Here is a 249,089-nt window from a genome sequence, read left to right on the forward strand (position 1 = left end):
CTGGATGCAGCGTTGGAGGCCGGGCCCCGTTCATTCCTATGAAAGTTGCTCAGCGGCGCATGAAGCCTAGATGACTTGACTTCCATCTGGAAAAGTACCCGGATCTTGGGCACATGGAACATGCGCAGTAGCGTCCTCTCGGTCACATGACTCGGTCACGGGGCCCCAACGTCACGCCGTCGTCACGGCTTGCGCTCCGGCCTCGGTCTGGCTCTCACTCACATGAACGGAGGAAGGGCAATAACTCTGCTATTAGTTAATTTTACAACTTTAGAATCTTAATTTTTTAAATAAGGGCTATTTAGGTGTTCGTACTGGGAAGTTGATTCACCTCAAAAAAAATGATCCATCTATATAAAATGTCTGGAAGCAACATACTGTATATATAGACCGCATTAGTTCTAAGCAGGATTGTATCTATCAGACTAATATGAAAGATGCTATAATCACATCCAAATTCTGCACATAGTGGCTTTAAATGTGTGTAAGCCATGAGGGTGGGTCTACAGATGTACTCTTTTATAATCTTATGTTGCAATGTAATTAAGAAAGGAGACAGAATCCAGCAGTTACAGCTCTCATGTTTTACACTTGTCAATACAAATAAACCATTCTTTCATTTAGCAAAAACAAGGCATAAAATACATGAAGTCCAATTTCAATAACCCCATCGCATAAACATCCCACATATTACTGTGTTCTAATTAAACCAAGATTTATCGTCTAAAATTTATATAAAGCATCTTACAAAATATGCATCTAATTTCAATGTGATGTGGAAAATATATTACTATTTCTATTTCTCTCAAACAGCCCCTCGTTTATTCCCTATACGGAGGACACGGCGGTGAAATAAAACAGCTGCACAGGTGGCTCGATAACTCCACTAACAGTTACTTCATGAAGATCATTAGATCCCTCGTAGTGCAATGCAAAATAATCAGTGACAAAAGAGTCATCAACAGTGACTGTAGGAGTTCAATACAAAACCTTGTGATGCATGGCATTGGCTGTAAAGTTACATGTAGAGCAGAACTACGGGCGTGGCCGTTAAGAAATACAGCAGGATTACATCAATCTGGCAACCACATTTTGTTACGTGAACTATTTTTCATCACACGATTAAGCCGAAAAAGCCACTCAGTGGTACAACACGTTAACAGCAAATCTGACAACATTGCAAAAAAAAAATTAAAAAAAAAAAAAATCAAGGAGAAGCTGCACTCTGACGTTTTTCCACGGGGAAATACAAACAGAAACCCAACATTGTTTTTTAAAAATAAGCAACTGACTAATTAATGTAGATAAAAATACACGTGAACTGTATATAAATAATCTCACTGCGAGTCACCTTTTACAAAAGATCGTTTGAACGAGAATAAGTCTTAGTGTTTATGGTAGTAGTGTAAAAAGTAACATTTGGATCAAACAGGAACTAAACGGTGGCGGTTGGCCTGACATCTATCGGTCACTTCCACGCTGTGAAGTCATGTACGACAGCTACTAGAGTAAACATGTGGAGAACATGCCTTGTTCTGGATTACAGGCTGAAAATAAACAAGGCTGTCACAACGCTGCCACAACCAACCTGAAACAAAAACCCTAGAATGAAACTTTCAAAATAAAAGTCTGTAAAAAAGTGCAGTAGATCGTAGTGATTTTTCTTTTTTTACTTGGTGTGTGTGTATTCTCTTTAAGCGCAAGATATTCAAAGTGTGTTGAAACTGCAACACCCATGATGGGGTTATGAAGTATATTTGTCTGTGTGTGTCAGTAGATTAGAACATTGGTGGGGAAATGGCACGGTGGTTCATTTAATCGGTAGAAGGTTCTGAGCTCAGAAAAGAAGAGAACGAATGCCTTAGTGTGATTATACAGCAGGGCTCTGGTATCATCTGTTGCTTTAACTGGAGAAAAAAAAAAAAAGGAGCATTGAACATATTTTGACCTTCAGGCTATGACACATCTATTGAAATTGAAGTGACTGATATGTTTAGAATTACAGTACTTGGTATCTGTACTGTAGCACTTCCTCTTACCGATTACATGACGGAGAAAGGACTCCTGTTCAGAAGCCCAGGCATGCATTTGCTCCCACCTAAAAAGTTTGCTTCTTAATTTGTATTTCTTGCTTTTTATTGGATACGAGGGCTGTTTGCTCTCAACTTCTCTTAATCGTTTACCTTTTTTCCCCTAGCTGAAGAGCAGTAGAGATTCTGGGTTCTTGCATCACAATTTCCTCATTAGGCGGCTCCCTGAAGGGCGGACAGTGCTAACGTGGAAGCAAATGCACTGCGGGACCTGCTGTTCTGAACACCAAATACATACAGTGATGACAGATTTTGAAAATAAAAGATAAAGAACATAGGGTTGCTCATTGTCCTTGGGGGACTAGGTTAACTTGAGCTTAAGACCCGTAAGTGAAAAAATAGCTCTGACATGTGTTGGGAGGTATAGTGGGTATTTAGGACAGTTGCCCTCCTTTTTGTTTCCATTTCTGCAGGTTAACATCAGAGACCAGTGTTGGGCACAAAGCGGTTCTGCCGTGGGCACAGGGCACATGCTTGAGGACCCCTCGGTGATGTGGCTAGGGCTCAGGAGGCCCTCCTTCCTCCATGGTGGCTGGTGGGTTGGGATCCTTGTGGAAAGGAGTCTCCTTGTAAATAAACCAGCAGTTCCCCGCCCACAGGATCAAGTTCAAAAAGCCAAATATCTGTAGGAAGACAGGAAAACAGATAAGTGACAACGAATAATGTGTACTTCACTTATTCACGATGTCTTGTCCTCCCCTTGTGTGTTCCAGTTCAGTCGTGACCATAAGCTTTGAAGTAGGGACTTTTGGTATCGGCCGATACCGAATATACATTTACTGAATTGTTATTTATTTTTAAAATAAGAAATCGTGCACCAGCAAGTTGGTAAAAAACAATCTTCAAAATTAACAGGAAATACAATTCAAGTGTAAACCTTTTTAATGCAGCAACGAATTGGTTAAACAGGAAATAAAATTCCAGTATATAATGTTTATAGTATATAAATATAGAATTGAATTGAATAAATCGGCCTCATTCCAAGATACACGGTCTAGCTACTGGAGTCAATATCGGCTCGATATCCGACAACACAAATCCGTGTTTTGCAGTAAACACACGGAAATTTGAATACTGGTGACTTTAAAGGTGCCGTATAATAAAAAGTGACATTTTCAGATCTTCTATATTATAAAGCAGGTTTAAGTTCTATATAAATACTGTGAAAGTATCGAAACGTTCAATCCACAGGGAAACACACACAGCCCGTATTCAGAAACTTAGATTTTGAAACAAGCCGTCAGGATTTCTGTCCATTTGTGATGTCACAAATCTACACTATTTAGACCATTTCACGGTTTTAAACGTAAACCTTCTAAATGTGTCCCAGTTCATTTCCTGTTGCAGTGTATGTGAATGACATCAGCTGACAGGATGTAAACATGGACCCAAGCTGTTGCCTAGCAACGCAATTCTGTTGCAATTCCTTTGAAATGTACTAAACCGGAGCGTTTCAGACAGAGGGTAAATACAGGTATATTCAGACGGACAGTATGAGGAAAATAAAGTATTTTTTTAAACATTAAAGTACGTAAACATGTTCTATTAGAAACCCAAAATACAAGTAAAACCTGGAAATGAGCACAATATGGGACCTTTAAAGTAAGGCTTAAAAATAGGCTTGACCTGTACATCAACACTTACACTATTGTCAACAAATGTCGATACTAGGACAAATACAATTATTGCATTTACACACTATTTGACTCAAAATAGTGCATCCAACAATGCTATCGTACGACTACACGTTCATTTTATAAAATGCATTTTTGATTATACATAGTTACACTGCTGCAGTAAGCTGTGAAGCAATCCCAGCAACGGAAGGAAAAGTGTTTTTTATTTTAAACACCAGATGGCACTGGCTGTACGCTGCTACCAGAACACTCATATACAGTATAACAATAATCTCCTATCAGTGGTATGTGGAATACTGTGTTGAAAAGCACAGGAGTGGGGCTGAGGTTGGTAGCGGGTGCTAATCTGTAACAAAATGTTTGTAGTAACTTGATAACAGTGAAAGCAGTCGGTATGGAGCATGTTGGCTGAAAGGTGGACATCAGTAAAGTTTGTTCACAGTGGCAGTTATCGGCTCAAATGCTGTCTGCTTTTGGGACAAAAATAGGGTTTGGACAGATATAGTGTATATTCTCTCTCTCTCTCTCTCTCTGGTATGGTCGGAGCGGAGTTATTTATGAAGCATCCTACTCACACCGTCGGCAAGGAACAGAAAGAATGCCACTATGTTTCAGTGTAACGGCAAAATAACAAGACAATGAAATGAATGATGTCTGTCCTGAAGATTCCTTTCGGTTGTCATGCTATGGAATCAACATATTAAAAAGACTGACAGGCACATCGACAATTCAATGCCGGAGAAATCAAACAAAATATAGAAAGGTTTATGTAAAGCTCCATATGGAGAGGTAAAGGCTACAAATATAGTTTTTACCTAAATTTAAAAAGGGACTGTTTGTAACTTCTTACATGTATGAATCATTGCGGGTCGGTGTCCCAAGCGTGCTCTCGTGTGGCTACGCTGTACAGACATCAACACAAACTACACGGAAGCACCAAAACCACAAAGTTGTATCTAGTGAAGACCGTCTGTTAAACAGTGTTGGCGGCGGTCGGAGGACGCGTGGGAGACCGTAGCTTTGGTCTCCAGGACCAGAGTCTCTGCTGTACTCTGCTCCTCTGCCTGCTTGCCTTCATTCACACACCGCGCTTGTTCTCGCTCACTCGGCTCGCTCCACCTCATGTGCATGCTGCTCACTCCACACTGCAGAAGAGTTAGTCACTCTGAGAATATCTAGTGAATGTACAGTGGACGTTTGTGCAGAAATAACTGCTGCAGCTCCTCCAGATCAACAGAGGTTTCCCGTGTCTTGTGAAGTGACGGGGCTCCGCAGAGAGAAACGTTATCGTCTCCGACCAAAACTCCGGTGTCTCCCCTGTTCTCTCCGGCCGCGGTCGGGAGGCTGAGGCAGGAAAAGCCAACACTAGGATCAGCAGTGATTCATGGAGAGACCTTCGTCTGGTCAGATAACATTACTGCCAAGCAGCTGAAATATAGAGTGATATTGTGCTTTTAGCTGACGTGTGTCTCCTCACTGTTTTGAGCAATGCTCGTTCATGTCTATGTAGAGCGAGCACAAGCACGAGCAACAGGACGCTGACTTTCGTTGACTTAACGGCCACAGGTGTCGCTGTTAACAAGACATTTATGATTCTTACATAGAGTCCCTTTAAACAAATGCTCATGCCATCTGCTTTTTAACCCCCAGACCCCAGAGGTCTACTTTCCGTCATATCTCACAGGTGCTTTATTCTATCATTCCAGTTTTTCATGACTTTTGTCAATCAATTTGTTCCTGATGACTTTGTGTCATTGTTTTCCGTTTCTGTTTTAATTGGTGCTTTTAAATAAGAATTTGAAATATCAATGTATTTGATTCCTGCGGGACCCCGGTCAAAAGGCACCCAATCCCGCCTATGCAGTTTAAATAGATGGAACTATTTATTGAGTTCATGTTTGCCATGGGTCATTATTTAAAGTATCACACACACTATCTGTTATTTAGAATCAAACACTCAACAGGAATGTGCAAGCATGCGTGTCCAGTTTAGGGAACAGCTCTGTAGCTCTTCTAAATGCTAGAGCAGACAGGATGTTTCCTCTATAGGACCAATAATACGGCCTCTCTGAGAATTTTGGGTCTCTTAAGAAGGAAGTACTAAAGGTCTGGTGCAGCTGCACTACTTTACCATGACTTACCACAGAGGCATTGAGGCGGCCCATGGACGGAAAATCTCCTGCGTGACAGATGTCCTTGCATAAGTCGATCATGACCAGGTGCTCTGGGTTAGTGGCCCACTTGATATCGGTCAGCCCTTTGCCCCAGGCTGAGGAGGACACAAGCCACAGGAAGGCGAAGGCAGCAGTCACCACCAGGTCCTGGTAGGGAGAACACCGTTTAACACGGAGCATGTTTACATATGCATTCATGTCGGATCAGTATTCAGAAGGTTCTCAGTTCCTGTTGCACGTAAACCTTATCTCTACTATCTACATTAGCTGTGACCGCTTATCAGCTGGAGCCGATCCCAGCCGACATTGGGTGAAGGCGGGGTACACCCTGGACGGGTCGCCAGACTATCACATGTCAACACTATTAACCGTTCACACCTACAGTCAATTCAGAGTCAAAATGTCTTTGGACTGTGGGAGGAGGCCGGAGGAACCGGAGAAAACCCACGTTAGCCGGTTTTGAACCTGCGACCCCTCTGGCTGTGTGGCGACAGTGCTAACCACTGCAGCACCGTGCAGCCCCCTTATCTACCATACAAAATGATCATTTCATTTTAATAATAAAGTACAATGGAGGGGTTGGGAGGCTGTTGGTGACAAAACAGTAGGGACATTTTATATTTAATATGACTTATTTCCCTCAAGCAAACCACGACCTCTGAGAGGCCTTAAAATTCACTAATCCATTACTCCAACTGAACTTCCTGGATCATATTTTAAACTCACTAGAACCTTAAATAACACGCCCCAGCGCGTCGCTTTAACACAAGGATGATTTTGGTCTAAATGCCTGAGATGTAAAAAACAACCCCATCTTCTCTCCATCTTGGTGGGTGTGAATGGGGTTAGTACAGCAGGTATGAAGAGGATGTTTACTCACTATGATGGGACCGCGGCTGGTCTGACGGTAGAGGTTCTGGTAGCCCAGGTAGAGGACCAGCGTGGCGGTGCAATAAAGGAACCCGAACACGCCGACGCACACAAAGAACTCTGCCGAGGAGGAGAAGTCGCCCTGGAGAAAGGTCTCGTTGGAAAGAGTGCCGCTACAGAGCGGTATACGATACGGTTTAGCATTCAACCTGAAGGGAGGAGGGAGAGAGGGAGAAGGCACTTTCAGCAGTCGCTCTGATGACTCTTGTTTTTACTCTCTTGTTGTGTGATTTCAGAGAAAACAAGTCCTCACCTGGGTTACTCGTCTATCCAAGGAAAGCAAGAAGAGAGAACATGAAAGGATTAAGCAAGACTTTTTTTTTTTTACTTAGACCGACTGTGTGCACAGATTAAATATAACCTTCAACTCACACTGCATGGGCGTAGATCAGCTTCATCATAAACACACTTCACAGGGATTGGGATTCAAATCATTAACTATCACAATAAACAGAAGACCTTTTTCCTGATATCAGAATATCACTGAATATCACAAAGTCCCTCGTCTAACTGACATTAATCACACTGCACTACATGATCATGAGGAGTAAGACCCTTCAGTGGTTCACTTCAGTTATATATATATATATATATATATATATATATATGTATATATATATATTATATATATTGGTTGAAACCTTGAAGACTACTTTTGGACTACAAGGGTGTGTGCATAATGAGTATTACATGCTGCTTTCATCAAATTGTACTGGACTGGACCTGTTCTGAGCAATCAAGGTCAGAAAAAAAAATACATATACAAGCAGGGTGCCACTGATGGAAACAGAAAGGTCAATCTTTAAAGTAAAATCATTTGTCTTACGGTGCTGAACAGAGATCTACTGTAAAGTAACTTTATAATGGATTTTTGTAATTTGCTGCTGTCACTGAATCATTGTTTTTAAGGTGCAGAGTGTGGGATCTGGTGGGATCTAGCGGTGAGGTTACAGATGTATGCATGTGGGAGAACTACGGTAGCCGACGCAAAAACGGGAATGTCACTATCTAGAGCCAGTGTTTGGTTTGTCCGTTCTGGTGCTACTGTAGAAACATGGCAGCCAGCTCCGTGAAGAGAGGACCCGCTCTGTACGTAGAGATAAACGGCTCATTCTAAGGGCGTTTTCACACCTCTAGTTCGTTTGCTCTGGTCGGAATCACCAAATTGTTACTATGTTGCATATTGCCTCGAGTTTGGTTTGTGTTCACGCGGCAGCGTTTACAAGCAGACCAAAATGTTGGTGCACAAAGAAACTGCTCTCTTATTGGTCAGAATTACCCTGCGGGAAAACTCCCGGAAGTAAACAAAGAAGAGCAGATTTCCAGAACGCAACCAATGGAGGGACAACTACGCGGCTTGATCTTGGCACTGGTCATCTTTTTTTTACCATGTAGCAATTTTTCACTCGAGGCAAACGATACAGTTTGAAAATGAGGCGACTGGAAAACAATGTATTGATGCACTGGAGTTGTCAAAGGCGCATATCAAGACAGTTCAGGAGGAGGCGTGCATTAACCCTCCTAAACTGTGACATGCACATCGGCCGAAAATATTTCCGAAGATCCATCAGATATGCCCGTGGTCTTCAACACAGCCTGACGTTACACCTGTTTAGTACTGATGTGAATAGCGAAGACAAGTGTAGGCTCTTTAGTAGTAATGTTGTCTGGTGTCTGGTGTTGATGTGCACAGCGTTGCTTGCTACCGGAGCTGGTTTAATCCAAAAAGGCGCAATGCTTTTTCCAGTTGGACCGGATCGAGGTTGGATCATGTTCTCATCAAAAACGAAGCGTACCGAACCGTACCGAACCGTACCGCGGTTCGTTTGGAAGCGAACCAAGACCGCCCCGTCAAGGAGATCTCGGTTCGCTTGTTTTGGTGCTGCACCCGAGTGTGATTGCTGTGTTCACACCTGCCCAAACGAACCACACCGAGAGGGTAAACGCTCCAGGGTTCAATTCAACTGAACTAAACAAGGCAGGTGTGAATACGCCCTAAGGTAACGAAAACACAATGATCCTTATTTCCATGCAATTTAACTGTTTAGAGAAGAAACAAGAAAAGTAAGAAAAGTAACTATCCCCCTAGTCAGTGGCACACATGTTCAGTTTCCTCATCCTTGTTTCTGCTAACCACTCTCATGCTCTCAGCTAGCAAAGTCTGTGATAGATAATATGCTGCTACCATTTTTTCACTTTCACTTTCACTAACAACCCTGTCTTAATTGACCTGTATGGTGGTGATACGATCGTATCGTGTTTAGCCTTTAACAAAAGCGTGTTGTCCATATTCATCATTACGAGCAAGCTGCAAAATGTAACATGAGTGACTGAATCTTTTTTTCCTCTAAGAAATAAGATTTGTCTGATTTAATTTATATTATTAGAACACAGTATATAGCACTGAACAGCATTTATATGGGACTGCATATTTCTGCAATATATTATATATAATTGCTTCATTTGAGTCTATGTGGAGGAAAAAGGAAGTTACCGCTTTTATTGTTGTAGTCTGAGAGACGTGACGTCATATCAGTTCCGTATCCTTCAACCAAAACAAACTAGCCGGCTGCCGCGAGCCAAAACAACAATGTAGAAAATGGCGGAGGGTCCGCGTGGATACAACCTGCACCCTCACATGTTAAATCCAAAGTGGTAAACACTACACATCCAGTAAAGGATGGAAACACTTTGGGTTTCACACATTAGCAGGAAAAGCAGAGCTAGACATCACGGCTAAAGCTACATGCTAACTCTGTCACGCATTCAAACGGCCCCGATAGAGCTGACCATGGATGGATAAAGAGAACGGAGCTGACGGGAGAGCTAGAGACCACCTTGGAGAAGTTAGAGGAAGTAGACACGTGGGACTATATCGAGTTTTTCAAAATAAGGTGTTAACAAAGGGAACTGTATATACAAAATACATCTATGGAAATAAGATTGATTGGATTATATTCACCAGAAGTATAAAACATTACATGTCCCTTATACATTAAAGAGTAAATTCCACTAATCTGTGAGGGAAATGTCTTTATTCTTTGATTTTTGGGTTGCTGAAAAAAATGTAATAAATAATTCCTGACAATGATCCTGATATATTTGACTTCAGGACATCTCTGACTACATACATGCTGAAAATCAAACAATCTTACCGTATTGATTGAATAGTTTCTAAAGTAAAAGTCCCTAGAAGTGTATCATTCAACTTTTCCCCATGGTCTAGTGTTAAGAAAAGTTAACAAAAATCTCAATAAAACGTAATATCGAATCGGCACCCAAGTATCGTGATAGTATCGAACCAGGAGATAGGTGTGTCGTCTCAGCCCTAATATATAGATATATCTATATATCACTATTTGAAAGATATTCTTGTTGTGATATTGATTTCAACTTTATGGCCCAGTCCTGTGTCATAGTGTCTCTAAATGCAGCTGCCCAGCAATGACTGATCACACTGGTTACCTAGTAACATTTATACTCACAATCAAATCATTATTTGATGCTTCTGCAGTCATTTTGACAACATGAATGTATTTGGCTATATTGAGACACAAAAAAAGCCATCAAAGAGAGAAGTAGGGGAGAGACTGGAGGTTTAACCTGCTTACACTAAGTGGGATAACCATTCTTTTCACCATGATGAGAAAGATCTTTTTGTCCTGGCGTTTTAAGAAAACAATCTGAAAATCCTGTTTGACACATTAACTGCATTTCAAAATGTATCGACAGGACAAGTCTTCAATGAGAGATAAACAGCAAAGTCTCTTATGACTGGGAGAGCTCTAGTGTGCTACAGTACCTGAACGGGTAGCCAAACGCAGGTTCTACAAGCTTATCATCCACCACTCCTGGGCATTTGACTGTAAAGTGGCTCGTCCCAGAGTAACCTCCAGCGGTGGCAAAGGCAAAGATGGTGAAGATCTGTAGAGGCAGAGAGATAGGAAGTTTTAAATGAGGTTGTGTGTCTCAAGTCATCAGGGCTTTTTGGTTTTAAAAGCAATAAAGCCACATTCTGTTGCTATAATTCTGACTTAATAAAAATGAATAAACATCATAAATTAATACAATCTGAATAAAAGTTTTTATTGAAATTAAATTAAGAGCAATTTAATGACTGGTGACCAGCCTCCACCCGGCACTGTGAAAAAACAGCTGTTACTGTTCATGTCCAGGTTTACAGGCTGTCACATACAGACTGGTTTGACATTCAGTAATATCAATTTAATAAAATTCATATTTGTAAAGATCAAATTAAGAAATTATTTAACTGTATTGCCTTTTAGGATCAGAGGTAAGCTCCTACATTAGAGTCAATATGAAATAGATACAATGATGCATTTTCCCTTCCCACAAGTAACATATGCCATTTTCCCCTTCTGGACAAACCTCCCCACTTCACTATCACTCCTCCACACATCCTTTTTCCACACAGGAAACTCCCTCCCTGCTGCTCAAAGAGCTGAAAGCGAAAATGGAAAACCCTCGAATATGAAGCTGAACAAAACAAACCTTCAGCCTCAACCGGTCTAGTTCTTACAAAAAGCCACCATCTAATAGATTCCATTTTTACTGAAGAGTTACTCTACTGGTAATCAACAGGGCTGGGGATTATTTGTCCTCATCCAATGAAAAGACGCAAACCTACAACTAAATTCTTTCCTCCTGATTCAATAACATTTCAGAAACTACACTGTCCAGCTGTTTTATATTCTTTGTTGGTGGTGTCAGAGAGGAGGATGCTGTGCAAACTGTAGACTGTTCCCACCATGATGCACCACAGGATGCCACAGAGTCCGACCTCGAGCAAAGCGCTGTTGGCTGTATAAAGTTTGTCTAAATTCTGTGGAACCTAAAAGCAGTATGACTAATTTATTCCAGCATCTGGGCGCCGTCCCAGGCACCGAAACGCAGCAGAGGAGATCGATAGACAGACAGTCTCAACAAAGCCAGGTCTTTTATTTTAGATGTTGGAGTAGGCTACACTTTATTTATTTGTTTACAGGTCTACATATGAGCAAATTAGTTTTTATGGGGTATGTGTCGGTAATTTATTTGATGTGATTATTGCACAGTTTGTCATCGTTTTTGTTTCAGTAAAAAGGAAAATCCTTGCAGTCCCTTGTCCTCATCTCCCACGAGACAATAACAGCAAAGTAAAGTACAATATAAGTAAATAAATAATGGCTGCAAGTTCAAGGAAAGTTTGACAGCCTGTTGTCATCGTCGTCTCCCCTGCCACCTCCGTTTTAATAAGAGAAATAAAACCATATTTTCTGAGTGTTTCACGGCGGTTACGATGTAAAACACAAATAAACACACAGCTAACTCCGCACACCTCCGCACAACCCTGCTGGAAGGTGCTGAGCTGCCGGATTTTCAATGAATGCAGCCTAAAGGTAGGCTGTCCTCTGTGCCTCGGTCAAACCGACACACCGATAGCAGCATACAGCAGCCACTGCACACAGCAGAGGAGAGACAGAGGAACAGGTGAACTCACAGCGATGAAATAAACCCGTTCTCATCCGTCAAATACGGCCGCAAAGCATCTAAAGGGGGACTTGTGCCCATCGATGTAAGGCCTAATGCTTGCGTCTTGAAATCAGAAGCCGAGAGGCGTGACAAAGCGACGGTATTTCACCATCTGAACGGGCTGAACACAATGCGTGGGGGTTAAATCCCCACATGGCTCAAAAGCTGTTTGCAGACGTCCAGAAGCATCCCGAGCACAGCAGAATAAGAAGAAAAAGAGAAAACCCAGCAGAGGGCTGCGGAGCTATATAAATAAACTTGCCTTGCTTATAGGATTGCACCGATACCGGATCCGATATCGGGCCGATATTGACTCAAACAGCTGGATCGGGTATCGGTGAAAATGGGGCCAATCTATTGAGTTCAATTTTATGTTTATATACTATATACATTATATACTGGAATTTAAATTCCTGTTTAAGTTTTGACCAATTTGTTGCTGCATTAAAAAAGTTTACTCTTGGTTTGTAATTTGTGTTAGAGACATTTTACCAAGTTGCTGATAGATAGATAGATAGATAGATAGATAGATAGATAGATAGATAGATAAAAAAAAAATCAGTAAACTTATATGTATTTATTTGTTATATTTTGTTTTACAAAGTTAGGGAAGCAATGTTTAAGTCAAGCGTGATGTTGCCTTACACATAAAAGAATGATCCCAGTCACTTCCACATAGTGAGTATATACTCGGTATCGGCCGATATCAGAAGCCCAGGTATCGCTATCGATACTGAAAAGTCGGACCGATGCATCCCTTCATGCTTATTGAACGTGCTTAAAAGAAACAAAAAAAACACTCACAAGTCACATATATGTAACAAAAATAAGTTTGAAAGGTGAACCTTTTAGAAGACTTTTTTTCTGGTAGAAACTTTCCGTTTTCATTGTATGTGTCAGGTGAATGACGAGTATACGGCTGTAAGGGTCACATACTTATAATGCAGCACTATGAATAGTTGGGCAAAAGCCCCCTGTAGGGGTTGTTCTTATTGCATAACAATGAATGTCAGCAAAAAGCTTCTATAAGCAAGAAAAACACGCTGATATCTTCAACTCTGCTGACAGAGAGCAGACCCCAGCAGGAAGAAGGGAAAGCAGAGAGGAACCCAGACCATTTCCTCTAACCCTCAACATAAACTGACTGTGCAGAAAAACTGGGATGCCACTCCGGGGTCGCCAGAGAATCATCTGTGGTGCAGCACAAACTGCGTTCAGGATTTGCAATTTAGTAGCAACACAGGTTTGGGTTTAAATACGTCTCCGTCTCAGCCAGATTACGCACAAGTGCCGTGAATTTAGCAGCAAGGTTTGGACAAGACTTGAACAGCCTCTCTTCATCCGCAGCATGACCAACCCACGGTGAAATATGTTGTTGGCTGTAGGACCTAGACTGGGAATACATCAGCAGGGTTGGGCCCGGGCCACAGTTTCAGACCTGTGCAGTATTCTACTGTGCACTGTGGAGAAATTGTGCAATTAACATTGTACAAAACCATTTATAAGCCTAACCCACTCTGGGCTGTACCGAATAGGGATGGGACGATATCACAGATCGCAATATAAACATCACAATAAGTTGATTGTGGCGAATTTTCATTATCGGGATAATCGTGAATATCGTCATGAGTGACTTGAAAAAGCAAATAAACTTGGCTACAGCGTAGTTTGGTCAGAAGTTGGCACTATAAACTTGCATGGCTGTAAACTGCCAGTAAACAGATGTTAGAAGAAGTAGAGAAACAACACAAGTGGGCTTGGCCATCCAACCATCTACGAGAGAAAACTGGAGAGAGTTTTATAGGAATTTGTTTCAATTGGGCAATTTTTACTTGTTCTCTCATGTCAGCTAATATTGGCCATGTTTCATGTTGTTGGAGACAAAGACCAGCATTCACACATTATGGGAATATCTGAGAAGACGCGGACAGAGGGAACAGCTGTCATGTGAGTTAAATGTTCGCTACGTCAGAATTTATTTGACAAAGGCAATCCATTTAGCACATCAACTCTTTTTCGACGAAGGCAAAACCACCTCAAGCGAGCGTAAAAAAATATTTTTGTAATTGAGGAAGTTTTATTGAATTTTGACGTTTCTATACAGATTTTCTAAAGTGATACTTTGAATAAATGCGAACAAAAATATGTGAATGGAAACATGGCCGGAGAGAGGGGAAGAGAAGGTGGAAGGTGGACTATTGCACGCAATGTTTCTGTAAGTTATTAATAACTTACTCGGAATCCTACTTTGTCACCTGCCCGCCTGAAACCTGATATTTTTCCCTTGAGCTTACTGGAATCAGCCCGACTCACGGGTTGTGGGTCGGGCAGCGCATCACTACTACACAGCCACCACTGGAATCTAATTCTAAAAATAGTATAATATTAGTGTAGCCTAATCTTTATCTGCAAATGTGCAGAAATACTAAGTTTAAACAGAATTGATGGACATGGAAAAAAAGAAGAAGCTGCAGAGCATTCAAATGTTGATTTAGAATTTGAATGTCAATGTTATGAATGAAGCTTCAAACTATTCAGTACAGCCCTATGTTGGGTATCACCAGAGGTCCTTTCTGAGCCAGGAAAAACCTCATTAAGGTACTATATCTGGTAACCGAGTATAAGTTGACTACAATGTTGTGAGATCCGGACCGATGCAGTTTCATCCTATTTTTAAAGGCAAGCCATTACTCGCTAAAATAGAGACACAAACTCGGAACAGAGCAGAGTTGGATTTCATACAGTCAACACTGGCACACACTATACACATGCCACATGCATTGTGGCTGCTGTCTCTCCCAGTCGGGTGAACTGGGGTCTCAGTGGTCTGTCTGTGCATCGGCTTATCGTTGCAGCTGGGCAGCTCGTTAGGCACTAAAACCACAGCACTGCTGCTGGAACACACTAATCTTGTCAGTTAACGGTTAACAATTGGTTAACGAGGGTCGGCTATTGGTTAGAAAAAAAATTAAAAATTAGCATCCCTACACTGAATATAATTGAATATCAGATTACATGCGGAGCACGCTCATAAAAATAATCTCCACTAAACGTCTCCGAAACTAAATGTAATGCTGCAACAAGAGAATAGAAGCTAACAAATATCTCAGACTCAAAGTGTCCCAATTTCTGCCTCTTCTTCTTGGTGTTATTAAACCGCCCTGTTAATAAAAGGTGCGTGCCAGGAAGAAAACAGTTTATGGCCGCAGTGAATGCTGTTTTTGAAAGATTAATTGCAAAAAAATATGGCTTGAAGCAGAATATTTCCTTAGATAAAAACCTGTTGTGAATTTGGGAAAGTAATATATTATCTTTTTTCAAAAACGTTTGACTTTTGGACTGAGGCTTGAGACAATTACAGAGAATGAGCACCACATCGCTTGTGTGTGCCATGAGAGAAAGCAAGACAGAAGGTGGACTGCACGCAAGGTTTTTATAAATTATTATTATTAATAGTTTGAATGTCAACGGAATGAATGAAGCTTTGAACTGTACAGCCCTGGAAAACACCTGCTCAGATGGTAGGCTATAAAATGTTGCGGGTATACAGTATGGCTGCACGATCATGGCCACAAGGCAAAAGTGAGCATGGCTCACATACAGACGTAGGCAAAGTTGTTGGTAACGTTCCGTTAAAGAGAGAAAAACCCACAATGGTCACTGAAATAACTTGAAACTGACAAAAGTAATAATAAATAAAAATTCACTGAAAATTAACTAATGAAAATCAGATATTGTTTTTGAATTATGGTTCAACAGAATCATTTAAAAAAACAAACTAATGAAACTGGCCTATACAAAAATGATGGTACTCTTAACTTAATATTTTGTTGCACAACCTTTTGAGGCAATCACTGCAATCAAGTGATTTCTGTAACTCTCAATGAGACTTCTGCACCTGTCGACAGGTATGTTGGCCCACTCCTCGTGAGCAAACTGCTCCAGCTGTCTCAGGTTTGAAGGGTGCCTTCTCCGAATGCATGTTTCAGCTCCTTCCACAGATGTTCAATAGGATTTAGATCAGGGCTCATAGAAGGCCACTTCAGAATAGTCCAATGTTTTGTTCTTAGCCATTCTTGGGTGTTTTTAGCTGTGTTTTGGGTCATTATCCTGTTTGAGGACCCATGACCTGCAACTGAGACCAAGCTTTCTGACACTGGGCAGCACATTTCGCTCCAGAATGCCTTGATAGTCTTGAGATTTCATTGCACCCTGCACAGATTCAAGACACCCTGTGCCAGATGCAACAAAGCAGCCCCATAACATAACCGAGCCTCCTCCATGTTTCACATTAGGTACAGTGTTCTTTTCTTTGGATGCTTCATCTCTTCGTCTGTGAACATAGAGCTGATGTGACTTGCCAAAAAGCTCCAGTTTTGTCTCATCTGTCCAAAGGACATTCTCCCAGAAGCTTTGTGGCTTGTCAATATGCATTTTGGAAAATTCCAGTCTCGCTTTTTTATGATTTGGTGTCCTCCTCGGTCGTCTTCCATTAAGTCCACTTTGGCTCAAACAGTGACGGATGGTGCGATCTGACACTGATGTACCTTGACCTTGGAGTTCACCTCTAATCTCTTTGGAAGTTGTTCTGGGCTCTTTGGTTACCATTCGTATTATCCGTCTCTTCAATATGTCATCAATTTTCCCCTTGCGGCCACGTCCAGGGAGGTAGGCTACAGTCCTGTGGACCTTAAACTTCTGAATAATATGTGCAGCTGTAGTCACAGGAACATCAAGCTGCTTGGAGATGGTCTTATAGCCTTTACCTTTAACATGAAGGTCTATAATGTTCTTTCTGATCTCCTGAGACAACTCTCTCCTTAGCTTTCTGTGGTCCATGTTCAGTGTGGTAGACACCATGATGCCAAACAGCACAGTGACTACTTTTCACCCTTTAAATAGGCAGACTGACTGATTACAAGTTTGAAGATACCTGTGATGCTATTTACAGGACACACCTTAGTTTAACATGTCCCTATGGTCACATTATTTTACATCTTTTCTAGGGGTACCATCATTTTTGTCCTGGCCAGTTTCATTAGTTTGTTTTTTAAAATGATTCTGTTGAACCACAATTTAAAAACAATATCTGATTTTCATTAGTTCATTTTCAGTAAATTTTTATTTATTATTACTTTTGTCAGTTTCAAGTTATTTCAGTGACCATTGTGGGTTTTTTCTCTCTTTAACGGAACGTTACCAACAACTTTGCCTACGTCTGTATTCCCGCTCACTGCTTAACCTTAACTAAAGTAAGACCAAAGGTATTGCCCTTTTGGAACTAATGGAACGAGTTCTACGTCGAAAAAAAATCCCAGTTTTTGGCCAAAATTTTAAAAATGTACCCCCCAAAAGGCACAACTAGACCACTCTGTCCACCATAATACCAAATTTGAAGTCGGAAACAAAATTGAAGTCGGAAAAATCTAACTTTTTGGCCAGGATTTCCAAAATTTTGGGCACCCTGGACTTCAAACCTTCAAAAGGCACAACTAGACCACACCGTCAAGCATCATACCAAATTTGAAGTTCCTAAGTTAAATAGTTTCAGAGTTCTGCTCCTGAAACAAAAGTGTGACACCCCGACTACGTTGTTGCTGGGGTATAAAAATGCTAATCATGGTTATTTTGATCAATATTATATTATATTATTATATTATATAAAAATAAAAATAATTAACTTCCTAATCATTTGAATCGTGTGTTTATTTATATACACATATATATATGTATATGTATATACATATACATATATATATATAAAAATGTATATGTATATATATATATATATACATATATATATATATATATATATATATATATACACATATATATATAAATAAACTAACACATATTTCAAATTATTAGGAAATAAATTATTTTATTTTTATTGATATAAAAAATCTTGACATAGTAGTTCTAATTATATATTGTGACAACACCGGTGTCACCGATTACACCAGACATTTTACAAGAACATATAACGGTGAATATGTTTGTGAAGGTTCTCAGTCATCCAGGTCATGGTATCCGAGTAAGGGTTAAATCAGCAGCAACTGGACTTGATATAGATTCTTGAAGACGTTTCACTTCTCATCCAAGAAGCTTCTTCAGTTCTGTCTGAATGGTAGGGGAACCCAGGAATTTAACCTCTGTGGGGTCGTTAGCAGGATACTAGAAACCACTCAGTACATTGGTGCTCCTCTAGAGGTGTGACCACTGTAGTTATGGGTCATTAGAGTCAGCTGATACCTAGTGTGAATGACTGTCACATTGGTCGTTGGAGTCATTAGAGTCAGTTGACGCCATGTGAATGACTGTTTGGTGAGGTAAAGTGTGAATGGTTGTTTAGTCTCCTGGGTAGGGATGCCAGGAGAGCATCGTAAGTGGAAGACAGGTGATGCCTTAGGTCTCCTCCTCCGTTGAGTGATGGCTTCTCTACTTTGGCAAAGATGGCCTCTTTCACTCCTCTTTCAAACCACCTTTCCTCCCTGTCCAAAATATGCACGTTATTGTCCTCAAAACAGTGTCCCTTGTCCTTCAGGTGTAGATAGACTGCTGAGTCTAAACCTGAGGAGTTGGCCCGTCTGTGTTGAGCCATCCATCTGTTTAGAGGTTGTTTGGTTTCACCAATGTACAAATCTGTGCACTCCTCACTGCATTGCATGTGTATGCAGTCCAATGTCCAATTTCCAAGGTGGTTTGAAAGAGGAGTGAAAGAGGCCATCTATGATAAAGTAGAGAAGCCATCACTCGACGACCCCACAGAGGTGGTCAATATGTGTAGCGCACCTACTGTGATCTTTACCGTCGGCTGGCTGTGTGTCTGGTGTCTCCGGTCCAGCTTTCGCTGCGGGGCCCCAGGGGTCTACGTGGCGACGTTTTGTGACCGCTCCATCCTCCTCGCGGCGATTACCTCATTAACGTTATGGTTCTCTTATAGAATTGAGTTTAAATCTGAAATATTGCCAAATAGGCGCGTTTGCTTTTCGCTTCGACACCAAATCCTCCGCCATCTCTCGGTCTGTCAACTCTCTCTCGTCCAGTGTGTGAAATATGACACCTGCTACTCTGAGCTGAGACTCCGTACGGAGCAGATGCATTCACTTTCAGTTTGTAGCATCCGTTGTCCGACTATCTATTGATAACATGCCACTGATACGCAAAAATTAACTAAATGGGTTTTATTTCTGTAAGAAAAGCTAAACGATGGTGGGGGCGGTGGTTACGTAATATAATCAGTGTGTGCCTGACCACCGTGTAACACCGACTACCGTGACAACCACAGACCAGCGTGTAGGGGGGGTCTATTGGCAGAAATGGAATAAAATATTAGCATTATTAGTGTATAATCACCTGAAACTGAGAATCGTTGCGTTACCTTAGATTGAGCCATGATATCTACATGGAGCCCGCCAAGTTGCTACAGTAGCCCAGGACGGACAAACTGAACACTGGCTTCTAGAGAGGGCATTTTGCGTTTTTTAAGTGAATTCGGTGAATCAAATTTGGTGGCACGAATGCACCTGAAGGCCACCGTAGGTTCTTCTACACATTTGGAAAGTGTTATGCAAAGTATTTTGCGAGTTTTTGATCAGCAAAAAAGGATTAAAAAAATGACCTCAACACTACCAAGCAGTAACTGAATTGGACAGTGACGATATGATGATATGGTCACAAGGAAATTGCTCTTTTCTCATAACCAAATGTGGTGCTGCACTAACTGTCTTATAAAGTATATATAAATAAGCACTACAGTACCTAGGATCACTCTGTTGACAAAGAGCACCCCTCTCCACACACACCCTCCACCCTTCCCAGGACATCCTTCCTCCAATGAAAAGCTTCTGATGATGTGCACGTGATTCTTGCTTCCGTACTTTCTCTCAAGAATAATGTCCTTTGTTCACTTACACCCACGTCTACCAAAGCACATTCCCAAATCATCAGGATATCTTTCAGCTACGTAACATTTGTATACAATGGGCCAAAGCACCGGGCCAGGCACTGAGGTGAACAGCCTGCAGGCTGCAGTAGTGGAGTAAAGACAGCAAGATAAACAACAGAAACACACACAGAGAACTGGAGTGCAGTATTAAGCAAGCTTCACGCCCACTGAGGGATTTTCAGGAATGGGTTTCATCTTTCAGGAGCGTCTGGACCTCCACAACATTTCTCAGCTTTCATCTCAGCCCCATTTGACCCACCCAGGCCAATCTGACAGCACCCCAAATAAACCCTCCACGCAGGGTGGGGAGGATTCCCTGTCCAGAGTCCAGTGTCCCACCCAGCCTCCCACAGACTGACTGAAGCATTCCTCACTACCTCCCCATGGTCAGGGAGTGGTGGGGACAGATAAGAGATAGCAGCAGCCAGTCACAAGGTTCTGACACTAGCAATTTAACGAATGGCACATCACGTGACCATACAGCAATAGTTACCCGAAGACAGACCCAGCTGATCGTGACTACAAAAATAGCTCGATCATCGCCTCCCTTAGTGGTAACCAGCCTCCATCTGACACTGTGAAAAACTAGCGTTGCTGGCAAATGTCCACGTTTACAGGCAGTGGCATACAGACCAGTGTGACATTCAGTAATATCAATTCTAAACATCTTCCAAGAGCATTACAGTAGAGGAGGGAGGCAGCACTAGAACACTAAGCCTCACCCTGGAAGAACCTTGCCTATTTCAGCCTTGAAACTGATGCAGACTGACAACAACAAATTGAACTTGAAATGGCTGGAGAAATGGGAAAATAGCAACGTTTAAAAACTCAGAAAAACAATGTCCGTAGCAGTTGTGAAAATCTGATTTGAAAGCTCAGTGACCATCTCGAAAGGAAATAAACAAATCAAAAAACACGTAGCCACCAAACTGACGACCACGTAGCAGTAGCAGCCCTATTCAGCCACAAGATTCTGACACTAACAATCGGCACATAGAGAGAAATGATGAACCAGAAAGACACCGGAGAAGAAAATGTATTGGCCAAATAACAAATGGAGATAGTTTTGACAAATAATAGATGGTAAACCTCGGAAATGAAAACTGTAAGAAAAACATGGACATAGCATTTGTGTCCTCACTGTTTCTTTTGTTCTGGAGGGACATTTGAAGCCTAGAGTTTGGTTTACTACGGCTACGTATCAAAACTCAATATCAACCAAAATGTGTCCATAGCCCAGGTATTGCTAACTGTAAGTACTGAAAACTGACACGGAAGAGTCTGAATTAAATCATAGTTTTTTTTGCCAATTTTAGACTGTAAGGTATATCTTACTTAGGCCATGTTCTTATACGGTTGCTTAGATGGCATGTTTGTGTTCCTTAAAATAATGTTTAAAAAAGGTATTATTTTGGTATCATACCAAAATAATACCTTTTTTTGCTGGTATTGCTCACAACAGACACAAACTGATCCAACATCATCCCTGCGTAAAAAAAATGCAGCACACTCATTCATTTGGATGTAACCAGTCCAGCGACAAAGTAAACGGTCCAAACCGAGTATATGTCTGGAGCGTGTATAGTCAGTCTGAATTTGTGGCTAAATTGTTACAGTCAGTGGTCATGTCTATCATGATAAAACCAGCGGTATACAGTATGTCCACCAGGTTCGGCGAGGACACTAGGGGACGTGCTGCTCCACTCAACTGGCCGTTCAAGCGGTGACGTGTCCTATCGTTGAATACGTGATTGGTCCCTGGTTTACTGCTTGTCTTTTCAAACAGGAAACAACATGACGGCCTGCTCATAACATTTCTGTTGCTCCGTCTAAACAATCCACCAAAATCTACTTCTGAAGACATTTTAAGCGAGAAATAGGCGACGCCACTGGTAAACGTTGTTTCGTCTTAGAAGTAGATCGCCCAGTTTGACAATTTGATCCTCATTTTGTGAGCCGGACACATCGCGCTGGACATTTGCATAACGGACTATTCACGCCTTTTCATTTTGACAGAGCAACTGCCAATGCAATCCACGAACTTCCACAAACCAATACGTTTTTTTGCACACAGTGACTAAATGAATGAAAGTAAAGTTGGTTATAAATGTGGTCACAGTGCAACTTAGACCTACTGTACTTGTTGGAATGGGTTTTACTTTGGAATGATTATCATCATTACCCTTCGTGGCAAAGGAAACGGTGAGCCCTCACTTTCAGTTTTACCTTAAAATAAAGTGGTTCATATAATTCTGCTAAACTGTTGACTTATTCACAACTTTACTGATCGCCTAACTTCACATGGTTCTTGCCCACAGAAAAAAAAAAAAACCTGCAAAACTAAGAAAATAATACACTTTGGTCACAATTCGGTTGATATTTAATGTACTGACTGGGTTTGACATTGTGAGCATTGTGCAATAAACTTTAATTTAACTGGAATAGAAAGCCAGGCTTTTTAACTCACTTTCCTGGAGTGAAACTCCATAGCACAGCAGCAGATAACACTTGTTGTATTATGTTAATTACCAACAGGACACGGCTGGTCCACAAACACACGCCTTAAATACACACAGCACTGCCTTCTGTAATGGGGCAGTTAGCCCAGTAGTCTGCATCAACAACAAATACAGAGCACTACGAGTACTAGCAGTCACATTAGAGGGGGCATTACTGAAATGCTTTCTTTTTTAGTGCAAGGTGCATTCAGATTACTCATTATGAAGTCAATCGCACAGACTCACAGAGTGGTGATATGTAGAGCATGCTCTACTGAGCAACAGCACATATATCCAAGCTCCTTCATTCTTAACAGCTGGTACTGTAACAGCCACATACTATACAGCTGGTTCATAGGAGCTCCAACTCAGGCCTCTGCTTTCAATTTTGCCCACCTAACATATTCATCTGCTTTATTATTGTGAATGGATTTTTCTGTAACAACATATTGGCATCAGCGACACTCCTGTTCTGGCTGAAACTGGTGGATTGAATGCAAATTATGCAACAACTTATCTTGCTATCTTAGCTGGACTATTTCAATACTGAAGTCACATTATATCTGGGAATTTCCTGGTAATTGTTCCAGCTTCCAGTTTGTTCCCGTCCGTTACTATAATCCGGTTTGCCACAGCACGTTGACATCCTCATGTAGGTTAACATTGGGAAATCAGTAACTACATGCATTGTAAATTCACAAGCTATGGCATCATTTAACTCAGTGAACCAGGTCAAGATCCAAGCCTCCAGAGTTACAAATGAACAAAGCAGAGACAGAGCAACCTGCAACAGGTAGTTATTGAACAAGTTGTTTCCAGCCTTCTACACTTTAATGATCAATCTATGTACTAGAATATCTTGCTGACAACACTACAGACTGGTTTGGTGAGGTTGTGAAACTAGTGAAAGGGACTATACTAGGAGATATCATCACGTGGAGTAGATGCGGTTGCTGAACACAGAAGAGGTTAACTTGTAACCTCAATGTGGCTTGTGATCTAACTATGACACATTAAAGTACTTGTGGCCACTTTACTCACCCATTCTAAGACCCGGATAAATCCCAGAGGTTCCTTCAGTGGTCCCAGGTCCAGGGAGAACCCAGACGCCAGTTTCTGAGGACGACAAACAAGCTGTGTTAAATAACAAACAGTTACACATATAGAGCTAGTATCTAGTCAGCCAGGTGTTAACGGATTAGCGTCCACATGAGCACTCAAACAGCCAGCTCTCTGTTACCTGTCCGTCACCTTGATGCTAACTGGCCCTGCCCTTGTTAGCTTACCCCCTGCTAGCAGCATGCTAACACTAGCTAACTCATGTTAACCCGGGTTAACTACTGGGCTAACTCACCTACCTGAACAGAGTCCATGTAGAAGGGCAGCAGCTACAGAGCAGGTTGTATTTCACGCCTAAACGTGTCCGTGTCGTTGTTAAAGAGAACTTAAAGTTCCTCCGTTAGCATGCGGACGGTGGCGATACAACAGCTAACGCGACTTAGTGTCAGCAGCAGCAGAGCAACAGGCAGCAACTGATCAGCCTCGAGCAGTGTCAGACTCTGTCCGACTCAACCGCTGTCACACGAGTTCTCTACTTCCGGTTACACATTTTCAAAATAAAGAACAAAACTAGAAAAGCAATTTCTTAAGAAATTGCGGTGTGAATGCTAGATGCTGAAGAGCTTTAATCTGTATGAAGAAGGATACAGAATCAGAATCAAAAGATTATGAATCAGTAAATAAAAGTTGTGATTGCATGAAAAGCAGCTGAAGCCTTATAAATAGTTAGTTCTGAGTTCCCTGTTACGAAAGTTACCTTCTGGGGCTTTTATTTTTAAAAAGTAGGTGAATCCCTAGTTTCCTGTTAACATAGAAAAAGGGGAATTTTACCAAGCTCCAAAACAATGTTAAATATTTCAAAAAGTACAATTGGGATGAATGAAAGTTGAATAATAGCCAGAATCTATGGAAGATGTGGAAAATGTTACAGTTTGAATGGGGTTTCTAGGTGAAAGTGTGAATGAGCAGTGAAGAGTTGAAAATGCTTGAAAATGTTTAAATCCTGAACATTTCTTCCATTAATTTCAATGGAGAATTTTTGATGAATTATGGTTAATAATTCTGAAAATATATAAGTTATGAATAAGAAAAGTAATAGCCATCATGTCCTAATTGAGCTGCATGTTTTGATGTTTGAATGGAGTTTCTATGTTGAAACATGTGGAACGAGTGACTTTGCAAAAAAAGTGGTCTGACGAAAAATAAAAATAAACTCAGTAGAATAACATATGTTGTGAATGCTTACAGCATTCACACCAATAATGTTATTCAAGTACATTTGTCTGTGCAATATATCCTTGAGCAATAGACACCTCAAGTGCAACTACCTTTGTTTACATTTTATTTATTACATCTACCCTACCTATTTTCCAAGCGCTATTACCTCTGTTTACATTACATCTATTTTTTTTTATATTTTATAACTCTAGTGTAACACTTCTGTTTATATTTATTATTTATTACATCTACTTTACCTGTTTTATATTTGCTTTATAACTGTGAGTGTTTTACCTGTTATATATTTGATCTGCCTCGTTTAGTCTTGTCAAGTATTTGTTTTAAAGCACTGACAAGAAGAAGTGGCAACTGTGAATCTCGTTGTTTTTAATACAATGACAATAAAGCTTTCTATTCTAGTGTATTCTATACACATAGATCATTTGTTAATATAGTTGTCTTATTTCAACCAGAGAATATTTTTATTGACATCATTGTAAATAAGAGCTTGTTCTCAATAATCTATCAAGATTAAATACAGATTGAATGAATTAATGAATATTAGTTCTTGGATCGCCTGATTTCAGGATTTATTGGCTACATTTAGCATATAGTTTATGACCATATTTTAAAAAACATTACATATTTTTAAAATGCAAAAACCTTTAAATATTTAGCATTGTACACCCCCACGTTTACAACTGGATGAAGAACACCTGGATATGTGGCTGGTGTGTCGGAGTAAAGCACATCTCTAATGAAAAATACATAAATAAAATAATAATAACTATGAAATGTATATACCAGCAGTAAACGAGACAGTGTAGCAGTCTTTTTCACTTAAAAAAGGTACAACTACTATTGGAGATATAATTAACCCCACAAATTTGATCAATAAAGGATGTCACCTAAATTAATTCAAGTTTTAGACTGTCCTACTAACTTATTAAAAAGATTTATTGAAACACTTGCGTTTTCTGGGGAGCTGGTTGAAATTGTTGCATTTTTTTTGGTGGGGGGTGGGGGATGGGGGGGGGGATTGCAAATATAGCATAAAATATCAGAGGCACTGTTCTGCCTTTGTAATACATTTTTATATATATTTTTAAACACATTCTCTTAGATGGGAAAATATCTAAGATACGTTTTTTTCTTTATCACAAACAGAGGGATGATGTAATTTACCTAATAACATCATCACTTACTATGTCTGATTCATATTCATAGATGTAAATATTTCTGTAACCCTTTTTGCAGTAGAAATAAAATTGGCCTGAACACCTGACTTCACTCCATCTAGGCCTACACCAGACATATACAATATTTTAATTTATAAATGCCATCATGCTACAAATCAACCAACAGTAAACATCCACTCTATGATGATCCACTCTACATCACATGAGAGGAGGCGTTCAGGCACATCAGCCACATGAAAAAGCAGCTCACACTGCGCCCTTGTGGGAATATTATTTATTGCACCGTGAATGGAATTAATGAACCAACACTCAAGGAAGCCAGTAATGATGGAAGCAGTATTAAACTAATTTTTTTTTTATTTATTAATTGCAAGACAAAAGACAATACATTAACAAAACAACAAGAGGACACGAACAGTGAATACAGGCCAGTTAACACAATGTTGTCATTGTATATGTGAGAACCAGGTGATGTGTGTGTGTCCGCGTTTGTGTATACGTGTGTGTGCGTGCGTTCTGGGGTGGAGTCTGTAGGGTGGATATATGGAGAGTGGAGAAAAAAAAAATAAAAAGTACTAAAGTTAGTTATCTAAAGGAGATAATTTAACATCTCACTTGTGTGAATGTATGAAGTTTGTTCAGCAAAATGAAGGTACAAAGTAAAGGTGATTGTGGTATATATTAGTTGTTGCAATAACACTTTTAGTACAATTTTCAAATCGACGTAAACTGCAATATTGCATGGGAGTACAACAAAATGAACAATATTTCCAGTTCACCCAAACACAGCATACTGGGTGGCCCACCATGGATGAACGTTGGAGACAGGACCCCATTCATTCCTATGAGAGTTGCTCAGTGGAGCATGGAGCCTAAATGGCTCGACTTCCGTCTGAAAAAGTACCTGGATCTTGGCGGCTCTTTGGCAACTGGGACATGCGCAGTAGCGTCCGCTCGGTCACATGACTCGGTCACGGGGTCCCAACGTCACGGTCTGGGTCTCATTCACATGAACGGAGGAAGGAAATAACTCTGGATTCAGCTATTAGTGCGTTTACAACTTTAAAAACTTAATTTTTTAAATAAGGACTATTAGAGTGTTTGTACTGGGGTGTTGATTCACCTAGAAAAAATTACCTGCTGAGTTACAGACGTCTCTTTACCAATGGAAGTCTATGGGAAAAAGTATTTTTGGGCCCAATGCATCACATGACTGACCTGGAAGTTGCAGTACCGTCGTTTGGACACTACGAAAGTTGGGATTGACGAATGGTCACAACCTCATTAATGTAAAACTAATTAACATCACGATTCAGCAAACCTTTACTAAAGAATTATATCCATTCTCTTCAAACAGAAATTCAATTCTAAAATGTTTCTCTAAAAAAGATGCTGAGAGTCTAAGATCGAAATTCTTCAAATTTCCTATTGCACCAAAAGCAAAGGAGGTTCACTTAAAGGTTCTCAGTGAAATAAACCCCTCTGCTGAATTCTTAAGAAACCGTTTTGGTTTTGATCACAATAATTGCTCGTTCTGTGAAACTACAGAACATTTATTTAATTAATGTATTTTTGCTAATGCTTTCTGGGATGATTTGCATAATTGGTTTTCCACTAAATTTGTAAATTTTTCTAATCTAACAAAAGAAAATGTTATATTTGGTACAATTGTGAAAGATCCCGTACATGACCTGGCAATCAATTCCATAATCCTTCTTGGAAAGTTTTTTACACATAAAAATAGATTCCTGAAATCAAGACCAAATTTCTATGTTTTTCATAAGGAGCTGTGTCTTTACTTTTCATCTCTGAAACTTATGAGGAAAAAGAATGCTACGAAGCTTTCAATGTTAGTTGAGGACCTTAACCTTACAGATAACCCCTGTAGCACTATTAGCACTATCAGCACTATTCCCACATTCCCTTACTTTTTTTCCTTTTTTTTTTTCTCTGTCTTCATCCACACTCTTATGCACTGTACGCCAAGTTCCAGGCTTGTCTGTTCCCTTGTAGTTGTGGACTGTTCTGTACGATGCCATATTGTAATGTAAATTTCGCAATAAAAACAAAACAAAACAAAAATCAAACCTCTGGATTCAGCTATTAGTGCGTTTTACAACTTTAAAAACGTATTTTTTTTAAATAAGGGCTATTAGCGTGTTCATACTGGGAAGTTGATTCACCTCAAAATAAATGATCCTCTGAGTGACAGATGTCTCTTTCCCAATGTAAGTCTATGGGAAAAAGTCTCCGGAAACGGAAGTTGCAGTACCGCCGTTTGACCACTACGACAGTCCGGATCGTGGACTGACGCACTTCCGGTGGTCTTGTGGCCCCGCCCCCTCCTACTGTCTCTCCGTGCTGCCGCCATCTCGCTGTGTTCTGGTAGCGGAGCAGCAGCAGCAGTCAGACCCGGACCGGACCGGCTCTCTCCTACATTACACTACTGTTAGAAATCGGAAACTGGTAATTAACACGGCATATAACATATGTAGCTGTTACACTGTAGTGTTAAAATAGGAAAGAGAGTAACTTCACCACGACGACTGCACGATAACCGGCCGTCTAACAACTAGCTTAGCTTAGCTAGCTTAATGCTAACGATAGGCCTCTGCTAAGATAACCCTCAATCACACGAGCACAATAGAGCAACTCTTAGTCAGGCTGACAAACAACCCAAAGTCACGCTGTTGTCCATTTAGCTCACATTATATTCTAGTTAGTTATGTATGTAAAGGTGATCTAATCCTCGCTGATCTCCACACAGTCACGTTAGAGTCTCATCACTGCGGGGAATCACTCCTAGTTCCTTCCAGCTAACTTTGGGATACTTTTGTATTATCCACCAGTAAGTATGTGATTGTTTTGTTGACTGTCTTTGAGGTTTAAGCTCTGATCATACACACATTGATCCAACACTGAAGGTGACCTGTAACGTTATATTGGTTGATGTTAACTGTCTCAGATATCTGTAACATTAGATTAACGACTTGTGTGGTTGTGGATCCAGAATAATTAGTTTTACTTGTAATCTATTTTTGTGAATCCTTATTTTTATCCAGTTATTTCAGTGTAAGTGCTATTCTGCTTCTGTAGAGATCCTTTTCCCTGTTGCTTAAGATGGAGGCCAGCGTTGTTGTTCAGGCTGATCATGAGGGTCCATCTAAGGCCTCAGGGTCTAGGGTAGACACACAACCCAGGTCTGGACCTGTAACGTTAGTTGTTCGTTATTCTGGATTAGATACTTGACATATATAAGCATGGATAGATGATGAAGTGTAGTGACAGTTAGTCTGTCCACTGGCCTGGACCCCAGTTAGAAACCAGGTTGCAATGGAGTCATGATTGAGAGCTCATCTGTCTCACTGTACTACTTGATACTGTATCTCTTTTGTGGAAATGTCCAACTGTCTTCTTTGTATTTGTACACAACTGTCTGTCTCTTAATAACACCTTTTCAGTCCCCTGGGGAGTGTTTTTGTAGGTTTAAATCCATCCTCTTGGCCCTTTGTGGGATTCCCTGGATATGGATAGCTTGCCCCCCCATGAGAATACATTGGCGGAAGATTTTTTTTTTTCGTCTTCAGCATTGGCTGAAAATCTCTAGAGGCTTGAATATCCTGCCCATTTTTTTCTACTGCCATCATCCAAATGTCACCAAGTGTGCGAAATCTTTCCAAGTCCAAGAAGAAGCAGAGGATTGTTTTTCCACCTACCATCCATCCCCTTTTTGCCACATCAATTTAAGCATTTTTGGATCATTTTTTTCTTTTCTGGCAGTTTATGCCCCCCTATTTCTTTCTTTCATTAATTACACCAATTAATAAAAAATGATAAAAAAAAAAGAAATCCCCAAAGGACTCTATTGCATCCACCATCAGTAATGTTTAGCAGTCTGGCGGAGATAAAGCTGTCTCAGAAAAGGGATGTCGTAGGAAGACAAGTGTCTCTGGCCGACCTACCCCCCTTTTCCTCTTATCTCATGGATCAAGTGTTCCTTCAGGACTCCATACCACCACGGAGACACCCTACCAGCAGTGCGCTCAAGAGGGAGACAACTTCTCAGCCACCTCAGGTAAAGGTGGCACAATGCTAATAACAAAATCAAAATTGGCTCGTCAGTACAGATGGAATGACCTATTTAGGACTCAAAATATGTTATGGTTGCATGGAGTTCAAATTTGCACACGGTCTATTTCATTGGAAGTACATTACTGCCTTAAAATGACAGTGCTTCCCTTCCTCTCTCCCTAGCCCCAGTTTTGCATCTCATGTAATCGTTGTTTTTACACAAGACTTTTTCATTAACAGTTGCATCCAAAGCACAAATGGGTAAAAAAAAATGTTATCAGATAACTACAAGACAAACTTAAAAACCCAATAGGTTGTGTGAAACTTAAAATATTTGTGTAGTGATGATGATGTACTAAATTCTAGTAAGAATCCCAAATGTACAAGTTGGAGCTAGTCACTATCTTGTATGAAAAAAAACTGCATGTAAACTTCTTTGATATTAGTTTTACATGTGCAGACATGTTAGAAAGCTCATAGTGAATTGATGTTGGACTAATGGAGTAAGGTCTCTGTTTCTGATATGTTGTTGTGCTCTGTCCTTTTGGCCCTGAAGAGAACCAGCTGCTGGGTTTAAGGTCCTAACCTCATCACCTCTGCCACTCAAGACTATGACCAACCATGGAGATGACTGCTACTTCTTTTACTATTCCACCTGCTCTAAAGTAAGCAAACTTTGAGCACAACGCTCACATAGTGTAACCAGTTGGAAAATGACTGGTGACCTGAAGGAAGGAAGGGTCTTACTGTGTTTTCTTCATCCTGCAGGGAGACAGCTGCCCATTCAGACACTGTGAGGCAGCTATGGGCAGTGAGATCGTCTGCAACCTCTGGCAGGAGGGACGCTGCTTCCGTACTGTCTGCAAGTTTCGCCACATGGAGATCACGGTGAGCTAAATTTCAATATCTTTTTTTTTTAAACCGATGAAAGCTCCGAAATATCTCCTTCAAGCTTTGCCCACTCGAGGCTGTGTGTGTCTTGACTTGGCCATTAACGAAGGGTAGAAAAGGTCTCCCTGTAAACCTGGGCCAGGAGCTCCTCTCCTGCCCCTGGACATGTTGGGAGGAACACTTACTGAACTGTTAATGCAATCACACAACGAGCCTGTCGGTATGCAACATTACAATGAATGCAGACCATTAAAGACTTGCATTAATATTAACTTCCATAAACAGTTTATACTCTACTAAAATCTGCAATACATCTAAATGCTTGCCTTGAAGTTGGGGCTAATTGAAATTTTGTATGCTCTTCCTCCATAATATCAGAGATGATAGCTATTGCAGTCCACAGACCTCAGTTTTTTTCTGTTCATTCATCATACCATATTTTGCTAGTAGACAATAACATGATCAGTGTGCAAGCGTGAAAATACAATTGTAGATCCTGTAAAAAAATTCTATACATTTTTTTTTTACCCTCCTTTGAATGTTGTTTATCTCTTTCATCAAAACAGAAAAACCGAAAGGAGATAGCTTGTTATTGGGAGTCCCAGCCAGCCGGCTGCCAGAAGCCACACTGTGCCTTTCTCCATGACAGGCCCCGCTACATCGATGGCATCTTTGTCCCACCTGATAAAAGTGAGTGGACTTTTCTTCAGCAAACACTAAGAATTGAAATGTAGAGAGTTTAAGGTCTTTTTTTACAGCCAGCTGTGAAAGGCAATACTGATAATTAATGTAATTCTCCCAGGTCTGAGCAGAAACGAGGAACAGCCACACGAGGAACCGGCTCCCCCGCCAGCTGCCACTCTTCCCACCGCGGCCAATCCCCAGCTCAGAGGCGTCATCAAGACAGAAACTCAGGAGCCGGTACCGAGCCCCACCCACCCACCGGTGGTGATTAATCCAGCAGATGATGACGAGGATGAAGATGGTGAGCTGGGTTCAATCCCAAAATTACTTCTTTGTCTTTTCTAGTCCTCATTTTGAGACAGATTTCCCCCCCGTGGTCTTCACCACTCATGTGTCTTTATGTTTCCAGACCAGTTCTCAGAGGAGGGAGAGGATGGAAAGGTTGGCCCTTCTCCTAGAAAACTACTCAAATCAGGTGAGACTGTGGTCAGAGACAGCATTTTGGAAACATAATTGGTCATAATTTGTAACCAAAGCTGTACAACTCCCAAACCCTGTGCGACCTTAATTGGAACGATTGTGTTTTTGACGGGGCAATGTTTTGTCTTGACAGACGACTCACTGAACTTCGGAGTGAGCACCCTGGAGGAGATTCGGCTGAGGAAGGCCCTGAAAGCCAGCATGAAGAGAACTGGTTACCCCATCCAGAGTGCTGATACCTCGGCCAACGGAGAAAAAGAAAACCACCAGTCATTCTTTCGACCAAGCCTCTACGACACGAGAGATGGTAAAAAACCATGATTTTGTGAGATTGGCAGAATTGCAGGGAGCTGTATAACCAACATTCCTCGTCCCAAAATGACTCATTTCATATCAGGTCGTTGGGTCTAAAGATATTGTGGAATATGATTTTGAGGAATTGTGTTCATTGATAAATTTGCTCAACATTGATACTACTAGCATAAACATTTTATGTATGATCCATTTGAAGAAATATCAGTGCCTGGGATCATAATGGAAATAAATCCAAAATACCTTCATGCTGGCTTAACAGTTGGCTTGACTGCTGTGCAGCAGCTTTGCATTGTTTGGACAAAACAATGACCGGAGTATAGATATTGACTGATAAAATAGACATAATAACCGGCACTGATTTGTGTCAGGCCATATGCACTGCAATGTACTGTTCATGGTTGCTTTGAAGCTGCATCCTACATGGCTCCGTCTCTCATCTGATGATGAGATGAAAGATGCTAAGCTATCTAGTCCGGATATGAAAACTCCTCTTGAAAACTAAAGCTAAAAGTGAATGTTGAACTGCTGAAAATAATTCAAATTAACTCCAAATAGTAACCATGACTTTCAGTCCTGTAGAGAAGTCAAATCATTGTTACTCGGTTCTCAACTAACACATGATCCCTCTTTTAACTTAGGCCCACTTGGCTTTGAAGAAACCGTGAGACCAAGAGTCAGTGTGGCCGACAGGCTCGGAAGGAGGATGCCCAACACCGGTACATTTTGCACTCTTGTTACACCTTATCAATAGATGGACTGCCAGCGCTATTAATGATAGTCTTCATTGCACAGATTAGAAGCTCATGACTTGTCCTTTGCTGTAGATGCGAGAAGTGGAGATGGCGTCCCACTGAAGAGGAGTCTGGCTGGGCGTCTGGGCCGAGTCGTTGATGAGGAAGAGCCGTCAATGCCCCCTCACAAAGGTCAGCATCAGGACACATCGAAAACTAGTTACTTGGTATTCACTGAACACCACCTGTGACATTTTACTCCACATCATGCTGCTGATGTATTTTAAAGGGTAACTTTGCTATTTTCCAACCTGGACTCTATTTTCCATGTTTTTGTGTCGAACTGGCTAATGGCGGCAACAATTTTTGAAATTGGTCCAGTATTGAGGGAGAGCGCTTTAGACGGCTGCTGCTCACGGGCTGCAATATGGTGCTGTTGGGGCAACCTGGCACCATCACTTAGATCTACTAAAAGGGCTTGTTTTTGCCATGACAGGCTCAGATTGTTATTATAAGTGTCTGACATCATGGATGTTCTCGTTCTGAAATCTGGTGAGGTGACGTGTTGCTGGAAGACAACGGTGGAAAACATCCATGGTGGAAACACTAGTGCCGGCCGGGTAGAGTTTGTTGTGTTGGAGTACAGAAAGTGTAGCTTAGTGTTATCTAAAAAAAATGCAACGTCATTGCTGAATATTTAGATGATTTCAACATTTAAACGTGGATGAGGTCTTTGAATTCGACGGCTGCCTGTATTTATTTGAGCCAGAGTATACGGATATTCAGATTTCACAACGAGACTTCTCTCGTTGTGAAACTTGGGACACGATAACAAACAGACCGGATCAAGAGAAAGGTAAGAAAAAGGTTTTTATTTCTCTGTAGGGTCCTTTCCATAATGTTGTCAGACACTTCTAATAACAATCTGAACCTGTCAGTGGCAACAACAAGCACTTTTAGTGGACGTAACGTTACATTGACGCTGCTCACTTGCCCTCACAGCTCATTTTTGCGGCTGCCGGTTACAGCGCTCTCCAGGTTGAAAAATATGGAAGTTGGTGGGAAGAGCAATGATGTGACTATGAAATCTATATATAAACAGGTTGTTGGTTCGATGGGGCTCATCATTTACAAAGACTAGAATGAGAAATTTGTCAATTAAAACCTTTTTCTTCTGCTTCTACAGCTTTGAAACCTCTTAGGGACAGACTTGGATTGCCTGTGTGTGTCTCACCCACTGAACCTGGTAAGATGTCTGACAAATATGAGGGGCTGACATTGTCCATTATTTTGTCTGGAAAGATATGAACTCATGCACATTGATTAAATCATTGTTTGTTCTTGTCCTCCAATTTTCCCCAACAGATGAGACCGACATGGAGTCCGAAAAAGCTCCTGAGCAGATTCGCATTAAAACTCTGGAGGAGATCCGACAGGAGAAGGCGGCAAAGTCTCAGAGCCAGCAAGACGATCCTTCAGTCGCGTCTCCAGAAAGCAACCGAACCAAAAACACTAAGGGCGCTAAGCGAGCCATCACCGTCAAAGACGACCCCATTAGCCGCGTCAAAACCTTCTCGGAGATCCTTCGTGCCAAGAAGAGAAGGCAGGAGGAACAGGAACAGAACACAACAGAACCCAGCCCTGTGAAGGCCAAGCGCTCTGTGGAGAAAGCTCCGGGCAAGAGTCGGGGAGAGTCTGACACAACGGGTTCCGGTCCAGAGGATACCAACGTGGGGAAAGTTAAAGTAAAGACTCTGGAGGAGATCCGCAGGGAGAAGGCAGCGAAGAGTCAGGCTCGGCAGGTCCCGGAGGCTGAAAACGAGAAGAGCTCCAATACTGAGCAGAACGACGCTAAGAAGCCTCGCCTATTGCACGTCAAGAAACCGGCTTCCCAAAGTAAGACAGCACACCTCTGTGTTGACACAAGGAATGTATGCAGAATTGTTGTTTATCCTACTGCTATAAAAGTCTTTAGGATTGAATTATATTTTGAATTTGCTAATCCTCATTTTGCATACCATTTTTATGTTGAACTCAGCAGGCAATGTCACAACAGAGAAGAGTGCTGAAGTGACAGAGAAGCCACAGAAAAGTCCTGCTGCTGCTCCTGAGGTATAGTCCGTAACTGATACTGCAGTATTGGCTGCAATAGCTTGTTGTTTCTGTTGACTCTACCTCATTTTCCTGTGTCTTTCTAGATCGTTGCTGCCAGTGTCAAGGTCAAGACCTTTGAGGAGATCATGCGGGAGAAACGCCTTCGCAAGCAAGAAATCGAAGAGCAGGCCAAAAGCTCGGCCGAAGCAGAGCCTGCTCAGAAACAGGCGGATGAAGGAACCCCGAAGAGGAAGGTTCCCGCCAAAGTCCGTGTTACATCACCTTCCTCCGCCACTCTAGCCCCAGACTCTACGCCCACCACCCAAAAGCTCCCCGTCGTTAAACCGATCCCCCTCAAATCCAACGCTGCCTCACGTCTGAACAGCACTACTCCTGGTACAAGAGGTGGTGCCGTCAAAGCTGCGGCCTCAGTCCCCGTGAAGCAGAGCTCTTCAGAGACCGAGTCTGACTCACCGAGTCCTAGCCGCTCCAGGGAGGTCCCAGACAAAAACACAAGGAGTTCCACCGCACTGCCAACAACCAAGCAGGCCAGAGCAGCTCCCCGGGGGCCCGCTGCAGGGGCCCGTACTGCTGATAAAACACTGAACATTAATCCCAAGAAATCCCCAGAACACACTGCGGACACCAAAGGTATTGCACCTTTAACTATCACGCAAACTTCATTTTGCAACCCATATTTGACCAATAAGGCAACCCACCTTAGATTTGGATAAGCAGGGAAAAATCTCTGACCTGTTGAATTTACATGCACTTAAGTGACCTCGTCATTGTCGGCTTTTTGCAGACTTCATGATTTCTTAAATGTCCTGTAAATGAGAAAAACCCAGTATGTGAAATAAGATAAAATGTATATATCATAAAAGCTGCTTTACCTCCTTTTCAGTGAGGCCCAAGCTGAACGTGAAGCCGTCCGTCATGAAGCCTGCAGTGCAGGTGAAGCCAGGCCAGAAGAGGAGGGGAGCAGAGCGATCTGCCGTCGCTGCTGTTAAACCTCTGAACAGCACCGCCGCCGTGCAGGAGGAGCCACAGCAGGAGACGACATGCAGAGACATACAGGTAGGTTGGCACGCTCTGGCCAGTAATGGTGATTCTATATTTCCTGTCAGTCTGTCTGGAGCATGTGCCGAGACCTTTTCAAATGTATCTTAAAGTAATTTGATATTTAATTAGAGATTGCACCGATTGATCGGCCGCCGATGGAAACCGTTCTCAGTGTCATATTTCCGATTTTGCCAGTCACATTTACACGTGGTCCGTCGCAACATGATAATTTTATGGTACATGTCCAGAGGCTCCGTCCTTTCCACGCTTCCCATTCATCGTCTATGTAAGCAGCCGTGCGATGCATTCTGATAGCGTGGCGGTTTGAGAGGCGGGGAGTCACGATGGCCGCTCCTCATTTACATTAAGTCGAGGTCTACGCTACGTTGTGCAAATCAGGGGCGTACTCTGGAAACTCTTGGGAAACTTTTAAACTAACCGTTGTGGATCTCAAATAAAGACAGATTTAGCAACTGCATGGCTTATTTCTTGCATAAAATGTTTTAAGAAAAACATTCCGTTGAATTAATTTCATATATAAGAGGTGAAATCATGATGTGTTCAAAGGTAACCTTGTAAAATTTTGTTTTTGGCGAGAAACCTAAAATCCAGTTGTTTGAAGGAGATGTAAAATTGATAATAGCGAGGTATTTATTACCTGTTTAACTCCCTAATATCAGCTCTAAGCCGCTTATATTACATAATTTAAACTACTAATTGCCAAGAATTTTTGTAATCAAAGCAATTATTTACAAAATTAAAGGATAACGTTTAGATTTTTGACGGTTTACACTGACTTCAGGACGGTTGAAATCTTTTTGGGATGATTCAGGGGCTGTGGTGAAAAAAAGTTAGTCTGGAGCCTCGCGGTCAATTGTAGTTCTAAAAAAAGAAAATTGGAATCAGCAGGTCAGACTTTTACAAAATCGGAATCGGCCAAGAAAATCAGTGCATCTTTACATTTCATATTTCTTTTATATTCCAATATATTTCCTCATTTTGTCGAGGAGGGTTAAAAGAGGAGATAAAATCGCAGTAAAATCTGGTCTGCAATCTGGACTTGCATAAAAGGCTCTCTAGCTGGCGCAGCTCCAGTTCTGCTGCACATGTTCCATACCTCATAGCTCAAGACCGTGATCCAGCCTTCATACAATAGCCTTGATTTGTGTATGTTTGCGTTCTTATTTATATTTACCATATTTATATTTATTTCTAATACTTTCTGGAAGAATTTTGCACACCTTCCTAATGTTGTAGTTTTTTGTATCCATCACATTTTATTTATGCATTTCTACTCAATATGTCTTTAACACATTCACATGTTTTGTAAAAAAATGTAATACGCCCACTGTTGGTCTTAATGTTTTTTCTCTGGTGTATCAAGTCCCTTTTTATATTCTGCCTACAGTTAATTGTCATCTAATCTTAAGTTTAAAAACAATAATGGCAGATGAAGTATGATGGGGAATCTAAACGATCTAGTGCTGTGAATGACCTCTAGTCACTTTGATCCCATTCACAGGAGATCCCGTCCTCCAAAGCGGAGGCTCAGCTGAGCGCTGCTGTTCCCCGTAGTCCCAGCACCCTGTTGGACTCCGGCTCCGGCTCCGGCTCCAGCCCGCTGAGAGACGACCTCCAGACCGTCCCCGTCTTCAAACAGAGTCTGAGCCAAGACACCAAGCAGACTGTCAGTGTTGCTGCTGCCAGAGAGGCCTGTCCAGTCCCCCAAAGGTAAAGATCCACAGAGAGCTTACAACTTTAATATACATTTTTAACACAAACGCTAACTCCTTAGTAAGGTCAGACTTAACCAGGAAAATATATGTAGGCAGGTGTGGGGAGTGAAATGTATTAATGTCTGACAAAATGAACGGTTTGTTTTGGGGGTCACGGTTCAGCTTGTTTTCGATACAATAGGGAAAACATAGAAATGGCATGAAAATAACTTTTTCTTCCCATTTTATTTTCAAAATTCTAAACATTCAACAGTTGCTCATTGGCCATAATTCTTACTTTAACAGTTAAGGCACTCAAATACTGACATATGGTCAACAAAAAATAAATAAATAAATAACAGAAATGTCTGCAATATTAATGTAACCCAATTTACATACACAGTACATTATTTCTGATTCTGTAATGCTCCGTCATGTTGATAATTCCTGAACTGCAGCTTGTGCTCGTTCATACAGAGCAGCCATAACGCACTGACTGAAATACTCTAATGTAAGAACATTGTAGTGGGGCTCAAAGCACTTTGACCGTATGCATTCATTCTGTATCGTCTACGACCGAGTGTGGTCGCATACACAGCGATAAACACTATAGCATCAGTTGCTTTGGCCCGGTCTGGATCTGCAGCGGGAGGCCGTCTGACCGCTGTGGAGAGAAGGAACCGCAGTCTGTTTTTGTGTCGTTCCACTTATCGTCACATTCGAGTGATGCCGTTGTAGATTAAATGTGATTAAAGTGCGTCCACATATATACCCGACTTCAGCTGAACAGTCGGCGTACAGTTTGACACAAATCGTTGTCTGTTGAGCTCGATTAACCCGGCTAACTGGGCTAAAGCAGCTAGCATGCTACAGCTGACAACAACGAGTGCGCTGCCAAAATTTTCCAGGTTAAACTCCAGAATTTCTGTTCCGTGTGTGCGAGTAGTCAACATAAACAGCTTTTTGAGTCACAGGGCTTTACTGAAAGGATGTCGCACACAGAACCGAATGTCCTGTACCGAACGGTTCGATGCGATCACACATACCGCTACACCCCTACTGTACACAACAACAACTTGTGTAACTGTAAATGTAATGCTGTGATCCCAAAGAAAGAAATGTTATTACAGGATACCACCAAAACTATTCAGACCTTGTATTGTTTGACTCTAGAATTCAAATATTTCAGCTCTCCTTAAAAAGAGGGGTGTGAAATTCTGATTCTGAAGAACCACCAGTCCAGACTTTTTTACAAAAAGGTCTCAAATCCATCAGTGTTTAATGCCGTCATAAGACGACAACAAAATGTACAAGAACTTTGCCAATTTTTCCACACAACTTCACCTCCCATCTGACCATTATTATTATTTTCTTGTAAGTAAGACAGTGTAGTTTCACAGTTATAGAAGTATTGTAAAAATCCTTGCCCGTTTTTTATGTGTTGAAAAATGAGACCATATGAGTGAAAAATTGATGGAAGTTCTGATGTGCTGTTTTTCTGCATATGACATGAATGCAGCGTTGTCCGTGTACTAGATAAATAACCAGCCTCTGTACATTTCAGCCCAGTCCTGAAGAGTCCCACTCAGGCCAGGCCCCGGAGACTGAGCGTAACCGCAACCCGCTCCGCCTCCACCTCCAGCATCGCCGCCTCCTCCTCCGCCGTGGACGACTTCGAGGAGCTGATCAACGAGTTCACGGACGACCACCTAGAGGGAGACGTGGACCCCGGCATCGGAGAGGACGACCTGCTGCAGGAACTGTCCGAGATGATTGACAGCTGAGGGGCTCCGTCCAGCACAATCAACACCCTGCCCCAACTCCTCTCGCCCTACAACCTGTTCTTGTTTACAAGAAGTGAAGACCATCACCCAACTATCTACCATGGAGCGTTAAAAAAAAAAAAACTTTCTTAAAGATTCAACCTATTTTAAGCTTTAGGTTCACATCCTTCTATCCTTTTTCATTTCCTGCCTACATGATCATCTGCTCACACCAAGGGTTATTCTGCAGAGCTTTATTTTTGTCTGTATCATGTCTGTTCATGATTATTGTCGAACTTTGTCGAAGAGAAAATGAAAGAAGCTTTTGGTGCTGGGAGATGTTGTTGAGAACGTCACTAGTTTGTCAGGAATACTGGAAAGTTGTAACATCTTTGGAATGATGAATGTGTCCTTTTAGAGAGAAGTCATATCTGTATACTGTGTATGCAAAAGGGAAGAGCAAGCTGAGAATAGAAATAATCAATACTGCTGCACTTACAGTAGCCTGCAGTGCCCCAGCTACTTGTGTTTTTGTTTTTATATCTGTGAAGTGGACAAGACGGTCCGGCCGGAGCCTGAGAGCAAGTTATCATGAAGTTCACCAGTCACGTCGGTGTCGGGATGGTTTTATCCATCGGGTGTTTGTTGCTTTCTAGATTTTTTCCACTCAGATCTTACGGAGTGCACCTTCTACCAGTGGCTGTTCTTTCGTGTTTTTATAATGTTTCACCGAAAATGTGCGTGTTTATTTTTTTAACCGGTTCTTTTATTCAGTGGGGGCGTACTTTGAAACAACTAGTCTGGGATTAAATGTGTTATAAGTGCTCTCTGGGCTTTGTTTAATGAACACCTCAGGGACAGTTTCTGATGTTTGTATGCTCCTAATACGATTGGCAAACACTGTATTTGAAATTGAAACTATGCTGTCTTTAGTTGTCTTTTTCTCTTTTTGTGTTAGCATTGGTTTATCAATGTGATCTGAGAAAAGATCAACTTGTTTTTTTTTGGTCTTAATACGTGTTTGCTCTGTCCCGACCCCTTTCCCACAAGCTTACTGTTCAAAGTGACTTGTACATATTACTGTGTAAATAAAAAGTGCTTTTAACGACCAGCTGGATCAATAATTGACTCATGATTTAAAAATAGCACTCAGACAATACTTTGTGCCAGGTTTGGGGACCAACATCAGGTGTCGATACATAAAAGACATGTATAACTTATTTTTCAACCTAGCTTTTTGACAAACACCTCTTTGTATAATGCAGCACAATTGCAAAAGCACCACAAACTGCAGCTTCCAAAATGACCATAAAGGACTTAAAGGATCTGCTACTGACGGCTTGGTGCCAGATACCATAGCAGACCTTCAGAGAGGTCTAGTGGAGTCCATGCCTCAAAGGGTCAGGGCTGTTTTGGCGGCAAAAGGGGGACCTAATCAATATTAGGCAGGTGGTCATAATATTATGGCTGATTGGTGTACACTTAATATAGTGAGCGCAATATGAACAAACATTAGTTTAGGTCTTAAAACTAGATTTTCACTTTAAGGCCCCCTCTCCAAGACCGGGCCATAAGATTTGGGAATACTTACCTTCTTTATAACAATTAATCCACATATTATATGGCGGAAAATGAACACCCGAGCATTTCTGAAAAGCTGAAGTATACCTGAGATCATATTGTGATGCCTGGGTAAAGTACATTTTAAAGGGACTATTTGTAACTTTGTACGCGCATAAATGTAGTGGGTCGTCACACATGCGCGTTCGCATATGCGCGCTCGCGTGTGGCTGGAGCCTCGTCTCCGCTGCCTGCTCTCCTTCACTCAGACAGCGCGCACGTCCTCGCTGTCTCGCTCCACCTCTAGACGTGAACGCGCGCTCACTCCACACTGCAGAAGAGTTTAGCTCTGAGAATATCTAGTGAATGCACAGGGGACGTTTGCAGAAATAAATTCTGCAGTTCCTCCAGACCAACAGAGCTTTCCCGTGTCTTGTGAAGTGAAGCTCTTCAGAGAGTTATGTTACCCTCTCGTTACCGACCGGGTGCCGGTGTCTCCTCTGCTCTCTCCGGCTGCGGGCAGAGAGAGCAGAGGAGACATGCTGCAGAGCCCCGCTGCATCAGCCTGCACTGATGCAGGAAAAGCCAACACTAGGACCAGATCTAAATCATGTTCATGGAAAGACCTTCGTCTGATCAGCTAACATTACTGCCAAGCAGCTGAAATATAGAGTGATATTGTGCTTTTAGCTGACGTGTGTCGCCTCACTGTTTTGAGCGATGCTCGTTCAGGTATATTTAGAGCGAGCAAGCGCGAGCCCGACGCTGACTTTCGTTGATTTCACGGCCACAGGTGTCGCTGTTAAGAAGCATTTCTGAAAGTTACAAATAGTCCCTTTAAAGGTCCCTTATCGTGCTCATTTTCTGTTTCAACTAGAACATGTTTACATGCTGTAATGTTAAAAAAAACCTTTATTTTCCTCATAATTGTCTGCCTGAATATACCTGTATTCACCCTCTGTCTGAAACGCTCCGTTTTAGTGCATTTCAACAGAATTGCAGCGGAATTGCGTTGCTAGGCAACAGTTTGGGTCCATGTTTACTTCCTGTCAGCTGATGTTATTTATATACATTGCAACAGGAAATAAACTGGGACACATTAAGAATGTTTACGTTTAAAACCGTGTAATGATCTATATATTTGTGACATCACAAATGGACAGAAATCCTATTCAAACCCACAATTTCTGAATACGGGCTGTGTGTATTTCTCAGTATATTGAGCATTTTGATAGTTTAACAGTATTTATATATCACTTAAACCTGCTTATAATATAAAAGACCTGAAAATCTCACTTTTTACAATATGGGACCTTTAAACCCACACATGTGTGCAGTGTAGTCTCCCGTCCAGCAGCAGGCGGTGCAGACCACCAGAGACCCTCTGAGCTCTGACAGCACCCAGAAGCCGGTAGGCTTCTAGTTCCGGGTCAGTGGATGTAAACAGAAGGACGTCCCTCCTCTGGAGACAGCAGTAGACAACATGACCAAACTGGAGCTGCTCAACGTGTTTCTGAACGACCGGCTGACGGCGGCCGCTGAGGAGATCTTCCGCGCCGTGAAGAGCACCGTGGTGGAGTACCAGAGCGAGATACTGCGCTCCAAGGAGGAGAACGAGCGGCTCAAGAGGCTCCTCAATGTGGCCGTCCAGCGGCTCCTCCAGCAGCCAGGTGAGGATGAGGATGAGGAGCAACAGCCAGGTGAGGATGAGGATGAGGAGGAACAGCAGCCAGGTGAGCAGCAGCAGCAGCAGCAGCAGCAGCAGCTGCTCACTGGCCGGGCTGCTCGGCTCTGACGTGCTCTGTTTACTGATGGACTCACTGTTACATCATGTCTCCTTCAGAATCTGTCAGTGTTTAACGGAGCTCACAGGTAGAGTTGAGTTGTGTGTTCTGGCTAACAGTCTGGCACTTAGCCCGGGTCACACACAGGGAGTGAAGTTAGCACCTGTCACCTGCCAGATATCCAGGCTGAATGTTGGCTGTGGCAGGTAAACCTGTCAGGTCACCTGCCACCATGGTGGAAAGGTTTTCCTTGTACTAAGAAATATTATTTTGAAAACATTTTTAAGTAGATTAATATTAAAAAAAATAATAATACATCTACAGAGCCTTAAGTAAGGTGACAAATAAAAGTATGGCTTTTTCTGAACAAAATAATATGATTGTGAATTAATCATTTAAAAAATGTTGGCAGGTCCAAAATTAATGTTTTGTTTAAAGGTCCCATATCGTGCTCATTTTCAGGTTCATACTTGTATTTTGTGTTCCTACTACAACATGTTTACATGCTGTAATGTTAAAAAAACAACTTTATTTTCCTCATAATTGTCTGCCTGAATATACCTGTATTTGCCCTCTGTCTGAAACGCTCCGTTTTAGTGCATTGCAACGGAATTGCGTTGCTAGGCAACAGTTTGGGTCCATGTTTACTTCCTGTCAGCTGATGTTATTTACATACACTGCAACAGGAAATAAACTGGGATACATTTAGAATGTTTATGTTTAAAACCATTGACAGTAAGTAAGCTTGTTGTGAAGTAAATGCAACGGATTGGGGGAGGGAGAATGCGACATCTAGCTGGTGAATGTTATCAATAGCACCTTTAAGGTTACTTATTACACGGCTGTGTCGATTACTCAGCAATCTGCGGTCTGTAATTTCTTTATGGCAGACCGTTGCTATGTATAGCTGACCGTTGCTATGTATAGCAGACTGTTGCTATGTATAGCAGACCGTTGCTATGTATAGCAGACCGTTGCTATGTATAACAAACCGTTGCTATGTACAGCGGACCGTTGCTATGTACAGCAGACCGTTGCTATGTACAGCAGACCGTTGCTATGTATAACAGACTGTTGCTATATACAACAGACCGCTGCTATGTACAGCAGACCGTTGCTATGTATAGCAGTCCGTTGCTATGTATAACAGACCGTTGCTATGTATAGCAGTCCGTTGCTATGTATAACAGACCGTTGCTATGTATAGCAGACCGTTGCTATGTATAACAGACGTTGCTATGTATAGCAAACCGTTGCTATGTATAACAGACCGTTGCTATGGGCGCAGTTCTGATGTCGGACTCTGGCGGACCGTTTTTGTGTGAAAATATTGATATCATCAGTAAGTAGCTGTGTAATAAGCGGGATAATGTACAGCTAGCGGGTCATTGCTGTGAAAGAATCCCCTTCAGGGCGATGAGAGACCTGTCGGGGATTCTTTCACAACAATGACCGGCTCGCTGTACATTATCCTTTACATATTACCCCCTAACTGATTTATTTATTGAAAATGTGTGTCTGTGAATACAATATTAGGCTAACAGAACAAATATATTAAGTAAGACTTCAAATTCAAATATTACGAAACACCAATAGCACATTATGATAATCATGTTGTCAAGAATAAATGTGGAGACAACTTGCCATAGTGTTCGTCTGTATGGGCTTTACATATAATAAGCAACATTTACATGGATATTCAGTTTTTATTTATCTTGTGAGATAGTTTTATTATATTACGGGTAATTAAACAATCGTAGCATCCATTTTTCTCAAATCAAATCAAACAAAGTGTCTACAAAACCAGAATTCCAAAATAAAGTAACATATTGTAATCTTACAATATCAGCTGGAGAAGGTATCTTACACAGTAGGTCTGTTTAATACGGGGCATGTTGAAGGAATAACAAAAAGAAAAGTAGGTTACGATGACTGAGAAGTAAAGAGAGAGCTAGCTAATGTCGGAGCTCACGTCTCAGCGGATGAAAAAACTGGAGGTCAGACCCCAAGGCAAAGTTATGTTTCATTGAGTAGTTGGGGAAACTGAAAATGTTTTCATATGTAGATGATCCCAAACTAGTGTCATTCTATATTTTCATCATGTCAACAAATCCTTTGAAAAGCTGCAGATGAATCCACATTTGGTGCTCTAGTGAGCAGGGTCTGAAATTAAAGGTCCCATATTGTAAAAAGTGAGATTTTCATGTCTTTTATATTATAAAGCAGGTTTAAGTGATATATAAATACTGTTAAACTATCAAAACGATCAATATACGGAGAAATACACACAGCCCGTATTCAGAAATTGTGCATTTGAAACAAGCCGTTAGGATTTCTGTCCATTTGTGATGTCACAATTATACAATATTTAGACCATTATACAGTTTTAAACGTAAACATTCTTAATGTGTCCCAGTTTATTTCCTGTTGCAGTGTATGTGAATAACATTAGCTGACAGGAAGTAAATATGATTTCCGTTGCAATTCCATTGAAATGCACTAGAACGGAGTGTTTCAGACGGAGGGTGAATACAGGTATATACCGGCAGACAGTACGAGGAAAATAAAGTTTTTGAACATTACAGCATGTAAACATGTTCTATTAGAAACACAAAATACAAGTATGAACCTGAAAATGAGCACGATATGGGACCTTTAAGTTTTTTCCTCACCTTCCATGTGGCATGTACCTGAACATTTCAACGCCATTTTTTTGAGTGATGCCGAGATCGAAAAGTGTTAGTCTGTGGGGATTTCTGATTTCAAGGTTAAATCTGCAGATGTTTGAACGGGGTTTAATGGAAACAAATAGAAAACAGAGTGATATAAGTGTACTAACAGATTACAAAAACATCCTTGCAGTTCATCTTTGGGCATCCCTTCAAAAAAGACACAGCAATACAGTATATTTATGCAAATACAATACTAAGCATGACTGTGATGTTTGTCATCTTTCAGATTCTCATTCTGTCCAGCCCCAAGACGATGATCAGCCCTGCGAGTTGGAGTGGAGAAGCAGTGTTGAGCTGCTGCCACAGATTAAAGAAGAACCGAAACTGAAAAACAGTCAGACAGCTTGTTCACAAGAAGGAAGCAGCTCAGAGGAAGGAAACTGTAGTCACGTCGAGCCACTGCAGAGGTCACACCCTCCACCGGCCCAGACTGTGTGTAGCAGACAGAGTGTCTCCCCGCCTCCACTAACATCCCAGGAGGTTAAAGCGGAGCGTGACAGAGAGGACAGCAGGAAACAACAGCAGCCAGCCAACAGCTTACCATCCTCCATGACTGTTCACTCAAACTGCCGAGCGGCTCAGAGCGATTCTCGCCCCGGCACCGCAAAGAGTCTCAGGACTCAGAAAACAGAGCAGCAGGTGAGGGGGTTAATTCGCACAAGTGGAAAACAGAGCGCGCACTTACTGCAGATCAAGAACGTCAGATCCCTGAAGCTGCCTCCGCCTCGCTCCTCTCACCCGGGCCAGAGCATCCAGAGGTGGCACAGCTGTAAAGAGTGCGGGAAGGGCTTCAGCTTCGCCTGCCAGCTGGAGGTCCACATGCGCTGGCACACCAAGGAGAAGCCGTACAGCTGCGCGGTGTGCCGAAAGAGCTTTACCACGGTCAGCATGCTGAAGAGGCACCACCGGATCCACACGGGCGAGAAGCCATTCCACTGCCACGTCTGCGGGAAATGCTTCAACCAGTCGGCGCACCTCAACACCCACTTCAGGCTGCACACCAGAGAGAGGGCTGGCTGGAGCCGAGCAACGCTCTCCAAGTGAACCCGAGACTCACGGCAGGAAACTAACCTGACCTCTGTAAACTCTGAAATGCTTTTAACTGGCCAAACTTCAGGTTGAAGCAGTGTATATTAATATGTTTGACTGTGTGTCTTGTCTGTCGTGCAATAAAAGTGTGGTACATCAAGAGTTCCGATCCGAGTTCCGATAGACATGAACGAGAATCGGTCAAAACAGTGAGGCGACACACGTCAGCTGAAACCACAGCAGAGACTCCGGTCCTGGAGACCAAATCTACGGTCTCCCCCGCGTCCTCTGACCGCGGCCAACACTGTTTAACAGACGGACTTCACTAGATACAACTTTAGGGTTTTGGTGCTTCCGTGTAGTTTGTGTTGGAGTCTGAGTCTGAACAGCGTAGCCACACGCGGGCGCGCATGAGACACCGACCCGCAATGATTTATATGTGTAAGAAGTTACAAACAGTCCCTTTAACATGTGCAGACGTGGTAGCCACAGCTGTACAAGATTCCAACAAGGCAAGCAACATGAGCAGAGAGACAGTTAGACAGGTTGTAGGTTATTTAGAAATGAGAACAAATGACTGCGCTGTAAAACTGCATGTGCCCTGCCCGACGAGGACGAGAGCTCCTCACTGGCTTCCCACTCACAGAAACAGACAACAGACACTTCTCACAGCAGACAATTTGACTTATCATAGCAAGAAACACACAGGTGGAATTAATACCATTAATGATGGCCCTGGTGCGTTAAGATGTCCCAGTAAGTAAATGGAGCCAGGTTTCCATCCAAATGTATCGGAAATGTTAACCAAATTTTGAGAAAATCTGCAAAAGAAAAAGAGAATGATTATTACCAAGTAGGTTTTCACATACAAGGAATTTGCTTTAGTGTACTGGTGCAGAGACAAGAAACATAAATATAGAATAGGGAAAAAATACCATACAATTTAAAAATGTATGTACAGTATGTTTGAATGTAGGAAAGAACGGGCCCCGCTTCCAACGCTGTATCCAGTTCTCTTAATACATCCCTTTTTTCGGACATTTTTCAAACTTTATTTCTTTGGACATTTTTCTGACTTTTTTTTCAGATTTTTTTCAGACATTTTTTATTATTTTTTTTTACATTTTTTTGCCCTTTTTTCGGACATTTTTCCAAAAAAAAAAATTTCAGATATTTTTCCGACTTTTTTTCCAGACATTTTTCAAAAAAAATTTCCGACATTTTTCCGACTTTTTTTTTCCAAAGACCATTTTCCGACTTTTTTTTTTTTTTTTTTTTTTTACATTTTTTTTTTTTTTACTTTTTTGGACATTTTTCAAACTTTATTTCTTCGGACATTTTTCAGACTTTTTTTTCATCAGATATTTTTCAGACTTTTTTTTTCGGAAATATTAACCAAATTTTTCAGACATTTATTTCAGACTTTTTCCAGACATACAACACATGCAATTGATCACTTGATGGACTTGCAAGTGGAGTCACAAGGGAATCCATAAAATGATCCAAAAACCTGAAGGGACGGTTGCAGACAGAAACCATGTTTTTCATTTACTAAAATCAAAATGTACACACATTCTGAATATGAAAACAAGCCACGAGAGGCTGATAGTTCAACAATATTTTTGTGGAATGCTTCCTCTAAAATAGAATCAGAAGTCAGGCTACCCTCACTCTCCAGAGTTGATGAAGAAGTCCAACTTGTTCCTGAGATAACTGCCTTCATGGTAAATGTAAATGTAGCCAGTGCCCCCTTATAAGAGTGCAAGAGTCATAGCACATAGGATGAGATCATATTCATTCATTCATATAATTCATCAACAACAGAGGATAGTAGATTGTTTATAGAAGCACCTAATGAGACTAATAATGACCATATTTATACAATGTTGTAATGTTTTAATAGGCGTTAGCCAGACAGGTGAGTGCATTAGATACACTCAGAAATATTGCTACATATTGGTATGATATCTTCTCAAGTTTGTATTATTATTGTTATTACTACACATATTTGGTGTCACCTGTGTCAGGCAAAGTTAAACTTCCAGCAGTAAGAAAAGATATCATGGGCAACAGGCCGATGGCAGACACCAGTTACGGGGTCTTGTGGTCTGTTTTAAGCAGCCGAAAACCACAGGAGCTCTAGGGCTGGGTAGGACAGCTGCTCCTCCTCCTCCGTGGAGACACAGTGTGGGTTGTCAACGCCCTCTTCTGGTAAAGTGAGGCCCACCTCCCGCTGCTCCTCCATCTCAATGACAGTCATGATGAAGGTCAAGCACAGATTGTCTGGAGGTGAAGAGAGGAAGAGGTGAAGAGAGGGAAAACAGGCAGGTGAGGATGAGAGAGTTAAAGGGAGAGAGAGAGAGACATGGAGGAAGAAGAAGACATGAACTAAGGCATAAATACAACAACAAGACCTACAACATAGATAGACAGGTTGTGGATTATTCCTGAATAATTGGGATTTTTTTTCTTTTTTGTTTCTAAAATGTAATTTTTCAGTGATGTGGGCTCCATAAAAACCCTTCATTATACCATGCAAGGTTGGCCTAAAGCCTCAGCACAAAAAACAGAGTTATCTGCACGGCTTAACACCAGGGTTACGCAAGTAAGTATTTAATTTTATATAAATATTAATTTATTGACGTGATGTGGAGGAAGCAATACTTTACTTGAGTAAAAGTAGCAGTACTGTAAAAATACTCCATTACAAGTAAAAGTCGTGCATTTACTGTAATATGTCATAATGCAGAAAAAATGACCCTGTGAGTGCAACACTTTATTATATTATATTATATTATATTATATTATATTATATTATATCATATCATATTATATTATTTAGATAAATTGTATTCCTTAGCCTTTCCTCCTGTAGCCTGATGTGACCAGATGTTGGTCACATCTGATTAGATCAGATGTGACCAACAGTTGTTACTGTAAGCTAGCTCATTGGATACTATGTGGCTATATCAGACTTCAGAGAAAAAAAATCTGAAACTTGGCTCAAATACGCTGGAGGATTGTTTCTAAATGTATCACTGGAAGCAGTTCAGTATATTCGCCGAAGATGATGTCACATTAATGTTAAATTACCTATTCTTAGGATGTATCCTAAAAAGCACAGATGTAGGTTTATACGTTATGAAAAGATATAGATATTGGGGCACAACTAATTTTTGGGCCTGAGGGCCGTGGCAGCCATTTTTCAAAATGGCCACCAAATAGGCACTTAATATATCCAAATGTTGCAGAAAACTGATTTTATGACTTTTATGAATGTGATTTCCAAGGTGTGTTCAAGCTGATTAGATCAGATGTCAGAAGATCACAGACATGATTTTTTCCCCTCTTTATTTTTTAAGGGTGATTTTTAAAAGCTTTAACCTGAAAAAAAGGTGAAAAAGTGTTGTTATGAAGCTGTTGTAAACTGCAGATTATTGTGGAATTTGCCAAAATGTGAATTCGATTGATAAACATCAGGGTTTTCTTTGCCATTGTAAGCGTTTTCTTCACAGCGCCTAAGGCAAATTAACAGAAAAAAAACAATGCTGCAATTTGTTTTGGTGTCATTATGTGGGCACGCTGCCACGCGGCTTGCTGGCAGGACCTCGCTAATATGTTGTGCTGGTTAAACTTCCAGGGGACGGACACACCCTCTGTATTCTCTGACAATGACACATTATTTTTCATACTGTCTTGACTGCCTGTATTCACCCTCTGCCTGAAACGCTCGCTCCATTTTAGAACCTGTCTCTTTAAGACCCCCTCTAGAAAAAGCCCAGTCTGCTCTGATGGTGACTGTACAGTTGTGACATCACAACCTTACGGAAGTTGTGACAGCTCATTTAGAGGAACCGTTTCTGATTTATAAAGTGACCACATACAGTTCATGACACTCACTGAAAAACAAGTAAACCGACAACGTGCACACTTTAGTCATGTCCAAAACAGTCAAATTTGTGGATCCTAAAGTGTAAACAATATACTGGAGTATGGCACGCTTTGTTATTATTTATTTGATTACTTTTGGTCAAACTTTGCCCCCAGTAACCCGCTTCCTCAGTTTTTGTATCATGCTGTAACCCGGCCAGCGTTTTCTGTTATACAACTACAGTATATACCTCTTTTTAAAACCCCCAAATTTTTTAAAAGAGCTATGGCATATCAAAAAAATAAATAACACAAAAGATCTAATCCTATTGGAGTTGGCACCTTGCCGTGGATTAGCTTGTTAGCCTCTTTTTTATTACATTACATATTAATTATACAGAAATGTGGATGATACATATGTGATATAAGAGGATTCATAGTCAACCAAGGCAGAAAGCAAAACAATAATAAGAAAGAAAAATAAAACGCACAACAACACAGCTTGTGTGTCTCTTTGAACCTGTGAGCTACTGTATTCTGACAGGAGACTGATCTTAGTTTCCTTATAGGTTCAACCAAGTCAGCTTGGTCACAGGTTAGAGACCAGACAGATATCAGCTCCCTTGTTCAGATAAAACATTGTCATATGAACCAGAACCTGAATCACTTACCCAAACTAAACCATTCTCATGCGACCCATGACTAGAGGACCAGCAGTCCTGAACTTTATCCAGTGATATCCCTGTCAAATTTATGGCTAATGAAAAGATACATGCATCGATGGAAAGCTGAAGATCTTGCCGTTCTAAAGGTGTATTGGTTGTCATTCTATCATGAAGGCAAGGGGATGAAGTTTGACCCTGAAGTGACCACATGCTCCTTTTATTTGGATTTCACTTTCTCTCAGGTTAAAAGCTTTTCAAAAGTACCCTTAAAAAATAAAAAGGGTCATCTCTGTGATCTTGTGACATCTGATCTAATCAGCTTGAACACACCTTGGAAATCACCAAGAGTCATAAAATCTGTTGTCTGCAACATTTTTGAATATTTAACACCTATTTTTCAAAATGGCTGCCACAGTCCCAAGGAGCCAAATTTACTGCGTCCTGATATCTATATCTTTTCATAACGTATAAACCTACTTCTGTGCCAAATGTGTTGCTTTTATTGCAACACGCACGATTGTTATGAATATTTCAGCTTAGCTGCCCCGCTACAGCTTAATGAATGCGAGGTCATGTTAGCTAGCGTTAACTAACACGACAAAGACCAAAGGGTCCAGATGTGGACAGGTAATGTTGACGTTGAGGTGTTAGTGCTCTTCGGTTAGCCAAACACAGTTTCTGCTATCAAAATGCGTGACCCTCTCTGTATGTAGGCTATAGGGTCAGTTGTGTGAGAAAAGTACCAGAGAAAAAAAAAAAAAACTCACACTTAAAGGGACACATCCAAATTGTCCAATAGCAGGACAGCCTGCGAGCACGTCTTCATAGGGCAAAACACACATCAAAGAATCAAAATGGATCCCAAAGCCCATTCTACAACATGACAAATTGACCTTTAATCTAATGCATATCAAACACATTCAAAGGCAAAACACAATGTTCTTTAGCAATGACAATCATCAAATACACAAACAAACTGTAAATGATACAACATGGCTCTTCCAGAGCTTGTTCTCATGTAGCTAACATGATGCCACACTGAGCCACCATACTTAGAGGCAGCTACTACACGGTGCCATAGCCAAATAGTGGCTTATGCTAGCTTGTATGGGTAACATTAACTTTATTTGTAGTTCATACAGTGTGTTCCAATCCGCGTACTTCTGTACTTATACTTACTACTTTGAGTGCATAAGTGCGTTCACACTGGGAAGTACGGCAAAATGCAGTGCACTCAAAGTACCCGGATGTTGTACTCAGAACGGTCAGATCATTGAGTGTGGAACGCTGGACACTTTCCACACTCAACTGTCTCCATCTTGGCTGCGTAGCGGAAGGGGCGGAGCCACGACCACTATTCAAACATACGTAGATAACAGAATAAAACAATACGAAAACATACCGGTGCATTTTCAGCCAACAGGAGGACACATCGTAGGAGTACGCGACGACGTTGGAAACGTAATTTCCACTCTGCTTTCATTTTTTTTCAGAAGATATTTTGGCGGGTAGCGAGCCGCGGTCAAATGTTGCGATCGTCATTTCCGGTCAGTGCGCCGCAGAGTATTCGATTTGAGACGACCCTACCCCGCTGAAATTTACGCACTACTCCAGTGAGTACAGAGTGCACAAAGTGCACTACATTGAAGTGTACTTCTGGAAGTACGTGGATTGGAACACACTCCTGGATTCGTATTTTAGCTGACAGACAACTTAGTTTTATGTGCAGCTGACGTCGACCCAGTGTGAGGAGGTTACATATGCAAACTAAAATGATATTATATAACCTATATTAGTTGCTAGTGGAGGATGTTAACAGCTAACGTTAAGCTAACTGTGTTGTAATGACAATGAAAAACTAGTTCATTCATATTTTGGCAAAAGTTGGACAGCTGGAAATATGATATAATAGTTTTAAAATATGCTTTGTTGTATTTATTTAAATCTATATGTGATGTAATGGGATATTTCTCAACTGATTTGGGTTTTTAGTAGCATTTGTAAAAAAATACCTTCACTTTTTTAACATGATATTTCCCCATTTCTAGCAATCATAGCCTTGGCCTAGAATATGTGATTTGGTTTGTAGTCTACTGTGTCCTATCGGAGAATGGTACTAATATAAGTTTAAAGCATCAGTAAGCGAGATTGGAGCAAATATGATTAAAAAAAGTTATTTTTATAAAACGGTCGCTATATCCTGACAGTAGTACATGAAACAGGTAACAAGAAACAAAATTGTGTGTGTCTGCAAGATTTCACAGACCGGAGGAAAACAAGCAGTAAGAGCTGATCCGAGGTCTGTTGTCCATCTGCTGTCAGTGAGAGCCGGCTGTGAATCACTCACGAACTCCAACCAAACGGTCAAACTAGGCAGCGCTGATCAAATATGAATCAATATTATGTTACGTTAATGTCTATATCTCTCCTCAGATGTTTTCAGAATCATCTTGTAGTGCACGGTTTAGCTGTAAAATGAGAAAGTTTGTGACACCGAGGCCATGTTGAAATCTCTTCAGGGAATACAAATTAGGAATTAGGCACAGCCAATAGGTACGCTCTCTTAATGAAATGACCTCTGATTGGTCAAAGTCTCCGGGCTAGATGTTCTAAAGCCTGAAAACAGAGTCATGAGGAGGAGCAGAAGTCTAGTTATCTCTCAGAACACTTGAATTACAATATGCTGAAAGGTTATTATGGAATTTTTGCCCAATGATGCCAAAAATATACTGCCTACTGAAGCTTTAACCTATAATTCTATGATCTAAGTCTCCGCCATAAGTCTATTTGGGCCACAGGAGGAACCCCTTCTTATACCATGCTCACCCTCTAATCCCTGAAGCCTCTGAAGCCCCTGCACGCCTTCCAACCCCTGTATATGTGGAGCGTGTGCACGCGGCGACACAAGCGGGGCGCGCGCTCTCCATGAGAGAGAACAGCTGAAGGAAGGAGGGGAAGAGTGCAGCGAGTCCACGAGAGAGAGAGAGAGAGAGAGAGAGAGAGAGAGAGAGAGACTGCACCGCATTGACAGAGCTCCGGTACCGACAGCCGGTCAGCACCGAGCAGCAGCAGGAGGAGGTGATAGTGTTCTGATGCCGCTGCGGAGTTGACGGTGCCCGGTGCAGCAGAGGAGGAGCGGAGCGGTGGAGCAGCGGCAGGTAAGAGGACACTCTCTACTTTCTACTGTGATGATGCTGTGTATAGGTATTTTAGCTCCATCTCACTGACGCATCGGGTGGTGTCCCGGTTCTGGCGGGGCTAGACTAGACTAGATGAGAACTGAGGATGTGAATAATGACATCAGGACACAGAATGCAGCTCCCGGTCCTCGTCCAGGAGGCTCGGCACCAGCTCCTGCCCGGTCTCTATGCAGTGTTTTCCGGGCCCCCCGCCTCTCTCCCTCTGCCTCTCTCTGCCTCTCTCTCTGCGCATCTTCTGGATGATGCTGCGGTTTCCTGGGAGATTTTTTTTTTGCTGCTCTGCGCAAATCAGCAAATAAAAGGTAGAAAAGTCCGGAGGAGATGACCGGGCCCGGCCTCGCTGTCTGCATCTGCAGAGGCCCCGTGCGTGCGTGTGTGTGTGCATGATGTGTGAGGAGAAGTGTCATTGCAGAGGACGACTGAAACGGGGACATTTCAGAGGGCTGTCAAGTTGGGCTTGTTTGGCTCCAGGCCTCGGGGCTGCAGCCTGACTGGGCTGCTCACAGGCTGAGTCAGGTCTGGAACAGGATCACAGCACATCTCTATGGGAGGGAGGACACTCAGAGACAGAAAAGTCCATCATGCCTTGTCAATAGGCCTATTCCTTGTATGCGTTTCTGTGCTACATTAGAGCATTACATGGTGACCTTGTTGTACTTTATGCTCTCTAATGTGATCCTGTATTTATCCTCTAGGCTGACACAGTCTGTCTGCACTCAGTAATCTCTCCCTATTGGTAGTATTGTATGTCAACAGTAGCCCTGTGTTACAGTAATGTTTCCACATCAATACTGAGCTCATATAGTGACCTGAAGGATGTTACATGTCTATATGGTGTTTCATTGACTACTGTCATATTGTAGTTTAAAGCTTCAGTAGGCAGTATATTTTTGGCATCATTGGGTAAAAATCCCATAATAACCTTTCAGCATATTGTAATTCAAGTGTTCTGAGAGAAAACTAGACTTCTGCTCCTCCTCATGGCTCTGTTTACAGGCTTTAGAACATCTAACCCGTGATGGGAGACTTTGACCAATCACAGGTCATTTCAGAGAGAGAGAGCGTTCCTATTGGCTGTGCTCCGGTCATGTGACCGGAACTTGGAGTTCCGACGCCAGATTTCACAATGGCGGCGGCGTCACAAACTTTCCGATTTTCCAGCTAAACCGTGCACTACAAGATGATTCTGAGAACATCTGAGGAGAGAAATAGACATTAACGTAACAGAATATTGATTCATATTTGATCAGCGCTGCCTAGTTTGACCGTTTGGTCGGAGTTTGCCAGTGATTGACAGCCGGCTCTCCTAGACGGCAGCTAGACGGTAGACCTCAGATCAGCTCTTACTGCTTGTTTTCCTCCGGTCTGTGAAATCTTGCAGATGCCGTTAGGAACACCGGAGGACACAGAGGAACATGATTTTTTTCAGGTTACCTGTTTCATGTACTACTGTCACCATATAGCGACCGTTTTATAAAAATAACTTAACTTGTTAACATAACGTATTTGCTCCAATCTCGCCTACCTCAGCTTTAAATGTGTATTAATAAGTGGTGTGTATAGCGTGTCATACAGTGGATTTATCTCCTGCAAACTGGCTATTGCGATACTTTTGGCACCAATGCCACACTCTGTACACTATACTATACAGTATATACTCAATTACAAGTAAAAGGCCTTTATTGACATTGTAGCCCTACTGAAGTAGAAGTACATTGGTACAGAAGTGTACTCAAAATGTATCAAAAGTGCTAATCAGTATGCAGAATGACTCCTTTCACAGCGGTTTATTATATTATTCATATAACCGGATTATTATTACTGACTCATTAACATATAAGGGGCCTTTTCTGGTCTGGATAGTTGAGGTGGAGCTACTTTTTTAGCTACTTAAGCAGTGTTTACTGTTGGGTAGTTAGTTTAATCTAGTACAATGCATTATGTATCATTTATAAGATCGCCACGTTTTGTAAAATCATTATCTGCAGAGTACAAGTAACTGTCAAATGTAGAGTAAGGAGTATGGTGGAGAACGATTATAAAGTAGCACTGAGGTATTTTGTTGAAGTACAAGGTGATGTACAAGTACCTAAAGTACAAAACACTGCACTAAAGAACAGTTCGATCAGGAGAGACTCCATCTTTAGAGCAATCGAATGCATTTATTGACGTGGTGCACAGAGAAATCTAGGATGTGAAGAGTCTTTGGCGATTAGACCTCATCGTGTCGCATCATTTTAGAGGGGGTGTAGTGATGACATGGTTTGTACAGGAATATAGGTCAGGGTTAAATCTATACGTACAGAAATGACAACTGGCAGCAGCAGCTGTGCTCCGGTCATGTTACCGGTACTGGCGTTCCTTCAAGCCAGCTCAACCTGATCTCAACATGGCTGCCGGGTCACAAACTTTCTCATTTTACAGCTAAACCGTGCACTACGAGATGATTCTGAAAACATTTGAGGAGAGAAATAGGCATTAACGTAACAGAATATTGATTCATATTTGATCAGCGCTGCCTAGTTTCATCGTTTGGTCGGAGTTTGCTGGACAGCAGACCTCAGATCAGCTCTTACTGCTTGTTTTCCTCCGGTCTGTGAAATCTTGCAGATGCCGTTAGGAGCACCGGAGGACACAGAGGCACATGATTTTTTTCAGGTTACGTGTTTCATGTACTACTGTCACGATATAGCGACCGTTTTATACAAATAACTTTTTTAAATATTTGCTCCAATCTCGCCTACTTCAGCTTTAAATTGAATCATAATCAATCTAAGACATTATGTCATCATATTAAATTTAGCGCTTGTCCTTGAACGGGTTGATAAGACAAGAACTGGTCTGTGGTGCTCTTTGTGAGTTTGACCTGTTACACTTGGAGTATTTCTTAATCTCCTATTGTAGGGCTCTGATACTCCTCTAGTGTTCTTCTATAGGGGCTGTGGCCTGTATGTGTTTTGCTGTGACTGTGTAACTGTATAGAAAGGTTTGCTTATTGACTGGTGTAATGGGAGCCTATAATGCATGTACCCAGCCATGGAAGGAGGAAAGTGCATGTGAGTGCATGTGTGAGTGAGATGTTTATAACATAAAGCCTGTATAGTGAAAAGGTTGAAGTCGTTTCTACACTCGCTTTCCAGCAGAGGGCATTTCAAGAGCACAATGAAGCATCGATTTTGAAAAAGTGCTGATCACTTTGAGAGCAATAACTGACCTCAGTTATTGTTCTACCAAAATTGACATTCCATATGATATCCCCGGCTCGCTTGAAGATATGAAAACAATATTTTAGGTTTACTTTATAATAATATGGAGATTCCCATGAGTCACAGTGTGTGTGCTAAACTGACTGATGTCATGTTTGCAGCTTCTACATGTAAAAGTATCTCAGTTTTTATTGTGTTTTCAAATTTCCAAACATGTTCTATGAAGAATGATGAATCATATATCAAAAACCATATTATGTAAAAAAATCATCTAAAATATGATGTAATAATCTAATTAATTTATAGAGTGAACATAATTAATGGAGCAGCAAATTGGGAAATATTTAATTTTATCTTTCATTTTTTTTTTCTTCTAGCAACAGAGTTTTTTTTTAGTTCATTTTAATTTAATTGTAGCAGTTTTTTTATTTCAAATATTTTTGAAATTCATTGTTGCATTTTTTTCTCAGTTGATTTAATGATGTCACTTCTCATCTCCTCCTCCTTCAACTGATGAGTTCTGACTGGCAGTAGTTAAGATTTAAAAAAAAGCAATATTCTCTCAAAGCATCTCGTTCATTTCAAGTATTAGAAGTCTGGACCTGGTTTGAATGTGTGGCTTAATTAATGCAGGCAGCTGTATATCTGAGTTTGTGTTGATTTTCATACTGGTCAATTCCTCACACATTGTGTATCAGTATGCCAACATACTGACCATTGTGTGTGTGTGTGTGTGTGTGTGTGTGTGTGTGTGTGTGTGTGTGTGTGTGTGTGCGTGCGTGCGTGCGTGCATGTGTGCGTGTGACCTGAGTCTTGGCCAACTGTTTAATGGTCTTACATAAGAATAGGACAGGATCTGGCCAGACACTCACACACTAGAGAGAGAAAATAATGGCCTCATTCTGAATGAAATAAATCAAAATACCAAATTCTCATTTGGCCAGGAATATGTCCAGCTGCGAGGCATGTGGTTAAAACAAAAGCAGCCTTCTTTTGGGCCACATCTTTTGTGGCCCCTCGCTACCCCAGAAGTCACGGTGTGCCCATCAGTTTACCGCTAGTATTTACAACTTCCTGGTGATAAACCTGAACACTTTGGTTGAACATAACAAGTTGACAAGATGCGCCTGAATGCACCATAAGTCAGGTAGACTGTCCCATTTGGGGAGGAGGCTCAGGCCTTCAGAGGGTCCAGTTCCAGAGCTTGAACACAGCTAAGAAGTAGATTTCTGCTTTCTAATGGAGGCAATATGGAGGTTGATGCATACATTTCCTCTGCTTATTACGCCACTGAACTACATTTGAAACCACAGACAAAAAATGGCTGGCAGACAAGAAAAGCATACCCTCACAAAATGACACACTGTCCGATGATACAGATGCCGTTGCGGATATACTGTAAATATAGTGTGTATTCCCTTCTGTCCTGACTGTCTGCTCTTGGCTTCCATATTGAATATGGGCCACGGTGCCCTGGGATTTGCAGATCTAGATCTACCAGAGCATGCCCTGCCTCTGAATGGAATATGTTTTTTTTTTCCACTATGAATTAAAGATGTCAGGGCGGTCAGAGCAGCTTCCGTGTTATGACCTGGAGCCAAGCTCGGTGGGCTCCGGTGGGCTCGTGCCATCTGTCAGCACAGCGGTGTCACGGTCGGTGGGGTTCTTGTACTGAAACCGATCTGGTGGGTTATGACGAAAGATGAACGCGGCACGCTTAAAAGTGCACCGCACCCGTAACCAGACGCAGGATGAAATGTTTCTGGACTGAGAAATATGACTCCAGGGTGTCAGGTGTCAGCAGTTTGACTGACTTCCTCTGATTAATGACGGGAGAGGAAGCAGAGAGGCATGTGTGTGAGGCAGCGTTGTGGACGCCCACTCGCAAATATATCAGGCCTTTCGAAATGACCTGAGGCCAGACACTTAGGCTGCTTTCACACCTTAACTCAGGTCCGTTTGCTCCGGTTAGTACAGTCCGTTTGGGCTGATGTGAAAGCTGTCAGTCGAACCCTGGTGTGGACCAAACAACCCAACCACAGGATTTTATCATACCAGACATGTGATTTTAGAATAAAAAATCAATCTGCTGACAGCTATTAAAACTGCTGTGCTTGTGTCCGCCTCATGTGCGCTCCCCGATGTTTGCACTATGCGTTTGCACCACCATTTTACAGTCCTGTCCTTTCCTTTATTCTTCATAACATGCAGTCGATTTGCAGTTTAACAATGCTAATAATGCTTATTACCTCCGCCAAGGCCGAAGGCCTAGGAAGGAGGTTATGTTTTCACCAGCGTTGGTTTGTTTGTTTGTCTGTTAGCAGGATTACTCCAAAAGTCCGTGATGGATTTGAATGATATTGTTTGGAGGGGTGGGGTGTGGCACAATGAACAATCCATTAGATTTGGGTGGCGATCCGGATCATGGTCCGGATTCAGGAACTTTTTTAAACATTACGATCAGCCAGAACATTAAGACCTCTGGGTATAACACATGCGCAGTGTAGCTGATGATGCGTTGATGACGCATGACCCCGCCTTCTTCCTTCAGAGAGAGAGGGGGGGACAACAACTGTAGATTCAACGTTTTTGGGGGGGTGGGGTGTGGCACAATGAACAATCCATTACATTTTAGTGGCGATCTGGATCATGATCCGGCTTCTGGAATTTTTTTGAATCACTCCGCTCAGCCTGTGCATTAACACCACAGGCTTTAAGACACATACAGCTGATCTCATCATAAACAAAAATACACGTGGATGATGGCGCAAGCTGAACGGATTAGGGGGGGGAGGTCTGCGCTCTCGAAGTGCCATTCTAGTTATTATTGTTATTAATCAAAGAACATAAATATTCACATCAGAAGCATTAAAGTGCTGCATGAATTTGTGTCAGTCACCAGAATTAGATTCCCCCTCATAGGTCCTGATGATGCAGGATGACAATCAGAGAGTTAGCTGTCAGTCTGTAGAACTTCATGCGTACTCCTCTGGTTCATTTGTAAAACGTCAGTGTGAACAGGAACTGGACCACAACTAAAATACAATATATATATAATGTATCATTTTTTTCCCCTTGGTCCGGACAAAATGAAATGTCGTGTGACCAAGTGGACGCTATACTGCGCATGTTTCATGTGCCCAAGATCCGGGTACTTTTCCAGATGGATGTCAAGCTATTTAGGCTTCATGCGCCACTGAGACACTTTCATAGGAATGAACGGGGGACCCGCCTCCAACACTGTATCCAGTTCTCTTAATACATCCATGGACGTAGCGCAGGTTGAGCTCATGTTCGAGCTGCACTCGGCACAGCGCGCAGCACCCAAAGTTGAGCTTTACTCGATGCAGCAAAAAGCCGTCGTGGCGCGGCGCAAGCCGTTAGAAATAACAGGTTTCAGAGCGCAGTGGTGGCGTTGTCACGTTGTGTCTGAAAGGACCTTCAGTGAGTCAGAGAAGGAGAGAGATATGGAGAGAACTAAGAGAAAGAAATACTCAAGCAGGATCAAAACATAAATAGGAACAGATGAATATTAGTTTATGCCAGAGATTCACACACCAAGTTCACACCAGAGGGGCAAATTATTCAGTATTTTCTTTCCTGGGAGTTAACGGTAAAATCAAAAGTTTAACATAAAAATGCTGCTGCAGTGCACTTATTATTTTGTTATTTTCACTCCTTTAAAGTCACCAGAATGCAGGAAACAAAGTGTCTGAAGGTCAACTCATTTTTTCTCAAGGTTGACAACTATGCCTGATACCTAATTCCAGTTTTTCTATAGGAGGCATGGGAATCCAGCAATTTGGAGTTGGGCCTCTGAACTTTATCCGTTTAATGGTCTTTTACATGACAAGTCTGGTACCCTTTGATAAAGAACATAGAGAAATATCTAAGTAGCCCTAATCCTGTAATAATATCCCTAAAGCTTCTCTCTGAACACCCTGGGCTCCTGCTCAAAGTTGGTTCCATTAATAACTAAACAATGGTGCACTTCAGGTTTTTGGCCAGCAGATGCCAGTGTTGTAACACACAATACATGCTTCCTTTATACACTCACAGACACACACACACACACACACACACACACACACACACACATATACTCTATCACTCAGTGAGTGCATCCAGATGTGTCCTACAGTCAAACAACAAACGCACTTTCTCTCAAACATGCTGTCACGATGGAGTAACACTGCTAAATTGATCTAGTGTGGTGCATTTTGCATCATTTCATTTCATATTTATACCATAGTTCATTTCTATCAAACGTTTCATACAGGTTAGCAGTTAGCCCGTTGCTCATGTTTTCTGAGGGGTGCTGGTGAAGTAGATGAAGAAGTTCCACATCTTGCCACTATCCAGATCACTAGAAAATAATCTCTGTTTCTACATGAAGATAAAAAGTCAGAGAGCAAACAACACAGTGAATCATGAGCCTTTTAGGTTGGCTTGTTTGTTGACTTTTGATCCCTTGTGGGGCAAAAAAAAGTATTGTATTGTATGCAGCTACACACGGCTATGATTAAAACAAGCTGGGGTCATTGAAACAGTGGAGATATTCCAGATTTGAAGTATTACATTGGTTCTTTTGAAATTCACGGGGGTTCAGAGAATGTGACGAGAACACACACTGAATACATCAGCACCAATTATTAAGAAATGCTTCATATTGGCACAAAAATAAATAGCATCAATTAAAAGCCTTTCTTAATCAAAGCGCTGTACAAAGAGTAGTATGTAGTACACAGCAGCAGGCCTTATGGCTGTGTTCCCAGTGAACCCCGAATCCTGGCTCCCATTCAGTTAAATGGAGCAGCCAGTGCAGATGGGACGTAGCCAGGCCAGGTGGATTGTGGGTAAGATGGGGCGGTGCCCAGTGATGGGTAAATTAATTCTGCATTAGGGAAGCCTGCTGGCATCACTATGATCACCTGGCACACTGTGTCTGTCCAGGTGTGTGTGTGTGTGTGTGTGTGTGTGTGTGTGTGTGTGTGTGTGTGTGTGTGTGTGTGTGTGCATGTGTGTGTGTGTGTGTGTGTGTGTGTGTGTTGCTCACCTGGCATGGGATTTAGAACAGTTGCCCTCCTGGGCTGAATGTTGGGTTTTAATACTTCACCTGGCATCAAATGTAGTCTGAACCGCAGGTCAGCATCCAGCCTGGCTCTGCCTCAGAGGGACGCACAGAGATACGGAGACAGACAACAAGATGAAGCTGGGTGGGTTTCCACTTCATCCACAGTTGCTGAAGGACTTTGTGTTTTTTACAAGTAGAACCTGGTGGACTGCTCTTTGTGTTTCTCCCACTAGCTGGGCTTCCATCTGAGGAGAGATGCTTCAGTCAGGTGTCTTTATCAGAGAGCCAAAGGGAAACTGGAACTTCCAGAAGGAAGAAAACTCAGGGTGACATTTGTAATAACGGAAATGACTAAAAATCCAGCCTCACAACTCTAGGGCTGGGTGATACGGCCTAAAAATAATGTTGCGATATTTTTAGGCAATATTGCGATACACGATATATATCGCGATATTTCAAATATCCTCTAAGCACTTCATAAATGCTCGATTTAACCCTTTGATGCATACAATCACACCACTATGATGATTCTTGTAGACCCTGCAGCATATGTCTAATTATTATTTTCCAACTAGTGTAGAAAGACTCACCAAATCGCGAGGTGTAGCCTCAACCAAAGCAGTCTGGTCCACTTATTCAGGCTCACAGCTTTGATTCTGTTAACTGGACATTCAGATCGGTAGATGTGGAGAAGTGGGTCACCTCTGTTAGCTGGTTGGCCAACTTTTCTCTCACTGAAATGTAGAACTCCGGTAGAGCTTTCTCCGCAAAAACAAATTGTGACCAGGCAGTTCATACTTTGGATCAAGTGTCTTAATGAGTGTTTGGAATCCGGGATTTTCATGTAGTTGCTTTACAGCGGCTTTGATTTCTTTCCATTTTGCAATTTTTTTGTCATAATATGGGATTGCTTTGGAAAGCGAGGATGCCACAGTCATTTGCTTCTGGGCTGGTTCTGGTTGCTTTGGTCGTGTTCTCGTCTTCCACTTTCTCCGGGTACCGGGCTCCTTCTCTCTCCACCGTGTGCCTCCAAATACAAAAACACGCCGGCCGAATACGTCACACCGACTCTCCCAGGAGAGAGGTGGTCTGGATGGCCGCGGAGTCTGTGATGTATGTGTCTGTGAGAAGGAGCCGGAGGGAGAGAAGGAAATGCCAAAGTGAGTGTCATTACATTACATGACCATTTGTAGTCGGTGTTTGCGATATAGTTATTTTATACACCGCGCGTGGGACAAGCCGCGATACATCGACTATATTCTATGTTTCGCCCTCCCTTACTCACAACAACCTTGCTCAACAGTAGGTCATGTGGTTCATGCATTTGTCACGGCCCCGTTGACTCCACTGACTGGGATTGTAAAAGAAAAGTGTGGCTGGATATCATGGATAATGGATGAGGGAGAAACAGTTACTATGATATCATACTGTATGCTGGGCTGGACAAATTGAATGGTGTTTGTACAGCACCTGTAACCTAAGCTAGAGTGCACGTTAAGGCAGCTCAGTGGGTACAAGTGTATTTCTTCTGAATTGGAGGATAGACCATACTAATCCATTTGAATATACTTTTTCCAATCTGCTTTTCTGAATGAATACCATGTAGCTCTCTGTATGTGCAGGACGCTGATGCAGATGTTCTATATTCACAACTTAAACTTCATCTTTTCTGTCATTTCAAAACGTAATCTCAAATGTTCCTGACAGTCAAACAGGTGTATCTTCATCTCCGTGGCTGTGGCTCGTCCTTGCTGCATGCACTACGTCATCCCGCTCTACAGCCGTCCTTCAATGGAAAAGCTTCTTTCTTTTTTTACCCTCTCTTCCCCCCATCCATCCGTCTGCGGTTCCTCTCAGGTTACCTGAGCTGTGCCTTCAAGTGTTCATCACTTTTTGCTTTTCAGCAGCTTTCTATTTTTAAATGCCTCACAGAAGCTGCCGTTTCCTCTCAGAGGGCAACGAGGGATGAGAGGAGCGATTGGAGAGAGAAAAGAAGATGGATGGGAAAGAGTAAGGAGTAAGAGAGGGGAAAAAGGAGACAGAGGTACATACCAAGATGGAAGGATGAAAATAGAATAGTATGTGAGCGTCTGGAGTGAAGGGCGATGGCACAGAGCTGTCTGGCGGGCTGCCAGGTGGAGAAGATAAATAGAAGATGGAGAGAACAGAGGGAAGGAGGAAGGGAGGGAAGCATCCTGGAGTCTGGTACTGCTCCAGGCCCGAGTCTCCACTGAGACCACTGACTGGATGAATGGAAAACAGGAAACAAGGAGGAGAGTGCGTCTGACCGATATGAATCCAGTGCTGATATTGTTGGATTAAAGCTGAAGTAGGCGAGATTGGAGCAAATATGATTCAAAAAAATTATTTTTATAAAACGGTTGCTATATGGTGACAGTAGTACATGAAACAGGTAACCTAAAAAAAATCATGTCCTCTGTGTCCTCCGGTGCTCCTAATGGCATCTGCAAGATTTCACAGACCGGAGGAAAACAAGCAGTAAGAGCTGATCCGAGGTCTGCTGTCCAGCTGCTGTCTATGAGAGCCGGCTGTCAATCACTCACGAACTCCGACCAAACGGTCAAACTAGGCAGCGTTGATCAAATATGAATCAATATTTTGTTACGTTAATGCCTATTTCTCTCCTCAAATGTTTTCAGAATCATCTTGTAGTGCACGGTTTAGCTGGAAAATGAGAACGTTTGTGACGCCGCCGCCATTGGGAAATCTGGTGAAGGAATGCCAAGTTCCGGTCACATGACCAGAGAACAGCCAATAGGAACGCTCTCTCTCAATGAAATGACCTGTGATTGGTCAAAGTCTCCCGTCACAGGCTAGATGTTCTAAAGCCTGAAAACAGAGCCATGAGGAGGAGCAGAAGTCTAGTTTTCTCTCAGAACACTTTTATTACAATATGCTGAAAGGTTATTATGGAATTTTTGCACAATGATGCCAAAAATATACTGCCTACTGAAGCTTTAATGCTGCTTAAAGCTGATATTAAAACACGACCAATGACAAACCTTAAGATCTCAGAGATTAAAGGAGAATTCAGTGATACTGTATACCGCTCTACTAACCACCGTCTTCTAGGAGAGCAGACTACGGGCGCGTACTACAAACAAAGTACAAACTAGTGCTACTTCTGTGGTTATTAAACACTGTCGTGCATGCGGCTGAGAATAACAACCACATATGTGTGTGAAGTGTAGTCCCGCCTCCCACTTCGTTCACTGGCCAGGAGCTATACATGTGATTGCTCCATGCCCCCAGGAAGTGCGCTGGTCATCGATACCAACTTTCGTAGTGGCCAAACGGCGGTACTGCAACTTCAGTGTCCGTCACGTGATGCATTGGGCCCAAAAATACTTTTTCCCGTAGACTTACATTGGGAAAGAGACGTCTGTAACGCCACGTGACCGAGTCATGTGACCGAGCGGACGCTATACTGCGCATGTTCCATGTGCCCAAGATCTGGTACTTTTCCAGACAGAAGTCGAGCCATTTAGGCTTCATGCGCCACTGAGCAGCTTTCATAGGAATGAACGGGGGCCCCGCCTCCAACACTGTATCTTAGTTCTCTTAATACATCCATGGGTTGCTCAGGCGTTTGACACGCTACTAACACAAAACTAAACATGTCGGTGGTGTGCAACTTTTACACAAGCTGTGCCCCAATTTCGCATCCGAAAAGGCCGACCAATCAGAGCAGACGGGGCCTTTTCAGAAGGGGGTTCTTAAAGAGACAGGTGCTAAAACGGAGCGGTTCAGACAGAGGATGAATACAGGTATATTCAGACAGACACTATGAGAAAAATAATTATTTTCTTTGAACAATAAAGCATGTAAACATGTTCTAGTAGAAACCCAAAATACAAGTATGAACCTGAAAATGAGCATAATATGTCTCCTAGGGTTGGGTGAACATGTTGTTACGTAACCACAGACCTTATTTCAGGCATCTAACTAAAAACTTTAAAACATCATTAAAAAAAACACATTGACTTGGAGTCGACAGACCGGAAGTGCTAAATTGCTAACTCATTTCTGGGTGTTAGGACTCATTCCTGCACCACTGTATTACGCTAACTTCCACTGGAAACCAACGCGTCATAACCTGTAGGTAGGTACAATGTATTGAAACTATTGAAGTAAAATACAGCTCTATCGGTTGGCTCCGCCACCAACAACACTCAAATCTAAAGGAGACTGAATTTGTCGTTGTGGCAACATCTGAAAAATCTATTTCTAATGTGTCAGAATTTATGTAATGATCATACAGGGATACATTACACAATCATTCAGACTGCATCATATCAGAGGTGTAACACACTGACTGAGCCAGATGTGGCTTTTTTAAAAACCCCATTGTTGGCCCCATATATCAGTCTAACGCTGGAGGAGACAGAGACCGGAGCGGTATAAGGAAAGCCTGATGGAAGACAAAGGTCATATAGCTCTGCTCAGTCGATGCACACTGACGATAGTCTAACAACAGCTTCGCCACAGGCGGCTTTCCAAATGTAGCTGCTCCGTGGTTAAGATTAAAATACAGTCAGCAGATCTGATCCTCTGAGACAAACCGTCTGAAAGGGTAGAAGCTGCTATTCAGACAGATCTTATCAGGATAATTAAAGTTTAGGCCTAGCTTTGTTTGTCTCGCCTCTCCGTTTGAAATCATTTAGATGAGATTAGATTAGATTGTTTATTAGCCTCACCACCGAGGCCGGCGGAATCATTTTTCGGTGTTATTCTCTGCAGCATAAATACGTGATTAGATGACAGCAGACCATCTCTTCTTTTATTTCCATCCCTTGACTTTCTCTCATGTTGCTATTTTGTCTAAAACATGACGTTTCTGTCTACTGTCTACTCATTGATTCAGTCTTTGGATTGGCATCTTTCATGTGCACGCTGTAAACAAGACGTCCTTTAATGTGGTGGTTTGAAGTGCTGCTGCTTCAAAGGTAGGGTTAGAGAGCGTTCTCTCCATCCACCCCCTCTGTTGCTGTGCTGTAACCAGAGGCTGAACGGATGTACATAAGGAGAATAATGGTTAAGTTTATGTGTTGTGTCACTATGATTAATACTGCTCATGAAACCCCAATTTAAATATAATCCAGGATAATTCTGTCTTTTTAGTGGCACTGTTGCAATTTTGAACTCTGCAGTATTTCTGTGTGTGTGTGTGTGTGTGTGTGTGTGTGTGTGTGTGTGTGCTTACCTCGCAGCATTACAACATTAGGCCATGCATATGCATCAGAAGTGACACATGGCCTTTTCAGCTGTGAGAAGGACAAAAACTAGGAGAAACTCTCCTGATGAGTTTCCACAGAACTTGACGTGCACGCTAAACTGATGCCCTCTGAATTCATTATTTCAGGTTCTGTTTTGTTTCGTCCTTTTCATAAAGATTAGCTTTGTTTTCACGTCTAAAGAAGTAGTTCAACTAGAATGGCACTCGGAGAGCGCAGACCTCCCGTTCAGCTTGCGCCATCATCCACATGTATTTTTGTTTATGATGAGATCAGCTATATGTAGCGGAGCATCGTAAAACACTTCATTCAAACTGGACAGAAACTAAATAAAACTCACCTAAACTGTCGTCGTTACTCTTTCCAGCAATCACCAAGTGTGCTTTGGTCGAACTCAACTGTTATTTCACAGAGTTTAATGTGAAAAATTCAAAATCTACAGGTTTCCCCCCCCTCCCTCCATCCCCCACTCTCTCTCTGTCTCTCTGTAGGCGGAAGGAAAGATGCAGGGTGAAGCGTCATCAGTTACACTGCGCATGTCTTAAAGCCTGTGGTGTTAATGCACAGGCTGAGCGGAGTTATTAAAAACAATTCCTGAAGCCGGATCATGATCCGAATCGCCACCAAAATCTAATGGATTGTTCATTGTGCCACAACCCCCCCCTCTAAAAAATTTAATTTAAATCCATCCCGGACTTTTGGAGTAATCCTACTAACAGACAAACCAACAAACAAACCAACGCCGGTGAAAACATAACCTCCTTCCTAGGCCTTTGGCCTTGGCGGAGGTAATAATCTGGCAAAACTGGGGACTTCTTCTGGCTTGTACTGTACACTCTGTTATAAAGTTCTGTCTGAATTAATAAAGGGACCACATGCAGACACATGCAAGTAGAGCAGGTTAAATTAATAGCAGTCAGACAGGCTGGAAAACTGTGACAAGGAGGCAACACAGACAAAATGTCAAACTACTGGAGTAACTGGGCAGATATATACAGTGAAGATAATTGGGTAATTATTGGGGGAGGGGAAAAATCGATTCATCTCTGTATCACAATTTTTTTTTTTTCTTTTGGCAGAAGCGATATATTTGCTTCATCTGAGTTTATGTGGAGGTTGAAGGAAGTTACCACTTTTATTGTTATAGTCAGAGTAACGTGACGTCATATCCGTTCTGTATCCGTCAACCAAAACAAAACGAGCCGAAACGACAAAGCAGAAAACGGCGGAGGCTCCGCGTGGATACGACCTGCAATGTTACGCACCTCACAAGTTAAACCCAACGTGGTAAACACTACACATCCAGTAAAGAATGGAAACACTTTGGGTTTCACACATTGCAGGAAAAGCAGAGCTAGACATCACGGCTAAGGGTACATACCAATTACCTTAAAGCTGCAGTAGGCAGTATATTTTTGGCATCATTGTGCAATGATTCCATAATAACCGTTCAGCATATTGTAATTCAAGTGTTCTGAGAGATAACTAGACTTCTGCGCCTCATCATGGCTCTGTTTTCAGGCTTTAGAAAATCCAGCCCGTGACGGGAGACTTTGACCAATCACAGGTCAATTCATTGAGAGAGTGTTCCTATTGGCTGTGCTCCGGTCATGTGACCGGAACGTGCCGTTCCTTCAACAGACTTCACAATGGCTGCAGCGGCGTCACAAACTCTCTCATTTTACAGCTAAACCGTGCACTACAAGATGATTCTGAAAACATTTGAGGAATGAAATAGGGCGAGTGATTGACAGCTGGCTCTCGTAGACGGCAGCTTGACAGCAGACCTCAGATCAGCTCTTACTGATTGTTTTCCTCCGGTCTGTGAAATCTTGCAGATGCCGTTAGGAGCACCGGAGGACACCGAGGAATGTAATTTTTTTCTTGTTACCTGTTTCATGTACTACTGTCACCGTATAGCAACCGTTTTATAAAAATAACTTTTTTTAATCATATTTGCTCCAATCTCGCCTACTTCAGCTTTAATAGGTGAAAGGCAGAAATTTGCTTGTAACTGGGGTGTGTGTGTGTGTGTGTGTCAGCATGGCCTGTGGACTGCTCCTGGCTATAAAGAGGAAGCAGATGCTGCAGTTGTGCAGAGGAAATGAGCCCCATTAAAAAGCCTGCATGGTTAATCATTAACTCAGTCCATTAGTCGAGTGCAAATCTGTTCCACTTTGTGCTAATCAATCAGTTTCTGTTAAGCACATTCATGTCCCCCTGTGGATGGACTGTTTTGATTGAATGGTTTCCTCTTGCATCCAAACCACATTGGTAACAACATGTTAGTAGAAGTGGCTGCTTCCACCTCTGTGTAGTCGGGTGTAATGAATCCTTCAGCCTCTAAGGGTCACCAGTGGGGCTTTGCACTTTTAGCCTCGAGCATTTTTTTGTTGATTTCAGCATCATGTGCAGATGGTATATACTGCTGCTATTGTGGACCAAAGCTGTTAAATGCATGATTACTGTTTTTCATAGAATAATAATAGCTGCCTTGGTCATTTATGTGATCAGCATTAGAGGTAACAGGTGACACACACTGACGTTATAGGTGAAGAAGTAGGTCTGAATATCGGCAGCAGCTCATCCTTTCACTAGAAATTAGCCTGAAAAGACGTCGTATGTTGGAAACACTCTTTTCCAGTCTGTCTGAGTGTAACTAAAGCTGGATGCCTAAAGGGCTGTTCCCACCATATATCCCATCTGCCCCTGCTCTGCGTGTCTTCCTACAGCTGATTGACTGCATCTGGCCGGCAGGTGAGGAGGGTCTGCAACAAAAGGCTTTCTTCATTATGAAGCTGAACCACCTAAACCTGTTAACAAAAGGACAGCCTTTTTACGAGCTGCAGTGACCCTGCAGGGCTTTCCCACTATACTCTCTGACTAGCTGTCACAGCTGTATTGATCACGGTCAACCCATTGCTGGATCAATAACACTGTTACCAGCCCGCCACATGATATGATTGGCTTTGACACCTTAGAGCTGCAGTGGAAGGGTGGGGTTTATACACATACACAGGACCTCTCCCAAGTCTTTTGGGTTGAATAGGAGAAACTTGATGGTTGTGACCTGAAGGCTGTTAAGGTCAAGAGTGACATGAGACAGAGACAGAGACGGATGATGATGATGGAGACAGTATGGAACACATTCATTGAGTCTGTTTTTTCCCACCAATTTTCACCAAAAATGATAGTTTTTGAGGAGTTGATTGGTTAAAGTGATGTTCACTCAGATTTGATGTCCCTAGCATTTAAACATTATCGTGTTTTCTGCTATATGAGAAGACACAGAACACTGTAGTTTAGACTGGATGCAACAAGGCGGTGAGCAAAGTACAGGAAGTCTTAAAAGGAGTAAAGAGAAAAAATTATGAGAAAACACAAATGGGCTGTTTATTATGTGCCAGCTGCTCAGCTGATCACTTCTTCCTCTAGTGGAAGTAATAAAGTAAATCTACTGAAGACGTAAATCTATAAAAATGACTCAAAATATATGTATAGTTTCATAAAAAAAAGCCTTAGTAGACACTGTAGTTTTTAGCAAATGTTACTCAAACGGGAGGAAGTAAAGCATTTGTTAGGAACTATTTGAATGAAGTGTGTTTTATGATGAGTTAACAAGTCAGTTAAGCTTGTCTTAGTTCATTTAAATTCAGAAGATGTACAGCTGTATTTTCCTATTTAATAAGGAGAATATGTGTAGGAATATTTCCTTTTTGACATTTATCACATTCAGTGTGAGACTTACGAGTGAAGGAGTGAAGGGGAGGGAGGTGGGGGGGGGGGGGTTAATTGAATGTTTAATTCATTCAGTTAAACATTAAAGACACACCTGGTGAAGACCTGCACTCTACTGAGTGCTACTTTGTTGTTGAAATGTGTTTCCCTTGCTATGGAAAATACTTCTTGCTTTAAAAAAAATGAAATTATTAATTAAAGGTGCAAGCAGCGACGAACGGGCCCTTGCACCTTACCGGGGTACTGGCGGGACGCCGATTGACGCGGCCAGGCAAAATGAAACCGGAACTCTGATGAGCGCAATGACGCCTGCCACAAGAGTCTACGACAAACGGTTCATGAGTCATGACAGGGGGCGGGGCTAATGTGTAGGGAGCAGGGATAACAATACCATTGAAACAGGAACTCTCTGCTGAGTGCAATGACACCTCCCACAAGACTCTAAAACAAGCGGTTCATGAGTTATGAATGAATGAATGAATGAATGAATGAATGAATGAAAGACTTTATTTCGAACATAAAAATAAATAAAGACAGATACAAAATAACAACAAACAAAACAAGAGTAATAGTGTCCGAAAAGGAGTAGGTAGAAGTAAAACTTATATTTCCCTACTCCTTTCTCACTTCTCCTCTAATAACTCATATATCATAGAATGATAATATAATATAACATATAAATTATCCCAGATTTATTTACATCCCAAATTAAATTTATGAACAGCATCCCAAGTTTATTTACAACCCACATATCCATCTAGAGTTAAAAAGTAGATATAAACCAACCCTTAACACAACCCTTGTCACAACTCTTCCTCAACCATATACCTCCCAAAAATATCTTTTTTGTATAGCTATGAAAGGGGGCGGGGCTAATGTCTTGGGGCGGGGCTATGAAACTATATTGACATGAAAATGAGCGAGCCATTTTGCAACACCCAAGCCCAAGATAATTTGTTACCGCGTCTTATAAGTGTGCCAAGTTTAACAACTTTTTGAGCATGCTAAGGCCCTCACAAATGTGATTCATTTGGGAGAAAAAGAAAAAGAAAAAGAATTGTAATCCTTACGGTTTCAATAATAATTAACAATAATAAAGTTATTATTATTATTGTATATAAACACCATCAGGAGGACTTCAGATTAAGGACCTGATGCAGCAGGGTCTCCCCCAACAGGACACAGCCTGGACTCTGTTCCACATTAACACTTGAGCCTGTGTTGCTGCTCGTTTCCTTTAATGCCAACAAACTGTCAGTGTTGCAGCATACATTAACATCCCGTCCACTGCAGCCTGCCTGCTCGCCCGTGCTAGCTTCCACTGTGTTGATTGATACGCTACAGTACGCATACAATGCGCTCACAATGCACGCGCACGCACAATGCAAATATAACGCGCAGTACAATACCCACAATGCATCCGAACCCCCGAGACATACTGTGGTCCTTTCTTTTTGTTCAATGCAGCGGTTTGAAAGAACCAGATAATGTAGAGGAAAGTGAGCAGTGAATGCATTGTGTGTGTGTGTGTGTGTGTGTGTGTGTGTGTGTCCAGTTGACAGAGACTGGCTTGATATGCTACATGTCTAACAATAGCACGGGAGTGAAAAAGAGAAGCTCTCCATGTCCACGCCACTGTGGGTGAATTCCAAAAGTTCTGTCGGCACTTAACCTTTACACTCTTTTTTTTATTATTTGCCTTCTATAAAATGAGAAAATAATAGGAAAAAAAAACATTATATCTCTTTTTTTTGTTCTCTTCCGTTGATCCTTCATTGTAAAATAACTAAATAATACATTATTATGTCACTGAAAGGTCTAAATATAGCTGTCTACTGTGCTTGTCCTCAGTAGGATAAGGCTGTTATTTCTATTCCAGCACTAAGTAATATATAATTGTTTCAGTGAGGCCGATCACATAATAATAAAGTACAAAATAATGATTTAATAGGAGCTCATCGCCTGCTAACTCACAGTAGCAGAGGTGTAATGTTTGAGGAGTTATTTTGGGTGTCGAGGGTTCAGTTAGCCTCGTTCGGAACTGTTTCGTCCAAATTGATGGAAAGAGCATCGTTTCTTCTGAAATGAACTTGAAATATGTCATAAGGAGACTCTTGTCTTTCTATGTCAAGGAACATTGAGAAGATAATTCAAAGTATTCAACTCCTCCCCTTTCCCAACCCTACTGCATCAAGGTGTGTTAGTGAACACATGGACCATAAGAGACAGTGGGAGAGGGAGGACGGAGTGTGACACACACACACACACACACACACACGCACACACACACTCTAATCACCTCACTCTCTCTCTGCTGTCTGTCACCATCCTCTATTCCTCTATAACCCCCCCCTTCTCTCCTTTCAGCACCTCAGCAGATGGGCAATAGTGCTCCCTCTCTGTCTCTGTGTCTCTCTCTCGGTGGGGAGCAGTCTTTTGATACTTGTACCGGCCCTGCGATCTACATCCCCTCCCACCGCCTCAGGGGCTCACTCCCCATTGTGTCTATTGTTTCGCCTCGAAAGTGGGTTAAGAAAGACAGCAGCAGCAGCAGCGGACAGAAGGGACGGAGGTCTGCAGGAAGACGGGGGTAGTGATGGAGAGACGGAGAGGAAAGCTGAAAGAGAGAGAGAGGGAAAATGACCAAATCAAGACGGCGGGGAGGAGGTGTTAGGATTATATGAATACAAGACAGGGAGATGATGAAATGACGGGGGGGAGGGAGCGAGGGGAGTTGATTTGTTAAAAAAAAAAGAAACAGACTGGGGGAGAGATGAGATATGGATACCGGGGGGCGGGGTGGGGTTAATGGAGACATGGACGGAGTTGGGGGGGGGGAAGTAAAAACGAGGCAGGTGATTAGAGTGGTGACAGACATCAGGAAGGTGGTTTTGTGCTGGTTGTTGGTCGTGTCATTTACCTCATTATTGTATGTATAAAAGTCAAGGAGAGAAGTGATGCATTTAGAGGGTTGGGAAGTTCCAAAGAAGAGTGTGTTTGTGGACCGAAAGAAGCACAGTATAAAGAAAATATGATCCAGGAAGTCCAGTTTGAGCAGTACAACCTTGATTTTGAAGGCTCAACACACAGTAAAATACTCCATGGTAGTAATTCTGAGAGTCAAGTCAAGTCAATTTTATTTGTATAGCCCAAAATCACAAATCACAAATTTGCCTCGGGGGCTTTACAATCTGTACAGGATACGACATCCTCTGTCCTTTACAGTACGACCCTCTCATCGGATAAGGAAAAACGGAACCACAAAAACCCTTTTAACAGGGAGAAGAAATGTTAGAAACCTCAGGAAGAGCAACAGAGGAGGGATCCCCCTTCCAGGATGGACAGACGTGCAATAGATGTCGTGTGTGCAGAGTAACAACATCATGAAAATACAACATAGACAATCCATATGACAAAAAATAATACATATAATGTGAACATATGTGAGAAGGTGGAACCAGGAGGATGTCGAGCAGCTTCCAAGCGTCGCCAAACAGATAAAGCCAGAGCAACACGACCTCCTCTCCACGCCAACCAGCTAGAGCCTTAGCAACACGACCTCCTCTCCACGCCAACCAGCTAGAGCCTTAGCAACACGACCTCCTCTCCACGCCAACCAGCTAGAGCCTTAGCAACACGACCTCCTCTCCACGCCAACCAGCTAGAGCCTTAGCAACACAACCTCCTCTCCACGCCAGATAGGTAGAACCAGAGCAACACGTCCTCCTCTCCACGCCAGATAGATAGAGTCAGAGCAACACGACCTCCTCTCCACGCCAACCAGCTAGAGCCTTAGCAACACGACCTCCTCTCCACGCCAACCAGCTAGAGCCTTAGCAACACAACCTCCTCTCCACGCCAGATAGATAGAGTCAGAGCAACACGACCTCCTCTCCACGCCAACCAGCTAGAGCCTTAGCAACACAACCTCCTCTCTACGCCAGATAGGTAGAACCAGAGCAACACATCCTCCTCTCCACGCCAGATAGATAGAGTCAGAGCAACACGACCTCCTCTCCACGGCGAATAGATAGAGCCAGAGCCTCGGCTGAATTTAGCAACTATGGCGCTGTGTGTTCTTAACAACTGCAACAAATACGTTTTTTTTTAATTCACTACGATTCTGATTTGCACCTCTGACTAGATTCTTCTCCATGGCAACGGCAGCTGAGGCTCATGGGTACTGTAGTATTTAGAGCCGTCCGCCATGGCCAAATTACAGATAAAACATAATTTCTTAGAAACAAAGTTGAAATAATTGAAACTGGTGGCCCTAATGTAAACCCATATGATCTTCACATTATCCGGGAGAGTCTTGTGTTTCTGTGTTCATTAACACTGAAGATATTGTTGAAACAAAACAAATATGAAATGGGAATACAGAACGGAGATAAAGAGGAACCAGCAGCCCGTCCCGCTCTGCAACTGTATAAAAGGAGACGCCGAGGAACAATGCGAGGGAAAGGTAGCCCAAAACGCTTGGTGAATCAAGCTCAGTGTTCTGGAGAGAAGATGTGCGACATCTTGATGAATATACTTGTAGCAAAATTTCCACTTTAATGCAGCATTTAATACATTGTGATCAATGTTTGTTCTCTGAAAACCTCCTTATGTTGGGCTGGATTCCACAGAAGCCAGACGAGGAGCCGAGGCTGCGGCTGCTGCTCAGACTGGGTTGGCACAGATGTGATGTGTTATATGTTGTTTTCAGGATGAGAGGTCAGGTTTGGTCCAGGCCACAGATGCTGGAAAAGAGTTCAGTCAACCTCCAGATGTAGTTCACTCACATTGTAGAAGAAAAAAACCTGCCAAATTCAACAAAGCTCCATCTGTGGAGAAACTGTACACAGACATGATGAACAGGAAGATGCAGTTATGGTTCAGATTCTCCATTTTGGGAACACAAAAGACTAGTCAGTCTAATACTTTAAGTCTTCCTTCTACTGCTCACACTTGATGGTTTTCTGTTAACAAATGCGTGCATGCAGTGTGCACACCACAGATGCACGCACGCAAGCACACGTGTACTTCTATCTTTGTGAGGACACTCATTGACATAATGTATTCCCTACCCTAACCTTAATCATCAGATATAAATGCCTGACCCCAACCCTTACCGTAAACCTAGTTCTAACATGGACCTTAAAACCAAGTTTGAACCCCCAAACAGGCCTTTGAAGGTCCGTCCCAAAGTGAGGACCGGCCAAAATGTCCTCACTTTCCAAAAATGTCCTCACTCTGAAGGTCTAAAACTCAAATTGGTCCTCACAAAGATAGCTGTACAAGAACACACACACACACACACACACACATGCATGTACACACGCACACGCACCCACATCCACACCCCCCCCCCACACACACACAAACACACACGCAAACACACACACACACACACATGCAAACACACACACAAACACACACACACACACACACACACAAACACATACACATGCACACACACGCACACACACACACACACACACACACACACACACCTCTCTGAGTGCTCATTAGCTCTCAGTGTGTTTTAGAGGCTGAATGCCTTTTCACTACAAACCTGATTTGTTTGCCTGATTCCCCTTTCATTTAACTCTCACACACCACTGAATATAATATGGGAGTGTGTGTGTGTGTGTGTGTGTGTATATGTGTGTATCCCATGTCTTAGTTTGGTTCAGGCTGTACAATACAACACTTAACCAAACCAAATGACACATCTGCCTGCTTTGATTTGAAGCGTAAATTACCCATTATTAGAGTCCATGTCATTTCTGGTCAGAAAATGACATCCATCGATTTGCCTAATAGTCTCCTGCATTTTTTTGTCAGCCTGCTTTGCAGCTGTTCCGCAACTAATTTCAAGGTTGCTTTTTGGAAAAAGGGCCTTGAATGCTGCTCCGATTACTGAGTGCTCAGCTGGTGAGAGTAATGCTATTGTGTATTTTAAAACAGGCGTGTGATCGCTCCACTGCAGTGAAAATGATGAAAAGTGTTCGACTGCTACTCACTATCAGCAACAGTAATGACATGTACAGGATTTTAGTTTTGATGGAACGTTTTTAGACCTCATTCACATAAGCCTAAGAAATATAAATTGTGTTTGGTTCAAATATGGTAAAAGATTAACTGAAGAAAATTGTTGTCTTTGTTCAATACAAAGCTTATTTTGTAACCTAATCAGAGCGAATTTCCATTTCATGTCATGTATTCAGCTTGACTTCACGTTGATTTTAGACGTTTTCTATAGAGGGGGAGCATACTTGCCAACCCTCCCTATTTTCCCGGGAGACTCACGTTTTGTTTTTTTCCGGGGTCACAATTCTCCCATATTTCTCCTGATTTATGGCAAATTTTCACAACAATATACAATAACAATAACAACATCCTTAATGTAAGTTAAAGGTGCTATTGATAACATTGACAACATTCAGCCACTAGATGTCACATTCTCTTACCCCCGTTCCGTTGCATTCACTTCACAACATGTGGTTGCCAGTTGTTTCCACATCCTGCATATTTAATGGTTGAGTGGAGTGAGTCTCAGGCAGTCATGTAAAGTGATGAATCAATCTCGGTAGAGTAATGAAGTCATTTTGCAACATGTAGCTATAGGCCTACATTAGGTGTGTGGCTATGTGTGTGTGTGCGGCGCAACATGCCGATGCCGTAGTTTCAGCTGGGAGATCAGTTGTTTTACTGTAATGATGGAGCATCATAAAACACACTTCATTCAAACTCGACAGTAACAAAATAAAACAAAATAAAACCAACAACTTTGGTTGAAATAAACCCTTATTTCACTTATTTTTCAGTCGCCACCCATTTCTAAATCCAATGTCGTTTCCAGTTGACATGGAAGCTGTGGTGGTTGCTAGGAACAGTTCACATTTTTTATGGCAATCAAAGAAGCACATGAATGAGTGATTGATTGAGTTTTTATTTCTGTAAGTCTACTTACAACAACCCGTTCAACTGCCTTGATCTCTTCCAAGCTTTTTGACATTTTATTTAAATGGCCGTAGCTATTTTTCTGTTTTTGGCACAGGAGGATGACATCCCTGTTCTTATCCCTGCCTACATAGCTCTGAGTGGTGCTATGATACCAATGTTTAAAAAAATCTACGAACAAAATATCAGCACATACATATGTAAAGATTCCTCAGATTTGGTTATTAAAGAATTGTGACCAAGATATGTACTGAACGTGACATTTTATAGTAATAAACTTGCCATTGCTTTCTTGAGAACACTGTTTCTAAATGACTTCAAACTTAATTTTGGCATTTCTGTACTGCATTTCTTTGATAAGCAGAAAGAAAACCTTCCGATCGGCCCGGCCATGCGTCAGAAGGGCTCTGATGAAAGCATTTTTATTAGTTTTCATTATTGTGACAAGACTCCTCTCAGTCCCGGCATACACAGTTATTCTGTGGAGAACTTCAACAAAAGAAACGGCTTTAATGAAAAATTGCAGGGACGGACTCTTATTTTGATTACTGCTACTGAACACATCAGATCTGAACCAAGAACACAATGTTCCCCAGATAGCCATAATCACTGAGTGCTACACGGAGGCCAAACAATAATTCTATGATTAATTAAGGTCTTAATCCCAGTTTAAGCCTTGTGCATAATTACTGAAGTGCCTCGTACTCGGTAGTAAAGAGGCCATTGAGCTAATTTGGAGGTGGGTTGGTTCATTCACTCAGCGACTAATCAGATGACTAATCTGCTAGCCGTCAGCTGGGATGTGAGTCCTCTCAGTTTTGTTCATGTAGTCTTCATGTTGTATTCATGTGTGCCGAGGGAGTGTATCGGTGCTGTGAGTGACAGACGTTCAGTCTGGCCTCAGGCAGTGAGCTGTCTTGGCAATCTGTGTGAATGGACTCTGGGTTTCAGCTCAAATTGTTAATCCTCCCTTTCCCTCTTGATCGTATTTAATCTTCTCCTTTACTGCTAAATGGTTGTTGCTTTGTGTTTTATATATTTTGTCACCCATTTATGTGTGTTTGGTTGTGCTGTATTAGCGCACTTTCTGGAGATCACTGATGATTACTGGATACACAGTGGCTTAGGGTTGGGCGAGTCAAGTCAAGTAAATTTCGTAGCCCAATATCACAAATCTGAAATTTGCCTCAGAGGGCTTTACAATCTGTACAGGATACAACACCCTCTGTCCTTTATAGTACCACCCTCTCAACGGATGAGGAAAAACTCCCTCCAAAAAACCCTTTAACAAGAACAAAATATTAGAAACCTCAGGAAGAGCACCAGAGGAGGGTTCTCCCTTCCAGGGCGGACAGACGTGCAATAGATGTCATGTGTACAGAGTAACAACATAATGAAAATACAAAACAGATAATCCATATGACAAAAATATATACATATAATGTGAACATATATGAAGGGATGGATCCAGGAGGATGTCAGGCAGCTTCCAGGCATTGCCAAATAGATAGAGCCAGAGCAACACAACCTCCTCTCCATGCCAAACAGATAGAGCCAGAGCAACACAACCTCCTCTCCACGCCAAACAGATAGAGCCAGAGTGACATGACCTCCTCTCCATGCCAAACAGATAGAGCCAGAGCAACACAACCTCCTCTCCACGCCAAACAGATAGAGCCAGAGCAACACAACCTCCTCTCCACTATGGAGAGGAGGTTGTGTTGCTCTGGCATTAGAGAGAGAGAGACAGAGAGAGACAGAGAGCGAGGCACACAGCAGTGCTTGTGGGACATAAACAACAGAGGGTTACTGAGAGGCAGTGGCTTAAAGTTAATATTATTCTCGTTCGGCAGGACTACTAGGCTGAAATTATACATTGAGACTGAGATAAACCCACCAGCCGGATAATAAAAGAATAACTAACTAATTGAAAGTTAAGGCAAAAAGATGGATTTTGAGTTTGGATTTAAAGACCTCCACAGAATCAGACTGTCTGATGTCCATAGGGAGGTTATTCCAGAGGAAAGGGGCTCGATAAGAAAAGGCCCTTTGACCTGCTGACTTCTTTTTGCTTTGGGGACAGACAGGAGCCCTGTATTCTGAGAGTGGAGAGTCCTGATTGGAGTATACGGTTTAAAGAGATCAGGCAGGTTGGAAGAGCGTGCCCATTTACAATTTTATAGGTCATCAGAAGCACCTTAAAGTCTGATCTGACATGGATCGGGAGTCAGTGGAATGAAGCTAAAGCTGGTGTTGAATGGTCAAATTTTCTAGTTTTAGTTAAGATTCTTACTGCAGCGTTCTGAACCATTTGAAGACTTCTGGTACTAGAGAGGGGCAGGCCTGATAGACGTTGCAATATCCAGTCTGGATGATACAAAGTCATGAATTAGGATCTCTGCATCAGCCATGGATAAAGAAGACCTGATTCCACCTTTATAGGCATATACAGCTGTGTGTCATCAGCGTAACAGTGGAAATTTCACGGCTACATATAATTTGGCCAAGAGGTGCGATGTATAGGGAGAAGAGCCCAGAGGTACTTCATATTTCACCTCAGTGACCTCAATATTGATGTTGTATCATTAAAAGAGACACACTGTGTTCTTTTGAATAGATTAGATTTTAACCATGCAAGAGCCAGCCCAGAAGCGCCAAATTTGTTCTCTGGTTGGTCAAGGAGTATTCGATGATTAATAGTGTCAAAAGCTGCACTATTGATCCAGTAGTAAAAGCACCGCGGTAGAATCTGAATCTATGTTTAGGAGCAGATCATTTACGACTTGAGTAAGCGCAGTTTCGGTGGAGTGGCAGGCCCTGAAAGCAGACTGTAAGGGTTTGAAAAGATTACTATTCAATATATGGTCTGAAAGTTGTTAGAACACCGTTAACGTAAGTTAAAATGTTCCAACTGGCCACCGTAAGCCCAACAATCGGTAATTGCTGATATATTCGCGCAGGTGTGTGTGTGCGTGTGGTGCAGCACACACTCCCCTATAGCATTGTGAAACACACTTCATTCAAACTCAACAGAAACAAAATAAAACTCACCAAAACCGTCTTGGTTAGTCTCTCCAACAATCACCAACTCTGGTTTGGTCAAAATAAACCCTTATTTCACCGAGTTAGATGTGAAAATATGACGGAACATTAAATTAGCAAAATAAAATGACATACCAAAAAAATTGCCCAAAAGAAACAACCGACGATTTACTAGCCGATAGATTTGTTCAATCGCCCAACCCTACTGTGGCTATCGCTGCTCAGACCATCGTCATTTTTTTTTTCTTCAACAAACTAAGAATTATGACTTTTAAAACAGTTTGTGTGATTTCTAACTTATGTTAGCAACCTAGCATAACAAATGTTAACAAGACTGTCCGTGAAGTGAATGATAATTCTCAGTGGTTCCTACACTATAAGAACTACCCTTTTCCTTCATATGACCCTTTTTTAAAATGATGCTTTTTGAGTCACATGATGTGATTCTGCGTCAGGCTGATTTTCAGGAGGAAACTGGTCTTACAGGAACTGTTCACCTTAAATTTAAAATTCAGTCATCATCCACTGGCCCCAGGCTGACCGTCAGGGTGAGTCAGAGCTGAGTGATGAGTCCTCATCTTGTAAGGTTTCCCAGCAAAGCATTCAGAAAACCAGTTGTTCTGTCTGAACTGCCTTTTTTGGCCAGTACTTTATGGTAAATTGAGTCTAACCACTCTCCCTGCTGCAGCTCTATCTCAGTCTTCTCCCAAACAACTGACGTAAATAGAGTCTGGCTGGTGAGAGCCGCAAAAAAATGCATAAAATGGTCATTGCTTTTCTCCCACATATTTTGTTCAGCATACAAAATGTATGCAGCCGAGTAATTGTACATTAAAGGGGACATATCAGGCTCATCTTCAGATTCATGCTTGTATTTTGGGTTTCTACTAGAACATGTTTACATGCTTTAATGTTCAAACTACACATTATTTTTCTCATATTGTCTGTCTGAATATACCTGTATTCACCCTCTATCAGAAACGCTCCGTTTTAGCGCATTTCAACGGAATGGCAACAGAATTGCGTTGCTAGGAAACAGCTTGGGTCGATATTTACATCCTGTCAGCTGATGTCATTCACATCCACTGCAACAGGAAATAAACTGGGACACATTTAGAATGTTTATGTTTAAAACTGTGCAATTGTCTAAATATTGTAGATTTGTGACATCACAAATGTACAGAAATCCTGACAGCTTGTTTAAAACGCACAGTTTCTGAATACGGGCTGTGTGTATTTCCCTGTGGATTGAGCGTTTTGATACTTTCACAGTATTTATATAGCACTTAAACCTGCTTTATAATATAAAAGACATGAAAATCGCACTTTTTACAATATGTGACCTTTAAGTCAACAAAGCTGAATTTAAAGTTTATTAAACAATAAGGGACTTTTCATGGGTATAAAGGTGGTTCATTTGGTGGGCATTTAAATTTGTGGTGAACAGAACTGTCCCTGTAAATGAGTATGAAAAATTGCACATAAATGGCCTTAATAAATACTTCATTTGTAAACTGTTAGTTAATTTTAAAATAAATATACGGTATGCAAAATGCTCAAACCCCATATTCTTTTCACTCCGTTAATATACAGACACAGGTACGTATACAAATGAATGATAGAACAAACTGATGGAGAGAGGTAAGCAAAGCAAGGCAGTGGAAGACGAATGTAGGAAGAGATGAGAGATGAAAGCAGATGAGTTCTCCGGAGGTCACCCGTCTGTTCCTGATGTCCTCGCCCACCAATTATCGCCTGGACCTTGTTATCTCAATGTGCTTAATTAGGTCAGCCCAGGCCATCCACTAATTTGATTGGACAGGCCCGGCCGTAGTCAGGGTGGTAGGCCAATCACCTCAAAGGTCGTACTCCTGAGAAAAATGGGAATCTAGACTTGTCTTTGGTTGAATGATGATTGGGACATTAGAATATACAGATAGACTGGAATGGATGGAAGATGAGCTGGAGTGAAAGCATGCATGAAGACACACACTGCTGTGTGATTGTGGCTGCTTAGACAGTTGTATTGTGGTAAACCTTGATAGAGTTCATGGCCATAACATTGAAGGTCAGTGGCTCTGGATTGAAGATAAATCTTGCAGTGTAGTCTAAAGTATAAAAGAGTGGGTATGTTATTAAATGGTCCAGCTAGAAGTTTTAGTCACCAGTTTACCAATCTCAGAACCCATCGGTTATCGGTCTGACGACGATCTAGCCTGGGGGCAACAGGCAATATTTCGGGGGTTCCGGTGTAGCCAGCGAATATCCGGGACAAGACTTCACTACCGAGCGCCGGTTAATTGTTTACATCCCGATTAGCAACTTAAGACGCGAGAATGGAGTTGGAGTTGTGAGACGACGTCTATGACCGTATTGTTTCACAAGTATCCAGTAGTCGAACTCTCAGATGTACGTCGCTTTGGACAAAAGCGTCTGCTAAATGAAATTGCAGAGTTGTAGAGTTGTAGCTAGTTTACAAGCTCATTTTAAACCAATAAAAGGCTAAATTCTCATCAGACGATAGCCGGTGATTGCATTTCGGCCAATGCATTCCGCCTCTTTCGCTCTCCTCACAAGCTCCACCTGTAGTCAAACAAAGCCTGCTCGAACGGGATTGGTCAATATTACTCAGACTGCAAAGAGACTTAAGACGGAAACCAGAACATTTCCGTTACCAAAATCTTGTCCCGTTGCCTACATATGAATGCAGAATCTGTTTATAGAGATTACCAGTTTGCATATACAGTACAGTGTAGTACTTTTCAATAATAGATCGAGATAGAATCACTATAGTGATTTGGACCAAGAGTACCAATTATTAGGAATTCACTTTTCAGATAATTTATATACAGATAGCTAACAAATGAAAAAAACAAAACAAACATAATAAATGAGCGGAATGCAGATGGTTCTATACTGGCCAAGAAGACTCACTGAAACGGTTGCTATATGGTGACAGTAGTACATGAAACAGGTAACCTGAAAAAAAATCATGTGCCTTTGTGTCCTCCGGTGCTCCTAACGACATCTGCAAGATTTCACAGACCGGAGGAAAACAAGCAGTAAGATCTGATCTGAGGTCTGCTGTCCATCTGCTGTCTATGAGAGCCGGCTGTCAATCACTTGCGAACTCCGACCAAACGGTCAAACTAGGCAGCGCTGATCAAATATGAATCAATATTATGTTACGTTAATGCCTATTTCTCTCCTCAAATGTTTTCAGAATCATCTTGTAGTGCACGGTTTAGCTGTAAAATGAGAAAGTTTGTGACCCGGAAGCCATGTTGAGAACAGCCAATAGGAACTCTCTCTCTCTCTGAAATGACCTGTGATTGGTCAAAGTCTCCCGTCACGGGCTAGATTTTCTAAAGCCTGAAAACAGAGCCATGAGGAGGAGCAGAAGTCTAGTTTTCTCTCAGAACATTTGAATTACAATATGCTGAAAAGTTATTATGGAATTTTTGCCCAATGATGCCAAAAATATACTGACTACTGAAGCTTTAATAAATCTTTTGTTGGGAGCCGATATTCAGTGTATGCACACCTTTTTTTCTCAGTATCAGTTTTTGCTTTTTGCCAACGCACCATTTAAATTCGGATGTGTATACACTACTTTGGGCTTTAACATTCTGTATACATCTTTTAAATGAAGTTATTTAAGCTTATAAAATAATCGTGGAATTGTGGAAAACACAACCCATATGGGAAGATGATGTGGTAGCCGCTAGAAATGAACCATTCGGAGCTCATAAGAAATTCTCATATTAAACTGACAGAAGAAATTGTGTTGTATGTCACTGAGTACATTGTTCACAAGTGTTTATTTCGACTGTCTACGCACATTGCATGGTAAGAAAAGTAAGATACATGCATACAACACGCTCAACTGCATCTCAAATGTAAGGTCAAAGTAATCTGTTTTAACCTTCATCACATGTGTGTATGTGTATGTGTGTGTGTGCTTGCAGTGCTACTGGGCCTGTGTGTACAGTAATCTGAGGTCAATGGAGCATAACGGGTCACATTGAATGCCAAGGTAGGGATTAGAGAGGAGTCAAGGACATTAAACCCAGACAATCACTTCAGCTTGTGACCTTCAACACACGCACACGCACACACAGTCATGGCCCGGTGTTGACAGGTTAACAGTGTGTGAGTGATGGAGGTCAGCCCTAATAGACTGATCTTTCACCGAATGCCATTCAGAGGAACACGTGTAATTCTGTGTTGTGCAGCACAGTCAGATCATATGTACTGTCTTCTGATGACCACGGTGCATTCAAGTGTGCAGACGGAAAATATGTGGCAATACTGAACTATCTCATATGGCCAATGCTGTATATGCAACCCTCAGGAAAGGTCAGTATAATGATCCTTTCATATTCCCACCAGGGGCCCATTCTGTGTCTCTTATTACATAACGGAACAACTCATACTTTAACCACCATTCTAAATTAGGTAAGGTCAGGTATATTAAACTAAAGGTAACTATAATAACATGCTGATGTGTCACACTACTGTACCAGTTTACCATTACTACAAACCAACATGCAAAGTGTATAAAGCTTTTCTTTGATACTTTGTTAAGTGACTGGTGTAATTGCGATAATGCTGCAAGGGGTCATTATATAGATAATATTGGACTCTTTGTGTTGTGGAATTATTTTTCCTCCGCATAAATTATTTTCTTATACCAGGACACCGTGTTGTGAATAATTACTTACTTATTGTAGCTAAGAAATATTGACATTGGCAACTTGACATTAACAGAATTACCCTTTTTTTCTGTTCAGAGATCAGAAGCAAAGACGAATGACTAATGACTGATGGTCAACCATTTATGTTACAATATTGAAACATCGATCCCAAACCAATCCCTTTTGATGCTCATCAGACCACAGATAAGATAAGATAAGATATTCCTTTATTAGTCCCACAGTGAGGAAATTTGCAGTGTACAGCAGCAAAGGGGATAATACAGAAACAAGAAGCATTAGTAAAAACAACTAGAACTCGGAGAGCGAAGACCTCCGCCAAGCTGCCCGAGTACGATTGCCCCCCCTCTCCGTTCAGCTTGCACCATCACCCACGTGTATTTTTGTTTATGATGAGATCAGCTGTACGTAGCGGAACATCGTAAAACACCTCATTCAAACAGGACAGAAACAAAATAAAACTCACCTAAACCGTCGTTGTTACTCTTTCCAACAATCACCAAGTGTGCTTTGGTCCAACTCAACTGTAATTTCACAGAGTTTAATGTGAAAAAAAACGCTGAAACTACAGTTGTCCACTCCCCGCTCTCTCTCTGTCTCGCTCTCTGAAGGAAAGAGGCGGGGTCATGCGTCATCAACGCGTCATCAGTTACACTGTGAATGTGTTATACCCAGAGGTCTTTATGCTCAGGCTGATGGGAATCCTTAAAAAGAATTCCTGAATCCGGATCATGATCCGGATCGCCACCAAAATCTAATGGGTTGTTCATTGTGCCACACTCCACCCCTCCAAAGAATTTCATTCAAATCCATCACAAACCTTTGGAGTAATCCTGCTAACAGACAAACAAACAAACAAACAAACAAACAAACCAACAAACCAACGCACCAACGCCGGTGAAAAAATAACCTCCTTCCTAGGCCTTCGGCCTAAGCGGAGGTAAAAAGCAAGATACAACAGTAAAAAGAAGAGTAAAAAGCAAAACAAAAGTGAAACAAATATGAACAATTTAAATAGAAGGAAATATAAAAATAGAAACAATATATACAGTATTGACAATAAACAGACTATCAACATAATTGCACAAGTGGAAAAATGGCACAGTTTGCACATATTGCACAGTGATTGGAATGAAATTCAAAGTATTGCTCAGTATGAATTACACCTGAGTAGTATTGATATTGCACAGTCAGTGTACAGTATAGTGCAGTTATGTGGTGTGTATGTGGTCTACCGGGAGCAGGGCTGGTTGTGGAGTCTGACAGCTGATTTTGCTTTGCTCATTATGGGATGGTGTTGCAGGCCTGACTGAAGACATATTTAGTTTTTTGCAGTAAAGTGATTTTGACTTTGAGGACGGAATTTTTACTGTTTTTTTTCAGGCAGATAATTGTCAAGCATGTGACTTGACTGACTGAATGAACTGACCATGATTGTCTTCCAACAGTTCAGTCTCAGTTTGTAGACTTTACTTTCAGAAGAGCGTTAATACTTTTGATTGGACTCATCTGCAGTTTGAACTGGTGGAGGATTCATTTAACCAGGTGTAGCTCAATATACCGCTGACATGATGGCAATAATTCTGTTTCTGACCCAAGTGTGTGTGTGTGTGTGTGTGTGTGTGTGCGTGTGCGTGTGTGTGTGTGTGTGTGTGTGTGTGTGTGTGTGTGTGTGTGTGTGCGTGTGTGCGCGTGTGTGTGTGTGTGCGTGTGACCTTGCTGGTTGAGTTACCATGTGTGATGACCAAATATAACCCAAGCCCAGGGGTCTCCTACACACTGCACTGACATATAGGTCACCCAACCACCTACACACTCACACACACACTTTCACATTCGCACGCACACATTTTCTTTCCTTGTCTCAGTTTGTCAGTTTCCCTTTTTCTGCCATTTCTTTTCTTCTTTCTCACATCATCATCATCATCTTCAGACACTGCTGACGTTGTCTGTGATCTGATCTGATTTCTCCACTCACACAGACTATAGACTTTAGAAGTGCTCTGAGTTTAGAGAAGGCTACATTATTAGTAAGTGGATATGAGTGGACCATAGCCCTGCTATGTGGGTAAACATTGGCTATATAATATATTCCACAATTCTTTTTGTACGCTCTCAAAGCACGTCCTGCCGGGAGGATTCTGTATCTGGTGGCACCAGAAGGGGGTTCTTGAGGCTTCAGTAGGCTCCATAGCTACAATACATTTGTGCTCAGTAATCAGCGGGGGAAATGTCTGTCTTGCCTACATACGAGGTGTCTTAACGTTTAGGAAAATACACTTTTATTGATCGATTAACTTGCATCACCACACTGTTGTATTATCAAGCAGTGTTAGGCCCTGTTCACACCTGGTATTAACATGCGTCTCCACGTGCGTCTTGAGTGACCTCAACTCTATTGCCACCATCGGGTTAAAAGAAAGTCCACCTGTATGTGAAAAATATCAATATGAAATAGGATATGAAATGTACTGAGCACATTCTCGCTCCCCAGAGGATGCATTCTCTACATTTTGGACACTTCAAAAAAGTATTTTCCAAAAGCAGTTGTATTTGTGTGTCTTTGTGTTCCTCTAAGCTGCCTCTTGCTGGTCTGTTAATGAAGTCCTAATGAATAGAGTGAGACTCCAGACTTAAGGTTTAGATGCATGTTGTTTTGTTAAAGCAGATAAGTAGTGTTGGAGGAGGTGTGTGTGTGTGTGTGTGTGTGTGAGAGAGTGAGAGTGTGTGTGTGTTAGTGAGTGTGTGTGTGTTAGTGAGTGTGTGAGCAGTCTCTAGTCTAATTGGTTAAGGGATGTGTGAACTGTGTTCTGGCACATGTGTTCTGTTCCCCAGAATAACAAGCATGGCTGCAGGTGTTTCCCAGAAGTGGGGGAGGTTTGTGTGTGTGTGTGTTTTGTGTGTGTGTGCGTGTGCACTTAAGTACCTATCCAGTGTGTGTGTGTTTGTGTGTGTATAATCCAATTCCTCTTCACCAAATCCTGATGTCTTTATAAACAGCAGCACACTTCCAGATATCTCCAGCGAGCTTGTGTGTGTGATTGCTGCTTTTATGTGTAGTCCTATTATATCATACATGTGGATTTCCATGTGAAGACAATGTGAGGAAATTAAAATTATTCATATTCAATGTCTTTTATATAAAATCAGGCATCCAACACATGGAATACTAATGCAACAATTTGCCAGAGAAAATGATCTTTTTCTTCAAAGACAAAAATCTCTTTGCCCTCATTTTACTGATTGTTGGTTGTTACAGGAGCGACTTCAGAGAGCAGTTCCAAAGCACACTGGAGCACACGGATTTAAGGCAGTAAACTTTATTAAAGACTAATACTGCGTCTTCATCAGAGTCATTGCCCTACTCTGTGAGCACCGGACAGGCCAACTATTCCTTGTGAGGCGGCTGAAGCACGTTTAACCTTCCTTCTTTGTTGGTTGTTACTGTCAGTATACCATGTTAATATTATTTAAGGTTCTCTATATGATATTCAGAGCATTAATATAGCAGCAAACATCTATTGTCTATGTAAAGATATAGAGGAGTAATGTCTACCTGAGCAGAGAATGAAGCCTCTCTCCCTCTGTGTGTGTTTTGTAATCAGAGCTTCTCTGTGCTTTGTTGACGTAGCTGGCCGACCACGTGTACCTTTTAGTGCATGTTATTGCGTGTGAGCGTGCCCCACTAGCTCACGACCGCTGCTCTATACTGTTTTTATACGGCGGTTACAGCGGATAACGCCGTAAGCGTAGCACCCACCCTCCGGTGCCCCCTCAGCCATCGCCATGTTGAGAGCCATGTGGAGGCAATAGTAATATAGGAATGCTCCCAATCTCGCTTTTAGCACCTTTAAAATGATTGTAATTATTATGATCAGCGCTGCCTAGTTTGATCGTTTGGTCGGAGACAGCCGGCTCTCATAGACAGCAGATGAATCAGCTCTTACTGCTTGTTTTCCTCCGGTCTGTGAAATCTTGCAGATGCTGTTAGGCGTACCAGAGGACATCGGAGGACACAGAGGAACACGATTTTTTTCAGATTACCTGTTTCATGTACTACTGTCACATTTTATAAAAATAACTTTTTTTAATCATATTTGCTCCAATCTCGCCTACGTCAGCTTTAATTCATGAGCCTGACTTATTTGTGTGCACACATTTAAAAAAAATGGACTCATGATACTTGCATGGAATTTTTTAAATATTTTTTTATAAATATTTGAATGTAATCATGCATTTATTTACATGCTGTAGATAGTACATTTATGTGCTCTTGTCAACATGCATGCATGCATGTGTTTACTCATGCATGCCTGCATGCGTGTGGGAGTGAGTGTGTTATTGATTAACGCAGATGTTCCACATGGCCTCCATACCACAGATGGCCAGTCAAGTTGTCTTCTCTTGTTCTTATGTCGTCTTGGCACGTCATTAGACATGCAGGGGCTTGTACATGTTGCATGTTTGCATGTGTGTCAGTGTGTGTCAGTGTGTGTGTGTGTGTGTGTGTGTGTGTGTGACTCCTATGGCTACTGCTGACCAGCTGCTACCAGAAGCTATTGTGTCACCAGACGCCAGGGCTAAACATGTGTGTGTGTGTGTGTCTGTCTGAGGATGTATGGATGTGTGTTGGTGAGCATTGTGTGCGTGTCACAATGTTTATTTTAATATATTATGTTAGCTTGTCAGGAAGATTGCTAAATAACGCTACGAAGTTATGCTAAATTTTGGTGAATAAAAACTGGCATGGTGATTTTCAAAGGAGTCCCTTGACCTCTGGTATATATTATTTTATTATAAGTGGAGATGTGTTTTCATGTGTGAGTAAATGTTTTTGCTTTTCTCCTCACCACAGCAATATTAGTGTATCTCTGTGTTCCGACGTGTATAATGTGTGTGTGTGTGTGTGTGTATGTTATGGGGGAAGTGGGCCGAGGAGGCTTAAAGGGCTAAATGAATGAATGACCCGTGCCTCCGCTTGGCCTTCGTGGCCCCGCAAACTCATTAACTGTAGAAAAACGACCACACCTCCTGTTGCTGGAGACAAAGACATGGGGGATTGAAGTGTGTGTGTGTGTGTGTGTGTGTGTGTGTGTGTGTGTGTGTGTGTGAAGTGTGTGTGGAGTGAGGCATGGTGGTTAAGCAGGGTTTTCTTTGGGCGGTGGGGGTCAGTGTGTGGACAATAGGCTTGGCGCGCGACAACCTTTATTTGACTTGACAATCAGGGGAGAAATGTTTTAGGCCTGCTGGACACACACACACACACACACACGCACACACACACACACACACACACGCACACACACACACACACACACACACACACACACACACACACACACACACACACACACACTGCCATGTCCTGCTGTCACTGTGTCTGCTTTGGGATCAGCTGTCCCCTGCCTCCTCATTTTTTAACCTCTCAAACCGTTTCCTGATTTTCTACATTGTCTGGAATCCAGCGGCAACACTTGTCACCTATTTGATTTGCTATTTTATTTTAAAGATACACAAGGCAGAGAGACAGACCGCGGATGTACAAAGAGAACCGGATACAGCGCTGGGGTTTGCTCAGTGGTGCATGAGGCCAAAAAAGTTTGACTTTCGAGTACAAAATCACCGTCGATCTTCCGCTTCCATGGGGCTCATAGAAGAGCAGGCGCAGTAGTAAAGAAAAATAAATAAACATTAATTGATTGATTGATTAATTAATTGATTAATTAAAATAAATTGTGAAAGTGTAAAAGGGCATATAGAACATTATGATGGAAGTATATGATGGCCATTCCCATGCTCACTTGTGTCTCATAAATTGCTGCAGCAATGTTTGGGTTGATACCATTTGTTACACAGATTTGGTGCTAAATTTAACCATTTTTTACAACTCGAGAATTGATAAAAACGATCAAAAATCCCTCCAAAATACCACATAAAGGGTGTTTTCATATTAGGTAGATTGATCCGTACCGTACCTGAGTACGATTGCCCCTTCATTTTCAGGAACCTGGGTAAGATCGGCGCATGCTGCGAGCATATACAGATTTCGGAGGAGACCGGCGTTGTCGAAAAAAGCCTGTCTTTTCAAAACTGACTGCTCATGTTACTTGCGTTATATAGCGGTCCGCTTCCGTGTTTCGGTACGGTTGGCTTTCACACCTGATGCGAACCGTACCCGAGTACACATGAACCGTACTCCAGACCACCTTTTCAAGTGGACTCGAATACGGATCGATGAACCGTGCCCGAGAACGGTACGGAGCGTTTACACTAAACAAACTAACTGGACTTTGGGTTTCAAGTGTACTCGGATCCGGGGCCCCTGGTCCCTTCAGGAACACCATAGAAAAAGCCACGCTGTGATACCGAACCATAAACCTTTGACATTTGGAGATTTCTACAAGATTTGCATTTTTTGGCGATTGGATGGCGAGGTCTTGTGTTGTGTAAACTGCTCATAAACCCTCTTATTGTCAATCTAGCTAGGAAAGCCATCCATCATCTGAATGCTCTAGGTCTCTAGTCTGATCCATCCATCCTCTGAATGCTCTAGGTCTCTAGGCTGATCCATCCATCCTCTGAATGCTCTAGGTCTCTACTCTGATCCATCCATCCTCTGAATGCTCTAGGTCTCTAGTTTGATCCATCCATCCTCTGAATGCTCTAGGTCTCTAGTCTGATCCATCCATCCTCTGAATGCTCTAGGTCTCTAGTCTGATCCATCCATCCCCTGAATGCTCTAGGTCTCTAGTTTGATCCATCCATCCTCTGAATGCTCTAGGTCTCTAGTCTGATCCATCCATCCTCTGAATGCTCTAGGTCTCTGGTTTGATCCATCCATCCTCTGAATGCTCTAGGTCTCTAGTCTGATCCATCCATCCTCTGAATGCTCTAGGTCTCTGGTTTGATCCAACCATCCTCTGAATGCTCTAGGTCTCTGGTTTGATCCATCCATCCTCTGAATGCTCTAGGTCTCTAGTTTGATCAATCCATCCTCTGAATGCTCTAGGTCTCTAGTCTGATCCATCCATCCTCTGAATGCTCTAGGTCTCTAGTCTGATCCATCCGTCCTCTGAATGCTCTAGGTCTCTAGTTTGTGGCTGTAAAGTTTCATGAGGCTGTGATTATCCTAGAGGTCACCAAAGGTCATTTTATACAGTGAGGTCAAGTTTAAAAAAAATTGTCTAAATTTTTGATTGAAATAATAGAGGTATGTAGAAATGAAGCAGCATTCAGACTCCAGCTAAACTGCTGACATTTCTGAAAGAAGAGTCAAGCCACCAGGTATGAAGCTGAGAGCAGTCCCTTTCTGTTTATTAGCATTAATTAGCATTCATTAGAATGATTTCAATGATTCACTGATGTTAAAGCTACTACAGAATATTCAGATCATCTGACGAGGAGTAATGAGAAAAGGCTTCAATATAGAACTTTGATAACTGTGATGGATATGACGGCTTTGACATGCAATCATTTTGATTTAAATAGTTTGAAATAATCCGTATACAATATATACTCAGTTACTTCTGTCCTTTACAAAAACACACTGAACAGCATTTAACTATTTCTGTTTCCTATAAGCGATACCTCTCACAGTTTAAACCATATTGTGTATTTGTGTCTGTGTTGCTGTCCTGCTGGCTGGAGTCTCAGTGAGACAAACTGAATACATAAAAGATTTAATATGAAAGGAAATGCTCATTTGAAAGCTGTTTTCAGTGCTTAGACTTCTCTGCTTTGGAGTTGTTTTGACTCGTGTCCACCTTCTGTCAATGTGTACGTGCGCTTTTGCATCTAGGGTTGGGCATGGGCGGATATTCAGCATCAATGTAGTCATGGCAACGGTTGCTCAATTACCGGTGTGTGTCTTGTTTACCTCCAGACAGCGAGCCTCTCTCTCTCTCTCTCTTTCTCTCTCTCTCTCTCTCTCTGTCTCTTCCATCTGTAACAGCTGCTCCCTCTTCCTCCACTCTCCGTCTCTCACTGTCTGCCTTTCCTCACTATTTATGTCTCTGTTCCTCTCTTTCTATGACAGTCTGTTCCTCTGTTTTCTAATTTTGTATCTGACACAAACACAAAACAGATTCAAGCTCTTCAAGTGCAGGAACAGAATCTTATGTGAAAAACAATATGAACCCACAGCGCCACAAATCTGCAGCCAGAGGCATAGGATGTGGGTTTTTATTTCATTTCTTCATTTGTATATGATGATAGAAATAAATAATAACGCATGTCGATAAAACCGTTTATACGATCGCGATAATCCAATGCTATTTCTGTTTTAATTCTACTGCAGCTTATGTCATAAATGTTTAAATCATATCTTAAAATGTGAAACAGCGGCGTCAGCGTTTCAAGAATAAAACATGAAACGCCACTTTTGCTAAAAAAAAAAAGTTGCAAAGGAGGCAGTGACGCCTGTAATCCAACGTCTCTCTCAGAAACAGACAGAATACCCAACCGACCGTTCTGATACTATTTTTTCTTTCCCGATACTGATTCCGATACCCGAACTTGTGTATTGGCTGATACCGAGTACCGGTCCAGTACCAGTGGTAAAAACATGTCGCCATTTGTGGAAGCTATAGCCAATCTGCTGACATTTTACTAGCTCTGGCTAACGTTACACTCTCCGTTAGCCTGATCGGTACGTGTGTGTACAGTTTAGGCTATTTGTTGACGAATAAATGCTACAACTCCTCAAGACCCGAGCCAAGTTCCCGCGTCTTGCTTGCTACCTGCTGATTTGAGTGAAGGCGTCGCGGGTTTGCCCCAAAGCTAGCAACAACTTCAATTCTCACTTCAGTTGGACTGACTGGCCACAAGAAACTGGCATTCGGGACAGCCCTAGTCAGAACACAGGTAAAGTTCCTTAAGATCCTGCGGTGGGAACAGGCTTTACCAGGGTGATACTTTACTCAAAGGGCAAATCCAGTGTTTCCATACAAGCGAAACAAAACTGACAAAACTGAGAGGCAGCAACTGGGAAGATATTAAGCAAATTAATCGTATGTGCTCGCTCAAATCTACAGACACAATTCCTCTGAAGGTTCAAAACATCAATCATATTTACTAATCTGTCCTTGCTGGATCGCTTGTACTGCTCTCATAATTATGTGCTATTTAATCATCATTGACCAGTTGTTGTTAATATGTTCATATAATATGAATAATATGAATACCATTAGACAGCTGAATTTGATGTCTCAGTCTGTCTTTTCTTAGCATACCGGTCTGCATAAGTAAACATTGAATTTAGTGATTAATACTTTTAATTACTAACATAAGGACAGTTCTCCTTGGTTTTGTAAAGGGCCAGATTGAGTGGTTTAGTCGTTTCAGCCTTGAGGGATTCTCTTCCCAAATGTGGAAATAACCTCAGAGTTATTGCTTTACTGGAACTAGGTTGAACATCAAGTTGGGTTAGCATGTAGCACATCAGTGTGTGTGTGTGTGTGTGTGTGTGTGTGTGTGACTCACATGTCCCTTGGCTGGCTCTCCCAGTGTACAATATGATTTGACCCGGCTGAGGTGAATGGATGGCTTCATCCAGTCAACCTCCAGCAGACAGGCCAGATGTCTACTCTGCCTGCCCCACACAAGTGCTCCATCCCGGGCTTAGCATCTTGACCAGAACCCTTGGTAGCCTGGAGGTCGGGGATCCCAGGTGGCTGATAGTGAACATAAGTTCGCAAAAACACCTCAGCAACTATATGTGTGTGTGTGTGTGTGTGTGTATTGGCTTGTGATGTCATATCTGTATCGTCCACCTGGTTTAATCATTTTCCAATTATGGGTTCACACATCATGTCACTGGTTTCATTTCATTTCAGTATCCTAAAATGTATGATAATTGGGTTCTTATTGGTGAAACTTCATGACATCCCATATTCCCACATCCCTCAATTGACACATGAGATGATAGACTGCTTTCAAAGGTTCACTAAAAAAGAATGAAAGCGGTTGTCTCATAATATTACGAATGTATTCTCATGTTATTAACAACTTTTTTTTCATAACAAGGCTGCTGAATGAGAGAGGCATCCGCCGATACGTTACACAGAAACACACCGTGTTAATAACAAGCCGACCACCTCACGGTACCGCCGGCTGTGAGCTGTGATCTGTTTTTAAAGTCACGCACCTTGGCGGAGGTCTGCGCTCTCCGAATGCCATTCTAGTTATTATTAAGGCCCCTTATCAAGGACTGGAAACTGAATGATCTGGCTCTTTGATAAATTACATTTCTGTCTTTAATGGAACAGTCCTTGCTTAATACTAACAACAAGGCAATTTTTGAAAAACATTACAATTCTCAGAAACTGTAATTCCCCGGTCTGGTGCAGCTGGCAGAACCCACCCACACACACACACACACACACACACACACACACACATCAAAACACATTTTTGGCTCCCATCCTGACCTTGTTTGTTCTATTGAAGCAGCTCTCTGGCCGCTTGACTAGAGTGAAATAAACAACAGTGGAATGTGGGAACGTTCAAGGTTTCCTCACTTGTTGCACTTCCAGGGAACTGCACTGCATGTTACTCATTTTACTCACTTGTTCGTCCTCTTGCTTAAGACTTTTCTCTGTAGTCAACATGTGTGTGTTTTTGTGTGTGAATATTAGTTATTTCTCCATCAAGTTTTAACCTCTATGCCCCCCCTTCCTCCTCCTCCTCCCACCCTTTAACCCTTTATCCCATATGAATCTTTAAATAGCTCAATTAGCGAGTTACCTTATACTGATGAAGGGGGCTGTTCATGTGTGACCATGCATGTGTGTATGTGTGTGTGTGTGTGTGTATGTCAGAGGTATTGTTGTTCTGGTTTGAATATTTGTGCTGTCACTAGTGGTATCAAATGATACAACTTCAAAGTAGAACATGTAGTTCTTTAAAACTCTGAACCTGATCGAGGCACAATACTTCAAAAATGACATCCCTTTTCTCTGAGTCATATATATATGTAATCCTTTATTTAAACAGGCCGTCTCATTGAGATTGAGATCTCTTTTTTAAGAGAGACCTGTGTACAAAAACCCCACAACAACCAGTTTGAACATAGACAGAGTCTGACATACATTATACATTTTCACAACTAAGAAAAACATTTACAAGTGTGTTTGCAAGTACAGTCTTTTAAAATGTTCCAGTGAAATAAGACAATGAAACTTCACATTTTTGGAGCTTTGAAGACACTTTTACCAAGATCAGTGTGAACAAGATGTACAACTAAAGTTAAAATGACCTGTGACCTGACATTGTAAGTTGGGATGCCACGTGAGAACATTTTCCTGGTGTTACTGATAACACAGGACATTTTGGAATAAAAGATATTCATTGTTGATGGTCAATATCCGCAGAGAGCTTACTTTGATCTTTAAAGGTACTGTTTGTAACTTCTTACACGTATAAATCGGGTCGGTGGCCCATGCACGTGTCGCCTCACTGTTTTGATCGACGCTCGTTCATGTCTATGTAGAGCGAGCACAAGCGCGAGCAACAGGACGATGACTTTCGTTGACTTAACGGCCACAGGTGTCACTGTTAACAAGACATTTCTGATTGTTATATAGAGTCCCTTTAAGGAAAGTGAAAAATAAATTGTTTATCCGCCCATGATTTGGATCCGCTCCAAAATTGAATGGCTTCTTCCTCGGCCCATGCCTCACCCTTCCACCAAGTTTCATGAAAATCAGGCCAGCAGTTTTTCTGTAATCCTGCTGAAAATCAAACCAACCAAACAGAAAACATCACCTCCTTGGTGGAGGTAATAAAAGATATACAACATGTGGTGACGATGCCATAGACCTGTATTACAGGGAGCTAGAAATCTAGCAAAAGGGTTAAAAGGATTAATTGTGTTGAGATACTGCTGAGTGGAAACAGGATGTTCTCGGCACAGATGTAGTGATGAGTCATTCCTGTCTGTGGGGCTTTGTAACGTGCCCTCACATTAAAACACCTTGATGCATAGGAAGGTTTCTTGTGGGTCTCAGCTTCTGCGCTATAATGTGATGTTGCTGAGGGAGAGGAGCTGGACACTGTTTGTACAATAGTTGCAGTCTGCTCCTCCACCATATTGTTCGGCTCAATCCACAATCATCCATCCACTGGACAAAGCCCTATTGATAGTAGCCCACATACTGTATCTGCTTACCATGGATTAGGTCTGGACTCACACACACACACACACACACACACACACACACACACACACACACACACACACACACAAACGCTGACATGTGAATGGGAGCTACTGGGATTTTCCATATCTGAGGGAAAAGGGGGAAAAAAGTTGACATACACACCTAACAAAGAATGTGTGTGTGTGTGCATGGGTGTGCGTGTGTGTGGGTGTGCGTGTAGATGGGTGACATTTCAAATTGCAAGTGATGTTGTTCTCAGTTTGATGTATGCAGGTAGGACACACACGGTCAGTGTATCTTTTGGTCATTCGATTTTCCTTTCCCAAACGGATATTAAAATACAAAAAAAAAAAATTTAATTTATTTTTTAAATTGTAAGAACATTGCAAAGCAAATAAGTAGTCTTCTATTTTTCATCAATTCCCCCCCCCACCCCTGACAATAAAGGAAATAACCAATATAACACTAATAGTTAAAAGACATACGGCAGCAATGACACCAAAATTAGATACACACTAGACAAATGAAATAATCAATAACTTCACGGTTATAAAGTGTAGTGCTAACAGACCGTCTTCACACATCAATGGTTCTCTTCCTTTAGAAATAAAAAAAAATAAAATCAACCCGTTTTTTTAAGTTTAGTTCATCCCTTTCTGACCCTGATAAAGAAAAACGCCTCGTATTTCAATTTTCAATTTTGTATTTTAAAATGAAAATCAAATAACCACTAATTTTTTCTATTTTAATATCCATTTGTGAAAGGAAAATCAAATGACCAAAAGATACACTGACCCACACACACACACTCATAAATTGAGAAGCTCCCTCCGACATTACTTTTACATAGTCTGGTGACTAATGAGTGTTTTTCCATCTTCATGACTTATGTGACCCTCCAACCACTGGTTTCTACTGACTCAGACAACACTGTGTTCTACACTTAGTTATTGTGTGTGTGTGTGTGTGTGTGTGTGTGTGTGTGTGTGAGTGTGCTATTTTGTTGTCATTTGATTGGAAAACTAAACTCTCCCAGTGCCCAGGGTGAGATCTGCCCCCCCACACCCGGTTCAATAACCACAGGACATGGCTGTACTCTGTGTGTGTGTGTGTGTGTGTGTGTTTGTGTGTAGGGGTCAACGGCAAAGTTAATTAACGCACGGCCCCCTGTGGCATACACTGTAATGAGTCCAGTTGTTGTCTAGCTCTGAAGTTGTCCTCATTTCTTATATCCTATTTCCTTTACTTACTCTTTATTCCACTTGTCTTAACGACTCACTCTCCACTCAGTGTTGTTCAATAGGAGTTCCAGTGTGATACCAAAGCAGCACCTCACTTCACTTACTTTCTTTTTCATTTAAAGGTCGACTCCATCTGCTTTCTTTTTCTGGGTTTATCAAATTGAAACGCCCACTCAGCTGTTAGCAAAAAGCAGTGACGTACTGTAGGTTAACACAGTAAGCTAATCAATAAGGTTATGAATTATGTGAACGCTAGCTCTAGCTGAGTCAACGTTAGCTGAGTCAACGTTAACTGTGCTTAGTTTGGAAATAACTGAAAGGGTTAGTTTGGATCGTTTGAGGTGGGGTTGTGCGTATACTGCAGTGTTCTGAAAGGTAAAATTACTGTTTTTGTCAATGGAGTCTGGTGGCTTTGAAGAGAGCATAGATGGATATAACGGCTTCAGTTCCCCCGTCTGAAAGGACTGTCTGACAGCAAGATGTAGCGGCTGTGAAAAACTTATTTCAGCCACCTACGAAAAGACCCTTACAAATTTATATCAGTTTAAGTGTACACTATATTTAGAATATTTTCACCGCATTACCTATTCATCAGACAGCCCTTTCTAAAGGTGTTATCTATCCTCTCTTCAAAGCCACCAGACTTCTTTGACAAAAACAGTAATTTTACCTCTCAGAACCTCTTGCTGGTCTACCGCTGCATCCATCGGTTAGTTTGTTCGTGTTATTGTGTGACTTTCAGATCGATGAACTAACGTGGCGTCCACAGCAGCACATTGCTAAGCTTCCATGCCTGTACTTCCGTCTGCTTCTCCAAACTGGCACACTGACTATGGATAAGGATTTTTGTATATATGTAGCAACGTCCTCATGTAGAAACCTACGTCAGGTCACATGGTAAAAAAGTTTTTAGATGGGCTTGGGAAAAACATACATACTTAGACCAAAATTTGAACGTTCGGATTTGAAACAATAAGAATCACCACTGGGAAGCTACAGAATGAAATACAAACCTAAAAAAAAAAAAAGAAAATGATGGACCCCCCCTTTAACAGTCTTGATGCAAAGCCACGCAAACAGTTGATATCAATAGCTAATCTTGTAAGTCTCTGAATGTTTGTTGTTCAACTGAGACAGCATTTGAATGTTTTCCTTTCAAAGCTGCGTTCATGTTTTACATGGTTTGGTCCGGGTCGTTTCAGTACATACGCATAATAATTCAATCTTCAAGGTCTGTGGTGATGCAAGGCTTGCTCTTTGCAGTCTTTATTTTACCAGGTCAAAACTTTAGATCTTCACTTTTGGGAACAGTAGTGTGACAAGATCATCATATAGTTCAACGTCAGCGTTTCTCTGAGCTTTTAACTGTACCTCTCAGTGGAGATAGAAGTCCAATTCAAGTCCCCGCTCAGTCACGTGACTAAAGTATGATTCGGGTTCAAGTCTGGAGTCTCAGCTCTCCAGCTCAGTTATCTTCTAACTGTAATTCTAATTCAACCCTTTGATCAAAACAAATAGTCTCATGTTATAGTTTTGCGTATCGGCCAATAGAGACATTGATCATTCATTGATGCTCTAATATAAAAGCTGCAGAGTCAAGATATTCCTAACTAGTAATGACAACATGCTGAATACCAGAGACAGAGCCTTCAGACAGATAGAACACCAGATGACCTCAGTCTCTATCATTGATGCTACATTAAACAAGTGGAAGTTATTGGACACGAGCAGAACTCCAAGGTGCAAGCTTCAGTTTTGAGGTAATAACAGGATGATTGATGAGGAGTGTGTGTGTGTGTTTGTTGAGCATGAGGGGGGGCGGCTGAAGTGCACTTATCTCGATGTCTGTTTGTCTGTTTGCTCGTCTGTTGCAGATCTGAGCAGAGGTCAACTGACTGGAGTCCATCTGGGCACGAGTTGATGTTGTCTTCGCTTTTGTTTGTGCAGCGTGAGCGTGTGTGTGTGTGTGTGTGTGTGTGTGTGTGTGTGTGGGTGTGTGGGTGTGTGTGTACGTCTTGGCGCACGTCTTAAGGAAGAGCAGAGGGGAGGTTGAGGTTATCCTATTGTTGTCAGGGCGTATCTTTTAATTATATGCAAGGGTCATTTGCATGTCAGAGCTAGCGGCGGCGGGTTGGGGGGGGGGTTATTGATTGGTTGGGGGGGTGGCTGGAGACAGAAGGGAGCTGAAAATCCTAGCCGAGGTCAGGAGGTCAAGCCTAGATACACACACACACACTCCACATAGATACATAAAGCTGAAACTCTCTCTGTCTTCCTGCGTCTCATCAGGCTACAGGCCTGCTTCAACTGGAAGGGGGGGGGTGTCTCTTTACCATGCCCCGAAGGCCCAAATCCTCCACCCAACCCCCCCTCCCACTGGCCTCCTCTCTTCCTCTCTACATTTATTGCTCTTTCTGTGTTTTCTCTCCCATGAAGTGCATTCCCACATTTTGAATTTGCGAATTAAAAAACGAGTTTATTTTATTTTCAAATGATGTTTGACTAAACAGACTGGGCTTGATTGACAGTTTGGTTGCACCTGTTTGTACTTACACCTTTATCATCCGTATTATGCACGGCATTTGGTGAACTCACATAATTACCAGCGATGCTCAACCCAATTTCCACCCTGAGCAGAGATCCAATGCCACATCACGTCCTGTGTGATGGAAGGCAGAGAAGGGGAATGATTGTCATAGTAACGACAACTCAAGTTGGTTGTGTGATTGCAGAGTTGGTTGTTCATTCATTATCTGTAACCAGCTGACATTGGGTGAAGGCGGGCTACACCCTGGACAGGTCTCCAGACTATCACAGGACTGACACATAATATATGTATACACACCGAGGACTCAACCAGGGTTGAACCAGGGTTGATAGTGTGTATGAAAGGGTTAACCCGCGTTGATCGACTCGCCTTTGCGACCCAGGTCGAGAGGTGGGGTAAGACCAGGGTCGGACCAGGGTCGATTTCGATGTGAATTGCACGAATCAGTGTCGCTAACAACGGGGGCGGGACAAATCACGTCATTGGTTGGAAATGGGGGCGCACAGTCGTGACGGGAAATCTCTTCGTCTCGCTCTTAGCACGGCTTGAATTTTGAACACCTCCATTAGCAACTTCATTAGACCATCCCCTTGGCGACCGTGTGAGGACAACAAATCCAATTCCAAATGACATCGGAAGAATGTCTGCACGATCAGAATGTCTGCACGATGGACGGTGTCCATTGAGCTGCTGCTCTTGTGCGCCTCGTTTGTTGTGCTCTTTTTGAACAACTGCACTCTACAAACTCAAGAAGGCGACGGGGACTGTTGGCTCTGCAGGAACGCTGCGTGACGGAAGCAGTCCACTGAATATGACGTGCACCAAATGTAGATCGGTATAACTAATCACATACAACAAAGGTCCACTGGCAGATGCAAACAGGGGATGTTGCATTTTAAGTGGTCCATACTGTACATTATCAACCTCTAGGCCAGTGTGACATCTCTACTGGAGCTTTGTCTTGATCAACAGCTGGATGCTGTGACTGCACGCAGCATCTTAAAGGTCCTATCCTCACAGTAGGGTTGCCAGGTTTGCACTCTGGTCTAAATCTAGATCTAGATCTAGTTTGATATCGAGATATACATTTTCTCATCCGACTTTGGGTAAGACGGCAACATACACACACACACACACACACACACACACACACACACACACACACACACGTACATACACACACTCTTTTCTCTGACTTCCAGCCATGTTATGTCTCGTCCATGAGAAAACTCCGATAGCCTCCAGCTGATGGGTGGGGGGGGCTTGTTCCTCGCCTGCATTGCATGCATGGACAACTACTATGTGTGTTTGTGCGTGTGAGATTTTGGTGTGTGTGCATGCATGTTTTTCCCTCATGCATGATAGGCCCTGTCTTCTCCGTGACCTGTGTGTGTGTTTTGCGTGTGAATGACTTCATGCATGGCTGGCGTGTGTGTTTGAGCTTTTATAGGTTACATGTACATGTGGGGGAGCGTGTGGGAGGAACGCATATTTGTATTTCATCAGACAGACCCACTGAGTTGTGTCTTTAATACAGAGAACCAAAGACAATAGAATCGACTGCTCATTTATGGCCACAAGGGAAGAATTCTACAAAAAAAGAGACTCAGGTACCTAAAAAAACAAACAAAAACAAACTATATACTCAATGTCTAAATGGCCAGTACTACAAAACCCCATTTACCATGTAGAAAAAACGAAAACCCCCCTGTGAAGCTTGTGTTTTGGTGTCTGAACTTGATAAATGATTATTTATGAAACCGTCACTGATTTGTTTTCAGTTGATTGATTAACCAAATAATCATCTTACTGTACCTACTTCTTATCTTACTGTTGATATAGCACAACAGTGGTTTTGCCTGTATCCAGTTAAAGCTTCAGTAGGCAGTATATTTTTGGCATCATTGGGCAAAAATCCCATAATAACCTTTCAGCATGTTGTAATTCAAGTGTTCTGAGAGATAACTAGACTTCTGCTCCTCCTCATGGCTCTGTTTTCAGGCTTTAGAAAAATGTGGCCCGTGACGGGAGACTTTGACCAATCACAGGTCATTTCATTGAGAGAGCGTTCCTATTGGTTGTGCTCCGGCTGGTGGGCGGTGCTTGGTAATTCTTCAACTGATCTCAACATGGCTGCCGGCTCACAAACTTTCTCATTTTACAGCTAAACCGTGCACTACAAGATGATTCTGAAAACATTTCAGGAGAGAAATAGACATTAACGTTACATAATATTGATTCATATTTGATCAGCGCTGCCTAGTTTGACCGTTTGGTTGGAGTTTGTGAGTGATTGACAGCCGGCTCTCATAGACAGCACATTGACAGCAGACCTCAGATCAGCTCTTACTGCTTGTTTTCCTCCGGTCTGTGAAATCTTGCAGATGCCGTTAGGAGTACTGGAGAACACCGGAGAACACCGGAGAACACCGGAGAACACAAAGGCACATGATTTTTTTCAGGTTACCTGTTTCATGTACTACTGTCATGATATGGCAAGCGTTTTATAAAAATAACTTTTTAAAATCATATTTGCTCCAATCTCGCCTACTTCAGCTTTAAAACCTAAAACAACTTAAAACCAGGACTTTTCCCCAGGAGACCGCTGTTCATGTCCCTTATGAAACCAAAAGTAAACGTTAACTTTACGCCTGTAAAGCAACGCTGTTACTCAAAGTCACGTAACAAAGTCTGCTGAGAGCAGTTGTTATTTAATTATGCTAGTTATGTTACTGACTCATTTTTGTGGTTCTATGTTGTTTTGGATGGAAGGTCACTGAAGGAAATTTGAGCTTTTCAAACATAATTAAAACCTCCTTGAGCCCAACAATTGACCACACATTTATTGTGAACTCAAGAAGAGAAATGTGCCTCTATGATCATAACAGTCTGAGGCAGTTGCGCATAAGCTTGTAACGTATGTGCGTGTGAGTGTGTTTGACAGCAGCGGAGCTTGTGTGTGTGTGTGTCTGAGTCTCATTAATAATTCATGAGGTGGGAGGGGTGAAGGAGAGGGGGCGGTGACAGATGGAGAATCAGTGTGTGAGAGAGAGAGAGAGAGAGAGAGAGAGAGAGAGAGAGAGTACGGACTGAGAAACAGCGAGAGCAAAGAGAGAGAGGGACAGAGAGAGTGAGGAAGAAGTAAATAGATTGGGTGAAAGAGATGGATAGAGTGTAGTGTTTCCCTCCATTTTTTCCCAGTTATTACATCTGTTGTCTTTGTGTCTCTGTGGAGGATCTGACTGACAGACGCTCGGTCTCTGTGTTTTGCTGTTTTCTCTCTGCTTTCCTTGGATGCTGAAGGATTGATGGGGATGGAGATACAACACAGTCTCCCAGCGCTGCTGTACACCTGGACCCAAGAGCTGCACTGACAGAGGTATTGATAATGTCTGGACACTATGTGTGAATGTGTGTGTGAAGGGGAGATTAAAACAACCTCCTTTCAGTTTTCTACTTTTATTTTCTGTACAGAAGTAGAGTTTAGCCACCTCTTAAGCACAAATTAGAATGTCAAATCCACAGTGAACACATGGCGTTGAGGTAAAGTCAGCAGTTATAATAAACTGTGTGTGAGAAATAACTTTCTACCAGATTTTGATTGTGTTCTTTAAAGGCTCACAAAGACACTCATTTGTTGAGAAATCCAATTTCAAACGGGCAGTAGCGTGCCGTCCATGTGGATCAAATGGTGTTCTGCACGTTATCGTGGGTTTAAATCCCTCACAGCTCCACGGTTGGTTTTCATTTCTTCACTGACTGTTTTCTCCCTGAAAACACAAACCACTCCAAAATGTGTTCATACATTCAGGCTGGTAGTGCGCTCTGTGTGTGTGTGAGTGAATGCAAGTTGTGAAACTTAAATGAGTTCTCCTGCACGGCGTGTGCTTTACTAGAGTTACCGTTATTGTGGATGGTAGAGTAAGTGTGCTGTATGACTACCAATGAGTTTACACCTCCATCATTTTAAATGTCTTATTGGAAAAAGATGTTAAATATTTCACTTATGTAATGTCTCTGTGTTGGCTGTTGCAGTGATTATTACAGCTGTCTATACTGCCAGGCTGCACACACACACACACACACACACACACACACACACACACTGAAGAATATGGATTGTGTCTGGTGTGCATGGTACCTCATTGGTCATACTTAAAGTTTGCTGCCTGTCTTAATTTTTTGGCTCTTCTGTTTTATTTAAAATGTTCTCAATTTCTAGATTTTAGATGTATTTAGATATAATATATAATATGTCATTCTCAGACAATGAGGTCAACAGCAGAGTTAGCTTCAGTTCCTGCCTAACAAACATCACACAAGATTACGATGTGATATGGCCTCTGATGTCGGCCATACTGGAAGTACCTGGTTCTCGTCACCGCTGACGATAGTTAATCGTCTCTTCATACCAATTACTGGCTGTTTCATGATAGTTGAATCCTAATATTGGTAGTATTTTATAGTATTAATTGCAGCCTGGTTTCCTAAAAATTATGTTCACGAAACTGCATTTTCAATTACGTTTCAAAGGAACGTATTTCCTCCTGGATTACGTTTGTTTTTGACAGATCACAAATATGTTTATCAGTCTGCTTATAGGGAAGATGACCGGGTGGATGGAGGGGGTCAAACACCAGACTTTCACCCAGACCGGTGTTCTGGTCTTGTGTGAAACCAGAAATAATAAATTCAACCCAAAACATGATCTTTGACTAAACCTAACCAAGTTGTTTCGTTGCCTAAATCTAATTGAGAATGCAGTTTTGAAACGGCAAAAGCACCACGAGCGGTTAAAACACTATAATGTTGATATACGTGTATGTAAAAATGTTGATGTGAAAGGTCTCTGTGTATATGAGGGTGGTTTTAGCTCATTTTGACCCAACTGACTGCTTCTCAAGCCTTGCAAACTGAAGAGAGTGAAAGTCCAGTCTGTAGCCCGTCACCAGTTCTTGTTTGACTTAGTGTGGTCTGGCAAGGCTCAATAGACTTGTAATGAATGAATTAGCTTGGGACTAAGCCCATTTCTAGCCTGCCGTACAACAGATGTAGAACAACAATCTTCCTGCACTGATTGGTTGAACACACTCCTCCTCACTGGGCTGTGATTTTCAGGTTTTTAAACTGGAAAAACACGCCAGCTATTCTGGAAATGTTGTCCTATTTCTCCCAAAATTGTAGAATTGGCCATGCACTTGTGGTGTCACGCTTGTCTCATGTCTGTGACAAACCAGTTGAAGTAGTTGATGAGGTTCAGGAGTTCTGAGGTTTAGCGAGTGATGTCATCTGAACACTGTCTAGTTCTTTGATTGATCTGATACTGACGGGTCGAGGCTCACGGGCGGGCTACTTTGAACACGTTGCATACACGGACTGTTCGCGGAGCGGCTGCCGCGACGCTACAGTACATTTCTACTATAATAATGAAACTGGCTACACCGGGCTTGAGAGCAGCACGTAAGTGGTGTGCATGTGCGTAACGGAGATCCTCTCCAAAAACGTAAAAATAGACCATATTTATCTTTTTGACGTGAGGTGTGCTCGGCCCTTTCACATAGAAATGGGTCATAAAGCGTCTATATCTTTTTAAAATCAAACTACCGATATACAGGAAATGATTTAATGAGTGCCAGCGAGTGGATCGGCAGTTTGGTTTTGAGAGTTTCTATTATTATTTCGCCTATCGTCTCCTGTCACCTGCGTCTTTTGATAACAGCTGACAAGAGAGATTGAAATAGCAGACTGAAATGACAGAGAAATGATAAAAGTAAATGAAAAAGCGATCGTAGTTTATTGTTTTTACTATTGTTTTTGTCTGTGACTCACACCACCGTACGCCATGTATGCGCTGCAGGCGTAGCCGGTAAAAGGTCACATCATCAGCGTAACCTGCACACTAAAAACTTACAAGTTGTCTTGCTTTGCAAAGTATCTCAGCATCTATCTTGAATGTCATTTATTGTACTATATGATATGATTATATTTTATACAACAAGCAGCACATCACACATAGTATAGATTTTCCAGCTTAACATATTTATACATTACGTCTTGATCAGGTAGAACTACTTCATCAAATGATTAACACACTTCACAGTCCATCATTTGCTCTTCTTGCCATCCAGTTGGAACCACTAAGAAGATCAAGTTCATTTCATTGCTGTATAGATTTGGTTTGCCTACTAGTGTGAACACACACGTGTCCTTCTGTGCTGTCAAGTCTGTGCCCGAATAGAAAAAGGCATTTAAAAGGTGTAAAAAAAAAAGAGTGTAGAAGGTGCATGGTGTAAACTGTGTCACTTTAATATATATATAACACCATCTACATCCTGTTAATGGTGGTTGGTTGGCTCGGTGGCACTATGGGGTTCTTCCGCTGACCTCTGACCTCTTCTGAGGTCAAACAGTCCGATCAATAAGGGAGGAATTGTTCTATTTATGGAGATGATTCAGTAAGAAGAGATGTTCTCCTGCTCCTCTTTAATAGAAATTGTCTTTACCTCACGGCCTGAGTCCGACCGTACCGTATGCACTGTGTGTGTGTGTGTGTGTGTGTGTGTGTGTGTGTGTGTGTGTGTGTGTGTGGGATGCTTAAGTGGCTGTAGTGACGCAGGGCTGTCTGAACATGCTGTTTGTTTGTCACGTAGGAGGTTTTAAACACTGAACACATTACACACATTTATCAGACGGCTCTCTCACACATGTTTATTCTGTGTGTGTGTGTGTGTGTGTGTGTGGGAGGATTATTGCATTAATACATTTCAAGTGTGTTTTTCAGATGCAGGTGTGTGTGTGTGTGTGTGTGTGTGTGTGTGTGTGTGTGTGTGTGTGTGTGTGCGTGTGTGTGTGTGTGTGTTGTGGATAAGTGTTTGTTGAGGGATGCAGGAGAGTGGACAGTAGTGCCAGAGAGCATCGAATACACACACACACACACACACACACACACACACACACACACACACACAAACACACACTTATATACACACAGACACAAATACAGTCCTTTCTTTGTTTGGGAGCATTGTGAAGAGGAGGTTAATGTACCCAGGAAACAGAAAGAAAGAGGGAGAGAGAGGGAGAAAGAGAGAGAGAGAGAGAAAGAGAGAGAGAGAGAGAGAGAGAGAGAGAGAGAGAGAGAGAGAGAGAGAGAGACCCTAATGGACAACGACGGGCCTTTCATTGCAAATATTTGGCCAAGAGGTTTCATACTAACCATCCCATCCCCCTTTCTCTCTCTCTCTCCTCCTCCCCCTCTCTCCATGGCCAAAGGGAAAAGATCAGAACAAATTGTGACTCTGTGATCTACCAACATTACATGGCTTTTTTTTCTAGAAAGAACAATGCTCAAGGCCATGTGTGTGTGTGTGTCTGATGCCAATCATGTTGTTCCTGGGAAGCAGACAAACAGATGTGAATTTGATTTAAAGATGTCATGTGGATCATTTTTGACATGAACAAATCATTACCACAATCATTTAGAGACTTCATCATGTTTTCTGTAGATCAAATCAGAAAAGACGTGCAGCCTCTCAACCGCATGTTACACTGCAGCCCCGGCTCCTGCTTAGCATGTTCATAGTTACTAATGCACTTTAGTAGGATTACCTTCATGTAGTGCAGGGTAAAGGTTCCACTCTGTCTTATACTAGTGGTTAGATGCTTATCCTTTGAGTTTAGACTATTTGTTTGGCATATGAGTTGCATTAGTTATTGCCCGACGACCTTTTGCCTAAAGATGAGTTTGTTTGTGTCGGTTATATTAGCAGCAGGATTCCTGGTAAATGGAGTCAAAGTTGGACTCAATCATGGCGGTGTTGTAGTCAAGACCCCCTAAACAGAGACCGAGTCATGACCGAGACCAGAGTGTATCGAGACCAAGACAAGGCCAAGGTTTTGAGGGGTTTGAGACCACAGACCAAGACCAGATCAGGGCGAGTCCCACACCGCACAACACACTTCTGATGAAACGTGGAACATGCAAACCATAGGCACTCCTCACATTGATGTAAAAGATCCACATTCACAATAAAAACAGCCACAGAAAACAAACGAAGATTCCTCTTCATTCACCTCTATTATGTAAGCGATAATGTACAGCGAGCCGGTCATTGTTGTGAAAGAATCCCTCTTTCATCGTCCTGATGGGGTTTATTTCACAACAATGACCCGCTGGCTGTACATTATTATTATTATTATTATTATTACACGGCTACTTACTGAAGAAATCAATAATTTGACACAAAAGTATACATAGCAACGGTCTGTTATACATAGCAACGATCTGTTATACATAACAACGGTCTGATATACAGAAATAACAGACTGCAGAACGCCGCGATTGACCAATCAGAATCGAGTATTCAACACAGCCGTGTAATAATGCCGTATATAGCCTTCTGTATATGTATAATACTAAATATATGTGCATCATGAGAAATGTCTTGATAAAATAACCAAAAGGCATCGCAGAGGTGAATTTTATGTGTGTGAATTTTCCTTTGTTTTCTATTAGCGATCACAGAAATGGTGTTAACAAATAAATGTAGATCAAAGCACAGGCAGGTTTAGTGATACCGCTGCAGTCGTGGTCTCGTAATAAAATCCAGAGTTCTCCTTGTCTGTCTTAAGCCACATGACGTGATACCTGCAGTTCATAATTTAAGTCAAACCAACATCCAGTAACACAGAGTTCATGCTCACTTTTTATTCAGCTTATTACACAAATACTGAAAATGTTTTCTACTCTTCAAGTCTTTTTTCATTCCACTTTCATCATCATATAACCGATGGAAATATAGAAACAACAACAGGATAATAGAACCACATTTTTTCCTCAGTCCTCAGTCTGCTCCTCCTCTTTATTTCTTCTCCATCGCTGCTGCTTGCGCTGTTATATTTACGTAACGGTAGAGATTTAGCTGTAGATGACTCCTCTTCTGCCATGTCAAGTTAATCTGTTGGCTCAAAGTATGTTTGTGTGTGTGTGTGTGTCTCCCACATGTGTGCAAGTGTGTGTAGCCAGATAGCCCCGGATAAGCCCCCATCAGCAAAAAAAAAAACATTGCATGCTGCAGAAACCAAGTTCCTGTCATAAATATTCTGTCGGCAAGCTGCGTGTGAAGTTTAGCAAGAACCAAAGAGTGGAAGGTTATCCTCTGTGCTGAACAGGATAAAAACCATGGAAGAACAGATGTGTTGCTCCATCGAGGGATGAGAAACATGGATGGTAAATGTTTCTGGCACTGTGATACTGATGTATCTTCTGTGGTGATGCAGTTGAAGATGTTTGAAGAGAAACTCCGCCAACACTGTCTTAGTTGTATAACAAATTTATTACAATAAGTTCAGTATCGTAAACAAGTAACAAGTTACTTGGAGAGCCTCCAGCCGAATAATGAGAGAACTCTCCCGAACGTATACAGACAGCTCCTTAAATACCGAGCTTGTTCTGGTCAAACCCTTAGTTTCCTCATATGGTTTTAGGAGAGGGACAAATAAAAATAGAAACACCTCTCTTTTGCCGCCATATGTCTCTTCAACTCTGACCCGGGCCTCCCAGGACCCTGCTGACTTAGCTTTTGGTATATCTTTACCATGACCAGTTGTCTCTTCAACTCTGACCCAGCTCTAAATCAGGAAGGCCCAAACAACAACTAACATTCCAATATACTCTCCTAATACAAACCATCTATATAAATATGCTGCATCTAACAGCAGACACCTCAATACTTTCCTTGGTGTTGCAACGGCTGTCTTGTGAGAGGTGTTTTAACGAATCGGCATTGAAATGTAGTCAGTGATTATGAAAAACAGGTCAAAAAGAGAGGGAGGGGGGGAGGAAGATGTTAAAGAAGGTCAAGACCCAGACATGCCGGTCCATTCCAGGTGGGAATACAGATGCTGTGCCTATGAGCCAGGTACTTAACCTACATCACAGCATGGGCATCCATCTGTGTGTGTGTGTGTGTGTGTGTGCTTGATATAAGGCCCGCGGTAGGTCTGTCTGTTACACTGTGGTAACTAAGAGGTGGTAACCTACTAAAGCCACCATGGTACTGAGAGTATGGGTGTGTGTGTGTGTGTGTGTGTGTCCTGTCAGCTCAGGACTGTGTGCTGTGTCTCTCAGATGTTTTTAGTCTCTGCCATGGTCTCTCATCTCATGTGTTATTTGCGACCGACAAATTCCGAGGACACATAGTACTCCAAATAATAGAAAACTGATGTGATCTTAACACAGGCAGAGAGAGAGCTTCAAAAACAATACGTACTCAGATAGATTTCAAGCAAAAAGAGCAGTTAGAGACAGGCTGCTTGGATAAATAAAGTGCAGATCCGGAGGGTCAGTTCAAGTCCCCGCACAGACCAAGTGCGGAATGTAGACCTGGAGAGTAGGGGTGTAATGATATGTTTTTACAACGATAGGATTTCCATGGTTCAGATACGATTCAAGGACGATATTTGGCTCATCTAGAGTGATACGATACGATACGATACGATACGATACGATACGATACGATACGATTCAATGATTTGAAATCGATACAGTAACTTTTTTTGCCAAAAATTCAATCAGTGTGAAATAAATATGTGATACTGGACAGAGCAGGTCAGGATTCCTCAAAGTTTTTCGTGTAAGGGAATCAGGGATAAATTAATTATGGATATAAACAAGTAAACAATGATTAAAGGCAAATCCATACAGCTTTTATTTGAAAATAATAAAAAGTGCAACTGCAGGACCTGCTGCTTCAGTTCTCAAGATACAAGGCAGTGCAATATTTAACAAGAAATATAATAAACCAACTTCTATTCAAGTTAAATGAACAGTGATTTAACCTGCTGCTTCTGTTCTCATTTTCAATATAAACAGTAGATCAATAATACAGAGATCAACCGCTGATAGTGATCAAACATTCCTCTACAAACACTGTTTAAATAGTCTGCTTATAGTAATCAAGTATTCCACCTACAGTGTTCAATTGGGCTCCTTTCATACATGAAAACATCTGGAAAAACATTTTAAAACTATATCAGACTAACGTTAGTTGAATTTCTGTTTTGTTTTTTTACTTTATTCCCGTGATAATTTGCCTCGCCGACCGTCTGCTCTCCGGCTGGATACGTGAGGCGGCTGATGCCGGTGCACATTGATATCATGACGGGGAAAGGAAAGTCATTTTCACTGAATGAAAAAACGACAGCGCACGGGGAAAGCGCCGTTGGGTGAAGCCGCCCTCGTCAAGTGGATTGATAGCGCCTGAAACACTGCCGACCGGCTCCTCTGAACCGCGGCGCTGGCAGCTCATGCAAACCGCATGCTGGTGCATGTCTGGAGAGTGAACCGGAGTAACGTTTAACATTTCTTTACTAATAAAAGTGCTAAAAAACACGTTCATATAAAAATTTTTGTCCTTAAATACAAGGTGCAAATCCTTAGCATTGATACAATCGATACAATTCAAATCGATTTCATATCGATATACGTCTCCTGTGAAGGACAACTTGCCGAGTACCTATCGATGGAGTTGGATCGTAGGAATATAAATCGATACATCGATGTAGTAGATGAACCATTACACCAATACTGGAGAGGTATACCAGTTTGCCTCCTGGGCACTGCCGAGGTGCCTTTGAGCAAGGTACTGCTCCCCGGGTGCTGCATAGTAGCTGCCCACTGCTCCTAATACACTAGGATGGGTTAAACGCAGTGGCTAAATGTCCCTTTGTGCTGTGCTGTGTAGAATGTGTGACAACAAAATTGGATTTACATTTAATATGTTAGTAAATGGGACGACAGAGTTTTAGTTGAAGATTTAAAGATCCAATGAGATGGGTGCTTGAGCTTTGTGGAAAACATACACATTGTTCATGTACAGTACATAGCTACGGCCTGCCTGCCCTGTCATCTTGTTTTAACAGGAAATCCATCACTTTAAAGGAGGTAATCATACTGGGAGTTAAGCTGCTTTATGACTGGGAATCCCATTTATGATTAGCATACTTTTAATTATAGTTTAACAATAGAAACAGCACTAAAATAGCATGGATTAAAGTAAAGATGAAGCACCAAACATACCGTATAGTCTAGTTATTAAGCTGCATGTTGTGGATTTAAATATTAGTGAATGTCTGTTTGACTGTACACTAAGAGTGATAAGCTACATGAATATACAGTGTGTATAGAGATATAGATATAACTAGATTTTAAAGTCCAATAAAACAACAAAAAAAATGTCTTATCCAAATTTTGAAAATATGGACTTGTATGGTTCTTGGTCTATTTAATAACGCAACAGTAAATTGGCTCTACCAGCACATCTGGATGTGTGTCATAAATCCCTTATGGTAAATAGATGTGATGGCTGCCCTCAATCTAAAAATGCAATTTGGGGGTGACTCGTCCTCGTGTATTTTTCCACTCAATGACTCTCTTGATTGGTCAGGACTCGGGGCTCAGCTTGCCATTGGCCATCGCTCCACTCACTCGTGAAATGGTTCCTTTTATTTGTGACCAATGCTGCCGCCGAGATAGCCCGCGTCTGATCCTCTCTCATTTTAATTTACCCAGTTACCACCATATGACACGTGGACAGAGAGGATTTATGCTCCGGCAACACTTTATATCCTCAGTGATTTCTTCTCATCTCTTGTTCTTCACTTCTCATTTTTGCTGTGTTTGTTATATACCAACATGCTTCACAAGTACATTAGTAAGAGTGTATATCAGTGCTTAATATTGTTGACCATGAGGCTCAGACGGTGGCCAGAAAGGGACATTTAACCATATTTCTTTAGTAGCTTCTGAACTGTGTGGCCCAGGGCTCAGTTCTTGTTACACTTCATTCCACAGTTTTAATCTCACACCGTGTTCTAACCGGATGCGTCCGACTGTCATGCCGCATCGCGTAGCATCGGATGTCCACACTGAATACGTGAAATATGCACTTCTGCTGTTAGTAGTACTTGCTATCTTCCAACGTTTGTTCTTTTTAGGCACAAAACACATGTTTTATATTGTGATATTTACTGAGCGAGTAGGTCGTTATCTAGCGATCCTCCTCCAGCCAGCTGCCACCTTATTTAGGTTTTTGTAGTGAAATGAGGAGGTATTGTAGACTACAGATAACTCCTCAGTGACACAGACAGTACAGGTGCTGAGATATACGGTAACCAGGGAGTTAAACAACAGATTAATCCAACATTATTACTGATGTCTTCAGAACCACAAATGAAGATAATAAAGACTAAATGTGGATGTTTCACTCACCAGTTGTTCACTCACCTGCTCAGCCTGCTGTATAGTGTAACATTAGTCTGTTGTGTATTACACAATAGTGAACAAAATAATCCAAATAGGTAGAAGACGTCAGCTGTAAGAGGAGCACAGGATGCTTTTCTTACTCTCTTAGTCCTCTGTTGTGTTTTAATGCAGCTGATTTGTAGGTGTACTTTCTCTCATTTTTTTCTATTGAGCTAGATTGATAAAAAATAGCGGCAAACAGGAGCGCATCAAAATGAAGATTCGTACTGAATTATTCATCCTCATATTTCCCATAGTTTCCATAGTCGTCACTTGTGCTGCTCGTTTGTGTTTTGCTTTAACCCTTAGTGAGGTGGCTGTTCAATTTTTTTGACACCAGTCAGTGTATTACCTACAGTAGATGGAGTTTGGAGAAACAGACAGGAGTAGCAGCACGGGAGCAAAGTAACGTACTGCTGTGGACGGGGCCGACAGCAAAAAAACAAAAAATTCATATGCACGCTATATTTACAATATTTCCCCCGCTTTCCAATGGGGAACCGAACCGAAAGTGAAACTTATCTATGCTCTCTTCAAAGCCACCAGACTCCGCTGACAAAAACAGTACGGATACTTTCAGCTGAGTTCCCAATTTCAATGTGTCTATGTTTCTTATATGATCTTCTCTGTTTTTCTTTTCATACTGTTATTACAGTGCTTTGTAACTATAAATGTAGTTATTTATTTACATAATTCTGTTTTTAATACCCGGTGATGAGTGTGTGTGTGTGTGTGTGTATTTTGTACCTGATAGATATTTCTAAAGTGTTAATTAGATTTGTCAGCAGCTCCAAACACTCAACCAGCCCTCCTTGCATTATTTTATTAGCGCACACACACACACTCTCTCGCTGACTCTCTCAGACTCAGCAAAAAAAAAACACACCCACACTAACAAAAGCGTGCACACACACACACACACACACACACACCATCATCCTGCCTAATCCCCTTAAACGCGTGTCCACACACACACATACGCACACACACACACTCACTCACTCACTCACAGACACACAAAGAGACACACTTTATCACACCTTTTAACCACTCCACCAGAGCACTAATCACTACACACACACTTGCACACTGACATGTCAGTCATTTTAACACCGTGGTTCCCTCGGGACGGGGAGGTGGGGAGGCTTTCCTCACAGTGTTCAAACGTGCGTGTGCACACATGCACTTCATCTCACAAATACACAAACACACACACACTCACTCACTCACACTGAGCTGTTGGTGTGTCGAGAGAAAGCCAGACAGGAAGAGCTGCGAGAGGCTGAAACAAAGAGGACATGTGGTTCTTCACATGCAGTAAAGTTGAGATATTCTGTATGTTATCTTATTTATTATACACCACACACACACACACACACACACACACACACACACACTCAATGTAAAAAGAGTAGAGCAGCTGTGTTTTGTTATGGGAGGAGATGAAGGAGAGATGGGAGGGAAAGATGTAATATCATCCTACATAATGAATAGAGAGGGAGATGGAGGACAGGGAGGTGTCTGTTCACTGTGTCCCTGAACAGGAAGTGGACACACATCCCATAATGGACTTAATGTCATTTTACAGCTGCGCAAGAGAAAAGGAGGAGAAACCAGTGGAGAGGGGGAGAGAGAAACCTGGGGAAAATGAAATTTGGTAATGGCCTAATTATGGCAGAGAAATTGGAAAGGACAACTGTGTGTGCGTGTGTGTGCGTATACGTCTCTGTGTGTGTGTGAGAGAGAGAGGGTGAATGAGTGTGAGGCTGCAGGACAGACTAGCCAATGGCAGAATTACTTTAATCACTGTGGTAACCTCAAGGCAGAAGGGCCCATGCTGGTAAATTAGGCCTGGTAGCCAAGCTTACGCGCACGCACGCTCGCACGCACGCATGCACGCACGCACGCACGCACGCACGCACGCACGCACGCACGCACGCACGCACGCACGCACGCACAAACACACACACACACACACACACACACACATACACATAGTACAGCTGTAACTGTCCAATTAACAAAAGCAAAATATAAAAAGCAATTCTAAATTCCAGAGACTGAAAAGGTGTATATAGCCACCGTTCTTACAATAGAAAGCTGCTTGGCATCAATCAATAAAGGACAAAGTCAATACATTTTTTAATCTTAATAAGATACTGCCCTATGCAGAAAGAGCTCTGGAAATATCGAATCCAGCCAGTAAAGCTATAGCTATCCCTTCACTCAGAGGTTTTGAGCAAAGTTGCATTTTTAAAAAAAAAAAAGAGAAAGAAAATGAGACAGGTTGTGTTCAGAGTAAAGGTGAGGAGAAACTGCTAAAATACAGGAAAAGAGTGAACCTGACGTTTGCTATTTGAACAGTGGAATACCACATTCACAGTGGAAATGTTCTATAAAGCATATTGTCTAAAAGAGGTGTCGTGTTGTAAAAATACAACACGATTATAAATATATATATATATTTATATTTGTGTTGTATTTTTAATTATTTATTGAATTGAGATTTTTTAATGAATTTCTATTTAGTGTCTCTAAACTGAAGCTAAAGATACTTCCACATTGGCTTCTAGCATTATGCCCTGATGGTGGCTGGTTTCCATCAAGAACAAAATAGAGATTATCTAACAGCGTATGTCCAAATGAACAGTCATATTTATGTAATGTTGTATAGTTGCATGCGAGCTATTTAGCTGAAAGTGACTTACACTCAACACATTCTCACCCCCAACTCGTCAAGTACCCCCCTCGGCATCGGAGACTGACACACGGACACGCACGTACCCCTCTTGCGTTACTTTTGGACGGAACAGGGACAGCGTGTCCATATATATATGCTTGTTACACACATAGTGTCCTTTCAAAATAAAATGAAGCTTATGCAAAAGTTCAGACAGGAAGACCCTCTTTACACTCTTTCATTCACAACCTTTCTCTCTCTCTCTCTCTCTCTCTCTCTCTCTCTCTCTCTCTCTCTCTCTCTCTCTCTCTCTACTGGCTCCTACTCTATCAGCTTAGTGTGGGTAGTTCAATCGTAGATAATCAAACAGATTCTGCCACGCTCTCTCTGAGCCAATCATATCGTTGCAACAAAATTTTAAATCTGTCCTCCTCTCTGCTGCTGTCAGTCGTCATTTCAGTGCGAACCAATGCAACCCGCCTCCATCCCGTCACCTCCAGTCTTCATCATATTCAGTGCCCAGTCCTGCTCCACATCCTTTCATTAGATCTTCAGTACTCCCTTCACCACCACCACCACCAGTGTCTAGACTCCAGGGGGGAATATACCTAATCTCATCACGGCATCACTACCCCCTTTGATATACTACGTCACGATGGAGTCTAATCGCCAAAGACTTCGCATTATTCTTCTTACGTAATAAATTATTGTTCAAACAATACGGGGTCTCTCCTGGTTGAACTACCGTTTTCACAGGAAGTTTAGGTTTAGGCAACACAACCACTAAGGTAGGGTTAGGAAACGGTCGTGGTTGATGTTAACTTCTGTCCCGCCCGCCCTAAACGGACTCTCACGCTATTAATACTACGTCACTTGCTCCGACCGTTAGTTGAAAGCTGGGTTAGTCACATACTGTTGCTAAAAAGTGCCTTTGTGCGTCGGTTTCAGATGCCAAGGGGCACTTGCCAAATGGCGAGCTGGGAGGTGAAAGGCTAAGGTTATAGTGATTGCTTATGCTGGCGTTCAGGCATAAAAAGACATATTTATACCACAGAAGCGCCATGCTAGATTCATGTTTATTCATTCTCTCTTTCAATAAGTCACTTGGGAGCTTACGAGGCAGTCTGCTTGCCATTAGGCTTTTTTTTTTTATTTATTAGAATATCAAGTGAAACGCTGGCCTTTTATTGAGAAGGATTTGTGTTAGTGTTTACAGAGAGATGAGGACAGAGAGTGTTATATGACCGCGGGCTATTACTGCTGGGTGCACCGTGTTCCCTGTCAGGTCCAGGGTGCATGCATACATCCACCTTCATACACACACACACACACACACACACACACAACCCAGCTGCTGGCTACACTTTGAAATGATGCTCTCTGTTTTGCTTTGTGAATTCAGCTTTTGTTGCATTAAAACACACACACACACACACACACACACACACACACACACACACACACACAAACACACACACTGAGATAAAACACAGTGATTGCACTTTAGCTCCATCCCTTTCAGGCCTGTATGCTCTTCCTCTCTCACCCCCCCCCCCCCCCCCCCCCCCCCCCACACACACACACACACAGACACACACACTCCTCAGATGCAATGCTTTGATAATGGCAAACACACCTCCAGCCTCACACTCCCGCTGGGGTTGGTCTCCCCATTCACCTCCTCCTCCTCGTCTCCATCCCTTCTTACCCCCCCAACTTCATATCTCCCTCCTCCCTTCCTCCTTCCTCCATCCCTCCTACCCCCCTTGTGGGGCTGTTGCTAAGGAGCCCTGGCGACCGGCGAGTTTTCTAATTGGACGAGGAGGAACGGAGGTGGAGGGGTTGCTGGAGGGACCGGTGCGTTGGAGGAGGAGCACAAAGTAAGATCCAGATGTGCTAATGAGGCGGCGTGTTGAACCCCCGACGTCGCCACAGTTGGCGATGGAGGCATGGAGGACAAGATAGGATGCATGGATTGATTGATAGATAGATGAAAAAAGTGAGGAAAGATAAGAGGAGAGGAGAGGACTGAGTGAAAGAGGGGGAAGGAGTGATAGGTGAGTAGAAAGGACATGGACCAGGAGTGATGGTGAAATGATATAATATAAAAGATGGACTGATGAAATAGGTTAAAGAAAGGAAGAGTGAAGAGGGAGTGGGTTTAGCATTAGATGGAGACAAACAACAATTAAATATGACGAGATGATGCTGGCAAAGAGAACAAAAGACTGACAGAGATGAAAATAAAGGAGAGGAGAAGGAGGCTGAAGGAAGAGAGAGGTCATTTAAGACAAGATGGGGAGTGTGAGTGGCGGTGAAGGGTCGAGAGACGAGAAGAGAGAGAGAGAGAGAGAGAGAGAGAGAGGGCTAGACTAACCTTTCATTTATTCTGGCACAAAGGAACATTACCTCTGGACACAAACACACACACATCATGTGTATCATGTGAGGCCCTGCCATTGACGGCTCATTTCCTAACCTTAAACTGAAACTAATTCTAATCTTGAACCCAAACTTTAATCTTAAAAGAACCTGTTTGGGCATGTTTATTCCAATTTCACTAACACTGTTTGTATAAAGCAGTGTACCTTTTTCCCCATACACAATCACTGGCAACAATTTAACAGGCCAACCTGCTCTGCCACCTGAGCTACAGACGTTATAGGCTATAGGTGTTCTACCTTCCAAGCAGCAATTTGTTTCCAGTTCTATTAGAATACAGTGGAACTCATTGTTACGGATGTCACAAGAACCGATACTTCGGTACCCAGTCGATGTCAAAATTCTGAAAACATGAAAAACACTCCCCGTCGAATAACGGTGTCCCGGCGTCCCGTCGTCCCAGGCACGATAGAAAATGTGTTTGCGACGCACACTGCTCTATTTAGCACCGACCAGATCAGACCCACCATGATTTTACAAATCATTTGTCAGGCAACATCAGTGTCAGCCTTTACATGTGCAATGGTTATCTAGTCCGACATGGGCAATTTCGTCCTCTCCGTCTTTGTGAGGACATTCACTGGAAGCATGCACACACGCACTCACGCACGCACAGGTAGGCCGGCTGCAGTGAGGATTCGGCCTCAATAAGCCATTTCCAGCGGAGCAGAGCCGCAGTAGTCCTGTCATAAGCCTCTGGCTGAGCCTTCAGAGCCGACCTAACATTTATTTAACCTCTAGCTGGCTGCAGCCGTCTCATCTGCTACACTGCAAGCTCACTGAGTCACTGCTGCTGTCTGACGGCCTGCTTGTGTGGATTCAAAGCTAAATGCTGTACAATATAAAAGAGCATTATTACATATGGAGAAAATAACTGTCACATTGAAATAATGACTACATGATATGACTACAATACAGCATATAAACAGATGGTTACATCATGTATAAATCAGTGTGGAGTGGTAGACCTTTTGTTCTTTGATATTTTTATACTATATATTGGAAAGCCTTTTAAAGTGCCGGTAAACACATTTGGGTGGCTGCCAGCTCCCAGTGGGTGGGGTGTGGTTTTTGACTGTGAACACTGAGCCTGAAGGGATCACTAAATAGCCTCTTTGTATGTCATGAATACGTGATGTCGTGACAGAGGTGAGAGGGGACGGTTTTAGTGTGATTTGGATGTCAGCGGGAGGTCTTCAATATTTCAGATGTAGTACAGTATAGAGGAGGAGGAGGGTTCTCTGCAAACAAGTCCTGGTCATTTTAGTTTTTAATTATTGCTTTTGAGCTGTTAATAAACAGGAAGTCTGACGCACGCTAACACTATCAAAAAAGCATTTTCTTTAAAGATTCTCCATACAACATTCAGAGCATTAATTTGGCATCAAACATCTGTTGTCTATGTAAAGATATTGAGGACTAATGTCTACCTGAGCAGAGAATGAAGTCTCTTCTCCTTGCTTTGTTGTTTCTTTGTTGTTGTTGACATATCTGGGCTGGCCGTTGTGGAAGCATAGCACCCACCTTTCAGTTCCCCCCCAGGTTAACACTGTTAGCGTTGTTAGCACTGTTAGCACCGTTAGCTGTGAGCCGCCGGCTCAGCCGTCACCATGTTGACAAACCGTGTAAAGACAATAGAAATGCTCCCCATCTTGCATTTAGCACCTTTACCACATAAGTATGGTTTTTACACAAATATCAAACAAGTGTCAGCATGTCCAACTATGTTCACATTAGGTGAAATCACATCTTATTGGAGGAAGTCAAATATTGGCCAAACCATAGAGGTACTGTATTGATGTGAGGCCAGGTGGTGAGATGATGTGGAGAGCTAAATGAGTTTTGGCTTATACCTCAACTCAGCTTTTATTTCATTGTTTTTGAGAGGAAAGGGAATGCAGGAATATATACTGTACACATTTTGAGTTTCGTAATAATAATAATAATAAATAGAATGGCACTTGGAGAGCGCAGACCTCCCCCTCCTCTCCGTTCAGCTTGCGCCATCATCCACGTGTATTTTTGTCACTCATCTAAACCGTCGTCGTTACTCTTTCCAACAATCACCAAGTGTGCTTTGGTCGAACTCAACTGTAATTTCACCGAGTTTAATGAGAAAAAATGCCGAATCTACAGTCGTAGTCGTAGGCGGGGTCATGCGTCATCAATGCGTCATCCGTTACACTGTGAATGTGTTATACCCAGATGTTTTAATGCTCAGGCTGATCGGAATTCTTAAACATATTCCTGAATTCGGATCATGATCCGGATTGCCACCAAAATCGAATGGATTGTTCATTGTGCCACACCCCACCCCTCCAAAAAATGGCATTCAAATCCATGTCGGACTTTTGGAGTAATCCTGTTAACGGACAAACCAACAAACCAACAAACCAATGCCGGTGAAAACATAACCTCCTTCCTAGGCCTTCGGCCTTGGCGGAGGTAATAATGAAATAAAAGTACAGATAATAAAATAAGATAAAAACAGATGGAACACAAACTGACATTAATAAAAAGCCTTTTTTAAAAAGGTTTAAGAAGCGATTCGTCACTGATTCTGCAGCCTCAGACCCTGAGGCAGTGAGCACCGTAGCCGAGGGGCCCTGAATGCAACAGCACGGTCACCTTAGTGAAGAAGGAAGGTTAAACGCACTTCAGCCGCCTCGCAAGTAATAGTAGGCCTGTCCGGTGCTCACAGAGTACGGCAATCTAGTAACAGGAGAGACTTCAGAGAGCAGTTCCAAAGCACACTGGAGCACACGGATTTAAGGCAGTAAACTTTATTAAAGACTAACGTTTCGACGTTAGTCTTTAATAAAGTTGACTGAATATCTGAGGCTGCACTCTGGCACATAGGAGAGCAGCAATTCAGCAACATAACCGGGAGCCGGTCCAGTAAAGTGTTGGAGTGTATGCTTTCATCTGATGAACTAATGCTTCTGTTGTTGGGTATAAAACAACACATTTCATTATTTTGTAAAAATAATATCAGTGCTCAACCGCTGCTGCTTTTCACTTAAAATGCAATAAGCCTGGGTAGATAAACTGGCCTATAGACTAACATCTTGTGGTCTTCATTCACATTAGTACATCTTTCATGTTATGAGCCCTCCTGTCTTCTTTCAACCCTGCTTTTTCTTTTCCTTTCCTTCTCTTTCACATTCGTTTTGCTCCCTTCATCCTTTCAATCCTAATCTATTCATGTTACAACCCTTTTACTCTCCTCTCCTCCCTCTTCTCTCTGACTCTGTCACAGTTATTTTCACAATCACGAATCCAATTTGTTCACTTTTTCTCAGCTCACATGGAAACAACATTGTATTCACTACCACTAAAAAATACCCTTATTTACCCTCGTGCAACACATCAGTGCTGAAATCACCAGTCAGTGCTCTGTGTTTCTTTCTCTTTCATCTCTCCTCTTCCTCTCTCCTCTAACACCACATCTTCTCTGTCTCGCTGTTTCTATTCTCTGGTCTTATCTGCTGATGATGTCTCGCTGTCTACGTCTTTAACCTCTTTCCCTCTCGTCTCTCCTCCCCCAGCCTCCTTCTCGTGTGATGGGTAGAAACTGACAGGGGGTAACAGAGTGATTGGGGTCCCCCCCGCCTCTTGTATTTCCTGTTCAGACAGCGTGAGCTGCAGAGGATTTGGATGGCTTGACATGATGTGCTCTTGATTTCTGCTCTGCTTGTTTTTTCTTGTGTGAAGTGTTTTTGTGTGTAAATACTCTTAAACCTACAGTACTATTGTGGATATGGTCATCTAGTTACTGTAGCATAATGGGAAATACATATAGCTGATTATCATCAAATCATATTGGTCTGGTATCTGATATGACACACATGGTGCAGTCTGACTGATTTGATAATTATCATTCCAGTGATCATAGTGTCAGCTCATTTCAAGCCGTCCTTTAATGCCTCACACGCCACCGCGGTGTGGTTTGTGATATGTGATTACCATTTTCATGGAGGACATTTGGACTTGTCATAGCAAGGTGTAACAAATAGCATTAATGATGGCTCTGTGAGAGTTTCATTTAGGAGGGGGTTGAGGGGGGGACCAGAAAGCAATTACAGGGATCCCTGGAACTGAAACACCTAAATGGAATGCAGCCATGATTGATTGTTAGTAATTCAAGGTAGGTCAAAAATGTCTGCCGTGAGGAAGGTCGCCAGCTCGTAAACTCAACCTTTACTTTCCATTCATTTTACAAACTGTAGCTGGAGTCTTCAGAGTCCTCCAGATGAAACAACAAAGTGAATTGATTGTACCTGCCCCTTTAGAACAACATGTAGAAGCACCCGTATACCCGTATCATTTGTTTGTATCTTCCAAAACTGTCAACTGCTTTATGATGTGACAACGCTATGGTTACGGTTTGATTAGGTTGAGGGAAAAATCATGGTTTGAGTTAAATTAAGTAGTTAAGACTAGGGAAACATCGTGGTTTGGTTCAAAATGACTATTTTGTGAAGCTTAAAGCTGAAGTAGGCGAGATTGGAGCAAATATGATAAAAAAAAAGTTATGTTTAGAAAACGCTATAAGTCACTATATCCTGACAGTAGTACATGAAACAGGTAACCTGAAAAAAATCATGTTCCTCTGTGTCCTCCGGTGCTCCTAACGGCATCTGCAAGATTTCACAGACTGGAGGAAAACAAGCAGTAAGAGCTGATCTGCTGTCCATCTGCCGTCTACGAGAGCCGGCTGTCAATCACTCGCAAACTCCGACCAAACGGTCAAACTAGGCAGCGCTGATCAAATATGAATCAATATTCTGTTACGTTAATGCCTATTTCTCTCCTCAGATGTTTTCAGAATCATCTTGTAGTGCACGGTTTAGCTGTAAAATTAGAAAGTTTGTGACGCGGCAGCCATGTTGAAATCTGTTGAAGGAACGCCAAGTTCCGGTCACATGACCGGAGCACAGCCAATAGGAACGCTCTCTCTCAATGAAATTACCTGTGATTGGTCAAAGGGCTAGATTAAAGCCTGAAAACAGAGCCATGAGGAGGTACAGAAGTCTAGTTTTCTCTCAGAACACTTGAATTACAATATGCTGAAAGGTTATTATTGAATTTTTGCCCAATGATGCCAAAAATATACTGCCTACTGAAGCTTTAAGAGACTTTTGTCATCAAACACTTGGTTATGGCACAATCGTAAAAAGTAACCAACGTCGGTTGGAAAGGGGAAATGAACATTTTTGTGTTAAAGTTTGATGTTTTCTTGTTAGTTGTATACAAACTTAAGTTGTAGGAGACAGGGTTGCTAGATTACTACAGTGGACGTCATACAACATTCTTGTATCAAAGCCAAACTGTTGTTTAAAGTGCAGGTTATGGGAAGCCACTGGTAACGGTGTGGGAAGTTGCTGTAAAGGAACTATATGTGGTCTATAGGTCTGTCAGAGAGCTGCTGGTTGAGAGATAAGATTTCTGCTTGTGCATGAAAGATCGTATGTCCATAACTGGTCTGTACTGAGCATGGCTGGTATTGTCATTTTTTTGAGAATTTGTGCAGATTTATCACAATTGGAATCCCTGCTAGTATTTCCTTTTTACAAATTAGTGATTGGTAACCTTAAGTTAATAATTCTTGCATGCAATTGATGCCCAGATGTGGCATGTGCATGCTATTGCAGGCCATTTCAATACCATAATTCAAGCATACTGTCGTAGTAGTTATACAGCAGCAGCAAGATTAATACTGACGGGTTCCGTAGTTTCTATATCAGTGCTTTTTCACCTTTTCCACCCCAAAAACACTGAATATTTGGAATGTTTTGTTTTTTGTCGTTCAGATATTTTGATTAAAAGCACAGCACATCAGCTTCAGTCCATGTATTCCACCAGTCAATCAACTTTACATCGTGTCCTCTGTCCCCCTTTTACGGCTTCCCTCCTCTGCTGTTTCTCTCTTCTCTCTTGCTTGACCCTCTGGGACATCAATTTAAGTCTTTATCACCTGTCTTTCTCTCTGTCCATCCCTGTCTTCCCCTCCTGCTCTTTTTCTTTTCTGTCCAAACCAGTGAACCTGCTCGTCTCCCCACTGCATCCCTACTTTGTGTCCTCTCCCACTCTCTCTCTCTTTCTCTCCGTTCGCTCTTTCTTTCCCTTTCGGTTATAAGTAGGTCATTCTGCAACATCGAGCTACAGCTCCTGCCAAGCATGACATCCACATATACACATGTATTGCCTGGCAACCACGCGGTCCCCCCCCCAATCCTCCATCCTCATTTCTTCCATCTTACCTTCCCTGGATGTCGTGCTTGGTGCAGAGGGCTGGGTTTGCAATCTGACACCGCTGTGTTTTGTCCCTGCTCTGCTTCCGTAGAGGGGCTGAAGGTTAATTGAGCAGTGTTTTGTGGAGGAAGAGGGGGGGTTAATTTCATACATGCATACATAATGTGTCTATAAATGTCTTTAGATGTGCAGTGGAAGGGGACAGTCTTCAACGCTGAATCTAATCTGATCATTCTAAGGGAACTTAAGCATGTGTCATAGAGGTGAGATGTAGGAAGTAGGGTTGGATTCATCATCTCATTACGGCTTAGATCATTTGTGCCAAACTGTAATATCTTTAATATTAGATAAATTCCCTAAAGGTCCCATATCGTGCTCATTTTCAGGTTCATACTTGTATTTTGTGTTTCTACTTGAACATGTTTTCATGCTGTAATGTTAAAAAAACACATTGTTTTCCTCATAGTGTCTGCCTGAATATACCTGTATTCACCCTCTGTCTGAAACGCTCCGTTTTAGTGCATTTCAACAAAATTGCAACGGAATTGCGTTGCTAGGCAACAGTTTGGGTCCATGTTTACTTCCTGTCAGCTGAGGTTATTTACATACACTTCAACAGGAAATAAACTGGGACCCATTTAGAATGTTTACTTTTAAAACATTGTAATGGTCTAAATATTGTATACTTGTGACATCACAAATGGAAAGAAATCCTAACGGCTTGTTTCAAACGCACAATTTCTGAATATGGGCTGTGTGTATTTCTCTGTATATTGAGCGTTTTGATACTTTCACAGTATTTATATAGGACTTAAACCTGCTTTATAATATAAAAGACATGAAAATCTCACTTTTTACAATATGGGACCTTTAAGTGTAATGCTGGGAAAACACTGTACGATTTAAGCCCAGCCCGTTTCTGACCAGATTTTTTAGCTCATTTTAGAGTCGGTCCAAATTTCAGCTTTGTCTGGCGTCATTTGCCGCGCAGTGTTTACGGAGGGAAGCAAGGAGCGATCGTGGCCCCGATCGAGTGCCTCCGACCGGCCGTCAGACGCTTGGATGAACTTCTGACATGTCAGAAATTTGTTGTTGTTCGTTTCAGGCTCTCGCACAGTTGAAGCAGAGCCATGTGTCGATTCAGTGCCTTCTTTCTAAGTGGTAAACAGAGTGTCTGAAAGTGGCAACACGTCGCGTCATGTGGACGGAAAATATGGAGGCCCGGTTTGGTCGCGCTGTGGTACCAGCATATGTGATGTTTCCTCCTCCTCCTATCACGACCGGTTTGAATGAGACAAAAGTTGGCAGACGTTGCCTTGTCAGCATTATTGTGAACCGTACTGGTGTAACGTTGCAGACCTCCGCTACCAAACAAACTTTGCAAACTTGCCTCGGAGCTATCACACAAATCTTTATTGACAATTGTCAATCGTCAGACCGGTCCACAGGGGCCGACGGGCTGTTTTATTTTATATATTACATGTACAGTATGAGGCTTGATGATCGGACCACACACATTACTCATAAAGTATGAGTTGGAATGAAATAAAGTAAACTAAAATCGTACAGCGTATGCTCGGCTTAACACACATTCCTTTATTTATCTCAGGAGGGAAAGAGCCGCAGAAACAGCATTCAGACTGCACCTGAAAGTTCAATTAAGACCATGGAAACAAACAACTTACTAGCTGTTTCCTGAGCTTTCAAATGCCTCTCACAGTTTTCCTCAGCGAATGGAGTTCGATAGAGAAATCTCTCCAGTATAAAGCTTTTTTTCCAGAGCTTTCAAAAGCATCTCAAGGTCTTCTTTAATGGATGGAGGTTGAATAAGGATTGTGAGATGTTGCTGAGCACTCCAGAAAAAGATAGTATGTCGTAGTTTTTTCTTCTTTTCGGTCAAACATTTAGACTTTTACTGCTTCTACAAATAAGTCACTGTAAGTTGTATTTTGTATTTGCCGAGGAAGTAGTATTAGTAGTATTAGTAGTATTAGTATTCCCATAAAACTGGAGGTAGGCGTGTTGAACAGTGAACAGCAACATTTTAGTTGCCAGAGTTCATGTTTGCTTGTTGTGTGTCTCCTGGATGTGATTTGCCCTCCCAGCAACCAACTCTCACACAGTAGATCTCAGATTTCAGAGCCCCTCACCAGCACATAAATGAATCACAGGTCAGAGTGCACCCTTTCAACGGCATTACCACGCAAGGATAATGTTGTCACAGATGTTAACATAAAATATATTCTGTGTGACCCGGCGTATAAGCAGGTTTGAAGCTTCTGCCTGTTGATTTTCATAAATGACCTGAAGTTAATGTAAGGTAGGAGAAACCTTCTACAGGACTGCTGTATGCTTTACAAAATGTTGGGTAACAAAGAAGAGAATATGTGATTTGTATGGATAAAACATGAAGACATGGTGATGGAACCCAAAGCTAAAGTACTTGTTAGTTATAGGATGACAAACTGTAATGATGGAAACAATACTGAACACATTTAGAAACAACATACTGTTTCTGTGCTGTCCCCGATATCTAATCTGGATCCCTCATTGCTACTACGATTATGTCGTTACACACTAACATGATCCCAACACCTCCCACACTTTTCCCAATTATCCCAGGAGCTCCTGAGAGTGGTTGTTATGGCAACCCCCCTTAAAGATCATCTATACCGAGGAAATGATGTCATTGTCACACAGACATCTCCCTCACAACCTCTTTAGCATGTGACCCGTGACCTTCTAGTGTGTGTATGAGCTATTTATCGCCATTGGCCTCTCAATGTGTGTGTGTGTGAGTGTGTGAGTGTGTATGTGTAATGGACTGGGTTCAGAGGCCATAGCTGGAGGGTGAATAGGAGGTTGGGGATGTATGGGGGTGGGAGGTAATATGCATGTATGGATGTGTACATCACACGCACACACACACACACACACACACACACACACACACACACACACACACACACGCAGACACACGCACACCCACACACACACACACACACACACACACACTCTTTATTGTCCCATGAGGCTGTTGAAAGTGGCTGAGAGAAAGCTACACTGGGGTGTGTTTGATGCAGGGCATCAGCAACATCAGTCGTTTCTTTATTCAACTTCACACATTGAGTGCAGACCAGTCTTTACTATTTACAGTCTGTGTGGAAACACACATAGTTTACTGCTGGACACATGCTTACACTGTATGCTGTAGGGGTGTAACGATACGTTTTTACAACGATACGACTTCCATGGTTCCGATAAGATACAATACGATACGATACGATACCATACCATACGATACCATACGATACCATACCATACCATACCATACCATACCATACCATACCATACAATTCAAGATTCGAGTAACATTTAACATTTCTTTACAAATAAAAGTGCTAAAAAAAACACGTTCATATAACATTTGTTGTCCTTATATACAAGGTGCAAATCCTTAGTATTGATACAATCGATTTTTGCGTTTCAAATCAATTTTATATCGATATACGTCTCCCGTGAAGGACAACTTGCAGAGTACCTATCGATGTAGTTGGATCATAGGAATATAAATTGATACATCGATGTAGTAGATGAATCGTTACACCCCTAGTATTCTGGCTTCTTCTGTTGTTTCATTTTGAAGAAACTTATCATATTAACCCTAACCCCAGCTACACAATCAATGTTTGATTCAGAACTTCAGGCGTGTTCCCAAGCCAGTGCTGCTGTGTATGTCAGTAGTAATATACAGCACTGCAGCCTTATACTCAGTCTCTTCAAGTAGGGCATACTACTATGTGCCCTTTGGCAACGCACTTAACCCAGTTAAACATTTTCCCCCCAGATGTTCAATATGTGCCATGTACTGTAAGCAGAGGGGGTGCACTGCTTAAACACATATTGGATGAACTCTTTAGTCATCAGATAAGGTTAAGGATGATGTAACAGCTTATAAATATTGATATTTTGAAAGTTTAACCACTCTAAATATAGTTTTTCTAACGTAGCAGATAGATGCATTCCATATAAATAATTGAATCCGTATCAAAGCAGTGGCATATCTGTAATGTATTCTTTACATTAGGTTACTAAGATAGACATACAATGGAATGAGCTTAAGAAGGCACAGTGAGTTAAATCTGCTGGTTGATTAAAAAAGGGAAATGGTTTTTTTTAGGACTAATTGAATTAACAACCTTTGCTCCATGCTAACATTGTAGCATATATATTGTTGAGTGATTGCATTGGATCCTGAGGACTAAGACTAGTGGAAAAATCCTAGTGGAAAAATAATGGTCTTTTTTTTTTTTTAAGACCTGCTACTCCTACTAGTATGTTCAGATGGCCGTTATCATCTATTCACATGGGTGATCACTGATACGAATACAAGAAAATTATGCCGACCTCTACTGGCCGTAGTAATTATGACGGGAGCAGAGGAGGAAGTCAGGTGACGTAGTATAAAAAGCAAGCCAGTTTGGGGTGACCAAACACAGGACTATCACCCAGGAGAGCGGTGTCCGTCTCCCGTGTGACATCAGAAAGTTGTTACATAACTTAAGTTTATTTTAACCCAAACCACGATCTTTTCCTAAACCTAACCCAGTAGTTCTGTTGCCGAAACATAAAGTTGTTTTGTTTCAATTAACAACGTTAACTTTCACTTTCTTTCACGACGTGGGGAGGTGCAGTTTGACCCGTCAGAAGCATTAGAATGGTACAACTGATAACGCCCATTCAATCAGCACTCCTCCATTCATTTTATCCATCAGTCTGTTTACAGGTCCTGGGGAGTGCTACTGCTTCTCCACAGGAAGCTGTGCAGTGTGATAATTGCCTCAAGTGATGTCAATTGGGTTGGTTGGAGGTAAAGACTACAAGTTTGGAAAAAAAATATATGTGTGGGTGTTGAGTTAGAAAGCAGTGAGCTTACCAGACCTCTGTAGCCCGCTCCTCATCTCTGCTTGAGGCTTGAGGCTCCAGGCTACATTAACCGCTACTAGCACAACACACCTGAACCTCTGACTGAACTGTAGGCAGGTTGGTGGTGCGTGGGTAAAGCGGCGGCTGAAAAGTGTTTTTTGCACAGTAACATATGGTTTCATTGTATTAACTGAATCACTGTAGCACAAAGTTTATTGGAGATATACAGTGTGTGTGTGTGTGTTTCATATTCCCATGGAGGATTTTCCACAGACCTCCAGGCAGGCTGTGTGTTAGTGTGTGTTTCAGTGTATGTGTGAGAGTGTGCAGCAGCAGCAGCAGCAGAAGCAGCAGCAGCAGCACAGACAAGAAGGACAAAAAGAAAGAGGGAAAGAGCATCCTGTGATCCTCAGGGCAGCGGCTGGCGTACAGACAAGCTCCTTGAAAGCACAAACACATAGTTGAAGAAACAGCGCTGCTGCAGACAGTCCTGAGGCGTGTGTGTGTGTGTGTGTGTGTGTGTGTGCGCGCCGCTGTCTGCTCTACTGTATTTTCTGCTTCTTCCTGAACTCAGACTTACACCGACTAATGAGCAGTCAGCACATATAACAGGAGTCTCCTCTTTAGACTGATTTCTGTCTCTCTTCACACACCTAACAGATTCAGTATTACACCATAGCCTGTCAGAGTGACCACTATTGTTGCTTATAGCCGACTTATAGCTTTCATATCTGTTGAACTCTGGTGTGATGCTTTCTGTTTAAACTGATGAAGGAACTGTTCGTTTGCCGATACAAGAGGTTTGCTATATTGTTTATTTGTTGTCTTTGTGTCTCATCAGGTCTATTAAGTGGTCACGACAGAGTGTGGACAGACTGAAGCTAAGTGTCCACGTCGGTGAACGTAAGTCAGTGTTTCTGTTCAATCAGTGCTGCATGTTAGACACGAGTATCCCCAAGAATACACTGTAGACTGCTACTATCTGCTTAGTCGTCAGAAAAGTAGCCCAACTTCTCATTCAGGAAATGGTTTTGTAAGTGTGGGTTTGTGTGTATTTGTATGTATATATACTGTATATGTATATATAAATTGGTATTTATCAGTATAATAGGGCAAACCAATTGTTCTGATAATAATAGGAATAAAAGTCTCTTGGATAATGGTATATTCAATGTTAGAGGTTTTCACTCATATGAACAGCTATGACAAAATAATAATTGAAACAGGAAAAAAAAAGTTTCAACCTACTTGTAATAAATTGAAACAACATTTGGCTTTGTTGGCCATCAGTTATCAGTCACTGCATGTTGAACTGAGCCTACAGACCTCGGTGTCTATATCTCAATCACACTACTCAGATGAGAGGAGATTCATGGGAAATATGTATCCTAACGTTTTGTTGGTGGGAAACTGCCCCAAAGGTACAAAAAGCAGTAGGCTTTAGGCAGTAGCCCAAATGATCACAACTCACCCAAAACAGTTGTTCTACGCCCCCATCTGGTAGGAGCGCATCATAAAAGTTAAAAAGGTTGTTCCCTCCCCGGTGCCCAGACCGAAGTCTGAACAAGGTCTGAACAAAGTCTGAACACCGAATTGCAGTTAAAGGGACTATTTGTAACTTTCAGAAATGCTTCTTAACAGCGACACCTGTGGCCGTGAAATCAACGAAAGTCAGCGTCGGGCTCGCGCTTGCTCGCTCTCAATATACCTGAACGAGCATCGCTCAAAACAGTGAGGCGACACACGTCAGCTAAAAGCACAACATCACACTATATTTCAGCTGCTTGGCAGTAATGTTAGCTGACCAGACGAAGGTCTCTCCATGAACATGATTTAGATCTGATCCTAGTGTTGGCTTTTCCTGCCTAAGTGCAGGCTGGGGCAGCGGGGCTCTCCAGCATGTCTCCCTGCTCTCTCCGCCCGCAGCCGGAGAGAGCAGGGAGACACCGGCACCCGGTCGGTAACGAGAAGACTACGTAACTCTCTGAAAAGCTCGGTCACTTCACAAGACACGGAAAACCTCTGTTGGTCTGGAGGAGCTGCAGCAGTTATTTCTGCACAAACGTCCCATGTACATTCACTAGATATTCTCAGAGCTAAACTAACTCTTCTGCAGTGTGGAGTGAGCGCGCGTTCACGTCTAGAGGTGGAGCGAGCTGAGCTGTCTGAGTGAAGGCGAGCAGGCAGAGGAGGAGGGTACAGCGAACGCGCATATGCGAGCGCGCATGTGTGCTTACAAAGTTACAAATAGTCCCTTTAAAGGAAAATAATTTAGGCAGATGTTAGCATCCAGGTGTCTGTAGCCAACAATGCTATTGGCACCCGACCCGGGCACACATTAGATACCGCATGTGTATGTATATTTTTTCCTAACCCTAACCACGTAGTTTTGGTACCTTAACCTAACCATGTGGTTTTGGTACCTTAACATAACCATGTAGTTTTGGTACCTTAACCTAACCATGTAGTTTTGGTACCTTAACCTAACCATGTGGTTTTGGTACCTTAACATAACCATGTCGTTTTGGTACCTTAACCTAACCATGTGGTTTTGGTACCTAAACCTAACCATGTACTTTTGGTATCTAAACCTAACCATGCAATTTTGGTGCCTAACCCTAACCATGTAGTTTTGGTACCTAACCCTAACCAAGTAGTTTTGTTAACTAACCCTAACCATGTAGTTTTGGTACCTAACCCTAACCAAGTAGTTTTGGTACCTAACCCTAACCATGTAGTTTTGGTACCTAAACTTAACCATGTACTATTGGTACCTAAACCTAACCATGTAGTTTTGGTACCTAAACTTAACCATGAACTATTGGTACCTAAACCTAACCATGTAGTTTTGGTGCCTAACCCTAACGATGTAGTTTTGGTACCTAACCCTAACCATGTAGTTTTGGTACCTAACCCTAACCAAGTAGTTTTGGTACCTAACCCTAACCATGTAGTTTTGGTACCTAAACTTAACCATGTACTATTGGTACCTAAACCTAACCATGTAGTTTTGGTACCTAAACTTAACCATGAATTATTGGTACCTAAACCTAACCATGTAGTTTTGGTACCTAAACCTAACCATGTAGTATTGGTACCTAAACCTAACCAAGTAGTTTTGGTACCTAACCCTAACCATGTAGTTTTGGTACCTAAACTTAACCATGTACTATTGGTACCTAAACCTAACCATGTCGTTTTGGTACCTAAACCTAACCATGTAGTATTGGTACCTAAACCTAACCATGTAGTTTTGGTACCTAACCCTAGCCATGTAGTGTTGGTACCTAACCCTAACCATGTAGTTTTGGTACCTAAACCTAAACATGTAGTTTTGGTACCTAAACCTAACCAAGGAATTTTGGTACCTAAACCTAACCGTGTAGTTTTGGTACCTAACCCTAACCATGTGGTTTTGGTACCTAAACCTAACCATGTCGTTTTGGTACCTAACCCTAACCATGTCGTTTTGGTACCTAAACCTAACCATGTCGTTTTGGTACCTAACCCTAACCATGTAGTTTTGGTACCTAAACCTAACCATGTCGTTTTGGTACCTAAACCTAACCATGTCGTTTTGGTACCTAACCCTAACCATGTAGTTTTGGTACCTAAACCTAACCATGTCGTTTTGGTACCTAACCCATACCATGTAGTTTTGGTACCTAAACCTAACCATGTAGTTTTGGTACCTAACCCTAACCATGTAGTTTTGGTACCTAAACCTAACCAAGGAGTTTTGGTACCTAAACCTAACCATGTAGTTTTGGTACCTAAACCTAAACATGTAGTTTTGGTACATAAACCTAACCAAGGAATTTTGAAACCTAAACCTAACCATGTAGTTTTGGTACCTAACCCTAACCATGTAGTTTTGGTACCTAAACCTAACCATGTAGTTTTGGTACCTAACCCTAACCATGTAGTTTTGGTACCTAAACCTAACCATGTAGTTTTGGTACCTAAACCTAAACATGTAGTTTTGGTACATAAACCTAACCAAGGAATTTTGGTACCTAAACCTAACCATGTAGTTTTGGTACCTAACCCTAACCATGTAGTTTTGGTACCTAAACCTAACCATGTAGTTTTGGTAACTAACCCTAACCATGTAGTTTTGGTACCTAAACCTAACCATGTCGTTTTGGTACCTAACCCTAACCATGTAGTTTTGGTACCTAACCCTAACCATGTAGTTTTGGTACCTAAACCTAACCATGTAGTTTTGGTACCTAACCCTAACCATGTAGTTTTGGTATCTAAACCTAACCATGTAGTTTTGGTACCTAAACCTAACCATGTAGTTTTGGTACCTAACCCTAACCATGTAGTTTTGGTACCTAAACCTAACCATGTAGTTTTGGTACCTAACCCTAACCATGTAGTTTTGGTACCTAAACCTAACCAAGGAGTTTTGGTACCTAAACCTAACCATGTAGTTTTGGTACCTAACCCTAACCATGTAGTTTTGGTACCTAAACCTAACCATGTAGTTTTGGTACCTAACCCTAACCATGTAGTTTTGGTACCTAAACCTAACCATGTAGTTTTGGTACCTAACCCTAACCAAACTGTGACTGAAAATAATAATTTAAAAAACAGAAAGTAATAAGTCAACTAAGTGAAGAATAAGCTTCTCACAGGACTCAAAGCCCAGTCTCCAGGGTGTAAATCCTGAGATTGATCCATTCATCCACCACAACCTGCTCCTTGCATATACTTTGTCACTCTTTGCATTACTACTAATACTACTACTACTGGGTGTGATAGCTGAATAGCTGCTGTGGAAGCAGCATGACACAAAGGGTTTATTGTATATGTGCGTATTCCTGCAGTTGCTTTTATACCAGTTTGTGATTTACTTTGATTGCTGGCTTGCTTGTACATACAGTATTTATTTATGTGTGTGCAGTAGCCATGAGGCTGTGGTGCTGAGGGTAATTGTGTGTGATGGGTGGGTGGAGGGCTATTTTTGGGCTGGTTGTAGAACAGAATTGGTGATGCTGTTTTGGGGTTATATATGGAGGTCAGAGAAATGGTTGATGGGGCAGATAACGTGTTAATGCCTCCAGCTCTGCCACTGTCTCAGAGAGATGAAAAGGGGGAGAAATGTACAGGATTTGTGTTTAGGACAAGCTGTTTCAGTAAAGAGGGAAAGAGGGTTTAAGTGAGAAATAAAATCCACCCGGACTTCTCATCTGCCTTTCATCATGCTAATTTGAAGTAGCATAGATCTGTATGACCTACATTACATGACTACATGCGTATAATATATGCAGTGAATATATAATGTATAAGAAGTGGGATTAAATGTAATGTAAGGAGTAGAGAAAAGAAGTATGGATGTATTAATTATGCAGACCTCCTCCAACACTTAAAGGGACTCTATGTAAGAATCAGAAATTGCTTGTTAACAGCGACACCTGTGGCCGTTAAGTCAACGAAAATCAGCGTCCCGTTGCTCGCGCTTGTGTTCGCTCTACATAGACATGAACAAGAATTCATATGTACTCTACACACACACACGCTCAGTGGGAAATATGGGCTTTTCCAGTTTGGGGACATGTTTACGCACAAAATGCACACTCAAAATTGAAATGAATACAGCGCTATTTTGCATCCTCAGCCCTCTCACCACTGTGTCTGTACCAGAAGAGCACCATTAGCACTCAACATCATCCAAAAATGACTCTAATGGAATCTCACAGTCACAGGAACAATGAAATAGTGGCAGTTGGTACAAAGACTGTGTGAGTGTCTGTGTGCACTGGGTTGGGGATGGGCTGAGTATGAATGCTGTCTCTGCATGGACAAAGAGGACGCACAACAATGAACTGAATGTGTAATTGCACATAGCTAAAGGAAAAGATGACAATAATGTTCTAAAATAAAACAAGAAAAGACCCGTCTGTACAATTGTGTTTGAAGAAATTCTACATTTCCAATAGACCTATGTCCTGTAAGGTCTGCAATATGTGATCTACTGTAAAAGAGCTCCCTCACAGAGCAGATCCTTTTGGGCCAAATCTGTGAAACCAGTTATTATATATGGTTGATTCCTTCTCTGAAACCAGGGAAATAGTCCTAAAATTGTACAAACTAAAATGGTTCATTCTACACATAGCCTGACAAGATTGGGAAAAATGAAATTCCCTGTGTTTATGATAAAACAATCTGTAGTCTTCTCTCATCTGAAATAATGGAAGAAGTCATATAATATTTAAAGAACGGTTTTCTGAACAGTCTCATTTAGCGAATTAATGCGGCTTCTAGAAATAGGTTAACGTTGTTATAATCGTTCTGTGTCATGATTTGCACTTTGAGCGTGCTCCTGGCAAAACTCATGGAAGGTCACTAAGCAGCGCTCACTGATACACCAGATACTGTAGACACACAGTGCAAATTAACATGGTAATTTTAGAAACCGCCTTCAACAGGCCAATCTGTTTCTGTTAGAGCCTGTAGCGCAAGACGCAGAAGGGAGAGAGACCAGACAGAGTTTCATCCATTTGTCTAATGGCTTCTGTGATGCACCCTTTGATGTAATGTTAGAAGAAGTACTCAGTGTGTGTGTGTGTGTGTGTGATGTGTGTGTGTGTGTGTGTGATGTTAATATGAGGTTGTGCACCTCAGGCTAAACTAAGGTAACTCTGACCTGGTTGTGTTTTGGCTAGTCTATGAGGTCACCTTGTGTGTGTGTGTGTGTGTGTCCCAGCATGTGTAAACCAATATGTAGAAATGTGAAAGCACCTACAATTGAGATACACTACTTCACTGTCAGAGCAGTCAGTCAATGTTTGTGTCCCCACCCTGTGAAACCTTTGCCCTAACAATTCGTTCTCACTCCCGCTTGGTCAGTGCCCCTCGGCGTCTGACACAGACGCACCGAGGCACCCTTTAGCGTCTGTATGAGACGCACCAGGCTTTCAACTAACTCCACTGTAAACCCATCTGCGTCAGTATTAGTTGGCCAGGGCAACTGATGTAGTTTAAAGGTGCTAAATACGGGATCGGGTGTGCAAACAATGGCAAAAGTGCTGACAGAGATAACAGTGTTTACCTGAGGGCGAACCGGAGGGTGGGTGCTACACTTCTGCGATGACACCGTCGGTCGGGACGGCGGCGTCGGTCGAAACGGCGTTATCAGCTGTAACCGCTGTATGAGAGCAGTGCAGAGCGGTGGCAGTGAGCTAACCAGTGAGGCACGCTCACATGCACTAACATGCAGTAAAAGCATGCTCGGCTGGCCCGTCAACAAAGCACAGAGACGCTCTGATTACAACACACACGGAGGGAAAGAGACTTCATTCTCTGCTCAGGTAGACATTGCTCTTCTATATCTTTACATAAACAATAGATGTTTGCTGCCACATTGATGCTCTGGATATCGAGTTAAGCTCCTTTGAATAGTGAGAAAAGCGGATGGCTTTGAAGGATGGACCGGCCAAACAAATACAGGACATTCACCCAGGAGACCGCTGTTCGTGTCCTGTGTGTGTGAAGCCAAGTCAGCGTTGAGTTATTTTACCGTAGTTTGGTAATGTAACTTCCAGACTTTACTAATGCCAGTTACGTAACAAGCCTACTTATTGTAACGCAAACCATGATGTCGCCAAGCTTTTTTTTTTTGCCTAAACTTAACCACGAAGTTGTTGCATAAGTAATCCTAAAAACTAAGTCAAGTTACGTTTGTTTTGAAAAGAGACTGTATGCATGTAACGAGCAGAAACTGTACGTTTCCTGTGAACAGCTGTACCTGACACATCCAAAACCGACATCAGAGGGCTGGAGTGTCTTGGGCCACTGACCATGTGTTGGTATTTGACCTCTGGCATAAATATCGATGGTGCAATCGGTGCAGCGCACCGGGGCCCAGAAGCTGTCAGGGGCCCAAAATCACATTCCTACACCGTGTCCACACTGAATCCATTCAAAACCCAACCGGTCGAGGCAGATGGCCACCCACCCAAGCTCCTGGTCCATTGAGGCGATTTTAAGGCGAGCAACAGGAATAAATAGAAACAGCTGGGTGACTGATAAAAGTTCAGCTCAAACTGACGTGCCATGTCGCGCTGCGTCACTCACTGCCAGGACATTCCAATAAAACAGGACATGGTTCTTAAGCAGTGTTGTTAATGACTTTGCGGAGCACAAGACCTGTAGGATAAACTTCTATTGTGTGAGTACTGGTTTCTATATGTTGCACTGTAATTGTTATGTGTCATATGTTGGAAAATTAGCACCTACTGTGATCTGTATCTGTGAGAACATCTGGCTGCTGAGTCCAGGGCAGGTTGTTAAATCAGTGTTGATACATTTGGCTCTCCGGCTGCAGCTCAAGTGATATTTCCCTCCAAACTAGCTTTTTTTACTGCTTGATTATGTAGAATCTAAGCTTTAGCTTTGCTTTAGTTATATACTTACCTTGAGCTTCATATTCTGAAATGGATGGATAGGTTAGATATTGGTGTTGAATTGGAATGCATTTTACAAGGTTCTCAAATAACTACAGTGGACATACCATTAGAGACTCATCATGTAATCAAACCCATTACAACACCATAAATAACTTGAACCAAACCTCTCTGTCGACAACTGCTGAACATTATAACCTACACAAAGACCATATTTGTGGCAGATGTGCTGTATTTCTGTTGCGTTAGATTGTGCAGTTGTACCTAATAAACTGGTTACGCTGGTAAACTTTCCCCAGATCTCTGATCACGGTCTGCTGTGTGTGCTGATGTTGTCTTTGGCGTGACTCCTCGACATTCTTAGGTCTCTGTCATTTTTACACATTTGTAATACTAGAGCTGATATGATATCTGAGTTTTGTATTTTGGGAAATACACTTATTCGCTTTCTTGCTGAGGGTTGGATGAGAGGATTGATACCGCTCTTGTATACTGAAGCTCACTCATAAACATGTTATCTGTCAACCAAAGTGTAAAGATTTTGCGGGGGAGGTAATGTGGGGGACTATTTCTTTGCCGGGCGCTGTGGCCTCCCTGAGTCTCCACTGGTTGCCTGGCAACCTCACGGTGACAACAAGACTCCCTGGTTCTGACCAAGAAATGGTCCCCTACATAAGTCCTCCAAAGTCCATAAGCATATTCCCCAAAATAACAAACTATTCCTTTAAAGCTTCAGTAGTCAGTATATATTCTGCCAAAAATTCCATAATAACCTTTCAGCATATTGTAATTCCAGTTTTCTGAGAGATAACTAGACTTCTGCTCCTCCTCATGGCTCTGTTTTCAGGCTTTAGAACATCTAGCCCGTGACGGGAGACTTTGACCAATCACAGGTCATTTCATTGAGAGAGCGTTCCTATTGGCTGTGCTCCAGTACTTGGCGTTCCTTCACCAGATTTCACAATAGCTGCGGCGTCACAAACTTTCTCATTTTACAGCTAAACCGTGCACTACAAGATGATTCTGAAAACATTTGAGGAGAGAAATAGGCATTAACGTAACATAATATTGATTCATATTTGATCAGCGCTGCCTAGTTTGATCGTTTGGTCGGAGTTCGCGAGTGATTGACAGCCAGCTCTCATAGACAGCAGATGGACAGCAGACCTCAGATCAGCTCTTACTGCTTGTTTTCCTCCGGTCTGTGAAATCTTGCAGATGCCGTTAGGAGCACTGGAGGACACAGAGACACGTAATTTTTTTCGTTTTATAAAAATAACTTTCTTTAATCATATTTGCTCCAATCTGGCCTACTTCAGCTTTAAGAGAAATGTGGAAGCATTTAAGACAATTCTACGGTTTGAAAAGTGATTTGCAATATTCATGCGATAAACTCGATTTGTTGAACTCGATTCTGCCAAAATTTTGTCATCAGACTGTGAAAATCTGGGTTATAGCTGCTATTTTCCAGCTGTGAGGTTCCATGTGAGGTATTATAGTAGTATGTGACGTTCACTGACCCTTTTCCGCGCCTGTTGTGCACTCAGACTCAGTGTATCACTGTGTGCTATCATTTATAATGCACTGCAGTGTGTAGAGAGGCTTCCACACGTGGGAAGAAACACTGACCTATTTCAGAGCTTACACTGCCATTCTCTCTCTTCTCTGTCCATCTCTCTCTCTCTCTCTCTCTTTCTTTCCTCCTTATCTTGATTCTGCTCTCTTTTCTGCTGGGAATAGATCTGCAATTCAAAGCAGATTTTTGTCTTAAGGCTCACGTTGGACAGTGTGGAATGCTTCTTTCCTAATCCCTTCCCTCTACAGTTCTTCCTCTCTGGTGTGTGTGTGTGTGTGTGTGTGTGTGTGTGTGTGTGTGTGTGTGTGTGTGTTGAAAAGAGTTCAGTAATTAACAGAGATGAGGTGATACTGGTCAGGTTTCACAACAGCTGGGCTACAGAGATATGTGTGCTTTTATGTATGTGTGTGTGTGTGTGCGTGTGCGCTGAGCAGAATGAGGTAGTGTCTACATCCATGTGTGACCATGTGCTGTACCTCCCTGTGCATTGCATCCATGCACGTTGTATGTGTGTGTGTGTGTGTGTGTTAGTGATTGGCACCTCATGCCAGCCAATGCGGGATATTAGCTCCCTAGGGGCAGATTAGCTATTTAGTTGGATAGTGTTGGACTGACATACCCCCAGATGGTTTATGCATAATGTTTGTGTGTGTGTGTGTGTGTGTGTGTGTGTGTGTGTGCAGGGGGATGGGGGTGGGGGGTAGGTGTTTGCAGGTTTTCGGGTGAAATGTGACTACTGCCCTCAGGCCAAAAAGCTGTTGCGTCTCCTCTGTTGTGAAATCAGTCCCAGAGATAAAGGCTGACAGTAAAACGTGTATTTTTTTACCATTTGGATCAATTTGTGTTGAAAACAGTTTGTACGATCATCAGGAAATCCTAATGGAACTCCACAGTTAAGTGCTGACATGCTTCACGCTGATCACTGTACAGTAGTATTATCACAATACTGGAATTTCTTCATACAGTACCTTGAAAAATATTGATCTTTGATACCATCTTGGATACCAACAAAGAGGGCATGAAATATATGATTTTTCTCAAAAGATAAATAACAGTGTGTGTGTGTGTGTGTGTGTGTGTGTGTCAAGGCGCGTGTCGGAGAGAAGAGAGAGCAGAAAGCTGGTACCCATGTGGCACTGTGGCTGCTAAGTTAACGCTCCCGGACAGGTGAACTGGAGACTCAGTTGGCTGTTGTGGTGCAGCTTGCGCAGCGCTGCATGCGAGGCACAAATCTTGTTGGTTAACGGTTAATAATCGGTCAACGAGGGTTGGTGATCGGTTAAGAACATTTTTCAAAATTAGCATCCCTAATGTGTGTGTGTATAAACCCTATGCAAAGGTGTGTTTTTATTGCTTATGAATTTATTTGTAAAAGGAAGACTTCTTTCAAAGAAAACATAATCTTGCTTTAATTAATAATACGTGAATAATATTAATTTATTATCTTTGGAATCATACTTTTGAAATCATAACAGTTGTGGTAATTGTCAGTATATTTAACATTTTAAATGAAGGATCTGAGTTCAGTTTTCACTGCAAAGGATATTACTTTGTTATTATTTTAATAGTAATTGAAGATGTCTTCATACAGTTGACCCAGTAACAGTTGACTGGGCGTGCCCAGTGCGGTCACAGTCCTCCTCAGCACCTCAACAGTCCTTTGTGCTATGTTACATTCTCCGCCCTCATTTTCCCATATTTTCCTGGAGATTTGAAACGGTGACCTTATGGTAACCCCCCCACCCCCACTGTCCCTACTGATTATTAGTTTTAATTTATCCTGTTGTCATAGCTTTGAGCTCTGGTGTGATTTGCCGCAGAGTGCAGGATTGATCTTGGTGGGAGATGGCAGCGTGGAGGACGGGGATTAACAGTGGGCAGGTGGTCCCGCTACGGCTGCCGGTACACAGACCTGGCTGTCGTGTGGAGGTGGTGGCGAGTAAATTAGAAATGTTTGGCTTGTCGGCCGGCTGCTGAATAACGTGGCAAGAAGAAGAAGAGTTATATCACCGAGTGTAGTAAAACATGGATGTAGTGTCCGTGTTGTCGAGGTCAATCTAAAGCTCCTTTATGGGATTACCATTCACTGCCATCTTTACCAGTTAATGACACCAGAAAGTCCTAATTGGGCAAAAGGCGAGGAAGCTTGGTATGGGTGTAGTTGACATTGCACAAACAAGAAGCTACCACAACAGGTGGGTGTGCGTTAGGCTGAGACACACAATCCAAAACATACAGAATCTCTTAAACCCTAATGGTACGTGTCCACAGGATCCGTCCTTTCCACGCTTCCCATTCATTGTCTATCTAAGCAGCCGTGCAATGCATTCTGGTAGCGTGGCGGCGCGATTCGAGAGACGAAGCGTCACGTCGCCCGCTCCTCATCTGCATAAAGTTGAGGTCCAGTCTACTTTATGTAAGTCACGGGCGTCCAACGCGACTTGCCGTCTCTCGAAACTCCCGAGAATCTTTTAAAATAAACGTTCACGATCTAAAATAAAGACAGATTCAGCGACTGCATGGCTTATTTCTCGCCTCAAATGTTTTCAGAAACACATTTCGGTGAACTATTTTTGTGAAATAAGAGAAGAAAGTTTCCAAAAGAGCCTCCATGTTGTTTCCGGTTTGAAAGCTGGGATCAGCAGCCAACGGAGGGAAAGCGTTCGTCCAATCAGAAGCCTGGTGCCTTGTTTCTAGTGACAGCCCACCAAGCGTCCAATGCTGGGAAGCGGCGCGTCCCCTCGCGATAAAAAACGACCCGGTGGACACGTACTATAACTGAAAAAGATCATTTTGATGATGTGATAAGGACACACACTGCAAGTAGCTTCTGAAACCCTGACCTGTGGAAGAACATCTACCAGACAGAAGATATCCTCTTATTACATGCCTCTAGTTTGACGGCAGTGAATTGACAATTGACATGTGATTGAGTGACTTGACTCTAGACTTCATAGCCAAAACCTTAGAATTGTGTCTTGTAAAACAATAACTTTCTTGTATATGAATGGTCCATTGACAGCATTTAAATATCTCCTCCCACTAATTTGGAAGATTTGGCATCCCCTCCTGTCCTGGACTCACGGGGGATTGTCTGGTCTTGGGACAAGACTAGGAAGACAGATATGAGGGCCTCTCAATGGTTTAAAAAGTCTCACAACCTTAAAAATCTACGACACTAAGGTCAACGACCAAATACAGTGGGAGACATGCCTCGTTTGTCACTGCAGGTGTCAAGCTATTACACAAATGGATGTTGAAGCATCAGCACCATCAGTTTCCTGCCTTTCCACGGGCATTATAAGTTAATATTGAGATAAATATCACAGCATCATCTTCATAGTAGTATATGACTATTTTCAATCAAGTCTTCAACATCAAATGATGGAAACCTTTATTACATTTGGTGATATTTGTTTTTGTACAATTACATTTTGCCTTTTGAATTTGTGAACCAAAATGTGTGATGGTGAAATGATGGTGAGAGGTATTTCCCAGGTCCTAAGAAGTCCATCAACACTCTTTTGTAAATCCAAGTCAAAAGATTATAAAACTATACATTCTCCATCATGATTTCTGGGCAGATAATTGAAACCATCCGAGCTTTTTTGCTGTGACACAGCTTGTGATTGGAGCCTGATCCTACTTTAAGAATCAGTGCCACGGAGCTTCTTCCTTGGCTTTGTTTCTAGGCTGCTCTCTCTGGGGAGCCACACGGGGACTCAGCTGTGAATGTAGGCCAGAGTCGACACACGCTCTCATGCCAAAACACATACAGTACACAGCAACACGCTCATCAACACACACACAAACAGTTTATACTGTAGATGTACTGTGCCGTCTCCTACGCTGTCTTCATCCTATAACCATCTGTCTCTGTCTCTGGGCTCTCAGGTCCTCGGTTCGGCTGTCAGGAGAACCATATAGCCAATCGGGAGAGGTGTCGGGGCGAGAGGCCGGCCAATCGGAGGGGGAGAGATGTCGGGGCAGGGCGGCCATGTGGCCCTGGCTCTCATGTCATTACTGCTGCTACTCTGGCGCGAAGCAGCACCCATTGAAGTCCCAAATGACCGTAAGTCCCTCAGCGATCATCAGATCCACGTCAACGCAATATGTTGCAGCAAATGGTGATACGAATGCCATCCCAAAAACGATGACAATTCACAAGGGTGCTCAATGCTGCTGGGATTGCTGCAGCCCCATTAACTTGTAACCAAGGAAGCGCAGTGTCCAAGTTGTTTGTATGAGTGGATCTCCAGAAAGCTGCAAGCAGCAGCAACACCAAGGGGCAAACATCCAACTGCCTGCTCAGAACATGCCTGTTCAGAACGGGCACCGCACTAGTAGAAGTGAAATACTGAATCATTGGAGTAACTCCTTAAGGTCAAAGTTTTCACATACAAATCTCTGTAAATGTTTCTTTAACGTTAGAATCATATTCTTATAATCACCATTAATCAATCACAATTACATGTCAGCCCTGCTGGGTTTAGATGGACCCTTTGAAAAGGAAACTGTGGCTATTAACTATTTGTTTTAAAGGTCTCATATTGTAAAAAGTGAGGTTTTCATGTCTTTTATATTATAAAGCAGGCTTAAGTGCTTTATAAATACTATTAAACTATCAAAGCGCTCAATATACGGAGAAATATACACAGCCCGTATTCAGAAATTGTGCGTTTGAAACAAGCCGTTTGGATTTCTGTCCACTTGTGATGTCACAAATATACAATATTGTGCATCATTAAACGTAAACATTCTAAATGTGTCCCTGTTTATTTCCTTTTGCAGTGTATGTAAATAACATCAGCTGACAGGAAGTAAACATGGACCCAAGCTGTTGCCTGGCAACATAATTCTGTTGCAATTCCGTTGCAATTCCTTTGAAAAACACTAAAATGGAGCGTTTCAGACAGAGGGTGAATACAGGTATACTCAGGCAGACAGTATTAGGAAAATAAAGCTTTGTTTTTAACATTACAGCATGTAAACATGTTCTAGTAGAAACCCAAAATACAAGTATAAACCTGAAAATGAGCACGATATGGGACCTTTAAGCAAGACCGGATTCAAAGAGTAAACATTTCCATCTCAATTTAAATTGAACAAAAGTAATGACATTAGAAGCCAGTTTTAAACTTGTGCAAAATGTGCATGATTTACTGGAAAAAAAGATGAACTCCAAGAGTAAAGTTAATGCACAGGTTTCAAAATATTTTAGCATTCATTTTTAAAATATGAAACCATAAGTGTGTTGCTGGAGCTATAGCGATCACATTAACATTTGATTATCATGAGAATAGACTGCTTATCCCTAGATAATGGTGTTTGGCTTTGGGTGGCTCCCAAATTCAAAGATGATAGGTCTTCATTGATTCTAACATGCACATATTCATATATAATACATGGATATACTCCCAACACAGACACATGGAGTCTCACGTATTCTCATACCTGTCCATTATGACGAGTATTAAAGCCGGACTGGATTCTGCTGTTAAATGGATTCCTGAGGGAGATGGGAACAAAAGCACAAAGGAGAAAGGGAGACGTCAAGCCTTTTCTTCCTCTTTTCTCTTCCTCTCACCACACGTACACACACACACACACACACATGCACACAAAAACACATTTTTCACCGCAAAGATGAATGTTTCACAATTGTGCAATGAAAAATGATTGGATGTTGAGAGCCCCAAGGACACCTGGCTTATATGTTCCATACACAACACACACACACACACACACACACAAACACACACACACACACACACACACACGCATCAGTCAGCTGTCAGTCTGCTATTTCTCGGCCCCCCTATGGCGCCATCTCTCTCTCTGTTTTTTTTATAAGCCTGACCTTTCAACTGTGGACTCAGGATGCTCTATTGATCTGATACACACACACATGCACACACCCTCCCCTTACAGCCCAGTGACCTTAACGTATTCTCCTCACTGTGATAAACTGACATTCAGGGACTTGATCTATTTCTAACAAAAATATAATCAGTTGGTCGTTTGTGGATAGATTCAACTCATAGATCAGTATGATGTACAGTAAAGGGTTCACGTTTGCTGCGTGGCCTGAAGTGTGATATTTCCATGCAAGAATTTAAATTCATAAAATCTACAAACACACTGTGCTGAAAGTTGAATCATTTTTCAGCTTTGCATGTCATCACATTTCTGTATTGCGAAATGATGCTATATGACATGTTAAACCCCTAATGACTCTTCTCTTGTAGCTTTTTGTCAGAGATAACTAAGGCAGGTGTTGATGGATCAAATGAGTAGACAGAATGAGAAGCCCCATCCCCCTCTTTTCCTTCTGTCTCCTCATCTGCTTCACAGCAAACTGCACTCTTGACCTTTATTGATGAGTGCTTTCCGCACATTTCTAGAGGACACACACACACACACGCACACGCACACGCACGCACGCACACAAACACACACACACACACACACACACACACACACGTTGACACACTCACACACACACACACACTCCATTTTTACATATAAATATGGGGGGCTTTGGCTCAGTATAGGTAGAGCTGGTCATCCTTTAATCGGAAGATCCGTGGTTCGATCCTCCAGTCTACGTGTCAAAGTGTCCTTGGGCAAGATACTGAACCCCGACCCCGGTGTGTGAATGAGTATTTAGATTAGCAGGTTGGCACCTTGCATGGCAGCCTCTGTCATCAGTGTATGAATGTGTTTGATGGGAAGATTAGAAAGATGCTATAAACGCTGTTCATTTACCAATCAAAAGGGCACATGATGAATGTTTAAAGGTCCCATATTATAAAAAAGTGAGATTTTCATGTTTTTTTTATTATAAAGCAGGTATAAGTGCTATATAAATACTGTGAAAGTATCGAAACGCTCAATCCACAGGGAAATACCCACAGCCCATATTCAGAAACTCTGTATTTGAAACAAGCTGTCAGGATTTCTGTCCATTTGTGATGTCACAAATATACAATTAGTTACATCCTCAAACATTCATGAGTTAATATTGTCATTTAAAGGTCCCATATTGTAAAAAGTGAGATTTTCAGGTCTTTTATATTATAAAGCAGGTTTAAGTGCTTTATAAATACTGTTAAACTATCAAAACGCTCAATATACAGAGAAAGACACACAGCCCGTATTCAGAAATTGTGCGTTTGAAACAAGCCGTTAGGATTTCTGTCCATCTGTGATGTCACAAATATACAATATTTAGAACATTACACAGTTTGAAACATAAACATTCTAAATGTGTCCCAGTTTATTCAGGGTTGCGGTGTATGTGAATGTCATCGGAAGTACACATGGACCCAAGCTGTTGCCAAGCAACGCCGTTCTGTTGTAATTTTGTTGCAATTCCGTCGAAATGCGCTAAAACAGAGCGTTTCAGACAGGGGGTAAATACAGGCATATTCAGGCCGACAGAATGAGGAAAATATATATATTTTTTTAACATTACAGCATGTAAACATGTTCTAGTAGAAACACAAAATACAAGTATGAACCTGAAAATGAGCACGATATGGGACCTTTAAAGCTCCCCTCCAGCTAGTGTTACTTTCTGTTTTCCGGTTAACGTTTTTTCTCAAACAGATAATGGGGGTGTGGTTAACAGTCAGATGTAATTCATTACCATGGCAACCAGATTTCATATCTTTTCAACCCAGTTTAGATTAAACCAGCTTGAAAACAGCTAACGCTGTAGTATATGGTGCTGAATTTGATGAATTCACTGTTTATCTGACCACCGTTTGGCTGTAAAATGAGAGAGTTTGTGACCCGTTGAGCCAAAGCCAAGCAGCGCCCGCCGGCCGGAGCAAATTTTCTAATTTTACAGCTAAACCGTGCACTACAAGATGTTTCTGAAAACATCTGAGAAGAGAAATAGACATTACAGTAACAGAATCTTGATTCATATTTGATCAGCGCTGCCTAGTTTGACCATTTGTGAGTTTCGTGAGCAGCGATTGAAAGCTGCATTAGAGACTGCTTGGCTCTGATTGGTTGTTTTCCTTTCATCTCATTGGTTCCTTCCAAGCGGATCGCGAGGCAGTGATTGGTAGACGTTTTTACATGATTACAGCAGCTACAGATGACGACTCTCTTCCGGTCCTTTTTCGGAGCTCATCAGTAATGGATCGCTGTCGGGGTGTAAAGACCATTTCAACCATTTCAACCAATATAACAGATATACTGGAGAACATCGTCAACCCTGCATTTAAGTTACCGACTGCAGCTTTAAGAAAAGGTTCACTTCCCTGGTTTTATCATAGTGCTCAACAGTGCACTCCGTAGTCAAAGAAGTACGCACAGTGCAGTCATTTTAAAACTTCATGTGCTGGCATCAGAAATACACCTAAGCAGCTTTGAAGGCAATTGTGCTTCCATGTGGTTACTTATCAATTATCAGCAATTGAAATACACAGTATGAGTGTGTTACAGTCTTTGATTTACAATCTAAAGCTTAACTTGTGTGTTGTCTTTCTCCCCCCTCACTGCACCCTCTGCTGATACGGGAACTCCTTACAGGTGAGTCATTGTTTCTGTATTTCATTCTATAGATCACATTTCTGTTGCTCATGTCTCTCAATAACTAATTTCAACATTTTATGAACATAAACTCTACACAACATAACTGTAAGCTATAACAGTGGTTCTCAACTGGTCTCCTTAAACATCAGGTCACAGTCCACACACACACACACAGTAGGTCGACATCATTATTTCCATCCATCCAAAGCTAACCATTGTGCTGTGATTTCACAAAATGAAAACTAAAACTTGTTCAGACTACTAAAGCTGTTTGAACGGTATACGTGAACGGGTCTGATGAAAGGGAACACGGCGACACAGTTGCAGTGCTATGAATGACACAGAGGCTGGGTTTCAACCCAGGACACGACATCTTGTGTTCAGTCGAAGTAAAACAAAGTGGAGTATATTCCGTGTCATGTTGGTGTTCACCTGTACTGTAAAGTTGCAGGTTAGAAGTCCAGCAAGACAGAAAAGGTACTGAACAAAATAAAAGCGCTGCTCTGGAAAATTCACTACATTTCAAAGTAAAGTTTTTCTTTCTGACAAAGTTGAACCACCTGGTCACTCACTCACAAAATGCACAGCACCAGTTGGGAACCACTGAGCTGAACATAACTTAACATGATGAATATAATATATAACATAGAACTATAAATGTTTAATATGTCTCTAATATGATTAACAATCACATTACAATTTGTCCACACCTCTCTCTGTCTCTCTCTGGACTAACAGCCAAGATCCTTCAAGACCGTAAGTGATTCTTTTTAACACGTCACTGCTAATGTTTCTGTCCCACCAACTCGTGTTATAGCTTATAGCTCGTAGTTTACAGTGCTACAGTAGCACTTGCTCATTTGGCTGTGAAAAAGACTGAACATTACACACTTAACATCTGTAATTTACTACTCTTTCATCGTTCTTTCTCCTCTTGCTCAATAGAGGCAAAACACACTCACACAGTAGATGTTAGGAAACAAAAAGTTATTAATGAAAGAGAGTAAATGATAGATGGGAATAACCCAACAGATCATTGGTTGTAAGAAACCGTACGTAATGTGTACAGCATGTGAAATACAGCATTCGGCTATGTAGCGTAGTAATACGGTATCATAACTCAGAGGTTTAAAGAATGTGGTAGAAGCTGATATGTTGAGGAGTAATTTCCATACCAATTATCTCTCATAGCCCAGCTTTGATCACAACCAAGCCTACTATGAAAATACTCTTATGGTTGCCATAGCAACACGAGGGATATAGTCCCTTTTCAGTTGCGGATGAGATTAGATGGAATAGCTTCAATTACGTATCTGTCCTTCTTATGGTCCAGCCACAGAGCTTTCTTTTAGAGCACCGAGCCCCTCCTTTAATCCGGCAGGCGGCCGGCCCTCTCAAGTGCTTGTTATCTTGTATTGTGCGTATACACTTTGTGTGAGTGTGTGTGTACTTGTGTGCAGTGTTAGATCCACAGCCCTGCAGGGTTCAGTGAGCTGGAAATACGAAAGGGCAGAGAGATGTTGGGCCGCGTGGTGTGTCTGTACTGTCGAGGGGTTTGATGAGCCATTAAATATGTATAGTAGACTGAACACAGCTGGGGAGGTGGACACTATGATCTGTTTATTTCATTCATCAGAGTGTAAAGCAGGTTTAGACTGATAAATGAAAAGTAAATCAATTCAAAAGAAAAAGTGATGAATCATTGGGAATGGTTTAAAGGTGAGGCGATATTCTATAACTGCTCTAATGTCAACCGATCCCATGAAAAGACAAAAGTATTGTGTGTGTATCAAAGCCTGATAAATGTTATTCCATCAGAGAGCCACACTGAGTGACATGTTCCTTCATCACCATGAAAACACACACTGTAGTTTATTGTGACTCAATCCCACACATACCGTCCTGATGCCACAAACACTCACTAGAGCACCAGATGTGGATTAATCCGTCGCTGAAAATAGTCCCCAACAAATGCACTATTTCCTCCTGTTTGAGTTTCTACACAGTTAGACAACTTTATATATGCATACCTGCTTCTACTCGTCATTTAAGCTATATGATGTTTACACTGAGTACACATTGGAAACTAGAAATTCAATTTTGTGGCTTTGAACAAAGTGTAGCAGTTCCAAATTAGGTGAGTTTGAAAAGGTTCCTCACAATAACCAATTTAAGTTGTTGATTGCAATGTGTCCTCTTCTCCTTCCTTCCTTCCTCCCTTCTACTGTCTCTCCGTTGAGTTTTATTACTGTAACACAAGAAATCAATATATTGACCCGGAGGAAAGGTCCATGTAAAATCGGAATATTGAGCTGTTGAAAACTCTTATTGTTTAAAGTGCACTGAAACGAAAGCAAAGCGGCGCCGTGGCGTGTGTGTGTGTGTGTGTGTGTGCATGTGAGTGTGTGTGTGTTCATTATGAGTAAACGGTCCTATAACCTTGTCTCTGTCTCTCTCCTCCTCCCACAGTGAAGCAGCCCCCCACTATAGTCAAACAGTCAGTGAAGGACTACATTGTCGACCCCAGAGATAACATCATCATCGAGTGTGAGGCCAAGGGCAACCCAGTGCCAACGTAAGCAGTACAACCCCCCCCCGCCCACACACACACACACACACCCACACACTGCCCTCACAGCACACTCACTTATCTGTCCTCTGCTCATTACTGGGAGTTTTAAGGAATAGATCCAGTTGTAGAGACACAAGCAGATGATACATTTAACAAGGTTTAAGGTTTTTTTTAATATATATATATATATATATATATTTTTTTTTTAATTTTATTTTAGAATAATCATTTCATTTACTACCAAGGCTGCAAAAATTGCAAATGCAAATGCAAAAAATCGGGCTTTTGTTTCATATTTAAAGGTGCTTAATACGGACTTCAGAGTTTACCTATGATTGAGGGATTGCCTCCACACAGCTCTCAACATGGCGACGGCTGAGCTTGCCGCTATAGCAGCTAATGTTGCTAACAGTGCAAACAAAGGTAATAGTGCTGACAGTGTTAACCGATATGATATGAGCACAGTGCAGAGCGGTGGCCGATACACAATACCCCACTTTATCTTTATAGTTGTTTGCTTCTATAATAATGCTCTGAATTTTGAATTTAAGCACCTTTTCTTCACACTGAAGAGCCTCCATCCCAATACAATGGAGGGGAATCAAGTTTCATTTGTGGTGCTCACAGACATTAAGACTTCCTCATGATGAGTAAACTAGAGTGGATGAAGTTAACAGAATAGCTTGTCACTTAATGAGAGCGTTTGAAAAGTCTTGCAGGTGACTCAGAAACAGGCCGAGCTCACAGTGAGACCGACATGTGACAAAACACAGTGACAGGCTGCAGGCTGCGTGCCCCAATCACACGCAGCTGGAGAGGAATCAGGAAAACGCAACCCAGCTGAGGACAAAGCGGTCCAGATTCACGTGGTGTTGATCATGAGACATTCTTCCATCCTCCTCTTCCTCTCTCCTTCCCACTGTCTATCCATTCATTCTTTTCACTCAGGCTCATTGTCTCTCTCTCTGTTTTTCTCTTTCTGTCCTCTCCTCTGCTGCCTTTTGTCTCCCTGGTCTATGTGTCCTTGGTGTCTCCTTGCCCTCCTGTCTCTCTCTCTCTCTCTCTCTTTGTCTCTCTCTCTCTCTCCATCCATCCCTGTGTCTCTCTGGCAGTGAGAGTTATGTGGAGTGACAGTGCCACTCAGATGTACCGCCCCCCACTTGTCTGTCTGTCCCACCTCGTCCCCTTCAGTTGAATGGTGTCTTACCCCAAAGCTCCTTCGCTGCCCTCTAACAACCCCATAAACTCAGTGTGACACCTGTCTGCTCGCCCTCGACAGCCTCAACCCGACAATGGCTCTGTTGTGCTTTTTGCTGCTTTCTCTCTCTTCTAGGCAAAAATAAACAAGCTAGTTACACTAAATGTTGAAATGTTGTTATCCAAATGCAGTTGACACCAAGTCTCAAGTGGTCTTGCCAGTATTTGGTCTTGAGTTTTTCCTTTACCTATAAAAATGCAAAAGTCTGTCGCTGAGTGAGTGATGAAGTTACAAGATCGGTCGGCCGAGTGTTGGAGTTCCCTCATCGGTCGTTGCTCTTTCAAAATGAAAAGGCGGAGAACAGTCCTTTATGCAAATGAACCCGTCCAGCGCGTCGCGTCCGGCTCATGAAACTTGGACCGAGGTGTCAAACTAGGCGATCTAGTTACCTCCGCCAAGGCCGAAGTTTGTGATTGATTTGAAAGACATTGTTTGGAGGGGTGGAGTGTGGCACAATGAACAATCCATTTGATTTTGGTGGCGATCCGGATTCGGGAATTTTTTTTAATAACTCCGCTCAGCCTTTTGCATTAACACCCCAGTCCACCACAGGGGGGCAGCGACGTACATGAAACCTGCCTTGGCGGAGGTCTGCGCTCTCCGAGTGCACTTCTAGTTCTAAAATGAAATGAGATTCAACAGTGGCATAGACAATTGTCGCTTAAAATGCTTTCAGAAGTAGATTTTGGTGGATTGTATAGATGGAATAACAGAAATTTATTAGCAGGCCGCAATGTTGTGCTGTGTTTAACATTATAGACATCACCACTGACTATTTGTTTGACAATTTAGCTACAAACTCACAGACTGACCGTACACGGTCCAGACATGTACTCGGTTTGGACCGAGTCTGTTTCTCCATATACACCTGGCATCAACATGTGATCTACGTCTGGATATCAGAACATGTTAAATGACTAACTCATTTGCATATTAAGATAATGGGGGGGGCAGAATAGCAATAACAAGAATGTGTATGAATATAAATTGTGAATGCAAACGCCTGTAATCAGATGTCATTATCCAGATAATGTCTCCAAGATCCATGTTAATAGCAGGTGTAAATGAGGCCTTATGTCTTTCCTGGCTGTCATTTATGTTTTGTAATTTGTTGTAGTCAAAATTTTAGTGAATTCTTTCTTCTTCCTGTCATGTTTGAGACTTTACTGTACTGAGGGATTACAGAGAGATCACTCTCTCACAAGGTGAGAAGCCTCCACAGGCTTCCTCATGCTCCTGTGTTTTTGAGCTCATTGAGGATGCTCACCGGAGTCCTAGAACGTCATTTATGTCTCGATGGTAACCCTCGATTTGTTGTGAAACTCTCGTGAAACACGGTTCAGGTCGGGATGGGTTGTCGGGCAGCAAGTCTCGCGAGAGTTTCCGCAAAGCTCTTGACGCGGCCTACATTCGGTGTGTACGCTCTAGCATCTGCTCTGGTAGAGCTGGCTGACTTCCTGTTGGCTGTGGCGATAAAATTATCTAATTGTCAGCTCTTCTAGACATTCTACAAATTATATTAATAATACAATATTAGACCTAACAGATCAAATTCTGATAATAAAAAGAGTCATTTGGATTCACCATTTTACAGCTGCTCCTTTGCCATTGACGGGAAAAGGGCTTTCTGGGCCAGTGTGCATCACGTGGTGAATGCAGAAGTTGCCTTACCCCGGGCAGCCACTATGCTAAAAACACTTCACAGCACAGCTCCATACCCGGGGACTTGATCTTGACTAGATGTCAGAATTGCTCAGACTCAGACACGTCTTGACTGCAGCCCTGGTTGAAACATTGCTTACATGTAATTTTTGGACTGAACAAACAGAAAATCCTCCCAAAATCACAAGCCCCTGCTTGATGTATTTTCATTTGAAGTCATCTCTGTGAAATTATCCATCCAAAATAATAGTTTTAATATTTAATCAATTACGAGATAGTTGCGTTTTGTGGCCACATAGAAAATAAGGTAAGACTTTCTGTGACGTGCATGTCTATAATGCATTATGAACATACTTATATGTGTTTTAATCTGCTTATAGCACTGTAAAGCAAACAACGACCACTTAGAGAGACCTATAATCACATTATAATGCATTATGACAGTGAATATAATGTATTATAAAAAAAGATTGTGTTTTACAGCTATGAGAATTATAATACACTGATCCTTGCAAAATCAACAATTCTGAAGTTCTTTGATACACGGCCTTATGAGTCTACATAAAATGCTTTATAATGATTATTGTTATAAAGCATTATGAATATGTATGAGTGCTTATATACCTATGATTATAGAGTGCCATAAGCAGATTATAACACATAATAAGTATGTTTATAATACATTATAGACATGCCAGTCAGAGTTTTATTAAAAGTTTTTTTTCATCTGATTACAAGCAAGAAATATTTTATTACAAGTGGGTTTATGTACTTAAAGCTGAAGTAGGTGAGATTGGAGCAAATATTAGTTATTTTTACAAAACAGTCGCTATATCGTGACAGTAGTACATGAAACAGGTAACCTGAAAAAATGCATGTGCCTCTGTGTCCTCCGGTGTCTTCTGGTGCTCCTAACGGCATCTGCAAGATTTCACAGACCGGAGGAAAACGAGCAGTAAGAGCTGATCTGAGGTCTGCTGTCAATCTCCTGTCTGTGAGAGCCGGCTGTCAATCACTCTGAACTCCGACTAAACGGTCAAACTAGGCAGCGCTGATCAAATATGAATCAATATCCTGTTACGTTAATGTCTATTTCTCCCCTCAAATGTTTTCAGAATCATCTTGTAGTGCACGGTTTAGCTGTGAAATGAGAAAGTTGGTGACGCGGCCGCCATTGTGAAATCTGGTGAAGGAACCCCAAGTTCTGGTCACATGACCGGAGAACAGCCAATAGGAACGCTCTCTCTCTGAAATGACCTGTGATTGGTCAAAGTCTCCCGTTACGGGCTAGATATTCTAAAAGGTGATATGCTGAAAGGTTATTATGGAATTTTGCCAAAAATATACTGCCTACTGCCACTTTAATCATAAACTAGCAAATTCTGAAGAATATTGCCGGCTGGCGCGACAAAGTACTTTCACATCTGAGACAAATATGGTATGTTAATGACCTTTTTTCTCCCAACGCTAATTGGAGGACGGAGTGACTGAAGATCAACAAAGAGCTTAAACCAGCTGGATTAGTCTCCATCCTTCTCTTCTATGTCACTCTCTCTCTCTCTCTCTCTTGCTCTCATCTTTCTCATTCACAGATTTTCCCCCTCTCTCCTCCTCACACACACACACACACACACACACACACGCACGCACTGGGTCTCCAGTGGTTACATCACTGGGGGTATGATCAGCTCAGGACAGTGGTACATTGTTTATTTGGAGACAGATTGGCTTTACGTAAGACACACACATACACATACATGCACACACACACACACACACACACACACACACACTTACACAAGCTCACAATCAGGCACTCACGGCCACTCTCCCGTGCACACACATACTGGCTCTCCCCTTCCCAGGACGAGCTTTGTGCTCCAATAATGCACTCAGTTGACTATTCATGCTCATGAAACATTCAGCGTAAGGGATCGTTCACTTATTCACTCACAGTCAGTCTCTCACTAAACACACATACACACACACACACACAACAAAAACACACAAGCACACACACACAGCTCTGGTCTCTGGTCAGAGCTTCAATAGTGGCCCATTGTTCAGGCTCAGTGCTGTGCTGCACCTCAAACAGGCCCGGCTCAACTGTAACTCGCCCTAAAAATGACAGGAAGCATCTTTTGTAAATCCCCACTCGTCACTAAAAATAGCGGCGGGGTTATGTAAGCATATTCAGTGTTCTTCACTAATCAGGGAGCCCTCTGGAAACACCACATGGAGCAGGATTACGCTACAGTACAGGCACATGGTGTGTTTGCTGCTGTCCATGTGGCTTTTGCGTAACGTAAGATGGCAACCACACAACAAGCAAAGGACTTTCACATTTTCTGGTTGTTGAAACGATTAAAGTGGCAGTAGGCAGAACGTTTTTGGCATCATTGGGCAAAAATTACATAATAACCTTTCAGCATATTGTAATTCAAGAGTTCTGAGAGATAACTAGATTTCTGCTCCTCCTCATGGCTCTGTTTTCAGGCTTTAGAACATCTAGCCAATCACAGGTCATTTCATTGAGAGAGAGCGTTCCTATTGGCTGTGCTGCGGCTGGTGGGCGGTGCTTGGTATTTCCTCAACTGATCTCAACATGGCTGCCAGGTCACAAACTTTCTCATTTTACAGCTAAACCGTGCACTACAAGATGATTCTGAAAACATTTGAGGAGAGAAATAGGCATTAACGTAACATAATATTGATTCATATTTGATCAGCGCTGCCTAGTTTGATCATTTGGTCGGAGTTCGCGAGTGATTGACAGTCGGCTCTCATAGACAGCAGATGGACAGCAGACCTCAGATCAGCTCTTACTGCTTGTTTTTCTCCAGTGAAGTCTTGCAGATGCCGTTAGGAGCACCGTAGGACACAGAGGCACATGATTTTTTATCAGATTACCTGTCTCATGTACTACTGTCAGGATATAGCGTCCGTTTGATAAAGATAACTTTTTAAAATCATATTTGTTCCAATTCTACCCACTGCAGCTTTAAGAGTCCATGTTAAGATGGTGATAGCCCAGCGGGTATACCTCTTGCTACATCACTTTCTCCATGTTTCCCCCGCCTTGATTGTCTCCTGTTAAACAAGTGTGCTGGTGTTTTCTCACATATAAGCCCATTAACTTAAAACTACATACAGCTTGTATTATTGAGTCAATATCATACACACCACTCGGCTACCCCGAGTCTCTTTATTACAGAAAACTACTGTTTTCATTCACTAATGAAATCTAGCCACGTCAACTTTTCCTGCAGATAATTCAAATTAAAATCCTATCAGGAACCTTTGAGCTGCTGGGTGGGGGGGGTTTCACCGTAAATTTACTGTATAATAATAAACACCTTCTCACTTTCAACTCGTCAAATACCGAGGCTTGGTCAGTAGCCCTACGCTTCAAACTATGACGCTCTAGGTACCTCTCTAGCGTCAGTTTTGGACACGTCAGGGACGGCTGTAACTTTCTGGTGTTACTTGCCGATTTTTAGGTTTACTTATGAAACAAAACTACGTGGTTTAGGAAAAGATTGTGGTTAGTTGGACGGTTGGTTGTAACGCAATGGAAGGTATGTCTAGTTTCCATTGTGTCACTTTGAGTTCTCTTCAGCCACGACGATAAACGCAATAACAGTCGGTTGTCACAGGAAATACTGTATCAAACTGAGAATCACATAACGCTAACGCTCTGATTCGTCGTCTTCCGGCTCAGGTTCTCATGGCGGAGGAACGGGAAGTTTTTCAACATCGGGAAAGATCCCAGGGTGACGATGCGAAAACGCTCAGGAACTCTGGAGATTGGTTTCCGTAGCGGCGGACGACCGGAGGACTATGAGGGGGAGTACCAGTGTTTTGCCAACAATGAATTCGGAGTGGCTCTGTCCAACAAAATCCTGCTCCGGGTCTCCAGTAAGAATACACAGGAACTCACACACAATGCATACATTGAAATATCATCATAGGCTACAAAGAAGTTCATTCTAATCAATGCATGGTATTTTATATTAGAAGAAAATGAAATGCAACAGCAAGGATTTATTGAATGCTTATTGCGACTGTCCTTGTTTTTAAATATCTGTCGATCACAATTGCAACCGGCATAAATGCCCTACAATACAATGAATCATGTGTAAAGAACAGTAACAGTTTGTGGGAGACTTGGCAGACCATGATGGACAAAATCCTATTATCCCCCCCCTCCCCCTTGTTGACTGAAATTCTTGTCATAAATCATTTTTCACATCTCTTTCTCTCTTTTTCCTCCTCCTCTTTCCCCTTCCCTCCCACATCTACACCCATCACCCCGCCCACCCCCCCGTTCCCATCCTTCAGAGGCTCCTCTGTGGCCGAAAGAGGTGCTGGAGCCGGTGGTGGTGACTGAAGGCAGCCCGTATGTTCTAGCCTGCAACCCCCCACCAGGCCTGCCTCCTCCGATCACCTTCTGGATGGACACCGGTGAGCAACAATTACACACAAATATACACACACAAGTACACTTTCTCTACTGTATAGTGTGTTTTATCTGTGATGATTTCCTTCCTTGCTGCCATCACTGTATTAGCCAGTAAAAATAGATCTGTAGTAATATTTGTATGGTGGTGCAGCAGCAGGTGACAGCTGTATGTTTACTGGCTTTTTACACCAAGGCGGAAAAAGAGGTGAATTTTGACCTATATCCATATTCCATATTCCTCAAATGCAACTTTCTTTGAAGGAATTTTTCCTCTTAAAACTGAGTACCTGGAGGCTGACTGCATCATTCTCCTGTTTATTGTTTTTTTTCTTTCTAACACAACCACCTCAATTAAAGTCAATCAGCATCCTCCAAAGAAAAGCAATCTAGATGCTGAGAAGTGATTTTAGTTCCTTTACAATGTGACAGGCGAGAGGTCTATCAGGTCATCTAGAGACAGGCTTTATTTCCCTCTTTTCATAGCAGTTTGTCTCCAGTGACCTCTGAGCGTCATGCTTTAGTTTAGTCTTTTATCCCCCATGTTCTTCTCTCTCTCAGTTTCTCTTACAGTCTGGAGCCAGTCTGGCATCCTATCCTCACCTCTCTCCTTTACACTGTATTGTCCTTCTCCCAAGAGAGTTACGCTACAGTACTGCTGAGCCAGTGTGTGTGTGTGTGTGTGTGTGTGTAGACCTCCGTGTCCAGCCAGACACGATTAAAACACAGAATGATGAGGGACAGACCAAACTAAAACTAACATAAAGATTCGGGATGAGATCTATAAGTGTTACGGATATGAAAAAAAGTAAAGACTTATTTTTAAATCAACATTTCCTGCTTTCATTTCAAAATAAAAGCCCTCATGCATTTTTTTTTTTATGGACAGAATTCCTTCATTTGTTAACACAAAGCTTTTATTCTGAAATATGTGCCGGACAGTGTTGTAGAATATGCAGTGACTTGGAGAGCTCCGTGAATAAATATAGTACCGGGTATTAATTGTCGATCATTACTATTATTCACAAATTACCACACGTTTCTCAACCTTTCTCTGTCTAAAATAAATATAAATGATATTTATAATGAAATGAAATGGCCATTACAGAAAGGCAAAAGAAAGGGCTGATAGCAGGAATGCAGCGTGTGTGAACAACTGACGTGTCAATCACGCAGCCACCACGCGCTCGTGACGTTCCCAGTGTGCATGAAGCGTAAGGCTTCCAGGTAGAAAGTTACGGTTCCTTGACATGCAGGCAGTCAAGTTTGCCATTCTGGTCCCAATGACTACTAAATGTCATCGCTGAGAGCAGGATTCAAACCATTCTGGTCTGAATGTCTACTAAAGGTCATCGCTGTGAGCAGGATTCGAACCTGCGCGGGGAAACCCCATTGGATTTCGAGTCCAACGCCTTAACCACTCGGCCATCACAGCTGTGGGATGTGGACATAAAGGTGTGATAGATCAGCCGAGATGATTCCAGAGGGGTGGGGCAAGACAACAAAGGCCTGATCACCTCTTGTTTAGCAGATGGAGCGGGAGATGGATGGATTAAAGATTTGAGGATCAGAGTGGTCGAGAGGTAGAATGAGGAACAAGGAGATCAGAGATGTAACTGGGGGCATATATGTAATTAACAGGATCTTATAGTTTATTCTGAATTTTACAGGAAGCCAATTGAACCAACTGTAGGCGATTTAAAGCAGTTTGACTGAGGAACGTAAAGAGGGAATTACATTAATCTAGACAGGACAAAATGAAAGTGTGAATTTATAGTTCAAGATCCATAGAAGACCAGATGCATCGGATTTTGTTTTTGCAATATTTATTAGCTGGAGAAAACAGGACTAGACGAGTTTAGTGATGTGATGGTCAGAAGTCATATACCGGTCAAAGATGATACCAAGATTCTTAGCAGTAATGAAACGGGCCAATAAACTGATCTACTGCAGTGGCAGAGTTATCGGATCCAATGAAAGGAGTTTGGGATTTGTCAGGGTTGGTGTAAAAAGCACCACAACCGTAACATTGACTGAATGACTTGGAAGGACTAAAACCTAAAAATGTTTAAGAAGATAAAGATTAACTTCCCAGTTAAAAACATAGATAGTGCAGCTAGAGGTCCTTTCACCTTATGTGAACTTAACACACACACACACACACACACACACACACTAGAATATACACTCAGATCAACCACAGTACATCAGTGTCTCACGTAGCCGTGACACTGTAACACGCCAGGACTGCTGGCCCGGCCGCTGATTGGTCCCAGGGCATCGTCTTGACGACCATACGGCTCACGTCAGCTGTTGCAGTTCCAGAGTGTGGATGAGTGTCTGTCTGGATGTCTGTGTGGGTGCGCTGCTAGTGAACATTTGCCTGCAGCGACTGTAGGATGACACATCAGCCGCGTTACCAGAGCTAACTAGAACAGACGTTGATCTCATGAGTTGTATATGTGAAGATATACGCATCCAACATTCTACAAGCTAGCGGTCGGCCTTAAAGGGCTCTATGCTTCTACATTTAGAGGTGACGTTTTTAGCTTTTGATGTTGGAGATCGGTGGTGATGGTAGCATTTGATTTGTTGACAATCAAATTTCTGCTGTGTTGTGTAGTCTACAGTATGGATCAAAAACACTGGATGTTGCATTTCCCATAATGCAACCAATTTTTTTAATAGACCCAGCCTGCCTGGTAAACACCGCCTCTTTCAAACTCTATGATCCCAAAAAATTGGAAGTAGTACATTTATAGCAAAATATAAATATCCAGATATAATTACAAACTTACCATACAAAATGATGATGAAAGATATGATAGAAAATGGCCATTGTGTTACATGTGTTACACAGTTCTTGCCAGAAAACAAATAGTGCGTTACATACCCTTAAAATAAAGTTATACTGTGACTTCATAATCATAACTATATATATAATTTTACAATAATAATAATAATAATAACAACAATAATAATGTGTGTTAGTCTTGAAGTCCCGTTTCATTGCTTATCCAAGGTGAAGATTCTTCAAGTGTATACATTAAAGCTACGACGAGGAACTTTAATTTTAGCTGAGTTTCCACCAGAAGTTCCTGGGACTTTTAGTTCTGGCGGGAGGAGGAGCCGCTGCTGCCGGGGCTCCGACTGCAGGTCGAAATGGTCCATATTCTCACAGACGGTCTCTTTTATTTATCTATGTCATAGAGAGTCATCAGCATTAAACTGAGGTTTCACAACCAGTTACAAAAGTTACTTTAGTAACTTTAAGTTTAACATTAAAACTGCAAATATACATCTCTTTGACTCAGTGCTTTTAGAATACTTAACGCAACTACTAGCTGTTACTAATGCTGCAGTTTCTCTTTTTTCCCGCCCTGCCCTCTGTTCACCTCCTGTGTCTTCCAGCTATGACTCCCATCCCTCAGGATAAGAGAGTGTCCATGGGTCTGAATGGAGACCTGTACTTCTCCAACGTTCTGGCCAAAGACGCTCACCATGACTACAGCTGCAATGCTCGCTTCCTTTTCACACACACCATCCAGCAGAAGAACCCCTTCTCACTCAGAGTTCTGACAAGTGAGTGCAACACACACTCACGCATGACCTGCAGATCCCATACTGACTTTGAGTTACATCCTCAAACATTCATGAGTTAATATAGTCATTTAAAGGTCCCATATTGTAAAAAGTAAGATTTTCAGAGCTTTTATATTATAAAGCAGGTTTAAGTGCTGTATAAATACTGTTAAACTATCAAAACGCTCAATATACAGAGAAATACACACAGCCCGTTTTCAGAAATTGTGTTTTTGAAACAAGCCGTTAGGATTTCTGTCCATCTGTGATGTCACAAATATACAATATTTAGACCATTACACGGTTTTAAACGTAAACATTCTTAATGTGTCCCAGTTTGTTTCCTGTTGCAGTGTATGTAAATGACATCAGCTGACAGGAAGTAAACATGGACCCAAACTGTTGCCTAGCAACGCAATTCCGCTGAAATGCACTAAAACGGAGCGTTTCAGACAGAGGGTAAATACAGGTATATTCAGGCCAACACGTATGAGGAAAATTATGTGTTTTTTGAACATTACAGCATGTAAACATGTTCTAGTAGAAACATAAAATACGAGTATGAACCTGAAAATGAGCATGATGTGGGACCTTTAACAGGAACCGCTGCAGTAACAGTGTATGAACGCTGTGGTCCTGTCCTCTCTGTGCGTGTTTTGATCACACACCAGTGCAACCCAAATGGAGTGTGACATATCCCCATCTAGAGGGGATGTCATGACATGACATGAGATGCATGAAATCATAACCTTTGCTGATGTTTTTTTCAGGCTGTTGCAGAAAAGAGAAGACGATGAAATGTTGGATTATCTTGATGTAATGTGAAATCTTTGTTGTGAGTGCTCAGGTTCTGAGTGTGGACTGATGAGCTACTGTGTGTGTGTGTGTGTGTGTGTGTGCCTGTGTTTTCAGCGGAGCCGTATAATGACACATCTTACAATGCCACTGACCCCTATGGTGGTGAGTCACTTCCTGTCAACCTCCTTAGTAAGGTCCCACAGTATAACGGCTGCACACTAACCTGCTAGCTCAGTGAAGCTCAAGTCATTCACTGACCTCAGGCTGACCTTAGACACACAGTTAACCTCCTAACTGCTCTCTGCTGTACATCTGTACAATTCACTGGGTGGCTTCATGTGGAAAAGTGAGTGTGAGTTGTTGTGTGTCTTTCGAGGTATAACTGATACGTTTGCTGTCGATATTAAATATTTTTTTTAATTGACCCACCTACTGTATCCACCCAGAGCTGGCGACCTCTTCCCTACGCGGACTATGATAACAAGTACACCACTTCCCTGTCGCCGGTTCACCGGTTTTCCTTCTTTGGACCACTTTTGGTACAGTAGGTCCTGACCACTTCAGACCGGGAACATCCCACAAGAGCTGCAGTTCTGGAGATGTTCTGACCCAGTCGTGTAGCCGTCACAATTTGGCCCTCGTCAAAGTCGCTCACATCCTTACACTGGCCCATTTGTTCTGCTTCCAACACAAAGTTCAAAATGTTCACTTGCTGTCTAATATATCCCCCCCACTGCCAGGTGCCATGGTAACGAGATAATCAATGTTATTCACTTCACCCATCAGTGGTCTTAATGTTATGGCTGATCGGTGTATATAAAACCCTTTTGACCCTCTTGGCATGCGACAACGGAAACTCCTCATATAACTGACAACAACAGAAAAAATTCTATGTAAAATGTTGCAGCAGAATCAAATTTCCACCATTCAATCAGTGTAGCGTTAGTCAGCTGTTCATTAAATATAGAATCAAACCAAATGACGTCCAGTGTAGGCGAGGAGAATGAGCGACGGGACCAGATGTGACTTCCAGTAAAAGACTAAACACTAATATGAACTCACACAGTAGAAATACATCTCATTTAGTCCATAATCTGTTTATTCCACCTTTCAATCAGAGTTAAATGATCACATGTAATGAATACACATACAGTAATTAACACACAAATCACCCTTAATTCAAGTGTATTGCACATACAGTAGAGAATATTCATTACGCCATACATCTATTGAATGAGCCCATAGCTGGAGGGTACAGATCAGACAAAGTGGCACCATATGTGCCATTGGATGAACTAGGGGGGGTAGATGGGATGTTCCTGAGGGAGTAGATGCTCCTACTAGTGACAGACCAGGCTGGCGGCTCTGAGGCCCAGTGGGACTGGCGCTCCAGCACAGAGGAGGATTAGGTCACATGATGAATATTCAGTCTGGTTCATGCTGTGGTCATTGATAGTCATATATGTATGGAAATAAGGTGTGCTGCCTCCTGCTTCTGCTCTCACACACATCTCTGTGTGAGCGCGGGGGAGTGACGGGGACTGTGACAGCTGTGGAAATGCTCACACGCGAACGCGAACTATCTATTTTATCACTAATCTCTTATGAAGGCACAGAGATGCAAAAACCCAAACTCTGTCATTCTTTATGTGTGTGTGTGTGTGTGTGTTGGGGTGTTGGGGTGTTGGGGGGGGGGGGGGGGTCTTAAACTGCAGTGCATCCTGGGAGCTATCCATGTTTGCCACATTTCCAGGGCGCTCACTGCCCGTCTTTTGCTCCCACTATAGCGATTGTTAACAAAGTCACTTTGGCAGTTTGTTACCACTAACCTTCTTCTTCTTCTCCTCCTTGTGGCACAACACTAACAGATCCTCCTTTGCCGGCCACTGGAGAAGCTCTAACCGCTGACAGATGCTTTAATCCCATACAGATCTGCATCACAAAGGAGACTAATGCTAATTTAATCCCACAGCCTTTTCAGCAAACTGCAGCTCTCTGCTGACTCGATGTTATGTCCACAGTGTTGACAGCATTTGTGTTGGGATTGGATCAGACCGGAAATGTGCAGTCTAGAACTGAAAGTGATGAGGAGTCAGACAAATTAGTCTTTGTAATGAGATCATTTAAAGAGCAACATTTTTTTCGATGGCCGACGACCTATCCTAACCTTAACCATTCCAAGTCAATACCTAACCTTAACTATTCCAGGTCAATATCTAACCTAAGCCATTCCAGGTCAATACCTAACCTTAGACATTCCAGGTCAATACCTAACTTTAGCCATTCTAGGTCAATGCCTAACCTTAGCCATTCCAGGTCAATACCTAACCTTAACCATTCCAGGTCAATACCTAACCTTAGCCATTCTAGGTCAATACCTAACCTTAGCCATTCTAGGTCAATACCTAACCTTAGCCATTCCAGGTCAATGGCTAACCTTAGCCATTGGAGGTCAATGCCTAAACTTAATTGAACCATTCCAGGTCAATACCTAACCTTAAGCAATGGAGGTCAATAGTTAACATTAACCATTGGAGGACAATAGTTAACCTTAACCCTTCCAGGTCAATAGTTAACCTTAACCATTGGAGGACAATAGTTAACCTTAACCCTTCCAGGTCAATAGTTAACCTTAACCATTGGAGGACAATAGTTAACCTTAACCCTTCCAGGTCAATAGTTAACCTTAACCATTGGAGGACAATAGTTAACCTTAACCCTTCCAGGTCAATAGTTAACCTTAACCATTAGGTTGTTAAGTTGAACGTTGTCTGTTGTCACAATACTATATCTGTTTAAAAACGTTTCTCTTTTATGGCTAGCCCAAATGTAGAGTATAAAATACACAAGATTGGTAACATAATATTTGACACTTGTTGTTTTGTCATGAGTGTAGTTAATGTGAAAGTAAGAAAAGGTGAGTTTACACTCAACGACGAGCCTGATTAACATGCCACATACGTTTGGCTGTTGCAATATGCAAACAAAGACAGCACTTGACAGTTTGCTCACATCCAAGACTGCTTAAGTGAACTCACTGTTCATTCATACTGTATATGCTCAAATGTTTTATTCACATTTTGAGTTTGTTCCAACCAACTGTAGCAACACTGATGCTAAACTATCCCTCAATTGTTGTATAAAAGCACTTGTACTGTTAGTATAGGTTTAAAATAGATGTTTATCATACCTCCTCCCTCCCAGTCATTGTACTGTGTGTGTGGATTATAAAAGGCCTTTCAACCTAAAAGCCAACTCCAAACAACACCAATGTTCTGTTCTAAAGGCTCCGGGTTTGGCAAGGCAACCAGCTGCAATGCGAACTGCTGCTTACAGCTTTAGCTAAGCCCTACAGAAAGATTTAACATGGGGTTGAATAATGCCATCAACTATGTGACCTTACATATGCTTCCCTTATCTAATTACAACAAGAGAAACTGGACACGTTTTTATCAGCTGCTTTATATATAAGCTTTTAATGGCAATCTTGTTCCCTTGGCGAACATAAAGCAAGATCAATGACCCAGTTGTTGTCTCTGCATCTCTTAATGTCTTCCTGTGAGACAAGCCAGAGGGTGTTAAACCCATTTAGTGGCCGCTTTGGCCTCACAACAGACTGCAGGGAGAGCCAAAGCCTAGCGGAGATGGAACACAGCCACAAGAATATGATCACAATAATAGTGTTAGACTCACGTGGCAGTGCCTACAAACAGGATGTTTAGCTCCTTGTAGGAATTGAGTCATGGTACAACGATAAACTGTTTGTTTGTGTGTGCATTAACCCCTACCTCGTTCCTCGTCTGCAGGCCGTAAAGTAGTCGAGTCCACACCGACCTTCCTCTCGCCCTCGGGGAGTGAGAGCTCCAAAATGGTGCTACGAGACGAGCAACTGCTGCTGGAGTGTATCGCTGCTGGACTGTGAGTTCTCTCACACACACACAAAAAAACAGTATAGTTCAGACACCAAATGTATTATTTATTTACATTTGAACTAGTTTTGGCCACAAAAGAAGAAGAATTAGACTCGGAATCCCTTTCACTCAATGGGTGCGGCTACACGTTTTGACAAATAAACACAGATCTCAATTAGACGCCGTCATATGGACACATGCTACACATCGGTAGATCGGTTCGATTCTCCACAATTCATTTGTTCGGTTTGTTTTACAGAAAGCATCAGCACCAAAGTATAATTCCTTCAGATTTACCGGCACGGTAAACAAGAGAGACAAAACAAATGTGGTGACTACCTACTTTTGAAGCGGTCATAAATGTGAATATCTTGATTATTTATATTCCTTGAGTCCATAAGGGTCCACCTATCCATTGCCCACTGTCTGCTAACTTTGTTCGTTAAACAATGACAGCACTTTAACTGACATACACCGTTTTGTTGGGTATGCTTGTTTTCATTATCTCGCTGGACTACAAAATAAAAGTGTCACCACCTTTTTCTTTTTAGTTTTCACCCGTTTTCTTTTTCAGTGTGACAAATAAGCTCGTTGCTGACGGGCTGGATCAAATAAATGATTTGTAATCCATATGTTATTTGATAGCCTAATTTGTATACAAGTCATACTGGTTTATATACAGTTAATTAAGTTAATTTTCATCGTATTTGCCATCTTTGCTGAGCGTGAGTTTTGTACGAAAGGAAATAAAAAGCCTGCATATATAGACGCCTGCCCCATAGTCCGGTTGAGTTCAGTGGTGGAAACAAATAAAAGCCCAGGTTATTAATTGAAGTTTTACAGTAAATGATTCAAACTTCCTTTTAGTGGACGTCCCTACAGTGTTGCATGATGGGAGAATACTGTTGGAACTTGGATGTTGAATTAGTTTTCTTCTATCCTTATTAAGCTGTTGCTCAGAGGGATCTTTGTATCTTTCTGCCCTTTCAGTTGTAAATTTAGTAAAGAGGACTTTCTACAAGCTAAAAACATTAAAGACCATTCCAACATATACACGTAGAGTAGTCCTCTCACACATCTGACCAGTGCTGTTTAAAGACACAAGCATCTTTAACTCAGTTTTGCAAAGTGAAACGCAATGTGAAAGTGAGGATTTGTTTCCCCCCTTACAGTCCGACGCCCACTATCAAGTGGTTTAAGAAGGGTGGTGACCTGCCAGGGCGGAAAGTGAAGTTTGAGAACTACAACAAGACCCTGAAGATTATCAACGTGTCGGAGGAGGATGCCGGGGAGTATGTATGCATGGCCAACAATCATTTAGGCAGCATACGCCACTCCATCCTTGTTCAGGTCAAAGGTGAGGCGGTTACAGTGGTTATGTGTTTATGAAGAATATACAACCTTATGTTTGTGTTTGAGTCCATTGTGCTCATGTGACTCCCTATATTCCACAGCGGCTCCTTATTGGCTGGACAAACCTACAAACCTGGTGCTCGCCCCGGATGAGAACGGGCGCCTGGTGTGTCGGGCCAACGGCAACCCTAAACCTAACATCCAATGGCTGATCAACGGACAGCCCATAGACAGTACGTATTCTTTCTTTCTTTGTGTTGAAGTTATATTATTTGATATATAATATTGTGATTATTGGTCACTTGGCATTGCCATTTTTAAATATTACCACATTCGATTACAAAATAGCAGAAAACAGAAACTGTTTGCAAATTGCGCCACTATTTTTCAGAAAATGCCGATCCATTCATTGTATGCTGGTGTTATTGTTAAATAATGGAGGGTGGCTGGCCTCTCCCTTAGAGATAGGGTGAGAAGCTCAGTCATCCGGGAGGGACTCGGAGTAGAGCCGCTACTCCTTTGCGTTGGAAGGAGCCAGCTGAGGTGGTTCGGGCATCTAGTAAGGATGCCCCCCCTCCTGGGCGCCTCCCTAGGGAGGTGTTCCAGGCACGACCAGCTGGTAGGGGGCCACGGGCAAGACCCAGGACTAGGTGGAGAGATTATATCTCCACCTAGTCCTGGGAACGCCTCGGGATCCCCCAGTCAGAGCTGGTTAAAGTGGCCTGGGAAAGGGAAGTTTGGGGTCCCCTGCTGGAGCTGTTGCCCCCGCAACCTGACCCCGGATAAGAGGTTGAAGATGAAATGAGATGAGATGAAATGAGATGAAAGATTTTTGTATTTAAACACAGGAACTTCTACAGGACAGTATAGTTATTGGGACAATTCTCTCACTCCAACAGCTTCATCAGGGTCTTTATGCAGGTTTCCGTCCACTGTCATCCTCTGTTATAACACCAGACATCGTAACATCACCTACCGCAGACTATAATATATCATCTCGTCTAATATATAATCGAATCTCACAAACGCAGGTCTCCTCACGAACAGGTGGTGTTCATCAGATTGAAACGAGCAAATTATGACAAGTTTGTGCAGTCGAGAGCGTTTGGTAAATCTGACTTGGAACTCTCGTACTAACAAGCCTCACCGAAATGTCACGCAAGAGGCTCAGAGTCTTTCAAATAAACCATATGCAATTCGAGAGGTAAACCACTATGCATTCACTATATGTCTTATTATTCCCATGGCTTTCTTACCGTATCTTATTTTCATCTCCCGACCCCAGGCTCTCCCCACAACCCCAGCAGACAGGTGTCCGGCGACACCATCATCTTCCGCTCGGTGCAGATGGGAAGCAGCGGCGTCTACCAGTGCAACGCCTCCAACCAGCACGGCTATCTGCTGGCCAACGCCTTCGTCAGCGTCCTCGGTGAGACACGGAGGGGAGAGGTTGATTTCAAACTGTATACAGAGCAGTAACTAACATCGGCTGAGAGTGTTACACATCCTTCTGTACTGCACCGTACAGTATGACTCAGCTCTTACCCTGAAATCTATATGAGAGTATGAATACAAGGGCTTTTTTGTTTTATGTCCACCAGCATCACCACTGTGACCTCTGAACTTGTGAATTATTTCCTTCAATGCTTAGGAAATTATTACATATATAATGTGAAATTGGAGAATATGGAATGAAATCCTGAATATATATTCAGGGTTCATTCCATATTCTCCAATTTCACATTATATATATAATAATTTGCTAAACGGCATGCCATAATATATATATATATACATATATATGTATATATATATGTATATATATATATATGAAATACTTTTTCTCCATATATATTCTGAAAAAACAAAGTTCGGAAACTTGTGTTTGGTCGATTATTTCTCTGTTGTTACAATGCTAATGGTCATTGTATTTTACATCGTTGGAAAGCCTGTTTATTTACCTTCACAATGATGTCCAACTTGTAAGGATCATGCATTTGTGGGATGAGCAGCACAGCTGATTATGTGGGTAGCGCCCAAGAAAAGTTTGCCAAAATGCTCTGCCAATGGTAAACAGTGTATTCTCATAAGGCTACCAGGAAGCCTGCAATGACTGCCCTTCACCGTCAGGCCCGTTTGCACTGGCGTCGACAACACAGACAATGGAATCTGAACATGTGGGGGAAAGTCATGTTCAATGATGAGTTCAGGTTCTGTCTGCCAAAGTTGGATGGCAGGGTCAAAGTATGGAGACGATGCGGAGAACGCTATGCTGACTGTTGCACCGATGGAGTAAGAGCTTTTGGTGGGGGCAGTGTCATGGTGTGGGGCGGCATCTCCCTCACTGGCAAAACAAGGCTTGTCATCATTGAAGGCCATCTCAATGCAGTGAGATATCGGGATGAGATTCTGCAGCCAGTGGCGATCCCATATCTCCACAATCTGGGACCAAACTTCATCCTCCAAGATGACAACGCTCGCCCCCACAGAGCCAGGGTTATCACAGACTACCTCCACAATGTGGGAGTAGAGAGAATGGAACGGCCTGCCAAGAGTCCACACCTCAACCCAATTCAACACTTGTGGGATCAGCTTGGGCGTGCTGTACGTGTTAGAGTGATCAACACAACCACGTTGGCTGACCTGCAACGAATCCTGGTTGAGGAATGGAACGCCATCCCACAGCAACGTGTGACCAGGTTGGCGACCAGCATGAGGAGGAGGTGCCAGGCTGTTGTGGCTGCGTATGGATCTTCCACTGCTACTGAGGCTCCTGAAGGTGGATTCAATCAATCAATATGTCTTGTTTGTTCCTTGTTACTGATAGAGAGTTCAATCATCCGATCCACCAAACATCTCACAGCACGAGTCAACACCAACAGGAGAATACACTGTTTACCATTGACGGAGCATTTTGGCAAATTTTTCTTGGGCGCTACCCACATAATCAGCTGTGCTGCTCATCCCACAAATACACGATCCTTACAAGTTGGACATCATTGCGAAGGTAAATAAACAGGCTTTCCAACGATGTAAAATACAATGACAATTAGCATTGTAACAACAGAGAAATAATCCATCAAACACAAGTTTCTGAACTTTTTTTCACACAGTACAATCAAAATCTGATTATGTAAAATGTGTGTATTTACTTATACTGGCCTTGTTCTAATGTATGTTGCATTTATTTCATTTTAACAGGAGCTAGCAGTCTTCCATGTCCACTATTATTATTATTATTTTAATTAATATTACTATTATTTACTCTTGATAAGAAAGCAAACATGCTTATCCTAAAATATATTGTGAATAAACTGCTATTCAATTGTAATCAGTTTAATTATATAATAATATTGTTTTGAACTGATCACTGATTAAACCGTTAACACGTCACTTTACATAATGTCCTTGTTAGTGATGAAGTGATAAAGGTGTCATCCACTGTCCTTCTCTCTTTGTAGACATGCGTCCGAGGATGCTGGGCCCTAAGAACCAGCTGATCAAAGTCATCGAGAACAACCGCACCTTCCTGGACTGTCCCTTCTTCGGTTCCCCTCTGCCGGATTTACGCTGGTGAGCAGCGAATGCTTTTATTTACTTAAAGGTCCCATATTAGAAAGTGAGATTGAGAAACTGTGCCTTTAAACGAGCCGCCAGGACTTCCGTAAGGTTGTGATGTCACAACTAGTGCTGCTAATCTCCTTGTAGTTGACACACACACACAGTGAGTCCCCCGGCAGCAGCGACGCTGTGAAGACGGCGACAGAGCAGATGTGTAGGACAGGAAAACGTTGACCAATCAGAGTAGACTGGGGCTTTTTCAGGAGGAGGTGAATACATACATATATTCAGACAGACAGGATGAGAAAAAGAAAGTGTTATTTGTACATTAAAGTGTGCAAACATGTGCTAGTAGAAATCCCAAAATACAAGTATGAACCTGAAAATGAGCATGATCTTTCCCCTTTAAATGTAAAAATGTTGGTTTGGGCATCCTCCTCTGGAAACCCACCCCCATGTGTCCTTGAACAAGACACCTATACCTTATAATTGAATGTACTAGTTCATATTTTCTGTGTTTTCTATGTGTGTAGGTTTAAGAATGGACAGGGCAGTGGGCTGGATGGCGGTCAGTACCGCGTTTACATCAACGGCACTCTAGAGATCAGACGGGCCCGAGCAGAGGACGAGGGCACCTACACCTGCGTGGCCAGCAGCATCCTGGGCAAGGCCGAGAACCAGGTCATCCTGGAGGTCAAAGGTCAGACATTACATCACTGCTGCACTCAGACTTCTGAGCCACGCTGTTCACACTCAGCATCCAGGCGCTGAAAACTAAAGTATATATACTAAAACCTACAAAATGAGATGTCGATATTACATCTTTGTAAGCACGTAACAGGACATCATGTGCAGCCTACATATGCAACAATCTGCACCAACAGGGTTTATGACTTTTTACATGGATGTCAGAATGGTGTGTGAAAGAGGAAAAAATGTATGTGAAATATGAAATCATTTCCTTTCCTTGTGCCAAACAGGAGGCTCTGATGGATTATATTCAAATCTCTTGTGCCTTTAATTCAATTGCCTCAACTTGTGTTTACTGACAGTTAATTTTAAAGGTCCCATATTATAAAAAAGAGAGATTTTCATGTTTTTTTTATTATAAAGCAGGCTGAAGTCCTATATAAATACTTTGAAAGTATCGAAACGCTCAATCCACAGGGAAATACACACAGCCCGTATTCAGAAACTCTGCATTTGAAACAAGCTGTCAGGATTTCTGTCCATTTGTAATGTCACAAATATACAATATTTAGACCCTTTACACAGATTTAAACGTAAACATTCTAAATGTGTCCCAGTTTATTCCTGGTTGCAGTGTATGTGAATGTCATCAGCTGACAGGAAGTACACATGGACCCAAGCTGTTGCCTAGCAGCGCAATTCTGTCGCAATTCTGTCGCAATTCGTCAAAATGCGCTAAAACAGAGCGTTTAAGACAGAGCGTAAATACAGGCATATTCAGGCCGACAGTATGAGGAAAATGCAGTTTTTTTTTTTAACATTACAGCATGTAAACATGTTCTAGTAGAAACACAAAATACAAATATGAACCTGAAAATGAGCATGATATGGGACCTTTAAGTTATTTTATTTGTATTAACTGCATACACTGCAAACAATATTCCCATCCCAGCATTCAAGTTCAATACTGAACTGAAAAAATTTAAAAGAGGGTGAACTAATCTGCCAAGGCGGTGAGATGGCAAATGGAGATCCTCATCTTTATAAAGCACCCCTTAGTTCAATATGATGGAGAAGAATCTTATGTAGAATTTTTCCAGTCCAGTAAGTGGGATGTTCTTATAGTGCACAGACGGTGTACGGAAGAGGGAGATGGAGGGTGGAGGGTTGGATATACATAGCACAGGACTTTAACACTGATGCCATCACATTTATTATAAAACAGATTCGCCGATACAAATACGTTGGGTATGGATGGCTACGTGCGTGTATGTGTGTGTTTACGTGTTCCTCTTCAACCTCACTCCAACTCAGAGCCGACTCGCATACTTCGAGCCCCGGAGCACCAGTCGGCCATCAGGGGCACCTTCGCTCACTTTGACTGCAAGGTGAAGTCGGATCCCAGCCTGCCCGTCACTGTGGCCTGGACAAAGGACGACAAGCCTCTCTACGGATGGAGGTAACAGCACCTACACTGACACCGACTAGCATGTCCAAGACCGATCCAAGCAAAGCTGTCATTTTAACAAGAGTAAATGTTTATCGTTTCCTTTATTTCACTAACCTCAAAGGAACTTAAGATCATTTATATCAAAGGATTATTTGTCTCTGGTTTGTTTGTGGTTAAAGGGACAGTGTGTAGGATTTGTGGTGTGGTTGCAGATTGCAACCAACTGAGTACCCCTCCGCTCAGTCCTCCCTTTTCGGGATCTGCGGTAACGTGAGCCGCCGAATGCAAAACTGTAGTAACGTCGTTGGCCTCGCTCAGAGGCCAACCATACCATAATAACACTACTTTAGGGAGCAACTGAAGTCAGCCGGCGGCCGACGGTGCCACGGTTTTACACTCAGTGGCTCACGTTACCGCAGTTTCACAAGCGTGTCGGAGAACTACAGTGGCCTTCAGGTAACCTAAAAACATGAAAGTCTTTCTGTTAGAGCCAGAGTTTGGTTTGTCCGTTCTGGGCTGCTGTAGAAACATGGCAGAGCAACACGGCAGACTCTGTGTAGAGGACCAGCTGCCTATGTAGATAGGAAGGGCTCATTCTAAGCTAACGAAAACACAACGATTCTTAGTTTCAGGTGATTATACACTAATGAAAACATAGTTATGAATATTATATTCCAATTCTGCATACACGTTGGCCCTTTAAGTGAAATATTAAGATACGATTCTTTTACGTAACCCTCAATGCAACCTGGCTCACGTCACAGTCCCTCCCACACAGGGTTTTTCCTACCAAACTAGCTGGGAATTTGACTTTCTTTTACTCACTTTCATTTTGATATTTAACTGCATTGACAATTCACTTGACGATTCTTAATTGTCTTTTCGTAATTCTCACATACTGCAGTAATTAAAACACCTAAAGCATTGATACATGTTTTTTTATACTTTATGTTTTCCTCTTTTTTTCGAGGTTGTTTTCGTGTATGCAATTTACAGTTGGTAATTACAATAGTTTATAAACCAATTTTTAACTAGTTGAGCTTAGAGACAAACGCATTCAGTACACTAGAGAAAACAATATCAGCATTCAAAATTGAAATAAAATAAATAATAATAATAATAATAATAATAATAATAATAAAAATAAAAATAATACAAAGAGAAAAAAATTAAAATAATAATAATAAACAAAAATGTACACATTTTCTACACATGCAGTCTATTAAATTTGTTTTGGTCAGAAGTTTTTAAGTTTATAGAAGACTATCAAAAAAACCTCTGTATTTAAAAGCAGAGCATATCATACTCGGGAAACCTCCAATTGGTCTCGGTAAAGATGAACGTTACTTATTTAGAATACTCAGAATCACAGCACTGAAGCAAATAACAAAAGAGTGGAAAAAAACTAACCCCCCAGATTTTATAAGAAGGAAAAGTTTAATTCAAGAAGTAAAAGTTATGGAAAAGGGAACTCACAAAATAAGGAATATGGAGGATGTTTTTGAGAAGAGATGGAGTCTGACAGAAGGAAAAATATAGCTACATGAGTACACATGGATTAACACGCATGCACAAATACATATGCCTGGAAGTGACCTTAAGTGATGTATGAAGGCGGACGCATGTGTATGCCCATGTAAACGATATTGCTATATCTCTATAAGCAGATAAGCACATTCATTTTGCTGCTGGAGTATACTTATATAGCAGGGTAATTATGAGGCAAACGTGTTGCCACAAAAATACCCAGAATAATTTGCAGGTAAGGAATCGATGTTTAGCAATAGTGTTATCAGTCAACTCTAAGAGTTATAGCAAACAACAGAAACACAAGCTGTCTTCGAGAGGAAATAAAGCTGAAACGTGTCCGACAATGAGAGATCCCACTTTTGTATCATTTGTACACTTCAGGGTTATTTGATTTTAGAATTGACTTATTCCTTCTATACAGATGTCAGCTCAAGTATAAACTCTAAATATAGATGCATAACAAGCAATTCCTCCTTGTCTGTTGGTCTCCCAGGGTGAAGAAGAACGAGGACTCGCTAGTCATCTACAATGTGAACGAGGGCGACGAGGGAACGTACAGCTGCACCGTTAAATCAGAGATAGACCAGGACTCAGCCTCGGCCCGCCTCACTGTGTTAGGTACACTCACATACACAACAGTGCTGGAGCATACCGTAGATTTAGTTTGAATACACAATAGGAGTTATCAAATATGTCATAGTTTAAACTTGAAATAATCTATCACACAGTGTCAGCGGATGTATTTTGCATTTAAAACTATTTTCTGTGTAGGAACTATTCACTACAGTCCGAGTAAGGGTTAAATCAGCAGCAACTGGACTTGGTTTAGATTCTTGAAGAGGTTTCACTTTTCATCCAAGAAGCTTCTTCAGTTCTGGCTGAATGGCAGGAGAACCCAGGAATTTAACCTCCGTGGGGTCGTGAGCAGGATACTAGAAACCACTCAGTACATTGGTGCTCCTCTAGAGGTGTGACCACTGTAGTTATGGGTCATTAGAGTCAGCTGATACCAGGTGTGAATGACTGTCACATGGGTCGGATTCCTGGGTTCCCCTACCATTCAGCCAGAACTGAAGAAGCTTCTTGGATGAGAAGGGAAATGTCTTCAAGAATCTAAACCAATAAGTCCAGTTGCTGCTGATTTAACCCTTACTCGGATACCATGACCTGGATGACTGAGAATTGTACTATATACTATATATAATATATTAATGCTTTTTATATTTTCTCATTCCGATACTCTTTAAATATTTACTGTGAATGTCTTCAGTTTTTCTTGACTCTGTATTATTTTTCAGCTCTATGTCTTCAAATGGAAATCATGCATGTCTTGTTGTTGCTGCAATTTACTAAAATGTAACTCTACCTACTCCCACTGATTCAACAGTTTGCATGCAGCGTAGCAACATGCCGTAGTGCTGTGCTGTAGTGAAGCTAAATTGTAGACTCAGTTTGAACATCCTGGGGACCATTGTTTGGACATTTGAGACTTTCATTAATGACAATGAGCCACAAGAATAAGCCGCTGTTATTTGGCTTGTCATTCAACAGATGTTACGCTTTTTTGAGAAATGACTCAAAATTCCACTTTTTGGCTTCACAGAGTGCAAAAGTCTCAAATGTAAATATGATGATTACATGATTGTCTCAAACTTACCATGGCGTATTGGGGCCATTGTTAGTAAAAAAACAAAACGGAGCCGGGGAAGGGGGGGATATTCCACCCCCCAAAAAAAAAAAAAAAAAAACTCAGAATTTCTGATATTAAAGACGTAATTTCACGAGAAAAAACTTGGATATTCTCAGAGATTTAAGTCACGAATTTACGTGGAGAAAAAAAAACTTTTTTTTTGGTCGAGGAACCACATGGCTTGACGTTGCAAGGTTGGATAAACCTCATCACATTGCGATCAAGCCAGCCGTCACTCGCATCTCCGTGGTCAAATCAGCCGACGCTAAAATTGTAGTTTACCTATATAGTATACTGACTATATAGCCCTACTAACATTAATAGTAAATGCATTCAGACGGCCCAGATGGAGCTGACAGGGAGAGCTAGCGATGGACTTGGTGAGGTTAGCGGAAGGATATATGTGTGACTACGTCTGGTTTTCAAAAGAAGGTGGTAACATAAAAAATACATATATGGAAATAAGGTTAATCAGATTATATTCACAAGAAGTATAAACATGTTTCATGTCCCTTATGAATAAAAGAATAAATAAATAAAAGAAAATACCACTAAATTGTGAGGAAAATGTCTTTATTCTTTGATTTTTGGAGTGCTGGAAACCCTTACAATGACTGATACATTTGAGTTGAGGACATCTGAGACTACATACTGCATCAGTTTAGAGATATGCAATGTCTTTTTTTATAGCACCTCAAGTATTCAGAACCTCAAAGAATATCTGAGTTTTTTCTCACCTCCTTCCCCCGGCTCCGTAATTTATATATTTTCTTTTTACCTACATTGACCCTAATACGCCGTCGTACAAACTGGAGCTTAGTGAAGCTGACTTATATTAATTCAATGTATACTAAATGACATGTTAACCATTGTGCTCCCTTGCTGTTGTCTAGTTGATAGACTAACATGTGAACTCTAACCTTTATACCCACTTCCTGGTCCTTGACCCCTGCCCCACAGAGGAAGCCTCCCTCAACCCCTCAGTCTCTAGTGCCTTGCCTCCAGGTAACACACGGCTCAGGTGGAAATCTGTCTTTTTCTTTTTTTTGTCCTGTCCTCATTTGTTTCCTATTTATTTTGTCTTCTTATTGTTTTACTTTTGTTCTGTCTAACCTTCTGCTGTATTACAACATTTATATGAATATGTGCCAAAGATGATTGTCTCCATATATGTTTGAGAGGAGAGACGTGTTTTTAATACAGAGTGGATTTTTACATGCATGCACCACAATCCATCCTGTCAAGTCATTTCATCTCATAGTAAGTCTGAAAATGTTGGTCCAGATTGGTCATAATGTCCAGTTTGGAAACATATTTCCACACAGTTGTTTGTTGATGGCATTAGTAGAGTAGTTTTTCTCATTTTGACCTCATTTCACTGGGCGATATATTTACGATTTCCTGAAACAAGTCAAACTGCTGATTTTGACGGTCCTGCACAGCAATCTTAGGTGGCGGAGCCGGAAAATCAAGAACCCTCAATTCCACCAATTTACCAACTAGTTGAGCCTTAAGCTCCCTTTTTAACAAGTGTTTGGAGAAAGAGATCTGGAAGCGGTTGGCAATAATTAGCAAGTCATCTTTGCGACAATTATCAAATTGTTCCCATGTGGGATGAGCAACGAACTGTTCCAGGTTAAACAGAGCCATGAACCAATCAATAATTAGGTCACCACAGAGAAAATTATGGTGATTGTCCACAAACAATTTCACAACTACTGTTAATCTCGGGAATTAATTACAAGATCCTGGACGAGCCCCCCATTTATGTTACGTCCCAGCCAGGTGTAGGGGTAATGGAAGCAACATAAGCCGATGTAGTCAGGCGTAAAGTAGCCGTTTATTGTCAAATGCACAATAAATTAAAGCAAAACAGGCAGGCAATCAACAAACACGGTGCAGCAAACAAAAGCGAACACAAAAGTGTGTTGGTATGGAAAAACAACTCAAGAATGGGCTCTAGATGGCGCCGAAATCGATAAATGAATAAAACAAAAGAGCTACAAACTAGAACTTAAAATCACAGCTAAGCTGGCAAACAATTAGATATGAACAAGAAAATAAAACCCCACTCCAACTACTCTCAGGATAATAAAACAAAATACACCAATGGCAGCCACCCGCTTACCTAATGTTTTAAACAGAAAATATCTAGTCAAAATGTACACAGCAATATGTGTCCTAATAAACTAATCTAATCCCTAGCCCAGTCCCAAACAAGTTACAAATGCTTCTAGGTTCTAAACAAACAACACACAAATTACAAATACTAGCAAGGTAGTAGTTTAGACAGATTCACCAATCAACAAATAAGCGGGTGGACTGATCAATGGATGATCAATGGATGATCACAGCCATCCCTGCCGTTCATCTCCGGGCGGTGACATCACATGCAGCTTGGAAACCTGCAAAGATAGTTAGTGATAGGAAGACCTACCACTCTGATTCATTTTGAACTTGTAAAACTTACGGCACCAGTAACAGAACCTCACAGTGAACTGTGAGGAGATTTGGTTTGATTGGAGGTGCTATTGGGCGGTGTATCTTAACCTAAGATTGATTGGCTGATTACATTGTACAGTATGAGTGACGAGTGTTTTGCAGCATGTCTATGGTCGTGTGTACGTGTGCGTGTGTGTGTGTATGTGTTTTTCCATGTCTCACTTCAGGTTATTCCCTGTTTCTCCGCAGACCGTCCAGACCCTCCCGTGGAATTGGATCTGTCAGACCCCGCAGCCCGCAGCATTCGCCTCACCTGGATCCCCGGAGTCGACAACAGGAGCCCGATCACAGGTCCGTACACACACATGCTCCTCACTTGTCCTGCACACCCTGGACGGGATTATATTACACTTGAATTATTACATTTCTCTCTAAATTTGTCTTCACGAGCATAGTCGGAGCCTGATTTGCGTATGTGAAAGCGTTGCAGCTTCTGATATGATAGTGTCCTGACGTAGTGTAGCAGTAAAGTGCATCCTGTAAGGAGAGCTAAAGAGATGACATGGTAGAGTCTGTCTCAGGTCACCAAGCTCGGGAAAGAAATGCTAATGGTGGAATGCTGAAATAGAAATACTCATTACTGAAGAAATGAGGTACATTTTGAGGCCGTAATTAGGGAACCATCTGAGAAGCGTGAGGCCTATTACTTATAGAGTGATCATTACAATCTGTATTTATAGGAAGATTTGTAAAATGAACGTAACAGGCTCATTAAACATAAGAGGATATAAGGGGGATGAAATGACATAACATGAGAATATAATGAACCTGCTGAACCCCTTCGAGGACTACAAGACACCCGCTAGATGTCCTCTGCTTTAAAACCCATGGTCTGCTTTTCTCATGCCAGTTGTGTGTCTCTGCAGAATTCCTGGTCCAGTTCGAGGAGAACCGCTGGGAACCGGGCAGGTGGAAGAACCTGTCCTCTTACCCCGGAGACCTGAACTCTGTCCTCCTGCAGCTCGACCCCTTCGCCAACTACCAGTTCAGGGTCATCGCCATTAACTCAGTGGGCCAGAGTGAGCCCAGCCGCCCCTCGCCACGGTTCCTCACCAGCGCAGCCGGTGAGGAACACCACACACACACACACACACACACACACACACACACTCTCAGATCACATCACATAGAACTTTTAGTTTAAGTTGTTGTCTCCTAGCTGGAGCCACTTCTTATCTTATCTTATGCTTAAAATAAACACTCAGGGAAAAATCTAAATAGGAAAAAAACTAAACAATGGAATTGTTGATCTAATGAAAGAATACATTCTAAACACATTGGTATGGGGGTTCTATGAAATGATTGCATGGACTGGATGTGTAGGCTCAGCCCCGTGCTTTAAGGGGAAAGTAGTACTGAGTCAAAGACTATCGGCCAGTAAGCCAACTCTGTACCTGCGGACATGGGGGTTGTTGGAGTTGAAGTTGTTTAATATAAGTGCATTTTGTTCTGTTAAAACCAGCCCCAGATGCCATTCCCAAAGGTCTAAGAGGATGGGGATCCAAGAAGGACAATATGGAGATCACCTGGGAGGTAAGACATGTACAAGTGTGGCGGCTGTGGCTCAGAGGGTAGAGCAGGTCGTCCACCAATCGGAAGGTCGGTGGTTTGATCCCTGGCTCCTCCTTGAGCTAGACACTTAACCCCAAATTGTTCCAAATGAGTATTGAGTATGTCTGAATGAGTATTTAGATTAGATCTTGATGGGCAAAGTTGGCGCAGCCTCTGCGTGTGTGACATGTAGTGTGAATTGCTTTGAGTGGTCGGAAGACTAGAAAAGCGCAATAGAAACGCAAGTTTACCATTTACAAGACAGGAAATTACAACTTGTAAGACTCCTGTTAAATTCAGTGCCTGTTGTAAATAATGACAATGAATGCAAGAGTGTAAGAATGTAAGAGTTCAAACCACCACAACGCTGGTGGTTTGAACTCTTACTTTCAGCCAGTGTGCATTCACAGTGTTGTTGTTTTTCTCCAGCCTCTGCTTGATCTGGAGAGGAATGGCCCAAACCTGCACTACAACGTTTGGTGGAGACGGAAGGATTCGGGAGAGGAGTGGAGCAACGTGACCACCGTGGGGCCCAAACACGTCATCCACGACACAGAAACCTACGTGCCTTACGAGGTCAAAGTCCAGGCCAGGAATAAGTTTGGACGAGGGCCTGAGTCTAATGTGGTCGTCGGATACTCTGGAGAGGACAGTAAGTAGACACAGTCTGTGAAAGCCAATAACAACATTGATTTTTTGGACCAAAGCTGGAAGATATTTGGTGTTATATTCATATTTATGATATGATTCATCAACAAGAGCACCACTGAGGGAATTTCCTCTTATTCCTGCATAAACAGAACTGAACCTTTCTAACTATTCACACATACCGTGTCCCTTTTATTTAGAGCCCACCGACGCTCCCACTGACCTGCGGGTGGCAAAGGTTGACAGCAGAAAGGCGAACATGCACTGGAAGCCAGTCGACCTGAGCTCTGTCCAGGGAGAGTTCAAGGAGTACAGAGTGAGACTGGCTGTGTTTTTTGTTTTTAATGATGATGAACCGACTGCAGACCTGGTCTAAAAATAGACTCTGATTCTCAGTTTCTGCCTAATTTGTCTGGTTTAATTAATCTCCCCACTCCTCCTCTGCACTTCTTACCCATTCTTAATAACCCTTTCCCTCCCCGTCTACCTCCCAGTTGTACTACTGGCGTGAGTCCAGTCTGGTTCCGGGTCTGGTGGTCAGCAAGGAGAAGAAGACCAAAGGTTTCTACAGCATCGTCGCCGAGCCGTCCGGCACCCTCAGCGACCTGGTGCCCTACTCCAAATACAAGATGTTCATGGTTGTGGCCAACAACGCCTTTGAGGGTCCACCCAGCAACACGGTGGAAATCACTACCAAGGAGGGAGGTGAGGACGCACGCGGCCCCTCGCAACTTAGATATTACATCCAAGAGAGGCTGACATCTCACGTAGTTTCACAAGTGTTTTTACAGACACACTTTTTAATATACAGAATCACGACAGCACATACAGGTTTCTAATAGGGATGGGCACTCCAAGAAAAATTATTATTTTCAGAACTAATCAGTAATGGATCGCTGTCGGGTTGTAAAGACCATTTCAACAGACCATATAACAAATAGTGGATACTGGAGAACAACGTCAACCCTGCCTTTAAAGACTATTCGAAAAATCAAAAATCATGACCCATCCTTAGTTTCTAAAGGGGCATTTTGTATGCAGGTGTAGTGCTTAGTGCTTCCTGCCATGTTTGTCACTCTTGTTTCCTCTCTTCACGTGTTTGTGTGTGTGTGTGTGTGTGTGTGTGTGTGTGTGTGTGTGTGTTTGTAGTGCCAGATGCTCCGAGGTTTTTCAGGATTAAACGGAGAAGTTTTGACACACTCAACCTCGAATGGGACAAACCTCTGGAGCCCAACGGCATTCTGATTGGATACCAGCTCAAGTACCAAGCAGGTGAGCTGCTCTGATAGTATTCACAGATACGTCCAAACTTTCAGGCAGAAAGCATGTTTCATTTGGTGCTTCTACTCGGAGATGATTTACTTAACAGTATGAGCTTCATAAGCAGGGCTGACAACCGTCTCGCATTGACTGCGATCTACACTTTTCACACGTCCATTTCCTCACACGGTGACAAACAAATCCAAGAAAAGAGGACACTAACAACGCACGGACAGACGAGACGGAGTAGCACAATGCAACAGCAGCATCGTAAAACTCTGCGACAAGCTTGGATTTTGATGCACGTCTATTCATGCTGTTACAGCACCGTTACTTGGAATGCCCAAAAAGGATGAAGAAAGACTCACATTACAGCAATAATCTCTCACATTTTATATATCAAATAAAACTGTTAGCAAAGAAGTCCTGATTTGATAAAACGGTTTCCATATTTGGTAAATATGCTGAGAAGCACAATGGATTTGTGCTCAAAATGTTCCTATGAACATATAAAAGTAGCCTGACTGCACACTACTGTACAGGGGAAAGTCAGTTCAAATGATGTTGTAGAACATTGAAAATGTCTTCAATTTAAACTCTCATAAATTAAAGAAATAAATGTTTTCCCTTCAGAGGTTTGCATAAAAAAATCCAGAATAGGTTTGTTGAAAATTCCAATGGAGTCATGTTCAGAAAGACGCTGACTTTGACCAATTTGAAGTTATTTTACTGGACAGTTTGTTTGCCTCTGAGCCGGCGGCAGCCGTAGCCGGAGGCTTTATGTTTCAGGTTGTCCGTCTGTCCATCCGTCCGTCCATCCGTCCGTCCCGTTCTCGTGAACGCGATATCTCAGGAACATCTTGAAGGAATTTCTTCAAATTTGACACAAACGTCCACTTGGACTCAAGAATGAACTGATTAGATTTTGGTGGTCAAAGGTCAAGGTCACTGTGACCTCACAAAACACGTTTTTGGCCGCAACTCAAGAATTTATATGTTAATTATGACAATTTCACACAAATGTCTACATGATAAAATGATGTAGTGATGACATTCTGGACAGACATGGATGTAAACGGAGGCCTGCAACCTCAAGGCGGTAATTCTAGTTTTGTTTTTTTATGTTTTATTTAAAGGGAAAATCCCCTCACAATACCTTACAATACATCAAAACATCCTCACGTTTAAACTCTCATAAAATGGTTTCCTTCAGAGATTCGCTGAAGTTCAGTGTAATCCTGTTCGGGATGACCTTGACTATGACTAGGTGAAATCTGAAGTTATGTTACTATCTCACTCCAAACTAAAATGAAGAGTTGGCAGCCCTGGTAGAAGTGTTTGTGAGACACAGGGCAGCAAAATGAATGAACACACAGTCAGATAGACTTGAACCAAACCAGTTTAACCCTGTTATCTTAAAGGTCCCATATCATGCTCATTTTCAGGTTCATACTTGTATTTTGTGTTTCTACTAGAACATGTTTACATGCTGTAATGTTAAAAAAAAACTTTATTTTCCTCATACTGTCGGCCTGAATATGCCTGTATTTACCCTCTGTCTTAAACGCTCTATTTTAGCACATTTTGACGGAATTGCGATGGAATTGCAACAGATTTGTGTTGCTAGGCAATAGCTTGGGTCCATGTGTACTTCCTGTCAGCTGATGACATTCACATACACTGCAACCAGTAAATAAACTGGGACACATTTAGAATGTTTACGTTTAAAACTGTGTAAAGGGTCTAAATATTGTATATTTGTGACATCACAAATGGACAAAAATCCTGACAGCTTGTTTCAAATGTAGAGTTTCTGAATACGAGCTGTGTGTATTTCCCTGTGGATTGAACGTTTCGATACTTTCACAGTATTTATATAGGACTTAAGCCTGTTTTATAATAAAAAAAAATAATAATGAAAATCTCACTTTTTTATAATATGGGACCTTTAACCATTTATTTAGACGTGAAAATGAAGGTGAATACACTCAAAATGTCGGTGCTTTGCATTGTGTAAAGTAGGTCAAAGGGGAAGCAGGAAGTAGCTCTGAAGGATCTAATGGACTTTGGTAATAATAAAGTTTAGTTTAGTAAAATGCTGTCGGTTCATAGTTACCTGGCTAGCACTCTGCTGCAGTGCCCAACGTCCCCCATGACATGATTTGGGAATTATTCTGAAAGCAAGCCAACCCATCTGTCCTCTTCTGTCATTCTTCTGTGGATGTGTGCGTGTGCAGTCAATGGCTCCAGGGTTGGTCGTCTCCAGTTGGAGAGTTTCCCTCCTAATGTGACAGAGTTCAGCGTCCGCCTGCCGGACCGATCCATCCGCTACAAGTTCTTCCTGTCGGCGCTCACCCAGGTGGGAGCAGGGGAGGTCTTTGCTGAGGAGTCCCCACACTTCGCCAATGAAGGTGAGTGTTTCTACATGTGACAATTTGTTTCCAAAAAAAAATCTCTCCCATTCAGTGCTTCCAAAATAAGGGTCGTGTCTAGAAGGGAGCCTGCGAATTGCAAAATCTGAGCTGAGATCTGCAGAAACTTGCAAAAACTCGCTGCCCGACGACTTATCCTAACCTTAACTATTCAAGGTCAATACCTAACCTTAAATATCTTATGAGGGCTTCTCCAGTTTGCTGGTTCCTCTCTAGCTACTACCCAAACAATTTTATTCTTGAGGGAGAAAATGCATCGGAAACACTAAAACTCACCATCAAAAAACACATTTAATAGTTGATTATTTTTGGTTCATAAGAGCCAACAAAAGTCACTCAGACTCAATCAAACTGTAAATTATTACCTACTATTACTGTATATGTTTTAGCCATTGATTTTTGATTTGTATTAAACAATAAGGATAAGGCAATAATCTATATTATTCTTATCGTCAACACATACCCTGAAACCAATAATTGATTGCCAAAGCCGGATACATCTAATTCCTCAATCATAGACGATTATAAACATCAATATTTCTTCCTGTTTAAGTAACGTAACAGCTGTCCAGCTGTTGTAGAAAAGGACTGGGCCTGACAGGGTTGAGAGTCAGTAATAATAATAATATAGAATATTCTTATCCTTTAACACATTTCACTACACTAATCAACTTGAAAACCTGAAATAGGTACGAGTTTTTAGAAGTTCAACAGGATCATTTCTGACCCAGTTTATCGTTAGAGTTACTGGACTTGTCCCTTAGTGTGTCTAGCATTGTTTCCCAACATGGTGCTGAACCTTCACTCTGCTGTAATTACACTGTTTCCAGCCCCTTCTCTCTGCATGGGAACTAGGTTGGTTTGATAGTTTGTCTACATTGTGAGAATGTAGTTGTGTGAATCACTGGAACTGGTGTGTGTGTGTGTGTGTGTGTGTGTGTGTGTGTGTGTGTGTGTGTGTGTGTGTGTGTGTGTGAGAGAGACAGAAACAGAAATAGAAAGGGAGTGAGGTCGTAGCCCTTTAGTGAACACAGGCCTCTTTGTTGGGGTATCAGATGGAGAAAGAACTGGTCTCTCTCTGATAGATGATATTATCAGCACACCAACCTTGTGACACACACACACACAAAGACACACAGCTGGATCAGAAGATGAGAATCTGACAGGCTGTTTAATTAAAGGGTTGGTTCCCCCAGATTGTTTAGAGGAGTGGTTCTCAAACTCTGGTACACATACCACTGGTGGTACGCGTGCTCTCTCTAGTGGTACGTGGAGGAATCTCTGACTATTGTTTCCTCTGTATTGATGCTTTCCCACAGTTACGCTGCACAATGATGCATACGCACGCTGTATCATGTTTCAGTTTGTTTAGGACCGGAGACACGGCGGAGAGAAAAAAAAGCGCTCAACAGCGTGGCGCTACTAAACCTGAGGGGGCCCACCCTATTTTTCCCTGATAAAGCGACACTGTGAACAACAAATCTGTGTTGAAATCAGCAGGAGGACAGTTAGTGACATAAGCTGTTAGCAGCCGGTGGGCAGCACATTCCTGACTGGCTAAATACCAGAGATACGAACGTTAACGGAGGTGCCATTGAGTTATTGTTATGAGGCGTTCAAAGTCGGGAAAAATTACTATTGGATGAAGGTAAATTGCAACGTTATCATGATGTGTTCAAATGTAATCTTCGCAAAATGTAGTTTTTGGTGAGAAACTTGAATAAATCCAGTTGTTTGAAGAAGATATTTTCACATCAATATAAAACAGATATTAGAGAGAGAATTATGACTTGTTTAACTTCCTAACACTAGCTCTAAGCAGCTTGCCAAGATTGTTTCTAATCAAAGCAAATATTTAAATATTCATAATCATTAGAATTGTGTGTTTTTATGCAAACAACCACTATAGATGACAATAACAAAGTACAGTTCAGTACTGTGTACAGTACCATCACTGCCCTAAAAAATAGGGCTTTTTGGACCTCCAGTGCATGTATTTATATTTGGGCATGCTGGGGGATTTTCTGTTTTGTCTCTCAGTCAGTCAAAACTTTTGCAGATAATGTAATTTTTCTTAATAATATTCTGTTTGGAGTGACTTTCAGTATAATAAATCTTGAAAAATAAGTGCGCAGTATTTTTTCTATAAATTAATGTAGTGATAAAATAGAGGTTACGTCTGACAGAATTTGTTTGGCCCCCGGCAACAATCTGGGTTTCTCATGTAACCCCCCAGGAAAAATAAAAATTCAAATATTTTCTGAGGTGGTACGTGGTGTAAAAAGTTTGAGAACCATTGGTCTAGTGGTATCTACACATTATCCTATGTGTCTTAGAATTCATTTTCCACTCCAATACAATGGAGGTGCTGCTCACACAACCACAATTCAATTTGAAAAATTCAACATCTCCAAGTGATTCACAACTTTCATCAGGACATTTCCTTCAGTAGAAAGCACAGTTCCAATGTAAAGTTTGACAGAGGCAGATATCTCAGAACTGTAACAGATTGCATACCTGGTATACCTTTAGTAGTGGTAAGTGAGAACATCTGTTGAACCGACCTTCCAGCTGCTGTCGTTCTTACACCTCTCCCTCTCTCCTGTCTCCACTTCTCTTTTTGTCGACAGACAACTTTACTGACTCTACAGGTTTAATAGGTATGGGGAATGAGAAGCACAGCCTGCCTGTCGCCTTTCCCCACCCCACCCACCCCAACCCTCCATATCTGTCTCTCTATCTGTTCATCTTAACACTAAAGCAGCAGTGCAGTCCACCTTCATTGTATTATCCACTAAAGTGCAGTTCTACCATCACCCTGCAGCTCACACTGGTGGGCAGCAGAGGGAGTTGCTAAACTAGCTATAACCCCACTGGGAAGACAGAGATATGTCTCATTGTTCATCAGTAAATTATCATTACATGAACCTTAAGACATACAGTATGTCTACATATGATAAGATAGCTATGAAATTGGCTTTTTCAATGACCAATTTTTTATCATTTTTTTTAACATTGACAATAAAATCTTCAAGGCACAATCCATAATCCAAGTTCTGCTATCACTATATTGAGTGACAGATCTTCTAAAACAGCTGTTAACGCCACAATGACCATGATGACAACACAAAGTTATTAATAATTTCTGAAACTGTAAAATATTTGACAAAAGAAGACTGAATTTCCTCAGTTATTATCATGATGAATCTGTTGATATGCACGCTCAGTAGTTATGCAAATATACAATATATATATATATATCATTATATATAATTATTATTATTTTATATTAGGGCTGTCAGTCGCTTCAAATATTTAATCGCGATTATTCACAAATTAATCACCCATTTTTTTTTCATTCAAAATGTATCTTAAAGGGAGATTAGTCAAGTATTTAATACTCTATCAACATGGGAGTGTGCAAATATGCTGCTTTATGAATATATATATATATATATATATATATATTATTGGAAATCAATTAACAACACAAAACAATGACAGATATTGTCCAGAAACCCTCACAGGTACTGCATTTAGCATAAAACAATATGCTCAAATCATAACATGCAAACTGCAGCCCAACAGGCAACAACAGCTGTCAGTGTGTCAGTGGGCTGACTTGACTATGACTTGCCCCCAAACTGCATGTGATTATCATAAAGTGGGCATGTCTGTAAAGGGGAGACTCGTGGGTACCCATACAACCCATTTACATTCACATATCTGGAGGTCAGAGGTCAAGGGACCCCTTTGAATAATGACCTTGCCTGTTTTTCCTCACCAAAATGTAGCATAAGTTTGGAGCGTTATTTAACTTCCTTTGCGACAAGCTAGTGTGACATGACATATATACTGGTATCTTAACTCTAGCTTTAAATCTGAGCCCGCTACAACCTACAAATCATAAGTGGCGTAAATACGTTAAAGAAATTAGTGGCATTAAAATGAATTTGCATTATTATCACGTTAACTTTGACAGCCCTAATTATTATACAGATATTATTTTTTATTATTTTCTGTATATTAGGGATAAAATCATACGAGCTGCTTAGCTTTCCATTACAACAGAGCCAACTCCATGTGCTGATGAAGACTGTGTGATACGACTGAAAGGTCAGATAAATGTGGACCCTTTAGTCGGTTTGTCAAACTATTTCCAATTCAGGAATTAACTTTTGTGAACAGATGAGAGGGTGATAGTTAAATGACCAAATCAATCACATAAAACTAGAGAAAAAAAACTCTCTCATAGCCAGACCTGTCTCCTCAGCGCCGTGTCAGAAAAAAACGCTCTGGCTTGTTTGTTATTTCTTTAAACTATTCGTCTAGGACGGCACTAAGCACAGGATCTACCTTAATAAATAGATAGTGGAAGAGGAGGAGAACGCTGCGTGGTATACCCACCGTCTACATCCGCTGAGTCAGACTACATGAGACTGCAACTAATAGTTATTTTAGTCATTGATTCATGTTTTGTTTCTGATTTAGATTATCTTAAAATCATCTTAAAATGTCAAAAGAAATGATACCCAGCCCTCCAGGAATATTTTTCCTAGTCTGTCGAAAGCAACTGTCAAAATCCAAACGAAAAAGTGATATGAAAACAGACAAAAAGGTCTAAAGCTCTAAGTAAACTTATTATTGGGCTGAACTGCTGTCTACGCCATATTTTCTGTCTTTTGTCATCTGTCTGCCTCTCCTCATCTCTCCATCCTCCCCCCCTGTGTGCAACGCTGCTGTTTGTCTGCTGCAGTGTGCTGTCAGGGATTGAAGAAGCCCACTCGGCATTCTCACCGTTGGCTTTGAATAGTAGTCTGTGATTCACACGTTCAGTGAGTGAAACACACAGAACCAGTTTCACACTTTCTCAAATATTTGGCATCATATTCAAATAGATGGTCCCTCGTGATCAGGACACACGCCCTGATAGCCGCTGTAGCGTCCTCCTTCAAGCCATTTGCATTCATGTTGACCTTTAATCTTCGGATTTCTGAACCAATCCCTGATGGCGCACCTTTACTATGCAATCTCACTGCATCAGCTGCCTCTTCCTGTCTGCCATGAGACATAAGTTAGCCTTGTGTAGCAACTAAAGTGTTTTGATCAGTCATTGTCATTGGATACAATGTCATGATGCTGCTTTGGGAGTGTGTGTGTGGGATGGGAGGATTTCATCAAGATGTCAAGTCGGGGGGAAACATTCTGATGAATGTTGTGACTTGATGAGCGTGCCGGGGATGACAAACAATCTCATCAGCAGTTTCCATACTCACTCACCGGCTTGATCGTCTCGCTTCTGAGCTTTTTTTCAAAAGTCATGTCACTCTGCCATCTTCACTCATCGCTTCTGTTCACCTAGTCAGTTGTACTTATAGTACTGAGGATTACAGGTAAGGTGGCTGGAAGCTTCTGGGCTGAACTGGCCTACCTCACTGGGCTGTAATGGCTTGTTTCCATCATCCTGTCCTACTTTTCTCTTTCCCTCGCACGGTGGTTTGAGGGCATGCTTGTCATCCGGCCTGGTGATACAAGCATGTTGGCTGGAGTTTTTGGGGTTGTTTGTTGAGGGTGTGGGGGGGGGGGGGGGGGGGGGGGGGGGCATCAGTAGCAGGACGCTTTGCTGGCTGCAGATGACCTCAACTTTAAGGTACAGTAGGAGTGGACAACATTTAAAGTGGAGAAGGATGTGCTGGTTCCCAACCTGACCCCCACCAGAGGGCACCATAGTGTCACAAAAGTAGAATGAGTAACGGGCAGTTACAAGGACTGTCTTCAGAGTTTCTACTGTAATGACAGACACTGGATGTAATGTGACATAACACTACATTAAATGTGTTTTGTGTGTCTTTTTTTTTCAGTGATGTGTGTGTGAAAGAGGTGTCTGTAAAGGGGTGAAGGGGGGACTGTAGAAGTGTATTACTTCAGGTCCTCCTGGTCAATAGTTGGGGAACTTGTGTGAGACAGATTTAAGAAAAGAAAAAGAGGGGTCAAAATGGAAGCAGCAGAGTTTTAGAGATATCTTGGCTTTTAGATCCCAGTATTGGAAAAATGCTGGATCCTACATTTCCCATAATGCATCCAATAGCGTCATTTTTCTTTGACCCACGTATTTCAAACTCCATGGCCCCCAGTTTGTAACACCGTTTTTTTGCTATAAATTGGTTTTCTTTAAAGCATCAGTAGACCAGATTGGAGCAAATATGATTAAAAAAATATATTTTTATAAAACGGTTGCTATATGGTGACAGTAGTACATGAAACAGGTAACCTGAAAAAAATAATGTGCCTCTGTGTCCTCTGGTGCTCCTAACGGCATCTGCAAGATTTCACAGACCGGAGCAGTAAGAGCTGATCTGAGGACTGCTGTCCAGCTGCCGTCTATTAGAGCCGGCTGTCAATCACTCGCCAACTTCGACCAAACGGTGAAACTAGGCAGCGCTGATCAAATATGAATCAATATTATGTTACGTTAATGCTTATTTCTCTCCTCAGATGTTTTCAGAATCATCTTGTAGTGCACGGTTTAGCTGTAAAATGAGAAATCTGATGAAGGAACGCCAAGTTCTGGTCACATGACCGGAGCACAGCCAATAGGAATGCTCTCTCAAAGAAATGACCTGTGATTGGTCAAAGTCTCCCGTCATGGGCTAGATTTTCTAAAGCCTGAAAACAGAGCCATGAGGAGGAGCAGAAGTCTAGTTTTCTCTCAGAACACTTGAATTACAATATGCTGAAAGGTTACTATGGGATTTTTGCCCAATGATGCCAAAAATATACTGACTACTGACACTTATAGTCCAAGCCGAGGTAACTTCGGATGACATCATCAGCACCGAGGTAAACCTTGATGACATTAGATGATTTTACAAAGTGCAGTCAATTCAAACCACGTTTCTGTGGCTCCTCCTCACAGGCTGAGTAGAACTTCCCATCATGAGTAAACTGACCTCAGGCAGTGGGGTGCCCCTTTAAATGTGACAAAAGTACTTGATGAAATAAAAAATAAGGTTACCAGTTTGGAGTTCTCCAAACCAGCTCTTATTAAATACAGTACATTTGCATCCCGTTCAAAGAAACCAGTGTGACAGGCATGCTGTAATATCAGCGTCTGTCCTCTCGGTGGCGGTGGAATCTAAGTCTGTGCAGGACAACGATGAAGTAGCTGAAGTGGAAAACACTCTGCTCATTTATCGACTCATAACTGAGTCAGGCGTGTGACGTGGGCAGTGTATGTTCCAGCTTCATTGACTCTCTCCTGTGTGTGTCACTGTGTGTCTACCTATCCGATGCTCCTGCTGCCTTGTCGTTAACCCTTTGCTCTCTCCCTCCTCCTCCCTTGTAGTCGAGCTTACAGACGCCTCCCTGGCATCAGCTTTCACTCCTACTCCTCCTCCTCTCGCTCCTCTTCCTCCTACTACCATCGCTCCTACAACCATTAGTACCTCAACTTCTTCTACCACTCCTACAACTACGACTCCTCCTCCTACTACTACTACTGCTACTTCTCCTTCTACTACTACCACCGCCGCCGCCACTACAACTGAGGCAGCCACTACCACCACCGCTCCTCCTGCGCTGGTCACCATCAAGCGTACTGATAAGAATGTGTTGGGTACATGCTGTTGTCCCATTGTCCCATTTTTTTACTGTCTTTCTACTGTTTTAGTTTGAATGGCACTCAAAAGGCGATACCCTTCTCCCACCTGACGAAACAGGAAACTACATCAGGGCTGCATTCCGATAAGCTGTGCTGTACCTACTGTACAATAAAGTGGGCAATTACTTCAGAATATTGGGATGTAGCCAGCAACTATCCTCCTGGTCAGGAAGTGAGAATCCAACCTTTTTTTTTTTTTAATTTAATGTATGTTGATAACTGTAAAGTTCAACTTCAACACTTAGAAGTAATGAGGGTTGTGATATTGGCAGAGCTCACCATTTTTTTTTTGTTAGGTTCAATTAGTCCACTCTAAAACAGAAGTAAGCACTGCAACTAAGCGGGTAGATGCTAGAATGTACCCACCAAACGTAGGTAATGCCGGGTTCACACCGTACGAGAATCAAGACGATTTTAGGTCCGATTTCACCAACCTCCCGACCATGTTCAGCAAATCCCTGATTTTTCGGTTTTAAAGATTATCTTTCCAGATATTCCTGTGATGTGAGGTACGTTGAGAAGCTTTTTTTTTACATCCCCCGATCGGCTCGGAGGTCCATCCTGGCCGCACCAATCTCAAATATGAAATTCAGTATTTACGATGGGATATCATATTGTGTGTGGGGAACCCCGAGGACAGCTGATGACGCAGTCACGTGGGAAAGAACCATAGCCAGTTGAAAACCAACCTATGAAGCGGAAGGGCAACCGCGGCTAACGCATGAGCTAATGCAAATTGCGAAGCATAAAGTGGTGGTAAGATGGAGCTCAGACATTTGGTGGCAACAACGCAAGTGTTTATTTAACATCTCAATGACTTCATACATTCCATCCTTCGGGAATTTCAGTACAAAGTAACAAACTAACATCACTTGTTCTTCCTTATCCGTCGTCCGCCATGTTTGTTTACACTAAAATCATGTTTGACTTGCGGGCGGCCGTGGCTCAGAGGATGGAGCAGGTCGTCCAACTAATCGGAAGGTCGGTGGTTCGATCCCCGGCGATGTGTTCTTGAGCAAAACACTACTTACACTAACTATTTAGATTAGATCCTGATGGGCAAAGTTGGCACCGGTGTGTGAATGTGTGTGTGAATGGGTGAATGCTGACTTGTAATGTAAAGCGCTTTGAGTGGTCGGAAGACTAGAAAAGCGCTCTATATAAATGCAAGTCCATTTACCATTTACTGTTTGATTGTGAGAGATTTTGTGAGATTTCCGGTTTTGAGAGTCGGAACTGTTGTTGTTGATGAATGAATCTGTTAGTGTGTGGTGTGCTGTTTTGGCCAAATCGTCGCTCACCACACACTATAGGAACAAAACTGTTCAATATAACATAGTATGTCGTTATGTGTGGGGGCTCTCACATTTTCAACATCTGTTAAAGGGACTATTTGTAACTTTCAGAATTGCTTGTTAACAGCGACACCTGTGGCCGTTAAGTCAATGAAAGTCAGCGTCAGGCTCGCGCTTGCTCGCTCTAAATAGACATGAACGAGCATTGCTCAAAACAGTGAGGCGACACACGTCAGCTAAAACCACAATATCACTCTATATTTCAGCTGCTTGGCAGCAATGTTAGCTGATCAGACGAAGGTCTCTCCATGAATCAATGCTGATCCTAGTGTTGGCTTTTCCTGCCTCAGCCTCCGGGGCTGAAGCAGGAAGAGAAACGTTATCGCTTCCCGACTGCGCCCGCAGCAAGACACCGGCACCCGGTCGGAGACGATAACGTTTCTCTCTGCGGAGCCCTGCCACTTCACAAGACACGGGAAACTTCTGTTGGTCTGGAGGAGCTGCAGCAGTTATTTCTGCACAAACGTCCACTGTACATTCACTAGATATTCTCAGAGCTAAACTAACTCTTCTGCAGTGTGGAGTGAGCGCGCGTTCACGTCTAGAGGTGGAGCGAGACAGCAAGAACACACGCGCTGTCAGTGAAGGCAAGCAGGCAGAGGAGCAGAGACTCCGGCCACACGCGAACGTGCATATGCGAGCGCGCATGGGATCCCGACCCGGTACATTTATACGCTTAAAAAGTTACAAACAGTCCCTTTTAAGATTTGAAAAGTCTTTTAGTGTGGGCCAGCCTTAACTCTAGCGACACTCGCTGCCCGATAACCTATCCTGACCTTAACCATTCAATGTCAATGCCTAACCTTAACCATCTTGCGGGGGTTCCGCACACAAACTACGTTCAGCAGGTACATTCTAGCAGCTACCGACTAAATGTTTCATGAATTTAAAAATCCCTCTGGAATTTCCTCGTGGGTGAATTTTCTGTCCATGAACATGTTACATTTACTTCTTGTTTGGAGCAGACCATGTAGGAAGACTCCCTTAGTGCTATAGCACCATGCATAGGTCTAAATGAAGCCCCCCGTGTATGGTTGTTGTAACTGTGCAATCTCTGCCCCTTGCCCCTGACCTTTAACCCTGTACCCCCTGACCCTCCTCACCCCCCTCCCCCTTATGTAGTGCCCTCTGGGTGGGAGATCTGGAATCTGACGGTGGAGTTTAACAGTAACTACGCTAACGTCAGCTGGAGACACAACTTCCCGCCCGGCAGCAGCGAGTTTGTGCTAGAGTTCACACTGGACAGTAAGAAACCAGACCAAGCCCACCTCGAGCTATTGAGACCGAAAGATAGACCTGAACTTGATACTAAGTAAAAAGAGCAGGAGCAGACAAAGGACAATATTTCAGAGATCAGCAAGTATTTGCTGCACACGTTAGTCATATCAACTTCAGAAGGCCACAATTTGCCAGATGTGTCTGATCTTTAGCTTGTTTTGCGGAGTTCTGCTGCCAAGTGGCAAAAAAAGCCTGATTAAAGCAGTTTTTAAAAGACTAACAAAATCCAATGTTTGACAAAGACTACATTAGTTTAATCTTTTTCACAAGAACCTTAGCTTACCTGGCTTAGGGATTAGAGAAATGACTGAATGTGAAAGACTTGATGTCCACCAGCACTCTAGCCCACTCTCTTAAATCCCTACTAAACGGAGATGCCATTTTTCTGGCCAAACGTTGTCCCTGCATCTCTGAATGAAATTCAATCCTGTCAGCAGCAGAATTTCGAATACGATTACAAACCCCCCCCATAATGGAAAACTAAAGAATGATTCAGAGGCCTTCTCATTAAATAATTCATGCCTTTTTTTTTGGATAGACTTCAATTACACCTCAATGGCAGGTTTTTGTTACCCCAAAATTCCTTGCTCAAAGGTTTTTTTCTGAAATGTGTCCTTGTCTTACTGATTTCCAAAGCAGCCTTAATGGAGAGCTCTTTTTTAGGCAACCATTTGCTGACGAGACAAGCAAGTGATGAGGCTAGAGCATAAGGAGGAAACAGCATGAAAGAAAAAACAGCATGAAAGAAGGGCAAGATAACACGAGGACTTGAATAAAAAAATAAGATAATGTGCCATCACAGCTCCAAAAAAACAGCACATATACATCTCTCTCCAGAGATGAGCTCTAACAGCTGCTCTGTTGGCCTGTAGTTTTTTTTTAATCACCATTTTTATTGAAAGATGTGATATTTGCCCATAAAAGGCTGACGTTTTAATTTGAACTAAAAAAGCAGAAGGTACAACGAACCACAGTCTGTGTTTCTGTGTTTCTTTCTCTCTCTTGCACTCTGTCTCTCTCTCTGGTCTTTATATGTTGGAGAGTGTTGATCATCATGTCACTACTAACTTCCTGTGCAGTTCACCTGCACCATCACGATGGTTTCTTCTCAACACGCTGCCTGGCTTTTGAATGGCTCTGGTTTGGACCAGCACTGTGAACGGGGCTGTTCGGCTCGCTTTGTCTGAAATGCTGTTTGAATGTTTTGGCCATCCACGCTTCCATAATCACTTTGCTTTCTGCCTTGGATCGGGTGTTGGCCAATCTGAAAGTCTGCTTTTTATAAAACACATCATCCCTCCTTTTCTGGAATCCAACTAGCTGAGATTGGATAGAACGAAGGGAGGATGTATTTTTTATATACTTGGGCAACGGCTTTAATTCTTAATGATATCTGAATGTGAATAGAAAGATAAAGGGAGAGGGGGTTTGGGGGGGGGGATGGTGAGACTGATCTAATGGTCTCCACCCCTCCCACCCATCCATCCATCCCCTGTTCTCCAAGGTCAAGTCTGAAAGCTTTGACTCTTAAGTGGAGAGTTGCAGGAAGCCCCTGACACTCCCCTAACTCCCATAATCATCCCTTCATCCTCCCCTTGTCTGCCTGACTGTGATTCAGAAGTCTCTGCATGTCTGTCAGAGGAGGGATTAGGTTGAAGGATGATGCTTTGGTGGTATAAGAGATGAAAACTGGGAATACTTGTCATTGAAAAAGAAATGAGAAATATATTCCACATATTCCAACCTCGATATTATATTCAAATAACTTGCTTTATGCAGTAAAAGTCTGAGCTGCTTGACTTTAATCCCAAGTAGAACCAAAGTGGTTAAAACTTCACTATAAGTCAGTCTTTTCACATGATGAACACATAAAGATGGCACGACCACGTTCTAATACCGTCGTATTCATCCTTTAATGATTGATGCATGATTTGATGCTCATAATATAACCCGGGAAATTTTGTAAAAATGATCACATAGTAGGCGTGGCATTTATTTACCTCAACTGCAGAGAGAGAAGCACTTTTATTAGTGAGTAGACATATATATTTAATATATTTAAACATATTTTAGTTGCTGCTCTGTTTTAATTTGCTGTTTGCTGTTAATGCAAACTGAACACGTCTCGAGAAATCAGGATAAAGTACATAAGAAGGTGGACTGTAAAATGAGTCACCTCCCAGTTTATGTCAAGTTATTACACGGCTTTGTTGAATACTCGATTCTGATTGGTCGATCACAGCGTTCTACGGTCTGTTATTTCTTTATAACAGACCGTTGCTATGTATAACAGACCGTTGCTATGTATAGCAGACCGTTGTTATGTAAAGCAGACCGTTGCTATGTATAGCAGACCGTTGCTATGTATAGCAGACCGTTGCTATGTATAGCAGACCGTTGTTATGTAAAGCAGACCGTTGCTATGTATAGCAGACCGTTGCTATGTATAACAGACCGTTGCTATATATAAAAGACCGTTGCTATGGGCACAGTTCTGATGTCGGACTCTGGCGGACCGTTCTTGTGTCAAATTATTGATTTCTTCAGTAAGTAGCCGTGTAATAAGCGGGATAATGTTCATCTAGCGGGTCATTGTTGTGAAAGATGTAACGTCACCTGCTCTGCGCATCGCTCGTTTTACTACGACGCTTGTTCTGATCGGATGCAAAAACGCCGACATTCAACGTATCCGTGGTTTGCAGAAACGTACAATGCCAACATTTGTTCCTGCTGACTGGGATGCAATAAAAAGACATTTGAATCATTTTTGCATTCACCTAAAACACCAAGATCTAATAAGAGTGATACTAATCCTCAGCCTTGGCCTCATTCAGACAGTAGCACTACATTGACTAAGTATGTAAAAAAAGGACTGGCTTGTCTTCTCTTGTGTCTGCATTAGACCTTTTGTTTGGCTGGATTTAGGGCTGGTGTTAATAGCATGGCTTTGGAATGAGTCCCTGGTTGACAGCATGGTGCATGATGTCACCACCTTGTGCTGCCCTCTCCTCTCACCGCAACCTCAGAGTCATGCTTATAGCACGGCCAAGTCATGACCGACACGTCTTTCCACGGGAAAGATGCAGGTTGCTGTCGCCGTTTCTTTTTTTCATTTGACCTCATGAAGTTAAGTGTGGGCCTGTGATTAATTGAGACAAACAATGCTTTGCCACGTTTGACCCTGGTGGTACCCCGAGAACAAAATCAGCTCTGTAACGGTCAATTTCAATTCTTGCCCGGTCGAAACATGACGCACACAGCGGCCAATTCATGGAGCGGTTTAGTTGTGTTGATGTCCACAGTGTCGTGGCTGAGCCTGAAAGAACACCTGGGGCCTGTACTATGAAGCAGGATTTAGGGTTAGCGAGGTAACTTCAGGGTTAACCCCTTCAGGGTTTTCAGTCCTAGGACGGTGGTTCACTTCTTACCAGGGTAGATCGCCATGGTAACTGATGCTGAACACCTAAGGTTATGTTCCAGATAAGAGATCAACTCGTATGAAAGCACCTCCTACTGACCAATCAGAGCTCAGCATGCAGATTGTATGATGATATTACACAAATACGAAGAAGTAACCGTCATAATCCAGACTAAAAACAACACAGTTTAAACTGACAAATGAAGGAAGGACAGCTGGATTTATGCTGGGGGTGTTTACCGCTTTGAATTATGTTGTTATATATTTGTTTTTACTTGCTCTTGAGTCCGTTTCACATCGCCGGAGACGGTCATAAACGGCAGTCATAAACGCCACAACTTTGATAAAAGGCATAATGCTGTGTAAACCATTCATTCATTACACATATAATAGCTATTTATATCTAGACGACTATATCTGACTTTTGAGCATTCCGTTAAATTAATAATTCTGTCAATTTACGCATTCACACATCGGGAGTTTTTTCTTTTGCCAGTTGTCCTTCCTGTATTTGGCAGCTTCAACTGTGTTACTTTTAGTCTGGATTATGTGTTTAACTTCTTCGTATTTGTCTAATATAGTTCGCTCTTCCTTTGTAAAATGTGCCGCTCTGCCTGTCAGTCTGTGGATTTGGTCAGATGCTGCAAACACCGCCCCGTTCATGTGAACGCGGTTGTTAGGGTTAGTTAAGCCAGATAACAAGAAGAGACTCTGGGTATGTTGAACTCGCTTCGTAGTACAGGCCTCTGGTCCTTTGCTCCCCATTTTCAGAAGAGTTTTCTCTGGAGAATTATACCCTTGAGAGAAAATGTAGCCATCAAAGAGGAAAATGAACCATAACGTGTCAGCTGGACCGAGCTTCAAAAGAGTTGCACCTCATACATTAGGTGTAACGTCCAGACGTACCAAACTACATCACGCGTATGATTCAATTCTGTAAAGAGGTGAAAGAGTGTTTATGATGGGGGACGGGCAATGCATTGTTATCAGTCTCAATTCACTTCCTGCTCTCACTCTGAGAAAAACCGTCTCCCTGCAAAGCATCGTGATGCCGTGACCTTTTGCTAGTAAGCACAGTAAGCCTTTGACTGTGGAACGAAGGCCACACCGCCCCCCCTGGAGTGTGATCGGCGCCCCTTTCTTGTGTCTTCAAGGCGACAAGACGGTGAAAGTTGTAGCGGTGAAACAGCAGCCCCCCATTAAGGTGGCAGATCTGATCGCAGGCGCCACGTACCATCTGAGGGTTTACTCCCATGAGCTCAACAGCGTCAGCAGCGAACCCTTCACCTTTAAGAACAAACCAGGTGAGACCCCACCTGGCCTTGGTGGAACAAGCAGGGGTTCCAGCCAGGTGGGCTACTCTGGGTGCAACTCTGTCAGTAGTAGTATCTACAAGGTTTGTGTTTTCATGCATGCTCTTCCAAAGGGTTGTAATCAAACTGCAACTTGTTTGTCTTTATGATCAGTATCTGATGTGATGGATGTGTTCTACATCTGTGAGATGAACTTCTCTGTGACTTTCCGCACAACTCACATGTTCTCCTCTGACATGTAAATGATGCTCATATTGTTCCTCTATAGGTTCTTTTCTGATTAGTTGGCGTGGACATAATAATAAGTATATGATAAATGAATATGATTTTGAAGGGCTAATATCTTCTTTATTATTCTGACAGCTATCAAAGATGTGTGTTCTTTCAGGTTGCACTGAAATCTCTCTGGGTGTATTAGAAGCAATCATTATTTTCACACCACAAACCTCCGTGTCCCACTCTTCTCTGATTCTAACTCACACTCTGTGTAAGAGGAAAGAAGACAAACGCCTTATTGTTAGAGATCCTGGATGTGAGCTTAAAGGCGAATAATGACATGTTGGTTCTGAGTTGTTGCTGAGCGCTCTGCGATGACAACAGATCATCTGATTTGTGTTAGCTCTGTCAATCATTGCAGTCCAGAAATGAACTCACTGTGTTTCCACTCTCCTGTGTGTGTGTGTGTGTGTCTGTGTGTGTTCTGTGTATGTCTCCAGCCTACATAGACCAGGTAGACATAGCCACCCAAGGCTGGTTCATTGGCTTGATGTGTGCCATCGCCCTCATCATACTGATCCTCCTCATCGTCTGCTTCATCAAGAGGAGTCGCGGGGGCAAATACCCAGGTAAGGCCCGACACCGAGGCTCCGATAGGAGAGTAGGGAAGTGGATGGAGTCAATATTTTTCTCAATGTACACCTCCACGGTAATTTAACAGTATCAATGGGTTATGTAATGGCCACTGAATATAAATGCTGCATTTCAAAGGCCTAGTCCACACATCCACAGGTATTTTTGTAAACGGCGTCTTCCCATAACATCCCGTCCAGACGAAAAATGCTAAAAAGTACAAATGAATTGCTGTCAAGGCCAGTGGGCAGCCACACACACACATACACAAACACACACACACACACTGGCGACGGGGTCTGTGCCGTGGGAGTGTTGCATTGGATAATGTAGCACATTCTGTTCATTCAATATAGTAGAAGAGTAACCGTACATTTACGTGTAAACATGTAAGAAATCCTGTTAGCAGGTTATTCGGCCACGTCCGCCGTTCATGGATGTACTCATGGCACAGTCGCACGACATGTTGCCTCTTTAAAGCTGAAGTAGGCGAGATTGGAACAAATTATGATTAAAAAAAGTTATTTTTATAAAACGGTCGCTATATGGTGACAGTAGTACATTAAACAGGTAACCTGAAAAAAATCATGTTCCTCTGTGTCCTCCGGTGATCCTAATGGCATCTGCAAGATTTCACAGACCGGAGGAAAACAAGCAGTAAGAGCTGATCTGAGGTCTGCTGTCCATCTGCCGTCTATGAGAGCCGGCTGTCAATCACTCGAGAACTCCGACCAAATGGTCAAACTAGGCATCGCTGATTAAATATGAATCAATATTCTGTTATGTTAATGTCTATTTCTATCCTCAGATGTTTTCAGAATCATCTTGTAGTGCACGGTTTATCTGTAAAATGAGAACGTTTGTGACGCTGCCGCCATTGTGAAATCTGTTGAAGGAACGCCAAGTTACGGTCACATGACCGGAGCACAGCCAATAGGAACGCTCTCTCTCAATAAGTGACCTGTGATTGGTCAAAGTCTCCCGTCACGGACTAGATTTTCTAAAGCCTAAAAACAGAGCCATGAGGAGAGGCAGAAGTCTAGTTTTTTTTTTTTTCAGAACACTTGAATTACAATATGCTGAGAGGTTATTATGGAATTTTTGCCCAATGATGCCGAAAATATACTGACTACTGCCGCTTTAATGACGCCTCACAGAGGAGATAACGGCGCACACTCTGACGTTACAAACCAAAAACTCTGTTCTCAGTGACCTAAAAAGCCGTTTGGGTTTGGACGATAGACCAAAACGCATAGGAAAACCTCAGTTTACAAATACATCCGTGCATGTGATGACGAGGTCTAAGAAATTAAATTGTTTTGGTAGTTTGATAAGTCAAATGTCTCTGAATACTAGAGACCTGCCATGTTGGAAACAGTTGAGCCAAAACCAAGCACCACCCACCGGCCGGAGCAAACGTTTTCATTTTAAACCGTGCACTACAAGATGATTCTGAAAACATTTGAGGAGAGAAATAGGCATTAACCTAACAGAATATTGATTCATATTTGATCAGCGCTGCCTAGTTTGACAGTAGGAGTTTGCGTGCTTTGCGAGCAGTGATCGACAGCTGCGTAATTTTTAAATATGGCCTGTTATATTTGGTGTGATATCTAGGTTTTATTCATTTATTGTGAAGATATATGTTTCAGACTTTGGTCCATTACAAGCCACTGTAAGCTGTGCAAAAAAAGCTGATGATGTTGAACATTTTGTCTAACACCACAGTCTTATCTATTTATTACTCCTATACACAATTATTAAAATGCACTTAAAAAAACAACTGTATTTTCCTTGTTCAGACAAATATTTTGTCTTCATGCAACATTGATGCTTATCTACGGTATGTGATTATTTAACGGTTTGGAACAATAGAAGTTAGAGTCCTGTTAATGTTTTGCAGTTTCTATAATGTCTAGGTGGGGGTTGCATGACTGGTTTCGCAAAATGTCTCGGTAGGTTTTGAACTTTGATGCTGTGAAAGTGAACGACTAACACCTCGTAATGAGTCAAATAAGGATTATAACAGAAAAGGTGACTAATGAGAGGAACTCACACACACATGCACTGGGAGTAAAATGTGTTTTCAGTACTGACTGAAGCATTGACACACCTTACAAACCCAACCCAATGTTCAGCCCAGTCGCCAGGAAACAAAAGTTGTGGCATTGTACATTTCAAGCGAACCAGGGATACGTTGAATGTCGACAATTTTGCGTTTGGTCAGAACGAGTGACGTAGTTTAAATAGCAAAAAGAGACACAGAGGGCGGGCGGGCGGGAGGAGAGGTGGATGGTTCCAACAAACAAAAGGCTTCCATCCAGGAGACCGGTGTTCGTGCGTCACGTTACAATCAGCTGTTCTTTTTTCTAACCTTGACCAAGTAAACGGTAAGTGGTAAAACCTTTCATTTATATAGCTCCTTTCTAGTCTTCTGATCGCAGCAACAAAACAAGCAAACCGAGACCTCCTTCAAGGGGTGGTCTCGGTTTGCTTCCAAACGAACCCCGGTACGGTTCGGTACGCTTCGTTTGTGGTGAGAACATGATTCGATCTTGATCCGGCCCAACTGGAGAAAGCGTTGCGCCTTTTTTGGATTAAACCAGCTCCGGTAGCAAGCAACGCTGTGCACGTCAACACCAGACACCAGACAACATTACTACTAAAGAGCCTACGCTTGTCTTCGCTAGTCACATCAGTACTAAACAGGTGTAACGTCAGGCTGTGTTGAAGACCACGGGTAATAAATACCAGTTAGAGGTTCATCAGTCCAGTTTTCGGGTACTTTCCTTCCCTTACCTGAACCCCAACCTTCAGACCCAAACCAGAACATTTGGCATTTAGGCTGTCTGTTTAGAAAATTCAAGTTTCTATAGGAATCTTTTATAACCAGAGCAAATCCAAATTATGGTTAGGCTTCTGTACAGTTGATAGAGGAGTGTCGAACTAGGTGATTATAAGGGATAGAACGGAGTTGATAACTAATGTTCTGTGAAATGTTGTTCCAAGTGCCCTTAAAACATGACAAATTTGCCTTTTCTTTGGAAATATTTTAGGCCAATGTGCATGTCACAGTTTAGGAGGGTTAATGCACGCCTCCTCCTGAACTGTCTTGATATGCGCCTTCGACAACTCCAGTGCATCAATACATTGCTTTCCAGTCGCCTCATTTTCAAACTGTATCGTTTGCCTCGAGTGAAAAATTGCCAAGATCAAGCCGCGTAGTTGTCCCTCCATTGTTGCGTTCTTGAAGTCTGCTCTTCTTTGTTTACTTCCGGCAGGTTTCCCACATGGAAATTCCAAGTAGAGAGCAGTTTCTTGTGCACCAAAATTTGGTTAAGCCTAACCCTAACCCCAATTCAGACCAGAGCAAACGAACTACAGGTGTGAAAATGCCCTAAGCCTAACCAATCATTTCACAACATTTACCATGTGGCATTGCGTTTCTGCAAGCGTGATACGAGGCTGATATGAAACGTATTTTTGGTTGAAAAACGTCGTCATTCACCGTATCCGTGGTTTGCAGAAACGTCCAATGCCAAAAAAAATTCTGCCGACTGGGTTGCTATGTTATATAACTGCTACTAAAACAGGCTTGTAATTCTCTTAAAAAGTGCACTGTGTTCCAAATGCATACTACAGTATACATGAATTACTGGGACAGCAACTCAGTCCAAAAAGTCATGAATTAATGGAAACACATTTCCCCTTTTTCAATTTTAAATTCAGCAATTTAATGAATGTCTTTCAGCAAGCATCTCATATTATGCCCTCTATCAGTGCACGGTCCACATTTGTTTGCTTTATGGTATCAGTTTATATGATATATATATATATATATATATATAGTATTATAGGAAATAAGTATGGAATTGGGACGCAGTGTTAGTTAACAGTTTAATAAATGAAGGCTGAGGTAGATGTGGAACTAAGTTACCAGATGAGGACTAATTTCATGTTAAAACTAAGTCCAGGAACTCCTCAACATTGTGTGTTAAATCTAACCATAACATCAGTGGAGCTCTTAGCAAAATGCTGAACATGTTCCTTTTGTTCCTTCTCTCCTTAGTTCGTGACAAAAAAGATCTGCCCTTGGACCCAGTAGATCAGAAAGACCAGGATGGATCCTTTGATTACCAGTAAGTATAAAACACAATGTGAATGTGGCGTCCGCACCACCTGCAGTACATCGGTTGTTATAGCTTTGTATGAACGCTGACCTTTGAAATGATTTGAAGTTAATTTGAAAATGTTTAGTTTTTTGGTCCAGAGAATTTGTGGTAAATGGATTAAGTTGTAAAACTGCTCAGTATCGCCACGTCTCATCTTGTGTACCGTATGAAGACTAGGGTATTACAATAAGTACTATAGCAGAGAGATACAGCTGCAGAACAGGAAATCATTTCTTAAAAGAACAGTGTGTAACATTTCGGCGGATATGTTAGCAGTAATGGAATTTAATATTCATTTCCATTAGTCTATAATCACCTGAAGCTAAGAATCGTTTTTTCGTTAGCTTAGAATGAGCCCTTCATGTCTACTTGGAGAGAGCGGGTCCTCGTTATGGAGTTCACTGTGTTGCTCTGCCATGTTTCTACAGTAGCCCAGAAGGGACAAATACAACCTGAAGGCCACCGTAGTTCTCCGAAACGTTTGTGAAACGCAGAGTGTTAAACCGTCTGGGACTGTTAAAGGGACTGTTTGTAAGAATCAGAAATGTCTTGTTAACAGCGACACCTGTGGCCGTTAAGTCAACGAAAGCCAGCGTCCTGTTGCTCGCGCTCGCGCTTGTGCTCGCTCTACATAGACATGAACGAGCATTGCTCAAAACAGTGAGGAGACACACGTCAGCTAAAACCACAATATCACTCTATATTTCAGCTGCTTGGCAGTAATGTTAGCTGACCAGACGAAGGTCTCTCCATGAATCAATGCTGATCCTAGTGTTGGCTTTTCCTGCCTCAGCCTCCCGACCGCGGCCGAAGGGAACAGGGGAGACACCAGAGTTTTGGTCGGAGACGATAACGTTTCTCTCTGCGGAGCCCCGTCACTTCACAAGACACGGGAAACCTCTGTTGGTCTGGAGGAGCTGCAGCAGTTATTTCTGCACAAACATCCACTGTACATTCACTAGATATTTTCAGAGCTAAACTAACTCTTCTGCAGTGTGGAGTGTGCGCGCATGCAGGTGAGGTGGAGCGAGCCAAGCGATTGAGAACGAGCGCGGTGTGTGAGTGAAGGCAGGCAGAGGAGCAGAGTACAGCAGTGACTCCGGTCCTGGAGACCAAAGCTACGGTCTCCTCCGCGTCCTCCGACCGCCGCCAACACTGTATAACAGACGGGCTTCACTAGATAGAACTTTGCGGTTTTGGTGCTTCCGTGTAGTTTGTGTTGGAGTCTGAGTCTGAACAGCGTAGCCACACGTGAGCGCGCATGGGACACCGACCCGGGTGATTTATACGTGTAAGAAGTTACAAACAGTCCCTTTAAACCTTGCCTTATGTTATGAAGGCATGTGTGTGTGTGTGTGTGTGTTGTGCAGTGGACTTGCATCAAAAAGATTTAACATATACAGTAGTACATATTTGTGTAATTTGAATATGAGCTGTATATTCTGTACAGTGTGTAGTGTGTGTTGGTAAGTGATGTGTCTTTTGCTCCTTTCAGGTCCCACTGATCTCTGTGGCTTCATTCTTCTTTATGAAGAACGAGTCGGTTTTTCTCTGTCTGTCCGCTTTGACTACAAATAATATTTGTTGCTTTCTAAATCTAAGATGTTACACGTTCTAACTCCGTTGTGTGAGAGTGGCACTAAAACTTTAATCTTTAATTGTTGACACTCAGGAATGAGGAAAGGCCTCTGAAACGTATTATTGACCTTGGATCCAACTGGAAATACAACTGTATAAATACCGATATCAACACACATAACAGCAAGGATCCTGTCTTTGACTATTCATCAAAGCACTAGGGAATGTTGTATCATTGTGTAGCCCTGCTTTGGTGCAAAATGTTCTTGCCTAAAGAATGTAATTACAGTCTTCGATTGACACAGCAGTGCATGTGATGGCATTGAAATTCAAAAGATAGCTGTAAATGAGGTCATTTCAAAAGAGGCGCTGATCATTTATTATCACCTGAGTGGTGCTGTACTTTAGTGTTTAATACCGTGTGATTAATCCGTCTTCAGTGTGTGAGATCCTCTTTTGTTTTTTGAATCAATAATGAGTCTAACATCGATACCCAACCCGTCTCTTACAGTCAAGGTCGTTGCTTTACTCCGATTCTGACCCAGACTCCATCCTCTGGTGCTAATCCCTCAAGTCCACTCAGCTCTCAGCTCTGTGTGTGTTTGTGTGCATGCGAGGATTTACATGCATGTATCATGTGGTCCTTGTCCTCCTTCCTTCTTTCCTTCCTCTGTCTTTTCCTCTACACTTCGTCTCGCTCGCTGTCTCCCCTGTATTCCTCACGTCTCGTCCCTCTCTTTCCCCCACGCTGAAATGGGTCATCTGTCCCTGACAGGAACGAAAACGAGAACAGGTACTTTGGTTGTTCGGCACGGCATCTCTCTTGGCCTGTGCATGTCGGGCGGGGGGGAACAGATGTTTCCCTGAGCTGAGGGGAACGTGGGCTGGATAAGGTGTAGCTTATTTTTTTGGGAGGGGGGCAAACAGTAGAATCTGCTTGATTAATGCATCGCTGGCTCTTTGGTCAGTCTGCAAAGAGTGCACAGATTTCATTCATGCTGTAAACAATATCAGTCCAACTGGCCTGCACTGTTTTTTTTAAAGCACTATTTGAACAACGTGATAGACACAGGACATATACTAGAAAGTAGCTGACGCCATAGTGATTAAATATGATAAACAGAGAGATGGACAGGATGCAGCTGAGAGCCAGGCTTCGGTTCCTTTAAGGGTGTCATACTGTCAATCCAATAATCAACCAAACTATCTCATCTTCAAACATGTATGTTGTAGTCAGTATGTTTATTTGTTTATTGCAACTGGTCTCCCAAAAGATATTTTATTCAAAACTAAACCCAGAGAAAATAAAAAGGTAGACAAATATTTATAGTGGCCGTAGTAATTATGACAGGAGAGAAAGGAGGTCGGGTTGGATGGTTGGGTCAAACAAACACAGGACTATCACCCGAGAGGCCGCTGTTTGTGTCCCGTGTGAAACCAAAAGTCAACGTTGACTTATTTTACCGCACTTTTGTGACGTACTTAACTAACGCCACGTAACCTATGTAAGTTACGTAACGAGCATACTTCTTTTTTATCCAAACCTCGATCTTTTCCTAAACCTAACCAAGTAGCTTTCTTGCCTAGACCTAAAGTTCTCACTTCTTGGGTTTATTTTGCATGAGGCTAAATTTGTCAAGCCCCGAGTAAGCCTTGGGACAGGCTTTTAACATTTTAGACTCCAAACATGAGACATGAGACTCTATAATAACAGATTAACCACAAAATATCCACCCTGGTGATAAATATTCTGTTTTTAAATTGCATATTTAGTACAAATAAAAATAACATAATTACAATTCACAGTAGCCAAGACGAAGGGAAATTATATTTCAGGTACGATGCATTTTCTCTCAGAACACAGCAGAACGGTGTACAGTGTACATGTTTGGAATGAAATATAAAATGCCTCTGGTTAATCACAGCCTTGGTTCAACCACAGGTTCTTATAGAATCACATGAAAAGAGCAGAATTAAAACACACCGACCATGGCCCCCTGCCCTCCATTTAATCTTTCATTGAATAGCTCGAAGCTGCTTTTTTTTTATCAAGCTCAATATTGGAGCAATATTACACAACTCCATTAATCTTAATGTAATATTGCGTGTGCATTTCTGTTACCCAGAGTTGCATAGGGATCAGTCAATACCAAAAGAGCTTGTCTGGAACTTCTCCCCCGTAAATAAAAGAGCAAAGAAGCCTCCGTGTTCATGACCACATCAGGCTCTTCATGGATCAGCTGTTCCGGCAGCACAAAGAGACGTGATCCCAGAAAGCAGCTGGAATGAACGGTATGGAAGTTCTTGCCCTTTTTTTTTTGTTGGTTCCAGCTCAGGAACTAACATGTTTTTCACCCTTCTGGAGGTTAATTGCTTTGTTTTTCCTCCACCGACTGACATTTAAAAAGCATCCGCCACCAGGTGCGCGGGGCGAGAGATGGTGAGGGAAATCAATTTTAGGTTGTAGTGAGGGCAGGCAGGCAGGGCCATTTATGTTTGGCACAGTTTGACACCCTTAAGAAACCGATGTAGGCAACAAACAACTGGAGAACACATCTGGAGGACAAGAGATTGAACAAACAAAAACAAAAGGTTATGACCTTGGATCAACAAATCTTGAAAGTAGTAACACTGTCTGTGGCGTCTATGTCTATAATGCATTATAAACATACTTAAAATGTATTATAATGTGCATATAACACTGTATAATCACAGTTATTAGCACTCATAATGCTTTATAACAATAATCATAACACATTATGAAGCATTTTAGAAAGGCTCATATGGCCAAATATCAAAATACTTCATAATTACTGATCACTCACTGATGCAAGGATCATAGTGTATTATAATTCCCAGATTTGTAATAATTATAATATTTTTATAATGCATTATAATCACTGTTATAATGCCTTATAATGTGATTATAAAGTAAAAAATAATTTTACAATGTTTTTGTTCTTGCATAGATTTAATAGTCTGTTTTTCACTTCACTTAAAGCAAACAATAACCACTTAGATTGACATTATAATGCATCATAAAAAGATTATAATATATTACAACTATGGGAATTATAATACACTATGATCCTTGCAAAATTGTACGTTATGGTTATTGTTATAAAGCGTTGTGAATATTTATGCGTGCTTATATAACTATAATTATGCAATGCTACAAGCAGATTATAACACATGTTTATAATGCATTATAGACATACAGGTGTCATAGAAAGTGTTACCAAAATAATTCAAAGTAAAAACTTCAGGCACTACTCTTCTCCTTCTCCTGTTCTCTGCATCTTGTTCTTCATTCAGAGTAGTTTTAGTGTGTAGGACAAGAATGAATTAAACATCATTAACTCTTTGAAGAAAAACTCTTTTACTCGTCATCACGCATGAGATTTTATAGTGTAGGTTTTAAAGGATGAATCTAATTTATTACAACCTGGATCTTACATTTCGTAGCTGGCCATCAATTTGTTGTACAAAACAAGACAATTGCTGAGAACAGGCGGAAGCGAGAAACACAAGCACTCAGACCTTCAGACGGGTTGTAAACAAGCCTCCAGGTCAGATACTTTTATTTAGAAGAGAACACAAAGGTGACCAGGAAGAATTTCCATCACAGTTTACAGAACCACTTCCTGCTTCAACTTGGACCTGCTGTACTTGTACTGTAGTTGTGAGCGCACGGTTTTCCCCGTATAATGAAAGATTATCAGCTCACTCTCAGTTTTACCTCCACATTAAGTGGTTTAGATAAACTGTTGGCCAACCCTTTCCATATCGTACGATTGGACGGCATAACTCACCGATGTGTAGTAATTACGATGCTGGGCTTTGTTTCTTGCCCCGTCAAGTTCTGTTACCATTTCTCAACAACTGCTGACTTCAGCGTTATTGCAACTAATTACAATGATGGCCAAAACCACAGAAACAAGACTCAAGTTGTAACAAGCTGGAATTAGATGGCTCTGACACATGCTATGCTGCCTTTGTCTCTAATGGACAAAAAAAAATATTTTATTCAAATATCAAACATATACTTTATTTGATTTATGCCACTGGGATTAGGATTATGATGATTTCAATGTGTTGACCTCTACTCTATATAAATGTTGTACATGTTGTCCTCATCTCCCTCTTCTGTATCTGTGTATGTAACATGTCTGGTTGTCCATCTGTGTCATGACTGTCTTTCTGTTCCACCCCTTCCCACTTTATGTCCTATGTGTCTCGCTGTCTCTTTTTTTTTTGGGATTTATTTTCTTCATTGGTCCAAAAAGTCAAAAGTCTCTTGAAAGGTACTGTATGAAAGGAGAAGAGTCACCTCACCCACCCCCCCTCTGAGTCCTCTTAATCCTGCTTTAAGATAACCTCATCTCCCATTGCTCATTCGCAGTGCATTTTAATTGATTAATGTCTGTTAGAGCCAATTTGTTAACATCCTAATGAGTTCTATCTATTAATTGAACGCATGTCAATGCATTTGAAAAAGCATGATTTATCCAATATTGGATAATATCAACCCCATACGATGTCCCCTAATACAAAACTAAGTCAAATAAGAGAAAGCAAAAGAAAATACAGCGAGTTGACTTCCTGACTCGTGTTAATTTGAGTCATTTCCATGAACGCTGCAGATGGGCGACCTTCGCTCTTCTAGTCCAAAAATCACCTAATCAGATAATTGAATCATTCCCGACTCTTGCCCTCTTTTCATTCTGAAGACATTTCGGAGTCATCCCTCCTCGGCTCGCTGAAGCCGCCGGTGCAATACGGTCGACAAATGAAAGCGAGAGCTTGGCAAATGTGACCGGGGCAGGCGGGTTTGAAAAGGGGGCTCTGCCTCTTGGCCAGATTTTTTATTTAATTAGCTGAAAGAGATGTGATCTTGAAGCGATTCAGTGGCACCGGTGCGCAGAGAGTGATGTCCTTCTGATCTACTCCTGGCACACTCGGAGGATACTCCTTACTGCACACTGTGTCTGATATATCGATGAGTTATGAGGACATCTGCTCCTGATTCAACTACTTACAGGCCTTCTGGGTACTTTTATTGACAACACTTAAGCCATGGGCACACTACCAACGTCAGGAGCGCGTGGCGTCTGCGTCGTGTGGTGGCTGCGTGATGCAGGAGTCTGGTGTTCACACTAATCGCGTGTTGGCTGCGTGTCGGCTGCCTGTCAGCTGTGTTTCTGCTGCTGCTGTCAGCCCTTTCTTTCTGCATATAGTTTGCCTTTTTAATGGCCATTTAACTTCATATAAATATAATTTATATTTATTTTAGACAGAGAAATGTTCAGAAACGTGTGGTAATTAGTAAATAATAGTAATAGTGAGACGCGCGTCTCATGCGGGCAGTGTGTCCACTCAAACCTGTTAACATAGACGCCGAAATAAAAAACAACACGCCACGCAGCCGCCACGCGAATCTCATGCGGGCAGTGTGTCCACCACTTTAGTCTCTAAGTATTTGGACAGTGACACACTGACTCGTTTACATACAGCCAAAGCTGCTAAGAAGTTTTTTTTTAAACCAAACGGAGGATATTCGTGACAAATTAACAAATTTAATCGACTAAAAGACGAGGACCTTTCCCTCACATTTCCCCCACTTTGTGCTCAACTCCCACTCTCTTCATCTCTTCACCTTGTTACTTGTCAGCATGTGTTCTGAAAGCGTCCATTGTTTCACTATCTCTGCTTCTTCTCTGACTGTCTCTCTCCGCTCTACTCTGAAAGATTCTTGTTGTGGATTGATAAAATAACTGCTTGGATTTCGAGTTCGATCGGAGTCAAATTTGCCGGATCTGAATTGTGACTGCGGTCGTGCTGCATCTCTGCCGTGGTCCATTTGTACTCTTGATTAATAACATGTATGGTTTCTAAAAAAATGTGATCAAGTGATATGTCTGTGGTTCCCAAAGTGTTTCAGCATGGAGCATGACGATTCTGAGAAGCTACAGTGTAGATTCTTGTCCTCTCCGAGGGAATCTCTGAGTACATAATGTTTGATAACCTTGAAATGCAAATACACGCCCTGAGCTGAGAAGAGCAATGAAACAGAAAAAAAAATATCTCACTTTTTGCATCCTTCGAGTGCATTTTCCTGCTGTTATGCTATACTGGCTTGATCTGAGACAAGAAAGCTAAAGCTAACCTATAGCTCTTTCTTCCTGTGCATGAAGTTCTCTTATCCCTAAAATCAGAGTTATAGGAGACATGCGGCCATGCTCTGAACTGAAATCAAGCACAGCTCCACAAATGAGGTGCAATGGAGTTTCCGTGCGTAGATCTCAGGTCAGAACATGGCCACCATTTAGCATGTGTATGCAAATGTCTTATTTGAATTTTTGATGACAGTATTTATCTCTTTTAATCACCCCTGTCTCCTATGTTTACTTATTTGATGAAGTATGTACGTAGTAATTTCACTGGCAGTATTTTTTCCAGTCCAGGAAGTGTGACGCTCTTATACTTTACTGTAGTCATGGGGACGAGGTTATCAAAGATAATTCAAGTGCAGGACTATAACGGACCTCATGTACTAACTTCGCTATTTTTCAACCTATTTTCCCATTTTTTTGTGTCTGACTGCCTATTAGGGACAACAATTCCTGAAACTGGTCCAGTATTGAGGGAGAGCGCTGTAGACGACAACTGCTCACAGGATGCAATATGGTGCTGTTGGGGCAAGCTGGCACCGTCATTTACGTCCACTAAAAGTGCTTGTTTTTGCCCTGACAGGCTCTGATTGTTATCATAAGTGTCTGAAATCATTGAAAGAGTCTTGCTAAAGGAGAAGTTGTCAGACACTTATTATAACAATCTGAGCCTGTCAGTGGCAAAAACAAGCATTTTTAGTGGACGTAACGTTACGCAGACGCCGCTTACTTGCCCTCGCAGCTCATTTCGCGGCTGCCAGTTGCAGCGTTCCCTCAATCCCTCAATACTAGACCAATCTCAAAAGTGGTTGTCCCCATTGGTCACTTAGACACAAAAATATGGGATAATAGGGTCCAGGTTGAAAAATACCAAAGTTAACCCTTTAAGGCTAGGGAGAATTTTGCAGATTCATTCAGTATATTTTGTATTGGCAGTGAACAGTTTGCCAATACATTCAATGTTATGCTGATAAAGAACTTAATCCAGGTAATTATATTTCCTATAAACACATTAAGGCAAATTAGTTCTATATGAATGTAATTTTCAGGAGACAGGGTTGCTTTTAAAACATATGGACGAATACTGGTTAGTGTTCTGCAAAATCGACTTTTAACTTTGGATCAACAAGCATCTTTGGTATAAAATGCTAATGCAGCTATGTTTTTAAAGGATAGGTTTGGATTCTCTCAAGTCTGTCTTGATACAGTACTCACATACCGTAAGGAAGTTGAGAGAGTTCTTCTCTAAGTAGCCTATGTAAGGTCACGATGCAATTCCACTGAAGCACGACTTTAGTCTACATGAATTAAAGTACCACATCTACCGGAAGTCAACAAGTAGTCATTACTGCGGTGGCGTCTCCCTACAATATGTGCAAGTTTGAATGCAAGCTGTCCTAAGAAGTGTACAATTTTCCACTATTACCTTTACTTCCTATGTGCCGTTACTTTTGACTTTTAACGATATCTAGAAGTTCGGTATAGAACCTGTGCACTTATCAGCTGCTCCACCAGTAGCTTGGCAAACTTCAACCTGTTAGCTTAGCTAGCTAACATTAGTGGGCTACTGTCGAGAGGCTGTCGTGGTTCTACAAAATAAAGTAACTCTATCAACTAACTGTGGAGTTATTGAGAAATATAACGTTAGTTGCTCTAACTAGTGCAACCTAATGACAAAGTAAACATTTGGTCGGGATCACAATCAGAACACATAGTGTTGGTTTACTGTTTAACTGGTGACCTAGTAAAAGCCTTACATTTTACTTTAAATAACTTTAAATACATACTAATCTGTGTTTATTATCTGCGCCAACCATTTACTTTAGTTACCGCGAGCAACCACAGATGCATTCGACTGAAAGTCACCAGTTAACACCAAGTTAGCAGACATCGAGTCACGACGACTTGCCATCGAAGAAACGGCGGGGCCGTTAGACGGGGGAACGCACTAAGCAGTCGCTGGATTCGTCTATACTGTAAGAGATGTGGGACAAAATCTCTCCTCGATCCACGCAAAAATGCCCTGTGATTCATTGCGCGTCAAGCTGATCACAACCCGCCCAATTAAAGAAAAAAGTAGCCCAAGTAGACACAATCTGGCAACACCGGTCTGCATACACAACACATACAGTCACAATGTTTGAGCTGCGCGCAGACATCTGTTAGAGGACCAATAAGTTTACAGTATTAAATCATAAAATGACTATGATATGTCATCAGAGATTAAGGAAACATGCTGAATTGAAATACTTGCTTCCCCGACAACAATGCTACAGCCAGTATGTTCTCCTTTGACATTTCCATTCCGGCCTTCTGCAGTCGTGGAAGCGAGCAACTGGATCAACAGAGATGACATTAACGTTAGATTCGACCCGACCTGAAAAGCCTTGGCACATCTCTCTGTGGTCCGTGTGCAGCTGGGTCATCAAGGCAGCGAGTATTTGAGACAAACAGACGGTGAAGTGATTCCGACTACTGCTGCTGGCCAGAGGCTAACGCGGTCGTGTTTAGAAAGTAACCTTCAGATTACGAAAATGTGTGCTAACTGCCATCAGTCGATTTCGCGTGAACTCTTTGTTTAAGTAGATTTGGACAGATGATGACGTTTATGTCACACTGACCCTTGCAGCTATGTGGACACAGAAACTATCATTTGAGCTTTAGTCAAATCGAGTGGATAGCTTCCAAAGTTACATTCTCTTTAGAATGAAATTATCTTTACAGTATGTTTCCACTGACGGTGTTTCTTTGCTGTGGAGGTACATCCTGTTTATTGCTGGGACAAAACACCAGGATAAACCTAACGGGAACTACCAGGAAGAATATATCCACATGAGTTGGCCTCCTATTAGCTTTGGCTGACCTTAAGAATGCAAATGACATAGCTTGTGAGTACTGTATTTATAGAGAATTGAAACTATTCAAACCTATCCTTTAAGGAAAATATGGAAAAGAAATGAATCATAAAAATCTAAATTCTAGTCTGGCATGACCTGAGTGACCTGAACATTCAGTCACTTCACCAAGAGTTACAAAAGCTGAAAATATGGAATTAACATCATTTCTTTACCCGCAACCTGCATAACCTTTCACTTTCCCCTTTTAACCTGTGCCGATGGGGGACAACAGGGTCCCCGAGCTCCCGCTGACACTCTTAACCGCATCCCGCTCCCGTTTTGACCTTTAACTGACAGCTCTTCGTTCACCTTTGCAGCAGCGACGAGGACAACAAGCCTCTCCAGGGCAGCCAGACGTCGCTGGATGGCGCTGTGAAGGAAAGCGACGACAGCCTGGTGGACTACGGCGAGGGCGGCGACGGCCAGTTCAACGAGGACGGCTCTTTCATCGGTCAGTACACGGTGAAGAAGGACAAGGACGAGACGGAGGGCAACGAGAGCTCCGAGGCCACCTCGCCCGTCAACGCCATCTACTCGCTGGCGTAGCGCCGCGGCGGCAGCAGCAGCAGCACACGGGGGGACGCTGATCTGATTTGAGGGCGTTACGACAAAAACCACGACACCATACACCTGACACAAACACACACACACATGAATATATTAATATATGAAACACATTAAACACAGAAGGAACGCAGCAGGGCCTGTCTGGAGACTGGGTAGGCTTCCCTCTGCTGATAAAGTAACAGGGGAACACGGATTAGACCACAAGCCTTTATTTTAGTTTTCCAGCTCGAAGAAATTGGCCCGTTGGAGCTGACGTTTGGACAAAGAGGACAGTGCTTGTTTTCCTCTGCGCTCCGTCTGACCCTTACACAGACTTGAAGTGTGCCTTCGGGGCAGCTCTCAGCACTTGGAGGCATCAACAAGCGTTCTTTAGAGATTTGTTTCTTTGGCTCGTTTCTGCTCTGAACATTTTCAGCGTCCCTGCTACTCCTTCCTGATACGCCCCCCCCCCCCCCTTCATACCTCTGTTTAGCATCCCAGTAAAGTACACACAAGAGGTCCCTGACACACACACACACACATACACACACTGGCCCCGTCCTGCAACATATTAGCTTCTAACCATCAAACTCAACAGGATGCCGGCAGATATGTTTATCATATTGATATTTACGCAATGAAAGATTTTAGTTTTTCCACAGCTGGTAGACGAGTCATCGAATCTTAAATGAGTGCTGTATACAGTCCTGGCACACATTTTAGTGCCCTGCAAAAACTATGCACCTATCACCTCCTCCATACCATTTTGGGTTTAATCTGGTTAGTAAAAGTACACATTTTCTTTTTTTTTGACCACTCACAGGCTAAATCACACGCTTTTATTCACTTTGCCTTGTAGGCTGCGACGTGGTAGACGATGTTTTTTCTTACCTCTAATCCAATGTTGTAGTGCAGAGAAGCTATTTCTGCCACCACAAGCACCACGCTCTGCTATCTCAGTATGTTGTTAATGAATCCCATTAAAACAAAAAAAAAGATGATAAATATTATTTCGGAGCATGGTAGTAGCTTAGTGCAAGAGAAATGGAAGGCAACAGAGAGGGAAGTTGATCTTTAGACCACAACCCGGTGAATTCACTAGTAAGCATGCAGGCTATAATGCTGCGTTCATGTCAAATGGGAACAAATGTCGGTCGACAGTTCAAATGTTGACACTACTTTGGAGCTGTTAAGCGTCCATGTTTCTGTTTTTCTGTTGACTTTGGTTTCTTATTTGTTACAGGCGGTACTTTTGAAAGTACGTTTTTATACCAAACCAGACATTGCTTATGTCAATCCAACACGGTGATCACATAATGACTAATTAGGATCGGGAAAAAGTAAAAAAGAATATTTATATTTCCTCTACAACTTACCTGTGACACCAGAATTCTGGAAGTTTTTAAACTTCTTTAGTATGAACTCCTGTAAGCGGAGAAGTGTTTTCAAGTTGGAAGCCAAAGTCTACATTCTCTCCCATGGGCCATGAATGCAGCACGAGAGGCCGGGACCCTTAGGGTGTGTTCAGACTACATTTTTACCACAATTTTTTCTTTTTTTTTTCTTTGCAGTCTATGTTTATTTGCCTTAAACAGCCAATGTATTAGCTGTTAGTAACATACGCACTAACCTCCGGTTCTCTCTGTTACTTTCCTCCGGACCTCTCTCTCTTTTCTCGTCTCCATATGTTCATAAATTGGGAATAAATTGGGAGTCATAAAGCCTCGGAATAGGCCAAAAGTTTTACTCGAGTGTCAACACGGACACATCTTTCTCACATCTGTGCATCGCCTTTATATGCAATCACACCACCTCTCAACGTTCTCTTTGTGTTCAGTCTGAACCCACCCTTAACAGAGGGATCTAAAACCTCCGTCCCTCCATCCGTCTTTTATATTTATATATATTTCTTAATCACTACAGATGAAAAAAAGACAGCGTTAGGGCCACGTAGACTACGTAAAATAAGATTTACAGCATGAAAATATATACAATGAATTCACAGCCAACCGTTGAAATGGAACGTATCAGCTTATTTTTTTTTTTGCAGAGGAAGAACGATAAAAAGAAAACTGTTTGAGTAACAGAGCAAGGTCTCATGTACACGCTCAGTATTTCACATTCGTCATGTCGCCATTCTGTTAACAGACTGATGGACTGACGGTCAGTGATTTTGCTTGTGTTTCTTTATTTTACACTCAATGTTCACATCATACTGTAGTTACCTGCTACTCGACGGCACTATTAACCCCTCCAATGCTAAATCAGAAAGATCTTTTCACTCCAGTTAGCGACTGGAGTTCACATTGTATTTCAAATATTTATTTTATATTTCTATTTATTACATTATGTGGATAGTATTAATATTAGTCCTTCATTTAATAATTGTTATATACACCAACTTATTTTGTTGTTTTACACCAGAAATAGCCAGAATAAAGGATGTCTCCAGAATCTGTTATTGTTCATCATAAGAGGCATTTTAAACACAACAGTATGTTCAAGATATTTGTGATATTTGTAGCAGCTGGATTTCTGCTGTAAACAAAACAACAACAACAACAAAATACCTGTCGTGTTTATCTGTGCTGCTCTTCTCGTACTCATGTCGTATTACGATTACTCTGTGTTGTTATTCAGATTTATGTAACATAACCTTTCCGCCACACAGAAAATTAATATTGTTGCTTATTATTTATTTGTCATATATTCTGTACTTGTAGGTCCTGAAAAGAAAAAAAATCTTATATTTGTAAATATTTAAAAGTCGATTTCCCCCAGAAAAGAACGCTTTATCCGAGACAAAAAGTCACAAATCTGTATTCACCGAGCAAATGTGACGGGTGCATCTTTAGTCCGTCACGCACCTTCGTAACGTAGCTTTGACTAACAATTGCACTCCGAAAAAAGTAACAAGAATCATCCTTCACTCTGTGTTGCCCTTTGCTTTGACATTGTGATGTACGGTACCGACTGTGGCGAGTCCTATCAGTCGCTTGTTGAATGATGGTTTGGATTCTATATCGTGAAAGAGGAATACTTGCGATTCTCTATGTAAATAAGACGCAAGTGCTACTGCAATTTTGTAGCATTGTCGCACACAAACTGCTAGTAGGCCTAAAAACATGCATTCGCTGAGGTATTGGAACAAACTCCCCCCCCCCCTCCCGACCCCCTCCTTCCCCCCCTCCTTTAAATTGTTATACATATGTCATCTTTCTGCATATAGCCTCCTTCCTGGGATGCCTTTCACCTAACATACCTATTGTTGCATAGCTCGTCCCATTTCAGGGGCCACCTTAGAGGACTAAATGATGAGTCTGCTCCTCCTCCTCCTCCACAAATGAGACGCCTAACACACACACACCAAGCAGTGAACCAAATTTAGTTCCAGAAAGTCGTCCCCGACACAAGCAGAGAACAGTGGCAACACATTATGTTATGTCATGTTACAGTCATTGGAAATAGGGTTTGAAGCTGAAAAATGAAGCCAACGAGGAAGTGCGAAAAAGTTGCTCACTTGAGGTTGAATCCAAAAGCGAGTCAATCCCCATAGACCTCCATGTTAAAATGCCCAACTTTACAGCAAAAATAAACAAGTTGGTACAAAAAAACGGTTTTGGTCTCTGTGGCTTATATCCCTGTTCATGACAACTGAACAGGGATATTATAAATTTAAATTATAAAAAAATATTTATTAAGGCTTAAAGGACCCATATCATAAAAAAGTGAGATTTTCATGTTTTTTTATTATAAAGCAGGCTTAAGTCCTACATAAATACTGTGAAAGTTTCGAAACGCTCAATCCACAGGGACACAAGCTGTCAGGATTTCTGTCCATTTGTGATGTCACAAATATACAATATTTAGACCCTTTACACAGATTTAAATGTAAACATTCTAAATGTGTCCCAGTTTATTCCTGGTTGCAGTGGATGTGAATGTCTTCAACTGACAGGAAGTACACATGGACCCAAGCTGTTGCCTAGCAACGCAATTCTGTTGCAATTTCGTCACAATTCCGTCGAAATGCGCTAAAACGGAGCGTTTCAGACAGAGGGTAAATACAGGCTTATTCAGGCCGACAGTATGAGGAAAATACAGTTTTTTTTAACAATACAGCATGTAAACATGTTCTAGTAGAAACACAAAATACAAGTATGATCCTGAAAATGAGCACGATATGGGACCTTTAAAGTTAGGCATTATTGAGGCTGCTCTGAGTGACAGCTGGGTGCCGTACCAGGTCGCCAGCTGCTATAGCTGTGTGCTATAGCTGTCTGCTCTGCTGCATTGCCCGGCCCGCCTCAGCTCCACCGATGATCCACCTCTTTGCCCGTTGGATTAGTCGGGAGTTAGTCTGCGTCGTCACTGCCAAGATGGCGATGGCGATGGCGATGGCCGGAGCCGCCCACTATGAGCTTCAATACAGCTCTTCACACACCTATGGGTGACATCACAGAGACTATACGTCCATATACGTTAGAAGTGGTAAATACTGTGATAAATTGACTGACAAACAATGTAGCCGATAAAAGGGCAATAGGCTATATTACAGAAACCAGAACAGTGGAGTTTACTCCCAGCATTCATTATTTACATCCTGCGGTGGCTTTTAATTAGTCAACTTTATCTAATAAAAGTTTCAAGTTGACAAGGATCACCTTATTGTACAATTAAACGTGACAATCGATTGACTAAATTTGAGAAAAAGAAGGCTGCGTGTCTCGGCTCATTTGGAGGAGCCTTCTAATTAGGACAGACCTCGTCGATCCATTATGACATTTTCAATTTACAAACGTCTAAGGAGGAGGAGGCCCCTAAAATGGAACACAACATTATGTCCCGGTGACAGGCGGCCACTTTGAAAAGACTTCCGGCCTGGTATTTCTCACCCCTCTCATAACAAAGACATGTCTGATTCTCCAAAAAACACAACCTCTCCGTCACCGATCCCCCTCGTCCAAACACTCATGTTCCCTTCTGTCTCTCTGCAGGAACTCAAAGCAATATCCTCTGAGTTTTAATCAGCTGGGTGTTTTTCTCTGATGCCATCGTTTTACAGTATGTTCACTCTAATGTTGGTTTGACCACAAGGAGGTTGTTAGTTTGAGTCACAGACATCTTGACAAGAAACAGGAGACCGCTGCTGAAATAGAAGAAAATAGGAAGAAAAAGCACTGAGAAATCAAACTGGGTTGGAACGTATAGGTCCCAACTTTCTCACTGGACTCATAGGAAGTGCTCCAGATCTGGTCTGGAAATCTGCACCTCTCTTTTCCCACACGGCCGCCCCCCTCGACTCCTCCTCAAGTGGATCACAGTGGGGAAATGTTGTAAACTGTCTGTATAACAAAGAAAAGAGAATTATGCATATTTGCTGATGAACAGTGCTTTTTTTCTTGTCCTTTTATTCGTGCACGTTGACTCTTTTTTACCGTCCGCATCGTCTCAGCTCACCTGTAATCGGGGAAAAGAAGATGTCAATGTGCCGTTTTACAGCTTCGTGTTTTATTCATTTCAAAACGCTGCAAATTGTAGACTTTTACCGGTGCACATACGAGATTTGGATTTCTTTTTAATGGTCGATCACATGCTGTTTGGCATTTTTGTTTTTGTTTTTAATGAATTCTCATGTTAGCATCTTCTTGTTTTTACCATATGTATCAGAGCAGCTCGTCAAAGTCTTGCTTCAACACGCAAAATAACTGCTTTTGTAAGGTACATACTCAACAGAAAATGGCATAAATATATTCACCATGTATGCGTGTATGATGAGATGTTGCAACTTCTGCTAGCGACGCCTTCTTTATAGTAAAGCTATCTCCTTTTCTCTACCTCCTGATGGCTGGTCTCTGTTCATCTCTCTGAGCTTTTGTCTGCTTTTCAAAACAGGTGCAACATTTCATTCTAGCCGTCCAGCGACCGCTGCCATTTCCAAATGCTTGAGTCAATGCTAAATTGCCGTGAAGTGATATCATCCATCCACCATCTGTAGGATCTGGATCCTGTGCAGGGTTGTGGGGGGCTGGATCAGGTCCATCACAGGGCTGACACACATTATAGACAACCATTCCCAACCTATGGACTATTTGTCATGATATTTTCTGCTCTGAGGTTATCTTTTTCCTTGTTTCATTTATCCATATAATTCATGTTTAGGATATTTTTTGTTTTCAAGATTCAAGAGTTTTATTTGCCATTTGCACCTAAGTACATTCTGAGCAGTTTACAGCTTTAGTCAGCTTTAAGAAAATAAAAAAGTATAAAAGGCACAAGGTAGTTAAAGTACAAAATAAGTATTATTTTGGAAGAGTAACTTCTCCTTTCGTTTCAGTTCCTGTTTGAGTGTTTCCCTTGAGTCAGTCCAACCATCAAATCCAACAGCCAATAGCTGCAGTTGAAAAATGAAAAGGGTGTGGTCAAGGCCACCCATGTTGCACAGTCAACCCCCCTCAAAGCTCCAAAGCTCACCAAGACACTGACGGGCAAATTTACAAAGAATGGATTGCGGCACCATGAATTGCACATCAACCGCTATATCTGCCCCGTCTCAAGGTCCCATTCACCAAAAGATATTTCACTGAGGATATTACAGCGCACACACGCACATAAAGTTTTACAGCAGAGTGCAATTTGACCTTATTTTATGTCTGATTGCAATTACCCATATGCCGAAGTATAAATGTTACCTTTGTAAGCAGAACAATGGAGAGTGAAAAAAGAAAAATTAAATGTTCGGACAGCGAGCTGCAGGTCCTGACCGACAAGGTTCAGAGGTATACCTCAAAACTTCAGGAGGGAATTTAAACGTGAGAGAGAGAAACCCTGTTTGGGATTTGACATAGCCATGATCACTGGAGAGTCTGGGCGTGACACCCGTCATAAATGTGTCAGTTACTCTGAAGACGTTAATGATTTCACTGTAACTGTGTGTGGCTGTTAGTACTGATCTTTGTGAATTAGGCTGTTTTTTGCAATAAGGCTAATTTACATAGAAAGGGGCCAATTTTGCGTCTAATGTATTCATATTCCCTAATTTAAATACATGCAAACAGCACAGGAGCAAGCCTCGTCCACACTGGGAACGTTAGGAGCGCGTGGCGGCTGCGTTACCTGTTGTTTTTTTTATTTTGCCGTCCGTGTTAACAGGTTAGAGCAGCCACACTGCGCCTCAGCTGCGTCTCTACTAGAGATTCGAGATCTCGCCTATATACTATATTCAAATCAACACTTCCTGTTTCATTTCGAAATAAAAGCCCTTAAGCATTTTTTTCTATGGACAGAATTCCTTAATTTGTTAACACAAGGCTTTTATTCTGAAATATGTGCTGGACAGTGTTGTAGAACATGCAGTGACTTGGAGAGCTCCATGAATGAATATTAGATTCATTCATGGAGCCCTTGAGAACCTGTTCTGGGCTTAGATTGCTTATCACCACCTCAGCCGGATCCAGACTGCCCAAAGGATTCATGCGCTCCAGTGACGTCACAGAGACGACATCCATGTTTATCTGCTGAGTGTGTGTCAACCTCTCTCTAGCCCAGATACTATACTGTTATACATGATCTTCCTACATCTTCTCCAGTAGAAATCAATGAGAATACCTCCACGTCTCTGTTCATCTCATCTGGATAATGGTGAGCACTTACAGTATATCTGTCCATGAAAACCTAAAAGCCTGCATATAAAACTTTGATACTTTGACCATGTGCGTAAAGGCTTTTACACCCCCCCCCACCCCCCCATCCCCAACGCTGATCATTTTTTACAGTCATGTTTCAGCCCACAAAGTAACCAAACCAGAACTTTATAGTCTATTGATTTATCCCCTGTACCCTGGGATAAAGTGGATTACACCATTCCCATTAAAGTGCCGTGACCGCTGAGCTCATTTTACACAGATGACGCGCACGAAACCGGCTCAAAGATTAATAAAACACACTCCGACATTACATCTAGTCGTGGGTATGACACAAATGGAGAGAGCATGAGAGAGTGGTCCCTTTGGTGGTGACATGTTTTATTGAAGATGGCCTAATCCATTCTGCCTTGACCCCCCCTCTAGGCTGGTAAATATTAATGTCACAGCCCTCCGTATACGACCATTCCCACCACCTCGTACATCAGCAGGGTAAAAGCCATTAGCAACCCAATACGTGGACTGGCAGAGAGGATTGGACCGAAGCAGCTGTGGATCAGCGTCTCAGAGGAAGTGTTGGCTAATTATTACATCTTCCTCAGGTTTCTGCAGCGGCCGAGCCAAAGGTTGAGGAAAGAAATTGAGATTTCTCTGTGATCTGAGATGACAATACGAGCAGGGATGTCTGTGTTCCTATAATGTGTGTGTGTGTTTCAGGTTTCTAAGTTTAGTAATAAGATGGCACATTCAAATTTGATATGAATTTTGTTATGTTCTACTGGGTGGCCAGACCATTATTCAGCCTTTTGGCTCAGAGACTCTGGCAGTGTTCTGCATTTCCATCCTCTGCATCTGCTGCTGAGCTGATTCGATAAAGACACCAACTGGGAGGATGTTATTGTCATATCATGCTCAGTCATGAATGTAAAGATTAATAGAGCCTTACAAATTTGTCCTATTAGAATGGAACTTTTTTATCCTCAAATATGCAAGCCATCATCACCCTAAAAACGTCCCTACCAGTCATCTGTGCAAGCGAATGGAAAATGGACTTGCATTTATACAGCGCCTTTCTAGTTTTCTGACCACTCAAAGCGCTTTACACTACATGTCACACATGTGAGGTTAAGTGTCTAGCTCAAGGACACTTCGACATGCAACTGGAGGAACCAGGGATCGAACCGCCGACCTTCCGATTGGTGGACGACCTGCTCTACCTTTGAGCCACAGCCGCCCCAAGCAGCTTATTATGATCCCTATTTACGTCTGTTGTTTGGCGGCGACCCTATAGTGGCCGTAGTAATTGTGACGGGAGCCAATGAGGAGGTCAGGTGACGTAGTATAAAGAGCGACAAAGTCCGCTTAGGGAGGACAGCCCATTCTCATTCCCAGGGCGTGAAATACTGACGCTTTGTCATTGGTATGCGATGCACTGGGCATTCCATTAACTACGATGTAAACCAATCCGCGACAACAGCACAGTTGGTTGGTCATTGGTTGAAAACATAAGTAACAGCTCACAAATACATACTTTTATTTAAAAAAAAAAGAGGCTCCTCAATGCCTTCCTTGGACACTAGTTTTTATCAAAAGTTAGTCAAACAGGAGGAAATAGTGCACTTTTTGGGGACTATTTTCAACGGCGGACTAATCTACATTTGGTGCTCTCATTTGGTGCAAAAGTTTTTTTTGTTACATCAAAGCTTTGATACACTAAATACTGTTAGTAGACACATTCATTGTTGGTTTGGGTTTGCACATGGGAATTGGTTTGCCAGCCTCATATTTTAATGTGATTTCCCAGCTATGAAAGAGACCCACAACCTTTGTCTCTCTCGCCGTCCTTCCTGTTTCTCTCTTTATTTCACAGTAATCCAATAAAAGTGAAAAATCTAAAAAATAATGTCCCCCATGGTAATGAATGGACTTCTGGCGTTCTGTAATGTATCACAGAGTCTGATGTAAAACAATGTCTTGGACAAACATTTCTTTCTCCTCGTGGTCACAGATGCTGTGGCGTCTCCACCGGGAAACGTTCACATAAACACTGACAGATGCTCTGCTGTCAGCCAAAGCCTCACGCCAGTTATCCAATCAAATCAGCTACCTGTTCTGGGATCACACACATTCACACATATACACACACACACACACACACACACACACACACACACAGACACACACTCACACACAACCGGTGGGACCTCTGATTTAATCCGGTGAAGTGCTAAGGTCGACTCCCCAGTTTCCTTCCAGAAATGAATCTCTTTAAGACAGAATCTCATTTGAGTCATCGGGTTAGGAGGTGAGGTCATTCCCAAAAATCTCCTCCCACTCTTCATCTCTCTGTCTGTGAAAGTATTAGTTATGCCCTGACCTGTTAATTTTGCAAATGCATCCTCCTGGCAAACATGTGCGTCCCACACTGAGGACCACATTGAGAATGAATGGGCACACGCCGTCCATTGTCATTGGATTGAATGGACTCAGTGGGGAGAAGAAAATTACGTTCACGGCTTTTTCTTCACAAACCCAACCAATTGACCTCCGCCAGACAGTCTCTAAAAAGACAAATGACATGTGGGAACCTGCAGAGACACTAGATTTATTACAAGGTCCTCTGGCTGAGATACTACCAGTCAATACATACAAATATGGTGTAGATATGTATTGTCTGAGCAGATCCTCGGCCTCACAACATCTCTCAAAGTCCACTGCATCTTACCTGATGTTCTCAGGTCAGTGTTGTGAGAACATGCATGGCGCTAAACCAACCTTAAAAATGACATTTATTTGAAGAAATTCTACATGAGAATATTTAAAGAAAAGAAGTAGATTTAAGTAGAGAAGGAGTGCCACCTTTCTTTGATCAAAGCAAAGATGGCAACAGGAAGAAATAGCAGCTTTCTTGTCTAGTTTCCATCTTTGTTTGGGTTAGGAATGGAAACACACCTTGACCTTTGAAAAGCAGGAACCTGCCAGGACATTTAATCCTTTCTTTGATTTAGATTTTCTTTTTAAATGGCTGTCTATATCTGTGACTCAAATGTAATTATCGGTGCAGAAGTCTTAAACAAAAAGAGTATGATTACATAGTGTTGCTCTGGCTCTATCTATCCGGCGTGGAGAGGAGGTTGTGTTGCTTTGGCTCTATCTATCTGGTGTGGAGAGGAGGTCGTGTTGCTCTGGCTCTATCTATCCGGCGTGGAGAGGAGGTTGTGTTGCTCTGGCTCTATCTATCTTGTGTGGAGAGGAGGTTGTGTTGCTATGGCTCTATCTACCTGGCGTGGAGAGGAGGTCGTGTTGCTATGGCTCTATCTACCTGGCGTGGAGAGGAGGTCGTGTTGCTCTGACTCTATCTATCTTGTGTGGAGAGGAGGTTGTGTTGCTATGGCTCTATCTACCTGGTATGGAGAGGAGGTTGTGTTGCTCTGGCTCTATCTATCTTGTGTGGAGAGGAGGTTGTGTTGCTATGGCTCTATCTACCTGGCGTGGAGAGGAGGTCGTGTTGCTATGGCTCTATCTACCTGGCGTGGAGAGGAGGTCGTGTTGCTCTGACTCTATCTATCTTGTGTGGAGAGGAGGTTGTGTTGCTATGGCTCTATCTACCTGGTGTGGAGAGGAGGTTGTGTTGCTATGGCTCTATCTACCTGGCGTGGAGAGGAGGTCGTGTTGCTCTGGCTCTATCTGTTTGGCGTCGAGAGGAGGTTGTGTTGCTCTGGCTCTATCTGTTTGGCGACGCCGGGAAGCTGCTTGACATCCTCCTGGATCCACCTTCTCACATATGTTCGCATTATATGTATTATTGTTTGTCATATGGATTGTCTATGTTGTATTTTCATTATGTTGTTACTCTGTACACACGACATCTATTGCTCGTCTGTCCATCCTGGAAGGGGGATCCCTCCTCTGTTGCTCTTCCTGACGTTTCTAACATTTTTTTCCTTGTTAAAAGGAGACGTTTTTTTTGGTTACGTTTTTCCTTATCCGATAAGAGGATCGTACTGTAAAGGACAGAGGGTGTCGTATCCTGTACAGATTGTAAAGCCCCCTGAGGCAATTTTTTGATTTTTGAATTTGGGCTATACAAATAAAATTGACTTGACTTGAGCCACAAACTGAACCATATGTCTGATGCAACACGTTCTCACTCCCAAAACGTCAAATACCGCAGCTTGGGAAGTACCCCTTGGCATCTCGATACCAACACATCAAGTCACCCTTTAGCATCTGTCTGAGACGCACCAGGCTTTCAACTCCAATGTAAACCCATTGGTGTCAGTATTAGACAGTCAGAGCAACTGACATAGTATAAAGAGGCGAGAAAGTTTGCATAGGGCAGGAGGTTGGAGTGGATGGTTGGGTCAGAAAAACAGGATTTTCACCCAGGAGACTGCTGTTCTTGTCCCGTGTGAAACAAGTCAACGTTGACTTATTTGACCTTACTTTATTTACATAACTCGCGTACTAAACTAACAAATGTACTTATTTTATGTAACAAACATTTTTACCCAAACCACGATCTTCTCCTAAGCCTAACCAAGTAGTTTTGTTGCGTATGTAAACCACAAAATTAAGTAAACCTACGTTGGAAGTTTATTTTGAAGAGACTGTATGCATGTAACGAGCGGAAACTGTTGTGAACGCAGAAGTTTATTTTGAAAAGACACTATCCATGTGATGACCATATATTGACACGCCCTCCAAAACTGATGCTGCAGGGGTACCTAGAGAGTCAGTTTTTGCTGAAGCAATATTGAAGCGTAGGGCCACTGACCAAGTTGGGAGTGAGAATGTGTTGCAACCAGGGTCTGAAATTAACTTTTTGTCACTTTCTGCCGCTGTGGAAGGCAAGTACTTTTTTTGTCTGCCACTCAGAAATTGTATCTGCAGCTTTTGAAATCTCTGCGCTAAATGAAGGAATAACATTTTAGATCTGATGTCATTCAATGTTTGATATATTTTACACAAAAAAAGATTATATGCATAGTCAATTACAGTGTTCAAATTACACCTTAGCTTCCTGGGGAGCAATGTTTTTTGGGGTGGGAGGGTACTGTACACAGTACTGTACTGTACCTTGTTATTGTCATCTATAGTGCTTATTTGCATAGAAACACAAAATTCAAATGATTAGGAAATAAATGATATATTTGCTTTGATTAAAAAAAATATTGGCGTTAGTAGTTTTAATTATGTATTATAAGCTGCTTAGAGCTAAAATTAGTGTTGCTGTGACAACATCTCCTTCAAACAACTGGATTTATTCAAATTTCTCACCAAAAATTACATTTTACGAGATTACATTTGAACACATCATGATAACGTTATAATTTACCTTCACTGAAAAGAGCTTGAGCACATCATAATGTAAATCAATGACACCTCTATTAACATTCGTAGCTCCATGCGTATGGTGTTATGTCATTGTGCACGTGTCACTGTTGGAAAGCATAAGCATAAGAGAAATCAATAGTCACAGAGGCATGAGACGCCAAGGAATCGGACAACTAGAAACCTCTTCTCGAGTCAAATCCCTCGGCGTTTTCCCTGTCCGCCAAAGTCAGGTGGATGGCCTGATGATTTTACATGCCACTGCCAACAATTTACCCACATTTGATGGGTGGCGGGTGCTAACTCCAGACCCTGGTTGCAACCAAGACAAAGTCCCCATTGTTGGGTTGCAACCCAACAATGGGGACTATTTCTTAACAAGCAGAGAAAACACAGACTGAGAAAGCCTGACACACTCAGAGTTTCCCCACATGGAAGATTTCCTCAGCTAATTAACCTGTCACCAGGCAGACTGACCTTTCAATGGCATCCTCCTCATGACAGCATCATATGTGTTATTCAGGCCATATCCACACTTTACTGGCTACATTTGTTCCTCCATCAAACAGTGTCTTTCCAAAAATGGATACATTTTGCATTTGTTTCTGTATTTTAGTATGGACAGAGAAAATCAAGCTTTTCCAAAATGACTACAAACACTGCTCAGACGCAGTCAATAATGTTAAAGGTGGACTTATGTTAAAAGTATCCCGTAGAGTTTTGGACCACAAATTATGTGATTAAGCAGTGTTTTGATGAGCTATTTTGTTCGTATCTCATGGTTTACCGACACGAGCATGAGAACACACATATACGTCTCATGCTCAAGGCACAAACTGGAGGTACTCCTGACTTTGTAAACAGCATGAGGAGCAGTCTTTGTCTTGGCTGATGAGAGCTGGTTTGTGATGTAAATTAGTGTTCACATTATCTGTGAATCTAACCAGACTGATGGAGGGACGACTGACTGAGAGACCTGGACTCTGCTGGGCTGTAATGAGGTGAATCAGTATGTGTGTGTGTTCATTTCTGTGTCTCACAGTAGGGTCTGTATGAGTCATTCAGCACAGACTTGAGAGTCCTAACTAATGTCGATTTTTAGCTCTGAGCCGGAGGGGCTGGAGAAATATGTGTGACCTTCAACACTTTTAATGGCAGTTAGTGAACTGTTGGGCCTCACTGGTAGACTGTATATAACAAGTGGATGTAGTCACCGTGACGTCACCCATTGGTTTGTGGACTACGTTTTTTGAAGCCTCGAGTTTGGCATTTTGGCCGTCGCCATCTTGGTTTTTTGACGTCACCATCTTGGTTTTTGGAACCAGAAGTGACACGAGAGGGTGGAGCTAAGTACAACTGAAAAGATGAATAAGACGTTTTTAGGCAACCAAAATGTTACAGTTAACTTTCATGAAGTGAAAACACACTATGAAAGGGTTAAAGTTGTAAGATGAAAACACGGACAACTCCCAGACCGGACAACGCTGTGGTAGAGACCAATCACAAGGTAGCCCCATCCTAAAGCATCCCCTGCTTTATGGTCTATTTGACTCTAAATGGGACCATAATTTACTAAATGAACATCATGCTGTAGTGAAGAAGACTTGAAACTAGTGATTGAGACCATAAACTCATGTTTACAATGTTTACTGAGGTAATAAATCAAGTGAGAAGTAGGCTCATTTTCTCATAGACTTCTATACAATCAGACTTCTTTTAACAACCAAAGAAGTCACCTTCTGCTGGCTGTTAGAGAGAATGCAGGTTTAAGGAACTTCAGCATTGGCTTCACTTCTCAGACCCGGATGTTGCTGCTTCAGTGAAGCCACACTAAACATGTGGATCTGCTGGAAACACTGCATGGAGGTGTGCGAAACAATTTGTCACTGTGATGATGTTATTTAGTAAGGCACTACAGCATTACTATAGTTTATCATTACAATTTGGCTATATATATTGTATATACATATATAGGGCTGCACGGGGGTGCAGTGGTTAATGCTTCTGTGTGGAGTTTGAATATGTGGTATATTTTCAAGTCTTGCACAAGACAGCGAGGCCCCTCATTGTAAACATAAGATAGCGAGGCCCCTAATTGTAAACATATGTGTAAGAAGCAGACGTGGAGTCATAGGGTCATACGATATGTCCAGGGGCTGAAAGATAAACATGTAGGACCAAGGTCACATACCTAGTCATACGCTCAGCTCAGATATTGCCTGAAATGAACCCGATATAAGGGGGTGTAAGAGCCCCGAAGTGCAGGACTTTCAGATTTGACTTGAGACCTCCGGACGCTCTAGACGTTCGTTATGACATGTGTTGCTTGTTTGTAATAAACTCTATTATACCAGCAAGAACAGTGTCCGCGGAGCATCCTTTCTCATCACTTCAACAGCACTGTCGCAGGCTAGATACTACACATGTTCTCCCCGTGTTAGCATTGGGTTTTCTCCGGATTCTCAGGTTTCCTCCCACAGTCCAAAGACATGCAGGTTAGGTTCATTGTTGACTCTTAAGTGTCCCGTAGGTGTAAATGTGAGTGTGAATGGTTGTCTGTCTCTATGTGTCAGCCCTGTGATAGTCTGGAGACCTGTCCAGGGTGTACCACCGCCTTCGCCCAATGTCAGCTGGGATCAGCTCCAGCTGCGTGTTCTTATTTTTACAGAAGGCTATAAGGTGAAACCAATTGCTTTGTTCTCATTTTACTAAATCAACTATTAGGAACTCTATAGATCAGTAATGAGCCATCACTGGGTTGTGGACAAATCCCTTTCATCACCAATGGACCGGTTGACCACTTAGTTTCTTGTAAATAGCTGCAGAACATCTGAACCACAGGCTTGATGTGTTATTGTAGTGAACAAACCCTTTATTACAGAGCAACTTTGTTTGAACGCCCTCTTCCCACATTAAAGAAATGCATTCAAACTCAGATTCACATATGTAGCAATGATGAGTAGCATTTCACTCACATGATCCAAACTGCTAAAAGTGACTTCAGAACCCCCGGTTCTCCCACCTTTACTGACGGCCAAGACAGTGGCTTTTAGCCACTTCATCTGCTAGCTTAGCTTAGTTCAGGCTGTTCTCATCCACCGTTTGTAGCTGTACCTACAAAAAGTAATGCATTATAATTCGTATAAAACCGAAGTAACGCCACTTCCGTAGTTATTTTAACTAAAAAACCATGATCTTTTCTTCAACCTAACTAAGTAGTTTTGTTGGCTAAACACAGCAGTGGCACAGGCGCACTGATCATTTGTGTTGCTGGGCAAAACGCATGAAAAATATCAAAATAACTTTTTGTAAGATATCATACAAACTGTTGTATGAGGAAACGTTGCTTCATTTAGCACGGCTTCAGCAGATGCAGGAAAGGCAATGGTGACAGATTAGGGGATGTGAATGAGTGATGGGTGGGTGTAAACTGTAGGCATAGTAGTAGCAGTAATTATTTATTTTAACCCGGCCGTCCAAAGTACCTGCCCATCCTTCGCTGACGTCTATCCCATCATACTAGTCACAAGGGATATGCTGCTCCTCCTAGACAATGAAAGGGAGCCAGCAGCTCTGGCCAGCATGATGATTTGTTCTGTGAGAGGTAATTAAAAGGTTGAGCAATGTTTATTTGACATGTCATGTTTACTTCAGAAACAGGAACAGGAAACAGGAAGAAGTTGGATATAGTACTATGTGGTGCACATTTCCAGCTCCTATCAACTGACCGACCGACCAACATTGTTATATTTAGGACCTAGGAGAAAATAAATTCATACAAAGATCTGTTACTTGGAATTTTTACCTCCGCCAAGGCCGAAGGCCTAGGAAGGCGTTTATGTTTTCACCGGCGTTGGTTTGTTGGTTTGTTGGTTTGTTGGTTTGTTGGTTTGTCCGTTTGCAGGATTACTCCAAAAGTCCGCAATGGATTTGAATGAAATTTTTTGAAGGGGTGGGTTGTAGGAAAATGAACAATCCATTAGATTTTGGTGGCAATCCGGATCTTGATCTGGATTCAGGAATTTTTTTAAGGATTCCGATCAGCCTGAGCATTAAGACCACAGGTTATAACACATGTGCAGTGTAACTGATGACGCGTTGATGACGCATGACCCCGCCTCTTTCCGTCAGACAGAGAGACAGAGAGAGAGCGGGGGATGGGAGCAACTGTAGATTTGGCGTTTTTTTCTCATTAAACTCTGTGAAATTACAGTTGAGTTCGACCAAAGCACACTTAGTGATTGTTGGAAAGACTAATGACGACGAAGTGTTTTACGATGCTCCGCTACGTACAGCTGATCTCAACATAAACAAAATTACACGTGGATGATGGCGCAAGCTGAACGAAGAGGGGGGGAGGTTCAATTGTACTCGGGAACCCTGGCGGAGGTCTGCGCTCTCCGAGTGCCATTCTAGTTTTCATAGCAGACATCAATAACTTCTTTCAGATAAGGTTTGCATACAGAGTGGACCTACAACCTGATGTCTACATTAGTCTTGTCTTGCTGTCCTGGGAGCAGCTCTGTGGCAGCGCACAATGTTGATGGATGAAAGTTGGTAAAAAAATACGGATGCTCTGCCATGCTGCTCAAAACAGCAGCGTGATGACAACATAAAACATGTCTACGTCTCCGATCCGGTTTTATCATGATTTATTGAGCTTCCTGCACCGGCACTGTGTCTTTGTGGATTTTAGTTTGTAAAGGCAGTAATTGGGTTTTGAAAAAGAGACTTCTTCCTCCTCCTCCTCCTCCTCCGCCTCCTCCTCCTCAGTGTTCCTTGCTGTCTGTTCCTCTTGTTTCCCTCTGACATGATCTCGTCATTTTTGTAATCTGTGAAATATGTCTATTAATCTCAGTCCACAAAGCAGACCATTCATCTGTGTTTCATTTCTATCAGTCAATTAGCTGGCTCGTGTCATGCATTTGATTAAAGTCCACTACGTCTTTGTCCATCCCGGTCCGACGAGACACTCTATCATGCGTTAGGAAAACTTGATTAGTAGGACTCAAGCTCTGTTCTGGTTATGAATGCATCTGCCCACCTTTAGCCATCAGTCTCTGTTATTTGTCGTGCGTTGTTCATTAGTCTCAGGCAGAATAATAAAATGTCTCGCAACACAGCATGTAATGCCATTAATGTTCATTTGTCATTGGGGGGAGCTATTTAAAGGTGGTGCAGTGGCAGCAGCCCTACAGGGCTTTAAAAGGCACTAAGACACCACAGGCTCAATCTGTCAGGACTAAATTATTCATGTTGTTTAAGACGTCTGGTCACAGACAGGAGGGAGAGAGGTGAGACAGCCAGGCGGGAAAACCTACTGTACTGTATGCGTCTGCTGATTTACATTTGTGTGAAGTGACACATGAGATCCAAAGTAACTTATGCTTTTAAACTCTTTAGACCTACAGAACGCTTTTTTTTAAATTGTGGTGGATGTCCAAAGATGTGAATTCTAAAGAAATGTGAATAAACGATGCCCAAATTATTTGGCATTTGCCAATGCGAGGTGTAAATTGGTAGACAGAACCAGACACGGATGGAAGGGTGAGAAAGAAGACAGAAAGAAAGAGAAGAGTGGAATCAATCAGACAGTGGAGGAAGACTGACTGAGCAGACGTGATGTTAAACATTACGCTTCACTCCTGCACTAACTGGCAGTACTGCAGTAGCTGTGATTGTAAATGTCTGTAGCATTCATTACCGTCTGTAATGTTGATCCCCAGAGAGTCTGCAGAGTTCTTACATGCCTGGAAAGTAAAAACAAAAAAAAAATGTCTTGAGATAATTGCCTATTTCTTTTCAGCTATTTAGAGCAGCAGTCCAGTTAAAGTGACGACTGGTGATATAATGAAGCTGTTATACTCAGTATCATACCACATAGATGAGTCAACGGAAGTATCCTGTATCGGTGCAGGAGACTTAAGCACCGATACCTCATAACCTTTCCTCATTTGTAACTAGTGAGAGAGAGAGAGAGAGAGAGATAGAGATAGAGAGAGAGAGAGGCTGTGTCAGCTCTGTCCACAGAGACAGGTGGAGACAGAGCAAAATTTCCTGCGACAACTTAGCACATAATATGAAGACATTAGGGAAAAGTTCTTTACAAAAATTAAATGTAAACTCCAAGATTTTGATTCCCTCTCTGACCAAACTAAAATGCAACATCTACTTGGAGAAAATAGTGTCATTAGCATAGAAGCTGCAGGATATGTCAATGCATGTCACAGCCTAAGAGGCAACCACAACAACACATAACAGCTGTAACTCACGCTCTGTCTTTTGTTTACTCCTCTACTTCATGTTTTTTTTTTTTTTTTTTTTACATTTGGCATTTGATATTGCAATATATTGTTGTTAATTGTTTTTTTTTATTTGTTTGTTTGTTTTATTGACACAAAAAACATGAATTATGTCTGTATTGTTTTCTACCATTTCCATGTTCTTTTTAAATATCTATATATTGCAATTTGCTTAATGAATTGTATATATATAAATATATATATGAATGTTTTAGTTTTTATTTTGATCTTCTTTTTTTCTCATTATTGAATTGACGCTTTGGCAATATTGTTCACCTAACAGTCATGCCAATAAAGCATATTGAATTGAAATTGAATTGAATTGAACATCGTATAATAGTATAATGAAATAGTATAATAAAATACAACATTAACTTTCTTCTCTACTATGGTGGCAGCAGAGTGTTACGTACTGTGCGGCTGAATGTATGAATTGTGGTTGTTCTGCTGAACACAGTTTCATCAGTTCATCACATGTTGTCTCTGCTGCTGTGATGAACTGATTAAACTGTTTAGCAGGAGAACCACATTACATGATTTAGTTCTCTCTCTCTCTCTCTCTCTCTCTCAAAGATATGATGTAATTAGATGTAATAAGATGCATTAGCAACGACGGTTGTTTACCATTCAAGCAAATAAAGCATATTGAATTGAAATTTGAGAGACAGAAAGGGAAAGAGAGAGAGAGAAATAGAGAGAGAGAGAGAGAGAGAAATAGAGAGAGAGAGAGAGAGAGAGAGAGACAGAGCATATTGATCGAAGCTTGATTTTATACAGTGGAACAAGGTGCTCAAAAGCACTACTTCAGCAAAAGTAAAATGGTTAATACTACATTCACACTACACAGTGTGAAAGCAGTAAAAGTTCTACTATGGGGTGTTACAGTGACAACCCTTTTGAGTTTCCTCAAGACGTGCCAGTTACTCTGTTATCTGTGTTATGAGCATCTGACTGTCTGCCCTTCTGGACCTATTTGTCTGTAATGACTGTCTGCTCACCCAGTGCAGAACTTTACTTTACTTTGACCTTGGCTGTGACTTAAATCACTCCCTCGTTCACTCACTCACTCACTACTCCCTACATATATACACTTTATAGCTCACTCTATAGTGAGCACTAAATCTGTACCTGTAGAGTCCATTATGTCTAATGAGTTGTTGCAGCAATTTTTGGGTTGATACCATTTGTTAAACAGATTTGGTGCTAAATTTAATCATTTTTACCACTGGAGAATTGATCAAAATGATCAATAATCCCTCCAGAATACCACATTAATACACCAAGACCTTGAGGAACACCATAGAAAAAGCCATGCTGTGATTTGGGGTAAAAAACCTTTGACATTTGGAGATTTCTGCTAGAATTGCATTTTTGGGCGATTGGATGGCGAGCACTTCTGTTGTGTAAATTGCTCAGAAACCCCCTTATTGTCAGTCTAGCTAGGAAAGCCATCCATCCTCTGAATGCTCTAGATCTGTAGTTTGTGGCTGTAAAGTTTCATGAGGCTGTGATTATCCTAGAGGTCACCACAGGTCATTTTATACAATAAGGTCAAGTTTCATAAAATGGTCTCACTACAATGAAATGTCTCCTATGGGGACCAACATCATCACACATGAATACAGTTGGGCTCATTGGATCCACAAGATTCTCAACTCTACAGTGATACCCATGACAAGAGGGCGTGGGATACCGCTGGACACCGCTGGACACCGCTGGACACCGCCTTATAAACTGTGGTAGCGCACGTATTCGGTAGGCACGTCCTGATAGGCCGGCTACGTTTATGCAAATCTCAGTGGGTGAAGGTGTGCGTGTGATTGGAGAGTATTACCCATAGAGTCCAGTAGAGGGTGAAGCCCGTGTGAGTTAATACAGCCGCCACAGACACAGAGTTTGTATTACTGCAGATATATAAATATTGCATCAGTGGACCAAAGGCTCAATCACCATTGTGTTACCTCATTTGGCAATAGTGACTTAACAGACATTTATTTAAAAGATAATCTTAGAGATTATTCCTTTAAAACACTTTATTGTCTGTCCGTGTCGTCCTCAAGAGTCAATACTCATTCAGGCTCTAGAGGGCTTTGACTCTTGCACGTATTTGCATATGTTTTGGGTATTTGCTGCAACTGATGCTTTTGTTTTGTCAGTGGTTGTTGTTGTTTGGAACGAAGGACCACAGAACCAACAAGTGAATAAACAGACCTCCATCCTCGGACAACCAATCCTCCAGACTCACTAAGAAAAAGAGTGTTTGCTGGTTGCTTTCCAATATGACCCATCTAAGTGTTTTCTGGTGGCCCTAGTGGCTGGATGCCATGGACATGTTTGTCAGGGCCTTCCAAAATACATATGATAGATTATAAAAATGTTTCATACGACTGCTGATGATCTGCTACCTCTAGTTAGGTTTCTGGTGAGAACAGTCTCGCCCAGGCCATTAGAACTGACTGACCCTCGACAAGGTGACTATCACCAGGACCAACAACCTCCCTTTGTTTTGTATGGAGAAATAAAGGTAGCAGATTTACATCAAAGACGAGAGCCAAGCTCTCCACTAGGAACAGCCTTCTACGACAACTAACAAACTCAAAGTGGGGGGCTCACCCAAGTACACTGCGTATTGGCACTAGCCTTGTGCTTCTCCACCGCTGAATATGCCTACTCAGCATGGAGCAGATCATGCCATGCACGTAAAATAGACTCTATCCTCAACGAGACCTGCAGGATAGTGACTGGGTGCATCAGAACAACCCCCGTACACTGCCTTTATGCCCTCTCTGGCATCGCTCTCGCTGACATCCGCAGAGCAGTCATCACAAAAGCCGAGGCCAATGACAACCGGCACCCACTCCATGAGCACTGCGCTGCCCAGAAATGGCTCAGCTCCAGGAGCAGTTTCCTGGACACCACTGAAGTACTGGATACCATCCCAACTGATGCCAGGTTTACTGAATGGCAGAACCAGTGGAACAGCCTACCGGCCACGATCAACCTCGGGCTGTCTGGAAAACACTGAAACGCCTGCGGACTTGCGAAGGACACTGCAAGGTGTCCATGAAGAAATGGAAAATAACACCGTCCGATGCATGTGTGTGTGTGGCGAATCCCAAACCATGGAACACATCGTGAGATGTAGCCGAGCTCCATAATGTACCAAAGATGACCTGGCCAAACCAAATGCCTCTGAGCTCGCCTGCGCCACAACCACTGGAAAGACGTGATATAGAAGATGGCTGGACACAAGGAAGAAGAAGAAGAAGCAGATTTACATTTGACTTTGTTGTGTAGTCTTCTGCCCATTGTTTCATACTGGTTGGTCAACCTTGAATTTAAACCCACTAAACCAACAGGATTAAGAATGAGATTTGTAACGCCTGAGCACTATCCAGAGAAAGGGACTTAATCCTTTTATGTCGGAGGAATGTTACATCCACATTAGATTTAAAATCTGTGGTCAGATGTGGATAGCTGCTCAGACCACTGCTGTGTCTGGCCCTGCTACAGCTCCACGCCACTAATTCAACTGTTGGCTTCTATTCCATTCAACAGTTCAGCTATTATATATATATTGGTCTACACATATGTTGATGAAGATGTACTTGAGGTGAGCGAGGTGGAAATGTGAATTACCTCAGAAACCCGTGTTGTCTCCTAAGTATAAAACCACTTCATCTCTCTGTCACCACGAGGCTCCACCAGAGTCGTGCACTTAACCCCTCCAGCCGTGCTCAACCTCTGCTGAGGCGCTACGCATCATGAGCCATCTTAACACTTTATTTTAGGCAGCAGGTTCCATCTCTCTCTCTCATCCATCATCTTCAGCTCATCTTCTTCTCATCCATCTCTCTCTCTCTCTCTCTGCACCTCTTTCTCTGTCACTGTTTCCTCATCACTTACCATGTTGTCCTCACATTGAAAGAAAAAGATCTAGATGGATGCTGAGGTCATCCGTCTCTTGTGGCAAAGTGTTGTCCTGTCCATTGTCCATCTGTTCTCTTTGTTTCACCCTTCATCCATGTTCATCGCCTCCCTCTGTCTGCTTTTTCTACATTTACATTTTATGTCCGTCATGCACTGTTGATGTATCTTACATGCATATTAACATCCACATGAGGAGGGGTGGCTGGGGGGGATTTTTTTGTTCAGGACATCCACTGGACAGGCCATGCATCTGATCTCGAACCTCGATCCCAGAAACACAAGGCTTTCATCCATCCAGAGACCGCTGTTGTCCCGTGTGGTGAGTTTCACTTTCATGTTACAGTCAGCTGTTCGTTCGTGTCCGGTGTTCACAACAAAAACGTATTCATTTTGGTTGGTTTTGAGTTTAATTCACAACATTAAGCACGTGTTTACTGTGACCAAAAAGTGACACGGAGGGGTCTGACAAAGCGTGAGAACATGTTGACACACCTGTAAAGTTTTGTGAATCGGGCCAGGGGCGTAAAGTGGGGGGCCAATAGCCCCTTTGCCCCCCCCCCCGCCCCTTGCTCAGACCATGCCCATCTTCGTACACGACCTTCATTTTGATCTTAACTAAAGATCTGTACATTTTCGTGATTTTCTCACACAGTTGCTATGTGACATTCAGAGCATTAACATATAGCACCAAATATCTATTGTCTATGTAAAGATATAGAGGAGGAATGTCTACCTGAGCAGAGAATGAAGTCTCTCCCTCTGTGTGTGTGTTGGAATCAGAGCTTCTCTGTGCTTTGTTGATGTAGCCGGGCTGGCCGTGTGTGCTTTTAGTGCATGTGAGCGTGCCCCTCTGGTTAGCTCACGGCTGCCGCCCTGCTTTGCCACCCTTCGGTCACCCCCCCCCAGGTTAACACTGTTAGCGCTCTCAGTAGTGTTGCCATTGTTTTCACTGTTAGCACCCGTTAGCTTCGAGCCATCGGCTCAGCCATCTCCATGTTGGGAGCCGTTAATTGGCAATAGAACAACTTGCATTAAGTCTTCTGAACTCAGGCTAAAAGAGCCTCTCCCATCAACCAGCTAATCAATTCTAGATAATTAAATTACAGATAATTGATTATAATTGACCAGTGGAAAAAGTCTGAAATGATTCCACAGTTGGAGCCTGAACTTGTACGGCCCTGTGGGTCTCCTCCAGCAACATGAGAAAACACCAAACAACCTGAATCATTACCACAGGGAACACCAGTATTCCTTGAAAAGGCAGCGTGACAAGAATCAATGTGACAACGTCCCACTGTAGGAGGAAATGGAGCTAATTTGATGCTGCTGTCAACGTGGTTTGACGCCTCACCCAGCATTATACCCCTCCCTCCGCCCTCTGGCTCTCTCTCGGGGGTTACACAGTGACTCTTTAATGAGCTGCATGTATACGCAGTAGCCAGATGCCAGCGGAGAGCCATTAGCTCATATCACAGAGAGGGGACCCCCCCCCGCCCACCACCACCATCACCACCACCATCACCCAGCCCCATTTCCCCATCCCGCCCTCCCACTGTCTCAGTGTGTCAGACCGATAGATGGGTTTCTGAAAAAGCAATGAACAATAACAAATAAATATGTATTATTTCTTGCCCTTCAGTGTGTTATAATATATACTGTCTATAGTGTGTCATTATAAAACCTGCCTCACCTTCAACAAGCTGCTGATCAACAGTTAACATCAGTATAACTCCACTACGAATGAGTTGTATTTCCTCACGATGGTCTAGAATGAAAATTAGAATCAATATTAACATCAAATGCAGCACAAAATATAATATATCTATATGTTATATATAAAACAAACAGGTCGGAGTCAAGGAGACATAAAGTGGCCTCAGTGGACCTTCAGGGGCCCCGTAGGCGATTCCTGGGGTCTGATAAATAAGTAAATAAATGATGAATAATTCAGTTTCACTATACTTTAATTCAGTAGAAACGATCCCAGCTGGAGTATAATGTACTCGATGGGGTTCACTCTCTTCACTCCATCACTGTAGATATTTCTATACAGGATAATTACATAATCATATAATTACATTTCCTTCCACAACGAGAACAGAATTGTAGAAAAAAACCTGCATGGAAATATAATCATTGTTATGCATAATGAAACTGTCTTTCTGTCTTCATGAGACACAAGTTCACAGAAGTGGACAAACTTGATGACATGTGATAGACAAACCCAGGACACTGCAGTTACAATGTACTGTATAAAGCTTTACCAGCTGATTAATGAATCATTGGATGAATGAATGAATGAATCAATCCGTCTGTCCTGGTCATGTCCCACTCTGATCCGAGGTTATGTTTTGTTATTTTCATGTCATTCATTCATGCTTAGTGTTTCCTGTTTTATTTTGTTACTCACCTCTCCTCTCGTTTCAGATCACTTCACTTCCTGCCTTTCTGTTTTGTGAGTTTTGATTGGCTGCCCCGCCCCGATTAGTTTCACCTGTCCCTCTTTAGCCCTGCAGTCACCAGACCTCCTGCTCACCTGAGGCCTGAACTACGAAGCCAGTTCAACATACCCAGAGTATATTTTCGTTATCTGGCTTAAAGGGACTCTATGTAAGAATCTCACTCAATCTTATTTTCACCTTTTAGCAAAGCAACACAAGGTAAAGCAGACAGTCTGCGGGACTGTAAGCGCACGACTCCAACGTGTTTAACGGCAACATACGGCTCAAGAAGCTGATTCAGATAAGTGAATGATATGATATAAGATAAAATAATATATACTGATTTTGTATTATTGTGGTTATATAAATGTAATTTATGGGTTTAGATCGCCTCGTTAATACAGGTAGGCTGTATACCTCCCTTTGTGTGCTGGAGAACAAAACTGTTTTTTTTACCTCAGTGAAAAATGTTGTTTTTGAAAGGCTAAACCCCAACAAACATTGATTGAATCAGAATATCTTGTTAGTTAAAAACATGTGAATTCTGGAAATATATACATCTATTTTTTTTCAATAAATGTTGAATTTTGGACTTTACAACGCTCTGGAGTTATTGGAAATGTTTGGATCATTCAAGTCAGAAACCTACGCAGCCACCACTGGAATCTAATTCTACAAATTGTACAATACTAATAATATTAATGTAGCCTATTCTTTATCAAATTTGAGTTCCAGTGTTATGAATGAAGCTTCGATTGGTCAGTACACAATGCTTTTATATGAGCTGATCTGTTATCTGGAACATAACCTGCTCCTTCTGTTCCTTTCACCCCCCCCCCCCCCCCCCCCCATCCCTCTCTTCTTCCCTGCCCCACTTTTCCACTCCCTCCACTCCCACCCTCTCCTCCATCCCTCTGTCGGGCTCCTCGGTGCCGCATGGCTAGCAGTGCTTCACTGAGCAGACACCCAGCCCAAACACCGAGTCCCAGCTGGGAATTCCACTGTGTGCTGGCTGTCTAGCGGGGACAGGATGGGTGGGGGGGTCTGGAGGAGAACAGGCACAGCAGGGGGTAGAGGTTAAAACAAGCCCATCTTTTATTAATTGGGGGGGAGCCTTTAAGTGATCTTTATTAATCATTCACATTGTACATTTCATTACAGCCGCTGTCACTTTGGGTTTGTTTTCAACGCCATGGGAGGGCAGAGGGAGCATGTTAATTACCGCTCATGACTTTGACCGTCAAATGCTTTGTTTAGAGTTCAGTTTTTATTGCCATGAAAACCTACAAAGCTGCTTTATAACTTGAGCAAAACACACAAGGCACCTCGGTGTGAAACACACCGAGCTTTCCATTAACTACAATGTACACACATTCGCTCAGGGAAAGTGGTTGGAAGTGTGGTGACGTAGTTTTAATGAGCGGAAAGAGACACACAGGGAGGGACGGAAGGGAGGTGGATGGGTCCAACAAACACAAGGCTTTCATCCAGGAGACCGCTGTTCATGTCTTGTTTGTTACGTTTCATTTTCACTCATTTTTCCTAAAAGTAGGTGAGATTGGAGCATATATGATTAGTTTATTAGTTATTACAAAAGTTTTTTTTATAAAACGGTCGCTACATCGTGACAGTAGTACATGAATCAGGTAACCTAAAAAAAATCATGTACCTCTGTGTCCTCCGGTGCTCCTAACGGAATCTGCAGGATTTCACAGAGCGGAGGAAAACAAGCAGTAAGAACTGATCTGAGGTCTGCTGTCCATTCTGCCGTCTATGAGAGCCGGCTGTCAATCACTCGCGAACTCCGACCAAACGGTCAAACTAGGCAGCACTGATCAAATATGAATCAATATTCTGTTACGTTAATGTCTATTTCTCTCCTCAAATGTTTTCAAAATCATCTTGTAGTGCACGGTTTAGCTGTAAAATTAGAAAGTTTGTGACCCTGCAGCCATGTTGAGATCTCTTGAAGGAACGCCAAGCACCTGTCACATGACCGGAGCACAGCCAATAGGAACGCTCTGTCTCTCTGAAATGACCTGTGATTGGTCAAAGTCTCCCGTCACGGGCTAGATTCATTCTGTGAACTCTATTCCAGCATAGTATAACGCAAATAGGTTTTAAGATTAGAAATGCTGTCCAAATTCGTACCCTTCCCTACGTACAGTATGTATATAACTTAAAAACAGTAACAGTTTTGTCTCTTTTAAGGTGGCAGGACTGAAAATTTGTCATCCTCAACATTTGTTGTGTCATGGTTTCAGAATGATGAAGACAGTTGGAGAACAGTTTTTCCTTGGCAGTATCATCTATCCATTATCCGTAACCACTTATTCTATTCAGGGTCGCACGGGGGTGGGGGGTGGGGGGGCTGGAGCTGACCCCAGCACGCTCACATTCATACCTATGGGCAATTTATAGTCAACAATTAACCTAACCCGCATGTCTTTTTACTGTGAGAGGAAGCCGTAGAACCCAGAGAAAACCCACGCTGACACGGGGAGAACATGCAAACTCCTCACAGAAGGACCCCGGGTTTGAACCTGTGACCGTCTTGCTGTGAGGCGACAGTGCTAACCACTGCACCGTGCAGCCCTGGCAACTGAATTAAAACAATGATGGAAAGGTTGTGGAATGGACCTTTAAATAACATTTCATTAATATTGTATATGCATTTGACAATGATAAATTGCATCAGCATTTAGAAAAGAAAACATACACTTTTAAAACATCTTTTCCAGATCTGCTTTGTATCATAACAGCTGATCATCTCCTTAAATATAATCAGTTACTCACGAGCTCTGTTTATTCAGTAAACTGAGCCCACAAACAGCCTCCATTTATTTTTCCCTTTGAACGGAATAAATCTTTGACATTTCAGTCACTCTGCGGGGGACTGATACCACGAAGACAAATGAAGTCCAAACAAGGGACTGCACTGCTTTGAATGACTCACACACACATACACACACACACAAAACAAATGCAGGCATACACACAGTGAATAATGTCTTTACACTAACATTGTTTTATCCCTTTTGTAACTAAATGTTGGTCTTCACAGAAAGGCCTGAGCTACATTAGATTTATTCCTCTAATATACAAATCGATGGCTTTTAGTATATAAAAGAAGTATGAACAAAGACGGATAAGAGCTACATCATTGGTCGGTTCGTTCTGTTGTCAGTAAAGGAGGTGATCTTGTCGGTCCACTCTCCCTGGGGAGGTGTCCTCTGCAGGGGTCAAGAGGCTAACAGGATTAGCTACTAGTTAGGACCTGTCATTCTGCAAATGAGTGGATGGATTCAGACGTACCTGACAGTAGACAGGTAATTGATTATGGCACTAACTATTGGTTTGCCTCTTTAATTCCTAATGAAGATGGCTTATATTGACTCCTTCAATCTGGAGGGGCTTTCATGATGACTTCAAAAGAACAAGGACACACCAGCTGTGTCTCATCTCAGGGACAGCAGTTTTCAAAGTCTGTGTGTCAAAGCTAACATGTCATATTGGATCAATAAGGCTTCAGGAAATGTTCAAATCTGGCCACCTTTTGTCTGAATCCAGAGGATGCAACCAGTGTTTTCTGAATCCATCAGTATTCTGCACTTCACTGTGCATCGGTCAGTTGTTTAAAGGCAGGGCCGGTAAAGATTTTACAAACATTTTTTGTTACATTAGTTGAATTTTTGATTACATCCTGACAGCAATCATTAAATCAAATGCTCTGACAAAAAAAAAATCTGATATCTGTTGCCGTCACTGGACTGTTATAAATCCGCCCGAACATTTCGTTTGGCCCGAATGTAATGATTGGTATGAGTACTAACAAAAGCCATGGTCGCCTTTTACGTTCATTATGATTATGTTCATGTTTTGGGGGCTTTGTTTTGAAGCGACGGATTGTCAGTATTGCAGACTTTGCAACTTTCTCTCTAGATTTAGGGACTTTCTGAGCTAATTAGCTGCTAATTCTGCAAGCTACTTTCATTGGAAATGAATGCTCCCGGCCTGGAGGAGGAGCCACGGCCGCCGGGCACGGAGCTCTCCACCTCCACCTCCCTACGGAGCTCTCCGACTGAGGTCGAAGGCGGCAGCGGAGCTGGATCTGGGTATGTCGGCGGTGAGCTGGTCGCTGCCGGAGGCCCAGCTGGAGTCTGAGTTGAAGGAGTTTCTGGTGAACCTGATTTCGTCTGATTACGATGGAATCGGACCCGGTAGCACCAATGACAGTCATTAACAATAAAAAGCCTATGCAGGTCATATAAGGCATCAGTATTAAATTG

General features: G+C 42.0%; 4 protein-coding genes, 3 long non-coding RNA genes and 1 other non-coding gene across 38 annotated transcripts; 4 read left to right on the plus strand and 4 right to left on the minus strand.

Annotated features, from left to right (window-relative positions):
- Positions 1–561: 561 nt before the first annotated feature.
- On the minus strand, positions 562–24,369 carry sypl2a (synaptophysin-like 2a). The gene is made up of 6 exons (XM_037765178.1): positions 24,168–24,369; positions 23,851–23,925; positions 10,634–10,755; positions 6,782–6,980; positions 5,869–6,048; positions 562–2,713 (listed from the first exon to the last, which is right to left on the minus strand). The coding sequence occupies exons 1-6, from the start codon at positions 24,180–24,182 to the stop codon at positions 2,588–2,590; spliced, it is 717 nt and encodes a 238-aa protein (XP_037621106.1). The 5' UTR covers positions 24,183–24,369; the 3' UTR covers positions 562–2,587.
- Positions 24,370–28,599: 4,230 nt separating this feature from the next.
- On the plus strand, positions 28,600–41,202 carry zc3h11a (zinc finger CCCH-type containing 11A). 5 transcript variants are annotated; one of them, XM_037764941.1, is made up of 18 exons: positions 28,600–28,751; positions 29,053–29,133; positions 30,278–30,360; positions 30,913–31,021; positions 31,125–31,244; positions 31,814–31,937; positions 32,050–32,232; positions 32,341–32,406; positions 32,545–32,718; positions 33,365–33,442; positions 33,551–33,649; positions 34,644–34,703; positions 34,823–35,353; positions 35,496–35,569; positions 35,656–36,202; positions 36,456–36,628; positions 38,136–38,344; positions 39,893–41,202. In XM_037764941.1, the coding sequence occupies exons 4-18, from the start codon at positions 30,968–30,970 to the stop codon at positions 40,110–40,112; spliced, it is 2,712 nt and encodes a 903-aa protein (XP_037620869.1). In that variant the 5' UTR covers positions 28,600–28,751; positions 29,053–29,133; positions 30,278–30,360; positions 30,913–30,967; the 3' UTR covers positions 40,113–41,202. The 5 variants fall into 5 exon arrangements, with proteins under 5 accessions (XP_037620869.1, XP_037620859.1, XP_037620879.1 ...); XM_037764931.1 differs by having other exon boundaries at positions 30,289–30,360; XM_037764951.1 differs by lacking the exon at positions 29,053–29,133 and having other exon boundaries at positions 28,609–28,751; positions 30,289–30,360.
- Positions 41,203–42,995: 1,793 nt separating this feature from the next.
- LOC119485509 (zinc finger and SCAN domain-containing protein 22-like) lies at positions 42,996–47,358 on the plus strand. Of its 3 annotated transcripts, none has more exons than XM_037765154.1 (2): positions 42,996–43,384; positions 46,394–47,358. In XM_037765154.1, the coding sequence occupies exons 1-2, from the start codon at positions 43,135–43,137 to the stop codon at positions 47,209–47,211; spliced, it is 1,068 nt and encodes a 355-aa protein (XP_037621082.1). In that variant the 5' UTR covers positions 42,996–43,134; the 3' UTR covers positions 47,212–47,358. The 3 variants fall into 3 exon arrangements, with proteins under 3 accessions (XP_037621082.1, XP_037621089.1, XP_037621096.1); XM_037765161.1 differs by having other exon boundaries at positions 42,997–43,351; XM_037765168.1 differs by having other exon boundaries at positions 42,999–43,321.
- A 7,332-nt stretch (positions 47,359–54,690) lies between these two features.
- Positions 54,691–221,883, plus strand: nfasca (neurofascin homolog (chicken) a). Of its 25 annotated transcripts, none has more exons than XR_005206239.1 (36): positions 105,947–106,238; positions 133,307–133,368; positions 146,350–146,527; positions 151,744–151,761; positions 153,475–153,580; positions 160,219–160,415; positions 160,839–160,961; positions 164,368–164,538; positions 165,451–165,498; positions 169,143–169,254; positions 170,420–170,604; positions 170,702–170,833; positions 171,886–172,029; positions 174,062–174,173; positions 174,695–174,861; positions 176,166–176,310; positions 178,325–178,449; positions 180,482–180,526; positions 182,213–182,314; positions 182,890–183,087; positions 183,486–183,556; positions 184,004–184,226; positions 184,423–184,538; positions 184,717–184,927; positions 185,372–185,494; positions 187,720–187,893; positions 190,545–190,574; positions 195,260–195,529; positions 198,052–198,174; positions 202,780–202,929; positions 203,655–203,783; positions 205,691–205,742; positions 207,857–207,926; positions 209,455–210,330; positions 213,824–213,841; positions 218,922–219,055. XR_005206239.1 is itself a non-coding variant. In XM_037764635.1 (35 exons), the coding sequence occupies exons 4-35, from the start codon at positions 146,434–146,436 to the stop codon at positions 219,148–219,150; spliced, it is 4,179 nt and encodes a 1,392-aa protein (XP_037620563.1). In that variant the 5' UTR covers positions 54,691–54,889; positions 106,095–106,238; positions 133,307–133,368; positions 146,350–146,433; the 3' UTR covers positions 219,151–221,883. The 25 variants fall into 25 exon arrangements, 20 of the variants coding, with proteins under 20 accessions (XP_037620563.1, XP_037620572.1, XP_037620594.1 ...); XR_005206233.1 differs by having other exon boundaries at positions 205,707–205,742; XM_037764635.1 differs by lacking the exons at positions 209,455–210,330; positions 213,824–213,841 and adding an exon at positions 54,691–54,889 and having other exon boundaries at positions 106,095–106,238; positions 205,707–205,742; positions 218,922–221,883.
- Positions 87,105–94,991, minus strand: LOC119485669. The gene is made up of 3 exons (XR_005206330.1): positions 94,981–94,991; positions 94,151–94,155; positions 87,105–87,203 (listed from the first exon to the last, which is right to left on the minus strand). It is a non-coding gene; the product is annotated as an uncharacterized LOC119485669 (long non-coding RNA).
- On the minus strand, positions 112,176–112,581 carry LOC119485695. The gene is made up of 2 exons (XR_005206343.1): positions 112,517–112,581; positions 112,176–112,437 (listed from the first exon to the last, which is right to left on the minus strand). It is a non-coding gene; the product is annotated as an uncharacterized LOC119485695 (long non-coding RNA).
- trnas-cga lies at positions 162,310–162,391 on the minus strand. Its single transcript has one exon. It is a non-coding gene; the product is annotated as a tRNA-Ser (tRNA).
- LOC119485681 lies at positions 166,581–167,803 on the plus strand. The gene is made up of 2 exons (XR_005206335.1): positions 166,581–167,517; positions 167,572–167,803. It is a non-coding gene; the product is annotated as an uncharacterized LOC119485681 (long non-coding RNA).
- Positions 221,884–249,089: the final 27,206 nt, after the last annotated feature.

This window comes from Sebastes umbrosus, chromosome 1, assembly GCF_015220745.1.
Source record: "Sebastes umbrosus isolate fSebUmb1 chromosome 1, fSebUmb1.pri, whole genome shotgun sequence".
NCBI classification, from domain to species: Eukaryota; Metazoa; Chordata; class Actinopteri; order Perciformes; family Sebastidae; genus Sebastes; species Sebastes umbrosus.

What these genes read in the sequence shown, in the direction of transcription:
- sypl2a (XM_037765178.1), bottom strand. An exon ending in GCGTTTGGCTACCCGTTCAG is followed by an intron (nt 6,981 to 10,633) that starts GTACTGTAGCAC and finishes TCCTCCCTTCAG; the next exon opens with GTTGAATGCTAAACCGTATC. An exon ending in CCAGCCGCGGTCCCATCATA is followed by an intron (nt 6,049 to 6,781) that starts GTGAGTAAACAT and finishes TCTCCCTACCAG; the next exon opens with GACCTGGTGGTGACTGCTGC.
- zc3h11a (XM_037764941.1), top strand. Translation starts at nt 30,968, where the DNA reads ATGACCAACCATGGAGATGACTGCTACTTCTTTTACTATTCCACCTGC. An exon ending in TGTCTCACCCACTGAACCTG is followed by an intron (nt 34,704 to 34,822) that starts GTAAGATGTCTG and finishes TTTCCCCAACAG; the next exon opens with ATGAGACCGACATGGAGTCC. An exon ending in GTCCTGCTGCTGCTCCTGAG is followed by an intron (nt 35,570 to 35,655) that starts GTATAGTCCGTA and finishes GTGTCTTTCTAG; the next exon opens with ATCGTTGCTGCCAGTGTCAA.
- LOC119485509 (XM_037765154.1), top strand. Translation starts at nt 43,135, where the DNA reads ATGACCAAACTGGAGCTGCTCAACGTGTTTCTGAACGACCGGCTGACG. An exon ending in TGAGGAGGAACAGCAGCCAG is followed by an intron (nt 43,385 to 46,393) that starts GTGAGCAGCAGC and finishes GTCATCTTTCAG; the next exon opens with ATTCTCATTCTGTCCAGCCC.
- nfasca (XM_037764635.1), top strand. Translation starts at nt 146,434, where the DNA reads ATGTCGGGGCAGGGCGGCCATGTGGCCCTGGCTCTCATGTCATTACTG. An exon ending in CTCACTCAGAGTTCTGACAA is followed by an intron (nt 164,539 to 165,450) that starts GTGAGTGCAACA and finishes CTGTGTTTTCAG; the next exon opens with CGGAGCCGTATAATGACACA. An exon ending in CCAGCTCAAGTACCAAGCAG is followed by an intron (nt 185,495 to 187,719) that starts GTGAGCTGCTCT and finishes GTGCGTGTGCAG; the next exon opens with TCAATGGCTCCAGGGTTGGT.